Source organism: Colletotrichum gloeosporioides (genome assembly GCF_011800055.1).
Source record: "Colletotrichum gloeosporioides strain Lc1 chromosome Unknown consensus_78, whole genome shotgun sequence".
NCBI lineage: Eukaryota > Fungi > Ascomycota > Sordariomycetes > Glomerellales > Glomerellaceae > Colletotrichum > Colletotrichum gloeosporioides.
In genome coordinates this window covers 40,453-253,839 of record NW_025544723.1, presented here as the reverse complement: position 1 = coordinate 253,839, position 213,387 = coordinate 40,453, and the positions used below count along the sequence as shown (strand labels likewise).

Here is a 213,387-nt window from a genome sequence, read left to right as displayed (position 1 = left end):
GCGTTATTATTATTCTTATATTATTATTATTATTATAAAAGAATGTTATATATTAATATAATCTATTATAATAATATTATTATTAACTCTAAATGCTTTAGTTATCTCTTCTGCAATATAGAGCACTTCATAAAATATACTCTTTATAATAACCTACTTCCCTTTATAGCTACTAATAGAAATAATATCTATCCCCTTAGTGTTAATACTATATTCTTTTAGACTTATAATCCTCTTAACCTATTTAAGATAATTAACTAAACTATTAATGATATTAAGTATAGTTTACTAAGTCTTACTAACTTACTTAGCTCTAGTAAACTTTATAAGGTAAATATTAATTATAACTATAAGTTTAGTAGCCTTATATATATAGATAATACTCACCCTATTAGTAAGGTTAAATAGATTATAGATATTATAGTTCTCTAGACTTATATAACTTCTAATATACCTATTAATATTGCTATCACTCTTATTAGTATTCACTATAACCTTAAGCTAACTCTTAAGATAATATATTATCACTTAATTTATATTTATCTATTTAAAGTTATTAAGGCTTACTGCTATATAGGTATTATATTTAGTAAGGAGGAGATAGAGAACTTCTACTATAAGGTATACTATCTAGCTAAGTTAATAGAAATCGTTAGCTATAATTCTCCTCTACCTCTCACTTAGATTAGAGAAGAGATATATCTCAACCTTATTAAAGTTAAGCCTCTATTAATAACTAGTAAGCGCTACGCCCTATATTTTCTCAATAAGTATAGCAGATATCACTAGCTTATTCTTATACTTAATTATTACTATAAAGTCGTTTATAATACTATTAAGAACTTCTATAATGTTTTTACTAATATAACTAGTTTTAATATTAAAACCTAAGTTTATAATAATACTCTAGAGTTTAAGAAGGTTTTTTATAATCTATACTTTACTAATACTTATATTAACTTCACTATTACTAATATACTTTCTATAAATAGCTCTATTAAGTATATTAGAAGAACTATTATTAAAGTAGCTTATATGCAGTTAATTAATACTAACTTACTTAAAAAGCTTTAGGATTACTCACTTAATTTAACTATTTAAGTACTTAACCTTCTACCTTAAGATATTAAGGGTAAGATAAGCTTTTATAAGATTATAGCTTATAAACTTAACCTTACTGCTAATTATAAACCACTTTATATTAAGTATCTTTACACTTTTAGTTATACTACTTATATCTATAAGAAAGGTGTTAACTATCCTCCTTATTCTAAAAAGATAGAGGTTTATATAATAAAGGGATATCTTATTAGATATATATCTCTCTATAGCTATATCTACTATATCTATATCTTAGAAAAGAAGAAGGTTATCTACTACTATAATATTTACTTCTATAAAGGACTAATAAATATAGTTCTTTAACCTATATATAATATACTAATTACTAATAATATAAAATATAATATACTATTTAATAAGCTAGATCTCTAGATTTAGCGTAGTATAACTATAAGCGCTTCTAATTCTCTTAAGAAATTTCTAGAGATTACTGCTATAATACTAATATCTTTAAGTACTAGTAATAACGCCCTTAATATAGCTATAGAAGGATTAGACTTAATAACCTTACCTCTAGATAAAATTATATTTTACTTAACCTTATAGTCCCTTTTAGAAGATAATATAGTTATTATAAACTATAATAAGAAGGCTAATAAGTATTATAATAGTAATAATAACTCTAATAAGTCCTTCTATAGTATTATTAACTAAGAACTTAATAATATTAACCTTACTTATAGATAGCAAACTTATAGAGATAAAGCTACTAAAGCTACGTAATATAATAAGACTACCTCTATTAAACCCTATTAAGGTAACCTTAAGCCTCCTAATTACTATAAGCAGCTCTCTAGTATCTATAACTATAACAAAAAGGTATATATTACTACTAATATTTAGGTATATAATAATATACCTAAATACTCTCTTAATACCCTTACTGCTATTACTATCTCTAGAGCGCTTCTATAGAGCTATAGCATTCTAAAAACCTTTAAGTAAGCTAAAGATAATCCTTACTAGCTTAAGTAAAAAGAAGCCTATAAGTAAAAGATCTAGTAGTTTATTATAAAAAAGGTCTATAAACTTATCTACCTTCCTTATAACGCTAAGGTCCTTCCTAGCTAATAGGTCTTTAATATTAAGACTACTATTAATAATATTATTACTTAATTTAAAGTTTATTAGGTTATATATAGTAACTTTAAGTGTAGAGATTAAGCTTCTTAGGAAGTTTATATAGTAGTTACTATAGCTATAGCTCTTTAATTATTCCTTACTATTACTACTCTTTAAGGATTTAAATATTAGATATATAACTTTAATTCTACCTTCCTCATAGTACTAATTCTTAATAATATTAAGATCTATATTTATTAGCTTACTAGCTTTAGTACTAATAATAGTAAAGTCTAGCTTCTTAAGAAGGTATTTTATAGTCTATATAAAGCCCCCCTCTAGTAGTTTAATTTTATCTATATTAAGATAAATAAAATTAGCTTTATTCCTATTAATAATAAGCTCTATTTATTTATAAATAAGGATTAATATACTTATACCTTAATATATATTAATAATAATATTATTACTATACCTAATAAGTAGTATATTAAGAGTATTTATAATAATCTTAAAAAAGTATATACCTTTAAAAAGCTTAGTGAGGCTATATAGTTCCTTAGTTTCTAGATTAAATATAATATCTTAACTAAGAAGATCTTCCTCTTATAGTATAAGTATACTAAAGCTATCCTTTATTAATTTAGCTACTAAGATTTATAGCTTATAAAGACTCTCTTCCCTTCTCATAAAAAGCTTCCTATTTAATAGGATAAAAATAAATATATTATTATAAAGGCTAAAGAGTATATTAAGAAGACTAGCTACTTTAACTAGCTTACTTAAAGTACTTATATTAATATTACTTATTATATTAGTAAGCTCTACTAAGCTAATAGAGGTTTATTTTAGATATATTTATACTTTACTAAATACCTCTTTTACTACTTCTAAGGAACCCTCTATTATAGTATTATTATTAATAGAACTAATCTAAATTAAACCTTAGTTCTTTATAATATAGTAAACTTCTTATTTACTAATAACTAGCTATTTTATATCTCTACTAGAGGATATATTATCTTCTTTAGTAATACCCTTATTACTTAAAAGACTAAAAAGTAGATATTTATCACTCTTAGTATAACTAAAGTAGAGTTTATAAACTTAATACCTACTAACCTCACCTTTAAATAGATTAAAAGATCTATTAAGTAGATATTTAATACTAAGATAAATACTCCTATTTTATTTTTTATAAATAGTATTAATATATACTCTTATATTATAAATCTATTAAACTAAGCTTATACTTACTATATTAACGTTTAATATAAATAGATTATTAAGGAAGTACTTATAAATAAGACCTTTATGCTTTACCTTATTAATAGCTCTAAAATAGTTACTAATAGCCTTATAAAGTCTTTTAAAGCATAAAAATACTATAATTTTATTAGAATACTTAGATTAGTAGATAGATTAAAGGATAATATAGATTAATATTAGCTAGCTCTAGGATTAGTTTAATCTAAAGCTTTAAGCTAATCAGAAAATAGAGATTACTTAGTAGTTTAACTAGAGATTAACTAAGTTAATATAAACTTAAAAACTCCTTAGTTTTAAGTATTTTAGTTTTTAATAAGATTTCTAGCGTTTTACCTACTTTATATATATTAATAGTTACTACTAAGCCTTAGAACCTGAGGGGTAGTGTAGTAGCACCTACCTATAGGTACCCTAGGTGGCCTATACAGCCTAAGGCCCCCTAATGCCTTCTTCCAGCCTCCTAGCTAGGCAGCCCACTTAGCTAGATCATCACACACATCACTACCACTCGTTTGCCTATACCTCTATAATTTCACATTCAAATACTCTCCTTCAATATCCTCACATCATGTCCAAGGCCGGGGACACAAGACGCCTCACCGTTTTCATCCGCGTCACTCGCATGCCGTTGAGGGTCGACATTGAGTTCCCGGACAGCGACCTCGCCAAATGCTACCGCCAAAGCATCGAGGGAAGTAAGAAGGTGCTACAGGGAGAGTCCTTCACAGTGAGGATGGAGCTGCCCTCCTCAGTCGTCGACCTCGAGATGTCGCAGTCTCTCGGGGGCATCATCATGCATTTCCACAAGGATTACGACGCGAAGATATGGGTTGATGACGTCTGCCGGCCTGTCAACGGAAAGCCGAAGCAGGTTTATTTCAAGCAGTACTGGAGCGATGCAGAGTTTGCGAAGCTGAGGAGTACGTTGGAAAAGAAGCGAGGTCAGGCGTATGAGGAGGTGAATGCACGCCCAGACCGTGCAGGGCCGCCACCGGAAGCCGCATTATATTCGGAGAAATACAAACCAGATATCTTCAGGAGGGGCAGGAGTTGAGTGTTGACAGGCCTAGTATACGAGGAGCGCAGAGCGCAAATTCTAGTCAAGCATGCGTTTACTGAAGCATCTATGATTGGTATTATGGTATTGAAGCAAGGAAACCGGGTTACTTATCGGTAAACCTCAAAAATTCTTAAACGGCGGTGATTTTGTAGTGCCTCGATTGCGTACAACGAAACAACATGCCATTTAGAATGTCTTTGTAAAACGTGAGAAACCTCGCCATGAACTTTTCAATCAAATATAATACCGTCGCCAAGACGATGAGGACGACGAAGACGATGAAAACTGTAACGTAGGATATAAAACCAAAGGACGTAGTGAGTTTAGCCCTAGAAAAATATTGGCGGTCTCTAGAGAAATACTAAACTTTCATAATGGCAACGAATCTTATTGTCTCAAACAAACAATAAAGTTCTCAAGTTACTACATAATGATGGCTATCATTGCACCCTGAAACTCTTCCGCTTTACCTTGAGGTGCGCTTTTGATGTTTCTCTCACCTTTGGTATCGCGATCCTTGCGGTACCCAGCCTCTCATATGCATCCTGCCCACCCTCGCCATCAACCCGTCGCAACATCATGAGTAATAAGTTGTCCGTACCTTGCTCATTCAAATCGCCGAAGCCAATCTCAATCTCCTTATCCAGCTCCTCAACCTTGAGCAAAGCTCCTCCGCCATCATCCTTGAAGATAAGGGCATCCCATTCGGCGTCCAGAAGGACCCCCTTCTCCTCGTCTAGAGTCGGCGTGAAGAAGCCAAAAATTGCCTGATTTTCATCCGAGAAAACTTCAAAGTAAAAGTGGCCCTCGTCCTCGAAATCCATATCGCGAATAGTCGCAACTGCAGGATCCTTCGAAGACACAATGTGCCCGTGAGACATTTTAATGGTCATTGCAAGGCCCTCGAGATAAAGAAACTGCCGCATCTCGGGAACGAGGCTGGTGGACTTCGAACCATGGTGGGCGTAGAATTCATCGAAGTGCAGCCGTTGCCAACAGCCGGCCTCGTTATTGACCTCTACTTCAATTTTGACGTTGGAAAAGGTGGCGGGTAGTGGCGGGACAGCCTCTTGGTTTCTCTGAAAAACCAACTCACCCGCATTCATTTTGGCATTCTGAGGCCGATCGAAGCTGAGCTCCAGTGGCCCTTTCCATCCCGCCCAGGACCAGCTCGGAAACTTCGGGTTGCGTTTCGCAGGGTGCTTGAAGCTCCAGTCCATAGCCTGGAGGAGCCCCAAGGTAGCCGTTTGGTGCACTTTGTTATTGAAGATGGCCTCGCTGGAGACGCGCAATGTTGTGAATATCGGTAGACCCCAGAAATGTCCGAATGGCGGTGTCGTTGTTGACCCTCGGCTGAGTATACCAAGCATCCCGTTCAAGTTGTCGCTGCTAAAAGTGAGAGACCTGGTCATGTACTCTTCGATCAAAGCAAAGACCGTCGGCCCCTTGTTCAAGCTCATTGCCATGGGAAAGTTGCGCACGCTTTGCGCTGCTTCGCCATACATGGGCGGCCAGGTCGGTCCATCCTTGCCATACCTGAATGCTGTGCCGTACTTGAAGAAGATGTCATCCGGGGCAAAGACGGCTTCCGTACAATGTGAGAAGTTGCACTCAAAATAGACCTGGTACTCGGTGAATATGAGACGCCGCGTAGAGAGAAGGCCCTCTTGGTATGTCCACCCCCGTTCGGTCCACTTGGCGTGCTCAAGGAGATTGCTGAGCGGCGGGAGAGAGGATACGTAGAGCATCTCTCCGATTTTGACCGACGGCTGCCGGAGCCGCGGCCGAGTGCTTACTCCCGGCAGGCCGAAATTGGCGTCTTCCCCAGCGCAGGCGATGATGGCAAACACGGCCGCCTCGTAGATGATGTGCATGTTGGCGAGCTGGTTTTGCGTCTCCTTTCTCTTCTCAGGATCCTGTTGCGCGTTGCCGCTTTGGTCGATGCAATACCTGTCTACCCACAGGTAACCAACGCCGAGGTTCCTGCAGACTACGAATGCGTCCTGGACGACTCTCGGAAACCCGGTCTCAGGGGCCTTTGTGCCCCAGACGTAGCTTAGGGCGACGTATTCTTGGCCTTCCGGAAGAGAGACTATTTCCTCTGTCGAGACGTTCATTACCCGGAATCCCGGGATGTCTCTGGCGGATCTTTTGTTCGGGTTTCCACATCCAGTTGGGTGGTATGTGCGACAAGCATTCAACCAACCTTTCACGATGTCGTAGTCGATGGTGTCAGTCGCGATTCGCCTCCCGGAGAAACGGCGATTTCCTGCATTGACAGGGATGACAGGATACAGGTACCCCGAGGAGCCGGAGTGCTGGCGCAAAGAAATTCCTTCTTGCTCGGGATAATACACATGCGGCGGCTTCGGATCGATGGCCAAAATTGCTGTGTCTTTTAACCGGCGGGCAGCCAATAGAGGCCCGATGTTATTCCCATGCTCTGTCTCTCCAGTCGTCTCAAAGTTGACGTATGTAGCCGACACAACATTGAGTTCGAAAGGCAAGTCGGAGTGACCATGAGTCGATACTTCAAGCCTGGTGCGCACAGCCGTGAATACGTTGCAGAGGGGGCAAGATGCAGTTGCGAAGTCGTCTGGAAATCGACCCAGGTCGGCTACCTTCCTCTCAATCGTGTTTCGGTGGCATGGGGTGCTGCCTTCGTCTGGTACTTCGTTGATCATCGCGGCTCGGATATCAACCGCGTTTGCGGTGTCTGTAGCGCCTTCCATCCAAAAGTACCACTGAACCCGTGCATCTTTCTCGTCTTCTTTGCTTTCGGCTCTGCTATTGGCGTCTTTGGACCCGGCGTTATTGTATTCGGACACGGTCCTCTCTTCCAATTCGGCGCAGTTGTTGGATTTGGCATCTCCGCCTTCATCATCTTCATTTTCCTGGGTGGGCACCACAGGGTCCTTGGAAGTTGACGATCTGACTTTCATGAGGGAAGAAGGGTCGGCATCTTGAGGGGGCATATCAACTGGGTTCGGTAGAGGGTCCAGTGAAAGCCTGGCGCATCTTTCGCAGATTTGAGCCGTCTCATCGACAGGCTTCACTTCTGGCGGTGGATTCGTGTCTCTCGGAGGGGCACTTGTTGGATGATGTTCAATCTGCCGACGCATAGATCCAAGAATGTCGTTGATTGGGTATGTCAACGTCCGCTCCTCGTCATTTGGGTCCTGTACCGTGTGACTGGCATCTGCTTCTTTAAGCAGCCCGGACGAGTATAGTATTGATAGCCTATCTGCCACCCATATCATTGAGTCGTTCACCCAAGGCATGGATTCATCCTGGAGATGTTCAGGTGCGGGTTGAAACATATCGATCGGCTTTCCCGAGAGGACAAACTTGCAGAATGGAGGTGTGGTGGAAGTTGGGTTTAGAATAACCGGCAAGGGCTGACCAGAAATCTCAAGGACGGTGATTGTGCTCTGCTGAAGCTGCGCAAGCTACAAAATGTTTTCGCAGCAGAGCGCGAGTAGCAGATTTGCCTAATGCCTTGACCAGGGTTGTATTTGCGACCAATTGCCGGGATATCCGCCGTTCTCACCTAGACGTGGGTGGTGGCTAGGCGCGCATCCTTCTGCAGCTTCCTCAACGATTCTGTTGGACAACGGGCTGGGAAATGTGGAACTATGCATGATGTATCATCGGATTGAAGTGCTGCCTGGTGCTAATATGTCTCACTCATAAGCGGCCGAAACTTTCCGGTCGCCATAATTCGACATTGGCAAGCTTGCTTCCTCCTCCTCAGAAGCCTGTAAATATCAGTCTTTGCAATCCTTTGGAAAATCTGAGTACGTCAAGAGGTACCGCAAGCAATCTGTGAGGCGCGATGGCCACCGAACAAAGCCTCGAGTCTATATTTCCCGCCTTACGACTGGGGCATGTCGAAGGACACTCAAAGGAGCCCGAAGAAAATGAGATTGGCGACAAGATTGCATGCGGCAGAAAATGCACGTCAAAGACCCTCTATGGAAGCTGGGATAACGAAGAAGATGACTTCATCTGGTCGGAAGAGTATCCGGACAATATCGCAGAGGCGGCGGAAAATGAAGAGACAATGCAGTGCGCTATACTTGTCAGAAAAAGTGAGCTTTTACATGTCGTATGTCATGCCCATTTACACAGCCCTTTCTGACAACAACATCCTGCAGAGAAAAGTACGGATCCAAGAAGATCTCTGGAGATCCACAGCATAGTAATTCAGAGCCCGTTGATCAAAGAGGTGCTCAGCGAAGTCTTTGCGGGATATCCTGATTGCAACCTTGAGCTGGAGCGAACGGAGATCGACGCTCCATTTGGTCCGTTTGTCCACCGATGGGACGGGTTTACATCTGCTCTCGAAGATGAGAAGTTGGGCGAGGAAACTCGACAGCATTTGCAACTATTGAATGACGCCATTGCTCCTGAGGTGACGGACATCATTAATAAGGTCAAAGACTACAAGAAGAATAATGTCGTTGACTTCAAGTACCTGTGGGCCATTTTCGAACCAGGGTGCACTGTCTTCACTATAGAACATGGTCATCAAATGGCAGCGTGCTTCGAGACGTCGACCTACATTGAGACTCAAAACGGAAAACAGCTACTTCTATGGTGCAAATCAATCAACTGGGAAAAGTCCGACTTTGGCTGGGAGAGCAAGAGACTTACGATCAAGGAGTTCAAGAGCACCATTCCCATATCATCATTACCCGTCTTTCCCTTGAAGAACCACAAAGGGCACGGAATTATCGAGCAGAATCTCATACAAAGAGGCAAGCTATTTGAGAATCTCTGTGGACTGCAGTACAGAGATTACGATGGACAAGCTGTCCAAGTTGTACAACTTCAACACAGTTTCGAAGTTCGGGAGAAGGCCGTCAGGGTACAAGAACGTATTGTCATTGACGCCGAGGCGTATGACAGGTTCAACCCCCACGACCAGACATTCACTCATCCGATCTTGGATGACAAGGAAAAGAATGCGGAGTCGTCTCGCTTTGGACATGCGGAGTACACCGTGATCCCGATAGATTTCGCCAAGAAGGGAGAGTCCAAGAAGACCCTCACCGAATACCAACAGCTCCTATGCGTGCCGTCGGTCCGCGGCTACGCTCTCAAGACCAAACGATGGCTTCGACTCAGTGTCTCCTCCGTGAAAGAGATCGAGTTGAACGAAGGCGCCTTCAGCAGCTTAGTGCTGCCAGAAAATTACAAGAAACTCCTACGCGCCTTTATGGAAAGTCAGCTCCAGTTCAAAAACGACTTCGACGATTTCGTGGCGGGAAAAGGGAAAGGGATCGTCATCTTGCTTTCCGGTAGCCCGGGTACAGGCAAAACCCTCACTGTAGAGAGTGTTGCCGAAGTACTCAAGGCGCCACTGTACAGTCTCAGTGCTGGAGATCTTGGGACCGACAGCGGCAGCGTTCAGGAACGTTTAGATGATGCTCTCCAGCTCGCCGCTGATTGGAATGCAGTGTTACTGATCGACGAATGCGATGTGTTCCTCGAGGCCCGGAGCAGTGATAATCTAGGCCGCAACGAGCTCGTCAGCATATTCCTCAGAACGATAGAGTACTACGAGGGGATAATGTTCCTGACTACCAACCGTCTGGACTCAATCGACCCTGCCTTTCACTCAAGAGTACATCTAAGCCTCGAGTATCCTGGTCTTGAGCAATCATCTCGAAAGGAGATCTGGTCGGGATTCTTGGACAAGATTGGAAAGGGGGATCAGAGGCATGCATTGAGCGAAGAAGATGTTGGAAAGCTTGCGTCGCTGGATTTGAATGGTCGCCAGATTAAAAACGTTCTGAAAACGTCCAATCTGCTCGCCTGTTCGGAGAAGACAAGGCTTAGATTTGACCACGTGAAGACTGTACTTGAAGTATGGCGTTACAAGGTCCAATGATTTGCCGAAGCGCGGCGACGGATATTGTTGCCCTTTTGGTCACAAACGGTATCATTAGTCCAAAAGTACAGAACAGCCACATCATTGGGTTCAATTTCAAAGACTAACAATACACGCTGTGATTCAGCTCAGCCATAAGCCTCTAAGGGAGCACTGGTATGTGCAGCCCACCCTCAACTAGGTCAAACCACAGACCACAATAGCCATTGTCTCTCGCCGCTTTTACAAGACTTGCGAAACCTTTGAGTTTCGTCCCATATCCCGACTCTCCGGCGGTCACTGGGGACACATATTTGATTACTCGCTCACTCAGAGAGTCGATCTCGAGAGAACTGACTAAGAGAGGTAACCCTATTGGGACTCTCTTCATTTCCACCGGAACCCACTCGATAAAGCACTCCAACTCAACTGCGATTTTCATTGCCAGTCGTAGTGCAGTATCGTCTTCAACGCCGAGCGGATATTGGAGGCGATGAATGATAAGAAGAGTCGCCAGACGGTATACCCGAGCTTGTAGCATCATGGACGATACTTCTAGTCGGCTAAATTGGCTGAAGAACGTGGTATGGGGTGCCGGCTCCCATGCACGCACTCGGCGCTCAATGTCGGCTAGTTCATTACCGCAATTCCTGTGGCGGAGATGCATAGGATTGTCAGATAAGACTGACCCTGTACAAGCTGACTTCTTAGCTTCGTAGCTTATTACACAGAGCTCATAGAGAATGCAAATGAGACCACTGCAGAGACCGAAAGTTCTATCCACCGTAGACCCGTTGCCGCGTGGGGGCTGAGCAACAGGTATTTCTCGCTTTATAAGGCACTCGACCGTGTCGACAAGTATTGAAGTAATGGTGATAGGGCACAGGCAGGGCTGAGCGAGCAGCGAGGGAAGCCAGTCCTTGACCAATAGAAGTGATTGCCGAAGAATGGCATGTGCGGATGTGCCCAAGAGGATAATATGGTAGACGACTAAGACCTGCCCGAGCATGATGACGGCGGCAGCATCGTGTGCACCGACGATAGCGGCAGCTTGCAACTGCTTGAGACAGTTGGATCCTTCGCGAGGATTCACTTCGTCAAGAGTTTTCATTCTATTGTGCTGGGCATCCCACAGGGCCAGGGCAGCCAGGTAAGCGTTCAGGAGAACACCGCCCGAACGGGCGAAAACGACCGTTATCGCGCCGCGAAAGCTGTCGGAGAAGCTGGGGCCAATCATAAAATGCCTATGATAGCTGTAAAACGTCTGCTGATCTGACAGGACACGGTGAAGATGCTGCTGCCGTTTGGCTACCAAAGGGCGTTCCGGACTGGGCAGTTGTAAAGGGAGGTTGCAGTCATAGAGAACCTCCGCGATGTTGGACAGGCCTGTGTGAGAGTATCCGAACGTCCCAGAGGAGTGGAAGATATTGTTACAAGCTTGTAGACGAAGCAGCTCCATAAGATCGCTTGTAGCAGCGTCGACGTCGGTTCTCTTGCAAGTCGCAACAGTGAGGTCCGCCTCCTCCGCGTCGTCGATTTCGTCAGCCTCATTGGCCACATCTTTCTCGACGCCCCTGATGTTCTGGTTGTTCCCGATGTCGAATATCCCTATGCTATGAATGCCGCTGTACCGTCTAGCACAGTCTTCGAAGTCTGAGTGCATTGGCGTGTCGTCGATTTCAAAACTGAGAATCCCGCAACTGCCATACGGGACCTTCTGAGCCACAGGCGGGCGACCCATACGCCGCTTCCGTCGCTCGAAGGAGCACCTTGTTCTTAGAAGCCTGCATTGGCGACACTGATGCTCAATAGCGTCGAAGAGACATCGTTCCTTTCTACGATAGCATCCGTCGCAGGCTGTCCTAGGCATGAGAGTTGGATTCTGAGGGGCTCACAGAGCGTTCTAAGCTCAATCACAAGTGCAGTGAGATGACTAACTCTCAGGGAGAAGGAGGGGGGAAGGGCGGACTTGTAGTCGGGTTTTACAGCGCAATTGAACAATATCGTGGTCGAGATGGTGAGAGGGTAAAGGGGAGAAGAATCATGGCAGGAACAGCGAAGTGGGACGATATAAGTAGCAAGACAGCGTCGCTGTTGTGGAGACACACAGGGGTAGTGCTTTCACCAACATTCCAGGGTCAACACCCAATGCCCCTTGATCATGGCTCCAAGGTTGGAGGGAAAAGAAACAGACTGTGTCGTATCGGATTAATTGCACTGATGCCGTCGAAGTTGTGTAATGTGGTAACTACTACTAGATGATAATCGACTGCCGCCCTAAAATCTGTGTTATCCTCGCTGTACCCTAGACCTACTGTCCGATTGAGTCCCGGAGGATCTCCTGAAACCAGTTTGGCAACCCTCGAAACCCCGACAACCAGGAAGCTCGGGACGGGATGATGAGCTGAGCGCCGCGACGGGAGAATATTTGATCTGCGACAACCTTCGCCACGTCTTCAGGCTTCATCATCTTGTTGGTGCCGCCACGCTCAATCGCCTTCTTGTCATCCTTCGTCATGTCAGTGGCCACCCACATGGGATGTGCCACCGTTGTCAGCACACCTGGCGATCGATAAATATGCTTGATTTCGCTTGAAAGCCCTTCGTGAAACGCCAGTGCGCCTGCCTTTGATGCCGAGTAATCAACGGCTGTCGGTAGCGAGACGAAAGAAGCTATACTCGCAATTGTGACGATATGCCCCTTATTCTTCAGTATCATATTCGGTAAGAATGACTTAGTCGTATACCAGAGCGCCATAAGGTTTACCCCAAAGAGTTTTGACGCCTTCTCTGGAGATAAGTCGAGGATGGAGCTTCGATTCGCCATGCCAGCGTTATTGATCAGGATGGAGGGGTGGCCGACCATCTCTCGGATGCTATCTGCAGCCTCAGCCACAGCAGAAGCCGAGGAGACGTCGCATTTCCAGCAGAAGATGGTGTCAATATTTTGAAGCTCGGAGGGTAGTTCCGCTACATCAAGAATTGCGACTCGCAGGCCTCTTTGGACAAGGGCCAGGACGATGGCTTTCCCGATCCCATTGCAGCCACCAGTGACGACGGCAATTTCTTCAGACCAGCTCCAGTTTCCATGTACGAAAAGGCTCCAATTGTTGGTTGCACGAAGATTCTGGATGCGGTTCAAGATGCGACCCACCCCAAGAGCAACCAAGATCTTGAGGACTGTCTTAAGGCCCCAGACACCAATTCTGCGCTGGACGATGTCTGAGTTGGTGACTTGGGTGACGAGATGGGGCGGGCCGTACATTAAAAACGCAAGGGCTGATGCTGAAAGAGCCGGGTTCAAGACAGCGCCAACAACGATGTTTAGGGATTTGATAGCTCCTTCAACCAGAGTAGCCATAATCTTTGTTCGGTAAAGAGAGTAAGACGAAGATGTTGGAATTGATGATTGACTGGATGATGAGATGCATTCCGTCAATCCGTTTGGGTGCATATGCTCTTATTTATATCTAATTTTGGCACTCTCCTGTCGGACAACCCTCGCACATAATGCTAGCTTCTCATCGTTTTGCTGATTCCTTGGTTCTTTCTTCACTTCAACTCCTGTCTAATTATCGCACAGCAGTCCCGATGACCCCGGCAAGTTCCAACTACTTTTGGCATAGCGCGTTTCGCGGACAGGGCTCGTCGGCGACTTTCTTCCCAATACGGAGGCCTGTTGGAGTCGGGCTCGGTTCGGGTTCCACTGCCACTGCCTGCTCTCGCCGCATGACGGGTACGATGTGGGATGTTAGACCATGGGAGCCTGACCTCTACTAATTAATCTTGAAATCTTGCAAAAGACCTGACATTGATAAAACGACTGTGGACGAGAAAAACCATTAAAGCGTTCGCTATTTTCTGCCTTTACCTTTTTCCTAAGACCGCCTAATTTCCCTGTGTCTGCGCGGCTACTTTTCCTGTGTACTAAATTATTACTATTAGAGACGATAGTAGCGATTACGGAGGAAAGAGTATGACATGATATGTGGATCTCAGCCTCAGCACACGAATACGACGAGTACGACGAAAGCGACGAAAGCGACGAAAGCGACGAAAGCGACGAAAGCGACGAAAGCGACGAAAGCGACGAAAGCGACGAAAGCGACGAAAGCGACGAAAGCGACGAGAGCGATGAAAGCGACGAAAGCGAGGATAACAACCATAATGACCCAACGTAGAGAGCAGTCTGACATTGCCATCGTTAAAGCAGGAGCTTCAGGAACCAACACAGCCCGTATCATATGTCACCTCAAGCGCTCCAGTCATATGATTATGCTCAATCGTATTACAAGCCCAAGGACCCAAGCACGTCACGAAGACAAGGTACATGTCTAGAGAATTTATTTCACTACAGGGCTACGCTATTTGTTTTGTGATCAAGCCTAACCATGTTATGTTGTAGCTGATGGTCAGTCCTTGTAACCAGTGACGTTCCACTGCCGAGTGACCACTCGACAAAGTTCGTGAATGGCATAAACATTGTCCCTGCTCAATGTCAGGTTGCTCTGGAGTCTGACGCGTTCCTCCATGTCGAATTCGCGTTTGTTCCACATCTCCCAAGTAAGGAAGCTATGCGGGAGAAAGTTCGCGTGTTCAAAGTCGATGATGATGATCCTGCTGTCTGGGTTCTCTCTGTCCTCCATGATGAAATTGTGTAGGTTGAGGTCGCAATAACACAATTTCAGACCCTCAGGGACAAGGTTGGCCTGGATCATATCTGACCGTCCCTGGAGAGACAACCAGTCAGTGTCTTGTTGTTTCATATATGGCTGTGCCAAACATACCTCGACGATTTTTTTGTTTACGAACTCGTTGAGTTCTTCCAAGTTTGCAAACTCTCTCGGTGCATCGGAATCGTCCTTGCCAAAAGCCCAGTTCTTGATAAGGCCGCCCCCGACAGGCCCAGGGCTGACATCGCTGGGGGGTGGAAATGAAAGAAGGAAGGAGATTGCATCTGCGACCCGGTTCTTGAAGGGAGCTTCCTTTTCGGCAATTTCTTCAGCCGATAATTCAGTTTTGCCGGAACTCTGCTCTGCATGCTGTTCTTGGGAAGGCGATGCAGAGAGCCCCGGCGTCTCCTGTCCATGAGCCTGGCGCTCATTGTGCGTCTCTGAAGTAGTCGGTTCAGCCGATCCTTCTGTTCGGGTTGAGTGTTCGCCGCTCTTGTCTGCAGATTGGTCTTCAGAAGACACTACAGCAGACTCTAACTTTCCCTGTTCCTGCTCTTGATTTTCATGATGCCGTAGTAAAGCAGCCTGTTCGCTTTTCCTCCTCGTTTCCTCAAGCACAGCACGTACTGCTATAAGAGGGTCTGGTCTGATATCGCTTGAGATTTGGGCCACGGAGGTGCCCGTGACGTATTCCATCACAATAATGCCGTAAGGAAGCAAATGCGATTCATCAAAGCTTTGGAGTTTGACGTCAAGCTCTGTGTCGATGAAGTCGAAAACTCGCGGGACACGGAATCGCTGCCTAGCTCCCTCATCCATCTTGGACAGCTGTTCGTGTACGTAGTACTGCGTGTTGGCCTCTGCTCTCAAAGAATCGCTTTCATGTCCGTACTTTACCCAAACGAACACGCCCGCCGGCAGGCTTTTCGGAGAAAAGCGGAAGCCTCGCAAATTGTCGTAATACGGCCTTTTTGAGCATTCCGCGATATTTTGCAGCGTATTTTGGAACACTTCTCCGTGATCAGGCTTCCAGCCAGAAGGGATATCCATTTCCTGGGCGGGGAAAACTGTGCTGGTATCGTGCCGCGATGGGATGATGGTTTTCGCAGAGCAGCAGAGTGTGAAAGCTGTTGGGGCTTTGCTACCTTAAGTATACCTACCTCCTTGTACATATGTGGATACAGTGTGGGTTAAATTGTAGGTCGAATCTACTGTGCACACCCAGCGCTTAATACTTGGACTCCGATGGGTCTGTTGGTTCTTCTAATTTCATCCCAGTCTACCTTAATGAGAGAAGTCTTTCAAAAAATGATGATTCACGGACTGTGATGAGAATATTGCTAGTGCTTTGATAATATACTAATTTTAGTTTTGTTGCGCGGCCATTCGTGCCTCCCTCCTCCTCTTCTGCTTGTTTCTGATACAACAATACGCTGTGCAGCCCCCATGACCAGAACGAAAGTCAAGGGGGTAGCGATGATGATGACCATGAGCTGTTGACCCCACGCCCTGCCCCCCTGAGTTGGATCGCGACACGTAGCGTCGCATTCCGGGGTCTCGATCGCCGGCGAAGGATCGCCCGGGATCCATGATGCGATCGAAGCCCCGGACGGAAGATCGGGAGGGGACGGCGTCATTACGTCCTGGTCTGATTTCTCCCATGCGATATTCCACGCGGGCTGCATAAGCAAACCCTTTGTGAAGGGTACTTCTACATCATGAACGACGCCGGTATATGTCTCCTGATCTTGCACTTTCAGACTTCCAATGCAGACGGGGAAATTGATATCGTAGTTACGAGAGCCGGTGGACCACAACTCCTCGCCGCTATAGAACCAAAGAATCAGTGAATGAACACGGCTTATTCAGATAAGATAAAGTGGACCCTACGCTGCACAACAATATGCGGTAGTCAGAGGTACAGCTCGTTCGAGGACTGTCATCTCATGTGCATGCCATCCCTCTGGGCATACAGCGGGACTCAATATGCCTAGAGCTGGGCTTGCGAGGTTACCGTTCCAGCCTGTAGGCCGACACGATGCAATAAATGTACGATCATTGGGATCATGTACAAGTGCCTCCAGAGATGAGCCACTCCCTGTGACTTGGGTCCATTTGCGGCGTGTTTGGCAGTCGGATGGAATCGCATAGGGGGTTGTCAAAGGAACGGGAGTCTTCGTTGTGATTGTCGCAGTCATTTCCGCCGTCGATGCTGTTGCTGTTGCTGTTATCGTCGCCATGGTCACTATGTTGAAGATGTAAAACCGACGCGAATTGGACTCGAAAGATTGCCGGTCACATTAGTGAATGCGAAAGAAGGCTTACCGCAAACGCAATAATGCCAAACGAGTAGGTGCGACTTTAAATCATTAACAGCGAGAGATTAGCGTTGAACTGCACGCTGGGAAGCGTTGAACTGCATGCTGGGAAGCGTTGAACTGCATGCTGGGAGGGCTTGTGCCAGTTACACCCCTCTCGTTGTTCAGGCAGAAAGTTGCATAGGGGTTTGCAGGGTTCCTCAGATGCTACCTACCCTCAGTACGAATACATGGGGTCAGATGCAGCAGCCAACGGAGAAGTGTACAGAAAAGGGAATTTTTGACTTGGCGTTGGGTGCAGTAGAGACTCTTGCCACTGGTCGAGCGGCACAGTAATTCAGCTCGAACGACAAGTGATTTAACCGCCCTCCCGAAATGACCAACAGCAGACGAGGCACCAACACCTCATTCATGATGCGCATGTCCAGGACACTAATGATTCGTGGGAAAACACGCTGTTCATCAAAGAAGAAAAGGAGGGCGGTATTGGTCACGGGACTGTGTCTTGATACAGGGAAAGCAGTTATTAGGCAGCAAGCTGCCGCAATTATAGATTGGCGCAAGCATATTGTGGAAGTAACCTTTCATTGGGCAACCATGAATTCCTTCTTGGGAGTCCCGCCAATTTTGCGCCGATCAGGCTCACTCAGTGTTTCGGCCGTCAACTTTACAATAGTGTCCGGAATCGTCGCGACTGGCCAGTGATCGAAGCGGAACATGTGAACGTTATTGCGGTAGATGCCTTCCTTGGGCAGGGACTCGGCCACCCCATCGGCAACCTCACCCTCAAGAAATACCAAGACACAACCAGAGCCGCCATTCATGTCCATGAACTCGCCCATAAGTCTGTCTTGGAATTCTTTGCCAACTTCTTCTGGGACTTCGAGACCAGGGCATCTGTTCTTGATCTTGCCGAGAACAGCAAAGAGCTCTTCCAACTCCTTCTGATCAAGGGGTCTTCCGCCGCCACCTTTCTCGAATGGTTAAAATGCGACCAAGCTTTTCAACCATAGGAATATGACTTCCTCAGGGCTTTCGTCTGTGAACCTGAAATTTCCATCGTCAGCAGGATTTCTGACGAGTCCAAGCTCATCAACAACCAAGCAAACTGGAAATGTAGGCGTGCCCTGTTGTAAGAAGGATCCTCATGGAACTCACTTGTTAACATCTGCCACAATGTTCGTCAAGGTATCTCCGGAAGCACCCACAATTATGCTGTTCTTCGTATGTACGACATTGAAAGCGTGGAATTCACCATCGTCTTGCCCTACAACTCTAGCAGGACGAAGGTCAAAGTAACGTGCACCAGTGCGCAGCTTTGTGTACATCCCGGAAGCTTGAGTCTGCGTGGTATGTTTCGTGCCTGTTTTTGAGTTAACAGAGGATTTGACAGAAGACCTGAAGGGTACAGAGCAAAGCAAGTACGGCATAAAAGAGAACTCACCTTGCCATTTGAATTTTCCAATCTTGCTCATCCCAGAATCATGGGTACCAGGCATGATAACATCCTTCACAAGTCTGTTCCTGATGCTGTCGTAGATAGACCTCATCCAAGCGTCTTGCGTGTTCTCAAAGCTCAAAGAGTGATGGTAGCCGTATGTTTCACTCCCGGTGATGACAAATGAAAGAGAAACTGCTGAAATGAAGTCAGAGTGGCGAGAAAAGCTGTTGGTTCGACGTTCCAGCTGACGGTGAATCACAATCGCGAGCTCGTAGCCTCGTCTAGACTTCAGCCGAGGGCAATGAAAAAGACACCGCTACGGGGGCGTACTCTATGAAAGTCACAAGCCTCCTGATATTATGCTGAGACTACTGCAAAAGTCAACGACATATGGCAAAACTTTGGATCGGCTTCCACTTGAGATGGCTTACAACCTGACGGAAGGCTGTCGTTCACTACCTAGATAGAGCTCTCCATCAGATTGATAGTACCTTACATTAGTTTATGTTATGCATGTTCAAGTACGCATAGGCGCACGATGGCGGCAAGTAGATCAAGTAAACGGGGATTTTAAATTCCATCATTAAAAGAGGCATGGATGGACCATTCAACCCTCGTATCATGTTCTGAGGATAGGCTAGTTCTTCCGATGAGGGCCTCAATTGGAGACGGAAGAAGTTTACTTTCGGTTGAAATGCCTCCGGACTGTTCTGTTCCACGAGAAAGCTGCAGTGAGGAGGTTCGTGAACCAACGGTGCGTAGCATCGTTGATCCTTGGCTTTGGGGGCGGCCGTTTGGGGGAAGAGTATGGGTAGGTAGGTTGCATTGAACCGCCGAAGGAGGGTCCGAATTGCTACAAGGTTGAGAACTTTTATGAGACGGACATAAGGTCGCCTCTGGCGATGTAGAAAGAGGTTCATACCTCAAATAAGAGGTTGCAAAGTGTGCAGCAGCAAAGGAGCTGAAGCTCGCCCGGAGAAAGTTGCCACCCTGGTGCCGTCCAACTCGACAACAGATCGAGAAGGTCTTGTCTACATTGAATGAGCCGCAGTCATGCCTCATGTATCATCTTGCAGAATAGACACACCGGTTTAGGCCCCCAAGTCCATGTTAACGTTGCTACTACTGGGACATTGGCAATGTGACCAGTGGAGCAATGCGAGCCGGACGAACTCCATGGAAGGATCTGGCAGCCCGCTGATGCCAATGTAGCATTTCGGCTTTGTCAAAGACCAGCTAGGAATCACCTCGGGCCCCGTGGATTCGAAAATGCGGCCGAAACCTGGTGCGAAGGGACGACGTGGAAGTGATACAGTACAAGGACACTCTTCATATCGGCATGCCAGAAATGTTGTCAGTGCCCACCTACAGGACAACGTACAGCAGGAAGATTCTGATTACCCTGCCTTAAGTGAGTCGCTTTTGAGTATTTATTCATATTCACACGTGCACGCCATAGGAAATGCTGATGAAATCTATATGATGAACAAAACAGCGTCGAAATAGGATAGTGATGACTGCGAGTACTCTAGCGAATCATCAGTTGTCTTTGCTCATTCCGTTGCGTAGACAGGCTTGCGCGTCTGGTGCGATGACCTTCTAACAGCACCGATTTCCCATTCAATTCAGGAACCCAAAACAGCGCCGTAAATTTTCGTCAACTCTTCCATCATAGCCCCTCGCGAAGCATATATGTAATTCATCATAGCAGAGCAACATCTGAACCGGCTCCTACGTTAGGCTGATCTGTTGATCGAATACAACAGATGGCCCGAGCCTTCACATCATCGCGGAGCCCGAAGAGCCGTCGAGAAACATGCCAGCCCCATCATATGCCGCCAGACCAGGTATTGGGGGGAAGGACGGCGCCTGCCAGCCTGCCCCCATCTCGACATGAGCCGATTGCGGAAAGAGGGGAAAGTCGTGGCCGAATGACAAGGGCTGTGGTATTCCAGGCGCACAGGGAGACATGTCGAATCCGGCGTCCTCAGTACCGAAGCCAATGATCGAAGGCGATGCCTCCGTGAACACGGGTGACTCGAAGCTCGATGTGGTCATGCCTGTATCGCAACGGCTGTTGTCAACCACGAGCGAGGGAACCTCAGATGTAGTCGTTGAATTAGACAAAGATCTGGCCAATTCGAACTCGGTGAGCAAGTCCAGCCCGTTCTGGCATCTGACCTGCCCCGCAGGACTGATCTGCTGCCGCATGGTATTTTCCAGGAAATTCCGGAAATCGGCAAGAGTTAAGTTATTTGTCGGTTCATCACGATCTGGATAGGAAAGAAACAATCAGTCAAATTACCAGACTACGTGGCCACCCGCGGCTGGTAAACTTACAAGGAGATGGGACGGCGTCCAGCGGGAAGATGGTCTTGTAGATCTCCGTCCACTTGGCGGCGCCCTCCATTCCACGGTTCCTCTCCTGGATCTTTCCCCACTGCGTTTCGTCGATGCTGTCATCTCCTGTGTCCTCCTGCTTGATGCAGTGGACGTCGGAACGCTGGTGTTCAGACAGCCTTTTTAGAGAGGACCATCTCTGGAGACAGCAGTTGCACCTGTGGCCTTTGACCCGGTGTACACGCTTCAGGTGCTCCCTGGTTATATCACCATTAGCCACAGGATGATCCAGCGTGAGAGAGTGGGTTGTTAGTCTTACTTTAGTCTGTGAATCTCCCATCCGGGACCACCGCATGAGTTCCACTCCTTGGTGCCGTATTTCTCCTGGTCATGCTTGAAATATGGGCACGCAAAGAGTTCTCCGGAGGGTTTGTCAGTGGGAGACCTAGGGGACGCGGACTTCTGGCGCTTGCTTTGCGCCGGCGATCCCGATTCCGCATCTCGTCGCCTTTTACCGCGTGGAGATTTGGGACTGGCCATTGGGATGGTATGGGATACCGGATTCGCCACAGCCAAGTCGCTGCCGAGTCCCAGACTTGAATCGCCAAAGGACTGCTCAGGCGCCGCCCATGTCGAAGACCTCCCGTCCGGTTCCGGATTGAAGCTGGGTGGAGCCAGCTGGTGGGAATCCAGCGGCCATGTGCCATGGTTGTAAGGAAGCCGCATCATGTTTACGCTGATGGATCGCGGGGCTTCCGCATGGTCAATCGTCTTGGGAACCACGGCCTTATTCGCCGCATGAGGGTCAGGCTTGGCGTACTCCGGCTCATCAGAGCACTTGCGATGGATCTCCCTCAGCCTATCCACGAGCTGGGCACTAGTGATCCGCTTGTCGCCATCCACCTCTAGCATGTCATTCTTGACCAGGTCGAGGAGGTCGTGGATGAGAGGGCTGGCGGTAGGAGATTGGTGAAGCTTGTCGATCCACTATGCCATGAACGTCAGTGAACCGTGAACATCTCTTTGGAATAGGGAATGAAAGGCCGCCATCTTACATGTGTCACAGCAGGCTTGACCCGCAGCCCGCTGCCCTTCCTCTTGTCCCGGGCCTCGAAGAAGGAGTCATCGACCTTGCCATTCACCCGCGACGCAGCATCGCCACGCAGTGCGCGCTTTGCACGAAAGCTGCGCACGCCCTTCTTCCCCAGAGCCATCCACGTCGCAGCGACGCTCATCACACACCCGAGCGACCACATGTCCGCCTGCTGCCCGTCGAACTGCCCGCCGTCATGCTCCGGGGCGCGATACGTCGGCGAGAATCCCAGCGGCCTTTGCTCGGGCTGCTGACGGACGGACGAGAGCCCAAAGTCTGCGAGTTTCCAGCGTCCGTCCATGACGAGGATGTTCTCGGGCTTGAGATCGCCGTGGTAACCGTGCACGGCGGCTGCAGCGCCGACAGAGCCACCGGCAGTCTTGTTGCGGCTCTTGACGCGCCAGTAGTGGATCGCCTTGAGGGCCTCCGCGATGCCGAGCATCTGCTTCACGGTGAGCGCCGCCTGTCCCTCCTCTTTGGGGGCGTCGGTTTGGGCCAGGAGGGATTGTAGATCATTATCGGCCCAGGGGAGTACGAGGTACGGCGTCGAGCCGTGTTTGAAGGCTGTGAGAAAGGGACTGATGTTTGGGGCGTCGCTGAAGCGCTTGAGGGCAGAGATTTCGCGTTCAAAGATGGCTTCGTCGGACGAGGATTCGAACTGTTTGACCGCGAAAAGAGTGCTGCTCTGGTTCCGCTATTAGCGCCATGGGAGAATATTGTCTAGCATAGACTTGTCATACCTCTGATGCACCAGGATCAAGATGAGCCGGGTGAACGCGAACTTGGTAGACCCTCGAATGGCCGCCTTGCTGTATCACCGGCGCCACAGGCCCATCCCAGACAAACGGCAGAATAGTCTTCTGGTGGAAGAGGCGTGGCTCGCCCTCGGCGCCCAGCTCCTCCATCACAGGCACGCAGACCCTCCACTGCATCTCCTCAAACGCCACGACCTCATCCCACCCGAGCCCCGCAAGCGCGAGATCGAAGCACTTGGAAGCACTCAGCGATCCGACGACCGTGCTGCCCTCCGCAGTCGGCTCCAGGGGCAGGTCGCCGTCGCTGATGGAGTTGTCCATGAACTTGAAGATCGCGTCGGCGCGACCAATCAGGACCAGGATCGCAAAATTCTTGATCAGCGCCGGCGATTTCTTGAAGATGGTCTCGGCGAAGATGCTCCGGATCTCCTCCGTGAAGCCGGGCGCGCATTCCCGTAGTGTCCGGAGCGCCGATGCGGGGGTGACGAGCCGGTGGAGCTCGTCGTTCGGCAGGAAGGACCGCGCGGGGTCGGCGGCGCCGAGGGGGAGGGTCGTGCACATGGCCGCTTCGAGCTGTGCCTTTAGCGGCAGCGACGGCGACCCATCATCGTAGACGTGCGGAGGAGGCCCCCAAGACGCTTCGGTATTCGATCCATTGTTGGTGATAGCTATGTTCATGCCGGAGTGGGTTGTTGAATTGGGTTTTCTTGGCGTGGGCTGTACAGAGACTGACTGATTCAAAGTCGATTAATTGCTTTCCTCAGGATGTGCTGGCCGGCGGGGCATCGCCACGCTTTATGAACATAGCCTGAGTGAACGAGCTGACATGCTGCGGATGGGCGTCATGGGCGCAGGGAGGGAGCCAAGCTGGACTCGACCAAGTTTTGTGCGATTGCCTTAAAAAGGCAGCCGAATTGCCTGCAACAACATACCTCAACAACAGTCGGTGTCGGCAGCATAGTGATGCGTGATAACTCGCGTCTGCGTGTTTACGCACCGCGTACATGACTGCTGCACCGTCTGTGGCTTGTGCAATCCAGGGCGCGAGGGTCTGCTGGATTCCATTGGCTTCGTAAGCTATGCACAGCCCCGTACTGAGCGGGCTTCGCCGCCCGACTCACACGGCCATCATCGACTCGGAAGCTCTGCTGCTGGTGCCAGCCCCATTTCAGTCCTCTTTGCCGGACAGTCATACTAGATGGTTCTTCTCAAACTGGTGGGTTTGGTCCGCGAAACAGACAGAGCATGGTTCGCGAACCATGGGGAAGCACAGAGATCTCTTGCTTCGAGATTGAAGCTTGTTTGCATGCTCCCATCCTTCATGAACAAGGGAGACCCCTGCCAAAAAACCACCCCGGAAGCCGTCCCGGACTGCCATCGAACGAACCTAACAATTAACGACCTTAGTCATACCTTAAATCTCCTAATCGTGTACCGAAATCCCGCCCGGCGCCTCTTTGACGAAACCCAAACTCGAGATGCAGTTCATGCTTAAAGCAGCACCGTTCACCAACAAACCTTATCAATCCTCGATGCATATGTCATCTCAACTCCCTTTCCTCTCTCACTCCCGCATCAACCGCAATGTCCCTAATCAAACCCAAAGCCACGGCCACGTTCATGGAACTGGACACACAACCAACAGCAACAGAGAAAACCATTAGCTAATCACCAGAGTCCCTCCCAAGCAAAGGATCGGTGAGCACCGCCAAGAAAACGCCAAGGAAACCCACGCCCAGTCGCCTATCATTTCGCACCACGCGACCCCATCCTCGACGGTATTCTTTTTCGCTCGCCCGTGTGTGCCTGCCGCCGTGTGTTGATGTAATCCGCAGCAAGCTGGCTACCTTAGGTGAGGGAGAAAAAAAAGCCAGTCCACCCCCGCACATAACACATTTCGCCCTCGTCTTCCCCCGTCTGTCCTCTGCAACGATGAAGCCGGGCGCCAACGTCGAAACCTCAACATAACCAACACCCTTGAAGAAGAAGACGACGTCACTGGACAGACGAGTGTGACATGGTCGGATCCGCCGTCCCGCAAAGCCTCGAGTGAGAGCTGTCTTTCCACCCCCCAAAAATCCCCACCGCCGCCGCGCCGCTGGCCGCTCACATCTGCGCGACGAGCCTTTTCCTCCTGCGCCGTGCTGCCGTCTTTTCCGGGCCACCCCAGACGCACCCAAGACATTACTACCTCTTACGCACTCATACCTACCTACCAACGCATTCACTCATACACGGCCGCGCCGTGAGACGCGAAAGGCGCCTGCTGCCGCCCAATCGGCCGCACTGAAGAAAACAGTAACCAGTGTGTCATCGGTTTCCACGGCTCCCCGGAAGCGAAGGCCGTCTTTGTCTTGGCTTTGGGCCTCGCGAACGCGGCACCAAAAAGTCTTGGCCTGCCTGTCGTCCAGCAACTCCAAAGACGCAGAACATACAACCAAAACCACAGAAAGCCGGGGGAGAACCGAATAATGAGACCGCTCCCCCTCATGGGGTCCCTCCTCGCCGCGGGGATCGGTCCCGGGAGCGGCGTCCGGCCCGCCCTCGCAACGGTCCCCATCCTCACCGAGGTCGCCCTCAAGGGCTGCGCCGACGTGGGCTGCCCGGCCGGCGCCGTGCACGACCTCGTCGGCGAGTCCAACTGCACCCTCGGCGGCTCCGTCCTGCGCCGCGTCGGCATCGCCCCGGAGGTCCTCGACATCCCCATCGACAACAACAACATCACCGACATCCGCAAGCTCTCCGTCACCGTGGCCACCCTGCACAACGGCCCCGCCACATCCTCCTCCTCGGGGTCCAACTGGATGAAGAAGCAGGTCTACACGCAGTCGTACTACCTCGGCGCGCCCGCCGGCCTGAACCTGTCCTCGCCAAAGTACCCCAAGGGCTGCGCGCTCATCTTCCAGCACCTCTTCCAGACGCTGCCGATCGCGCACGAGGTCAACGACGACGAGACGACCGACTGCTCCTCGTGGCTGCAGCAGAGCTGCATGGACGAGATCACGGGCTACGTCGACGACTTCCGCGCGGAGCACGCCAAGGACGAGGACCTGCCGCGCTGCCAGGAGGTCGCCATGTACCTCGAGGAGCGCACGCGGACAGACAAGAGCTTCCACTGCAACCTGATCGCGGGCGCGGTGAACATCACCGGAGCGGAGATTATCGGGCCCGACGCCCCGGACACGCTGGCGCAGGACGCCGGCGCAAATAACGGCTGCCATCCGACGCTGCCGGCGGCGTACGAGTTGATGAAGCTGACGGACGTGGAGCTGATCCTCGACGAGGACGGGGGCACGACGACGCCGACGGGCGGGTTGAACGGGTACACGCCGGTGATGAGCGTGCTGTTCGACGAGCTGCTGTATTCGCAGTGGATCTGCATGAAGACGATGAGCGAGTTTGAAAGGGAGAGCACGGCGGCGCGGAGCACGCCCCTGATGGCGGGGCTGGTGATGGGAGCCGCCACCCTCATTGCGCTGTTAATGCTGTGAGGGAGAGAGCACGGTGTGCGGATGAACGAGAATGGTAGCGATCACAAGAGGCAAAACAGGACTGGCCCGAAATATTATGACTTTATGCGATATATACCCAATGAAATCATGGCGATAGATATGATGCGCCCTACCCAAGACCGTTCCTCCCGTTTCCTGAACGCCGGTGTGCATGCATGATCTGTCTGCTAGGTATGTGTAGATAATGTAGATAACGTAGATTTAGATGATAATGCCTCGTTGGACCCATCCATTCTTGCCCTTCCAGGCGTAGAGGACCATGCCGCAGGCCACCCAGACGGTGACGGCCATGGCCCAGAATGTCGACGCATAGCACTGCATGCCATAGCAAAAGACGTCTCCGCCCTCTCCGGGTGAAGGCGACTTGGTGGCGCCGGACTGGTAGATGGCCGAGTAGACCAGACTCCAAATCGTCGAACCCAGAGCGGGGAACATGGCGACGATGCCCCAGTTGGTGGCGAAGTTTTCGACGCCCCAAATGACCGTGATGATGATGGGCGTCAGGCTGAAGACGGCTCCGTAACCAGAGCCGACGAGACCGGAGACGATCCAGAAGCGTTCGCCGTGCTCCTGGATGAAGCCGGAAGCGAGAGCCACGAGACCCAGCGATAGGATGATGGCAAAGAAGAGGAGGAACGCAACACGGGAAATGGCTAGTCTGCCGCGAATATACGGTGGGCTCGAGGACACCTGCAGATGCTGTGTCTGGGGAGACGGGGCGAGAAGATCGGTCAAGGTGCCCGTCGCCAGTCGTGCGACAGTGCTGGTGATACCGACGATGGACACATGCGTGGCCGCTGACGTCGGGGGGCCAACGTATTGCCGGGTAGGGGGGTACAACGTCCCGATGACGGTTCCGAGGTTGTTGATGAAGGCCTCGCCAGGCCCAATCATCAGCAGGAAGCCCAGGGCAAAGTACCACATGGTGCGGTCTGTGAGGAAGCTTCGTGTCTCGGCATTAAGGACGAGCTTCTTCTTCAGCTTTGCATCGTCCTCGGCCGGCCCCAGAGCTCCGCCATCCTCTGCGTCGGCAATCTGAGAGATGGCGCCGTATCCCCTGCCGCCGCTGCGAGCACTCAGGAATGACGTGCTGCGCTCCAACAGACCGCTTCTCTCGAGCTCCTCGACAGCTTCCTCGATAATCTCCTCCTCGTCGACAACCTTCAGAGTAAAGGCGCCGACGATTCCAACAACCAGCAAGAGAATGGAGAGGAAGACAAAGAAGTGGAAGACGTCCAGGTCCCCAGCCGATCCGTCCGGCAGCCTCTCGTAGAAGACACGGCTGCCGAGCTGGCTGAGCCACATACCACTCAGTCCAAACGCAGCAATGGGCACCGCCAGAGCCAGTCCGCGATGCTTGCCCTTGCCAAAGTTCTTCGCACAGGTTGCGACGGCGGCGAGGTACATGGAGCACGTACCGACACCGACGCAGACGAACGCAAAGATCATCAGGGGATACGTCCAATCGGGGCCGCCCGAGATGCGCCTTCCGGCCATGTCGCGTAGACCTCCAAAGTTCTCGTCCTCGAGCTGGCGGTATGTGCCCGCAGCAATGGCATATCCTCCACCAAACAGTATCGCGGCCAGCAACGACAGCGGCGGAGTACCGACGCGGTCGCAGATGTAGCCGAGGATGGAGACGGGCAGGTAGAGGGCGATGGAGCTGCTGATGGCCAGGCCGTTGACCTGGAACTGGGTGTAGTGCAGGCGCTCTTGGAAGATGTGGCCGTACATGGAGAAGACGGTGATGGAGCCGGCGCAGAGGGCGGAGACGAGGGCGGCGACGAAGGAGATTGCTCTCCAGGTGGTCGCGGAGCGGCGGCTTAGGCGGCGGTGGGAGGAGCTTCGGTGGAGGAGGTCGAGGGAAGAGCGCGAGCTCAGGCGGCTGATAGTAGAGGAGGCATCGTCGTCGTCGGGAGGTGCTGCGACGAGGGTCCGGTCATCGGACGGGGTCGGCGGGCTCGAGGCGCGCGCCATGATGATGGATCAAGCTTCCGGACTTGGGATGTCGGCAACGGTGGAAGACTGCGATTGGAGAGGCGCCGGCGTCGGCGGTCGGGAGCGTGACAGATTGAGGATCGGACAAGAGGGTTGATCGAGTGGAAGAAACAAAAACAGCCGCTCTTCCTCCTCCTCCGAAAATGCAGGACGGGACAATCGGGCCAGACCACGCAGCGGAATGGATTGCAGAAAGACGAGGAAGGAGAGAGGTTGGAACGGATCAGAGAAGAAGGCAGAGAGGAGGAGTCAGGAACATGACGTGGAGACGGGAAGCCGAGAAGGAGATGCCTCGGGAAGGGCGCTGACTGGGGAAAGGCCGACCGACGGGCAATCGAAATCGAGATGGAGGGTAGCAAGCAGCCAGGCACGGCACGGCAACGGCACCTGGAGGAGGAGGAGGCGACTTGGGTGTTTTGCTGCTTGGTGGTGGTGAGTCGGAGTCACGATTTCGCACGTCAGCAGGTCACTCGGTCACTCCTGTCGCATACCACCGCCGCGAATGATGTCGTGCTCGACCCCCAAGTGGGCCCTTCCCTGCACCTCTCAGCACCCATCTGCCCTTCTACCGCAATCCGTCCAGGGACCGCCTAGGAGCCGCCTCGGGCGCTGACACGAGTCTGCAGCGCGTTCGCCGTTCGCCTCACAGCACAGGGCCGCCGCTGCTCAGTGGACGCCTCTAGGGGGGCGCACCCGGCTGACTGGCTGCTGTAGCGCCTGCAGACGGGCACCTGTCCGAAATCCGATCGCGGGGTGCAGGAACCGGCGGCAATTCGATGCTTACATAAGGCAGCATGGTGCCTGAGTGGCTTACCTAAGTTACCCAGGTAGCGAGATCGGACTGTCCACTTGGATGCCTGGATGCGATGCAGTCGTGACAATCCTACAGCAGGGTAATAATCCTACAGCAACGGCAGGCATGGATCCAGTCTGGATAAGTAACTTAAGTGGATGCTCAAGCGAGGCCAGTGGGCAGACAGGTGAGGCAGTCATCTGCCTGCACCTCCCTCCAACTTGGATCCATGATTCCTCAACCACCAAACCACAAACGACTGAAAGGCATCCACGGGGGGCGCATCCGGAACCATGGAAGCCAGCACAGTGGTCTGCGCCGTGTGTCAAAGCTCCATCTTGTCCATGGACTTTGCCAACGAGAACATGGGGGAGGAAGCACCCCACCACCCAAGCTTAGAGAGCCTGAGAAGATCCATGGAAGCCGGATGCCATATCTGCACCACCTTTTGGGCTCTGCACTCATCCAAGTTGAGGAAACCATCCGACGATGTCAATGCCGAGCTGGACTGCGAGTTCGATACGACAAGCCTTTTATTCCATGGCAACTGGCCTTATGGCGGATTCCTGGCTGAACGTATTGGTGTTTGTCCGAATTTCAAGGCAAGAAATAGCTCATGGGAGGACGAGGCTGTTTTCTTTTTATCCCGAAAGAACCGTGAGATGTCCTCCCGGCAGTGATGTCTATATGTTGCATTCAGCCTAGATATCTGACAACTCTGCCAGCGGAATTCCGGTGCAAAGAGCTGCCCCAACGTACAGACTCTGAAAGTACCTTCTCAATCGCGAGGCGGTGGATAGATCGATGCATCAAGGAGCACAAAAGGTGCAATCCACCTCGACAAAAAGATGCAGCGCGCTTTCCAACGCGGCTCCTGGACTGTGGAGACCCCAACGACCCAGCAGCGCATGTACGCTTGGTCATTTCCGCCGAAGAGTCTATTGCAGAGCCTTTCATGACGCTGAGCCACTGCTGGGGCTCATCAGACTGTCTTGTCCTCACCACTGACAACATCGAGGCATTCCGACGGGAAATACCTGCAGACCAGCTTCCCCAGCTCTACCGAGATGCCATATCCGCTACCAGGCGCCTCTGCGTCAGGTACTTATGGATCGACTCGCTGTGTATCATCCAGAGAGGAGACGACAAAGCGGATTGGCTGGTCGAGTCGACGCTCATGGATCAGGTCTATTCCAACTCGTACTGCAACATCGCCGCCGTTGACGCCCAAGATGCAAACCAATCACTTTTCACCTCTCGCAATACCAAAGCCTTCAGCCCACAAATCGTCCAAGGCACTTACGACGGTTCTGTTGGAGAATACAAAGCGTCTGCATTCCAAGGATTCATGCAACACCTAAATGATTCAGCCATCAACAACAGAGGCTGGGTCTTCCAGGAACGGACCCTGTCTCCTCGTGTGCTGTACTTTGGGCAATGGCAAATCGCATGGGAATGCTGCAGCAGACAAACCACAGAGGGGTTTGAGAGTTTCGACAATCACGAAGCCTACAGTAATGTGGTCACTTTCCATCTGATGGAGCCCGATACAGCTGGGTACCGCTTGAGCTGGTGGAATTGCGTTGACAAATACTCAACGTGCGCCCTGACGTTCCCCCAGGATAGGCTCCTCGCCATGTCTGCCATTGCGAAACGGATCAGGTCGTTCACCGGCGACGAGTACGTTGCTGGTCTGTGGCGGAGCACCCTGGAGCAAGACTTGATGTGGAGAACAGTGAGAGAGAGCAAGGCGCCAGAGACGTTCACATCATCCGCGAAGAGGGAAGAAGAAGCTGCCCGTGCTGTTCATATAGCGCCTTCGTGGTCTTGGGCAGGTCCCGGAAAAGGGACTTCACGTGTAGTTCGTCATTCTTCCGTGGAAAGGGCCGAGGCTTTGTGCAATGTGCATGATTTCCACCTCGAATACGTCACGGGCGACACAACAGGCCTGATCAAGAGCGGCTATCTGCGACTTTGGGGCCAGCTCAGACGTGTTGAGATGCTGCGTATGGGGCCCTTTTCTGTAGACAAGTGGATGAAGGTACATAAGTGGAAGATTTATATCGGCGGCGAGCTCATCGAAACCATGGCCCCGATCAAAGTATATCTGGACTCCCCCACGACGACGGCGTTCGACAGCCAGGACACTCCTACGACACGATATTATCTTCCTACGTTTAAGAGTACCTCACCTTGGACGCTTTGGATGCTACTCTTAGAGGTGCATGACTCCCAAAAAGGGGTGTATCGTCGCATTGGCACTATGAAAGTGTCCAAGTACTCATGGAAAGATGTTGACGAGATGGATCCTCGATTTCTCGCGGCCCAGGAGGACGAGGAATTTTTCCCTTGTGAAGAATACCGTGACGGCCAGCATTTAGTACGCCTAGTGTAGCAGCGACTTTCTTCAAACATTCGATCAACTATCATGCAAGTACAGCACGAAGACGCCTCAGTTTTCTCTTATTCCTATGAATCAAGAGATCTGCTATCAGTGAGAACAAGATGTAGATCTTCTCCGAACAATTCGAGTCCCGCACGCCTCGTGCTGCAGTCCAAGGGGGAGTTGATGGAATCCATAAAGGCACGAGTGTGTAATGAAGTGTGGCAGCTGGCAGCAGGTGGGCTGCAAACAGACGATTGGATGATCGGAGGCCCGTTTATTTGCGTCCGAGCTTCCCGGTCTCGACGGGAGACGCTCTTTCACCGAAGCTTCACCTTCCGATATGAGGTCAACACCAAGGTGAGTCCCGGTGAGGTCATCCCACTCCAACGACCCACTTTCTCAGCTCGGAATGCAACGCCACGACGGACGACATCCTTCTCTCCACCAAAATGCGGGTGCCCCTCCCTCTCCAGATCTCCATCAATTCGATGACATTCTAAGCAAAGCAAAGACCTGTCCCCGCAAGATGACCAAAAACGATCCCGTGAACTTGCTCTCTGAGCAGTTCTCACGCCTCAAAGCCGACGACCAGGCTTCCGAAATCTTGTACCGCCGCGCCAACCTGCAGCACCTCGTCGACAACTTATCGCCATGGGAGCTCGTCGCTCTCAGGACCATGGTCAACGCAAGAACACCTCAAATGAGCTCCATGTCTGACCTCCCCAGCGAGCTCGTCTCCATGATTGCTGAGTATCTGACCACGAAGGATGCCCTTGCCTGCGCCGCCGTCTCCAAGGGATGGCGCACCGTCTGGACTGAGCCCTCCGTTGCCAAGCATCTGGTGACTACTCACTTCCCGGAACTGTCCGCGCTGCTTTCTCTGCCGTCCTCGCATCCGTACGCCAGTGATTCACCGTGGAAAACCTTCGTCACCGCCGCAGGCAAGACAATACCCCGCATCGATGGAAGGTTCGTCTCCACGGTCGCCGTGAGCGAGATGCTCTACGAAATTCTGCAGACCAAAACATTCGAGATGGACGAAAAGACCGTCGCGTACGTTGAGGGCGCAATCGAAAGAGGCTCCCGTCCTTCGGAGCACACCGAGAGGCACTTTGCATACTCCAGCGGGCGCCTGGCCTGGCATGTTGACCCCTATGCTATATTCATCGACGATCTACGCAGAACAACCAGATCCCTTGTCGCGATACCGGATCTGGTGGAAAAGGGTGAGAGGGATTTTGTCATCTGGACCATGACTGAGAACATTATCATCTTCGTAGACCGCGCTACCGACCGCACCATGTAAGTTGCGGCTCCCACCCCCCGTGAACTATTCAGATGCTAATCGGGAAAAAGGATCGTGTACCACATGGATAAAAAGGAGTTCCGACGCGTCACCCTCCCAAATCGCGTCAAGAGAATCACTGCCCATGCAGAAGCTGCAGTGCTTGAGTTTTCCATCAACAACCCAATCTACGCCGTTCCGCATGTGTTCCGCTGGGGAGTCGGCCTCGCGAAGCTGCAACTCCTTCCTTTTACGAGAGATGCTGAGGATTATGAAGAGGTGGACATTGACCGCCCAGAGGGTTTCATGTTTCATCCTACTGAAAGCAACGTGATCTACTACTTTGCACATGGAGAGGAAGATCGTAAGTTTCGCTTCCGACAGTCTTCTGGCGCACTTCCGTGCGTATCCCTGCTAAGCCAATCTCGCTGCTAACAATCAATCGTACTGGTAGCGTTTCTAGAAGATTCCGTGGATAGCGAGCTTCAACTCGCCATTACCGTGTACAAGTTTGTGGATTTGAAGTACACCAAGTCGTTCCGGCATGATTTCCATTTACCTATATGCGTGTCAAACCCCGATTGTGGCTTTGTATACGTTCGGTACGGCGAGCCAATCACGTCACACGGGCTCTACGGCTTAGTCCAAGCTATTCCCGATGAAATGGCGACTCCTGACCTTCCCGTCTTCCGGTACAACTTCGACACGCTCACGGAGACGTTTTCGGAAACCGTCGAGTTGTACAAGCTCGGCATGCGGCGGCCCGTATGGGGAAGGCCCGATGGCAGCCCGGAGACGAGCGGCGGCCGCAGGTGGAACGGACAGACATATTACCTGCAGAAATGGCGGCCGCACGAGGACGGGCCCAGGATCTACCAGTTCACCGAATGGGCCGGGAAGGTCTGGGGCTACAGTGCGGTATGCGTGGCCGACGAGTCTTCAACTCTGGTCTTGGGCCCGCTGCACGAGAAGGTCTTCTACGACGGTTTGGGAATCGAAGAAATCGCCGTCGACGACGAGTTTGTAGTCGGGATGAGCCCCATGGGCTACATGGTCTGGAACTTTGGGGTGCGGGGCGCAGACCGCGAGCCGTGGCAGCTCAACGACGCCTCGTCTCCCATGCTGACGCGGTACACTGACGCCGATCGCCAGTGCCCTATCAAAGGCTGCAAAGGCCCGGGGTCCGCGAAGGCGTGCTACATCTGCGGGATTATGGCTCGCGATATGGATCAGATCTCGGGTGTGTATGCTGCCATGCAATCTGCATTCCATACGGCTTGGCCTCCGGCAGGTGGCAATTCCGATTACGACGATGAAGATGATGAAGATGACGATGACGACTTTGATGACGACCTCATGTACGGCGATGATTTTGATTGAGCCTCGACTATTGTGGATAAAACCTGTTGGAACTCAACCAGTGCCAACCAAGATATACTGCATGTTGGCAACGTCAGGAGTTCAAGAGAAAGAAAGGTTCATGCTGGGCAAAGCTTTGTGTGAATATGTTATTTAAAGTCAACAACCGATAACTAGTTTCTCCTTTTGTGACTTAAGCGATGTCCTAGGCATCCATGGATGGCAGATCAATGCTGGCTGTCCGGCTAAAATGCTCGTTTGCTCAGACTCCCTACCGTGCCGCATTCACTTCCGCCAAAGGCGACCAACCTCATGCATGCCAAGTCAGGCGTAGCATATTAGCACTTTCCATTGGCGGTGATATTATCCGTTGGACCATGTCCATGCCATGTCAACTTCCAACAACATGCCAGTGGTTAACGTTCCTTTGCCCCTTTTCAAGCTTTTGCCAAGTACTAGTTTTCAACACGCGCTTGCGAGAAGCAACAACCCAACTTCACACGTCAAGCCTGAACTCCGACTACTTCACGACCACTTTTCAGTTGACAGCATCTCTTGACGCTTGCGGATGCCATCAACATCTGTCTATTTAGCATCCCAGTCGACTCTGCTCCCTGAAAATGGATACACCGACTACAACCGCAACTCCTCTTCTTCTCACAACCCCCTTCGTGGTCCCGCCTCAATGCCAAACGCGTCGTCAATGGACCAGATTCCATGCCGATGGAGATACCGATGAAGGCGACGTCGACGCAATCTATATAGACTACACCCAAGCATCGTACAGTTCATGCAGTCCCTCAAACCGTATTCGCAGCCCTGCCGTGTGCCCAGAAAGATGGCACGCCCACGCAATGACCGCCTTCTCAAGCGTCACGAAAGCCTACTGTTGCGCACCGTAACGCCCCCTTAGCGCTACCCTTCGAGGTCTCTTCACCGTATGACATGATCTCCCAGCGGCGAGAACGTCTGGCCAGACGGCAGCCCCCCCGACTCCATTAACCATCCCATCTCCATCGGCACACTCCTCGCCCAAGACCACGTCACATACACAGGCGTGGGCGAGGAGGAGCGCTTCACCGCGGGCCTGATGATCCAGCCCGCGTGGGTGATCAGCTGGGACGAGACGGACAGGGCGACGCTGACGCCGACGCCGCCCGAGCTTCCCGTGGGAGCGTATGTGGACCACTGGGTTCCCAGTCGCCCTGAGCCGACGGGTGATTTATGTCAAGATGACATTTGTCGAGATCCGAGTCAAGGAGGGTACGCCCTTCAGAAGCAGATGATGATTCTGATTACGGTGCCTCCGATTGTGTTTTTCTGTGTCGTTGCGGAGTGTGGGTTGTGCTGCTTCTTTGAGAATCAGAAGAAGGCTAAGAGGAGGGCGGCGCGTGAGCAGCAGGCGCTGCGTGAGCGACAGGTGCAGACGACTTTGTAATCTTGGGGTGGAATGACTTGGGATGTTTAGCTACCGGATATCAAAGACCCTGGAAAGAGATGGCATGGAAGAAATACCGCGCTCGTTTGTTGAATAGATCTTGATGTTGCCAGTAACGAGATTGAGAGTCAAACAGGCTTCGAGTTATCTGCAGGTGGAACATATGTCATGAAGAGAAAGCGAAAGGCTTTACTGAAGCCTTTTCTGTATAGCTTTCAATTTATGTTTAGTCTTGTAATGTGACGCATCATGTAAGGTGCTTTGAGTTCGCGTGGATGTCCTTCGTCTTAGTCCCCCGACAGGCTACAGCCAGTCCGCTGCATTACTTCGACTTGATAGAGACCATTGATATTCTTTGAATTCACCTAAAAATGAATTTGGCTACTTAAGGTAGATTGTATAGATGGTTAATACCTTACGCAGATAGCCTGCAACGGTTTCACTATAAGATTAAATAATAGAACACCTAAAGGCTCACCAATGAAACTTGATTTCAATTCAAGCCGGAGAAAATAAGAGCTCTCCATTGATGTGAAGTTCAATAGTTCGCTAGCGGTTTACGGAACAACCCCGCTTAGTAACGTCCATCAAACGCCTCCGGAACAACGACCCCTTCCTCCTGGCCATACGTCGTATCGCTCGTATATCGATATACACTAACCGACGCCAGCCCTAGCCCCCCAAGCATCAAAGTCGCGTACACGATGGCTTGATGGAGAAACGAGACATATCTTGAATCGATCCCAAAGGCAGTGGCCGTACCGAACGCTTGAACACCCTTAAAGTACCCGCTGTACCGGCCGAGCGTCCGCGGATCGTTTGAGAAGGTGCTATACACCCATATCAAGAAGTTTTGGAAGATCGGGTATGAAGTGCCGAGGAACATGTAGAGTGCAAAGGGGCCGGCGAAACGTCGGGCATCCGTCCAGTCGATGCCGATGACCGGACCGGCACGGTCAAAGTCGTTGGAGGCAAGAAAGACCAGAAGAGCGATCCAGGTGCCGCCCATGATAACGGCAACGAAGGCGGCGGAGATGAAGGCGCGACGGCGACGGCGGCCAAAGATGTTTGCGTCGCATGTCCATGCGATGGCGGCTGAGCCGACGACCTGGATAGTCCAATAGCAAAACTATTTTCACTTGTTAGCGTTTTTCTCTTGCAGCAGGTGTGGGTTAGTGCATGATCTCACGTTTGCCAATGATCTTGTCCTCGAGTTAAAGTAGAAGGAGTTGAACGACCCCGATAGCGACAGGTACATCTCGCAGCTGTAGATTGCCAACGTGATGAGGGTCATCCTCGGTTCTTTCAAGGTTAGAAACAAGCTCTTCAGTTCTCGGGACCAAGACTCTGCATCAAAAGAGGCTAATAGTCGCCCGTCGTTGCGTCTGATCTTGCTTGGGTCCATCAGAAGAGCCGCCACGAGGATGCCGGCGCACTCGAGACAGATGAAGGTGAGATACACCGCTGGCGGTACCCCCGAGGAGGAGGTGTTGCTGATGTTGATTCCAAGGACAACGGCTACAATAACCCATTAACGTGCGCCATCACAGAGAAGGGAATGTCCTACCTGATCCAACGACAGAGCCTAGAGCATTCAAAATCCACGTTGTCGCGATGTAGAAGCCCTTTTCAGACTCAATTGGGTAGCATGTGCAGATGTATCCTGACTGAGGTCAGCTATGCGTACCCCTGCGACATTGAGCCCTGAGGTGTATGCATTGCATGTCCTAGCACACCTCAAATTGAACGAGCCCAAGGCAGTTGGATTCTTACCTTGAACGGCCCATAAAATACCAGCCGAAAGACCTAACCACGCACCACCGAATAACACGAACCATTTCCCTTCGCCTTTGTCTATCCACCTGGCCACATATCAGTCGGAATTGCAGACGAACTCGAAATATGTCACACCAACCAGAGAGAGCCGCATTACACTGGATAGCCGGTAACCCCTATCATGAGGGAATATCTAGGCCCGATCTTGTTGATCACGCCGCCGCCAACAACCGCAGATGCACCAAAAAGGGTGTAAAGAACGACATTAGCATCGTTGACGATCCCAATCAGCTCGGGCTGTTTCCCGCCGGCGCCGAGCCCTGTGATGGCGAGATAGGTTCCGGGATTGAGGAAAAGAACGATTCCAACCAGAACGGTCTGGAAAAATGGTCTGCCATTGGTCGTGGTCAGCTTTGGCACGAAGTTTCTGAGCATGGACTCACGAGCTGACGCGCCACTTGGACGGGTGCTGATGTTGTTCCTGCACAGCAACCTCGCCGCTATCCTTGTTGCTGGTCATTGTGGTTGCCGCCGACTTAAGTTCTGGATCGAAAGGATCAGTCAGGCAGAATTGTCGTCGATGACATTTCATAACAACCTGGGAAACTGCGGGCGAGGTTGTTTTTCTTGCAGCGCCCACAGGGAGCCTGGCAAAATGCGATGTCTAACAATCAATGATTCTAAGACGTCGCCGAGCGTTCAACAGTTCCACATTTGAGTCAAGGTCTATCAAGACACGTCAATAGAGAACGTGGTGCGACGTCCGGTCCCCTCCCGAATAAGGCAAATGAAGTACCTGGTAGGCCGTTTCCCCCAAATCATGAGACAAGAACCCTCCTGTCTTGCAGCCCACCAGTATCCGGTCGCAAACGAGGACGTACCAGCGATTAAATAATTCCCACCAAGACTACCAACACCTATGAATATTGACATCGTTTTACGACTCAACGTCGTAGAACGTTTCTTTGACAGCCGGTGCCAGATGGCATCATAAACTGGATCTTTCTCAGCAACAACGTGGATCAGCAGTGGCTGACATGCACGAATATTCCACCCCGCTCCAAAGAGAGTTGCAAATCATTGGCCGATCGAAGCCAAGAGACGAAGACGGCAATCTGCATCTGCCGACCGCACTTGTTTCCCGAGGTTTCCGCGCCATGCGCCTCATCAATGTAGATACCCTCGCACTGGAAGAATTCTTCGGCAACGATGTACCCCGCTATGCGATCCTCTCCCATACCTGGGGCCCAGACGAGGTCTCCTTCCAGGACTGGAAGAACATGGCCGTCGCCCGCGAGAGGGCAGGGTTCCAAAAGATCGAGCTTGCCCGGAGGCACGCTATCAGCCAAGAGATAGGGTACCTCTGGATCGACACCAACTGCATCAACAAGGATAGCTCGGCTGAGCTGGCTGAGGCCATCAACTCCATGTTCACGTGGTACAGGGACGCCGAGATTTGCTACGCCTACCTCTCTGACGTCTCCGAGGCCGAAGACTGCGATGAAGCCGCTTCCAAAGATGCCCTGCTGTCTAGGATATCTCAAAGTCAGTGGTTCACGCGCGGCTGGACGCTGCAGGAGCTTCTAGCCCCCCGCCAAGTCTTGTTCTTCTCCCGGGAGTGGAGACAAGTCGGCACGCGCAAGTCGCTGGTAGAAATCATTTCCAAAGTCACCGGTATCAGCACTGCCTACTTGGTTTACAGGCGGAAACGGATAGCGCCAATCTCCGGCGCCAGTGTCGCGGAGAGGATGTCGTGGCTCTCATATCGCAAGACTTCCCGCGTGGAAGATATGGCGTACTGCATGCTCGGAATCTTCGACATCAACATGCCGCTGCTGTACGGCGAGGGCTCGAGGGCATTCACACGGCTGCAGGAGGAGATACTCAGGATCTCCACGGACGAATCGCTCTTCTGCTGGTCCTGGAACGAGGATGACCCGCCATCGTGGACGAGTATGCTGGCGCCGTCGCCACGCAACTTTAGGAACGCGCGGGAGTATCGCCCGGCAAGGGACGAATCCAGCCGGCCGGTACCATACTCAATGACCAATTTTGGCCTCTCCATTCAGCTTCCAATCATTCGACTTGCTGAGATGCCCCGCTCGGACATCTGGCTTCGCCCGTTTGAGTACATCGCCGTGCTCTCGGCGGGTACAACAGATGGCCATCTTGTCGGGATTCCTTTGGAAAAGACGCCAACGTTAGACACTTACAAAGTTGTGCGAGACTGTCCACGGCCTATTGCGTTGTGCTGGAAGAACCGTTCGTCGCTCAAGACAGATGGTGTAAAAGCGAGTCACCTCGACATCTTTGTCCCTTCGAGGGGACTTGACAGCAGTGAGCAAGAATCTCGTCTGACGTATCCTGACACCAAAAATAGTATTGGCGAGTATGCGATCCTTCTTCTCCTCCCAATTTCCCCAGACTCAATCTCTTCATTTGAGGGTTTCTCATTTGAGGGTATTGCTGCTATTCCGAGACATAGGAAGTCAAGAGCCGGATTTATAAGGATGAGGAAGTTTGAGATCGCGGGACCTCCATTTGAAGCCTCTCGGTCGTCTACACAGAGCTTCCACGCTACCGAAGCTCATGGAGCCTTGGTTCGAATTTCGTTCAAACAAAATACTCGTGCAATAAGCACGACAACGCTATTGTTTGGCGTGTTAGTCAGTGAAGTCAGCGATAAAAGATGGTTCTATCGGATACTGGAGCACAATCGCCAGGATGACGCGGAGTCAGATTTTCATTTCACGTTCCGTTCTCTAGAGAATCTTCTGGCGGAAGCAGCCGCTGGTTGGCAAGATCAGTCGAGGCGGCCGAGCGAGACGTGTCTTGCGGTGGCTGAGAGGAGGTTAGATGAATGGCGCGAGGAGTTAACTGTGAGACTGGGCCCAGAGTTCCTCGTAGAAGCAAATCATTTGAAGACAAGTACGACAGCTGCACATTTCATAATACACACCCAGAGATGATCTTAACATACGGGCACTTCAATCTCACCAGCAAGTGATGCGTTTCTGCTTTTAAAATGGGTCGAGACTGCATGCAAGTAAAGTGGTTTGTTTGTGGGGCTCACTAGGGCCTGATCATGAGCTTATCTCATTGTGACATGTCTTACAGATTCCTGCCAAGGTCTACCAAAGTCTGATCAAAAGCTTAAATTATCAACCGTTGATATTGAAGGGACAGACAGATGGAGAAACTATACCAGGCATCCGAGAATCTCTTTTTTACCACATTTGAGTGCCATAACTAACGACCATACTACTATTGCCGGCTTCACGTTGTATGGTGTCAGGCTGTCCTCGGTCATCCAATTGCTATGCCTTGAGAGGCCAAGTTACGCAGGCCCTCGTAGACAGTATATCATCAGTGTACTTTTATGCATATTTGATACTGTAACAATATATATTCCCTACCAAGTGCTCTGCAGACCCTCTAACTGACAAATTCGAAAGCATAAGCGGTGTACTGATTGTCCGGATCGACAAAAAAGGTAACTTCATTATTAGTGACGGTGTGCGTAACAATACCAAGATCAGTAGGCGCTGGACCTTCGAGCCACCAGTCGACGTGGTTGAAACGGAGCGTCCGGATCTTCACGGTCCCAGAAATGCCCACGGCGCTGAGACCAGTGACACGCACATCATAGACCCGGTCTCCAGCGGATGACTTGAGGCCGGTCAGGATCTTGACCGAATTGGCACTGCTGCCGCGGGTGGCGTAGACTTCGAATAGACGGTCTCCCGAAGACGTGGTCGCGACGCGGTTGCCCGTCATGGAATGCGTGTAGTAGTTGTACACCCACCACTGCGCAGCGCGGAAGTAGTTGTTCCCCGAGAAGTTGACCAGGCCGGCCATGCCATTGTGGAGATTGGCCGCGCCCATGCCCCAGTGGGCACGTAGGCCGGAGACGCCTTCACGCTCAAAAGCGCCAATGTACCACGCACTGGCTGAGTTGGTCTGATCACCACCGTCGATGGCACCGTACTCATTGACGCTGACAGGCTTCATGGCCATGCCGCGGGCTGAGGTCATGCTCTTCAGGGCGTCCTGTGCATTGCGGGGAATGTAGGCGGAGCCGGTAGCGGTGAGGATGTGATAGGTGTACTTGTCTGGCACAGTGTTGGTCGATTTGACGTGGTCAAGCCAAGCAGTCCATCGAGCGTTGCCCGCGGTTGGTGGTTGTGAGATGGATGGACCTAAGATGGGGACGTTGGGAAGTTCAGACCTAATCTTGGTTAGTGACCGTTGCTGTTTCCCCCCCTATAGAATCAGGATGCAGACGGCTTTGGTGTTTTGGAACTCACTTGAAGCGCTGGTACATGCGTGTCCACGTCTGCAGATACTGTTCGTACGAAGCACCCCAGAATTGAGGAGCATCGGGCTCGTTCCACAGATCAACCTCGAGACCACTTTGAAGGCTGTTGGTCTTGATGTAGGCAATAACCTGAGTGAGGAACGTGTCAAAAAACGCCCAGTTGCCATTGTCGCCAGGCCAAGGAATGGTTCCCTGGACGCTGTCAGCGCCCCAGAGGTCGTGAACGAGCAGCTGAAATCCGGCACCGTGACTCCTTGCAGTTTTGTAATTGGAAGAGAAGGATCGCAGGCGGCCCTGGAGAAGCTTGTCAGATGATAGATCCGGTGTCAGGGAAGGACATCAAATATACCGTGAGCTGGCCAGAAGCGTAGCCTAGACTGGGAGAGGGAAGTTGAGCTCCGCCGGCACGGTTATAGATATACCCAGTGCCCACTGCGAGCTCCTGCGGAATAGCAGTGCTAGCAGAGCCATCGGCGTTGTCGGGAAGGCCGTAGATGAAGCCTGAAGCTAGGTGCTGAGGAGTACCCGAGGTCTGGGCAAGGTTGACGACGGCGGTACCCTCGGCGCGTCTCTCCAGGCGTGTACCGTCATGGAAATCCACGGCAGCACCAGCGACAAAGCGAACCAAGGCCAGAAGGCTGAAGAAGGAGGAAGTGCCCTTCATCTCGTGTCTGATACAGGGGAATCTTGAATAGTTGTCTTCACTGTGAGATGATGGTCAAGCTGGCAAATATTAGCGACATTTTACGTGATTTTATAATACTTACTCCCAAAGGTATAACCCGCTGTAGCTTGACATTGCTAATTGAATATTAAATCTGTATCAATATTGGCTCTCTTGTCATGCAACCTTTCTATTGGCGGAATCCTGCTTCGGTATGTAAGTTTAGCTTCCTTGGACTGGTGGTATGTGCCGGCTGACGCCGTGGGGTTGACGCCTGTAACATGGAAAAATATATATGCCGTTCGATGCACTTCGACTTCCGAAAGTACAGTCTAATTGGAGCGGCTGCAGGTGTCAAGCTTGGGATCGCCGTCTCCCCGAGCAGTTCCCCGCATGATTGAGATAAGCTTACTGCTCCGGTTACTTCAGAATATTCGATTGCCTCCAATCCTGATTGCCCTAGGCCGAAAACATTGATCGGAGGTACACTTCCATTCAACCCTTGTCCTTATCTGTATCATTGAATTCCGCGCAATCGAAAGGTTGAGGGGGAAAGGACCAGGGCTTCACTCGGTCTATATGGAGCGCTTACATACATCGACAAACGCCATTGCGACGTTGACGTCGAAAATGCGCCCATCCATTTCCGATGCGAACTAGTCTTTCGCACCTCTAGAGTCTGATCTCTTCAACCATCGTGACTCGAGATGCGGTGGCTGCAAGAAACATCAACGCTCCAGGGCTGCCACAAGCTAACGCGACCTTGCCATTCTCCTTTGATCGAACGCCGACGATCAACGAGACCCTAGAAGAGATGGATACCAGTCAAACCTCGCATCATCAGCTCTTCGGCCATTGCCTCAAGACTGAACAATGTTTTGACGGAGATAGTCTGTGAAGTTACTGTCTTGGGGACAGGTAGAGCTATCGACGTCCATCCAATGGCAAAGCCAGACTGAAGCTGCGAACTGAAAGGTGCCGTACTCTTCTGGATTCACTTACGAGGCGAAAGAAAATCAAGTCCCAAGAATACTGCCGGGGAATCTATTTCATGGGCCATCTTGACTGAGATAACACTTTACGTGGCTACCTGATACGAGAAAAGGCAAACTGGTCAGGGGTTGCTATACTCGGAATATCAGGTTTGATACCTTGGCACGCAGCTGAAATACGTTTTGAGTAATTCGCACGAGAATCAATTCTCGTTCGTCAAGTGACAATCTGCTATGCTTCTTTGCTGTCAAGGTCTGACAATTGGCTATAGAAGACATACGGCAAACCTTCGAAGGAAGTTCTATGAATTCAGCATCCCACACCGGTTCAGTAGCTCCACACCGCCTGCGTACATGGATGTGTACTCTCTTGGATTTGAATGCAGGTCGGCTGCTTCCCTGTGGATCATATCTTGCAGGCAAAATAGAAGCACAAGTGTACACTTACGTGTCCGATGCTTCTCGCCCTGGTTTTCTCTATAGACAAACGCCCTTCAGTGCCCAACAGTCCGCCCTACAATGCTGGGGAGACAGCCATGCACACGACAATGTCTTTATGCGTAGTTGATGCTTTCGAATTTCCTTTGTGACATGTGTTTTCTCTACGTCTAGATAGTCGCAAAATGACAAGGAGTCAGTTAGGAATCACATCCGGCGTACATCGCGGTGAACTCAAGCAGTTTGTTGCCCTGCATATGGTCTCATGCAGGGCGGGTGTTTCCGCCAATGCTGTCGATGCACAACATCGGCCCACGACTGATATGAAGGTCCAGCTCGAGAGTCTTGGGGCCAGGGATTGATGGAGCCCCAGGTGAAAGAGATATGTCGGTGATCAACTATTCCGTAGACAGGATACACACCTAACCTCTTTTGAGGCACGTACGAGCATTGATGAGGCCTTGTCGTAATGTGGGAATGCCGCTTCAGCTTTGGTCACACATAGCCTAAGGTCAGCAAAGATGAGCCGTATGAGTTTGATGGCCATTCAAAATGTTGGCTTTATCAGTTGCTTGAATGACGCTTCGCGTTTAAGATTGAAGCCCAAATTAAATTAGGGATTGCAGCGCAGCGAAGGTGAGATAAGCCAGTGTGGTGGGATACTTGAAGGAAGTGTGTCATGAAATCAAATAGGTGTCCCTATGTAACCCTCTTCTTAGCAAGATGAGAATGCAAACTGCCTCACAAGTTGGCGGCGAGGATGCCATTCTCGGTCAACTCATGCATGGTGCGGTTAGGAATTGCATGGTGAACCAACTAGCCAATGGGAGCTTAGGTTCTGTAAATAAAGTCCAGTATGATCCATGACTTTCAAGCTTCACTTCTTGTTGCAAGCATCATATCTGACTAAATGTTCATTTGGTATTCCTTCTGTTCATCGTACAAAGTATTTGATCCAAGCAGTCTACAATACTGGCACCGAATGTCTGGTGCGTTCATCCCCGGCCGTTCCTCTTTCATGTCCAGATAATTACCTCCCACTTGGAGCAGGAGTGTTGAACCAGAATAATTCCACACAACCGGATGGCTCTCATCCATCTCTACTTTCCTTCCGTGTCTGCTCTCTCACTACTGACTGCTGTCACGACGTCCATCTGTATCTGTGGACCCTCCGCTGGACTCTGCATCTCATAAGCAGGGACTTCAACTGATCGCAAACTAGGCGTGTCATGCATACTCGCGTAAGACCTTGTTCTTCCCCAGCCTCTTTGGCCACCGTGCTGCCACCACCACCAACGCTTGTGGCTACTGCCAGGGGTGATCTCCCAAATCGGCACTCTCCTGCTAGCAGGCCCGCTGATTATGACGGTATTTCCGAACTCTCGTATTGGCGTTCTCATAAAAGCGAATCGGTCGAGACCTGTGTCGTGGGCATCTTTGGGCGCACTGCATAGAATCGTCGTCGTCCATAAGATCGAGTTGAATAACCCATTCAGAGCCAGAACGCACCCCGCAAAGGCGAAGTAGGGGACCCCAAGATCAATGCCCTGCAGGGACGTAATGCGTCCTACCACTAACGGGACACTGCAGGCTATGTAGACGAAGGGATAAGCTAGAAATGCTGGGTGATACCCAGACGGCCTTGGGCCTTCCTGTTGTTGCGGCGTCTCAACCCTCAGGGGTGGTACGTCGCTGTGTATAGATGTACGTTTCTCTGGTAGATGACGACAGCTTCGCTTCTGTCGCCAGAGTGTGTAAAAGACAAATGAGTAGAGAATAATGGTTATGCCGATGGAGACTATGACCCAGAAATAATGAGCCCAGAGTCGCCACGGGTCGTATGCATTCGAGATCCAGCACCTAGATGCAATGAAGTCCACATCAGCTCATTCAGACGTGTGCAATGATTCAACTGAATCAAAGCGAAAGGGGATATCTTACCACACATTGGCTCTCATGAAGAAAGATTCGCCGGGAACCTCTGGGTCCGCTTCAGCCACCCGAACTCCTGCTCCATTGATGCTGAAGTCGAAAATCCATAGCCCAGCAATCGCCGTGTAAACTGCCCATGGCGGTGGCTTGATACCCAAACCCACAGTCAAGAAAGTGTTCACTGCGATTACTGCGAGGAAGAGACTGGCCGCTAAGTTGCTCGTCGAGCCCAGCCAACCCTGCGCCCAACATACCCCGGATGGTGCAAATATACCATCCACAGCTACCCAGTAGGAGCTCAGCCCATATGCAAGGGCTTCCATCATGTCCGCAAGCAAAAGATTGTAAACAAGAATTGGAAAAGGGTTGCGCACTTGTGACTCGGCATCTTCATCGGCTTCTTGCGAATTGGTGTCGGGCGGTCTTTCTTGGGCTTCCGCAGCTAATCGGTCCAGCTCCAGAATACGCTCAAAGCCGGTGGCCCCGGAGCATGGGGCATCGAGTCCGAGGGACAGGTCGGGGAACTGCGGGGCGGCAGCTGTTGCGGCGGATGCATTTCGTCGACGGGCCCTTCGCTTCTTCCGCCTTCTTTCTTCTAAACGTTCTGAAAGGAGTTTGTAAGAGATGAAAAGCCACAAGGCAGTAGTCGACACGAATGATAAAAGCGAGAAAGCCGTCAAGACGATCAAGCCCAGCCGGTGGTTTTCTGGGAGAGGCGCCAGTGTCCCGCGTTGCGCCGCGGCTGACATGGTGAACGGGCATCTAAGAAGGCCATGAGGAACCGATGGAGACGTTGGAAAGCGTGGTGGGCAGCAAATATAACGCAACCCCTCATTATTTGAGGATATGTGCGCCCTTACACGCCTAGGTTCAGCCTGTCTTCTAAGAATCTTCTTCCAAGTAACTAGCTAAACCTTGAATCATGGTTTGAGGTTAGCCCGAAACTCTTTTGTTGCTACTCCAATAGGCGCGCAGGGTACCGTGAACGATCCGACGCAGGTCGCGTCGCTGCAAAGTCTAAGTAAAGGAACACCTCTTAGTTCCTGTTTCATACCTAGTTGTCAACCAGAGATGATGGCGACTATTTGTACCACATACATGGCAACATGTGATGCACTGAAGGTAAAATGGCGTTTACACAGGTGTGGTGCGCCCACTGGGAAAGCAGAGCGCTTGCAGCAAACCTTGTTCCCCGTGGAGAATGCACGCTGCCCACCTAGATCGGGCGGTTTAGCCGGCGGGAGGGGGGTTGGAAAGAGCATGGGTTCCCAATCGTGAATGACTAGAGCTACCGGAATTACGAACCTCTCGCGAAATAGTCAGCAACAGCTTCGCCACATGAGGATAGACTTCAGCCTGACTAGCGAAGCGTTGAATTGGTGAACATTGACATGACTCTGCCGTCGGCGACAGCGGCGATAATTTGCCCATTTCGTCATTTTGAGATAACCTGAGCCATCTCTTGATAAAATCTCAACCTCACGGGACATCTTGCTTGACACGAACAGTGTTCTTTGCTGGTGAGCTTTGACCTTCGTTCCCAATTTCATGACTACAATCTCGGTAGGCAGTTTGGAAAGCACTATGCTGCCAAGGCTGAACTGGCAACCACAACAGTAGTACTCGAACGGGTCAAATGAGTCGTTCTCAACTGTTGACAGATTGACAACGCCATCAAGAGTCCTGATGTCTGAGGCCGGAAGTTCCGCAACGCCGTCGGCATGTCGGACCCCGCGAACAAAGTAGTCCCCTTCCTTCTCTCCATAAGTTGTCTCAGGGGATGGCAGTGCAGGATGAGGGGATTACGGGTTTCACCCGATCGATTCATAGATCGGTCCAAGCTTCCAGACCTCGTGGCACCCTTGGAGTCTCGTCAGGGATGACGAGAATGAGACCATTCAAACCATGTAATTCGTGAACGGAACTCGTCAATCACCGAGGCAGTTGGGAGAGAAAGAATTGTCTTTGATACTCAGTCGAGAGTTTGGGCTTCAATTGCTATTGTGACTACCTAGATATATCGGCAAGCAATGTCCCATGTGCTCTTAATCGGTCCACTGCACTCAGGCAACTTTCTAGGGCTCTCTCCCGCATACTGATTCTGGCGTGCACACATTAGGACGTAGGACTACGGCAAAATTGAAGCTTACTGGAACTCATTAAAAGAAAGCAGTTGTCATGCAATTAACAAGAACTCGCTTCTGTTGAGCTTCCAGTGTCCAGGACGACTTTCAACACCTGACGGCCGCAGTAATCGCTCATTATTACAGTAGCGTAAACGCCAACTAGGGTCGTGAGAACGTCATTGGCTTTCTGCACCTGGACCCATGCAGGCCGACGGAGGCGAGGCTTCCCCGCTTCCGCCAGCTTGTCCATGTCAGATTGGTTCCGCATCATGACCTGATCATGCCTGATAGAAACGTTTGCGATTGTTTTCATACTCATTCTCCGGATACTCTGCAATGTCTTCGTGTCACGCAGATGCCACTGGTTCTGAACGCAAAGACATCCCTATCGCTGGAGATATCGCCAACAATGTCCACAAAAGCCCCACTGACACGAATTTGTGTGCTGATTGCGCGCGGATCGACTTCGAGGCTGCCTGCGACGAGGCAGCGTGGGTCGAAGCTGCAAATGCGCGCAACTACATTTATCTTAAGACTTGACCACTCGCTCGGACTGGGATCGGTGGCAAGGAGATTGGGTTCAAGATCCAAGCGACGGATTCCCCCTCTCATGCTGGTTCTGCGAAAGTCTTCTCAAGATATTGTTGAACCCAGATAAAATGAGATTCGAGCGAATATGTGGAAGGTCGTTCGAAAGACTCGTAGCGTTCGACGGTGGTACCGACCAAAGAGTTGGTATCGCTTTTTTAGGGATGGTGACAAAGGCCCAAAGTGTTAGGCCACGACGGCTTACCAAAATGTTGGGCGGGACGGAATCGAGAACGCGTTCTACATATCCGCAGTGCCGGCCGCGCCCCCTGACGAAAAGGCGTCCAAAATGATAAGCCCACTCGTCTGCGTCAGGGGTTCAGGGATGTCGGGGTTGTTTGAGCCCCGTCTAACGTCTCAGTTCGTGGACCTCGATCTCGTGAAAACGTGGATACAAACTTGCAACGAGCATCATCCTCAATGCTTGAAGAATCAAAACCGCCCGACACCACACATACGAGTTATTGACTGCGTTGAGAGGCGTATCATCCGAGCAGAAAAGGGCTCACGCTATGTCGCCCTCAGCTACGTCTGGGGTTCGGCTCCAGCCACAGCCACGCCTTTTTCGAACACAGAACTGGGAGACCTTCCACGAACCATCGAGGACGCGATTTCAGTGACACTCAATCTAGGATGACGATATCTCTGGGTAGATAGATATTGTATTCGCCAAGACGATGAGAGCGACAAAATGGAACAGATCCAGATCATGGACCAGATTTACGAATGCGCCGTCTTGACAATTATTGCAGCCGCAGGAAGAAACGACAATTATGGGCTTCCCGGTGTTGGGAACAGAGAATTGTGCAAACTTGGAGAAAGGGGCCATTGAACTTCGCTCAGCTCAAGTACCCTGAAGATGAGGTAGAAGGCTTTGTTTGGAATACTCGAGGATGGACCTTTCAAGAAAGCATTCTGTCCCACCGGAGACTTATATTCACCGAGTCCTCAGCATTTCTCCAATGCGAGAAGTCCAAGGCTCACGAACTGCGGGGTATTTAGACCCCACTGGTACGAACGCGAAGAAAGTCGTCAAAGAGTACGACTCGGCCATGGCTATTTCCAGTATCAGCAGTTGGCGCTCCGTCATGGTTTTCATTCCGACTGAAAATAGTTCAGTCTCAACCACGGAGAATTTCGAAAAGTTCAAATTGACTACGACCGCATACTCAAAGAGAAACTTTACTCATCGAGCCGATATCTTCCATGGTCTGCGGGGGATTTCTAGGAAGTTTGAAAAGACCTCAGCTCCGATTTACATCATTTTCGGCATTCCCTTTCCACTTTACCATGATCAAATTTCGGCCGAAAGATTCTTTGTCTCTGGCCTAAGCTGGCATTGGGAAAGACCTGATTCACTAGATGGATCACCAGAATGGTCACACTTGTGAAAGTTTCCCACCTGGAGTTGGGCCAAATCTCTGGGCATCGGTATTATCTGGGGACAGTCAATTCAACTCAAAGATGACCTGTTTCTGTGGCCAACTGGGATTCAATTCCGCACGAATGAACACGCTCCCGCGTATACGCTAGAAGACTGTATTAAGCTCAGGCAACAGGTTTCGCCCATGCTTGAGTTCCACGTTCTTGAAGTCGACGTTTGTCTTCTTTCGGTCCCCATCTTTCTTACTATCACGGAGGACACATCGGAAACTACCGTCTCTTTTTGGGCGGAGCCCCCGAACCTCCTCATGGTCAACACCTATTGCGTGGTTGAAAGATCCCATCAAAAACGGGAATGGACTCAATATTGCGGGCAGAAAAGGAATTGCCGAACAACTATCCGCCGGGAGCTGGGATATGATGGTTCTGGCCACAAATATCAGGGAAGTAACCAAGTGCTACTTCGAGACCTTCCACTTCTTCATACTCGAATGGGAGGTTGTTGATGGCAGTCGGCGGGCGTACAAAGTGGGACGAATGGAGATCCAAGCAAAAGCCGAGCCAGGGGAATCCGGGCTAGAACGTTTGATTAAAGAGCATGGTGTCTCGAGAGAACATATACAGATTCACTGAGTTTACTACATTTTGAATTAGATTTCTTCAAGGACTACCAGTGTCTACCCAGAAATGGCGTTTATCTATCTCTTGGTAGTTGAATGAGACGGTATTGCATTTGCCTACTGCTCCTCGAGGCGGTCTACTTATGGCTGAGCTTCCGGCCGCTGAAGGAGTTAATGGTAGTATTGGCAAAGAAAAAGAGCAGTGAGATGTTTTTCTTCCTCCATTTCAAAAGATGACTTGGTCATGTCATGGTAAACATGTCAAACGCTATCACGTGATTGGCCAAGAAAACACAGCTGAACGGAATGAATGCTGATATATCAATACGTACCTGTGTCTCCCTGGCGTCCACCATCGAGAGACTCCCGTTCATTTATTTCTGACAATGGATCGGATCGAATTGTGACTTCCGGAGAATTAAGCCCAGATCCGAACGTTCAGCCACGAGAACAATAAGATACGTGCGTTGGTCTCACTGACGCATCCTTGAAGACGTAAATTGATCCCATTCATCGTGAGTATGAGTCTGGAACAGAAGCGAAGTTGAGCCATGAATATCAGCCGGTATCCCCACCAACCCGTCCCTTTCTGTTGATGGTGTTCAATTGCTATAGTGAGCGCGATTGTTCTCACCGAAAGGTCGATCGATTCTGGCCAAGGGGCTACAAGATTTTCGAGGACGTTACGATGCCACGAATCAAGCCAAACACCAGCGAGGCTTATCACGGCATTCCTCGCTTAGACATTTGTCTCGGGAAGCAATGCGCCCCCCGACGCTGCCAAGGGGCGTTGCGCATGTGTCATTGTATCTGGCACGCTGGCCTTTGAACCAAAATTCCTCAGGGCAAATCAAATGCCAGATATTTCCCAAGCTATTGTGTCTGAATCAGAGAAAACATGCGAACGCGCAATGCCGGACTCCAAGGAATGGGAATGGCACCATTTTTCTCCGACTTTTCTCTGGCCTCTCCCTTAATTCCTGTCGCCCACGATCGCGTCATGACAAGTTCACTCTTAAGGGACACGACCCCCGGCGCTCTTCCTGCAGTCGTCATCTCTTGTTGATGTTGTTGGAATTAAGTCAGCATTGCACACTGTCCAAACAGCCGATATGGGCCCCTTCGGGAGGAGACGTCTTGAGGGCCCATCTCTGTTACATCTTTTCTTCACCGTCATCCTGCTGGGTTCCTGGGATATCCTCAGCACGAAGGTCCGTATCTCGCTATGATTACCAACTCTTCATGCTAATGTGCAGCCCAGACGACAGCTCAAACTACTCGTCGAGATCTGATGGAAGTCACCGAGACCGAAGACAATACCGCAACAGGACACAATGCAGGGCAGCACATCTTCAAGGGCGAAAGCTTCTACAGCTCCGAGGCAATGGAGCATATCCTTCCCGAGCACATGTTCCGAAACAATAACGTCGCGGTCATAACGGAAACCCACCCCGCGAATGTGCCAAACCTGGTCCCGATCATGCTGCACTTCGCATCGTCTCTGGGACCCAAGTGGCCGGTGGTTCTCCTCACGCTGCAAGAGAACTGGCAAATGCCAGAATCGATGCAGTTTCGACAGCTAGTGGAGGCGAAGCGCATCGCCATCCTCTACCTCCCTCCTGGCACGGCTTTCCCGGATCACAAATCCGTCACATACTTCATGGTTCGCCCGTGGCTATGGGAACTGTTCTCGCCGGCAAACAGAATTCTCCTGTTCCAGGTGGATAGCATCTTATGCTCGCAATCAACAAGTAAAGTCGACGACTTCCTAGAGTGGGACTTCATCGGCGCGCCGATCTTAAAGAAACACGGAAATGGATACAATGGCGGGCTGTCATTACGAAACCCAAGATTGTTTCTCGACATCATCAAGGAGCAGCAGAAGAATCCGGGCAGGCTCAAGGTTGAAGATCAATGGTTCTTTGAAAGATTGCAGGAGCGCAACGCGCGACTGCCCACGGAAGACCAAGCCAAACGCTTTGCTGTTGAGACGATATTTTACGAGACGCCGCTGGGCTACCACCAGCCGAAGCGTTGGCTGCCGAAGCGAATGGACGAGATCAGAGCATGGTGCCCTGAAGTAGACATGATTGGAGGGGGCCAGCATTTTTACTGAGTATATGCTTGTATCTATACTGACTTGATTTGATTGCACATAACTGGACATTACCCGTATTGCGCCAATGTCTGAAAGCTTTTGGTCACTCGACTACATGGGATGCTCAATGACAACCTTCTCCAAAGATGCAGCTCCATGTGATACACGCTGTATCTCTTCAATTCCCTTCTCAGCCCCCTTGACGAAAATGACATTGGGATGTCTAGGAATCCGGTCCGCCGTTTCCACCACATATTCCATCACCTTCCGGGTACGAGTAGGGAACTCAGGATCTTGAGGCTCCCCCATTGCCCCAATGCTTCCCGGGGGTCTGTAAGTGGTGCAAAGGCGAAAAGCCTGATTGTCTTTGACGGGGAGTGTGCTAGCCAACTTAATTGCTTCGACGTCCGCGCCGTCCGACAAACACTTGCGCGTGAGTGCCGGAGACGTCTTGTCTGCCTCGACATCCGGAGACATGATACCACTGCACGCCGTGTCGAAGGCCGTGGTAAGCGTAATCCCGAGCTTCTTAACGGTGGCCCGAATGTCGTCAACAACGCTAGGGCTCCTGTAGTCGAAGCAGTGGGTAGCACCCAGTGCCCGAAGCCTGGCGTGATTCTTGGGAGAGGCAGTAACCAAGATCGGACTGAAGCCAAGCTTTTTTGCGAGTTGGACAGCAGAAATGCCGACATTCGTTGCTCCGCCCCAGATCAGAAGGGGCCTGCCGGCAGGACTGATGCCCTGAACACCAGCCGCTGGCCACCCGGAGCCGAGGATGTTGAAGATGGCGTCTGCGGCAGTCTGAGCTCCCATCAAGCAACCACCAGCATCCTTGAGATCAAGTCCTTCCGGAACTTTGTAGGTGAAGGCATCTTCCACGATGGCCTTGTCTTGATGGGTACCGAGTGAAGATGGCTTCGGGAAGGGCACAGTGGAGATGCCAAAGACAGGATCTCCAACTTTGAAGCTGGAATTGGGACCCGTACCTTCAACAACGCCAGAGAACTCGAAGCCGGTGACATAAGAATGTAGACCCACGTGGGCGAAGTTTAGGTCGCAGTGATTGATGCCTGAGTATTTGACTGAGATCAAGGCCTGAGAGCCTTGCGGTTCGTACTTTTCGTTGACATTGCGAATGGTGAGGCTGGCATCAGCACCGAGGTAGATGGAACGAGACATGTTGAAGGATTTGATTGTTGAAGTGATGGTCTGATTGGTTCCTGTGGATATTCATGCCGGCATTGTGTGCGAGCCACTGGAACTATATGTACTAGATCATCTTCTAAGTCTTCATCACCTCCACCAGCTAGTGGTGTTGGTGATGTAGTTGAAGACTCGTTAAACATCCGCCGGGGTCGGAATTACAACTCGCTGTTACCCAGCTCCGAAAACAGATCCACTCCGCCGTTGCCGGACAGAGCGGATTGCGCCGGACGGCAAGCCCGGAGCTGTCCAGAGGCCGACCGGAGTAGTCTAGGCGTACTGATCGCCGGAGATAGGACACATCTAGCGGGTGTAATGCCGAAGAGACCAGCAGGATGCAAGCCTCTCGAGTCATGTTTTAAAGTTTTGCCAAGACATATGCTCTATCGCAGAGTATTCGTTGGTAATCCACTGAGGTTTAATGTCCGCTGACTTTGCGTACACGAATTCGAACAGACTACTTCCTATTTGTAAACAACCTCTATCTCTCTCACTTTACCGAAGAATTCTTTCTGCGTCTCGGCACCTATCGCTTTGCGCGTATGCTTCTCGTTGATGTCTAGAATCATGATGGAGCCTCCCTCAGCCCACGCCATAGATTCGTTAGCCGCCCAGTTGACTATGAAAAACCCCAACTTCTTGTATAGGCGCTGGCCTGCCGTGGTTGCGATCAAGATGATTGGGGCGTCGTCTTCCCTCGAGCGCTCAAGGCCCCATTCCATCAACTTCTTTCCAACTCCCTTACCCTGCCAATCTGGATGAGTGTTGAGAGTAAGTAGGTTCCAGAACGATTGGAGAGGTGCGTAGGGGTTTCCCGATTCCGCATTCTCTTTGTCGAAAATTGCCTTGCGCTCGCGATGGAGAGCCTTGTCCAGATGAAAGTAGTCGACGTATCGGTTTTCCCAGTCCACCAGCGTCCTCTCCACGGCCTTGGCAACCCCGGTGTTGTTGGACCGCCATTTGAAAGTGCGAGGATCGTCTTTGAGGCCGTTCCACTCCCAGCGGGAGTACCCGATGATTTTCCCGCGAGGCCAGTCTGCAGGGTCTTCGTCGTCGGTGACGCAGACGAATGAGTGAATACCTGGCTTCGCAAGACTCGCGCGCAGGGCGCGAACGATGCGTGCGCGCCAGCATTCCGGGAACTCTCGACGGCGAGGGTAGAGCCATACGTTCAGCTCCGCGTCGAGGAATGCATCGCTGCCATCCAAAATCCCGGGGATGTCGGCATGCGTCACGGGCCGCGTATGCATGGTTGCTTTTGGGAGATACAGATTATTGAGAAGGAAAACAAGGTAAAAGCAAGACTTCAAGCGGAACCTGCTGGAAGACTGGAGTCGAATGCTTTTAGAAGTGTATGCGGAAATGGCTGGCTTTTAGTTAAGGTAAGACGAGGGGGAAATTTGAGCCGTGATTACGCCCTCGTCGCCAGCGTCGCAAATCCGACCATAACGATCTTTAAATGAATCGCGAAGCACCGTGGCTTCCCGACCCCGATCCCGTGTTCTAGCCTGGCTGCCTACTCGCTTAGGTAGATGCTGGTGTGAGCACAGTGGACTCCAGGGCCTTTTGTTAGTTGGTTCAGGGTCTTTTCTAAATTCAGAAATGGATTTGAGCCGTGCGATTGGTGCATAGCCAGATCGTATCTGACAAGGGCGTGATGATGGCAGATAAAGGCGCAATAGCAGGCGATGTACGGAGCCCAGGCCATGCATACACATGAAAAGGGCGCGCCTAAAACAACGGCGTTGCAAGGGTTGGTGGAATCCTGACTGCTTATGGGACTCGTAATACGGCCCGAAAAACTGACGAAGAAAAGGAAAAGACATAAATGCGAGAAAAGGTCCAGTCTCAAATCTGAACATGAAAGAAGTCCTCGTAACTGAGGAATTTCGTGATATATATATTTACTCTCTTGATGAAAGTACGATTCTCCCACTATGGGTAAACGTCTCTTAGACTGACGCTCCTCAAACTCGGCATCGGGGTCGGCATCGGCACCTAAATGAGTGGAAGCGAGACAATCTCGGGGTGGGGATCATCATACCCAGCCCATGTAACTAGGCTTGACGGCTCGCACTCCAAATGGTTCATCTGTGACTGCCTTAGCAATGGCGGCTCACAAACCGACATTTCGATCAATCTGCACGCTTCGATTCCCAGATATTTGCTTGCAACCTAGCTATGGTTCAACTTGGAGCAAAGGCAGTGTCGCACATGAGATACCTAGGTCGTTTACTTCGCCTCATCAACGATTGGCTCGTTAATCGCACATGCCCCGGTCACACAGCGGCGGCCGCCCAAGCGGCAAATGCGGCACTAAGGCCTAACTTCCTAGCCTCACTTTCTCACTGAATGATCTCTCGTTCCCCGATCCTTGTTCGCCCTCTGGGAGCTTCTATCGTCTGCCGTTTGCTCTCAGGGTGATTTTTCAGACTTCTCAGGTTGGAGTTGTTGAAAATGCCGACTCCACGAGCCGAGCGCCGCATTGGGCGAAAGGTGGAGGAAGCATACGTGAGCTGAGCCAACACAAGCACCGTCTTACCTTGCGTCTAATGAACAAGTAGCCTAGCCGCCACCCCTGGCTCCCTGCAAAGACGCGTGAAGGCCACCAACACGAATCCCCGGGTTCAGATCTTGAAGACACAACTCTAGATAAGAGAAGAATCCTTCCTAGAAGATTCGGAGCAGACGACTCGGTTGAAGCCAAGTATGTCAATTCAGAGGAAGATGCCGCAACCACATTAGAACTCCATGAGATGATGGCAAGTCACCCGGGCCTAACACCTCACTTTTGCGCCCATTGTCAGGAGTGGGAAATCGATTTTCGTCATTTTCAATTGAATTATCGAGGTAGCTCGGATGATAATCAAGGGCACGAATATCGTAGGTTTGAAGATGGCTTCACTGCTCGATATGCCCAGGAAAAGGCGAAACTTGGCTGTGATTTCTTCAAGAGGGCCCCGAATGAACGACGATCAGATTTTCAAAGCAGGAAGAAGAAAGCTTTGAGTGGAGACGAAGTTTCGTACGTAAATGTGCGAGAGGATACCAACACCAACACGATCTTTCACCTCGCCTGGAAGGGACCTGATGCGGATGGGTACGGTGAGGTGTACGAGATTTACCCTTCTCCTGGTATGATCTTCCAACTTCACAGTTCAATACGAATGGTCAAGATACATCATGCTGATACATTAGTGAAGGCGACAAACCTCGTTCTAGCGCATTGATAGGCCATCTCCCACCTAACCTCGTCTCAAACTCTGAGCTGAGCTATCGTCGGGTGAAACAATGGATGCACGAATGCCAGAGAAACCATTCGAAGTGCTCGTCCCGATCGAACACATTCGTTCCCACAAGATTGCTTCACGTTTCAGGGACTCCCCAACATCCAAAGATCAGACTCTCGACCAAGCCACCAGTAGTACCTTACGCGACTCTCTCTTACTGCTGGGGCGGAGACCAAGATGCGAAAACCTTACGATCCAACTTTGCGTCTTACCAAGATCATATCGAATTCTCCACCTTACCAACCACGATCCAGGACGCTGCCATAGTCAACATTCAGATCGGGCTGTCGTACTTGTGGGTTGATGCGATGTGCATCATCCAAGACGACGACAATGACAAGACGAAAGAGGTCGCAAAGATGCACGCGATCTACCGAAGCTCGCTTGTAACAATAGCACCATCAGAGGCGCCTACGAGCAAAACCGGGTTTCTCAGACCTCGAGACATGTGGCGGCCCATCAAGATGAAGGCCCGATTCGCCGAGAACGTCTTCTCGGACGTTCTTCTTGTTCCAGAGGGCAGCTCGTGCAGGCCAAGTGCTCCTCTGTTCCAAAGAGGATGGACACTGCAGGAGACGTTATTATCTACCCGTGTTCTAGTCTATGGTCTGAGAGAGCTGACCTTCCTCTGCCTGGAGGGCATCAGGTCAGAGTGCGGCTCACACCTGACAGTCGAGGAAATCAACTGGGCCTTCCACCCTGGGAGTAAGATCCACGTGAACATGAACCACCCCCAAAGTTGGAATTACTTGATTGCATCCTACTCGGAGCGCTTTCTCACAGTTGAGGGCGATAAGCTGTTAGGTATAGCGGCGCTGGCTGAAGAATATGGACGGAGCAAAGGCGTTGATGGGTATTTCGCGGGTTTGTGGAGGGACAAATTCCTGGAGCAGGCACTCTGGACCACGGCATCGTACACCGGATCCCCGAAGCATTCCAAGGGGTATATAGCCCCTTCTTGGTCTTGGGCAAGCATCAATGGCGAGATCACGGGCTTCGGAGCAAGCTTCAACATGCCTCTGGCGTGGCTACCTGAGACAATGCCAGACAACATCACATGCGAGTTGGTTGATGTCCAGACAACTTTGACAACACCAGAGAATCCTTTTGGGATGGTCAGCGGCGGGTACATGCTGGTGCGTGGCAATATGCGGAGGGTCATTTGGAAAAGCGAGCATGGCCGGGGCTCGGCATGGAACGGTATTGGGTGTCTTACATCAAATACCAACGAACGTCTTGAGGCAAACGAGAAGGCAGTTCGTGACCCGAGAATGGCGATCAGGATAGACAATCAACAGGACTGGCTCAAGGAAGAATTGGTTCTCCTCTGGAGCCTTGAGATTTGCAAGACGGATGACGGACGGGGGTATGCGCTTCTCCTCAAAGAAACAGATGTCAAAGCAGGGGCGTTTCGGAGAGTAGGTCGACTACAGATAACCTCGGTGGATGAGTCACGGGGCAATTGGTTCGATAGCGATTACACTTTCCGGGAAGTTATGGTGATCTAAGCCGATTAACCCTGAATTTTACTATCTGCACCCTTTGATACACGAAGATGAGACCCAAACATGATGGAAAGCAGGCGCCGCTTATGTTTTCGCGCACGAGGATGCCTCGCGCTTGACGATTATTACAAGTCGGATCTGGTATATATTCAATTGCTTGTTGCAAATGACATATGATTGTCATAAATTTGCAAAGAAGGACTAAAAGCTATCATCCCCAATTTGCGCCAAGTGGCTTTGTCCATAATTATCTACTTTGAGGCAGAAATGTCACCTGAAAATGAGAACGAAGCATATCATTATGAATGTCAGGAATGTGCCGGTCATATTGTTGAATACAAATAAATCCTAGGTCAAGCTCCTATGCCGAAGGCCCAAATCAAAAGTGAAATACAGATAAGAGAACAACGCCACTTCCATAATTAAACCTCAAATTGCTACCAACTAGTGGCTGGTCTTAAACCCTCTGGGATTTTAACTGGTCGTCCGAATATTTCCGGTGTTCTAACAAGAGCGTTTACTTGGTTCGAAACAAAAGATGGCTCGTTGGTTGCGCGTCGAACAATCCTTTCAAGCTTCTCGTATAAAATGTCTGCGGTAACACGGTCGTCCACCTGAATCAACAGCAAATGATGCTTGATTAGATTGACCAGGGCCCCAATAGCTGTGTCACCTCTGCAACGGGGATCATTGTGCAGAACTTTGAAAGCTTCGAGGACGGTGGGATGGATCACCGCAATGGATCCTCGATGCGTGTAAAAGTTGGAAGTCCCCTGGATGGAAGTTAGTTCCTCCCTGGCGTCGGCAAAGCTGTAAATAGCTTTGAACCCGTACATCATCCAGATGATGAATTCAAGATATATGCATGCCATTGACCAAATGTCGTATCGTCGAGGTCTAGGGGCATTGGTCTTCTCCAGAGCTTCCGGTGGTTCGTAGGAAGGTGATGCCGCGTTGGTGAGGGTACCAGAGAATCTCATGTTTGTTGCAGCTTTGTGAACCTTGGAAATCCCAACATCCGCGATGACAAGATTCCCCAACTCGCTGTCTGGGAAGTGAAGGATGTTGCCAGGCTTGAGATCTCCGTGACGGCAATTGATGAAGTGGAGTTTGCGTAAAGCACCACTAAGTCCAAGCATCTGCTGGAGGGACCATAGCATGAGCCCCTTACTTGCCGTATGTAGCATCCAGAACTCCTGGAGATTTCCTCCTTCTGCCCACGGGAAGGCGATAAAGTAAGACTTGTCTCTCTCGCAGAAGAATAAGTATCGAATGAGATGTCTGTCAGTGATACCCCGTGTCTCCAGAAGGTTCTCCCTTTCCTTCTCAAACAGTTTCAAACCATCAGGCTTGCGGAAGATTTTGACTGCAATGACCATGTTCGTCTTTTGCGCCTGAAAGTCAGTTGTTAGCACCTGTACCTCGTACTGTGAGAGCAGGTCCGGGGACTTACCCCAGCACCGGTTTGATGAGCCGCATGTAGCTCGCTCTTGTAGACAACATTGCTGTGGTCCCCCCGAAGTTCGGTTGCCCTCAAGAATGGTAGCGGACACTTTGAATCTACCTGAAAGACTCTCGATTTCCCCGAGACATCCATTTTTGGGGCAAGGAATAGCCACTGCTTTTCCAAGAACATGTCCACCCTAGCTTCATTGTTCCAATCTTGAAACGACTTGACTTCCTGTCTCCTTTTGGACTTCAATATGCTACCGTGATCGCCAGGAATAGACCTCGCAAACGGCAAATCGTCGTCGGTAAGACCATCGCCCACCAGCTTTCGAATTGCCTGAGGCTCTCCGATCATCACGGTTATTGCGAACAATCGTCTTGCGTTGTTCGCGATTATGTCGCTTGGCAGGCTATCGGAGAATATTCTGTTCATCAGGCTTTTGGGGAGTTCATTTTGGACGGTCTCCTTGGTTATGAGGTCATCCAGACTGCTGGCTGGCAAGAAGTCCTGGCTAACGATGGAGGAATTTTGAATAGAGCTTCTCAGCGCTGACAGCAGAGATCGAGAAGACATTGGTCGTCGATTTGCCCCTTCTGGACGTCGGTCTTGGAGATGGTATTCGCGGATGACTGGGGTTCAAGGCTCAACAGGACGGCTCGCCGACAATCGCGGGGGTCTTATGAAATTCTCAGCATAAACCATAACCAGCGACTGCACGAGAAAACAGGCTGTGAATCAAGGCGACCATGAAGGCAGCCACATAGGCATCCGCCAGGCCGCAGTCGCTGTGAGAACGAAACTGCCGAGCTTCGACATCATCGCACTCCAGTGACCTACGTTGACACAGCCATTGTGCAACTTGTACACCAACAGGTCACCCAAGACATGTCCAGAGTCTCGCTGAGAGCCGCGCCACTGACCCACAGCCTGACAGTCGGGGAAGCCCGGGGTCAGCTGGCACCCCCTTCATGTGTGTGTCGCAAAATGGGGACCACCACGATGGCATCGAGGTCCAATGACGAGGTCTTGTCCCGACACCTCATAGGAAATAAAAGATAAGCTGCTTGGTTCAGCCTGATTTGGCGCATGCATGAGTCCGCAGGTTCCGTCAAAAGATAAAGTGCATCTACCCCGCTCTCTCGGCTGTGCTTTCTCCAGACGCACGACTTTGCGCAGACTCACGTCATCGCATTACATGCATATCAGGGGGGCTAGATGCCATGCTCACAGCCTGATTCCGACAGGCAGCTTCATCACTGGGTCGTTTCGCTTCTGCGGATACCAGCAGTCAGATCGAAACATTGGGACGTCCGGAATTTTTAGTGCATATGCCAGGGCCCATGTCGATCTCCTTCATAACGCTTTGCAACATCTCGCGTATTCAGAAGTAAAAGCTGAGTTATCTAAACCACAGTCTGCTCCAATGGGGCTGGGAAGTTTTAGCATGAACTCTTGGCCAATGCTTACGGCTTCCTAGTTTGGCTGCAGTCATCACACCATGGGCTGGCACTAAACGTATCGCTTAGAGGTTGCCATTGCCGTGTGGAGTCTGGAAAATGTCCGTTCTGTCCCGACTCCAAGCCTCATTTGGTTTGATCCGCAGCATGCGGACCAGGCGCACCAGCTTCGGCTGCAAATCAAGGCCGGGTATCATCCAGACGATGGGTGATATGTGTTTACGAAGCTTTGAGATTGGGTTTACTTTCGTCTCCCTTGATCTGCAGCTTATCATGTTGGACGGAGCATCTATGCCAGCGTTATGTTCCATATCAATACCACCGAGCCTTGAGCAGCGAAACCTTTGCAGAACCCAGAGTTCAGAACTCATCATGTATGCGCTACCGACGCTTCTGGATACTGCAACACTGCAACTCTGCCTGCATGAAGCTGGGCTTGGGTCTAGGCAGAATGGTGTATACCATAAGGCAACCAGCACTAATGGAGTAGTCGTGGAGGGGGTGGTGCCGAGGAAAGGAGGGGAAGGCCGTAATCTGCTGTGCAAACGGCTACCACCAAGAAGTCAGACCACCAATTCGCGTGTGCATAAGTACGTTGCTGCATGCTCTGGATAAGTCCAATCGCGCAAGACCCAAGTTCGCCTCAGTAGATGCTGTGGAGGCGATGCCACCTGTAGAGCATTTCTGAAATGCGAGGCTTACCACTGCTGTGTGGCAGTGATTGGTCGTCATCACATGTAAGTAGTACCCTTCAGCATTGCAGGCAATGCCGAGACGCATAGATTTGCGACATAAGACTGAACGCGTGGCCGAAGAAGGGCAAAGCGTCCAAACACAATCTTCGACCTCCCCAAACTCGAGAAAAGCCTCTTCGGAATCCTCGAGCAGTAGACGAACATCACAAAGACCGGGCTCTCGAGCATTCCCCTGAGCTGATATCGCGCCGCGTATCTTCAATTACCATATATGCCAGGAGAACATCGAGTATACCGTCTCAGCTGTGGAAGAAGTCATCCATTGCCAGTCTTCGGAGAGGGAGTAACGGAAGTGAACAAAGCACCGAGATGGCTGCTCTTCAGCGCGAATTGGTCTCGGCACAGCTTCCTGCCGGGACATGCGGAGGTGGTACCTTCCTTCCATACTCTGTCCTGGAAGAGAAGGTAACCATGCAGGTGGTCACAAACACGCTATCCCGTCGAAAAAGCAAGTCTCCGGAAACGATATCGAAAATTTCATCCTTTGTCTGTGGAAATCCTGGGGCAAGGAGAGTGTTTGCGATTCTTGTCTACATTAGCCACGCTAAAGTGATTGACCTATTCTACAAGTTTAAGTTTATCGACTCCATTCTCCCTGTCTACATCGACAAAACCGGCAAAGTTAGGACCCATTCCAAGGAAAAGGGCGATTCTGAAATCACCAAAAAGGTCTTTTCCGACGAGTTTTGGGTAGAAGACGTTTCGCCTTGGGTTTTCCACGACGCCCAATGGCAATTCCTTGGCCCGATCTTCAACGAACGTCAATTCAGATACTCGTTCCGTAATGAATACCGAATGCCGTTCTTGGAGCAACATGGCGGGCACAGAGAAAGTCATTTCAGCATGGTGGGAAAGTGGTCTATTCACCAGTCTCACTTCAAGGGAAGCTCAAGACTTGTAAGGCGCCGACCCAGGCATTTCTATGGAATACGAGAATACGATGTTTGCTCGGTGCTCGGGCTCGTTACTGACAAAGCATACAGCGCCTATCGGTTGACACAGACGGACATCCGGTTGTAGCAGTGAAAGAGCTGAAAAAGGTCAACATGAACGGTGAAGAATACGAGCGCGCAGCCGAGGCTGAAGCAGAAGTTCTACAAATGATCCGTGAAATGGAGCATCCACATCTCATTAAGGCAATCGCTTACTACAAAAGGGGCGATCGGTACTCTATCGTTTTCCCATGGGCTGGAGGTGGCAACCTCCGAGACTACTGGGGCAGAGAACCGCCTCGCAAACTCGATGGAGATTTTGTTGGCTGGGCTCTTGGTCAGCTCTGTGGCCTGGCTGGTGCGATGAAGAAGCTTCATTCGGCAAACGACTCCGCTTGTCGACACGGGGACCTGAAGCCGGAGAACATCCTTTGCTTCGAAGGCAGCAGAGGCTCTGACCCGTTTTCTCAGCCATTTCTCGTCATTGCAGATGTTGGTTTAGCAAAAGTTCATACCTTAGCGACAGAGATGCGCAACGAAGCTACGCGCACATTGAACGGAACCGTCATGTACGAGCCACCCGAAGCTGTGCTATTGCTAACGAAGAAACTACCGCGATCGCGACGTTACGACGTCTGGTCCATCGGCTGTATCTATTTCGAGTTTCTCATTTGGCTCTTATATGGAAAGGCCGAGCTGATTCGCTTTGGTGAGGACATAACTCATCCCGTGAACCGAACCCGTCAGTTCTTCGATGTACTCGGATCTGGAGTGACTGGGGCGGCCAAGATCAAAACCGACGTTCAGAAGTGGATGGACTGGATCAGGAGGGACCCTAGGTGCCCACCGAACACTGCTATTCGAAGGCTACTGGAGCTCATTTGCACACGATTACTAGTCGTAGAGGTAGGTAAGACGAGAACAGAGTCATCTGGAAGCGCAGGTACCCCCGACAGCGCCACCCTGCACGCGGCCAATGGTCCAGATAATCCCAGCATTATTCGATCGGATACCAACAGCAGCTTCAACGGCAACATCGCCGACGATCTTCGTTATCGCGCGACTTCAACCGAAATGCATGAAGCGCTGGCTAGCATTCTCAAAGACGCTTCAGGCACAAAGCCAAAGATTGCGTGGATGAGCTGGCAGGCCAGGTCTCCAGGAGGTCCGGGACGATACGGAGACACCTTGGGTGTTTCTCAACCAGGTATAAGGGATCGCCACGGCATTAATCCATGAGGTGAAGAGTAACTTTCCTAGGACCTCGTTCCCCTCCAATAACCAATTCGCTGGTAGAAGTCGGTGCCGACTTGTCGGCCGCAGGTGATAGTGGTCATTCCAACGATGTAAACGTCCCTTATTCTCCAGATTTCAATACTGTATACTGACACCGACAGTACGTACGTTTACCCATAGTGGTATAAGGCTGTGCGATCCTGGCTAATAGTTTCCGTGGCGTAGATGGTATGAAATCTTCTCCATCAACCTTCCGATATCGATACCAAAAGCTAATGTCTTATCTAGTTTGTACGTCAGCAGCCATCCACAACATATGCTCTTTGCTAATACTCACTGTTTCAAAAGACGGTATGTCTACTCAGGATCAACATTCACCTGCCACGTTTGATATCTGGCGGTCTGATGTTTATGCTGATAACACAATTGGGAATAGCCAGTAAGCTTCTTGTGATCCTAACAGGAGACAAATATTCTGACCAGTGATATTCTTCCAGCTTGATAACGAATGGGAGTGTAGCCCAGATATCAACACAGCACGGGAGCTGGCCAAGGAATTCAACATCTTTCGCCAACCACCACTGAAGAATACGGTTGCGATCCTTTGCCCTCGATGCAAGGACCTCCAACAGCGGCTTTGGTCTCATAGGTTTTCCTTTTCTGACAACCTCGAAGCACTGGCGAAAAGAGTGCGGATTTGTGATCTTTGTCACCTGCTTTGCGTTTCTCTTGAGCCTATGATGGCCAAGAGCTACGGGGAGATTCAATTTGAAAAGTTCAACAGCTATTTGACGTCAAGCGTGAGGCCCGGACGGCCAGTCGCAGTCTTCTACAGCTTGCCAGGTGAGGACAACAACGGTTCCGCTTATTCAGCTGATGCTAACTTTGAGCTTCAGAGAAGCCTTTACTTGGTTCGCAGATGGGGATGCCATTGCTTCCGGCAGCCGGCAGTCCAGCGCACATCGCAGTACTATCAACATGGATGCGGGTCTGCGACGATACGCACGAATGCAGCCCAATATCAGACACCACATTTCTTCCAACGCGGGTTATCGATGTCGGATCTAAAAAATTTGAAACATGCCGATTACTTTGCGCAGATCGTGGGCAAACGAATCCAGGGAAATATTTAGCATTGTCGCATCGGTGGGGGGCCCCGGACCAACACAAGAAATTCTGCACATTGAAGGAAAATTTGGAAAGCTTCAAAGAGGAAATCAAGATGACGGATCTCCCCCAAACCTTTCAAGATGCCATCAAAGTCACACGAAGCCTTGGTATTGGGTACCTCTGGATTGATTCGCTCTGCATCGTCCAAGATGACCCTGAAGACTGGAAGATGGAATCTCGTCTGATGGAGCAGGTTTATAGTTCAGCCTACGCGACTCTAGCAGCTAGCTGCGCAAGCGGAACCGAGGATGGCTTTTTAAAGCCTCGGCCATGGAGACATTGCGTTACGTTAGAGTCCGGCAGGGGCTCTTACTACGTCTGCGACTCGATCGACGACTTTGGGCGAGACGTTGAACAGGGCGAGCTGAATAAGCGCGCCTGGATTCTCCAAGAACGAGCTCTATCCCGTCGCACAATCTACTTCTCGGAAAAGCAGACGTACTGGGAGTGTGGAAGGGGTGTAAGGGGTGAAACAATGACGAAAATGAGAAAGTAAGCCTAGCTCAGTCTGCTTTTATCTAGTCTGGGCTTGACTGACTTTTCGATTTTCCAGCCGAAAAGCCTCCTTCCTGGGGGATTCGGACTTCCCCCACTCCATTGACACCTACGTACGAGGAATGAAAATTGAGCTTTACCAAGATCTCTACCAGAAGTACTCGGGGCTAGCACTTAGTTCGATCGGTGACAGGCCTGTTGCCATCCGCGGGCTTGAGACACGCCTCATCCGCACTTTCAAAACTGTCGGTGCTCATGGAGTCTTTGATACCTTTTTTCATCGATGTTTGCTATGGCAAAGAGCGAACCGGAGCCTGAATCGGATCGACTTGGAATTGCTCAGGGGCGTTCATGTTCCTTCATGGTCATGGATGGCTTACGACGGTGAGATCAGATACATGAATGTTCCCTTCAACAGGTATTCATGGGAAGCGGACATCATCTCACCGTTTAAAGGTTGGTCATCTCAAAGCACGAAAGAGACAGGTGAAGCAGATGCGGTCTGTGAGATCAAGGCGCCTGTATGGGAATTTGGCGACTCGAATGACCTCCAGCTGGAACTTGACACTCCAGACAGGACATTATCCAACCTCAAATGTGTGATTGTGGCGAGAAGTAAGGATTTACAAGGCAAGCCGCAACAGTCACATTACATAATAGCTGTGGAATTTGTCGCGAATGACGGGCCCTACGAGGTGTATGAAAGAGCTGGGGTTGCGGAGGTCAGAGGAGCGCAGATTGCGTTTAACAGGGGAAGTCGGGCGGGCGTTCTCAGATGATCTTCGTTAGTCAAGGTAGAGCTTCTTTCTTATGAGTCCCGGACCAGACAGCCCGTTGTTCGGGAGTGTCCTACTTCAGTACGACTCGAGTCTAGTGTAATAAATAGCCATGAGTTATTGAGTCCGGAGAAATTCAATGCTTCGACCATTTTACAGCCATATTCCCGGCAATGTCCGGGGTCTTTCTCCGGTCACCCCTGCCGGTCGGGACCCCTCCCGCGGAAGCCCCTCCGACTTATCAATGCTGTCCGTATCTTCTTGAATCAACGATATTATCCGCCCCCAGAGTTCCGGCTGAGAGGTTCGGATGCTAATGATACCTTATCTTCCAGTGGGGTAAGGAGGATCGTTGGAGAGAGGCCGTCACGCGGTTGCAACGTGCCGCCGTTGTCAAGGGATCCCAACGGTGGATTTTAGAGTTCGACGGTAATTGGAGAAGCATTCGCCGTGCCGGGACGAGACCTGTCAAGACGATAAGCGGGAACGCCTCCTCCTCTTCCCCCCCTCTTTTCTGGGGAAAACGGGCAGCCATTTCAAAAGTTCCACCCTCCCCCTCCCCCAGCCTCGGTCTAGATAACTGACTACGAACGAGAGCGATTCCGCCTTTGGAATTGGGTGGGGAGGACGCGCCTCTGATAACGATTGCTCTCGAGCTGGGATCCATGGCACGTTACGGTTGAATGCTCGGGTGACCGTTATCATTACCATGGGCGACGTAGGCAACTTCCTTCTTCGGGGATGAGCTGGTCTCGATCCAATTGACCAATGGACTTATATGAGGGACGTGTCGGGCCATTTCATGCCATTGCGACTATTTCCCCTCTTCTCCCCGCAGACCGACGACCTCCGGTGACTCTTGGAGATTCAAGGAGCTGATGAGCCATTGGGCTCAATTGACCTCATACTGCTAACCCTCAGTGGCCACGTACCCTTTCACAGCAATCAAGATGACATCTGCCGATTCGACACCGGTAGTGGTCGCCGATGAGAAGCATCATGGGGTAGATGTATCCCAGGCAGCCGACGACCTGGAGAGATTCCAGCGCCATCACCAATGGGACCCCAACCTTTCCGCAGAGAAGGCCGACATGGTCAAGAAGGCATTGCAAGATGGAGATTCCGAGGAGATTATCACCGCCGACGCCATCCTCACTGAAGACTCGCCATACGAAGAGGTCAGAGCTGCGGTTCGCAACACCGATGGTGAACAAGTGGCGAACACGGTGCGCGCCTGGGTTCTCGGAATGATTTTCGTCACGATTGGCAGTGGACTGAACATGTTCTTGAGTATGAGGTACGATACACCACGAAATCAAGGAGGCGGAGAACGAGCGCTGACTGCAACTTATCAAACAGGAGTCCAGCCATCAACTTTCCCTCGATCATCGTCCAGTTGCTCGTCTACCCGATAGGTTGCTTGTGGGCGAAAGTGATGCCAACAAAGGTGTTCAATACCTTCGGCCTTCAGTGGACTCTCAACACTGGACCTTTCACAATTAAGGAGCATGTCGTCATCACCCTGATGTCCAACGTTTCGATCAGCTACGCCTACAGCACCGACGCCCTTCTCGCACTGCAGGGCAAGCCCTTCTACGACATCAATCTGGGATGGGGCTTCCAACTACTCTTCACACTCAGCTCTCAATTAATTGGCATCGGTCTCGCCGGTCTTTGCCGCAGATTCCTCGTCTGGCCGTCAGCCATGATCTGGCCAAACCAGTTCGCCAACACATCCCTCTTCTATGCCTTGCACGATAAGAGCAAAAGCGACGGCACTCACAGCAATGGTTGGGTCATCAGCCGATACCGATACTTCTTCTATGTCCTCGGAGCCATGTTCATCTACTACTGGATCCCTGGCGTCCTTTGGCAAGGCCTGTCAGTGTTCGCCTTCATCACATGGATCAAACCGAACAACGTGGTGGTGAACCAACTGTTCGGAGGCTTCACTGGCCTCTCGCTCATCCCCATCACGTTTGACTGGACTTACGTCTCTGCGTATCTTGGCGATCCTCTCCTGTCTCCGACGCATACTCACATCAATGTTTTGATTGGTCTTTTCGTCTTCGTCATTCTCCCGACCATCGGCATCGCCTACACAGGCGCCCTGTTCTCGGAATACCTACCCATCAACACCTCGCAGACGTACGATAACACCCAAGGCAGCTACAACGTGAGCAAGATCCTTGGTGCAGGATACACATTTGACGAGGCGAAATATAAAGAGTACTCGCCCCTCTTCCTCGCCCCAACGTTTGCCCTCAACTACGGTCTCTCTTTCGCCGCTCTCACCGCAGCAATTGTTCACACGGGTCTTTTCCATGGAAAGGAGATTTGGTACCGACTCAAGACGGCCCGTAACCAGGAACCTGATATTCACATGAAACTGATGAAGAAATACCGCGATGCACCAGAGTGGTGGTATGCCGTCCTTCTCGTCATTGCCGTTGGCCTCGGTCTGGCTACTGCTGAGGCCTGGGACTCGCAACTGCCTTGGTGGGCATTCTTCGTCGCAAACTTCCTGGCGACAGCTTTCGTCGTCCCCACCTGCACGATCTTGGCCATCTCGAACTTGCCGCTTGCCCTTAATGTGTTATCTCCCTTCTTGGCTGGTTTCATGATTCCGGGAAAACCTATCGGTGTGATGATTTTCAAGGTTTACAGCACGATCACCCTCGGCCAAGCACAGACATACTCAGGCGATCTCAAGATGGCGCACTATATGAAGATTCCCCCTCGCATCACATTCTGGTGCCAGGTCGTCGCCACAATCTGGGCAGTCTTTGTGCAAATTGCCGTCATGAACTGGACCTTGGGCAACATTGAAGACTGTTGCGCACTGTAAGTTGAGCACCTGTCGTACTTCCATCTTCGTATCTGATTGGAGATTTAGTCACCAAGCAGCTCACTTCACTTGCCCAAATGGCAGAGCGTTCTTCTCGTCTTCGATCGTCTGGGGCGTGATTGGTCCCAGACGCATGTTTGGAGCTGATTCCCTATACCACAACTTCAACTTCTTCTGGCTCATCGGTGCATGCCTTCCTGTCGTCTTCTACGTCATGACAAAGGTCCTTAATCTCAAGTTCGCCCGAGCCTTCCATGCTCCAGTCATGCTTGGTGCTATGGGCTGGCTGCCGCCTGCGACGCCACTCAGCTTCTCCAGCTGGGCCATCGTTGGCCTGATCTTCAACCACGGCATCCGCAAGAGATTCCACGGTTGGTGGAGGACCTATAACTACATCACGGCCGCCGCTCTGGACGCCGGCCTCATCATCAGCACTATCGTTATTTTCTTCGCCATAACGCTGCCCAATGTCACGATACCCCAATGGTGGGGGAATGTCGATGGTGAGTGCGAACGTATTCCTTCCGAATCTGGTTTTTGATGCATTATCTTGTCGTCAAATCATCTTCATTAAGTCCATGAGCTGACCGTGTCTAGTGTATAATACTCTCGTAAGTAACGCGACGCGCCCGCCTCACTCTGAGATAACGCCAGTGACGCAATGCCTTGCTGCCGCATTCCCTCAATAACAATCGTCAACTGACATTTTCTCCCAATTAGGACTCTACATATGGCGCCATTCTCAAGACAGTGGGGGAGAACGAGACGTTTGGTCCGTCCAGTTGGTGAGCGATCGTGAATCACGCCGCATCACGATGCACATTGCCGCGGCTAGCGCAGGGCATCCGTTTTTTTTCGCTGCCCAAGATTGCTACCTAAACAGCAAACTTCCCTCATGCATGCAATTTTGACTGAGTTATCACGTCACATGCATCGCGAGCAACTGTTGGAGCACACGTGCATGATTTCATGATGCGATCATTTTCGGAGATAGTTGTGAAGAGAAGAGAGAAGACAACTTTGCGCTGTGTTTTTCATTATCATTTGTACACTGTCTTGTAATGTACCGTCCTCGTAGTAGATGGCAAGGGCCAGAAAGAAGAAAAAAAGGTCATAAACAATTCTAATTGTAGTCCGTTAATGCTGGGCGGATTCTTCGTTATTTGGTTTGTAGGTATTTGTGAGTGTGTCTGTGCCGCAGTGAAACATGCAATCGTCAATGATGATAGTCGTAAAAAACATGGAGCCGCCCTCATTCTGTCTCGCGCGCGCTCGCGCATCTGACTCCCAGGGTGGTTAATCAAATGCACCCGAAAATATTCGCGCCTCTTATCCCCCGCCGACCGCGTGCCAAAATTTCAATCCAAGACATCTTCCAGTCCCTTTTGATACGTCAATCTGCCCTGGCTGTCGCAACGTCGTATACGGATCCCTCCTGACGTTGACTACGGGACCGGGGGAGCTCGAGGCGCTGGCGGTATGGCCGAGATGCTCCGTCAATGTGGTTAGACATTCTTCGCTCGAGCGCCTCGGGCCTGGGGGGTGGCGGGTTGCGTTCTCGTTCTCGTTCTCGCTCCTCTCTTCGCGAATGCCTTCTCTGTCGAGAAGCGTCGGAAGCGAAGGAACGGATGGAGGCCGCGTCGTCCCGATCGAGGTTCCGGATGGAGGGCGCCTGTGAGGGGGGCATGCTGTTGTACTGAGCCGGGGAAGCGCCGTTCAGGTGAGGCGGCATTGGAGGAGCCGGCGGAGGCATGTTATTCAGATGGGACGGCATAGGGGGAGCCGGCGGGGGCATACTGTTGAGATGCGGTGGCATGGGGGGAGCAGGGGGAGGCGGGGGTCCCATTGAGCCCATGTCGGGCAACGGAGGCGCGGGCGGAGGCGGAGCGGGTTCGGCGCTGGGGACATGACGAGGTTGAGACTGCGCTTGATGATACGATTCCCTCCGCGCGGCGTCGGCATATGAATCCCTCCGCTGCTGGGGTTCGACGAGTGACCTCCTCGATCCCACAAAGGACTCGTTGACATGGTAAGTCATCTCCGGGACAGGAGATGTCCTCTCCCGCTCGCTTTCGCCTTCGAGGTCGTAGTCTGGCTCGTCGTCGTCATCATCGGGACCACCATTTACCACACTCGCCTCGAGTTTTGCACCCTTCTTGCTGACCAGCTTGCCCTGGCGGTACTGCTCCAACGCCCTCTTCAGAACGTTGCGCATGACGGCTTTGTTAACATTCCTCCGTACGCGGTCGAAGTAGCGGGTTACGTCGCCGACGACCATGACCTGCGCGTCGTGATCGACCTCGAGGACATCGGCGTAGTTGGCTCGCGAATTTTCCTTGACGCGGAACTTGCCCGGGCGCAGCTGCATGCCCACCGGCGAGAAGGGCAGTTTGTCGAAGGGCGGCGTCCGGTCATTTTCTTCGAAGACGTAGCCCTGTTGGCTCGAGTCGATTCCGGGCTTCTGGAAGTCGTTCTTGGTGGGGGTGGAGATGGGACTTTTTTCGGGGAGCCGATCGGGTTAGCGAACAGGATTGGGAGGGAGGGGTAAGATGATTGAAGAAAAACAATGGAGTGAGTCGCAACGCAACGACGACGACGATGAAGAAGAAAGATGCTTACACGCAGATAACGTAGTGCGGAAACGTGTCGCTATGTCGAAGGACAATGAAGCGGGTGTATCCAAGGCACTTCCACTCCCATTCGAACTCGTGCGAGTCCGCCCAGAGGAACTCGAAGACATCGCCTATCTCCAGCCGCGACGCGGGGCCAATGTCGTAGCCCTTGCGAGCTGTTGATGGTCTCGAAAGTCAGCAAAAAGAACCACGTTTCAATTTGTCGCGTGGCAGAACAACAACAGAAGAAGAGTCACAGCCTGGTAGCCCCCAAAGGCCCATCGGCGTGGATCTCCCATCTCGTGCGCTGGTGGTGGTGTTTGGGCGACTCACCCAGAGGGTGCTCATACGAGCTCTCATGCGTGCCTACTGACGCATCATCTCCGTTTCCCGAGTCCTTCCCCGAGTCACTCTTAGTGCTCTTGGTACTCTTACTCCTGAAAGTCGTAAATTCTCGGTTCCCGATCACCATCTCTTGCCACATCCCACGGAAAAGGAAGAAGAGAAGAAAGAGAGGGGATTCGAAGAAGGGGATATCTTATGGTTCAAGGTGCCGCTTGAGAGGTCAGAAGCTCTGGCGGGGAAAAGAAAGAAGGATGATCGGTCATTGTAGCAAGACTGGACTGAGACGGGGACTATGACTGGGGGGCAAAGAGAGGTGAGCTGTCGGAATCGGACGTGAATTGAGCCAATGCAATGCAAGGAGCCCAACCAGAAAGCACGCAGCCGATGTCTGGGGCTGCTGGATGGACCGACCGACTGACCGATGTGGGAGGGACTCAGGGGGCACTCGATAGAGAGGGAGGCAGGGCGACTCGCGAGGGATTCAGGTCAGGGAGGCAGCAGAGAAGGGCGGTCTCGTCAACCCGCGGCCGGCCCTGTTGGCAGCCAGTTGCTCTTTTTTCCGCCACGTCGCTAAAATGGATCATGCGCGGTGTACATGATGCCCAACCTCCACCGCCATGCGTCTGCTCTCATGTCAATGGTCGTGATCAGTCTGCTCATCCCCACCCGCCGCGATTTCAACCAGACGTTTCTTGTCCCAGCGCAAACAAGGGCTTCTTGGGGGTTCCAGCGCGGGTCGAGGGACCCGTCACCGCTCTTTCGGCGGAACCTTCGCCGGCCTTCCGGGGTGGCTGATCAATCACTTTTGCCCGCCTTATCTACTCCGAGGCAGAGGCAGAAAACTTGTGACTATGGAGCTGGGAGGCCGGACGGGCTTGGCTTCATATAGCAACGGCCTGCAAGAGCCTGCGAGAGCGGTTAGGAAGAGCCCAAACATGCTTGATGCGTTGATCACGAAGTGCCTGGCATGACCGTCTGGATGTGTGCGGGTGCAGCCGCTATTTTATCTGTGTCTTAGCACAAATGAGGGGTCGACGGGCCTAAAAATAACACAAAATTCCAGGGGATTCCTCCGGCAAGATCCTAATCGGAGAAAATGGATCTCGACGCGCCAACATAACACCACACAACGAAAGAAGAGCCTCTTGAAGCCAACGTGAGAGCGAAAGAGCTCAGCAACAACTCATCCTATGTCGCACATTGCCGTCCAGTATTCGACTCACCATTGGCGACCTAAAATTTCATGCTTCCGTCCTCCTGTTCGGCCCAGGGGTCTGGGACACTACCACTCTGCACCGACCAGGATCCTGCTGCTCCCCAACCACTCAGGGCCTGCCCGACATAATCCGCGAGCTTGTCCCCCAGTCTCTCACCGTCAAGTCTCAAAGAGAGCCTTACCTTGCTTGCCTTCAAAATCTTGTCGGTCAGGTTACAGGCTCTTCACCGACCCAGAATGATTTCATTTTTCTCTCATAAGTGGGCCTGGAAATTCCTTCGAATTTTCCTCTTGTTAGTCATCACTTCCAGTCGCACGTGAGAGAGTCTCTGAGTCAGAGCCACTGGACTGTCTCGTTAGCTGTCTCTCTCGGCAATGCATCCTTGAGTCTCTTCAACGATATGCGCAATTGGCGCAGGATCTGTACACTTGGGGCCAGGAAGTACTTGGATCTTGGATATTCGAATGACTAAGATGCCCCTATGTACAGAAATATTTACTGACGCTACCTGACCAGACCCACGCGCCGAGACGAATCTCACTCAATGCGTCACCGGCTTGAGCTCCGCCACAGGTCTCATGGCGAACATGTGTCCTGCGCCCCCAGTGCTCCGCTTCACCATGACCACGCCTCTCTCTACCATTGATCGCTCGTAATCCTTCAACCTGGCAATCTTGGCTTGGGTCTGTTTTGAGCCGGAAGAAATTTCAACCAGCGCTCCGAACAGGTCGGCAGCGTCTTGGAATGCCGAGTTCGCACCAACACCTCCGACGGGTGACATGGGGTGAGCTGCGTCTCCGAGCAATGTGGCCATTGGATGCGTGTCCTCAGCAGAGTTGATGAACTCACCCCAAGCCGATGTGAAAAGCTCTTCAGAGGTCGTATGGAAAGCAAGGGTGGATGCAGACTCCACATCTTGCTTTTCGATCAGCCTACGTACCGACGAATGCCACGGCGATGTCATCGATTGTGCCTGTTGAGCCGATTGGGCATGATCGAATCTCAAAAGCTCTTCTGACTGGATTGGCACCACGTCGTTGCGGAAGCACAAGACCCAGTAGACATAATCAGAGGGAATGTGGTATTTCGTCTTCATAGCTGGGTCCAAGGTCTTGTCGAACACCATGTTGTCGCAAAAGAGCTTCACCGGGCTCTCGCTAGACTCTCCAGTAAGTGACATGCCGCCGACAATCTCGGCAGGCACAGCAGACGCCAACTCTGGTGTTCGAAAGCTTTTTCCAAACACGGCTCGGCCTTCGGTGTCCAACACGGTAAGGTTGGGCAATAGCTGTCGTCGGATAGCCGAGCGAGTGCCGTCTGCACCGACTAGGAGGCTGCCTGTCTCCTTGGTCCCGTCACCAAAGGTAACTTCGACCTCGCCATCGGGACTCGTGATGTAGCTTTGAAACTTCTTGCCAAACGAAATATGCTCTTCGAGGCCTTCTAGCAAAATGTTGCGGAGAATGGCGCGGTCAACGTTGTACGCCTTGCCTTCCTGGAATCCCTGTCGTCCAGCCCCGGTCTTGGGAGGCGGGCCGGGAAGAGGCGTTGCCCACTCGGTGGGCTGGCCGGTCATGGCATCCATTCGGCTGAACCCTGGCTGCATCGGAGCGGAGGTTGCTTCGAAGGCCTGCCAAAGGTGGCCGGGGAGAAGTTTCTGGAGAGCAGCGGCTCCATCCGGGGAGATGCGGATACGGTAGCCCTGGGTGCGGAAGGCCGCCGAAGTATCCCGCTCGAAGACGTGGAATGCGACCGGAGGGTTGGCGTTCTTGAGGCTTTGAGCCAGGGCGAGACCGCCTAGGCCGCCGCCCACGATGATGATGCGTGATGCTGGTGAAGAAATCATGATGATCTTGTTGTTCGGAGTGAATGGGTTTCAGAATCCTCGTAACCCAATGGAGTCGTGACTCGGTGCGTGTGTTTAGTTTGATGATACGAGAGAACAGGGCGCAAAAACGACCAGGCGTTCGTGAAATTTATACCCGTGAGTTGATTTGAAGACATCTTGACATCCGGACATGGACTTCTACTATGAAGTCGGGTCATACATGGAAATTTGCCAAAGACCGGACCCGGCTCTGACGGTTGGTGAGACTGCCAAAATGTTTCGGGACCGAGCGTTGCACCCGTGGCCGAGCGGTTCCGCTGCCCACCTGCCGCGTGTGCCGGGTCGGCGAGGAAGACCATCGCTCGGCACTAGCCTCCATAGTCGACGCCACTCAGATTCTGAGAGACAGATCCCACACCGAGTTCCCGTGGCACAGTTGAAAAAACACGGAGAAGACTGAAAGGGAAGGCTGGTAAGCGCTAGGGTATTTGTATCGCGATGTTGTCAGAACAATTGGATCATGCATGTGTCCAAAGATGAAGAGCCAAGTCCTCGAAGTAATTAACTCGGCATTAACATTGTCTTCACGATCGGCCCTGGCCGTGGTCAATACGGCAGCTCTAGAGCCTGTTGGCCTGTCCTGGGAAATGAATGGAATCAAAATCCGTGGCACTTGGCCATGGGTCTTCCTACTTCACTAAAGCGGTATACGTTTTCAGGACGATTCTGTTCCTTTTTTACACACTAGCCCTCCATGAAACTTCTGCCAATCTTCATTTATCCCCATTCCATTTCACTATCAAATCCTCTGATATCGTGGTGGCTCTCCTGGATAGGGTCCTGCGCAGTCGCCGCCCCCCTTGAACCTAATCCTTAGTTTCGTGCAATGATTGCCTCGACAAGCGGGATGTCGCTGGGAGCAAGAGTGGCGACGCTAACATGGGGCCATGAGAGAGTAGCGAAGTTGAGCATGACGGTCTGAGAATACTGAATCTGAGTATACTCGACAGTCACGGTTCTTGCCGTCTTGATCTCATCCCGCACGACGAATGTGGGAACTCCATCGTGACGGCTATGGGCTGCCGGCGAGAAAGTCCTGAAAGGCTTCTGCGCAGTGGGCTTCCAAGGCTTGAGCTCAACCTTTGCTTGCACCGTCGAGACCCAATAAGTCGCCGACATGCTCACTGCATCCGCGTTGCTTGGCCCACCTGTGCCCGGCGCCTTGCCAGAGACAAGAAAGCCGATGTTGCGTGTGCCGCCACCAGCCTGAGAATCGGTTGACACCGTGAACGTAGTGGTGTTGGTGATGGTCTTTCCCTTATTGGCCTTGCTCAAGATGCTGTTAGGGTTGTCAATCATCTCTTGAGTGATGCTAGAGTTCTTGATGAAAGGTTCCAGGTCCTGAGGCAGGCGATGGGTGGTGCTGTCCGTTGCCTGTTGGCTGGGAAATGGGATTGGAGACTGGGCCTGGATCTTGCCGATGCCGAATGGCGTGATGTCAGCTGATTCGATATTAGGTGCGCCATTGGTGGTGACCGCCTGATCAAAGCATTGAGCGTTGATCGTGGTGCCATGAGGAATGGACGCCATGCGAGCATAAGACGCGGCCAGGGTGGGGTCCTCAGTTTTGGGGACGCGCATCCAGAGGCCGGGCTCAAAGTGGATGACTGGTTGCTGGCGGCCCTTCACCTTCTCGGTCAAGTCGATAATGGTCTGGGTGTATGAGATTCCGTCAAGAGCGACATCAGGTTGATCGTCCAGGCCGCGGTTGGGCACCGCCCCGAGAGGGGTAGAGAAAACCTGGGTCTCTGCGGTGATGTTCAACTGCAGGATGTTGTCCTTGACGTTGTCATTTGGCTTGACATTCATCTCACTGAAGCCGGCCTTGTTATTATTCGGGCGGAAGATGGTGTTGAAACCATGTCCCTTGAATGTTCCCTTGAAGTGCTGGAGAACCTCAAGGGGAGGAGCTCTTAAGTTGGATGCCGGGGGTTGCAAATCAGCAGCAGATCCATTGGTACCGTTAGAGTGATCAGATCCGTTGGTGCCGTTGGGGGCAGGAACACCGTCGGTGTTGGGTACGGCCCCCTCTTGCAGGGATACCGACTCAGAGTAGGTGAAGTTCGGCGGGAGGCTGATGGAGACAGCAGGGGCGATGAATTGACTCATGATTGAAGCTTTTGGGTTATGATGTGCTATAGAAAATTTGGTGGTGGGAGATATAAAGATGAAGCAGGTTTAACTAGGCTAGACGTGTGACTTTAAATAGAGAAAGAGTCGGTGGTCGGCGAGTAAATAGAATTGTGATTCCTGATCCGTAGGTTATGGAAACATATCCTCAAATGCTTACTGGAATGAACCGCATGAATGAAGGCGGCAGCGATGGCTTCAGGAGGTGGGCTGATATAAGACAAGCTGAACGCCGTGGCGTAGAGCTGGCCAGATGCGACGAAAATGAATAGGCAACCACACCATGATTGCTGGCCTCAACATCTGCAGGGTCTACAACTACGTATCTGATCTACAAATAACGATACTATTCATATACAAACACTACAGACATATGATGATTTCCAAGCAATCAATAGCTGTCCGAAGGAACAGAAACACGTCGATGAAGTGCGATCAGAGAGGTTTAGCTGATCATGTTAATGGCTATTTAACTTCAGCAGTACCAGCGTTGGCATGGCTGGGTGTTAAGGAACATGAGTATGATCGAGAAGGCACTTGTGTCTCAAGTTGTAGTATGGAGACCTACATACGCTGAGCTCAACGTGGTTGCACCGCGGCTTATCCCGCATCCGGCACTTCAAGAATCCACACGCAAAAACCCCTTCAACCGGCTTTCTTCCCCAGCCTTTTCCGTTTCAATCGACCAGAGGTATGCTTTCAGAAAGGCTACTGATCGTTTTTCTGCCTCGTTCAGTGTTAGCTTGGCAAGCTCATTGGAGGGATTGTCAATATGGATTCTAGGCCGTCCGCAGATGCCAGACCCTGGATGCTACGGAATGCATGTCTCACTCGACGGCAGCAAACGGTCGGAATGTCAGCCTGCTTGGTATTCAAAGGAAGCCTATTGGACAGGAGAAAAAGCTAAGTTTGCAGCTGACCTTGGCAGAACTTTTAAGTCGAGGGGTTCTCTGACCGAAAACATCACGGCACCCGGCCAACAGGGCATGGGCATGGGCCGGTATTGCCTGCATACCTGCGACTTGAAGTTTCATTTACCATCTCAGCTCCACGATAGACCTCTCGGATGATGCCAATTTGGTGGCTTATAGCAACGTGTCCGGCCTTAGCTGACACGCGGAATCCCCGCACACAATACCGAGACATGCACCACCACCACAGGACTCGCCTAGCTCCCGTAGGGCTCCCGAGTGGTTCCCGTCCCGTTAGCTCCCGCTCTATGAAATTGGGATTACGACCGAGATTGGCCGCTATGGGGACGGAAAGACGAAAACATCAAGCAGAGGTGGAATTAGCTCCCTAATGGTACCCGAGTATGGTCAAGCTCCAGGCCTTGACGATAGCCTCCCTCATTCGTACTCCTAGACTACCATTCCCACCCGTATCTTCTCAGTCTTTGCGGCTCTTTCCATCAATTCTTGACGTTGATGGTTGAGTATCGCGAAGAGAATCTTGAACGCAATGGCAAACCAGTAAATCCCCGCGGCACCAGTAAACAAGGTACTGAGAATGATGAACGCCAAAGCCTTTGCGCCATATTGAACATGAATGCCCAAGTTTCTCCCTAACATTCCAATCGTACCACCAACAGCGAGAACCAAGGTGACGGTGATTACGCCTATGCTTATCTGGGATCCAGTCGCAAAAAGTGAGACCAGAATGTTCGCCAGCATGTTCAGCTTACTGGATCTGAAAATCACGCCCGAAATTGAGCTGATGATAAGTAATGCGTTTCCGACGAGGGCTATTATGTAGAATGCAAAAAGAATGTTTCCCAGTGCCGAGAGAATGTCGTCGAACGAGTCGAAGATGTCGGCAATCTGGCCCGAGAAGGGTATGGTGATGTTCGCCACCCCTAAGGGAATTTTCGTAGGTATCTTGGAGACGAGATCCTCAACTCCTAGGTCTAATCAGTAAAGTTTTCTTTGACAACACATCATGATTGCACGCCTCATATCTTACCAACTCCTTGTTCGCTGTATCGAGGACATGCCGACATGGGCCCGGATGCTCCTTTCGACGACTCGTTCAGGGGCATCCCCATGCAGACATTTGCGACATAGAAGGTGTACTGATTCTTGATGCCAATGATGGAGCTGATCTCATCTATGAAGGCTTTCTCGATGACTTGAATTTCGCCTTCAATCCCGTGCGTGATGTTTCCCAGCAGACTACCAATGGCACCCGCAGCGGCTGGAACCGCAGACTCAAGGCTCCCAACAATCTGGGCTGGATTCGGAATCAGGCTTGCCAGGGCTGCCGGATTCTCGAGAACAACCAACGGATTTGGTATAGAAGATGCAACACCTTGAAGAGCGCCTATTGGGTTCTCTAAAATCTCCAAGGGATTTGGTATTGTTTGTGAGGGATCAGGATTTGGTGAGCGGCCGGCAAGTCCATGGTGTTGGACGGGGGCCTGAATGGCACGAGAGGTTGTGCCGGATTGATTCAACGATGTCAGACTTATCTAACGACCATGTAAGAGCATGCTGTAACAAAGAGTATTCCGTTCACGAAACATACCGAGAGGAAGTAGACGTCGCTCGCCTGATCGGCCTGCCTACCAGAGAGGACGAGAACCAATGTCAAAGAGAAAGAAACGATACTAAGAGCAGCCGGTAACAAGGCTGACCGACGATATTGCCGTCGACTTGCGACTCTGCTCTCTAGACTCGCAGTCGACTGGCTGAATGCGCTGAACATGTTGAGAGGGATCAGGAAGAGATGAAAGATGAGGGACTTGGCGACAAAACCTATCCCACATTGAGCGTGATCATGCCATCTAGATTAATATTATCAAAACCACATGTGAATTGTTTCTCAGCTCCAAAGCCCCTTGTAAATCAGATCTTATCTCCGTGTCCACAAACACGAAAACGATGATCCGTACCTGCCGAAAGCACTGCCATCACGGAAAGTATCTTCGTGAACAATGACTCAATAGTTAATAGACTGTTAGTAGACAACCTCCACATCCCGGGGCTACAATCTAATCAGAGTCATATCTGATTCGTTCAAAACAGGCTTTCAGCTGGACATTGACCGGTGTTCCCCACGGCATGGATCAAAGTCTCACAGATGCCGGTGGGAGCCACAGATGGCGTGTGGCAGATGTCATCGCGACTTACAAGCCGCTTTCGGCAACGTCTCCAGCTCAGCCGCAAAATGCTCTTCGCGTCTCTGCGCCTCGCAGGGCTCCAGAGTCTAATTGCTTCTTTACGTGATTGACGTTTCGCAGTCTCTTTCCCCGCAGGGCGTGTCGGCCTATCAGCGCTTACGGATGAACGTGAGAATACACTGGGTTTGGCTTCATCTCATGTTCTCAAACCGGTTCATTACCCGTTTGGTAGGTGTGCCTATCAACACACAGACAGACGCACGTCAACGGCAAGTATGTTCGTTAGACCCTTCAACGGCAGATGTGAATGCATGTGAAGATTCGTGGAGGCTGAGTCCAATGGACAGAGGGGAGAACCTCAAAAAGGGAAATCGAGTCGTGGTGATGTACGCGGCCGGCCTGGTTGATTTTGAGTCGCTTCTGATTTCCCGGAGAGGACAATCTCCAGATGTCCGAAGTGGAATTCGATTCATGAGGGCGGCATTGAAACAGCCGGCCAGCTGGATCTACTACAAATATGGCAAAGCCTACGGCAATCTGCAACAACGATCACGCTTCTGGCAAACCAATTGAAAACACCACTGCTGACAACACTGCATCTACCCCTTTCTCCTCCATCTAGCTTGGAGCATCAATCATCATGGGCTTCCACAACCCACTTCCTTCATCCATGGAGGGTGAGTTCAGAATCAGAAACCGCGTGTACAAATGCTGACACCGTCCAGCTGAGTGTAAGAAGTGTGCAAAGATCTTGACATCTTTTGTTGATGCCAGACGCTTCGGCCCCGACAGAGTCATCCCAGCGAAAGTGTTGTCTTCAGCCAAGGTGAATATCCTTCTCAGCCGGGCCGTCGGGAAGCCCCGCTTACACAAAGCTTTCAACAGGGTCTCGCAGTTATCACTGTATTCAAAGCTGGGCTCTTTGGATCAGGCAGATTCGGCAGTGGAGTTGTCGTTGCCCGTCTGCCGAATGGTTCATGGAGCGCCCCGTCCGCCGTCGCCCTTGCCGGCACCGGCATAGGAAGCCAAATCGGTCTTGAACTTGTCGACTTTGTCTTCGTCCTCAACAGCTCCGACGCAGTCAAAACCTTTTCTCAAGCAGGTTCCCTGAGCTTTGGGGGCAGCCTCTCACTGGCTGCCGGCCCTTTCGGGCGCACCGCAGAAGCTGCTGGCGCAGCCAACCGACGAGGTGCCGCAGCCATCTACAGCTACTCCAAAGCCAAGGGATTCTTTGCTGGAATCTCTCTGGAAGGCTCAGTGATGGCTGAGAGGAAGGGAGCGAATGATAAGATGTACGGATGGCCGTACTCTGCGGGCCAACTCCTCTCTGGAGTGGTTGAGCCTCCGCCCGCAGCCGCGCTGCTGATGGAAGTTCTGAAGATGAATGCATTTGGAAGTTACATGTTCTTGCCGATTGGCATTCAAAGCCCGGCTATACCGAGCCCTAGGTTGGAAGCTGAAAGAAGCGCCGGCTCTAGCTACGATGATGCGGATGTGCCCCTGGTGGCACTGTCACCACGCCCTCTTCGGTCCAGACTTGAGACTGGCACGATGACATCGCAGCAGCAGTACAGGGAGAATGAGGAGCAGCACGCTGCGGAACAACGTCTGCAGGCCCTTCGATACGAGGGAAGCCAATCTGGAAGACAACGGCCAAGAGGTCAGCAGCCCGGCGCACAGCATTCTGAGACAAGGGCCGGGAGGCAAACGTCGCCGAGACAGCACCTGCAAAGACAGGAGATTGAGAGGCAGAGATCAGAAAAGCCTGCCCAGTTATATTTGGATGATCAGTCAAACATGATTTGAATGCGGGCAGGTATTGGGTGACCACATTGGGGAGCTCCTCCGAAGTCATTAGTTTCGCTTCATGCCTGGGGCAATAATACCTTTGAATTCGATGCTTCTTCTACCTTTTGAGCCCAGCCACATACAATTTGTGGAGGTTTACGCCACACTGTGGAAAATTCTTTGAAATCGATGCTTACTTTCCTGTATGTTTAACTTAGTCTCTTACCGTTTCATCGTACAGGTGACAGAGTATCATTGCTGTCACTTGTCAAACATTTAATTCCCGACCATCTTGACCCGCAGAAGATGAAGAAGCGGAGTGCGAGATGCTGTGTTGGACAATGGAGGGCGCTAACCCAGGGGCTAGAGCAGAAGTAGATAACAATGCGGGCCTGTTGTTCCGCCTATCTTCAGTGCACGTGCCCGAGAGCAGGGGGCCATGATGTCTTGGCTGTAAGCATCCTCGGCTACAGCGGCCTAGTTTGACCATTGTTTTCGCAAGCCAAGGTCGTACAAAAACACCGAATTTCACATCTACAAAAGTCCATCAAGTACTCACTAGCAAGAGGTTGAGGCTCCGGCTTCCCGGCACTGCGGTAACAGGGTGTTCTTTAGCCTTAACCTTGCCGGTTGGACGTGCAGATACAGCCAGTTAGACAAGCCAAAGAGCCGGGAGGCGTCGCCAAATGCGTGAACATGGCAGCTGTCTTAGACTTTAGTCAGTTCCCTAGTAATGAACGGCGCAGATCGCGTGGGCAACTTGATCCAAACGAGTCATTGTCACTGGCGACATCGGATAGGCGTCCTGCAACACCATAGGCTCCGCATGGAACCGGGGACCCCCCCCCCCCCCCCCCCCCCCCCNCCCCCCCCCCCCCCCCCGAGGTGGAACGGACGAATAGATCGAAGCATCGCTTAAGATATCCGTGCAACATGGAGCCTCGGCCGATTCATCGAGATTCACTGGACGAGGGATGATGTCACGCTCCATGAGGTTAGCCGAGTTATTTTTTCCACGAACGTGTCGCCACGTCGACCGCCCCGAACGGGTTCTAGAACCCCAACCGCAACAACCCACACGCACGGTAGATCGAAAACTCGGCCGAGGGGGCGGGGACGCGTCAATCTTACTCTGAGAGGCAAATGTCAGACCAGAAAAAATAATGGAAAATTGAGAAGTGCAGAGAGACGTCTGATGTGAGCTTGCTTCAACACCGAGGCCACACCGAGAACCCATCCCAGGCGCGCCGCAACATCTTACCCCTCACCGATTGTTCGCGCGCATCCGATGTCAACCTCCACTGAGGCTCAGCGCGAGCGGGAGGTTCAGCGCTACCTCCAGAGCTGGCAGGTCGCTCAGGGTTCTTCTCTCAACGTCGCCACCAATGTCGACAGCATCGCGGCGCCTGACCTGCAGAACACAGGCTACCAGGCCAAAGCGTCGCCGGACAGGACTCTCACGGCCTTCTCCCAGCTGGCCGTCCTCAAGCTCGACGTCAGGCGTGCCATGGTATCGCTGATTGACTCTACCACTCAGACCATCCTTTCCGAGGCCACTCGAAACATTCAGCTGGGGGAGCTCGACACCGAGGCTGCGGAAGAACCGGTGAACAGCACGAACAGCGACCTATGGCGTATGTAGACTCTCTCCAGGAGACGGCTCCAACGAGCCATTATGTCGTCTGTGCCAAGGGTTGCCCTCGGCTTTGCAGAGTCGTGGGATGGAACCTACTCTTGCGGTGCCGCGATGCTGACCATGAAAACTTCAAACAGTCGGCGCCGCCATCCTATCTCGCCCGGACGCTGTCTGCGAGCATGCCCTCGCAAACACCTGCACCGCGATAGACTCTCCGAAGGATCGGCCGTACACCGTTCCAGGCCTCATCGTCTCCGATTGCCGCTACGACTCACGCTTCGCAACCCGTCCGTATGTTCTGTCGGAGCCTGGTGTTCGGTTCTACGCCGGCGTGCCAATCTTCTCCCGCAATGGACACCGAATCGGCGCCTTTGCTGTGTCGGATGAGCGGCCTCATGAGGGACTCAAAATCGAAGAGATCAAGTTCATGCAAGGCATCGCCCAGACTGTGATGGAGCATCTAGAATGGGCAAGGGACCGTGTCGATCGCTTCAAGGGCGAGCGTATCGTTCGGGGGTTGGCGGCTTTCGTCGAGGATTGTTTCACTATGAACGACGACAATATTTTGGCCAAAGACGACGTATCCCCGAACCCATCGACGATTCGCCCTCCCGAGATGGCGCTCAGCTCTTCAAAGCGCCCTCTTTCGACAGCCAATGTTTACTTTCGTGGATCCGGGTCCCCTCGATCATCCCTGCCGACACGCCTACGACAAGCGGCGCCAAACTCTCCACCACAATCGCCGCCAAGGAACAACTTCAAGCAATTTAACAAGCAGAAGCCTGATAGTATATCGAGCCTCTACCACCGTGCAGCTGACATTTTGCGACGCTCGACACTCGCTGATGGCGTCGTCTTTCTGGGTGCCACAACCACAACGTCCAGACAGCTGAGCAAGGCCATGAGGATGGGAGGATCAAAGTCGTCCGACGAGGACGAGCAGTCGCTGCCAGTCACATCGGGCTCTGAAGGCGTGGGACTCGACAGCTCTGACTCTGACACATCACCCGCAGCGAGACCTTGTAAAATCCTGTCTTACTCCATCACTGATGAGCAGACACGCGCTGGCATGGAGCAGGGCCCTCCCCTTTCACTCGGAACACTCGAAAAATACTTCGCCATGTTCCCGATGGGCAAAACATTGTCCTTCACGGAAACCGGGGCTGGCGTTTCCTCAGAAGATGACAGCGCAAGCGACCGAGAGCTCATCAGAACAGGACCCCAGGCAGGTGAGAAAACCGGAGAGGGAAACAGGCGCCGAAAAGTCAGGATGGACCACGAAGAGCTTCTCAAGAAAATTCCCGGGGCAAAGTCTGTGGTCTTCGTTCCCCTTTTCGACTACAGTGAAGACAGGTTTGCTGGAGGTTGTTTCTTGTGGACTTCAGTCACTGGGCGTATGATGAACCTCGACCAGGACCTTTCCTATCTCCGAGCTTTCAGCAACAGCATCATGACTCAAGTCGGACGCATCAACACACAGAAGAACGAGGCCGCAAAGACGACATTCATTGCCAGCATGAGTCACGAGCTGCGCAGCCCTCTTCATGGAATTCTAGGCTCAGCAGAACTTCTTAAGGACTCCGATACCGATTCGTACCAAGCAGGCCTCGTAAACTCAATCTCTACTTGCGGCAAGACTCTCCTCGACACTCTGAACCATGTTCTAGACTACAGCAAAATCAACCGACTGGGACGTGCGCAAATGAGGAAAAGCGCAAGGCAAAATAGGCCCGTCGTTCTGTCTTCCGACTCTCTCGAGAGTCTGAGCATGACGGCAGTAGTGGATCTCGGTGTTCTGGTTGAGGAAGTTGTAGACGCTATTGCGGCAGGCCATGCATTCAAGAAACTTGCGGGCGCAGCTGCTCTGGGATCAACAAAAGCCACCGCAGGCCAACTCGGAGGACCCATCGAGATTGGCAAGTACCAAGCTCCGGGAGCCGACGGGCCTGTCTCAGTGTTGGTTGACATTTGCCCGAAGACCTCATGGATGGTGAAGACGCAACCAGGCGCCCTTCGCAGGATCATTATGAATCTCTTTGGCAATGCTCTGAAGTACACCACGTCAGGATTTGTGCTTGTTTCTCTTACCGGTCAAGCCAGGTCAGATGGGTCCAAGGTCAATGCTCTAATCAGGGTTGCAGATACTGGCAAGGGCATAAGTGACGATTTCCAGCAAAACCGTCTGTTTATCCCCTTTAGCCAGGAAGACTCATTCCAGCCTGGTACCGGCCTTGGCTTGAGCATCGTCAAGCAGATTGTGGACTCTCTTGGCGGTACTCTAGAAGTCAAATCTGAGCAAGGCAGGGGAACAGAAGTTGACGTGCATCTACGGCTCGCACCTGTTTCCGACCCAGCAGCCCATCAACCTGATGAGGCCATTCGCTCTGTCGCGGAACAAACAAAAGGCAAAAAGCTTGTCCTCTTGAACAGATTCACCACCCCACAGCCCGCGTCTGTCACTCGACAAGTTTCCAAAATCAACGAGGTGCTCTTCAACACTTGTTCAAATTGGTTTGGCATGAAGGTAGATAAAGAAACCAACGTAAACGTGTCAGACGCCGACATGTTTGTTTACTGCGAACCACCTCCTATTGAGGTGCTCGAAAAGCGATTCCGCGACCGTCAAACGCCCTCAGCACGAAAGGTTCCGATCATTATTGTCTGCCAAAATGCGGAAGAGGCGGTTCAAATTTCTCATAAACATACAAAGGTCTTGAGCCAGATGTCTCAGATCGTTGAGGTGATACCACAACCGTAAGTCAAGCTCTTCATTCTCAATGACTTCTGAATATGACACTGATTTCGATGCAGTTGTGGTCCAAGAAAGCTAGCCAAGGTCTTTAGCAACTGTTTGAAGAGAGCAGAAGCTGCTGCAAAGGCGCCAAACGGAGAGAGTATCTCGGTCACCGCATCAAATGCCGAAATGGAGCCAACAATCAAGCAACTCCCGATGGGCACACCGCAACCAGACGACAGAGTCATTGTACACTATGACCAACCTCCTGAAGAAGTCAAAGAGGAGCTAGTTTCGTCTCGCGTTATCAGCAAATCGTTAGGCACGGTGCAAGTCAAGGAAATTGGCGGGACTGACTTGAAGGAGCGCAAAGACAGCAAGCTGCACGTCTTGCTGGTGGACGACAACAAGATCAACCTGAAGCTTCTGGTAATGTTCATGAAGAAGTGTGGCTACTCGTACGAGGAGGCAGAAAACGGACAAGAAGCGGTTGACAGGTTCAAAGAAGCTTCAGGTGTCCACATTTCAGACGACGCACCCGAGTACGAGAGACCGCGTCGGTTCGACTTCATCCTCATGGACATCAGTATGCCGATACTCAACGGATTTGAAGCCACCAGGTACATCAGGGAGTTTGAGCGCGAACACCGGATGCAACCGCCGACGAATGTCATCGCGCTGACGGGTCTTGCGAGCGCTGACGCAAGAAGGAATGCAGAATCTGTGGGTATTGATGTGTTTATGCCGAAGCCGGTACGATTTGCAGAGTTGAAGACGTTGTTGTTGGCAGCTGAGACGCACGGGCGATGATAATGATCTTTGGGTTGGGCGGGATATATTGACGCCACTTCCTGGTTTCCTTTTTAAAATGTTGAACACGACTAGATGGAACTGGTTTTCAATCATAAATTTCAATTCTTCTTTTGGTTAATCATCACCGTGATTGATCCGAATTTGCTCTTCCCCTTCTCAGATTCTTACTAACCTACCTACCTTGACCTACACAACCCATGAGCCGGAAGTATCACTTCTAGTAAATAAGTTTTTGGGTCACAGCAAAATCTACCCAACCTCGTACTGTAGAAAGATACGTGGGCCATCAAAGTCGTTCGTTTCTTGGTCTGCAAATCGGTCTAAAGATGACCACAAGTTTACATAGGCACCTAGATATCGTGATGAATAAAGACTAAGACTTTATGAATGGTTCAATGATACGATGCTCCGGTCTAATTACGAATTCTGAGGGTAAATGGGGGCCAATGCCGGGTCATATGCTGAACCAAAACCCTCGGCGAGGGTTCTGCATGCGTCATGAACCAACTGTTGGCTGATTTGGTGTATACTAACGACAATATCAGTACCCGGAGAGAATCCTTAAAGTTCCACATCTTACCCTGCAAGGATCAGTACGGAGTGCGTGGCTCCTTTGTAAACCTTGGTTTCAACCTCGACACCGGCATCCTTCAGTTGCTCTGCGTACTTGAGACCTTCAGGCGCTAAGAGGTCAATCTCGGCAATAGCAATCCAGGTCTTTGGGCTTCGTCCCACGATGTCTTTTGGTGCAAAGCATGGCGATGCATCCCAGCTTTCTTTGTCTTCCTGGTTTGGGAAGTAGAGGTTTTGGTACCAAGTCATTCGGCCAGGCGTAAGCCAGGGAACGTGCTTCGAAGCGGACCACACAGTCTCTACCGTGGCAGTGCTGTCAATGACAGGACATATGAGAATTTGAGAAACGGGTGCAGGTGTCACAATCTCCAGAGAAGCCTTCATTGTGAGGACAGCAGCAAGGCTTCCACCGCTGCTTCTATCAGGACTTGGACGAGAACTGAATCATTCGATGGTTTACTTACGCCGAAAGGCCACCAATTGTCAGAAGAGAGGTGTTGATATTGAGACGTGATGCATTAGCAGGCTCAAGTACCCATCTCAGTCCAGTCAGGCAATCATCTACGGCAGCGGGATAGACGTGCTCGGGGGCATGGCGATAGTTGATGGTGATAACCACGCATCTGACGTCTATGTTTTGTCAACACCTGCCTCGCATCTTCATAATGGAAGCTCACTTTTGCAAACATGCGTCAAGAATCCATTCTCACTGTCTAATCCCCCGTTGACCCAACCACCTCCGTGCAGCCACACTAAGCATGGCCATCTTCCAGGGGGCGCTTCGCCTTCAGGCACAAACACGCGGGCTTGAATGCCGCCACCGAGTTCCTCATCCCAGGTTTTACCAACTCGGGATAGCGTCTGCATGGCATGTGCGAGAGGATTCGGATTAAAGCGCGAAGATGGATCCCATGGCTGGGCTTCTGAAGGTTCTATAAATTGGATGATGCTGTCATGGAGAGCAACATATTCGGGGTCCAGCTTCTTGCGGACAGATGGGTCAATGGGCTGATAGATCTTCCTGGTTCCACCCATTTTGAGGAATTGATACCGACAATATTAGACTGCGAAGTTGAGAATGAAGAATGTCGTTGTTGCGGAGAATATGCGCAGGCTTTAAAAAAGAAAAAAAAGAAAAAAACGTCGACTGGATGTCCATGCTTGATTATGGCCGGCAGATTTGCCCGTTCCCGGCAATCGCTGGCAAGACCCATCAAACCGGCATTCGATCGGAACTTCGGAGGCGAATTCGGAGGTAGTACGCCTTCATGGGACTGACCGTGGGAAATGGATTCAGAACAGAGCCTTGGTTTCACGATGACATTGGATGCTTGACGAGCTTCAACGGAATATGGCCTAATGAATATGGCTGGATAGATGATGGCGAGACACCACAGGCATGCGAAGAATCTGCCTGCATTACTTATTTGGTTAATTTGAGCAGCCGTTCAAAACAATCAGGGCTTAGTAAACTTTTCACATCCGGAAGAGTTTGCCAGCGACCAAAAATGTGCGAACTTTCTGACGTATATGGAGCCAAATTATCTCATTGATTGACGCGGAAAAGACCCGGTTTCAACGCATTACCTGCTGGGCGGATAAGTCCAAAGTACCATTCGGCGGTGTCCAACGGCTCAGGTCATTGTCTTGGCAAAATGGCGATGCTGCAGGGCTTTTAATACGAAAGGCGTCGCTGCCCAGTCACGTTGGACATGGTGCCAAGGATCTGACGCAGGCAGTCCGGTCTAACAAACAACCGAGGTGAATAAATCGATTCGCCCGCCAGATAGTCCCTGATCTTCCAGCCCAGAATAAAGCGCTGATTGGTGTATAAATTGTTCCAGGGAGTCGATCACAGAGATTAGGAAGCTTTTGACGGTCTTTTGGGACCAGCCGCACTTTCGACTGGCACTCACCTCCCGCTCTCGTTTGACTGCAGCTGCGCTGTGCCGGCATCCGTGATTACTCGCAGACAGGTTTGAATGCCGACATGGAAGAAACGGCTGCAGTATCCGTGGGTGTTACAGGATTTCGTCCATTCCATAAGGCGAGCCAGCTAATAATCCTCTGATAAAGATGGTATGTCGTTCAAAAAAGGTACAAACTTCACAAAGGAAAGTTTATCAGTGAGCTCTAGGGTGCAAATAAGCATCAAGGTAAGCTCGTCGAGTTCCCCGCCGCCAATAGCTGCCCCAATGGCTTCCCCGCAAAGACCGACCCTGGACCCCCGCAGTCTAAGCCAGGGTCTGCTTTTCCGTCCCTGTGGAACAGCATGAAGCTGCTCGGTACTCGGCGTAGGATGATGTCTCCTCTACTATCCAAGCATACTACAGACATACGATGGAATACGCAGCTGCAGCTCAAGACAATGCGTCGGATAAGCAGAACAAGACTGACCGTGGGGTCTTGGCCGATCTTGGGTCAGTGAGGGGAACCTTGTCGGCTGCGACTTCACGAGATTGACGAGTTCTGTCGAGGTAGCTTGGTATTGCTGGAAATTCTGTATAAATACGCGCAGGTACGAGTAGACAATTGTTTCATAGAACGGCAAGCACCTCATTGTGTCTATCGGAGGACTTCGCAGCAGTATCAAGCCTGCAGTCCACCTTTAAGATGAAGGTCTCAACTCTTGTCACGACTGCGTTGGCGAGCGCCACCTTCGCAGCCGCTTCCGTCTCCCTTCCAAATGGATGGTTCACAGTTCCACCGGATGAGAAGATCAAGACATCCAAGTTCAAAGGGGAGACCCGATACCTTACGTGGATGGCCGATTCTCAGATCAAGCACGGCGTTGAACCAACCTTTGCCTATACTGTTTCAGCATACTACTCCGGCATTCTTCTGGCATACAACCGAACCGGCGATGAGAAGTACTACAACTATGTCAAGCACTATGCAGATGTCATTCTCTATCCGGCATGGAATGGAGAGATCCTTCTGTATAACAACAGCAACTCCATTGACGACATTCGTTTTGGCCACACGTTCCTCGACTTGTACAAGTTTACTGGGAACGAGATATACAAGATAGCTGCCCAGACTCTGCGCAACCAAATCGATCGCACTGGCCGCACGCCCACCGGAGGATTCTACCATAGGTACCCCGTTTACATCGATCAGATGTGGCTGGATGGCATCTACATGTTGGATGTGTACTATGCTCGCTGGACCCACGAATTTGATGCTGAAAATTCCACAGCCTGGGACGACATTGCCCTTCAGTACGACCTTATTGACGCCGGAACAATCTCCGAGCGTGAGCGCACCAATGGTCTCCCGCTTCATGGTTTTGATTGGAGCAAGAAGGCTATCTGGGCTGACCCCGAGACTGGTGCCTCCCCGCATGTGTGGGGTCGTGCAGTCGGTTGGTACATTATGGCCCTGGTTGACACCCTGGAACTCTTTCCAGAGAACCATACAGGCCGTGAGCGCTTGTTGAAGTACCTGCAGTCCGTCGCCGATGCCATTGTTGCGGCGCAGGACAAGAAGACCAAAGGATGGTGGCTGGTTATGACTCCCGGCACTGAGGGTCAGTGGGGCAACTACATCGAGAGCTCAGGCTCCTCCATGTTCGTCTATGGCCTGCTTAAGAGTGTACGTCTCGGTTACATCACAGGGGACAAATATCTGAAAGCTGCTCTGGATGGTTACAAGCTCATGACGGACACTTTTGCCGAGGTCCGCAAGAACGACAATGCCCTTCTATACGAGTGGACTGTCCAGACTGGCAGTCTGAGCTCGAACGGCACATTCGAGGTGAGAAAGCTCTCTATATCATTCTCAACAAGCTCATACTGACATGACCCCAGTACTATGCAAGCCAGCCTTTGTTTGAGTCAGACCTGAAAGGAGTTGCGCCTTTCTTGTTCTCAAGCTATGAGTATGAACTGTACTTAGAGGCGAAGAAATAGTTCAAGAGATAGACAATCTGTAGGATTACGACTTCAAAGAAAAGTCTATAGAGACTAGTTCTAAGTCGGTAAATAAACAATTCCATCACACAGGCGTGGTATATGTTACATTTGAAGTTCAGGTCCTTGGCGACGTAGAAAATGTGGATTGTAAAAGTCCCTTCCACCTATCACTACGATTATCTAGGAAAGAGAGATCTGGCTCAGTTGTTTATGAGGTGCTTATGTCACAACATCGGCTCTGTTGCTGAATGTTGGTCGCCTAGAGTCTTCTCTTTCTGTTGTTCTTCCTGGTCTTCTTGCCAGTGTTGGTGTTGTTGCCGGTGTTGCCCGCACTAGCGCCGCTCACGCGCTCGCATCTCTCGCCGCCGTCTCCATTGCCGCAACGAAGGGGCAACAGACAGCATCCATCGGGATCGGCGAATTGTTCGAGACCGTTTGCGCCTTTGCCGAGAGACTTGCAATCCGGTCCATCGGGGAAGCCGCAGCTGTTGGAGAAGAATTGGGTTAGCTTATGGTTTTGGGAAAGGCTTTTGCTTCCATGTGCTACGGGAAGTCAAGGAACTCAAAGACTTCAAACACAATCGAAAAAGGAGGCGCGGCGCAGCCGACCCTATTTACGTACCCGTTCTGTGCGAGGACGCCAGCGGCGCAAGCGGAGAAGATGATAGAGAAGAACTTCATTATGAAATTTGGGGTTAAAAGTCTCTGCGCAGCAGATGGAAGGAGAATTAGAAGTCTGGTCGGTTGGAAGAATGTGAAAGTTGTCGCTGGGATGGAAGCAATCTTGAAGAGGGTCGCCACGGGCTCGACCAAGCTTTATACTGCCAAACGAGTATGATCTGTTTACCATCTCTCCATGATTCTCGTAGCATGGCTTCCCAAACATCTTGGCGATGGGTACTCGTTGTTTTGCTGCGTAACATCCCTCGCTAACACCGAGGAATACGACACTCTCGGTGGCAGACCCCGGCATCCCTGCGAAACCTAGTGCCAAACTAAGCTTACCGCGTAACCATCAGAATTGCTTCATGGCATGTGTCACAATGGGACGACAGTCGACAACAGGGTTCATGACTCCAGAGATCGCTTGGCTTGAGCCGGTCGCTCACGAGCGAAAATCTACAAATCCTGTCGAAGACAGGGGCAGCCTATTTCGCCCACCGAACCATTCCGTTGCATTGCTTTTGCTACCTTGCAGCAGCCCGAAGATAGGAGCAGCGGAGCCTCCCGCACGGCAGGAGCGGACTTGGCACTTCGGAATGCTCCAGAGGCTCCCGCCCTAGGTCGACTAAGCCTCAACACACCCATCCCAGGGCCTTGACAAGTATGATGAAAGGGACTTCCACGGAGAAAGATATTCCCTTGTCATCTTGAGTCGCCTCGACTTGGAGCCGAGCACATACGGAATGCCTCGTTCAAGCGCTCAGAAGGAGAACGCGGAAGCGGGATGCGTGCACATGTGTCCGCAAATGTGTACGCTTGGTGGGGAAGAAGTGCAACGGCGGGATCACCTTGACTACAAGCCACACGAGCACCCGATAAGAAGAGAGCTAATTCAAACAGATCAACTGAGTGAGAATCAATTACCCTTGGCCAGTTCATTCCAAGCCTTCGGTTAGCAGTCCCTAGAAAGACGTATCCGCAAAAATCCGGGGTGGAATCTTCCAAAAGGATTCTTTTTCGCGGGTCTGTCGGAATATCACCATACGTTATTAGAGTTACGGGGACATCAAACCGACCTTACAGGGCTGCGGTTACATGCGGACACCTTGCAGTGGTGCTGGTGTTACCCCAACCGCCCCTGTTTCAAAGCCTTAAAGATTCAGCTGAGCAGCCAAGCAAGGGCTTTCCCACCTGGAGAAGGGGCAAGAGAGTTTCAGCGAGGAGTTAATCTTGACGCGCGCGTTACAATAACAAGATTCCAATAATTGGCGCCTGCGTCTGTGATTTTACCATGGATCACTCATCCCGCCGGCTCGGTTGAAGGAATGACACAGTTGGCAAGGATTAGCTTACTGGCATAGGTTGACAATAACCCCGGGGCAAATGTCTCCGTCCGCAACATGTGGAATAGACTTGACCGTGAGACGATGAACTGGCATTTTGATTCTATCTAGAGAGGGATATGGACCACACGCTTCTTTTCTCTTTGGATATCTATGAATCCAAGACTGCGGCAAGACAGGAGGTGAACACTGTAAGGTGCCCGTCGAAACACGCAAAAGTAGACCTTCGGAGTCTATGTGGCAAAGCGGAAGTCGAGCCTGAGTGCATAATACGTTAATCACATCATTCATCAAGGTGTAAGCGAGAGGTGGCTCACCTTTTGTTTCCCACATCCGTCGTGTTGGTTCTGTAGTTGTGTTGCTCCTCTGGGGACATGGCGTCCCAAACCTTGGCCTTTTGGTTGTTTCTCCATCGGTAGTAAAAGAATGTAAATGGGTATTGAACAACCTGCAAACAATCTGAGCACCTCGTCTTGTAAAGTGCAAGGGTGGAGATTACTTACACACATCCAGATGCAGATAACTAACAGGCCCTTGTTTGCCTTGAAGTATCGCGGAGCATCGTTGGATTGATAGACTTGGCGGCTAAAGTTAGTCTTCTGTCGTCGCGCGGGTGACGATCAAGACTCACTGTTCGCTCCGATCATGCCTGAGACTTGCACCCACATATTGTAAAGGCTGAGGACGGGTCAGCGAAGCGACGACTTCAAGAGAGGAAGGGGAGACATACGAGGCAGACACCGTCCTGTTCTGCACCGAACCTGCGTTTCTACTCGTCCAAGCCACTTGAATGGGATGGGTGCTAGGCCTTGTTAGCTCATGCATCCTTTATCAGCCAATCCGGCACTCACTAGGGGAACGAGAGCAAAACTGTGGCGATCGCGAAGTATGCCCATGGGCTGATGGGGTCCGGCAACGCGATCAACGCCACAAAGCAAGGCAACAACCAAGCATCTTCGGCCATCGACACAAAACTCCGATTGTTCACCAGCTCACTCAAAGCAGTAATGAGCAGCATGGTAATACTGGAGCCAACGATGTTCGGGATCGAAAGCAGGTTGGTCTGGATGACGTTGAAACCGAGACCACGGAAGGATAGAGTGAGGTATTGGTTGACCGGGTACTTGGGCAAGCCGAAGAGCAGGCCGAGGGCGTAGAGTGGCCACATGTCGTAGTCTTTGGAGCACTCCCAGATCTGCCTGACGGACAGACCCTGTCGGTTGTACATGCCTCCCTTCTGAGGGTCATCACGGATGACTATGTGGTATGAAGGTTAGATGCCGGTCTGTTCCAAGTTAAAGCTTGCGGGATACTCACCGGAGTTGACAATGATCTTAACCTCCTTTTCCTTGAAGTAGCCCTTGGGGTTCCACCAGCTCCTCGTCCGGGCGGGGCATTGCGGCATCAGGAAGAATGAGAGCAGTCCGACACTGAACGTAAAGCAGCCCCTGAAGTCGAAAGTTAGCACAGAGCTCGATGGCTCGAAGCAAAATGACTTACTCAATGAGGAACATCCATCTCCAGCCTTCATAGCCCAAGATACCTCTCATAGACAGAAGACCGACCGCGGCGAAACCCACACCGATGTCAACTGAAAGATTGTTAGTTATTAAGCCAAGCCATGTCCTTGGGTGAGTCCACTCACCAATTTGGGAAGACATCCAAAACCAGGCCAGACGAATTGGAAGCTAAGTCAGAGTAAGAAAAAGACCGTCAAGCCTTGTCATTCACTGAAGTGACTCACAGACGTGCCTGTGTACCAGTAGCTAAGGTACAGAATTGTGTCAGGGATGAAGCCACCTTGGAAGGTAGCGCTAGATTCGTCTGAGTCAATAGAGTGACATGCAAAGCCAGATGGAACGTAACTTACATCAGATATCTGGTCGCAAGAAATGACGCCCGTCCCTTGAGGAAGAATTGCAGGCCGGAAACGGTACTGAAAAGACAGATCTGAATTGGGATCCACAGATCCGGACCGATACTGTTCAGGTTAGAAGGGTCTCAGTTTTACTTGTCGGCTGAGATGACGAACCGCTTGGAGATCAACTGAGATGGAAGCTCGGCAACAAGGAAGCCGACTCGGGAGATTGTTTGGCCAAGATTCTTCTTTGTGTTAGCATTGTAAGGGACTCGGAACATTCGCAGATGCACTCACGTAGTCAGCGCGAGTGAGACCAAGATCAGGAAGCATGTCATCAGAAACGGCGTTGTTGATGTTGTTTCTGTCAATGTTCAAAGCAGCAAACATGACGCAACACCAAACCTGTTTGTTGCAGGTTAGCCAGTCGCTCTCATAAAAGCCAGTGTGCAATGCACGTCAAAACTCACCATAATCTTCCAATCAACCTTGCGTCGCACTTGCCGCTCTTCTCTCCAGGTCCAGCGGAATGAAGGGTCGAAAGCCTCCTTATTCTCCCATTGTGGGTGGATGTAAGCCTCTTTGTACTCTTCCAGGTTCTCGGAATCCCAGATGCTCGGTTGGGTCGCAATCTTTGATGCTGCTGATCAGCTAGAAGTTCAAATATTGATGTACCGTGGGGGAAACCTACTGCGTCAAGGTCATATTCTTCCGCCTTTGGGCCCTTTCGAATTCTCAAGAAGCGAAGGATAGCGTCGCCGAGCGCGGCTTCCATGCGCTGCGTCTGCTGTGTCGCCAAAGCCGGAGCGGTCGGGGGAACTGCGTCTCGGACATCCTTGCCGGTGCCGGTCTTGGAGTCTGCGCCCGCGTGGTCCGAAGACGTGATGGACCCTGCGGGCGAGGGCTTGCTGGTCGGTTGCTGCTGGGCAGACATTTTGGACGGCAACTCGAAGAAGGAACGAAGTCGAGTCGACACAGCGGGCAGCAAAAGCACATTCCTACCGACGCCAGAGATTCTACTATCTATTTAAGAAGTAGACAGTAAAATCTCTTTCCGCATGGGCTTCGGTCGCCGCCCGAAACCCCCCTGGTGGTAGAACCGGGCTACCGGTCGCCGCATTTCTTAGCCAAACGGCATACATGGAGGGAACATCAAAGGCGTGATGGGTAATATCGACCGTTCATAGGCAGGAGACAGCGGCCATACCCCGATTTTTGCCCCTTTGGTAAAACGATGCTCCCCCACAGGGGGTGACGACATGTTGCTTACCCAGGTAGAACCCCTGAACAGATCGTCTTCCGAGGAGATCCAAAACTTGGGTTCAGAGAGCTACGACGACCGCTGGACGTTGTGCATATTGAAAGGGTGCAACGGCAGGGGGCTAAGCTATTTACTGCTTGATTCCAAGACACCCACCAGCTCTATCGGAGGTTTTCTCCAAGCTTAACCCAAACCTGAGCCGCTATTTCTTCTTTTTGTCCATCGACTTTGACGCGAAACCGAGCCAGGTTCGCAGTTGTCTAGCATGCAATGTGCGGAAGACGTGAACACTGGGGCCGATGTTACTGTTCGTCCACTTTGGTGTGTTGCGCCATTCGCTTGCAGCGCACGCCATTGATTCACCATCATTTGTTTCGATGGCGTGCTGGAGGCCGAACCCCCGCATTACATATTTATGCAGGCAGCTTACCCTCCGCGCCGGCTTGGCCACACTCTCCCCACTCGGTTGAAGAATCCGTCCCGGCCGGCAGTATTCAAGGGCAACCTGCTCCGAATCGCTGCAGCATTGATGCTGCGGGGCATGCCGACCGCCGGTGCCGAGAGCAACACCCCACACTCGGGGCCGCCACGACCGGTACGAACGAAGTGGGTCATGGTATTTTCGGGGTGGTGGCCGGAGCCGGCGCGGAGCTATCTTGGCTATTCAGCCCTGAACAGATACCATGGCCAAAAGCTTTCAGTCAATTCACAGTCTCAAAAGCCCTCGGCATGTCAAAAGTCTCGAATGGCCGTACCGTACCTGCCCGCCACCCTACAGTTCATCGTTTCCAATTAATGAAGCTCAAGAACTTTCTTCCCGTCAACTCCCTATTCAGCACGCGAGCAGTCGCAGGGCAATATCACATGGTCTTGCAGGTCGAGGGAGCTCGTATCGACATGTTGGGTCGCCAGGTTTCTCCGAATATCTTATCTGACCGCTATCGCGAACCTAGCGCTGTCAAGTTGGGAGCTGAGCAACCAGGTAGAGAAGACGCTCGAGTCCTCGTCGATTTCATGAACTTGGGCCAAGCATGTTCGCAACGCAATTACCCCAGACTCCGTTGAATGGGGCGAGAAGAGACACAAGAGTCCCATGCATCTGTTAAAACGGGTACCTAACTCTGGGCAACTGGGACCCTGCAGAGCGTCAACCACGCCTCTGGATTGAGATTACTTGTGAACGATTGTAATCAGGTTTTATGGCTTCCTCTCTTCACGACGTATTCGCACCCTCTCACATCCATCGCCGTCGATTTCCGGCCGCCGTTGGAAGCCACAGACCACGCGACAAATATCCATCAGAAGAATAAGCGCCCAACACGCTGTGGCTGTGATTCTTGTTCGGCTTGCCGAGACGCTAGCACAGCTTAGCTTCTTCAGCTACGCTTATTTTCCCCATCTATGCTGCACAACAGGACGGAAAACAGGGTATTTTCAGGCAGTGCACTGCAATTTTATAGCGCTTGGCAGCACGTAAAAAGAAATCGTGTCGCTTTCATGGCGCGGTTGGGCGGGTTAGCCCGCCCAATTGACGAACCGAACACCTCAGTGAGGGTTTCAGCCAGCTTCGCCTCGTATGCGGCCACAGGGCTGACTCCCTGCGACGGTGGACTGATGCCTGCTTAAGCTAGACCCTGGAATTTGCGTGTTCACGGGGTTTTCATGGGAAAGACTTTTGTCTTCTTCCCCGATCGTGCCGCTAGTTTGGGCTTCTCTTCTCATAGACCTCGAATGTCTGCATCAGCACGCCTTTTTTGTTGAGCCGCGAGCGCCATGAATTTAGATCGAACCCGCGCCCGAAGCCTGTTGGTGGCGCTCTTCAGCTTGTCAGTAGCGCTCAGCCAGGAATGCAGCTACGAAGGCGGCTGGGCTCTCCGGGCCCCGGGGTCCTGCCCGCCGAACGCGCCGGTCGAGTGCGGGACAGGCGCGCAACCTCGGTGCTGTCCTTCCGGATACACATGCACGGGAGACGGCGACTATGTCGGCAATTATTGCTGTAAAGGTATGCAATTGCCTCCCCAACTTTGTTTATTGTGGCCGTTGATTGGAAGCTGACGCGCTTTACCCGGTGCAGACCCGGAAGACTGCAGATCGCTCGCTCTCGAATACCCCCAGGTATCACACCTCGCCCTACTCTCGAACCTCGCATACGAGCGGCAGTTGACGATATCATAGTGTCCCGATTCATCTTGGAAGCTTTGGGGTGTAAATGGCAAGCTGGATAATGGAGGATGGTGCTGCATGGACGGCTTCAATGGCACATACCGCGACAACAGCCAAGGCATCGCTCTCCTGTGCACGTCAACGACAGCGACGGCGCTACCTGCGAACATTTCGTGGGCCGATGCCGTGAGGACCTCGTCATGCTCCGTGACCGCGACGTCAACTTGGGCGACAACAGCAACGGGATCCCCAGTAGTTTCGGACACGGTAACGACCACGGGCACTGCGACGGCTGCTTCTTCGACGCGTACGGCTTCGGCGGGAAACGAGGAGTCGGGTGGGATCTCAGGCGGTGCCGTAGCTGGAGCAGTCGTCGGAGGTGTAGCCGGCATAGGCCTGATCCTGGCCGCCACCTTCTTTGTCTGGAGGCGCAAGCAGGGCTCCAGGACCGCAGCAACCGGGCCGGATGGAAGCAACCAAGGAGGATCGGCGTACGGCGAACAAAGTGCTGGCAAGCACGCATACCAAATGCCTAGCGAAATGTCAGCTCAACCGTCCCGGGTCGAGATGGATGGTTCGCCTCTACCAACGTATGAACTTGATGGGTCGACACCGCATGAGCTAGACTCCGCGGCGACGAGCGCAACGCGACCAAGATAATGAACAACGGCCATACATGCATCGAATTAGGCATCTGATTTCCCGATCCAAGATCGAAGAGTCGTTTCCCAGAAAATGAATAACGTAACCCGTTGACTCTGTCCATTGAGGGTGCCAAACACACCAATTTTCTTCGTGAGTTTGAATTGTGCAACTCAAATGACTCCTGTCGTCGCGTTAGTTCTTTCCAATTTGCCATCTCTTAGGTTTTGCCTCATGCGCTGTGGAGTTCTTGAACGATATAAGTTGACGCACGATAGGTACGCTGATCAACAAAGCGGGGTTTATTCATCCAACACAATAATATTCCGATATATCTCAATGTAGCGACTACGCGTGGCGGTTTGAGAAAGTTTCGAGTTATCTGAACGGAAGGAGCGACTGGCAGTTATCAACTGCGGCGTTCCTTCCTGTTCGATCTGAGTTGTTGTAGTTGCGCTGGTCTGTGTCACATGATTGGCTGATTTTCGACGGAAGACCGCTGCACAGACCACCGACACTGCAACTCTGCAACCACCAACCTCACCTTCCACCCTGCGCGTCAACTGTCCATGCTCAATTAACCCCTCAACAACACACTTCCCTCACTCACAGACCGTCAACCTGCCTCAAGTTGCGACACCAGCTTTGACGGGCTGTGAAATGTGGCATAGGCTTGGTTACACTGCTAGCCTTAGTTATTGACTGGTTGTTTCCTCGCGATCAACTAGGTGCGGCTGGTCAGCCGCCGGACACCCTGCCGAGAAACCGACAGCGTCACCGCCACAATTTCAACGAATTTCACAAGCCTCCACTCGGTATGAACCATCGACTTCACCTCCAACGGATTCGATTACTAATTCTGATGAATCAGACAACGCCAGCAGTAACGATGGCGGCAGTCGCTCCAGTCGAGGAAGGCACCGGCCCTCCTCCCGCACCTTCCACTCAGACTGTCCCCACTCCTCCCCGGGAGCGCACTCCTGGCAAGTACTTCGCCTGGGTCAACAAAAATGTCCTCGGCCTTCTCGCAGTTTGGTCCAACAAGTCTCTCGACGAGTCCACCCCCCGTGTGGTCCAGAAGAAGCAGGAGTTCGCAGACTATCTCAACTACGTCGAGGACTGCAAACAAGCCTACCCGAATGTCCTCCCCCGCGAGCTCGGCTCCATCGACACGGCCCATCAGCGTCTGACTAGTGGTCTGAAGATTGTATGCGATCCTGAGAAGTCTATTCAGCAACGCTACTTCTCTGATGAGGATAAGCGTCACGCCCAGGATCTCTATGATTGGGCCCAGAGGGCGGATGCGCTTGCCCTGACTCCGCCGGCCAGCGACAACGAGAACACAGCCGTAGCCACTACTCGTCACCCTCGCATGGGAACTTACAATGTGGACAGTGACGGCAAATACCCCATCCGCAAGCCTGCTCCCGCCCACCCAGTCTGGGGCCGAAGAGGCATCATGCACGGTGTCGCACTCACTGGCATGAAAGGCAAGACTCAGTGTCTCAACCCGGACTACTTGGGCGAGAAGCGCGAAGCTGCGGTTATCGGCCATAACGGCCTCACCGTCGGCGACTGGTTCGCCTCCCAGATTCGCGCCCTGTTCGTCGGCGCCCACGGCTCCTCCGAGGCCGGTATCCACGGCCGCAAGGACCAAGGCGCCTACTCTGTTATTGTCAGCGGAACCTACGATGAGATTGACGTCGACAACGGAGACGTCCTGTACTACTCCGGCTCTCGGTCTCTCGAGCACAAGAACCCAACTCAATGCCCCCCTCGTTCCAACGGAACCACTGCTCTTCACGTTTCACAGATGAACGGCAGACCCGTTCGCGTTCTCCGCAAGGCCTCCTCCGACAAGAAGAAGTTTTCCGTCTGGGCTCCTCTCTGCGGCATGCGCTACGACGGCCTCTATCGCGTCACTTGGTCTGGAACCAAGAAGAACACGCACAATGGGCTTTTCGAGCAGTTCAAGCTTGTTCGCCTTCCCAACCAGACCCCGTTGGAGGACCTGCGCGAGATCCCCAGCATCGCCCAGCGCAACGACTACGCCAGGGTCTCAGAGTACTTCTGAATGAACATTCAGTTGCGACACGACTTCTTTCATTTTGAGATGCGAATGGGGATTTCATACTTGTTTTTGGCAGAGTCTTAGGGGAGACCATCGGAGTTTTTATAGGGTCCAAGGACATGGAATAGGTTATAGGCCGCGAAGTCCGGCGTCAGGGTTTACATTTCTTTATGAGGAGTCATTGGGAAATACCCGTTCTTTTTAGCTAGGCACAGATGATTCAGTCAACAGTCTGAATTCCATAGGAATCGCGTTTTTGATGACCATGATCAGGTTGTCATGGATGCGCAGTGTAACGTGCCACTGTGATCATTATGCTGGGCTTGTTTTGAGCGATGCGTCGTCGTAGTCCGTTATTCCACGTGGGAACAAAAGCAGGCTTGGATCAACGAAGAAATAAGTGGTATTCATCTGCGTAGTAGTCTACCCCTCACAACCAAAGCCTTCCTTCCCCTGAATCCCTCAACCCATCTATGCCTTGGGGCAAGATTCACCCTGCTCGGAGATGTCGCCGGGAGCAATGCACTTGCAGCCGTCGCTGTTGTATCGAACACAGCACTGTTGATGGTTAGCTACTTGTATCACAACACTATCGACCCGGAACCGAGCCAAGCGGAGCTGGGTTGAACGGAATTCAACCCTGTGAAATAACTTACCCAGGCACCAGCGCAAGCCGCGCCGACGCCGCCGCAGTTGCTCTTGATGCACTGCATCTGGCGGGTCTCAATGACGTTGAGCATGCCGTTAGGGCTCTGAGCAACGCTGGCCAGGCCGGTGGTGGCGCAGGCCAGGAGGAGGATCTGGGTGAAGAACTGCATGATGGCGAGTTGTCGTGTGGGTGTTTTGAAGGACTGTGTGGAAGTTGGGTTCTGTGAGTGATGTAGAGTGAGTTAACTAGACTTCAACATCTAATAGACAGCAGACAATTTGGATACTTATAGTCTACAACGAGTGCGCTCACTCCGAAGAAACTCCCGAAATCGTGCATGTCGGTAGTTTGATTCAACCCGAAGTACGATCAAATGGGGACTGCTCAGCCTTGTCGGTTCAGGTTAATTACTTTGAGTTTCTGGGAGAACCCACATCGCGACTCCGCAGGAACAGGAGACATTCAATTCAGCCGGGGCGAACTGCCTTGGGATTGCTCTCGGGCAATGAATTCCGTCAGATGCTGTGTAGAAAGTAAAGCTTTTGGTTTAGGTTCGTCAATCACTCAATCATCAAGCCCTACAGCTATGTTGCCAATCTGTTTTGGTATGTTGCAATCGGTTGCAATCGCGGCGAACTCACTTTGACAAATGTGATTTCATCTTCCTCCCAGCGAAAGTTAGCGCAACGAGTTGTGCTGTGTGATCTGTGCTCCTTACGGATGCGCAATATAGAAACGGCTTGATAAGGGGGCAGATCGACGCTGAATACACATTAACTTTCCACGTAGGGCGCAAAAAACCAGGGGGGCTGTCTAATCGGATGCGTCGGAAATGCCCGTGAGTGCCGGTGTCTACTTTTCCGTGTAATGACTCGGGTTGCCAAGTCGAGGCAATCTAGGCAATATTCTTTGCTGTTCCAACATCAAAGTTTATATTCGGCCTTAGGATAAGTGACGACGGGCCGGTTAGTGACCGACACTTGCCATCCATGATGCCTGCGTAACTTTTATGCTGGACAACGAAGCGCACGACGACTAGATTGGCATGTTCAATCTGTGGCGCAGTGTGAATTTCTGCCCTAGTTTCAGAGAGCCTCGGTATCGCTTTCGTACCATTACAGTCATAGCTTTCTTGCCTAAAGATTTTGCGCTTTCATCAGATTGCCGTGCAGCAAGTGATGTCTATAACTGTGCTATCAGTACTCTGGGTATTCTTCTGAAAATGAGATGTGCTTTCTGGACTAATGCACCAGCTGTGCTTCAAAGAACTCCACACCCGATGCTTAGATACGAACGGAAGGAGTTGCAGATGCAACCCAACTGTTGACTCTAGCAAGGTATGCCGTTTGAGCTACTGTGTTGTTAATGCAAACAGCAGAGTTAGGCACAGCAAGTTGACTCAGCTCGTTTTTGACTTCATCGAGACTGATATTCTTCACATCTTGGGAAGTGTGAAACGGAGAAGGGCAGCTTAGCTGGTATTGGTAACAGTAAGACTAACGTCTCAATGCTTTGATTATGAGCAAAGAGAAAAGGACCTCTCTCCGGTCAACCCACGCGAACTGCAAAGTAGGAGGCGCGTGCCAATGCGGCTGGTTGGCTACTTGACGGGATGCCATATGGCAGTCCGATAAAAACCAGCTATCGACACGCATTTTTGAGGAAGTCTGGGACCCCTTTCGCAGGTAGCTTCATTTTGATATCATAAGTTCTGCTGTGGCTTTAATATGAGTTTCTAATGACAAGCCCTGTTACCCTTTTGAGAAATTCATGTGTCGTCTGATACTCGTTACTCTAAGCGCTAAAGCAAATGAAACATTGGTCCTGAAAATGCCGCTGTGTCCCTAACCCAGAAGGTGGGCATGGCCCTCAGCTTCTAGAGTTTCCCTCACGGCGGTCCTCACCTTCTCATGAACCGCCGGTGGCGCCGCGATGAAGCCATAGTTGGCCACCATCTTACGGCCAGCAACCAAGTTCACCGGGTTTCCGTCGACATCCGTGACCTTTCCACCGACCTCCTCGAACAGCAACATGGCACCGGCGTGATCCCAAATCTTCGCCAGACGGTCGCGCCTCCTATACGCCCAGAACGTGCAGTTCGCCTGTCCCAAGCCCAGCACCGCCCACCGCAACACCCAGCCAAGCAAGTCGTTGCCGGGGTACGATACACCGAGGCGCTCGGCGACCTTTTTGTGGATCCCCGGTACCGCCGAGTCGGAGCCGTCGATGCAGGTGACCGAGACCAGGGGGTGGTTGTCGCCGTCCGCGTGGCGGGGGATCTTCGTCGGTTGGAGGTCCAACGGCCCGGGCAACGCGCGTATGTAGGTGCCGTGGCCCTTGATAGCGAACATGATGCTGCCTGTGCTGGTGGGGTCGATGCTGTCGTTGTTGATGGGTGCTTTCGCGTCCGCCGCCAGCATCGGGAGGCCGACGATGCCGACGCTCTGCTTGCCATCCTCCATAAGACACACGTTGATGGCGTAGAGCTCGCCTCTGACGAAGGTCTTGGTGCCATCGATGGGGTCAAACACCCAGAACCTCCCCGTCGGCGACGGGTCTCCCAGGCCGCACCAGTCAATCATCTCGCACATCTGCTCAGGCGACTCGGGCAGTTTGCACAGAGAGTCCGGCTCCTTCTCGCTCGCGACCTGCTGCAGGAGCGCCCACACCGACTTGAGGAGATCCGGGTTCTCGCGGAGGTCGGCGGCGGACTCTTCGCCGACGAACTTGTCGCCGGGGAATGCGGCGTGCAGGGTTGATGTGAGGAGGGCCTGGATGGCGAAGTCGGCGACGGTGACGGGGCTGAGGTCTTCTTTCGTCACGACGCCCTTGTCGGAGGCGACCAGGACGCGTCGGCTGAGTCTCGCGGCATGCTGGATGGCCGCGATGGCAACCGTCAGTTCGTGAGCGTATGGTCCGTCCATGATGGGTTTGCGCGTTGGTGATGGGAGCTTAGGGGTGAGATGAGGTGAGGTGAGGTGAGTCGACGCCGAGCGGGTCGAGTTGCAGCGCAGCGGTGATCCTGCAGGGGCGTGAAGAATGTGGCTCAGTTGCAGGAAATCGGTTGCGGGGAAGATGCGACGTTTGCAGGTGTCAGGCGGATGAGGTCGGAGATTTGATGTTTACGGGGAGTCACTGTTGATGATGGATGTTTGAATGGGGGCGATGATGTCAGAGTTCGAGCGCGGCTTTTCTGGTTTGGCTCTTTTCGACGCAAATTTTCGCCGGAAGAATCGCCGTGGCGTGGCCGGCATCGGCCTCGGAAGCTCCGAGTCCAAAAGTGGGTCTTTCTTTCAGATTCTCGGGCCCGATCACTGGGCAACGGAGGGAGGGATCGAGCGAAGGACAATGAGAGACGGCACGAGATTGACGAGGGCATAAAGGGTATCAAATGTTCGTTTCTTGGTTCGGATATTTCAAGCTCCACCTCTCCCTGGAAGACCAAACGTACAAGTCTCCATAATGTGTTTCCCTGCAAAACGTAAGCTTCAAGGCCGGATCTGGGTTCTTGATGTAGCCCCCGAGAAGAGAGAAGCCAACTCACTTTCTTTCCATGTTCGTTTCTCATGGTATTCCAGCGCTTTGCATTCCCAGCGGCGCACGCACCAAGTCGCGACAAGTGCGTCGCGCATCGCTCTCTCCAAAGACACCAAGATGTTCAAACTGTTGATGCCATCTCTCGATTCCTCAACAGCAAGACGCCTACCGCTATCGTCCATCCAGTCGCACACATCGTTGTTAATCCTGACATCGAAAAGCAGCTCCTTTGCCTCCCAGTCGCTCGTTGCATTCAGCTTCCTCTTCACGAGCCATGCCTTGCAGATGCTGCCCTTCCCAATCTTGGAGAATCTGACCCCGATGGCACCTATCCCGCTGCGGGACACGGATCGAATATAATACGCGAAGGGCTCCTGGATGACCAGAGGTGGACGCTCAATGTTGAAGACGCGTTTGGGGTGCGCGACGATCTCAGGGGCCGCGGTGGAGTCGCGGCCGACGTATCCGCCCCTCCGCTTCAGGGAGTAGTCGATGCGGCTGAACTCGATTTTACGGTCGTTTTCGCGGAGCGAGTCGATCTCGCGATTGGTTTCATAGACACCGGAGTCTGCCTCGGCAGAGTTGGCTGAGTGAATGAAGCGGTCTGCTTGACGTAAGGTGTCGGGCTGCAGCGTTTCCTGGACGTCGGATGCGTCTTCCGTGTATTCCGGGGGAAGCGAGGCGCTAATTTCGGTGGTGGTTGACAGCGACATGGTGTTCTTATCGGCGTCAAGGGGCTGTAGAATGCTTGCGTGGTTGATAGGAAAACGAGCCGGGTAAGTTTGATAGGAAATCTGCCCGCGGGGGACTGTTGGAAATTGAATTCAATTGTGAAATCTGAGAGATGCAGGGAAATGACGTTGGAATCGCGAGCAAATGCAAGACCGGTCGTCTCGTCTGACGGCTTATTATGAGATCACCTGCCTACCGGTAGTAGCGAATGGAAATAGGAGCATTCCCACCATTACCGAACCTGCGTATTGAGCAGAGGTGCGACGCCATTGGCTGCTGTTTTTTTTTTTTTTGCGCTGAAATCCGGATGAGTGATTTGTTAATTCACTCAAGCGAAGCGGTCACCTGTTCTCGCATCCGTCGCCCGAGATGTATGTCGCGGAAGAAAAAAGCCGACTAGCGAGAGATTTCAATCGCAAAATATCAACACAACCTCTACAAGAGGTTAGCGCCAAGAGACGGCAATTCCGCAGTTTCTGGATTTGGTAGCACATGACCTACATTATTCACTCAAACCTCTATTATGATCAGTCGGAAGGTTACTATTGTGACTGCGATGTGTTCAAATGGTACTTTCTCATTTGAACATCTCCATGACAAGCCAACAATCTTGATGTTTGGGCATGCGAAGAGCGTGTGATATGCCCAACCATAATGATCATTTATTGGATACTTATCCCTTTTTAATTTCGCAGTCAATGAGCTAGTCTTGACTAGAATGCTAAATGAGCTTTCATTGATATCGATGATAGTATACCTGAGGTTCGATTCAACGGCAAACTTGCTGTTGTTGTTGCGGTGGGCCCGGTTCAAGATGCTGCCAAATCAAAATGAAGCGGTAGTTGACGAAGACTTTTCGACTATATTGAGTATAGATGCAGCAACAGCGACGAGGTAACCATGTAGGATTGGGAACTGCCATTGTCTTGCAAGGAGATGCATGCACGTAATTGCTAATCCTTGCTTGCATATCAAATGGCAACTTTGCGTTGCAATCTGTGCGGCAACTGACGTTATTCCTTCATCGACGTCGATCTATTGAGTAAGACGGTATAGACTTCACAACTAAGTTCATGAATGCCTACAAGACCTAGCTGCTAGGACTGAACTAGACAACGGCGGAGGAGTCGCAACGTTGCAAGATGTCAAAGAGACCGAACTCTGGGTCGTTTGAGCGTTGAAGCAGAGAAGTCTATCCATTGATTCAACTGATCCCTAGAATTATGCCAACCTCACGCCAACATGTAGGCAGGAAGTCTATTACGATACTTTAAGCGCGGTATCCAGCCACTGGCGCTTCGATAGAATCCTTGCGGGCAATCGTTGCGCGAAGATGACTGCACTTATTTGGACTAGCTCCCGCAGCTGTCATTCCAAAGCCATCAGGATGGCGTCAACTCCGACATTGATACACCTTGGCCTTCGTTCAACAGTATACATCTCCGTCATCATGTGTGTGCTTGAAAGAAAGACCTTGTGTAACTAATATGCTGATACCCATCCCTTGATGTCATATGAATGAAGTCTCTCACAGCGGATCTTTCAGAACAAATCTGCGACATGAGCGTATGTTGGAGTTGGGTGGCAAATTAATCGTACTCGTATCGGAGTCAACTCCGACGTTGGGGATTGTAAGAACAATCAAGACGGAGTATTGAGCAGCGTTTTCGGACGGAAACACCCGTTCATTGTGGAATTGAATGACCCATGTGAGCCAGCACAGTGCATTCAGCTGTCAAATTATTTCGCTCGGGATTCTGCCGAGAGCCCATGGTACGATATCCCGTAGGAAAATTCGATTCGGACGCTGATGATGGGGTCGGTCGGCTTGACATGCCCGCAGCCGGGATCAAGCCGGAAGTTTTGATCACGTCGCCTGAGAACCTTTGGAGAATCACGTCAATAATGGGCGGTCATCGGATTGCAGTTCCGTCTGAAAGATTTCGGATTAGGTGGTTGTGGCCATTTTGCCGAGCAATGACGGCGAAAAAAACCATAGCGTTTGGGGGCGATGTTGAGCAACACACCCGCTGACCACCATGCTCCATCATTTGCCGCAACGGTACTCAGCAACGACACAGCCCAGACCGAATGCAATCCCTTCGACTCGGATTGACCGTGGCGGCGTTGGCATTAGATAAGACGGTGAGACCTGTCTCTCTCCTCGGCCTCTCGCAAACCATAGCCGAGGCCAGCCGACGTGCGGGAGAACACACGGGGAAAAAAACCCTTCGTATCCCTTTGCGGAAGTTCCTCGTCTGACAATCGACAAGGCCTGGCCTGCCAGCCGGGCGCAACATTATTCGTCGCCAACAGCGCGTTCACTACGTCATCCCCCAGAAGCCTTGCAGAAAACGTGCAGCAAACCATTGCGCGCCGTCAAGGCCCCCCCAGACGTCCTAGTGGCTGCCAAGGGCCACGAATCGCGGTTGAACGGCAGAGATTGGAAGACCGAGAGAGCTGCCCCCACCGCTTCGGTCCCGCTGCTACTGGGGCCGTACGGCGTCGTGGGCCTTTGTTCGCTCCCGTTCCAATCAAGCGGTCGGAAGCAGATACGCCGCCAGACTCGGCGTCATGCCATTATCCACACGGGTGCCAGAGACCGCTTGGCACTGGCCAGGCGGGAATGTCTGACATGGTTGTTGCGCCCGTCCTGCCTATCTGAATGAAACACCATCGCCCATTCAGCAGGCGCGGAGAGAGTGTGTGTGAGAGAAGAGAGAGTAGCAGCAGCCAGCAGCGATGAGTGCCGTCGCGCCCAGAGCTGTGCCAACCTTGCCAATCAAAAAGGAGGCGCACGCACACCCAATATTGTTGCGGCTCAAAAGACTCAGGGAGGCTGATCACTCTTGTCAAGAACCTTTCCGCAGAATTGATAAGCTTCTTTCAACGACGAGTCTCGATTGATGTTGTCTCTCTCTCTCCAGAGGCCTCTTGTGAACAGCGGCTGTCTCTCTGGAACGACGACGACGCCGCCGATTCAGAGTCGGCTCCACCCTCATTTTGTCCTTTGCCTCGATTGGAACAAAGTGCCCACATCCCATGGTCGGGCATTGACTGGCTGCTGCATATAAAGTGGGACAAGAATGGCCTTTTGGAGGCGCTCTTTGGTTGGGGCCTCTCATTAGGATTTCACACATTTGCCGCAGCTTCTTAACAGCGCACCACTGATTGGCCGCGGCGGTTTGTTTAGACAACAATTGGACAAATTTTTCGTTATTTTTTCATTACCTGCCAACACAGAGCGGGGTCGCCGTGTCGCCATCTGGCCTTGGATTCGTTGAACATGCCTCGCTAAAAGCTCGCGCGATTCCTGGTGGAGAGCCTAACAGTCTCACCGAAAGATGAAGCCCATTGGCCATTGGCCGCCGACATGAACGATGGTCTGAGATGATGAGGCAGAAAAATCCTCATTGGTTGCCTCCCAGGGTGCGCAGCATGAGGCACCGACTCCATCTCCATCCGTTCCCATCTTTTTTTTTCTTGTCTCTGCGTGTCTTCCCCTCATAAAGTGAACCCCTACAGACTCGTCCCTTCAGAAGGCCGGAAACACAAAAAAGATTGGAGTCACTGTTGGGATGAGCAGCGTTATGGAGATTATCTGCTCCTGACACCCCGCGTACGCTTGCCAGACGTGGAAACTCGTCCCTGCAAGATAAATGATGACACCCGGCCAATGAGCATCCTGTCGCATGTTCGGACTCTGCGATAGCCCATTCAGCGAGTTAGTCACTGATAAAAAGTCCCATGTTCAGACACAAAGCCCCCCCGAAGCCACATGCGAACGGACTGCCTGTGAGACCCCGACATTGGCCAATAACCACCGTCTTCAGTAAAGCCACTAAGGCAAGGTATGACGACATTGCGGAAATATTCTCCCCTAGCCCTGCGCGCGCCGAAGGATTGGGATGGGGCAGCCCTGGGCAGAGTCAGGGACTGTCCCCGTCAACTCCACACAGAACATCTAACGTCCCCATGGATGTTTGTATGGGTACTCGTGGCTGTAGCCTGTCCCTGAATCTCTGATGCAGCAACGAGGAACGCCCAGGACGCACGAATTTGCTTGCGCCGTGCTGGTATGTGTGTGAGTGAGTGTGGCGGACAGACACGTTGGGCGCGTTGAAAGTTTTTTTGCCTTTCCTGTCAAAAATTCTGCGCCGCCCCCAACCCGATCGGCGGTGCTCTCTTAAAACAAAACCCTTTTCCCATCGAGATCTGCTTTGCGCATTTCCTGTTCTTCCCTTTTCCTGTCATCCCCCTTCCTTTTCGCGATTCCCCAAGCTTCCCCCGCGAACCGCCCCTCAAGCTCCTCCACATGCAATCTGTGGCTTTCTTCAGTCTCACTGTCACTACCACGATCGCGGGAAGAATCTAAACCAGCCCGACCGCCCGGTTGATTAGATTCACTTCCCCCATACGCCATGGCGCAAGAAGAGCTCAAGGGCCCGGAAGGGTCTGCCGGCGCTCAGAGGGTCTCTCTCGACAGCTACGGCTCCTCTGTCCGGCACAACTCCGACGGTCTGCAGCGCCGTCTCGACAACCGCCAGATCCAGCTCATCGCCATCGGGGGCACCATCGGAACCGGCCTGTTCGTCACCATCGGTGGAGGTCTCGCCAAGGGCGGCCCCGCCTCGCTTTTGATCGCATACACCCTCTACGCCTGCGTCGTCGCCCTGGTCAACAACTCCATCGCTGAGATGAGCACCTACATGCCCGTCTCCGGCGGCTTCATCCGTCTCGCTGGTGTCTGGGTTGACGAGGCTCTCGGCTTCATGGTTGGCTGGAACTACTTCCTCTACGAGGCACTCCTGATCCCGTTCGAAATCACCGCGCTCAATCTTGTACTTTCATTCTGGAACGAGAAGGTTACTGAGCCTGGTCCGACGGCGGGTATCTGCGCTGCCATCATTATTGCATACGGGTAAGTCACCTCGGGTCCTGTGGGATTGTTGACCTTCTTTTCTCCTCCTGCCAGGGCCAAGCGAAAGCGACTAGACCGACCGGACACTCTAGAGCTCTCTGTGCCCCTCGCGTGACACTCGCTTCAAGACTCTCTTTCTTTGCTTTTCTCTTTCACCCCATGACGTGTTGTGTATGCATGCTAAACGCCGATTGTGTGATTTTAGTCTCATGAATGTGGCTGCCGTGGGCGTGTTCGGTGAAGCTGAGTTCTGGCTCTCCGGCGGCAAGGTCCTGCTCATCTTCATCCTGTTCCTCTTCACATTCATCACCATGGTCGGTGGAAACCCGGCCCACGACGCGTACGGGTTCCGTCACTTTTCGAATCCCGGGGCGTTCGCGACGTACATGACTTCCGGTGACACGGGTCGCATGGAGGGCTTCATGGGTGCTCTGGCCACTGCCACGTTCACCGTTGTCGGCCCCGACTACATTTCGATGATCGCCGCCGAGGCCAAGCATCCCTCGCTCTACATCAAGTCCGCGTTCAAGACGGTCTACCTCCGCTTCGGCCTCTTCTTCGTCGGCGCCGCGCTGACCTGCGGCATCGTGGTCCCGTACAACGACCCGACCCTCGTTAAGATCTACATCGACGGCACCGCCAGCGGCGGCACGGCCGCGGCCTCCCCCTGGGTCATGGCGATGGAGAACCTGGGGATCCAGGGTCTCCCCCACCTGGTCAATGCCCTGCTCTTCACCACCATCTTCTCCGCGGGCAACACGTACACCTACTGCGCCACGCGGTCCCTGTACAGTCTGGCCATGGACGGCCGCGCCCCGGCCGTGTTCCGCAAGACCACCAAGAACGGCGTGCCCATCTGGTGCTTCGCCTTCACCATGATCTTCCCCATGCTCTCGTTCCTGCAGTGCGGCAGCGGCTCCGCCAAGGTGCTCAACTGGCTGCTCGCGCTCATCACCGGCGGCGGCGTCATCAACTACCTCGTCATGTCCATCACCTTCCTGAACTTCTACCGCGCGTGCAAGGTGCAGAACTTCGACCGCCGCAGCTTGCCGTACTGCGGCTGGTTCCAGCCCTACGGCGCGTGGATCGCCCTGATCCTGCAGACAATCGTTGTTCTTACGTACGGATGGTCCGCTTTCCGCCCCACCTTCAGCGTCGGTGACTTCTTCTCGAACTACACGATGCAGATTGTCGCGCCGATTCTGTTCATCGTCTGGAAGGTTGTCAAGCGCACCAAGTACGTCAGGCCCGAGGTGCTCGACCTGCAATGGGACCGCCCCATCATTGAGGCGTACGAGGACCATCTGATGACGCGCGAGCCCCCGACCACCTTCTGGAGGGAGATGCTGCAGATGGTTGGCATCGGCCGCAATAAGGTCATCAAGGGCGAGAAGGCCTAATAAGTGGTGGTTGCTTTGGCTTTCTTCGTGAGAGAGGAAGGCTTATATATAATGAATAATTATTAAAAAAGAATATTTCATCACAATGACGTTTATTGAACAGCTCAATTTGAGAGATGGTGGAGGAACAGTTCCGAGAAATCGGCGATTGTTTCAACTAAGTCCCCTCATGGTGGGGCTCCGAGTGGACTCATCATGGATCCCACCAATATTTCCGGATGTCATCGAGTTCTCGCACATCCCCATGGGTGTTCTTCTGCATTGCCATGATTTCTATGCCGCGATTTCAACTTACGTTGCTATGCGGATGAATAGGCTCTGGATAATGCGGGCTACAAGGACGCCGTTCGCGACGAGAGTGGCGGATAGCACTTTGCCCGGTCAGCTAGGAGACTCCTGCCGAAAATACAAAACATTTTGACGTATCATCGAAAACACTAACACTGGGCACAAATACGCAAGAAACACTTGACAAACTGACACGTAGAAGTCCGAAGACGATTCTGTTCGATGAGCTCTCTTAAGCTGAGCTCAAGGTTTACATGGTATCGGATGTGCGGGGAAGAGTCGTCAACTGCGGGGGAAGATTGATTACTAGATCTCACCGGCTGTTGTTGGCCTACTGCGGATTCGGGTTTGCAAACGCCAACTTCGTCGAAAAGTGAAAGGTTCCGCGAAGAAAAGCCCCGCGCGGACTGGAACCCCTACCTCGGCGGTCGGGACGGGTGTGGCGTGCAGGGTCAGGAGCCACTACTCGTGGCAATCAACGGCGTGGCACTTGTGCCCTACGTGACTACTTTAACGTTGCCGGTAACCGGTGGGCTGGTAGAAAAAGCGATTATCAGATAAAGATGGTTCGCCATTCGGATCAAGCCGTAGAGCGAGAGGCAGGGGGACTATTCAATTTGGCCTGGAACTTCGGCCTGGAAGTCTTGCACCAAAATCCTCCAATCACAAAGGAGATGGTCAAGAGAAACTGATGTTCCGAAGGTGGGCGGCCAGCCCGCGAGCGAAAGTCTCAAGAAACCAATTTCGAAGTTCAATAGCCAATGATCCAAATATTCTGCTCAAGTCTCCATGAAAGGGCGCTCCGCTCTCGCGGCATTCCCAAAACCCGGGTCTCTATCAGAACCGTGCTTCGTTGACCATGACTCGTTTTGAGACAAAACACAAGCACCAAGCCTCGCAACTTGCGCGCTGAGAACTCAGATTCAAGACAAATTAATCTATTATCGTTCAGTTGATAATAAGAGAGCACGGGTCCCATTCGTCTCAACGCGCCTCACGAGGAAATTGCTGGGCCTCCCGAAGACATGAGACGAGCTTCAACCATCCATTTCTCCCAAAGGTTAATCTTGCTAGTTCGTCTCATTTCACTCTTCTGGAAAAGGCTGCCCGGAAGCTCGGCGGCGTGTTGTCAATCATGCACACGAGCCAATGCTTAGCCTGGGGATGAGTAGAGCATTAAATACTCGGTGTTGTCGCTGGCGTTGTTCCTTGCTGTTGATCGTCGCTCTAGCCTGCAACACCATCACACTCTTTCAAGTTCATCCAACCGTATCCATTCTTTAGTCATCTTTCCAATTTAGAGTCTTTCAAAATGAAGTTCTCCATTGTTCCCGTCGTCTTTGCCCTCGCTTTCAGCGCCTACGCTGCCCCCAGCGCTCAGCCTGCCGAGCACGCTGAGCTTGTCGCTCGCGGCAACTGCGGTACCGCCGCCAAAGACTGCCAGTGCTCAGCGTAAGCTTCTCTACACTACAATCACTGGCTAAGAAAAATGGTGCTAACACACCTCAGCAAATTTGACAAGTTCGCCAACCCGGCGAGCCTTGGCTCCACCGTCTCGGCCCGCATCTCGGGAGCCGACCGCGGCCTGACGTCTTCCGACTGGAAGGGCTCCAACGGCGAGGGTCAATCATCGCTTTGCAGGGTCACCGTCGACCGCGTTTGTGGAGACTGCTTCTCGTGGAAGACGACGACGGATAAGTGCGGTTTCTACGGTCTCACCAGCTTCGCCTGCGTCCCTGCGTAGACGAAAGGGAGAGGGGATGTCTGTTACCATAGCCATTATCCTAGCGTTCATGCACGGGATCTTCAGTTCTTCACGACTCGGCTTGATTTCTACGCCGTTGTTCCTAGGCTGGTCTGCCTGGTGTTAAACTTAGCATCAATAGTACTTTATTGCCACGAACGCTGATGAAATCGCGAATCAAACCTGATGAAAACAACGCGGATATTGAAGAAGCTCTAGAATAAGAAGAATTACTCGACAGAGGCTATTGAATCGAATGCAGTTGCAAGATATTCAAGCAGGGGCGCAAATATGTGAACCGGCTGTGGCTTCATCACCATCAGACTGCGAGAGCAAATTCCCATGTATATTCAGGACCCACAACCATCTATGGCGCACGAAACACCCTTCCGACTCTCAGAGTGCCTGAGGGCGTGCAAACATCCCGACCTTTGCGGTCTTCGGACTTCACCGTGACCTCTCTCGCGTTGACGTAAGGAGCCTCGTTTACATCACTGCACTGCCGAGAAATGTTAACAAAAGAAGCAGGATGATGCATCCCCGAGACCTACGCAGTAAGTATGCAGCTTATTGTTCTCGCAATCTCCGTTGCCCTCAGTGCCACCGTTACAGAATAAAGTTGTGGCGGCTGCCATCGAGGCGAATAGCAAGGAAGTAATGCGCATGATTTCGATGTGTACAGTGTAGTATGATATGTAGATCGTTGCAAAGCGCAGTGGATATGCAGCCGGACGACCGTTGAGCTCTTGCACAGGGTAATACCGAGTCACTGGTATTTATGCTCCTAACGGCGTATTGCGCATGATGACCTAGGTCTGTTCCGCATGACATAGGTTGAAGTCACGGAGTTCGCGGTTCCGCCTCCCCGAAACTTCGGTGAAATATCTCCTAACAAGGAAAGCAGGCTATTATTCGAGGAAATGGGGCCCGAAACTGTAAAAAAAGTGCCTTGAAAGAAACTCTACCACAACTGACTAAAAGGCATTGCGAGATAGTTAGAGGAGCGGAGAAGCAAAACATAGTCCTTAATTATGCTACCGAAGATACATTATAACAATCATTCTGGATTCTTGCAAGTAATACCTTGCGTTGCTAATCTTGAGATGAGACAGGAGCTGGAAAAAAGCCGGGTCTCTTTGGTATCCCAAGATACATTGCAACGACGTGTTGGAACTTCGCAATACCCACTGGGTAGGTATTACCGGAACAAACAGAATGTCGCATTTCGAGATCGCGTCTGGTTCGTCGCATCCAAACCGATGCTGTCCTATCGCCGGTAAACTTGCATGATCTCATGAGAGTAGATTGGCCTGACTGACTTGACGGTGTGGAGTAAGAGTGCGTACCGTCCGCGGAGATTTGGCATGTACCGCTTCATGCTAGACCACACTGGTCTCTATGTGAGTCATTCATAAGAAGGCTTCCACTTGGGGTTTGCCGTCTGCAATAATATCAATTTTCTCCCCGCACTGATTATAGAGGTTAGGAGAGAATTGGCCACCACGTCGTCTTGCCTGAAATCAACCTCGTTTTTTGCTTTAGTTGTGGGTACTACTTGCGATCCCGCTGAAGTACTCTTATCGAAGGGCTGGCGAGACCAATGGCTATCACGATCCAACTGTCACGTATGGAGCTACGGATTGACTCATTTTTATTGACAAGCATTGCTGACTTCGTGTTTACAAGGTTGGCGCACTCGTCTTTTTCGCTGCTATTAGACACTACCAGTCTCCGGGTTTGAAGTGTAGTAAGACATACTGATGCTGGATGATGCTCTCGGAGTCGAATTAGGCAGCGCTGTCAGCGTCAAATACTGCGGTGTCCATGAACGCTCAGGTTGTCTCCGAGGAGCATATGCTACGAGTCTATATGATGCCAGCCTGCGTCCACCCCTTCGTAATTCGGAACCCGAAACTAGACACAAGAACCCTGGGACTCTCTCTGAAACATCCAAGTTCTTGCACTCTGATGCCGTCTGGCCTGAAATCGCGAGAGCAATGCATGGCATTCTAAGCCCAGGCTGAAGATAACGGGCTTGGTATCCAGCTGAGAGATGTTTTGCGCTTGGCGCCAGCTGACTAACGCCCTGAAGTCCGCCAATCGTTCATTCCAAGTCTGTTGGTTGTCGGCATCCTGAATCTACTTTTCTTCAACCCCTCTTTGCTCATTGACAGCCTCACGTAGACTATCTACAACAACGTCACATACAAGCAATAGCCCACCCATAATGACGCTTCTAACCAAAATGGCACCACTAGTCTGGACGCAGCCTGCTGCGGGCTCTGCGGCAGCCTTCCGGGAGGACGAATTTGTCTCCCTCTGGTGCGACATGTACGCCATGCTACTGAGGCTTAACTTTTGGAAACGCGAGGATATCATATTCCCGCAAGAAGACACGGGAAGGCACGCTCAGCTAGACACCCAGCGTTTGTTGAACGAGAAGGGGATGAGCCCGGAGGCTGTCTCACTCCTTGAGCGGCTGCCTTACCCCCGAATCGCATCGTATCGGCGCATGCGCATTTATCGCGAGGCCGACGCCATGAATTACTTGGAGGAGGATGATGTAAGAGATTGTCGCGATCCGCACGAAATGGCGCAGTTTTCTGCCCAACCTGGTGGCATGAATGATGCCAGCTATCTCCTGCCTCAAGACGTCGCCTTAGCCCGCCCTGATGAGAGTGATGGTCTTGCCTGGATCCTGGATCTAAGTTACAGTATGTATCTTATCTTCTTTTAACCCAAGTCTCAGTCTTTTCTGGCCCTGAGTACCGCCTTCCGTAGATTTCGAACAGTTGAGCTGATGGGGATATTGATTAAAGACGCCTTTAGATTCGTCTATGGGCCTCTCGAAGCTCCAGTCAGAGGGGCTCCGGGTGGCCCTCCCCAGGACTACCCGGTTGAACGACCAGACGACCCGGATCACCACAGAAACTGGCCCATGTACCATGCGCCAACTGTCCTGCGGACGTGGATTCAGGACGTAGTCGATCTTGAACTAGTTCCGGTCTCAAGTCAAGGCGAGTACTGGAGCACTTCATCTGTAAGCTCAACGCAATCGCCTAATTCCAAGCTCCGAGGTTTTTTAGACTGACAAGTTGTCGATAGGAAATTCTTGGCCAGGTGATTGGCAAGGCCCTGAGACGTTACGGCTGGCCAGCTGAGTTCCGCGAACAGGACTGGGCGCGTGACTCTGAGCAGGTTTATCGTGCCGCAGGCGAAGTCGAGGAGCGTTATGAAGAAGGATTCGATTCGCATAAGTTTGGACGAGACAGACAAGAGCTTCTTTCTAAGTGGAGGGAGGATCCGGACCTTATTCCGGATGTTTGTTTGGATCTGTCATAGAAGTATGGTGAGATATTCATACAGAGTGCTTGCGATCTCTCAATGTGTTGATTCCAGCGACTACTCATCTTGTAGAACGCCACTGTATCGGCTCCAGTACATACAAAGCTCGAATACATCAACCCTTTCTCACTAAGTCAAACATACTTATGCTCTTGGAGATAGCACCGGTGTCGCCGTTGCTGATGGGAGACTCTCCTGCAAGCTTCTACCAATCATGGACCAAAGATTTTGCTCAGCGGCTCCGATCTGATTTTCCATCGGATCAACTACCGTCGCCACGGCTTCAAGGGAGGTCGGCATGGGATTTGCTTCAACATCAAGCCCTAGAGTCGCCTTCTCGTCAATGCAGTTAAGTGAGCGATGAGGCAAGATCCTGGGATATTCTTGCAATTCCTCTGGCGTCGCACGCCGCGACTGATTTCGTTCATCCACAATGTCGAAGCCATTCTTTTCCGAAAAGTGACGTCACCGTCACTTCAGCACGGAAGAACATGATTGTGGGTCACGGCAAGAGGATGAGACAGAAGGTATCTCGCCGAATCGATGCCCACGCCATGCCATTTTAGTACCATGGATCGTTGACCAGGAGAGGAGAACCCGGGTCGTTGAATTTCGCGACCTGCGACGGCCTTTGGACCAATGGCAACGTCTGCGTCGGTGCAATTGGAGGCACTCAAACAAGCGTTCCCCAACTGCGGCGGCCACCTCCGCCGTTGACGGCATCTCGACACCGCAACCCACCCAACTTGGAATAACGTTGGTGGCTCTAATTGCAGCAGCCTCGGGGCTCATTTCTGGTCTGCTGCGCATTCTAGGTTGATCCTTCACGATCCCAGAGCAGTTCAGAGATTGGACCTAGAAAAAAGGATTAGTAAGCATATAGCATTTTGATTGATCAGACAAGTCTTAGGAAGAAACAATGCCAAAGCCAATTGCGCCTCTCAGACTGCCTGCGTCGTGTATCTGACTTGAAGACACTGAGCTGCAGTTTTGTTCAGCCGCAGCCAACATAGGAATAGTGGTGCACTCAGCGCAGCTCCCCCTTCATCAGCCACCATTGGATGTAGAGCTGAGTGGCTTGGGAATAAAAACAACATCTCAGCCTCTTTTCCTCCACACACCGAGACCTCGTATACGGATCCCTTACAGCTGAGTTAATGCCCCGCGTTGTCAACATTGGCAGCACAACATCACGCGGTCAAGCCGTTGTCTTGGGGAAATGAGGTTAAGACACCACCACTGTATGCGACGCGCTGAGACATAAGTCATCTCGTGATGGTCTAAATACGCTGCGTAATTCTGATGAAGCTGTAGATATTCGGCACTTAAGCCCAAGATTGCCCTCACAACTTCGGCCGCGTTCTCTGTTCCTCGATATCACAGTGAAGCTCAGATTTTACCACCAGGGGCCAATCCACTTCCATCGAAATGAATTTTTCCACATTTCTAAGCATATTTTACGTTGCGCCCGCGCTGGTGCTCGCTGCAAGCTGCAACAATAACTGCGGTCGGCAAGTCGCCGGAACAGGACGACGAGACCCTCCTCTCTCTTCAAGATCATCTCTGTGTTCAGAGTTTGTGACTACATATGTCACAGTCGCACGTGGGTATGCATTGTGTCACTTCTTGCGAACATGAAAATCATCGACTGACACGTATCAGACCACCCACCGACACACCGCAATCGCGCGAAGAACCCTCGGTGCCGATTGTCACGGGTACCAAGCCTACTTATGCCCGCGCTTGTCCCGATCCAACCGCCTACTGGTCCGCCTGCCAATGCTTCACCGGGATCAAGGCCACCACCATCACTATAGTGGCGGGAGTGGAAACAACGACCAGCAGCATCCCATCTTCACAGATTATCAGCACGCCTCTTGTCACAACGACCGCAACCCCCACGTCCGATTCTCCCTCTCCATCGTGTACAATCGGCGCAGAGTTCGCGCTCCATATTATCGAAGAGGAGTCGGACCTGTGCCAGAATATGCTCCTAGACCCATACTTCGGGCCTGAGAACTACGACATTGAAGGTCTCCTCCAAGGCCGACATCCTATGGGTGTCGGCACCACGCGGTATATTGAATTTGAACAGCAGGATGACAGCTTGCCTATCAACTATGGCGGCGTCCAAGGTCCCCCTGGATCCAGCCTGAAGTGCAACATCCTTGTACACCGCGGTTATATTAAAGCCACTCTGCCCGGCGCTTACGAGTTTCTCATTAGCGAACCCCCACGCGAGGATGTCCTTTTTGTGTGGTTCGGCGACAAGGCCAAATCTGGGGCATTCAACGTCAGTAACGCCGATATCATTGTACCAAACGATAATGGGTGGCCCTATCGCTATTTCGTTTATTTCAACGACGCCTCGGAGTACATACCTTTCCGCATGTTCTGGTCTCATGGGAGGGGACGTAGCGAATTCTTCGTGGGAATCTTCCCAACGTATCCTGTTGGCTTAGACGAGGACGTGGAGCCTGAGAATCCAGTCTTCTACTCGAACTGTTCTGGTAGCAAGAGCCCTGCTCCGGCTTGGCCTTCCTGGGAAAGTGAGGACTACTCCGGAGGAAATTGATCAAAGATGGTTTGCCTGAGAGTGGGTAGCCTCCCAAGTTTGAAAGATAGCATCATGTAAAGAGAGGTTTTCCACAGGGACCGGACATGGATGGAACTTTCTATCTGCCTTTCTAAAAGTCAACGAGCATCCTTCAAGCTACCGAAAACATGTGCGGACAACTTTTCCATGACTGAAAGAGATTATCATCGAAATAATATCTTTTTGGAAAACAGCTAAGGTCCTGGAGTAGATCTTCGGCATTGAGCACCCATCAGGTTGATCTACACTGAAGCTAGACATGTTAAGTACTCGATTATTTTTTGTGGATGATTGCATTGATTGTGTTTTATCACTTCGGCTTTCTCTGTGTAATGTTTTCCTTAGGTATCTTGGAAGCTCGAAAGTTCAGATGCTGGTGTTGCACATAGTTGAATGACGAGCGAGTATGAAATGAAAAGCCCTGAGGGACTTGCTCTGATCAGAGACTGTATTACTATTCTAATGTGTCCGGTAATGCGAAGCGTTTGAGAGACTTAGTGAGTCATACGCCGCGTGCTCGAAACCTTGTGTCTTGATCTTGCCTTGGTGCATCCGTAAGCAATTGGTTTATTATTTGGCTGGGCTGCCACCGCTGGGAGTGTTAGGGGGAGGGCGAGGAGCGGGGGGAATAGGGCGAGGAGAAGGGACGGCCATGATTGCTATTTTGAGCGTGGAAGGTGGCAAGTTGTAAATGTCGATGCGGTGGTTTCTGGTGTTTGCTGCTGTGATAAATCGTAAGTAAGTTTCCAAATGGGAACGCGAATCTTTTATAGGATCTTATGACTGTATGAGGAACATGGTGAGCAATAGACATGATCAGTGATTAGCAGAAAACATGAAGTCAACTTTGTCTTAGGCCTCATCTCATGTCCGAAGACTCGTCGTGCCCAACACCGCGCATGGCATAGTGAATCCGGGGGAAGCGCAAATGATTCATAGCCTCTTCGAGACCTCCGAAAGCTCTCAATAATAGTAGGTTGCGCTGTGGGAGCTTTTCTGCCTCTCCTTTCGAAAGACGGTTTACCCATGGAAGGCATGCAGCAGCTGTAAAACCCCATCGTCCCTAAACACTCATGTAGCAATCACGCACAGGTCCCAGCTGTCAGTTACCAAGTGGATATCAATCTTTATCTCATTAAGCCGCCAAACGCCAAGGATAATAACGCCGTTCCATCATGCTATTTACTTGGGGACCAACTTGATATTGTACTCAAGCTCCCAGGGAGCCTTAGCATCGCCTTTCCTTTCCAAGAACCTCACGGTAAGGCCATCCTTCACCGCGAAAACAGAGTCATCCTCGAGGTACTTGGAGTCCTCGTCAAAAATTTGTGTCGTGACAGACTGGAAGCTCTCTGAGCGGACCTGTGGAGCTGTTAGGATGGATGTTTCTGCCGCAACATGAGCCAAGGGGAATCTTACAATCAGGTGAATGTGAGCCGGTCTGTATGGGTGGCGGTGAAGGAGTCCCAGCAGCTTGCCAGCTGGGCCATCGTCGGGAACCTTTGCATCATGTCAGCAAGGAAATCGTTCACGGCTTTTCAGCGTCAATACTCACGGGATAGGGGGTGGGTCGCAGGCAGTAGAAGCCATAGCGGCCCTCCGAGTCAGTCTTGAACACACCACGCAGGTTGTGTTCAGGCTGATCGGCATCTTGTTGCTCGTACAAACCTAAAAAGGCAAATCAGATCGAGGCCCCTGCATCTGCAAATTCAGGGGTTCCATACCATTTGTTGAGGCTTGCCAGACATCAACCGACGCGTTGGCCAACGGCTTTCCGGTGTTGGAGCATGTTACTTGACCGTACATCCACGCAACTTGACCGTCCTCTGGGACCTTGAGCACGATCGTGCTGCCGTTGCTGCGAACGGGAGTGTCGGCGCGCCAGAAGGGGCCGAGGATAGCCGTCGCGGTGCCGGGCTGGCCGTTCCTCGTCGCCACCTGGTTTGTGATATCATCAACAAGCCTGTTTCCGGCGTCAGTCTCACTCAACTTGGTATTTTCTGTGTTTGTAATACATACGATTCGAGTCCAATAACGTCGCACAGGAGCTGGCCCTCATTGCGACGGTCGTTGCTCATCTGGCCCGCCCAGTTGATCATGTTGACACCCATCATCCACTCATCCGTGGTGAGGTCGACCTCGCGCGCAAAGTCGTGGATGTGCTGAATGAAGGAAGTGAGAATGACACGGAGCCTGGGGTCGGTCTCCTTGCCCATGGAGGCAATGACCTGCTTCGTGAAGTCTTGGCCGAGACCGACATCTTTGTTCTGTAACGAGCCCATGATTGATAGTATTGAGTGTGTTTTTTCTTTCACGACAAAACTGCGAGATGGTGAAGCCGGGCGATGAGCAGGTCGAGGATGGTTCGCAGACAGGCTACTTAAGACGAATTAAGTTACGCCACAGGTGGTCTTTGTTCTCCGTCCCGCAGTTGGAGGGAAAGATACTTATCCCAATCATCGTTCGTGTATTACTCGCCATTTTTCCTGCTTTGTCAGTTGATTGCACGTGCCCGGCGGGTACTGCCGGCCGTCGACTCCTCTGTTCGCATTTGGGCCGGATACGCCCCCCGGTTCCGGGGTGGTATTCCCATTTCGGGTACGGGGAAGAGGATCCGACGCAAGGGGCATCTGCCGAGATCTCCCATTTTCTGGCGAGTCTGGCCTGACGACGCCCGTGGCCCGGTGCTTCGTGGACTGGGGCCCCCGCACTTTGGGTTATCTTTGTGGAGATTCGCGCGCGGATGGGGATGGTGCTGGTGGCGGTCCGCTGCTAGTCGTGACTGTGACTTCATGTCTCTGTGTTGCTTTGGTGCGTTGGCATGTCCCCGAAACGGTCGGCTTCGCGTCGGGAAATGCACCGGCGGGTATGGGCGGGGCTATCTTGGACCCTGTTCTGTCACGTCGCTTTGAATATTGGTCGCCCAGCATGGTATCTTGATGATTGAATCTGGCTGCTTTTCGATTGAAATGCTTCTATCTAACGTGCATTGAGTTGTAGTTGCGATAAGGCATTGAGAAAGTTACACGAGAATTAGTCTATCATGATTGAGGGTCCACAAGTCGTCTACGGTGTACAAAGCTCAACCTTTCACAACGCCATTCGTGCCGTTGATACCGTTGGTGTGACCTTCTATCAGATGATCCTCTTCCGGTCCGAAATCCCAACTTGCTGGATCTGTGCCGTTTGGCCTGCTCGCTCTCTTGAATCCAATATCGATGCCGTCAATCTTGACCACGGGTCTCACGGCCTCAACCTCTGCCTTGTATCCCTTTGAGTACCACTTTTCGCGAATCTCCTTCGAGCTGAAAAGCTCCGGCGCATAGCGCTTCATGGCTTTTAGTGCCGTGCCTGAGATTTGATCGACGCTGTGACTGTGTCTCAGAGCGAGGAAGTCGTCGCCCGCCAACTTCAACAGCTCGCGCCTGACTTCTTCTGGGTACTGTCCGACTTTGATGAGGAGCAGATCGTATTGCAGGAGAGATGCTTTGCCGTGCCACGAGCCACCCTTGGTAGCTCTGTTGTAGAGACCGGTTAGAGCCGCAATGGCACCCATGCAGCCCGTTCCGTAATCAGAAATGGGGAAAGGGGGAACAACCGGCTCATCCAGCCCCATGAAACGGCCTTGCGCCCACGCCACACCGCTGACCTGTGATCATGTTAGCTGATAATTGAAAATAGCGAGGGACTGAACTGACGCAGTCGGCAATCTGTTGCCATCCAGGCCGTGAAGCCCACTCGCCCTGATACCCGAAGCAGTTTTCGTTGACGTAGACGATACCCTTTCCGCGGTCCTTGGCGAGTTTCGTCAGAGCAGTCGCGCCGTAACCGAGCTTTTCCAAGGCACCAGGCCGATACCCGTCAAGAACGACATCCGCTTCTGCTAGCAGGGCTTCAAACTGCTTTCTTCCCTCTGGCGTCTTGAGATCCAGGTCGGCGGCATGCTTTCCCATGTTGCCATCAACCTGGAAAAATGGGACATCGCTGAGGTTGGGGCTCGTAATTTTCAATACATCCGCGCCATACTCGCCCAAGATACGTCCGATTACCGGCCCAGCGATGATGCGACATAGCTCAAGCACTTTGACACCGGACAGGATGCGCTTGTCCGATGTGCTAGGTAGCGGCGTTGGAGGTGTTGAGTTCTCCAGGTTGTCAACGGTCCAAGGAGGGAGGCTGACGTTCGTCTTGCCCTATAAGGAAAACCGTCAATATCAGATGGGGAATATGATATGTGAGATTGACTTACATGAGGTGTGCGGAGGAAGTCTTCATGCTTGAGTACGGGTACGCCAGCCTGGCGTTTCTCTGCATTCATGCGCTCCAGCTCTTCAGTGGTGTAATTCTTTACATGAGATTCAATTGCATCGACAATTGCGTCATGATCATCCTTCAGGTCCGGTCTGAACGGCTCCAAGCCTATCATGCCAAGAGTCGTTGACGCCTCGAGTGATCCGTGAATGTGGTAGTACTCTCCTCTTTGCTTAGTCTCGTACAAGTTTGCCGACATGCGACGGTACGGATCGGACTGCGCTTTCAGCAAGTCCGTGTCTGGGACAGTTAGATCTACTTGATCCGCCGAGTGGTGAGAACCATGATTGTGAGCTCACCTTTCAGCATCTTCTTGACCTCTTTGTCCAGCTTCCCATAGCCGCCAACAGTCGCCAGATACGCCTGAATCAAGAACGCAGTGCTCTTCTCCAAGCTCACTGTGACCGTTGGCTCAGTGTTGGTTCCAAACTTGGTAGCTGCAAGCGCTCCAGCAACACCACCCTCAATGGCCTTCAAAGCTGAGGCCAACTCCGTTTCCTTAAAGGGAATAGCAAAGTACGGCAGGTCGCGAGTCGCAGTGAGCTGCACATTTTTGGTGATTTTCTCAGCTTCAGCAGGTATCTGCACGGTGCCGAGGACAAAGTCCAGAATGCGCTTCGTTTCGGCGACGGCTGAATATGCTTTCTCGGCCATGATGAGTTTTTGTCGATGCAAAAGGACGTCAAAACCCCTAGCTGGGCAGGAAATCCAGCTAACACAAGTGATAAGAGACGCCGGCCGGGGTGCGTTCATGTAGTACCGTCCCGTACCCGCACTTCACGTCTTTGCGCCTCGTGACTATCACACCTTCAGCTCCATCAACCCTCGGAGAGGAGCATCCATTCTTCCTTGGTCGAGTTTGGGATTTGCCTTCGTCCCAGGAGCCAATAATCCGTTCGCTCTCGTTCTTTCCTCCGTCCGATTCGTGGCCCAGTGTCACAGCGACGAACATCGAAACGTCGGACCCGTAATCGGGTATCGGGTGGCCATTGCTGCGCTTCCAATGAAAGCAACGCAATTGCCCTTCGGGAAGAGCTTCCAAAGGACCCGGCTTCCGATGTCGTCGGAATCCGGGTCTTCGCTATGAGCGCTACTGCGGGTCTAGTTTGGGGGGCGCTGACTTGGGTGGTTGGGCGTGCTCGGACATGGGGGTTTTCTCGGCTTTGAGAGGGCTGTCGGATGAGGGCTTGACACGTCGGATAAGGGCCTCGGCGTCTCGTGCTTATTGGACATGGCGACTACCACTTTGCTATCTGCTTTTCTTGCGAAGTGGTGTCCAGAGAGACAAGGACCTGTGTCCTTCCTTGCTCGGTCAATTATTCACCGCTCCGCCTTTGCTGTCACTTTTCATGTTGATCGTCTTCGACCTCATTGCCGTCATGCCGATACTGCGGGGAAAGCCCATCATGGAGCGACTGAGAAGCCAAGACTTGGTTGAGGTTGAGGTTTTGAAGTGGGCGGGCAGAGGAGATAAAAAAGAGAGCATTACACAAGACATTCAACAACTGTTTCCTCTTTGAAATGGCTAGTGGCGATTGGTCGTCCGTCTTGGCCAATAGTCTGTGATACCCTAGCTGTATCTTGCATTGAGAGCCGCGGATACAGCACTCTGCTGTGTGCCGAGCTAAGCGTCCGACGATCCCGCCCCAAAGCCCGATTCTTCAAGAAAGAAGCACAACCAATGCTGTCACGACAGATGTCAAAATGGACTAGCTCATTGGACCGTCCCTTTCTACACCTTCCCCCATTGCTTCTGAGTTGCTACCCCCCCCTGGCCCCGTCATGGCTATCAAGTTGCCCGGCATGCCGCGCCGTGGAGGGGCGCAAAATCTGGGGAAATTGATGACCTGGGAGCCCCCTGGAAAAGCGTTCCCCCGCAGGAGATGAGGCTGCTGTGCCGCAGCGAGTTTGCCCCGGATTTTGGCACTGCAGCAGCAGGCTGGGCTGGCTGTTTGACACCAAGAAATCATAGCGGTAATTTTTTCCCTCTTTGCCACGCGTTCCCGTTTTCGCCGTTGCTGTAGCCAACCAACCAACCCAGCGCACGATTTGCGTTTCACAAGGAGTTCAGTTCGAAAGAAGGACGAGAAGATTAAGGGTTTTGGGTAAGATTTCAGTATCCAGACAATGCCGACGAAAAGGGTCCGACAGAGCGAACGGCGCAGATGCGTCAAAGCCTGCGGCAACTGCAAGCGGCGGAAAGAGCGCTGCGACGGCCAGCAGCCCTGCAGGCGGTGCGTTATCCGCAGAGTCGAGAGCGACTGTTCCTTCAGCGGTCCGACGACAACAACAACCTTCCCGCCCGAGAGCTCAGCTTCATCGGCGAGGAGTCCTCCTCCGACGCAGCAGCAGCGCGTGGCTATTGACGGAAGCCCGGCAAGTCGAGGAGACATCTTCCATTCATATGGCTCAACGGCCTCTTTCCAAGAAGCCCACGGTGTCTCGCCGAACCACCACCACCGACGCGCATCTTCGCAAGTGTGTCATCTCTCGCCCAACACGGTGGTACCGCAGATCTCACGGCTCATTGGCGATGGCCGCGGCCGCTTCATGTTCATCGGCGATGCCGCCAACCTGGCCTTCCTGAAAGTCATCCGCCGGCTGGTCCGCGACCGCGTCGGGTCGTGCCCGTTCACAGATGATCCCCTGCGACACCTCATGGTTGAGGCAACTCCAGAAGGACGCCCGAAATGGATCATCACCAACCCAGCAGATATCCCAGCAAAGCCCAGCCCCGAACAGGCAAGGTACCTACTCCGGTGGTACTTGCGGGCGACCAACTGCATACTCGAGGTATTTGACGAAGCAGAGCTCTTGAATGATCTGGAAAAGTGGCTCCGTGGGGAACCGACGAGTCACGATGAAGAGGCCATGAACTGCATCTTCTTTCTCACCTTCGGCATTGGGGCTCAGAGATGTCCAGACGATAGGGATGCTGACGCCGAGAAGTACTTCAACTATGGCCGGTTTCTGGCGGTCTCTTATGCCATGGAGAATCCAACGAACAATACCGTCAGCACCTACGTCTTGATCACCGTCTATCTGCTTGGCGCATCCAGGCGCAATTCCGCCTTCATGCATCTCGGCGTCGCCGTCCGTGCAGCTCACGCACTGGGTATACACAAAAGAGACAACTCATCTCTCTTCCCGATCCACGAGCAAGAAACTAGGGAGCGTCTATGGAAAGCCCTTCGAGTTTTAGACTTGTTCCTTGCGGCTTCACTAGGGCGGCCCTTGGCCACCACAGAATCCCGGGACTTCTCATCAACCGACAACCACTCAGCCTCGCTGGAGCTATGTTCCATCTTTGAGTCCATTCTCAACGATGTCTACGCCAAGCGCATGGTCACGACAGACACCTTGGAGCGCGTCAGCGAACAACATCGTCGCTGGGCTGCACGGTTCAGCGACGGTCTTGCCGCGGATGGCGTAAAGTCAGGCATGTATGTTGAAGCGGAGGATGGTGAAAAGTACCCCAACGTGGGACTTTACCACATGAAAGAGGCCTACTATTGGAGCATCATGTTACTCTCACGGCCGTTTCTCATCGACTTTGTCTCAAGGAACATGGCTCGGTCACAAAACATGTCAACATGGCATGATGAGCCACAGCTGTCATCATCATCTGACCAACTGCTAGTCCACGCTTGCGTAGACTCGGCAATCCGCACCATCGACCTTTTGTCAGGCCTCATCACTGATAAGAATGTCTCAAAGCGACATCCCTTCGTTATCAACTCGGTGTTCGTATCGGCCCTGGTGCTTGGACTGGCTGTGTTTGGTGACCTGGACAGCACCTTCCCACTAGACAAGAGCTTAGCAGACGCCCAAGCGCTCCTACGACGGTTCAGCAAGCATGATCCAGTTGCTAATAGGGAATTATCTATAGTTGAGCATCTGCAAGGCGCCTGCGTATTGTACACGGAAAGGAGGGCTCGGCGCAAGATGGAGTGCCAAGGGATGCTTATAGGAGAGCTCTTCGGAAGCGTTCATGATGGTGCGTCATTATCCAACGATACCTCAAGAATGGGGTCTGCAAGCTTCGGTCGAGAGTCCCGGATGTTCGGCGGCCAAAGGCTACACAGTACTTCGGACGCGGAAGAATTGAGCAGCATAGACCAGAACGCTTCTCTAACAACAGGGAGCTCCGATGGTCATCAGCTGGGGGAAGCGGAGCAAGCAAGGGGATCAAATATCACGCAGGCTCTGACACCGTCGACCGATATCTTACTTCCAATGTCACCGAGGACGCTGCTCTTCGACTCTTACGCCCACGACATGCCATTCTTTCCGACCATGGATGTGGGTCTATCACATCTGGGATACACCGATGAGATGATGATGCCGGAAACTGGTGCGTTGCTTGATCCACCATGTTGAGGAGGATATGACATCTATACATGTGTAAAGTAGCGATAGTACGACTTAATGATACCGTAATGACCAAAACACACAAGAGTGAAGTCCGTCAATGGTTTCGTATACAGCTTCAGTTGTCTTTCATCTTGGTCACGAGAACATGAAGACGGAGGCTGAGACCTCTAAATCTGGAAACTCGCGGAACTTATTCAATTCTTGGTTCATACCTAACGAAAACAATCATGCAGCTCATACAGGCAAACAAACACGTCGGTTTCAATAGCTCGCTAAAAGACCTCTCCAGCCGACCGCCTCAACGCCGCCGTAACATCATCAGGCCTGCTCAAAAATGGCGAGTGACTAGCATCCATCCGTTCGATAACAACATCCACTTTAGAAGCATCGATCATCTGCTGCTGTGCTGGCGGCGGGATCGCGTTGTCCCGCTCGCAGAGAATGTAGGTCACCGGGATGTCTCTCCAGGCGGCATATGTAAGCTTGCTGAAAAACGTTCTGTAGCTGTGGCACTTCAGCCCAAGCACCGCCTCCGCAGCCGCCTTCTCGTCAAGGTCGTTGTAACATATTTCTATGGGCCGTTCGGCGTCGACGATGGTGTCATTCTCTGACAACTTGAACCAAGGCAGCGGTTGGCCTTGGAGCATGTCGATGAGTGAGACTCCTTTCAAGCCATGTTAGTCTCAATGTCATACAGACCACTGGGAAATAGTTTCGTTTCACACCTTCAGGAAGCAGGAAAGCAGCGCAAAAGATCAGGCGGACAATGCCCCCTGGCTTGCCCTCCCTCTTGCGTGTTGCTGTATCAAGCCCTCGGCAGGCTTCAGAGCCAACTACACCGCCGTAGCTGTGCATGAACAGCACCACCTCCTCGCCATTGTCGACGGCCTTCTCAATCGCTTGCCGAATCGCCGCAACGTCGGGCTCAAAGTCCTTCAGCGGTGGGTTTGCTCCGTAGGAAGGCAACTGGACGGACACAGTGTTGTATCCGAGAGCTTCAAGCTGCGAAGTCACAGGCCGAAAGCGAGTCGCGCAGTGCCAAGCGCCAGGTACAAAGATGAAGGTTGGTTTAGTCGCCATTGTTGCAGCCGTCTGATGGAACTCAAAAGCCAGTCTGAGGTCTGACCATCACCGTGACTCAATGACAGCGGTGGGGCTGACCTTTTAAACTCTTTCCCATCCCGTGGGAAACAACCCTCCTTGGATCTCGAGATTCATCTTGACAGAATCCGGGGAATCTGGGGAAGATACCCGAATTTCCCCAGGCAATGAGTGCCTCTCGGATCGGGCTCCGGCCAGGGCGGTGCGACAGCAACTATCGACGAGACTAAATTAGACGGACATTTTTTTGTGGCGTCTGGGGTAACTAACACACAATGGCGCCCACATGGCGATTCTTCAACGCTCAGAGACAACGAACAATCTTCAACAGCCGAAGCTTTAAAGTTTCGGAGAGCTTGCAACGGACAAGATTAGTTCGATGCATGATCCCCATTCATCCATCCCCCTCGTTTCCCCTCACTGCCGATATTGAGAAGTGATACTACCCGGGTCAATGCACGCCCCTTAAAACCGTCACCCGAAGGCTGCTTCGGCTAGGCAGCTGGTGGACTTTCTAGAACCAACCCAATTCCCGAAGCCGAAGATGCATAACCCGTGACCCGACAGCGCCAGCCAATACGCCACCGCAAGAACGTCAGCACAACGTGGACGCCCCATCCGAAGATCATCGACGCTGCTTGTCCGTTGAATTTCGGGGCCCGGGACTATCGGCAAGAATTGTCGGTGGCAGCCGATGGATCCTTCCGGTGGGTGCTGTCATTCAATTTTGTCGTCGTCGGCGTCATAGGTCTCATCCGAGTAGCCGGTGAGGCTGTAAGGGACAAGCTCTGCTGCAGGTGTTTTCATTTCTGGTGGTTCGCGCCGTGTACTCTTTCCATGTATATCTTCATAGAAATACCTTTACCTTGGGACACGGCCAAAGAATTTTGAGTCAGCTCGATTATTCGTTTCAAAGCACACAGTGAAAAGGGTGACAGACAGCACGTGCCCGTCCTATTCATTTCTGCGTCCGAACTCTATTCCTCCTTGGCACTTCTCACTTCTCAATCACACGTATCGAAGATGACGCCGCCGCCAGAGTTTTGCCTGCCTCCGAACAAAGACTTCAACGTCGCTGTGGTCGGAGGCGGTATCGCCGGCCTGACGCTGACACTCCAGCTCCTGCTCCAGCGTATCCCGACGACGCTGTACGAGCAGGCGCCGCAGTTCGGAGAGATCGGGGCCGGCGTCTCGTTCGGGCCCAACGCGTTGAGGGCCATGTCTCTGATCTCACCGCACGTTCGGGACGCGTTTGAAGCCCAGGTGACGTACAACCAGTCGGAGGACCACAAGGGCGTGTGGTTCGACTTCAGGTACGGCGAGTCGTGCGACGGCAAGTACCAGGAGGGCGACCTGATCTACCGCCTGGAGTGTGACGGCGGGCAGACGAGCATCCACCGCGCTCACTTTCTGGATGAGCTGGTGAAGCTGCTGCCGGACGGAATTGCCAAGTTTGGCAAGCGCTGTGTGGATTACGAGGACGATGGGAAGAGCGTGTTATTAAAGTTCCAGGACGGCACAACAGCTAGACACGACGCGGTGATTGCTTGTGATGGCATCAAGTCCAAGTTGCGCAGCGTCATGCTGGGAGAGAATGATCCAGCCGCTAAGGCTGTGTTCTCCGGAAAATGCGCTTATCGGGGGCTGATTCCCATTGAGGAAGCTCAAGAGCTGCTTGGTGAAGAGCTGGCCGGGAACGCCCAGATGTACTGCGGAAGGCATGGTCACATTTTGACCTTCTCCGTAGCCAAGGGCAAATACATGAATGGTAAGTTTGCAACAAGCACCTCAAACGGGTCTTCGATACTAACAAAGTTCTAGTGGTTGCTATGCGCAGTAAAGACAACTGGAAATCGGACAACTGGGTTGTGTCAGTGAACAAGGAGGAAATGCTTGCCGACTTTGAAGGCTGGAGCGAACAAGCCCGTCGAATCATCCAGATGATGCAAAAGCCCGATGTCTGGGCCCTATTCGACCACCCGCCCAGTCACACATTCTTCAAGGGCCGGGTGTGCCTCTTGGGTGACGCAGCCCACGCCTCAACACCCCACAAGGGCTCCGGAGCCGGTATGGCAATTGAAGATGCATACGTCATGGGCAACCTGTTGAGTGTGATCTCCAGCCCCGAAGAGATTGAGCCTGCATTTGCTGTGTACAACAAGACCAGGAAGGAGAGGTCGCAGAACTTGGTCACGGACAGCCGCGAGCAGGGGCAATTGTACGATTTGGAGTTGAAGGATGACCCGGAGTGGATCGCCGAGAACTTGTCGACCCGCATGGACTGGATATGGAAGTACGACTTGACTCAAGAGCTGGAGAAGGGCAGGCGGATGTTGGAAACGAAGGCGCAACTATGATTGGTTGGATACTAGGTGTTAATGGGACTTTTGCACTCTGTTGCAGCGATTTTTCTGAACGACCATTGGTAACTCAACTAAGTTGCTACTCTACTGAGCTATTCTGAGTGTTGTGTACTGTCTGTGAGACTGAGCTGACGGACTTGACAAATTTTGTTCCTAACCAATTAAAAGGACATTACCGTCAACACTAAAAATGCCCCAAAGTGCTTGAGGAACTAAGATGAGAATATAATAGACTTGATGTGCAATGCAAACATGTCACGTCAGGAAAGAGTAGCGTATTGATCATAAGTGATGTGATTCGTTTCAATCTACCAAAAGATGCCTATGCCAACCTAAACAGAACAGAGAGGGAATCCTAAAGCCATGCTGCAACTTTTACAACTTTTTATGTACAATGCAAGAATACTCGCTCCAACCCAATGCAACCAAACGCTTAGTCGAAGTGAATGCGCCACAACTCTCTCGGCGAACCAGCCTTGAAGTCACTGCGGGTGTGCATCGCCAGGACGTTGTCGCTGACGAGCAGGTCGCCCTCCTCCCAAGAGAAGTAGAGCGTGTTCCTGCGGTCGTGCAACAGGGAGTCAAGGATGTTGCAGATCTCGGTGCTCTCCTCCTCGCTGACGCCTTCAATGTTCACGTAGGTGGCATCGAAGGTGGTCTTGGACTGAGGCCAGGGCTCGTGGTAGCGGATGCAGGCCTCGCCGGTCTCCGGGTGAGGAGTGACGAGAGGGAGGCCAGTCATCTTGGTGGCGTCGAAGGAGCTGGTCTGGACGCTCCAGGTGAGCTTGGAGAGCTTCTCAAGAGGCAGGTGGGGAGGCAGGTTCTGGAAGACGAGGCGGGACGGGGTGAAGAGGGTGAAGCCGGTGTCCTTCGGTGAGGGCGTGACCGAGGTGAAGAACTGGAACCTGCAGGAGTGGGTTAGCTCCGGATCATCGGATCTGCACTGCTGTGCCGCTGTAAGTGGACTTACTTGGGAGGGTTGGGAAGAAGCTTCTCAGTTCCGTCCTCTTGGGGCACCTTGTGGGTCTTGAACAGACCATCGAAGTGGAAGGGCATCCACTCGGCTGACAGAACGTTATTCAGACCACGGGTATCGGCACCCTGGTCCTTGACCTCGAGGACAAGGCCAAACTTCCACGGGAGAGGCGTTCCAAACTCCTCAGACTTCTTGACGAACAGGTCACGGTCCTTGGTCTTGGAGAAGCCGCGCATGATGACGGGAGAGTTGACCTCGGACAGGGCGCGGACCTTCTTGGCGTCGATGTCGTGGATGGAGAGCTTCTTGGGGCCGGCAGCCGGGCGGATGACAACGCCGCAGGGGTAGATCGGCTCGAAGGTGACGTCCTTGTTCCAGTTGTAGAGGTCGCTCTTCTCGCGGAAGTAGCTGGGTCTGCCGTCCTCGTAGACGAGCTCGTACTTGGGGTCGTTCTCGAACTCGGATCGGGGCCCGGTGGTGATGGCGCCGCTGACGCTGAAGGCGATGGAGCAGTGCCACGGGGTGGTGTAGTAGGTGGTAGTCGGCAAGGGGCTGATGGGGATCTTGGTCTCGCCCACGGAGGGGTGGATGGAAAGACGGATGTGGTCGCGGAAGTTCTCGCGCACAGCACGCGCAAAGGCGTCACCGCGCTGAAGCATCTGCTTAGAGATGTACTCGATGCCAGTCTTGAACTTGGTCTTGGAGCGGTCCTCGCCGACGGGGTACACATGGCGCAAATCGGTCTCGAGGAACTTGATGTATCCGCGATATGTCAGGCAGGTGTCCTCGTTCTTGGAGATCTCGTTGGAGGGGTCGTAGTCGGCTCTGCCGAAGGTGTTGAGGAGCGCTCGGCGGAAGTTGGTTGCGTTGGCGACGTATGTGATCTCCTCGAGCTTGTTGGGGAGGTTAGGGAGGTGGACGAGGTCCTGGAGACGAGAGAACTGGATGTTGGTCAAGCGCTGCTCGGCGGCAATGCCACGAAGAGTCTCTCCGTACGCCCAGACTTCCTTATCTTGGACACCAAGAAGGTCTGTTATAGAAATGTGTTAGTCGTGTCGAAAGCAGCAGAATCAGAATGTCAAGCTAGCTTACCATTATATACCAGTCCGTCGGAAATGATAGTGAGCTTCGCGCCGGGCTCGTAGTAGTCCTTGATGGCTGAGCAGAGACCGTTGAGGTTGGCAAGGGCGAACTCATCCGCCTTATCAGGCAGACGGCTGAGGACCTTGTCTCTTGTGTTGGGTGACTTGAAGGGGAAGGCAGGAAGGCACATGCGAATCTCGCTCTGGGACTTGACTTTCCTGTAGATCTGGGAGAGGAAGCCTAGCCTGCCCTCGAGCTCATCTGTGCTAGCACGCTTCAGACGATAACGGCAGATGATGTCCAAGATGCCGGCCGCGGTGGTAAGAGCTTCTTCGTCCATGATCTGGGAGTCAACCTTGGAGAGCAGCTTCACCTCCGGTGAGGGCTGTCGAGGCGGCACTTCTATGGCAGAAGGCATGTTGTGTGGATGGATGTGTGAAGGTAAGGACAGCTGCGTGTGTGAAGATGCAGTGGGAGTTGCTTGTCTCTTAGGTAGAAAGAGTGAGGTAGGGGAGGGCCTGGACAAGAGAAGGAGCTAACAATCAAAAGAGAGTTCAGTAGGGCTGGAAGGTGCAGCTTGTTCTTAACTCAAATTGAGCCTGGATTAGAGGGGAGATGATTCCGAATGCTCGGGAAGAAGAACCGGCTTATATTGCGCCTGCCTTGGGCGTTGGTCTACACAAAGCTGCATATGCAAAATACTACTCTCGGAGATGATGATCGCAAGGAAGGGGTTACAGCAAGGAGCTACGGCACTGCCCGCAGAGCTGCATCAGGTCACATCTGGCCATTCGTCGCTCCCTTCTCCGTAATGGGCATATTCCGAATGTGGCTGTCCACTCCTCCTGTCCCGAAGTCCACTCTTTTCGTTTCCATGGTTGTTCGATATGTCGCCACAGGGTGTTCGATAGGAGACTAGTTCTGTACCAGCCAACCAAGGAAACGACTACGGGATCAAAATACTTCCAGCCTTGTCGTCCCATGCATTGACAATTTTTTCTTCTTTACAGGCACCATCCTAATCGTCGATCGAGTCAGGGTTGCCACCCCACTGTATTGCCCGGGCCCAGCAGGATCAGGAAAGTGTTATGCACCGCGTGTGTGAGCTGGGCTTGGGCCAGGTTTGACAGCCAGTTCCGCGACCCACGCGTGGGTGTGGAACATCATCATAGGCGGCCCAAAGGAGAAGATTGGCTGGATTTCCAAGATCTCAGTCGCAGCCGCGCGGGAGACGTCAAGGAAGGTGGACAAACCCTGGTTAAAGCCACCGTTAGGACTAATAAGAAAACACAAGCAGGCTGAAGGTGTGTGGGGAGCAATGGGGGTCCATCTCCGGGCCCTGAATCCACCCCAAAAAAGAATCGAGCCACGGCGCCACTAGGTGACGGGCCATGGATGCCGCGGCAGATGTGGTTGAGCATGGGCAAACATGGCCCAGATTCCGTGGCGGCAGGATCCTCCCGCGGCTGTGGAGACAAGGTCCCCCGAGTAATCGAAAGACGCCTTACCCGATCGGCCAATACCCCCGGGCGACGCGGTCCGGAAAGACATGGACACGCCCGGATAGCGACGGCGATGATTCCTTACAAGGGCAGGTCTAGGCAGATTGCCGGGGAGGGCCACTGCGCTGCAACATTGGCATGTCGTGGCATGTCACATTGAGATCGTCGGAAGAGCATTCAAGTTTGTCAGGTCGTTGTTCTAAGACGTGCCTCAACGTCTGGGCGTTTTGCGGAGTGCATCCACACTTCGTCCACTCGCTGCGTGTGCGTAGCAAATACGTAGCATGCGATTCCATGTCGGGACCATCCCCGGCGCGCTCCGATATCAGATGATTATCGCGATACTCACCCAGCGTCGGACTCACCGTGCTCGGCGCATGTACGGAGCTGCTTTCGGCGTCATCGACTGCCATCCCGGATCTGGACCCCCGTGTCAGTCTCAGCCCCCGTTGTCAGATATCTAGTGCGCCTCCCATCGGGCAATATCTGCAACCACGTAAGACGACATCTCCGCCTCTGATCTGATCGGCTTAGCAATCGGCAGTCGTCCGACCCGGATCTTTTTTCTTCTCTTGGATTTGCGAGATCTCGTACTCGGGAACATCTTGCCGCAACAAAAGTCATATCAAACGACTTACACCAAGTTTGAAGATATCACATCTGCAGCTTACTGCACCTTTTCGGCTCAAGAAACACCTCCACTTCCTCACTCCTTCCTTTGCCCATCCCTTGTCTTTGCACAACACAACACACACCGGAACCTCACATACACCACTCACTGCAACAATGGGTTCCATTCCTCGCGAAGAAGAGACTCTGGTCGACTTGACCATTGTCGGCGGTAAGCCTTGCTCGGCTCCGAGCTGCTATGCGGGCATCATCTCTAATTTTGATGTTCAGGTGGACCGACGGGTCTTCTCACTGGATACCTGGCTGAGTCGTTGGGCGTTTCCGTCTGCATTATTGGTGAGTAAATGCGTCTCAATGTCTGAGCGCGCACAGCTGACGAAATCAAGATGCAAAGGAAGGTCCTCTGGAGCTCGGCAGAGCCGATGCGATGAACGCGCGCACCCAGCAGGTTCTCGAGGTTGTTGGCATCCTCGACGATCTTCTTCCTGAGGGAATTACCTGCAACAGTAAGAAATTACCAAGACTTGCACAAATGGAGTCCATATGCTTACCATGATGCAGCAAGTTCAACCTTCGCTGAGGGCGACTTCAAGTCCCGCCAAAGCCACTGGTGGACTGGCCTCGAGCACTGCTATCGCAAGAACTTCTTGATGCTCGGCCAGCCCGTCATTGAGCAGGCTCTTGCGCAGAAGCTCAAGGCCAAGATTTCTTACGGCGAGACCGTTTCGACCATTGCGGAGGACAAGGCAGGTGTTACCGTTACCACCAGCAAGGGTCGCACGATCCGCAGCAAGTATGCGGTGGGAGCCGATGGTGCGCGCTCCACCGTCCGCAATGCGCTCGACATCAGCTTCACCGGGACCAAGCCAGAGATGATCTGGGCCGTTTTGGACACATTCATCGACACTGACTTCCCTGTTTGCTCCGAGATCATCACTTTCCAGCTCAACGGCCAGAGCAGAGTCTCATGGATTCCCAGAGAGCGCAACATGGCGCGCTTCTACGTCCTGCTAGACGGTGAGATTACGCAAGAGAAGGCGGAGAACTCCATTAGGGAGCACATGGCACCTCACCGGGTGGACTTCAAGAAGACGGAGTGGTTCAGCACGTTTGATGGTAAGCGCGCTCCTCGTGGCCTCCAAAGCAACGCAAGAGACTTTTCCGGCGCCTTCGGTTTCGGACTCGCTGACACGTCGATACAGTCAAGGAGCGTATTGCAGGAACCTTTGTCTCCAAGAGCGGCGACGGGCGCATCATTCTGGCAGGTGACGCTGCCCATGTTCACTCGGTGAACGGTGGCCAGGGCCTCAACACCGGTGTGGCTGACTCGTTCGCTCTGGCGTGGAGACTCGCCGGGGTTCTCACGAACGACAAGCTCAGCCAAGCTTCCGTCGATAAGTTGATCAAGAGCTACGACATCGAGCGACGCACCGTGGCCCAGGGCGTCATCGACGTTGCAGCGGCCCTGGTCAGAGACACCGTCCACACTGCAAAGCAGTACGTCTCCACAATCGAAAAGAATGCCGGGTACATCACAGGTAAGCTTTTTCCCTATGGTTAAGCAAGTATCCGTAGCGTGACGTCCGCGGCCCCCAGGGCTGGCGCTCGTCCTGCTTCCCCAAACTCTGTTCTGCGTTGGCCCCCAGAAAAGGGGAGATCGGTCACAGAGAAAACGGGGAAACCGCGCTTCCAGAATGCTGTGTGCCCTGGCTCCCAAGCACAAGCGCGTGTGCGGATGTTCCGCGCTCTGCTGGGGCTCCACGTTTCCGAAACCGAGGGAAAAGAGTTTTCGGCTAATTTTTCTCTTTAGGCATGGGCGTATCTTACGACGGCACCGGTTCGCCCCTTGTCGAGGGCACCACGGCGGGCTTCTGGACCGCTGGACGGCGCTGCCCGGACGTCTACCTCACGCCCGCAACGTCCGAACAAGAGGCGAAGCGTCTGTATGAGCTTGTCGCTGGCAAGTATGGCAAGCACCTGGTGTTGAAGATCGGACGACAGGAGGCCAGCGGGGCCGCCCCAGCAGATGGTCTCAAGGATGTGGCCAGATTCTTCAGGGTCATCCCCCACAAGGCGGAGCCTCGTACGACGACGGATCCCGAAGACTCTTCATCAGTCTTTTCGGCTGAGTGGGTGGGCGAAGATGACGAGTTCGTCGTTGTCGTCAGGCCAGACATGTACATTGGCTATGTCGGCCAGGGCGAAGGCTGGAAGGAGTATCTTTCCTACCTGACCCAGTAAAAAGGGGGCATTGTTTGTTTGTGTCAATATGTTTGTTTTTAGAAAGGCCAGGGAAAGGGAGCGTTGAACCACAAAAGCAGAACAATCATTGGATTGTATCATTAGACGGTAGAGAGATATCTTGTATGATCAGCATTTCAGCCAATTGGAGCCTTCGCGGTGATCTAAGCTCTTCCGGGTCCTATATTGTCAATCCTCGCCGGTGCAAGAGTCAGGCGTTTGCATACAGAACCCGTTGTAGGGCGCGGCTGTAATTTCAATCACCTGCCCGGCTGGATCGCCGTTTGATTGTCAGGGGAGCCAAGACCGAAGTCCGAGCTTGATACGCGTAGTATTTACGATAACGGCGATAAGAGCCGATTCTTTAACACAGAACCTGCAACCTAATCTACAAGCTACTGCGGGCTGGCTGTATTCGTAGCCAACCGCAGCCAACATGTGCCTTTGGCTTGCCTGAAAGGCACAGAGTTTCTGCCATCCGGCATTTCGTCCGGCACCCGAAGCCTCCACGTTCCGTTCCGTCAATGCGGAATTAAGTGCAACAGACATAGGATGGCAAGGGAAGTGGGATGACTCCGGGTGGGATGAACTGGGATTCATACGTCATCACACACGCTTTACATTTCATATGCAGTAGTTAAACAAGTGTCGGGCGCTTCCGTAATGATTTGCATGTTTGAGAGGAATAGACTTGAAAATCCCCGTAGTTTGTCGCGCCATTCCTTGAAGAAATTTTCAACAGAGCCCCCAGCGTTGGGTCCCTGTTGAGACAACGAAGACACGGCGGACAATGCCTGTTTTTACCTTATAGGGGAAAAAGAGCATTGATGATGACACACAGGCTCGGAATCACGTTGGATGTCGGAACGATGCTCGGAACGAACAAAACATAGAAATAAAAACCTAGACCCCCGCCACCAGGCCACGGAGCATGCCCGAAAGCAGGCCGAGCAGACCATTTCTCCATTCACCGCCCAATGTAACCTAACCACAATCGCTCAAAAATTATCAGTGAGCCACTCCACTTGTCCGAGGTATCGACGAGCGCTCAAATGCCTCAACGCCGGTGGCACTCCTGAATACCGAGACTAATCGAAGGAATTTGCAATGGGACCTGCCCTCTGAGGCTTCATCAACCCAGTGATTGCCCGTCCGAATCTCTTCGTAATGTGAAATGAATGACCTGTATTGAGAGCTGAAAGGCCACTGCGACCTTCTACATCTGCACACCATCCAATCTGCACGGGCGATCCTTTAGCCTGTCCTGGCCTATCCGAAACCTTTTTCTTTGAGTTTAGCCTCTGTATTTTGCAGTTTCCCAAAGGGTATCGCACCCGACCGGATTAAGACGTCATCCAATCAATCACGACAACATCCCTGGCCCTCGCATTACTCGGATCGACGTGTAAAGGCATATCCGTAGTCACAGCGGAACAGGCGCGCGTGGGATAGAGGTTGAGAGGCACAGCACAGCCTTGAGGAGGGAGCCAAAGGGGGCAATCCGACGGAAACGCAATCTATCGATACCAGCACGTCGATGCGACGGTATCCCGACCGGAGCATGATATTTACCTCGGACAAAGAAAAGCCCACAGGGCTCGACGACACCGACCAGGACAGCCCGAACTTCCTCTCCGAGATCGACGAGGAACATGCTATCGACGAGCTATCAGCGCCACAAATAACTCCTGCCAAGCCCAAGATAGCGGACCCTCCGAACGGTGGCTTGAAAGCGTGGCTGCAGGTTCTTGGGTCGTTTTTCATTTATTTCAACACATGGGGTAAGCTGCAACCTCCGACTCAGCGATCCCCTTCGATGCAACGCAAGGCCGTTGCAACGTCACCCCCCATATCCGCAACTGCTCAACGTGCAAGAGCAGCTGCATAGTGTAGTGGTGTAAATATTTAGCTTGATTGCAAGTGCCGAAGAGAGCCGAGGCTGACTGAACGCGCGATGACAGGCCTCGTTGCAAGCTTCGGAACCTTCCAGGCTTACTATGAGGATGACCTCCTGCGGGACAACAGTCCATTTGCTATTTCCACAATTGGCTCCCTGCAGAGCTTCCTAATGGTATTTTTGGGGTTTATTGCCGGCCCTGTTTTCGATCTGGGCTATGCGCGCCAGCTCCTTTGGGTGGGATCCCTGCTCATTGTTGTTGGCTCCATCTGCCAGAGTCTCAGCAGCAACCTCTGGCAACTCCTCCTCTCCCAGGGACTCTGTGTTGGTGTCGGAATGGGCAGCCTCGCAGTTCTGGGAGTTGCTGTTCTTTCCCCATGGTTTTCGACAAAACTGCCTGTTGCGACAGGCATCGCGGCTGCGGGGAGCGGCGTAGGCGGGTAAGTCTTCTGGAACATCGTCAATAAACACAAACGAAAGTATCCCACCGGATAGGGCTAACTTTGACTTTCTCGCATCACAGCCTGGTCCTCCCCATCATGTTTCGGTCGCTTGAGCCCGCGATCGGGTTCCGCTGGACTGTGCGCACCATGGCGTTGATCGCTCTAACGACGCTGGCGATTTCGATCGTGAGCATGCACACGCCGAAAGCCTCGCCGCAAAGGCGCGCCTGGATCGACAGGTCCGCCTTCAGAGACGTCCCTTACCTGCTCTTTGTGTGCGCCTGCTGTCTGGTCTTTTTAGGCATGTACACGCCGTTCGTCTATGTCCAGAAGTACGCTCTGGCAACCGAGACCGCGACGCCGCGCGTCGCCACGTATCTGCTCTCCATCCTGAACGGTGCGTCCATCCTCGGCAGGACCATTCCCAACTTGTTCGCGTCACGGATCGGGACGATGAACATGTTGGTGGTGGCTGTGCTAATTCTGTCCATCTCGGCGTTCTGCCTGATGGCTGTCAGCAATGCAACCGGTCTGATCGTTGTTGTCGTGTTCTATGGGTTCAGCAGTGGGAGTTTCTTCTCGCTGCAACCTGCGACCTTCACACACATCACACTGGATCGGAATTTCATTGGTACTAGGCTAGGCATGGCGTATTCTGTCATGTCGGTTGCTCTCCTCCTCGGTTCTCCGGTGGGAGGGGCATTGGTGCGCACATTTGGATACTCCAGCGCCTGGATATGGGCTGGAGTATGCCTCGCTCTAGGAAGCATAATGATCGCATGTTCAAGGGGCATGGCGAAGGGTTGGAGGTTGAATCATAGACTTTGATACCCTAGACTTAGACTTTAGACTGCCTCATGGCATACGACCTGGACATGACCTATAGACTAGACTAGATAGACTACTCGCGACTTAATGCTTGACGAAAGCAACGCTCTTAATTGAATAATGATTGCAGCGAAATGAATTCTTGTGTTATTTATACACAACTGAGTTTCAAACCTTTACTCGTCTCTCGACACTAATAGAACGCTTCTTTACGCAGGCTAGCTATGTTTTACTACGTACTACTAGACCAATCAATACGACTGAATTCCCTGCCTAAAGCCTCGCTAGAACTGTATGCTACTGTTGCCTCCACCTTTAACGGGTCAAGAAGATGCAAAAAGTGAGTCTCAGGTCCACATGAACCGATGTGGGGGAGGGCAAAAGGAATTGGGCCCTAACCAGGGATCGAACCTGGGACCTCTCCCAGAATGAATTGTTGTGAACAACCCTAAGGGAGAATCATACCGCTAGACCATCAGGGCGGAGAACCTCAAGCTTGTTGAGATGCTGTGATCGATGTCTCATTCCTGAGGTTGATAAAACATTGGCAACCTTCCGTTGTCCGTTTCTGCTTGATAGCGAACTCAGGGAACGCTAATCTTAGTAGCAACGCCCAAGCACTGTTCTAGAAGTAAGAGCTCGATGTCTTTTAAAAGTTCTGCTTTGTTTCATGCGAAGACGTGTGGTGACTCTAAGGGCTATGATGAGCCTCAGATGTTCCCTGCTTTGTGACCCTGGGTAGTAGATAGAATTTCTATGACGCTAAACATGATTCATCAAAAAGGTAAAAAGAATCAATTTGCAGATTAGACTGAGTGAGTGAATGATCAACTAGCAGTAGCGACAGTGTTCCCAGCTCCACCAAGTCAGGACCTCATTTCCAGACCTTCGTAGTTCCATGGCAAAAGTCCTAGTTACCAGACGACGGCAAAAGAGTTGTGAAAAGAGAAGAAGTTTGAGCGGTGTCAAGTTCCAAAACATCATTGACTTCATCATCGATGGACTCTAGAAACATCTCCTGAGTCCACTTGGGTTGCCATCCAAGCTTGTATCCATTGACAGCTACAAGTTCTCCGCTATTCAAAAGGTCAGTAATTCCTTGCCATGCAGCGGGAACTGCGCAGAGCATGTGTAATCAAGGTATTCACTAACTTAGAGGTTCCCATAGCCCGGATATACAGTCGTGGAAACCCAAGAGTGTCAGCCGCCACGTCGTAGCTAGGCCAGACTTTGGTCATGGGTTCGTCGACAAGCCCGCGTGCATGCATGGCCACAGCAATTCGATCCATGACATCCCACCAGGGGACTCGGTGCACTGTGGCAAAGTAGTAGCCCTCACGACCGCTCGGGATGGGCTTTCCAAGGAGGATGTTCTCCGTTAGGAGCCTGTACAGCTCTACCAAATCCCGGATATGTATCGCAAGTTGGCGCTGGGAAATTGCGACCGGTGAGCAAGTTGACAGAAAAGAGTCGCGATAAATTTTCAGACTTACTGCATCCTTGTCGAATTTGTGAACAACCCTAAGCCGCTTGCTAGCTCTGACCATGGCCGGAATATTGACGGACAGCTTTCTGCCTTGGCCAGTGCCTCGCCCATCTTGGCATCGTTAGTATGATGCTCAAGCTTCTTTCGACCGGATTTAACTCACAAACGAGGGGGACCGGGATGATGAAGGGAGTCACGCCGAATGCTTCAGCTTGATCCATGACCAGGATGTTGGACTACATTGACAAGAAGTATTAGCGCAAGTAGAGGGTCTGAATGTTATATGCATCTCACCAGTCGCGCATGGTTTGGGCCCCCGATCTCCTTCTCCTTTTCGTAAAGACTATCGGTATCCTTGACCTCGCCAGCAGACCAGCCACCATCTTCGGTGAAAAGGGTCGCTACCGAAGTCTGGCAAAATAATAAGTAATTTTCTGAGGAGTTCGGAACTATCACAACCTACGTGAACGAAGAAGATGTCTTTGCCGGTCGTCTCACGAAGCTTGCCAAGCCCCTTCATGAGGTTTGACAGGGGTTGATGGTCGATGACACCAGCGGTATGAATCACGAGATCGACTAGGAAATCATTAGTTGTACTATTGCGGCATGCTAGTCAATGCAACATACTTTTGTTCTGGACAATTGCTTCTACAACAGCTTGCTGATCGGTCAGATCAAATTGGACCACGTTGACGCCGAGTTTTGCCAAGTGCAGTTTCTGGGCTTGCTCCTCCGTTCGGACAACAGCAAAGATATTTGCCTTGTTGATAGGGCCGCGCGTGCGCTCTATGAAATCTGCGAGGACGGAACCGCCGCTGTTATCGCAAATGTCAGTCAGTGATTGCGGTGTACACTGTCAGGATTTATCGTACGTACATGTAACCGGCAGCGCCCGTGATAAGAATGTTGTGGCTCATGGTGTTTGCTGGGAATTTTTTAACTTTGTGAGATACTTCGCACTGAGATAATTAGCAGAACGCTTCTCCGCGCTTCGAGTGGCTCATACTTATACATTCAGGGTCATGGCACGATACACACTCACGTACTCCTTGATGATTCTGCTGATCCAACATAGGTAGCGACGAGAAGAGTAATCAGACGCCCGACGCCGATGACTTACACGCCAACCAATCACAAATTGATTTACAGGATCCGAGCCCCGACCGGAGATGCGCGCGTTTCCGCTGAGTGCGTGTATGTGCTGACGGCGCGACCACGGACTGGAACTTTGGTAATTGTCCGAGATGCGTCAGCAACCTCGGAATACCCATGCCTCACCATTAGTCATCTTGCAACTAACATGACTTCTGCGATTGCCATTCACGACGGCCGACGCGCTTGGTCACTTTGCATGTACGCCATTTGATCATGGAGAACCGCGGGATTGAGTCTGACAAGAGAACGAGATCTCGCCCGGCCATCGCCCGACGATCGGTAAGCCCAGGACCGCGCTGGGAAAAAGGGAAAGCTGACGGAGAAGACAGTGTGATCAATGTCGGTCAAGGAAGGTCAGTATTTGCTTACTATTCTTATTTACAAGGCTGTCAGAATAGCTGATGCTTAAGACAAGTAGATTGGTTGCGACAGAGCGTCACCGTGTTCAAACTGTGCTGTGGCAAAAGTCAGCTGCACCCATAGCGCAATTGCGTCCAATACATCGGCACCCAAGCAACGAGTGTTGATATCAGCGCAGTAGTGAGTCACTCATATGAATCCAAGAACAAGACTGTGGCGTTGGTTGGTCTTTTTACATATGATCGCGCGAGCATAGTTGTAGTCTTGGGCGAGCAATCGCTGATGATCCGTCTCCCACGATTTTAGCGAAAAGAAAATTGATGACATCGCAAAAGGTATTGACGGTATCAAGCTGATACTACAGAGTCTGGATCCGGCACAGATTCCAAAATCAGCCCTGAATGCTGTTACTGGAAATGCTCCTGAAAGTTCGGCTCCGCCTCTAATAACGCGAGACACCATCGCCACCAATGTGTCCTCATTCGACCACTCAGCCCATGTCATTGACCTTCTGAAGTCAGTTTTAGAAGATGGGACAGTCACTTCGAATGGATCAAGCCCGGAGACGTCTGAAGTCGTCTCATCCTTGACTGATCTCACACGTACGCTGGAAGATCCTCCGTCAGGTGGAAACCATCGTTCAGGAGGCAGAACAGTTGCCAAAGGAGGGCACATTGATGATGATCAGATGCCGCCTATCAGAGATGTCCTCGAGATTTTGCGTTGGGTCAGAGGTAAGGTCTTCATCTGAATTGGAAATGGTCTTTTCCTCACTTAAAAGCAGCGCGTGAACATTTCTTTCGCATTGCTCGAATATCACGAGTGCTTCCGACAGAGTACTTTGCAGAAATATGCAGAAAGATGTATTTTGCGATCGACGCCTATACTGAGATTGACTTCGTCTTGGCCAACGGCTATCTTGCCTACATATTTGCCGAGCATCTTATCACTACCGGACTCAACGACTACAGGGAGCACTGGCTGATGTGCCGCAAGAACCTCCATGACGCGGTCGCAAGACTCCCACTCTTACTGCCAGCATCTATGGATGCGGTTGCTGCATTAACAGTAGCAGTAGGTTCTGATCATACGAACATTAGATAGCTGACTGACTATGGCAGGCCTATGACGCTATGGAGAATGCCAAAGCAACGGTAGCTTGGTCTCTCATCTCATCCGCCGCAAGTCTGTGCCAGACGCTGGGATACAATCGGCCTAGCCCACGAAGGAGAGCTCGCAACGGGTCAATTGCGTCGACTGACACTCAAGAGAGTCTCTTCTGGTCTGTGTACTCGCTCGACAAGGGGTTGTCTTTGCAGCTCGATCGGGCTCCCAACATTCGTGATGTCGATATATCAATCTCATTTAACCCAGACAGCCAGCCGAGGAGTATCAGATTGGCCAGGATTCAAGGCAAGACATATGAACAACTTTACAGCCCACAGGGCTTATCGCGGCCCGTCCTCGAGAGGGGGCACGACGCCGAGGTGCTCGCCACACAACTGCGGGAGATGATACGAGACGTTCATGTGGATATGGAGGTTAGTTAGCATGAATCATGCCGTGAAGATTGAACGTCGCTAATCTTCAGGTCCAGAATGCCAACAACAGCGACCCGGTTGCGGATGAAGACCCTTTGCGTGTCTTGTATTTGCAGTGCCATTTGGTCTGTCATACATCGCTCCTCACGCTAATCCTCAGAGCGATACCCTCGGTTGGAAGCTCTCCAAGCGGCGCGTCCGATGAATGCGTTGCAGTTGCTCGGCTCGCCCTCGAGATCCACCATCAATGCATGACGAGCATCCGCAATTGCAAGAGTGATCCTCAAATTGTGAATAAGTACATTAGTTGGTATGTTTTTTAGATCCTTGAGATCTCTCTACTATTCCAAGGAAGCAGAAACCGGTTCTGGTGCTGACTTGGCAGGGCTATTCTGAATATGCCATTCGTGTCATTCAGTGTCTTGTTTCTCCATGCGGTGCGGACCGCCGATGACGCAGATCTTGCCGTTCTTGATCGGTTTGCCAGGTCGCTGCAGCCGGAGGATCAAGCTTCTGATTGCTCAACTCATCCACACCGGATCTACGAACTCCTCTGCAGGGCTGCACGCCTTCATATTGAGTCAAAGACGGGCGGGTTGGATAGTAGCATGAATCAACATCCACTTGAGTCTCTGCTTGATATCGACGTTCCCGACGCTCGCAGTCTTGAGACAACACGGCATGGCAATGAGATTTTCGAAACGGACGGGTCTGGGTTGGGCAATTGGTACCGTGAGCAGCAGCACTTTCTGGGTCTTCTGAACGAGAACGCATTTCAATGACGTGAGAACTGATGTAACTCCGCCATTTGACATAAAAGAGAAAGTCCAACTAAGGTATCTTTCGCAGGCATGCATACATATAGTCACCGCGAAACCAATAGCAACGATTGCGTCTGATACTAGTGGTACCCCACGATTCGATTCTGTATGTCATTCAAATATTTACAGTAAATGTAATCATGGGTGTTCTTGACCCAGTCGCAACAACAGTTTTCGCCCATCAAATAATTACAAACAAGTGCAGGCCGTAGCCGCTTTCGCCTCATGCCATCCATCTAATGCAAGTCATGCTCTAATGCTGAACCAAACGCCGACGCCACGAAAAATCGACATGCTACCTATGCGTCTTCAAAACTTTACAAGTTGGGCTTGAACTTGTTTCTGATTCGCTCGCCGAAGAGATAGAAGAGGAGGGGAATGGGGACTAGACCGAGAGCAATGAAACCCAGAAGACTGTTTCCCCAGCCGAGACCAAGAGCGTTGTACATCTCCAGACCGCCAAGAGGGAGGAGGGCTCCAGCCAGGGATCGAAGAACAGCCAGCGCGGCGGTGACTGAGGCTGCGTAGCGGGGGTATGCGTCAAGGAGGTAGTTCTGAACACAAGTCTATAGCTTGTTGTTAGCAACACATCCATAAAGCAACGGTAGGTGGGATGCATACCATGACACCCATAAGACCAGCGGCAAAGATTACGACACCAATCATAGGCACGATGAAGTGGACGTGCTTCTCGACAGTCCAGCCATAGAGGAAGAGGCCTATGGGTAGGACAACACCACAAGGCATGGCCATAGCAGGGCTCAGACGAATTTCAGGTCGGTGAGGCAAGCCCTTGTCCTTGTTCCTCTTGACGATGTAGTCGGTGAGAGTGCCAAAGGTTCCGACACCGATAATCATACCAATACCAGCAGGAAGGAAAGTCAGACCAACAGTTCCCTCGTCGAATCCGTAGTAGTCTTTGAAGACGAAAGAGAACGTCGTGATGAGAAGGTACAAGATGCCGTAGGTGACAGCAACGTAGAGAGCCATGAGGGTGACGATGGGAGTGGCGAAAAGAAGCTTCAGAGGGCGGATGATGGCAAACTTGAACTTGTCGGAAACCTTGGCCTCAGTCTCAAGCTTGCTGCGAAGGTTCTCATTGCCAGTCTCCTTGCGCAGACGCTTAGTCTTTTGCTCAAGAAGAACAGGGGCGAAGGTCTCCTTCATCAGGAACCAGGAGAGAGGGATAAAGACGCCGCCCTGTAAGTGGGTTAGAACTGACAACCAACTTCCATAATCTAGAGTCATGACATACCACAATGACCACAAGCCAGTAGATCCATCTCCAGCCAGCTGCCTTGATCAGATATCCGCCAGCAACAGGCCCGATGCAAGGTCCGAGAAGAGGTCCCATAGCCCATGCTGACATTGCGCGGCCTCTCTGCTCGATGGGCATGATGTCTGCGATACTACCGCTACCGATGGTGATGGGCACGGATCCAGCCAGACCCATGAGGAATCGGAAGGCCATAAGCATAGGCATGTTCTTGGCGAGAGCAGCTCCGACGGTGAAGACGGTAAAAAGGACGTTGCCCCAGTTGTACAGGAGTCTGCGGCCGTAGACTTCGCTAAGAGGGGCTACCATAAGGGGTCCGAAGGCAAAACCGAGAATGTAGACGGAAACAACGAAGGTGGCTGTCATGGATGATGTCTCGTGGAACTCTACCATGATCTTGGGAATACCGGGTGCGAACATTGAAGAGCCCTGGGAATGAGGTCAGTTACTGAACATGATTTACCCATGCAGAGTTGCTTACAAGTGGTCTACAGCTGTTAGCAGGAGTAACTCAAAGCATATTAGAAAGAATCAACTTACGTTACAAGCGTCAATATAGAAATGACGGCAATGTTCATCCACTTCTGACTCGCGGGCCAATTTTGGGGGTTCTGAGGGTCATCGGGACCGTCCCAGTCGACGATATTGGGGTCGTTCTCTTTCGGCGCATCGTCTGGATTTAATGCGGCTTCGCGGCCAGATTCGGGTCTGATAGTTGCGCCCTCGAGGTCGGAGGCGTTGGGGCTGATTCCCTTCTCCACGTCCACATCTCTCGGCGCAGAGTCCGAAGGCCTTCGTTCCGCCATACTGCCAGGTTGACCTGAGGAACTGAGACTCTAATAAGCGGGAGTGTGCGCTTGGTGTAAGTTGTAAGGCGAGTTTTTAAGGTGTTGTTCGGAAGTTCGATTGTCGTCGTCGAATAGAAGCGCTTGGCACGAGCCTCAAAAGAAATTCGAGAATTCTCAGCAAAGGGGAAACGTAACATTATATCTATCACGGGAGACACACGAGCACGCAGGCGCGCCACGGGTAACGACAAGGGGGGGAACCGCTCTGGTGCACAAAATTGTGCAGATCCCAGGCCCTTGCGCCCTTCCCGTTCGCCTGGTTTTGCTCCGCTGCGCTGCGCAAGGACTAGGCTCGATCCACCCATTGCGAAAAGAAACCGAAACCGAGAAACCCAGGGAATGCGAAGGCGAGCTCGCACGCGATTGGATCAGATCGAACGACGACAGGGGTCCATCCCGCTTGATGGCTTGACGGCTTGGAACCATTTGATGAGAGACGCGGCGTTGACATGGCAAGACACGGGGTTTGGCCATCTTTTGGGACGGAATTCTGCTTGGTCCCTATTTCCAGATGGCGCGCCAACATGCCATTCGACTCATGTTTGGAGCCCCGTCCTCGCAAAAGAAAAATCTGGCTGATGTCAAAAAGCGCCTGGCCCAAGCATCGTGTTTGCTGTCAAAAGTCCATCGGATGAGCCGCCCCTTTCGTGATCGGGCCAGATCTTCGGGCATTGTTACGCTTCTTAAATCCGGAGAACCATTGCCCTGGGCCCCTTGATTTTCGCATTCATGATTTACGTCGTATCGTCATAGAGACACAGAGTCGTGATACGAATTACGAATGCTGCGTCAACTTAACATGCGCATATTACACACGTGGAATGGTCACAGCATCGTCTTAAGCTTGAACACCGTCCCATGACAACTCGTGCGCCCATAGAAGTAGTCCGTATGGTGGATTGCGCATAGCAAGCTTTAGCTCACATAAGCCTCTCAGCCAGCTCCGAGAAACTGCATGCTGTACGCTCGAAATTTCAAGACAGTGAGCCATGCGACTGGTCGCATTTTGATATCGCTAACCCCAAATCGTGCTAAGACTCTTCCTAAACTTCTAGACGTCCGCGACAATGGGGTCATCTGGACCCGGCGCTTGCATAAATCGAGCCGGACGTTGCATAACTTGCGCCGGAGGATGGCGCTCCCGCTTACTGGGCCCCTGCGGGGAAATAAGGTCCAGGTCTTTAAAATTGGCGTAACCCGCCCAAGAGTCGAGAGCCGCGGGTCTTGCCGCAGCGCCGGACAGTTGCAAGAACCCGCTGGTGAATCCCGGTTCATGACTCCTTGATGGGAAAGAAAGCGACAGCGAGTGACCCCGGGATTGCCATGGGACATGGGATTGGTCCAGTGTCAGAGAAAATTCTAGCGTCGCCAACAAACATGACGCTATCTCACAGCCTACTGCTGATCAGTCGCCGCTGATACTCGATAAGGCCTCCCAGCTGTTCTAGATGCGAGAGGGGATTAGCGAATACGCGGAAGTCTTGGGCCGTCGATAAAACATCAGCCACACCTGCAATGTTACCTCCCCGGGACTCACACAATCCCCGTGAGGCGCAAACATTCAAGAGTCTTGAATCCCTAAGTCCGGGGCAGTCACAGAATTTCGCAGCTTGCCGGCTCGAATCTTGGCGAAACAGTGACCGGCGCTGGCAGAACTTGATCCACCCCGGCTCCACCAGGCCTGCCGGGCCTATATTTTTCGGATTCGGGCCAAGAATTTTTCGTTTCTCTGACCAAACCATTGTGTGACATTCTCGGCGGGACATGAATGGGTCGTAAAAGATGCCCGAAAGATTTTTTTTCTCAGGCCAAGCTTTGGTCAACGTAAAGTGATCTGCAACCTCGTTGTAGATCATCTCGCGTCAAGCAATGAAGAAGAAGCAGTCGTACCTATCAACCATCGGTTTCGCAAAGAACTATTTTGGAAGAATTCTCTGATTGAACCGTTTGAGTGTCCTTGTGAGTTTGTTGCGTTGTGTTAACGAAATCCACTGGCCAGTCCACATTTGAGCCTTCACTGCAGTGACACTCAAGTCAGAGCATGAGATATACAGCGATTACCTGCCATTGACTCTTTGCCAATCCAAGTCCGCATGTCAGAAACATCACCCGATACTGACCACGTCACTTGTGTTGCTGAGTAAAAGGAGTAACCCGGCATTTACAACCACAACTAATCATGTTGCACCACCTCCCATTTACGACCGATAGCCAAAACTTGGCAACGGCGAAACCCGGTTCTTCAAAGCGAGTGTCTCTGAAGAATGCATTGCATTTCAAGGGTGTGAAAACTGACTACATGATGGATTGTGGCTACATATGGTGACAAACTGTTCAGGAACGTCTTTCAAATCCCAGCTTCAACCCACAGATAGCGCTTCGGCTTAGTTGCCGGGCCCGGGAGCGAGTCGGCAACAAGACCATTAGTACTAACGGGGATATCGGAGCTTGCGAGGGGTTCAGATTGAATTCGATTATGCATGAGCCTCACTTAGTATCTCCAAACCTTCGTTGCCTTGGCTCTGGGATTGGGACGGAAACAAGCACGCGCGAGACAGAAAGGGGCGATACGCGTATCCAGATCTACGTATACATAGATACGTAGTCTTTAAAGCATTATAGCCAATGTACCATCGAGTTCTGGGAAAGATGCTCGGGTATCTCGTGGATTCTTCTCACGCTTATCATTTCAACCGATGAGAAATTTCTTCTCTGTTTGCAGTGGAAGACGAGACGAGACAATAGAAACTGAAATCGAACTTACTCTCTTAATCTACAACTCATATACCAAGAGCTGAAGTTAAGATAGCTGGGAAGATGCCGAGGGTACGGACGTACCGGTGTTTTCATGTCATTATGCGTATGATACTCTATGGTACTCCTACATCGGCATCCATGAACCACAAGAAGGGTCGAATAATGACGAAGTTTCATTGATATTGGTATCTAGCACCGCAAATTTGGAATGATTTGGATAGGACATCAGCAGCAAGAAAAGTAGTCATCACCACATAGCCCAAACATGCGGCCCCATCGCCGTCAGGACAACGTCCCTCATTAGCCACGAAACTCGTTACATAGACGCCGACTCAGCAACTCAAAACTTTGGGCCCAGGAATCGAATACGTTTTTCCAGTGGGGTCGTATCCACCGTTGTCGTCGTAAATGTCGAAGACAAGGCCTGGGTTCTTCAGCTGGTATGTCCCAGGGAACTCGGCAAAGTCCACGCCGGTGTTAGTACCGGATCCTTCAACATGAATTCTGTCTCATCGTCAATATCTGGCTTGGGTAGGTCGGATGGTTTCAGAAGAGACGTACTGTGCACACTCCATGTAAAATTGAGGTTGTTTCATCGCCTCAAATGCTTCGTGCAACGCGATGATCTCAACTCTCATGAGGTAGTCTCCAGACGCAACGCACGAAGGCATCGTGAAGTTGAACCACCCATCATCAGCCCTTAGATTATCGATCGCCCACCGGTTATTCTGAAGGCCGCTCTCTGCGATCTTGAACCACCTCAGCCCGGTGGGTGAGGCTGTCGCGGCATCGTCTACCTTGGCAAGGTACGCCATAATGGGGCCTTCTTCCGCGTTAGCATGGTTGCCAGTCACGGGTCAAAGCACCGTCCATACCTTTGTGACTCTCTGCAATAGGATTGTCCACGTCGCCTGGAACTATCGCGTCACGCATGCCGTGTCCCCACCAAGTACCAACGCTGGCGCCGGCAGGAACCGCGATGACAGACTTGTCTAAGAAGACGAGGTTCTTGTTGCAGGAGAAGTTGGCATCGTTGAGGTTGGTAATCGGGCTGTCGTCTTCTGGCGCGCGAACTCCCTTCAGTTGGCCCTGGTCTACACCGTCAACAGCTAGCCGCTGGAAAATTGAATGTGCGTTTGCGGTCGTGGCGAGAGTGACGAAAAGTGGGAGGAACTTCATGATTGCGATTGGAAAAGCAAAGAAGACTCAGGAGGAAGACAGTAATGGCCCAGAACAAGCAGTGAAGGGCGGAAGCTGAATTACGTGAAATCATGTAGAAGACTCGATAGGACATCGGATGGCCTTTATCTTTCTTCAACGGCCGCCATATTGGCCCATGGATCAACCGATGGGCAGACTCGCATTGCCTTGGGGGATTGCGGACCAACACAGAGGTCTTTGCTGGTTTCAGCGGCACTTGGGGGCGCCGGTGCCGCTAGAATTCTCATGCCGACATCGCCGCTGTCTGCTCTGATTGATTGAATAGATCTTGGGGGTGATCTTGGCCCGCGCTGGCCTCCACCTCAAACTCTGCACGTTGTTGTGAACATGAGCACTCTCAGCGGCTGTGCTTACTTTCGCCCCTGCGGTGCCAAGATCGCCCTGGCAGCGCGCAGCAACCAAAAGCTATGAACACGCGCCATCAGGGGCTAGGGCGAGCTCAAAGAACCCCGCGAATCTGGGGGCGCACGAACAGCACTACTGTTTGGCATATTCATCCCTTGCCGTCTCATGTGAGCAGCTCAGATGTGCTGTTTACTGGTGAAGGAGTCCGGTACATGTCCAGGGGACCTGCCATGTCGATGCATCCCGCTCTCTATTCGGCCTGGTTGCCTTCGCCCCTTGCATGTTGACACGGTGTTGACCAGAAGTCTACTAGGTGATTGAAACAAATCCGTAAATTCATCCCACGATTGGATTGATGATCGATTAAGGTTGTTGTGCATCTCTCTCATCGGACCTTTGAAACATCAGATCGTGCATACGACGCCGTCTATGTCGACGGAGCACCGATGAGGACAAACGTCCGCTTTCACGACGGCGCTAGCACGGTCAGACCTGTCTTCCAGATTACATAAACAACGCATCTTAATATCGCAATACAAATGAGTATTGCCTGTCTTCATGGTGGCCAATGTTGCGGATCGACCCGTCCAAAGGTAACTACTCTCAGTCCGTTTCCCATCCCGGACTCCATGTGTATACCACCTATTTGTCAAACAACGCGGCTCAAACCACGAATATCTGGATACATACTATGAAATATCACCTCTTGGGTATGTCTCTGGATTTGTCTGCCCGTGAAAAGCTTGCACAGGAAAGATGTGAGCACGACCCACCTATGATGATTGAAGAGTGCGTAGGAAATGGATCGCATCTGCGTCAAGACTAAGCGGAGATCATTCGGACTCATCAAAGTCGATGCGCTTGTATTCAAGGTAAACGGAAAGTCAAACCTCTGTATAAAACTAACCGACCTGCGTGTCGGCAACTTTGCAAGGTCTCCTCCGAACCTCAAGTTGTTAGTGAAGACTATTCCCCAAAGCCATCAGAACGGGGTAGATAGCCATAGCCCTGAGAAATTGCACAAGTCTGATTTCCAACCGCGATACGCCTTGTCCAAGATTGGGAAAGTCACGAATACCCGAGGAATGGAGAGGACTTGTGACGGGCTTGGAAAGGTCTGCTTTTGTGTTGTGTCTAGGATTCCTAAACTGCCACAACACCATCAATTTTTTGGCTTTAGATTAAGCAGTATGATAATGAGCTCTCTTCGGGCCGGATGCAGGACTAAATGAGTGCCTGTTAACGTTGATGCTGGTCTCAATTAGCACGAAACACCACAAGATTACGCAGATGCTACACAGAACAGCTCCAATCTCGCGCGCTATTCTTAACTTCCGAGGCAATCCGTACTATACAACAAAGTTTACGGACTGGAGTTACAAATTATCACAGCCTCAGTTGAATGTAATTCATACAACCGACACTGTAGTGCGAGACTCGGAGGAGCCCCACATGGGTAGATTTCAATCACCTGGAACTCCGAAAACTTGCCTTTTTCAACACAAACGGGAAAGTGAATACCAATTCACATATTCAGCCACAGTAAATGACTCGCTATCTTCTTAAGATCACCCAAAGCCAAGAACTAGTAAGAGAGTAAGATCTACAGCAGGCTTCCATTATATCTGACTGCACTAATTATAGAAGACCGAAACTGTGGCTTGATGTTCAAGATATGGCGTTATCTTTCGCGACTCGGGGCCGCGAGGAGGCCAACAAGTATAATAACCACAAGAAGCAGCATCAACTGATCTCCGAAAAGGCATCCTTCGGCCTCTTTAGTCTCTTGATGAGCCAATCTGACGCTGCTTGAATTCGTTTTTTCAATACCCAAACATGCTATTCCAACAAGCGATGATTTTCGCCTCCATGGCGCTCGGTGTTTCCGCAGTTTGTCGTCAATCAGTTTCTACATGGTGAAAAGGGATGGGAGGCCTCGAGGCCCGCTACGACCAGGGATGGATTTGTGACAAAGAGTTGGATCTTCCTTGCCTCACAGGCTGCATCGTCAATCCGAACAAAAACGAGACGGCGGGGGTGGCAGGATTTTTGAGATGCTGCAAGCCCTGCAGCTGGTAAGGCAGCACCCATATTACGAACTTTGAAGGCATTAATGCTTATCAAGTTACAGATGCATGAACAGAGACCGAACAAAGGTTTCTGATCGAAGCTGGAAAGAAGAAATAGATCCGGAATGGATGTTCTCGCGGTCACAGACTTTTCCGACAGTATAGAAGAGGGCTGTCCGAGAAAGGACCTGTAGTATCCCAGCGTTGCGTACCATATCTGCCTATCGATCTGTTCTCTATCACTCAAACAATGGCGTTTGTTCTTGTGGTTGTACGTATGAAGTTCATCGGATCAGATTTGAGGAACAATGATTGAAATTTCATGGCTATGCGAAAGAATTCTATTCATCTATCTAGAGGCCCAGGTCGCTTTCATGTCTTCGCAGCGGCGTAGCTGGAGACGAGGGCGTCCGAGTGGGAGTCCCGAACTCGATCATATGCAGCTCTCTGGCCTGTGAATTCGATAGACATCCTTCGTAATCACCGCGAGGGCTCCCTGCGGGAGTCATGTACGTCATCTCGGGGAAGGACAACGGTGTCTGGTTGCCAGCAGAGTTGTCCGACACCTTTGAGAGCCATCTTCGGGAACCATGGCTGGAGTTGCGAGACCGATCTGTGCAACCAAGCAGCGGCCTCATGATGGGTACGCAAGCGCATATAACGGCAGACGTTGGCTCAGCGATACTGAACAGCACCAGGGGGACGGCGTCGAAGAATGGGTCGGTGGAGTTTATTCCCAAAGGAAGGTTGACCATTCTGACTACTGAGATTGCGCCAGTGCTGGAGCGTGTCAGCATGAGCCTTTCTGATTGTGGCGCAATACACCGTCACCTACAAAATGCCGACAGCGAAACTGGCGATCAGTCCAGCCTTTTGCATCGTCGCAAGTTTCAGACTACCCACCAGAGGGAGTGGAAGAATGAAAATGATGATGTCGGTGGCAAGGTGTACAGCCGCGTTCGCATAACCCCAGATCAGGAAAGCGCTTTGGTCGGAGTTGGCGGCGTACTCCGGATCCAGGAGCTTTTTGGTGACGAAGACTCCAGAGAGAAGCATGGATGCCATAATAACGGCGGTTGCAGCCAGCATAACGTCGCAGAATAGTTGGACGGACGGTAGTGCAAAGGCCCGCCGGTACTGAAGTAGAAAGGTAGCTTTGATCGAGGCGAACGCGACTTGATAAGTGAGGACGGTTGTTATGAGGAACTAGTCAGGTCAGCAATAGGCTTGGGAATGCAAGAGTGAAACTCACCCTGCTGTCGATAGCTAGGCGTTCAGGGGCTGCGTCCCACCAGTGCAGGCCAAGAGAGCCTTTTTCTACATCTAGGTACGTGATGGTGTCAGTATTGATAGCGGATGCTCGATGAGGGAGATGGATCATTACTAAAGTAGACGGGTATAGCGAGACCCATAACGAAAACCTACTCATTGTCAGTCAAAATGTTGGAATTCATCTTGGTATAACTTGCCCCTGATAATATGTACGATGAATCATCCCAGCCCCATGCCTTCAGCATAAATCCCCTGATGTAGACTCGGATGCCCATGAAAATGACAACGAGCCCGAGGAGGACCGATGTGACCCCGACAACTAGTCCCTGTCGATTGTCATGAGGGAGGGACTCCGGTGAGCTTGGGCTCGGAAACGGGCCGGTTGTTGTAGCGTTGAGCTCCATGACGGTGGGGATTAACGGCCGAGATGTGGTCGGGCAGGCGGCGGGAGGAGCCGTCGAGCCCCCGCGCTCACGATGCTCGATCCCGATGAGAGCACTGACGATTCAGCAATTCGTAGTGATGTAAGGCAAGACTGTAATGCCAAATTACTGTTCCTCGGCTCGCAAAGTAGCGGTCCGAGTCAATTGACGATAGTTCACAGCACGTATACAGTATGCACACTGAAATGAAGAAAGGGGAAAAGAGTTCTAGACACTAAAGACCCAGGGGGGGTTCTTCAGATCAACATAGGTAGACTGTTCCTTGTGGCGGAATGCCAGTGGCTTGGATGAGTTGGCGCTACTTGTTATCGACACCGGAGTTGGAAACCCAGGATCGTTGTCTGCTGAATCCAGACCGGATGCGGCTTCCGACGAAAACGGACATGCCATATCACGGCCTAAAAGATGACGGTACACGCAGCAATCCTCGATCTCGTTCTAACGGTTTGGGATCTTCCGCTCTTTGTTGCGGCTTCTGCGAGTCGATGGTGGTCTGGAATCAATCATGAGCATGAAAAGAGCAGCTCCACCACGGAAGACGTTCAACGGACACCTTATCTTTTGCTGGAAGTGAATTCTCTACGTATGAATAGTTCATGTCCAAATCCAAGCTTAACAGAGCTACCAGAGCTGCAGATCCATGTCAATATTAGGCCTATTCCGCTGCGCCTTCATATGATGCTGCTTATGAGAGTCGTAGAATAGACGGCCTGGAAGCGCTTTTGCGTTGACCAGTATCTCATGCAAGATTATTCAACGAAGGGGTACAAGTGATCCTTAGATCATAAGAGCTCGACTGCTGTAAATAAATGATAATATCTTACCATCCATGCAGAAACCAATCCGTTGTTCACGTTCATACCCATGTAGTGATCGGGGCAGTCTGCAGCTGCCAGGCCGGTTTAGCGACTGGGGTGATCCCTAGCGCGGGGCTAAAAGCAACATAATGACGTGCAGCAGGCGAATCTTTAGTGGGATGCACGCTAACTCAAGACCGTCAGCAAACACCTCGCGCCCGCCACCTTTGAGAGTCAATCTGACAAAATCATCAACCAACACCCACCTCACGCGGTCGCGGTCTTCCCGCGTCCCACGAAACGATGAACGCGTCCACATGTCCCCTCACGCGCCCGACACTTCGACGACCTCGACCAGCATAGCCTTCGCCGACGATGACGAGCCCTTTACCCCGAAACCTCTGATCCACGATCTCCTGCGAACCCGCTACTGCATTCCCGGCTCCGTCTTCCTCGTCGAGCACATTGAGTCGCTTCCTGTCCCCCATTCGACGCGCTGGAGGGCCGTAAGACTGTTGCTCGGGGATGGCGAACTATGTATACAGGCGCTCCTGCGTGGAGAGGTGCATCGGTTCTTGGATACGAGAGCTGTGAGGGTTGGATGCTACGTGCGGCTGGGCGAGGTGACGGTTCACTTCCAGGACGTCGCTGCCGATGACGAGGGCAACGGGAAGACGAGGCAGATGGTTTACCTGATTGTGGAAGACCTCGTCACCGTTGGATGGCACCGCGCACTCACCGAGCCTGACGCAAAGCCATTGAGGCCTGAGGCGCAACCAATGGAGGGAGACATCATTTCCGACAGCGACTTGGATATTGAAGATTTCGAACCACCGACTACACCGACCAAGGCCCACCAACCTCCAAATACTCCAGTGCCGAGGCAACTCCCACGCCCTACTCCGAAGCCAGCTCCCAGGATGGTTCGCGAAACCGACGACGATGACGACGACGGTGAAGATGGATTCGAGGTTATGCGGGTATCAGAGACGAAGGCAACACAACGCCGAGCTCAAGCAAGAAATATGGGAGGACCGGTTGCTCTTCCGCGTGACTGGACAGACCCGAGCGTCCCGTTGAAGTTGACGAACCTCAAATCCATACCAAACCTGCCCTTCAAGCAGAATTGGTCTGTCAACGTCCTCGCCGTGGTCGCCTCGCTTTCCGAAGTTGAACCTTCACACATGCCGCCGCACACTCAACGAACCGCGCGATTAGTTGACCCGAGCACTAGCAAGCAGGTCATTCTGACCGTGTTTCTGGACGCGGAAAACTTTTGCCCCAAGGTTGGCAACGTGGTGTTGCTGGTCGGGGTGAAGAACCACCGGTTCGACGGGGGTTGCTTGAAGAAGTATGTCAGCGACCGGCCTATGCCCGGCAATAGGTGGTGGTTCGAGGAGCCTCGAACATTCGACTGGTGCGACGTGGACGGCCTGAAGGCATGGTGGGAGCAAAAGCAATTGCAAGGGGCCGGCTTGGACGGCACATGACTCGAGAGGGGAGATGGTGCAGCAACGTCAAGAATGTCAAAAGCCTTGGTATTGGTTTCAGACACTACTACGGCTAGGCCGTGTTGGATCGGACTTGCGAATCCGACAGAATTTCTGACAGCTGAGGCTGTGCTGTTGTTATGCGACCCGGCACGACTATCACATCACACATGAGAGCTTTTCCACGGGGACATGATCCGTCAACATCTAGCTAACCCCCCACGCACCGAGAACATTGCGTCTACCTTGCGAGCTGTTTCCACCAGTCTGCATCTCCAGTCTCTTGACTCGGTTCACTAAAAGGCCCACGCAAACGGGGCCGATGATGGTGCAGAGAGAAATGGCCCACGTCACGATGAGGAAGAGCTCCGATGGCTCCGCAGGGCTCCCCGAGCTGCCACTGAAGATGCCTGTGCTCTCCGCGAGGGCGGAGATCAGGAAGCCGATCTCCCCGCGGGCGACCATCGCGAAAGCGAGCATGCAGGCCGGGTACACGGAAACCGGCATCTCCGGCTTGGGCGACGCGTTCTTCGGGGTCGGCTCAGTGTGCCGGACACCCAAAGGCTGGAGAGGGACGTCTTCGGCCTGGGCCCCCCCTTCTCCGGTCTGCGCTTGTTGCGCCGGTTCATCTGGGGATGGTTCCGACGCGGCATTCCCGGCACATTGCGCACCAGGTGCAAGCTTCTTAGACTGTCTCTTGCCAGTCCCGGAAACTTTCTTGATGAGGCGTTGCACGGTCTGAAGGGGACTCGCGAATGAAAGCAACCAGATTCCGCAGAGCATCTTGCTGATTATCATGAGGATGGTGTAGACCAGACCCCGCCACACGATGGGACCCGAGAACATTCTCGTGATGGGCACAGAAAAGCCGATGGACGCCTACAATGGTTAGCATAGATAAGACGTGGTGAATTGGAAGACTCACAAAGAAGAATGGTTTCAACACGCGCTCGACCGCTTGGTGATAGTAGTGCTTGTAGATTTCCGCCCCCGAATTTTCAGCCACTGGCGCACTCTCCGTCGCTGGTGATGGCACGGCACCGTTCGCTCCACCGACTGAAGAATCCGATTTGCCTCTCTCTTCACTGGCACTAGCCTTAGACTGCTCAGCTGCACCTCTTTCAGGTAGAGCATGCGGCACCTCAGAATCCCACCAGCTGACTGTAGCTCCGGCAACATACGCAGCCAACAAACTCGATGTCCCAGCAAAAGTACCCCCAATCACCAGACCAAGCAACCAGAGCGTGTGGATGACAAACGCGGTTTGCCTCTGTCGCAGAAGCCGGTCCAGCCTTGATCCAGGAACCTTCTCCCGGACGGCATTCAACCACACCGTCGCAGGCTGCACGATGAATCTACACGCAGCCGGGACCACCACTGCGAAGCCCAGCGAGACGAAGACAGGCCGAATGACAGTCACCGCATCGAACCCGCCGCCTCCCCCGCCGAGGTTGGACACGACCTGCACCATGATGAGGCCGACAACGTCATCCATCATGGCGGCGCTCGTGAGCACGACACCCAACCGCGTGGTCGCCAAGCCGCTGGTCCCCAGGACGGTGAACGTGGTGCCGAGACTGGTCGAGCAGAGCGCAGCGCCAGCCGCGAAAGCCTGCAGCGGCGACGCACCGACGAGGGAGCGGAGGGTGAAGGAAAGGCCGATGGGAACGGCGATGCCCGTGATGGCGACGCCGGTTGAGAGGAGGAGGTTCGCTTTGAGGGATTTGAAAGACGTGGAGAGCCCGCCTTTATTTTGCGTCACCCCAGTCAGCTAGGCTTCTTTACTTGGCAGTTGCTGGTTGAGACTCACCTTCATACACAATGAGGATCAGGCCGAGATATCCCAGCTGCATGACGGCGTTCTCCGTCTCCGCGGACAGCCACTGCGCGCCGGGCGTGCCCCACGCGATGCCGAGAAAAACCTGCCCGATCAGGCCGCAGTAGACGAGCTTGTCGAGGCCATAGTTGACGGTGTTGAGCAGCAGCAGGAAGCCGGAGAGGATGATGATGGTGGTGATGGAGGGCTCATGGTAAGCCAGTGAGGATGCGGATGTTGCCATTGTAAGCCATTGGGGTTGAACGTACGCGGCGTACGTCCGACGCGTGTGTTTTGAGATAATTGCGATGAACAATGTGAGTATCACTTCAGCGCGGTTGGCGGTCGGCGAGCTATTTGATATGCTGATGATAGTAGCACCGCCCAGGGCACTGTGTCCGAATCAGGGGTGAAGTCAGGTGAAGCTGCAAAATTGGCGCGTCCTGCTTGGCGAGCCGTTGTTCACCGTGATGAGCGGCTGGGCAGGTGGACTAGAATTGTTAATGACATGACGTCATACATACAGGGATCTTACCGAATGGACGCTGACAGCTCGGGATTAAGACAGTTTTCAATGGACAAAAGCCCGAAGTCGTCTGAAACTTGGATGGCTACGGATACACCGAATGGCTTAACATGAAGAGCAACATGTAACACGTGGTTTTGGGGTTATGAACTCCATCAATAAGTGGCATTTGACAACACATGAGGTCTATCTTCAACAAACAAGTAACAATCAAAGGGACACGGACGACTTTTGCGAAAATAAAAACAATCAAATTCAGACTGTTCCAGCCAGGTATAAATCTAAAATCAAGCAACGCCCCCAGGAACCAGAACACATGCCAATGCAAATCCATAGCCCCCAAACTGCCAGGCCCGCTGCCAAGTCTCGTGTCGTCCAGCCACGGTTTCTTGCCATCGCCCCCAATACGTTCATCTCAGTCATTTCCATACAGACAGTGAGTCATAGCCAACCCTCGCTTCCACGTCGGACACCAAAATCACCAAAATCCTAGTGAGACGGCTGTTCATGGCTGGCGGGCAGGACAGCAGGCAAGCTGGCGTTCCTCCTCCTTCTCTTTGTCTTCTTGCCGCCAGGCGGCGGCGGCGGCGTCGCGGTCCCGTTGGCGGGCGCCGCAGCGGGCGGGATCGCGCCGCCGCGGTTGAGGCACGAGGTGTTGTCCGGGTTCGCGAGGTTGATGGGCACCTGCAGGACCTGGTTGACGTCGATGAAGTCCGGGTTCGGGATGTTGTTGAGCTTGGCGATGTCGCAGATGCCCGAGTTGAAGAGGCGCGCGATCTGACCGAGGGTGTCGCCCTTGATGACCGTCAGGGTGATTGTGCGGTTGGCGTTGTTGACGGGGCCGCCGCCGCCGGGGGGCGCGCTCGTCAGCGGCGGGGGAGGCGTCGCGGCTTGTCTTCGCGTCGGGGGCGGCTCCGTGGGGGTGGTCGCCTGGCGGGGATAGAACATGTGCGTGAGGCCGCGGGTGATGAGGCCCCGGGGCTCGGACTGGAGTTGGGTGGTGTCGGATGTGGGCGTGGCTTGCGCGAGGCCTGAGAGGCCGGCGAGGGCCAGGCAAAGGATTGAAGATCGCATAGTTGCTGCGAGTTTGTGGTGATAGTGTGGAGGTGGAGATTGCTGGTGTAAGTGAGTGAATGGCCGGAGGCTTGAATAGAGATCTTTTCACACACTGAAAGACGTGGGATGCCGGGGAGTTAAGGAACCAAAAGAATGTCCGATACCAGGGAAACTGTGGTTTAGAATGAATGGCGTGGTCCTGGGAGACGTGAGACGATTCCCCCCTCGTCTGTCAAGACAACTTTATATCGCACATATTACCACCATCGCCTTCACTCGTAAAGTGGCCGGCCGTCCCTTCGAGACAAGGCCAGACAGCCCCGTCGTCGCAGACGGAAATGCGATTGGCCGGCTATTGGGGTTCGAGGTTGACGTGCCCATCCCGGCAGCAGAAAGACCATGTCATATCCACCTCAATGTGACCTGCTTAACAGTCACTAAGCCCTGTCGCCCTACGAACCCCCGCGGCGGTAGAAGAGAGACCAGCGGGCGCTAGCGACATTCTTCCTGAAGAGACAACGTGGTAGCCATTCTGAGAACCGCAACGTGAGCAGGCCGTCCGCCCACGCCGAAGATAGCGTGTGGTAAAGCTAAAAATATGGGGTTGGGATGGACTGAAACGGCAGCGAGCGCGGGGTCGATTGGCTGGTTTGTGTTGGTTGAGTCAGTTGTCGGTAGTTGGTTGTTGCACTTGTTGCAGAGTTGACAAGGAAGGGGCGCCGAAGATGGGACAGAGGGCCCAGCAACTTGAGACGGAGCCCACCTGTTCCCAGACAGTCGCACACATACTTTTTGAAAGTTTATCACGAACCACGACGTGGTGAAGGAGCTCTCCGCCGCCCATCGCGAGTCATATTTTGCGCGAAAGGCTCGCGCAAGAGGCCTGACTTGGCGCGGGAAGCTCAGGCTCCCGGATGCAGGAGTTCGAACACCATCCACTCAAGGAGGTGATGCCCAACACAAATCGTCGACGAAGTGAAACGGATTCTACGGATCTCCCTGCTTGTCAAAGTCTTTTGGCCGGCTACAAAGAAGTTCACATTTCCTAGGAGATGCTGTCTGCTCGAGGGATGAAGCACTGCCACCCAGTGATCTGGAATGATTTGCGAATGGTCGGACGAACTAGTGCGTTTTGGTGGCCACACCAATCGCGTGTATGATCTTCGACAGGGAAAGCTTCCTACAAACCTAAATCAACCAAGCCACTCTGCTTGGCTGTCGTGGAGCCCAAAGTCTCTAATTCTTATCTGTGTTGCCAAGTTGTAGTCAATCTGGTGATAAAGGCTATGCTCAGCTCATGAGGTATCCATATTGCTGAAACTGGTGACAAAAGACATCTCGAAGATTCTTACAATTCGAGTTCGACTCGGCGACTGCGCCTTCCGGTATTTCGGCAAGGAAAGCGGGGATGTGATTGACAGCCTGCCAGGCCAGATCTCAAGTGATTGATTGCACTGAGGGAAGAATACGACGCTAGCAGATACTTGCGCTTGACATGCGTTGCTTGAGCTTGATCAGCATTTATACCGGGCACACTATCATTTTCTGTGCTTGGGGTGAAATGTCGGTAAACATGAAGCTTTTTATGTTACGAGAGACTGTGCAGGTTGAGTTCTCATCTGCCTTCTGATTTTCGTGCAATAAATTAGCTGAGGTCTCATTTCGATCCGTCTTGGTGACGCTATGGCTGTGATGCTAGTTGCTGCTGCGAACAATTTTCCGCTCAACCTCTAGCAAGGACCCAATCGTCATCATAATAGCCATAAAGTTTTCCATCATCACTCGCTTTAAGCCTACTCAAAGCCTTCTGTGTAGGATCTATACATGTAGGCAACCAACTATAGAGCTGCTGAGCTTTATTGGAGAAATCTTAGCCAGTTAGGCAATTCTGTCATAGCGGTTATCTTCAAGTTTGCATCTGCATACAGCGCCGTGGCATCATATGTTTTTATCTAGAACGCATCAATTTATTCGTGGCTACCAATCGTACATATACACGTCAGTGGCATTTTGAAGTGGTCTTTGGCAGACCTAGCTCGCTATGTACACCATTGTAGTAGCTACCGACTGCCTTCCTTCGGCGATTGGTTGCCTCCTGTATGTCTACGTAACATGTTGGACTTGGGATGTTGTGGGCGTCCTTTTCTGGCCCATGTTGGCAGTGTTCTGTTTTAGCGGTCGCCTTGAATGGACCAAGTGGCTAACAAAACGCATAGAGGCCAACCAACGTTACATGAGGCAACCCAAGGTGCAGCCAAAGCCCGAAGACGGTTGGTTGGTTGGTTGGTGCAGGAATGCAGGTAATTAAAGGCCATTATTTAGGCCACGTCAACGGCCATTATGCAGGCGCGGCTTGGAATCTTTCACGGCTTTGCCGTACTTGGAAGAAACACAATTGGAAGCTGGAGGCCGCCGACCACCACTTGACAGCATAAATAAGCAAAGCATTTTCAATTTAGAATCCGTCTTTAGCGGCGTTGATCAGCAGCTTTCCCGGCTCTCTTGAATTGAATATCGGCACTTCCATCTGTACCACGTATGCGCACATCGGTAAAGATGCACACTTACGTGATCGCCCAAGAACCAGATGTCGATCTCATACTTCTGCGTGACAACGAAGAATTGGACGAAGATGAAGAATACTACGACTACTCTGACTCTGAAACACTCTTTAACGACGCATCCTCTATCGCTACATCTTTCTCCAGCGGTTACGATGAAGATAACGAAAACAGCGATGGCGGCGCTTCTCCGCTCCGTCACCGCCCCTCGACCGTCTACGCAGCATACGAAACGACATCTACCATGCCGTTGGCTGTGAGATTTAGAGTCTCTTCTTATGTCTTACGAGAAGCCTCACCGATTATGAAAGAGCTTCTCAGTCGACATGTGGGACGACCTGGTGCTCAAAGCGCTGGCCCGGGATGTCCCCGAGTCCCTCTTCAGAACGATGACCCTGAGGCAATGGTAATTCTGCTACGTATGATTCACCAAGTGCGCCCTGAGGATTCCGTTCGCCATTTGTTTCCGATCACCGATGACGATATCGATGTCTATGACCTCGCTGCAATGGCACTCATAGTGGACAAATACCGAATGAATTCAACGGTCGAGGACCAATTACAAGATTCGATCGATAGGCTGTGGACCAAATTTGACAGGTCTTCTTCTGATGAAGCTCTAGCTTGGACTTGGATATCTTGGGCCTTTGAGCTTACAGATCATTTCTCTGAAGCGACATTGTGTCTGACGCAGACCATGGAGAAATCTTTTGGTGAAGACCAACAACGACCCTTTCCATTGCCGGCGGAGATATTTCGTAAGACTTTTTTTTTCTTTTGGAAAACCAGTGACGAGACACTTGCAGTGGCTGATCATGAATCAAAATAAAGGTACTATCGATAGAAACCGGATGGATGCACTTGCTGAACTATACGTCCTCTTTCACGCGCAGCTCAAGGCCATGGTCAGTCGTGAGGCTGGCTACATTGCCGCTGGCACGGATCAAATTAAGCCCAAATCTACAAGTTACCTTGCAATGTTCAAAGCTGCAAGAGTCGGTTGGTTGTTGATTTGTGGAGAAAGATTGAACTTCTGGCCAGAATGTATCGAAGACTTCGAAGGGATTAGTCACGCTTGCGCCGAAAGAATTATACGTGGAGTAGACACCCCGAGCAAAAAGATTGGCTGGCATCCATCAGATGCCCTCGGAGAGGTGGTGACTGACACGGCAGGAGGCGTTGACTTGACAGGGTATAAGTCACTATTTGATCTGCTCGATTGTCAGAAAGGTCGAGTGTGGGGCTTGGCGCTTGAAACGTTTAAGGGAGATCGGGAACAGTAATGAGATAGCACGGTATTCTAATTAATGGAAAGTAGCATGGATTGGATATGAATTTGTTACAAAACATTTCTTATCCCTACATATAGCGCGTCTTTTAACGCTATACGATAGGTATCCCACCCAAGGAGACATGATTATTCCATGTTAACTCCAAAGCAGTGCAAGCACGACTCTAGTAAACGCTTTTGATGGTCCGTAAGCGCCAGTATTGTTCCTCCTCTTTCCGACCAAATGGCACGGATGTATGCTGGCAATACTTTATCACACCGAAGTTAACAGGTGCTTTCAGCGTCCCAGGTCTTAGAGCTGATCTGTGGTTTGTCTTGACTATTTAGCATTCAAGCACACCAGGCGGCCCGGACCGCTACCCCACAGTGGTTTCGGGTTTCGAGCCAGTCTTTTGGGGACTGTTAGACCTTATTTGGCGCCAGTAGCTCAGGGATGGATTGATAAGTCTGTGACCTACATGTCTTGCTCAGTTGTTATCAATCTAGCGGTAAAAGTTGTGATATTCTCATCAGTTATCAATATCATTGAAACTTTGTGTTGATGAAAGATGTGTTGAAAATTTTGATAGTTCGAGTTAGAATCGGCGAGAGCGCTTTTCGTTATTTTGGTCCCAAGACTTAGAACTATGCATCTCAATCGTCTCGGGGCAAGAAGGTGCACTCGTGAGGCTAGCGGACTTTGGAATTTGCCATGCGATTGCGTGGTCCTCGCAGAGTCAGATCCAACTTTAAGCGCTTACACACATGTGAAGCGTGATTGTGACCACAGCTACACAACATCAACACCCTAGCTAATTCTACACCCGTTTCGGCCCGGGCGTGTAGGCTCTGTACTTATTCAATCCCCCTTGGCCATGGTAGCGCGTCGTGACATGAAGCGACCAGACGTCCATGCCAATTATCCATGCGATGCAGCCCTCAAGCAATCTTTGCTGTTGTTCGTAGTCCTTCATTCTTTCTATTGTAGCCAGAATGTCGGACAAGTCGATAAAGTGGCTGACAAGCTCCCGGGTCTCCGCACCTAGTCGATCCATGGCTTCTTGTACTCCAACATCGAATTCGTTCATCATGATCCTGACACCATTATGGCTGTCCTCGCCCTTGGCCTGCTCTTTGTCGAAACTGTACATGTCATTCTGGTTGATAATAATTTTGAAGCACATGTCCATGAGAGACTGAATCGCAGGCTCCTCCCAAACCTGGCGCCGCACCTCGCACTTGATCAGAAGGAATGCTATGCTCGGATACATGCCAGTCGTTTTCTGACGCACGGCCATGTACTCATTCCGGCTAGGTAGTGCGGGCAGTCTGTGGCGAAGGCCCGCCTCCTCAACGACGCCGTCCAAGTAATCGGCAAACAAGTCCCTAAAGAGTTGCCAAGACTCCTTGGTGCCTACCGCGAGGTAACTCTCGGCAACGTCTTTTGCCATGAGCTCCGTAGATGACAGGTGCTCTGAGGACATTGGCCGGTTGTGGACAGCACCCGAAAAGGAGAACGCGTCCTTGACGATTGAGCACTGCCTTCGGACTTCCTCTTCGTCCCCGGTATCCGTCGTCTCATCTATGACAAAGAATAGAAGCATCACTTGCGCTGCTAGAAGGCACGAAGCCCTGTCCATGTGCGCATAGTTGATGCAAGCTATCTCGGGGAAGCTGGCGGCGATGATCTTGTTGACGAAGCTTGCCGGAATTCCCGAGAAGGACCGCATCCATTTCTCCGCCTCGCTTTTGATGCTTTCGGATTCTGGGTGCAGCTCTACCCGCCAAGGCCATCCTTTCTCGGCCGGCCAGCTGGCCAGAAAGTCGGGGATAGTGACTATGGTATCCATGCCTCTGTTGTTGAATGTCCCTATATCGGGACATATGTTGCCCTTGTAGATTTGAGCCATGGTGAAAGATACTGAAGGTCAGTATAAGAGTTCGATGAAAAGAGGATGAATGAAGACTGTCCACGATTATTGGATTTATCTACGAAGAACAAATGCTACTTTCAGTTACTTGTAGGTAAAACCTCTGGACAGGCTGGGCAATTGAGAACGACCTCACTGGCTATACGAGAGATATCGACTGTATCTGGCCTCACCGCCAATGCCTGAACCTTTGGACATAATCCCGACGATGACAACCTTGGAACCGCCTTCATGTAGCGCTAATGCTCGGGCAGTGCCTAGCATTCTCCTAAGAAGGTATCCATCGTCCGTAAGCTAAACTAATCTTAAGCGATGCACCATAGACTGAATATCCAGCGTTGCATCGAGACGGCAGATATGTCTTCATCAGCCTTCGTCCCGGCGCTAGTGTCAAGTCCAAGGGTGTTTGCTGAATTAAGCGCCATGTGTGATGCTGCGAAGACAGGCATCAGTACGAGCTAAGGCTCCACTGATTATGCTGTTGGTCCTTAGTCAATTCTTCAACGAGTCGACAGAACTTAGGGTCTCCATCGGATAACGAAGTCAGTTCAAAAGAGACTTGATCCGCGTCACAATGGCCGAATTAGGCGCATCTCCGCCTACGATATCACGGAATGATCAGAGCGTCCCACCAACGCGCATGAAAAAACAAGGGTCGGTGACTGGTTCAATCCGACAGAGCTGCAACTCGTAATTGCGTGCGATAAAGACGTTATTTCCCAAGACCGAAGGATCACCGATGACGTAGCCGTGGAATGTACTTTACACCTCTTAACAAGCCCCGACGACTTTTCAGACTTCCCATAAGCCAACCTACAAGATGGAAGCTTCAAATGTAATTACAAGAGTCAATATTGTAGTGTCAATTGGTACAAGATTATCTGGCTCTTTCGGCTGAGACACAGCGCTGCATACCAATCAAACAAGTCAAGCCTGGGGGTCAGGCTTGTCTGTTTGACTAATTTTTCGGCTATAGCTTGTTTGACTTGATAAACTTGATTTGATTTGACAAATTTAGTCATGTGATTCTCTGATCTAAGTAGTGTAGGAGTTTAATGTGTAGTTTTATTTTTAGAGGGGCTAGGTTCGAAACGCGCCGTAGGCGCGACTTTTTACCCCACCTAGCCCCACTTACCTAGGCCCCTAACCTTCCGGGCCCTATAGAGCCTGCCGGCCCGGGCCCTATAGAGCCTGCCGGCCCGGGCCCCATAGAGCCTGCTGGCCCGGGCCCCTAAGGCCCCCCTAAAGCCCCCCCTAAGGCCCGAGACCCACCCGGACCTATTAGGGACTTCCGATTAGCTACGGGGCCGGAAGGACTATTAATCCGGCGCGCCCTCAGCTTGATCAAGTCTATCAAGCTTTTGGCGCCGTGGGCTTGTCTGTTTGAATAGAAAAAAGCCTCTGATTTGATTGGTTGATTGATTGATTGTTTGATTAGGCTTGAACGGGGTGCTGCGCTGCTGAGACATTGTGCATGCATATGTAGCCAATGACAGAACAAGAGATATTTAGATTAGCATCGAATCACCTGGCTTCGCCAAGGGATTCGCCATAGTTGATTGGCATTGTGACCGGTGATGTGGCATTACCGAGTAAGAGAACGGTGCAGATGTATAAGCAGCTAGGCTTCGTGAGGAAATATTAACCTAACTGTTGAAAAGGACGCGATCTACTTTTCCCCAGATGTGATATCAACAACTGAAATATTACACCCACAATTCTATTAACCATGGCACCCCTAGGTTGATTGATTTTCAGAAGCCTCCGCGTCCCAGAATGCATCTCCGAGCGCAAAGCTCTCCTCAGTCTTGCTCAATGTTTGGGACCGTTTGTCCCAGAAATTTGCCACTTCATTGCGATGCTAGTTTTGCACCTTCAACAGTCTTTCTGAATGTAGTGGTCTTCCGCCTGCTTTGGACTGGCCGTCTGACGAGACCAACTCAACACCATGATGACTTACCTTTCAATGTGATTGGGGGCAATGCGACGACAGTGGCCGAGCCACGAAGTTACGTGGCATAACAGATCACTCGAGCAATATGTATCTAGTTCTTTAGAAACATGTAAGCCGGAGTTGTCGGGATCGCCACAGAGGGAGCTTGCTGGGGTTGCAAAACATACGCTCATCACACCGCCAAGACCTTCACAAACCATAGAGCAGTCCTTTCTTCTCCAAATTATCAGCGGAAAACAAATTTGCCTAAGGCTACGTCTAAATGATGTCTCCTTTCCTGTGGCAAATTGCTTGGATCGTGCCATGGAGTGTGCGGCTAAGCCCCAGTAACGGTCCATATGACTGTCGCTGAGAGCCTCACCGAATGGCCTAGATCAGTCCCAAAAGCTCCGTCGTGCTGAATTTGTTGGCTAGTCTGCCTTACATCCTAAGAAATGCTCCATACTTTGCAATAGTCACCTCATGCTCAAAGACTTACGATATTACTATTGAAGTCAACCCATTTACCCTTTGATCTTGTGCAACTTTTCTGCCTGCACTTAGCAAGAAAAACAAGAATAGTCCACCAACCCTTCTTCCGGGATTACGCACCTTGGCAATTCCATTTCTAAGAAACAAGGGTTTCCTCGGCACTTTTCTCTTGTAAGACTCCGTTAACAGCGTTGATACGCATGACACATGTATTCACGCAAGGCAGGCCTCAAACGACAAGTTTGGAAAATTCATAACAGTAGGAGTCGAAAGCACCCCTCAGGACACAAACAAATCAAGCGCCATGAATCTTCTTCTCAAGCTAGCAGAGGCCCTCGGATCCGAGACTCTGAGGAGTCTGCACGACCAGGATCCTTCTGAAATCTTGGACAAAGTCGGCGAAACTATAACGAATTTCATTTTCTCGTAAATTGTAATAGGTATTCAGAGGCGGTGAATCACTCTTTTGTCAACATTCGTTAGGGAAGATGCGCTCTATCATCTGATGACTGATAGTGATGCGCATTAAGGGGGGCCATGTATGAGCTTTAGTGGAATAGATAGGATGGAGTTAGCGCCAGTTTTTACCACATCAACTGCTTTTCGAACAATCTCAAGTACTGTGACCTCGACGCAACCGTGTTAGATGTTCAGAGGGTTAGAATTTTAAATAACTCTTGACTTTATTTAGCCTCGGCTTGAAATGAGTCAGTGAACATTATCCCTAGTCATTTTGGACCACCACACTCAGCCGGCTCGGCCCGCCCCCCACAGACCCCGTTTCCGGGTGGAAATCCCGGACGAATCTTTGCCTCATGCATGATCACTCTAGTCAGTTAAGTCAACCTGGCTTCAGTAGCTTCGTCATTTACTCGTAGATAAGGTACCATCCTGCAGCCCTCGTCTGATCCAGTATATGTCCGTTTAACCTGTCAAAATCTGTCTCGCTCAATCCATGCATGAACAAGCAACTTTATATTGTCTCTCACACTCCGCACGTTTTCACATGCATCTTTCAGAACCGAAGCTGATTTGACAATATGTATTTCGCTATTCTGCTTATACAGGCGATCTACCCTTTCCAATAGTCTAGTCGGAGTCATCGCCGAGCTGCTCGTCCTCACCACCCGTGGCACCAGCAAAGGCCGCCGTCGCCTTGCCGAAAGCAGCGGCACGTCTCTTCTCCAAAGCCTCAGCCTCACCCTTAATGTCGGCCGGGGCCTTGGAAACCATGACCTGGGACAGCTCCTTGCTGGCCACCTCAGTCTTCTCGACGTTCTTCTTGACCAAGCCGCCGACCTTGAGCTTGTCAAACTGAGCCTGGTTGGCGACCATGGAGTTCAGTTGGGTCTCGGTCAGATCCACAACGGTGCTCATCTGGTTGAGGAGCTTCTTGGCCTCATCGTCGGTAGGGGTGAAGCTCTGTTCAAATGTCAGGAGCGCGTCTCACAGAGTGGGGTAAGGTTCAGTAAGCACTCACTCCGTAGTCCTTAATGCCCTTCTTGATGGTGTTGCAGATCGAGTTGGACTTGGTGCCCAGCTTGATGGCGTCCTTGTAGTTCAAATCGGCGCCCTTGGCGATGATCTTGTTGGACTTCGTGACCTTGCGCTCAATGTCGCTCAAGCTCTTGGAGATATCGGCGAAAGACATTATGGCGAATGGGATTGTTTGTTGGTGTTACTTTAGATAATAGTGATTGATTCGATGTTGTTGTTTAGACTGCGTGGTGATGATGATCCAAAACGATGTGTAGCCGTGGTGTTGAAGGCCCTTTTATCATTCATGAAAACAAAACATCGTGATTCACATGCTGTCTGATGCCTCGGATGACTTACACCACTTGGCCGCCAAACACAAAGCTGTCCCCTAGAGCATGAACGACCCAAGTCTGGGGTAGCCCTGAGCTATGACGTGTTCCCAGAGCCGCAGCTTCAGGCGCCCGGCACTTCGCGGAGCTGAGGCCAGGGTCCGGCCACGAAACGTGAAACAATGCGGAGGCCGCCCAGCGATCCTCCGCAGCACATCGTCCGCAGAGCAGCCTCCACTGGCTGGTGCTCAAAGGGGTCCAGCCCTTCGGTTTCCGAAAGAAAAGCCAATTCGAGATGGGACCCGAAAAACAGGTTACGTGCCAATGATCACCCAGAGCAGCTTCGAGAATAGAGACAACCTTCCCGAACATAATCATGCACAACAACTGTGATGTGCATTTCTGACAGGGAAGACGCAGGGCATGGATTCGCCGACCACTCGGCCGGCGGTCGATATGCATCGGTGCCATTGCGCACGATCGCATCATTAGTTGTTTACAGTTATTGGAAATGATCCCCATACAAAGCGTTACCCCGCTAATGCTGGGGAAGCTGAGAGAGAGAAACCCTCCTTCCCTGGTAAACGCCCAGCATTGTTGTTTTGGCGGGCATTGTTGAGCTACCGTTCTTGCTCGGATAGTTTCCTTGGCTGGGGCGGGGCGGATACGTTTCTGCTCTGTAACCATGGTTTTACTGCCTCGGCCTGGCGGTGCTGCTTCACGTGGCTGCGCGACACCAGCCTCAACAACTCGCATTCGCACTTACACATGTTTACCGACGATGAGTTGATCTATTCTTGAACACAAATTCAAATTCGGAATTGAACAATACAGCAACGCATATAATAGGAACCCCTGGGTTTTGGCATTATGCCATTGCCACTCTCGTGCATCATCTGCCCGGTAGTCGATCTGTTCCCAGAAAGGGAACTCAACTTTGCCCGTCAGCCCCGCTGTTGCTCTGAAGCAAGTGTCTTGACTTGGGAGATCAACGACGAACAATTTGGATAGAAAGCCACCAAATTCGGACCTGTAAACAAGTAGTTGCTGGATGTCGCTTTCATCTGGACGTCTCTATAGATTCTGATCATTAAAGGAATGCATTGAAAACATGTGGAATTTGAAGATAATGGCAACTCACGGTGGAGACTACGGGGGAAGTCAGAGAATTTAAAACAGTTGTGCTGACAGTGATTTACAAGAAAAACCTTCAGATGTAAAAGTTAACTATAACAGTTGATTGTTATCATCAACGATCAAGATGTTTCTAGCTTGTGAGCCCAATTGGACTACTCTGGTGGAGCTCAAGATGGTCAATGGGCCATAGAGAAGTGTTGTTAACAACGTTGTGTACATCGTAACAGTTGCTTCACATGAGTATCAACTCACCTGGGCAGCCAACTAATTGATAACTCAAAAGATGGAAATGCTGAAATCTGGCGACACCATTCTAGTTAGGGCGACATGAACTCAACTACTGAGACTTTGCCCTAAGGTACGGAAGACGTAGTGACCAGCACACCTTCATCTAAACTCTCTTGATCGGCTCTTGAGTCTTTTGAGCATTTTCTAGTTTCGCTGTTGGACTTGCAAGCAACTTTGAGCTACCCACTATCGACGAGAGAAAGAAAACAACCCAGCAAAGCCAAGCGCGCCTTGTTGTCAATTGATTCAAGATAATTGAATATTCCTGCTGGGCCATGAGATTCCTTTACACAAATTATTCTGTTGTCGCTGGCAATCATATTGGTGATATTGTTGTTCATCGTCACTCTTTCCTACTGGATGCTTCAATAGGCTCGTTGTGTACATAGTTCTTCTGCGCAACTCAGTCATGTCACTCACCAGCATTAGCCTGCGAGATAAAAGGCAAAACGTCAATTGCTCTGGAACTTTTCGGAACCATCGCAGGGTCCAACTGCCCCCGTCTTGTTCCGGGCTACGGCGACTTCCGCAGGGACTTCCGTTTTGGTGCATGCGATGCGAGAGTTCAAGCGGTGGGGCGATGTTCGGTAATGACCAGCCGGATCCCGGAGATCGGAAGAGCACATGTCAGCCACGGCGGCGGTGCAAGGCACCTAGTTAGTCGGCCGAGGTGATCGGATCTCGCATTGTATTACGTGAGAATATGTGGGAGAAACCCGCTGCACCGTTCCGCAGACGTATGATCCTGCTAGATATATGCGAGATTCTATAACAAGGCAAAGATCTCCTTTCCAACCAAAGACCATCGTCCTTTCCATGTCTGGCTTTGAGACGCTCATCATTCTCACGATATTATCAACAGACATTTCATAGACATGAAACCCTGCCGCAGGTCAGTGGGGAAAAGGGCGCATAACCAAGGCCCCCTCTACTGACGATGTCATCGACCGCTCCTGTGGGCATCTTTCTCATCTGGACTTCACTCACTCATATCTACCTGTCATGCCTTCTTGCAGTCAACTCCGCTGCATTGAAAGACTAGCTGGCAAGTGAGATTCTAAACTGAACTTGGTTTGTTCACCAATATGATAGGCTACTCAAATGAGCTCTCCTTTTTCTTCTGAGGAAGCCTTTTCTGAGAGACGGGGACATGCAATTTGTCCGTATCATGTGTGTCATCATGGCAGTAAGACACGAATAATCTCACTCACGTATCAGGAAGTTCGTATGACTTGATGATCAAAATCTGGCTCGACGTCTGCCTTGTCGGAAGGAGCACTTCTAACACCAGGCAGCAGTGATCCGCTCTCATCGCATCTGTGGGAATTCGCTGAGCACCATGACAAAATCGCCGCCGCCGATTATGGCCACTGATCAACGCTCGGTAAGGTGATGGAGGGCAGTGGCTGTTGAGTAACGACAGTCCTTTGAGACACCCGATCAGAGCATACCATCATCGGCGACACGTTACAGAGCATGGCACCACGCTTATCCCGGTACAAGACAACTCAGCCGAAGGAACACATCGAATCCTTCATTCAGTAGTCTCGCTGGACCCGAATAGGCAAGTGAATGTGACCGGGCGTAAGCCGGACAATCCCAAATGGCATCAACGATCACAGAACCAACAAGGCAAGGCGGGTAGCCGCTGTAACCGTGTGGCAACTTGACAAACTTGACATGTCTCTGATCAACCCAACATTATCAACACCAAGCTTCCTATTCGTCCGAACCCCATTTCACGAGACCAACGCCGCCACCTTTCTGCCAAAAGGAAAAAAAACAAGCTTCCAGCTCCCCGCAGACTGTCACCGAATTGTTCTGGCGTCGGTAGGACTTCCAACCGAGGACAGGGTCCCCGCCTGCATCATGCATTAAGACTCCAGATACCCAAGATTACGGAAGCAAGGCGGGGGGCCGGGAACCGTCGAGGTGGTGTCGAGGTGGCCACAGCTCGTATCTCTGGAGCCTTTCGGTCTCCATCCAGACTTCAGCAGGGCAATTAGGCGGACGTTCTTTATCGATAGAAACAGGCCGTGATTCCGAGATATCCATGATTCTGCACCAACTTGTCTGCAGCAGTTCCGCGGCAGGGCTAGCCCGCATGGCTGGAAGGGATGTCACTCTGGTCCAAGGCGCAGCGCTGAAGCTGCAACGGGCTGGATCCCGCCAGGCTCGCCCGCCCCGCGATCATCGGTGATGCTGGGAGCAAGCCCTCGGAGGCCGGATATCATGGATGGGGCGACATCAAAGCCGTTCTCCATCTCAGCTGCCCTTTTCGTGGCGATTATTGGAGGCCGTGACTATCCAGCTCCCGGGGCCCCCATGAGCGATCGTTCTGCAATGTAACTCGCCTGCGAAGCTGCGGAAAGTTGGACTTCCTACGCGGAATAGCGGCAGGCCGCCTGAACAAGCTCATCTGGTCCAATTTACCCATGGGCCGTTCCTCGGGACACGGTGTGTGCAGGCGCGACACCGTGCTCGACGCCGTCCCAGCCGGTCCAGCGGGGACCTGGGGAAATGACAGGAGATTTACGTACAAGAATCCGTTTTTCTCGAAATGGCATCGATAACCTTAAATCTCAACACTGGGGAAGACACCCAGCCTGTTGGTGATGCAGGCTGTCTGCAGTTGTCATTAGAAACAGTTTGCTCGAAAGAGCAGGTCCTCGGTCGGAGGCGTTCAATGGTCTCACTGCGAATACAGAGATGCCGAGGTTGACGCCCGAGTCAGCAGCAACATGATTTGCTGGGCTGCCGGCCGGCAAAATGAATTACATGTTCCATTCTCACCAGCAAACAAAACTAGCAGCATGTTTGTGTGTGTTTGGCCTTCGCCATCGCCAACAATCACGCCAGGGACCTTTTGATTGCATGGAAGGCCGATGCACCCAACAGGAAGCTCCAATCGAAAGCGTCGGACGAACCATCCCTCTCCAGCAGCTCGGGTCCAGCTCGCAGGCATGATCCAGCCAAACCAGTCAGGCAGGGCGCGGCTATCAGCTTAGAGGGACGTTTGTTCATGTCTGCAAGAGGGCAAAAGGGCGCAGATTGGGTCTCTGATCCTCTGTGCGGAGGAAGCGAAGGAACTTTTTGAATCGGTTGGTCGGTCTTGTGTCATTAACCTGACAGCCGCGATGACATTCCACCGAGCTGATTGGTGTGTCTCCCTCGATGGATTCTCGTGGGTGGCTCTTCTGCCGTCCCTTCCGACTTCCTTCCTGAACGGTCGACCAGACGTCCCTGTCTTGCGGTCTCTGAGTGGCCGTCGTCTCGCGTGCCCTTGCAGGGGTTCGTTCGGATGATTAACTGCAAAAAGTCTTGGCCTCCTGGGAGGGAACCAGGCTAGACAGGGAGCTCCCTGGTTCCCCATAGTTCCCAAGGTCCCTTTGCACGCGGCAGATCCACTTGTGCGTCCCTTTGCATGACTTTTTGTTCGGGGAGTGGCGACGGCAGCTAGAGGACGCCGTCCAATTGGGGGCGTCAACGGCCATTCCCCGATTCCTCCCCTCGTCCCCTTCGGCCGTTGACCGTATCGCGGACGTTGCCCAACTGTTTGTCCCCCGACCTTGGTGTTCTTGGCTACCCGTCTTGGGCATTGCTTAACTCTGTTGGTCTGCTGCTTGGTGCTTCTTGGCCGCCATCCCGTGCCGGTTCGTCCTCCGAATTGTCTGCCTCTCCAGCTTGGCGCCCAGCCCCCTTGGCGATCGATCTAGCAGGCGGCTCTCGTTGGCTCAACGGCGTAGTCATTTCGTAATGTTCCTCTGTTGACCTCCGCCGACGTCCGCCGGAATGAGCTGATGGTGATGGGAATTCCGTTCCTGAAGGAGCGACAACGGAGGGCGCCGGCGGGCGGTTGTGGCAGCGGGATGGATCATTTACGCTTATGGTTCCCGACCAACCGCTCCGCCCTTGGAGCGCCGCCTACCGCTTCCATAGTCGACATAGCCTATCAAAACGGAGTGTTGGTCATGTCATTTGCAGAGCCGAAGGATACCTAGTGGCGCTGTGCTCGAGTCGCACCAGACATCGTGCCTCTCATAATATCGTCCAGTCAGCACAAGCACCCCCCATGATCCATCCCTATCAGCAGGTGGAGAAACGCGGAAGCAAAAGTCCACCCCCAGAGCACCACCCTCCCACATACCATGCGGCCTGTCTCCAGCAAGTCGGTCGTTCGCGGTTGTCTCGAACGCGGGACTAGAGGCATCTAGCTCTGCAGCGTGGGTGCTGCGCTGCCTCCTCATGCCGGTGTATCCTATCAATCGACATGTTTGTCTCCTCTTTCGGCACGCCCAGGGTCCAAGGTCGCCGTTTCCCCACCTCCCACCACCCACCCTCCTTCTAGACGGTGGCGACGAAGCATGTCCATCTGTCCATCTGTGGGAGATAGCGAGCCAGGGGACCTTTTGCGACGAACGATTGGCACAGGCTGGGGGCGATTTCGTTAATCGGGCACGTCAGTGCGCCTGTCAAGGTAAGGTAGTCAAGCCAACCCAGTTACCCAACCGAACACCTGCGCTGCGTTGCGCCCAGTTGAATCAAGCTTCCGGGCGCATTTGGCCGCAATATCTAGCCATTTCGTATCGGTCGATGCTCCGCCAGGGGTTGGCCCGCTTCGCAGTGCGACTCCATTAGGCAGGTCAGTATCTCGGCCCACCGACCGCCGATATGGGAGGTCGACAACGGGGTGTGGTGGTGGTGGGAAGGGCGAGGCGAGGCGACCGCAGATGAGCTGCGCATTTAAATACAACTCGACGCGCCGTCCTCGTCGAAGGTCGTCTCTTGCTCTTGGCTCTCCAGTTGTCACGGCCAACAACCTCAACCCTCTCTCCCCCTTTGAGTTTCTGTCTCTTAGAACTCAGGGCGTAACTCAAGAAAACCTCCACCACAACACCAAGCCCAACAGTGAGAGAAACGACAATGGGTTTCAGCAAGTGGCGCGGCAAGGTGTCGGAGCGGCCCATCGTGGTCGACGCCGTCGCGACCGGCGTCGACGCCGAGGTCAACCCCGACGCGGAGCTCAAGAAGTTCAAGAAGATCCACAAGTGGGATCCGTTTTTGGATATTGACAAGCTCGACGTCGCCGAGGAGGCCTTGGCGACCGGCGACTACGAGAAGGAGAAGGCCGTCGAGGAGGCCCTCCACGAGGACTCTCCCTACCCCGAGGTCCGGTCTTCGGTACGTTTGCTTCCTGGGAATAACCTAATCGTGAGCTTCGAGACTGACTGGCGCAGGTCCAACCCTTCGACGATACCGAATTGCCCATCAACACGATCCGCGCGTGGGTGATTGGCGCCATCATGTGCACCATCATCGCCGCCTGCAACATTCTCCTCGGTCTCCGTCGCTCCCCCATCATCATCACCCAGACCGTTGTGCAATTGATCAGTTACCCCGCGGGTGTCTACTGGGCCAAGGTCTTCCCCGACAAGACATGGCACGTTGCCGGTATTCCTCTCCAGCTCAACCCCGGCCCCTTCAACATGAAGGAGCACACCGTCATCACCATGATGACCGCCGCCGGTGCCACCGCCAGTTATGCCATCGACATTCTCCTCGCCCAGGAGATCTTTTACAAGCAGTTCTTCGGCTGGGGCTTCCAGATCCTGCTCATTATCTCGACCCAGGCCATGGGTCTGGGTATCGCCGGTATCCTGCGCCGCTACCTCGTCTGGCCCGCCGCCATGGTCTGGCCTGCAACGCTCGTCACGACCACCGTCATGAACTCCCTCCACGACCACTCGTCCTCGGACCCAGCCCTTACCAACGGCTGGAGGATTGGCCGCTACAAGTTCTTCCTCATTGTGGCTGCCAGTACTTTCGTCTACGAGTGGATTCCCGAGGTCTTTGCCCAGTTCCTCCAGATCTTCACCTTTGTCTGCTGGATCGCCCCCAACAACGTCGTCGTCAACCAGGTTTTTGGTGGCCAGACCGGTCTCGGTCTCATCCCCATCTCCTTCGACTGGAGCACCATTTCCGGTTTCTTGCTGTCTCCCCTGCAGACTCCTGCCTTTGCTATCGCCAACGTGGGTATCGGTATCATCATCATGATGCTCGGCTGCATTGGCCTTGCCTGGGGCGGCCCTGAGTTCTACCGCTACCTCCCCATCAGCGCCAACTCCAACTTTGACCACTTCGCCCAGACCTACAACACCAGTCTCATTCTCACCCCTGACTTCACCTTCAACGAGACCGCCTACAAGGAGTACTCCCCTCTCATCCTCGGCCCTGCCTTCTCCCTCAGCTACGGCATGGGTTTCGCCGGCCTGATCTCCACCCTCACCCACGTCGCCCTCTTCTACGGCAGCGACATCATCGCCCGCACCCGCTCCGCCAAGAACGAGGAGGCCGACGTCCACCTCAAGCTCATGCGCAAGTACAAGGAGGCTCCCGAGTGGTGGTTCATGGCCATGTTCGCCGTCAGCTTCGCCTTCGGCATGATTGCTTGCCAGGTCTGGAACACCCACCTGACCTGGTGGGCGTACATCATCTGCATTCTCATCGGTGCCTTCTTCATCCTGCCCGTCGGTATCATCCAGGCCGTCACCAACCAGCAGACCGGTCTGAACGTCGTCACCGAGATGATTGTCGGTTACATGACCCCCGGCCGCCCCGTCGCCATGATGCTGTTCAAGTCCTGGGGTTACATGCTGTGCTACAACGGTCTGCAATACGTTTCCGACATGAAGGTCGGCCACTACATGAAGATTCCCCCCCGCACCATGTTCGCCGCCCAGTCCTTCGCTGTCGTCTGGCTGTCTCTCGTTCAAATCGCCTCATACAACTTCCTCCGTGGCAACATCGAGGGTGTCTGCACCTCCACCCAGGCCCAGGGTCTCACTTGCCCCAACGCCCGTACTTTCTACAACGCCAGTGTCATCTGGGGTGTCATCGGCCCCAAGCGCATGTTCGGTGCCGGCCAGCTGTACTCCTGGGTCAACTGGTTCTGGCTCATCGGTTTCGTCTGCCCCGTCGTCCAGTACTTCATTGCCCGCCGCTACCCCCGCAGCATCATGCGCTATGTCTTCTTCCCCGCCATCTTCGGTGCCGCCGGTATGATCCCTCCCGCTACCACCTGGTGGTTGGGACAGTGGGTTATTGTCGGTCTCATCTTCAACTGGTGGATCCGTGGCCGCTTCTTCGGCTGGTGGAGTAAGTCCCATTCTTTTCTCGCTTTCTGGTTCCCTTGGCTAACCTGTCCCAGCTCGCTACAACTATGCCCTCTCCGGTGCCCTCGACATCGGTACCGCCCTTTGCATCGTCATCTCTGGCCTTGCTCTGGGTCTTTCAAACACCGAGTTCCCTGACTGGTGGGGTAACTCTGTGCCGTTTAACAACCTGGATTCCGACGGTGCTGCCGTCACGAAGATTCTTCCTGACGATGGCTCCTTCATCGGACCTTCTTCGTGGTAAACCAGTGAGACGGTATCGCAGTCGGATTAGAAGAGCAACGTTCAACGTATATAATTACTGGTGATGACAGGTACAGGATATCATCATTGCGAACCATAATGTCCTTGTAGCGTAATTCAATCTTTATGATCAATGTGCTTTTCCCGTGGATACTTGAGTGAGACCGGTGTACTAGCCCGAAAATACGGCCCCACATCACGGGCAGTCTAAAGACGCCACCCGGAGGGGATCAGCTTATTTTCTCGTGATTGGAGAAGATTGTCGCGTGGAGTCATGTAGCTGATGACTTGCGTAGCTCAGAATGCTGGCATCGAGTTTTTACCATACAGAAGAGGCGTTGCAATTGTTTCGTTTGTTTACCTACTCGCCCAAGACCATCGTTCTCCCAAATCCTTTATCATAGATTGCTTGAATCAACCGGACGCCCCTTGTTCCATCCAACGCCGTTCCCATTACTTGCAACAAATGCTTCCAACTCCAGCGTGCCTCATGCCTGCGTCACCTTAGCGGATCGTCAATCGCAGGCGCCGTAGTCGTCGAGCTCGGTGCCTCCGTCGTAGGCGTCTTCCCTCCCCCATCGCAGCCCTGGTCTTCTTTCAGACCTCCATAGAAGCTCTCGCGATACGCCGCATCCATATACTTCTGAAAGTTCGCATCAATAAATGGTACCTCCGTATGCTCGTACTTCACATCCCCCAACGCCTTCTGCGCCGCCGCCGGCAACGAGTCCCACCCCACCAGCGTCCGCCCAAACGCCTTGGACGCGTCGCCGTTGCCGAACGGGGTGATGGCATTATCGTGGATCTGCATCCGCGGCCGCGTGGGCGTGTCGAGTCCGACGCCCGACGCCTCATAGGTCGTCACCCCCGCGCTGGCCGTCTGCCACGTCGCGTGGTCCGCCGTGAAGGAGAGCCCGACGGGCCAGACGGACGTGACGTCCTCGGCGTCGCAGCCCCAGCGGTTGACCCAGACGACGATGCTGGCCCAGTAGTGTCGGTGGCCCGCGTCGTTGCCCTTGCCCCAGCGCACTTTGGGGACGTAGTAGCTGTACATGATGCCGGTGCGGTCCTGGCTGGTCCCGCGGCGGGCGTAGACCTGGCCGTTGCCGCCTTTGTCGCAGCCGCTTCGTCCGCCGCCGGTTGGCTTTAGGCCGGCGCTAGGTGGGGGTGTTAGTGGGCGGTGACCGGGATGGGGTGATACGAGAGGGTTCAGCTTACCCGAGACTACCGCTGGCGTCGACCGCGGGATAGATGTCGCATCCTCCTGAGATGTAGAGACTGGGGTTGAATCGAAGTTCGAGTTGGCCTTCCAGGCCTGGGGAGGCGTTCTGGGTGAGGGCTGGGACTTTGTCATGGTCTAACCATTGATGCCCCCCAGGATCATCGCCCGCTCGTGGTAATAGATGAGCTGACGCGCCGTTGGAAAAGAGGAGGCAATAGCTCAGAAAGAGTGGCAGGTTGGAGCAGAGCATGTTGTCTAATGGCATAAAGAGCGACCACTTAGACTACTAATCAAACATGTTTAACGAGAGACTGGGGAGTACAAAACAGAAGGGCAAGGCTTCGTGCGACATGTTGACTGGTGGCTTTTTGAAGACATGCCAATTATGAGAACGCAACCTGTCGACGGCACGATCCGGCCGGCTGCCTTCTGCCGATCAAGATCGAACCAGACCGGTATTACCGAACATAAAGGCGTTGACATGATCACGGGTCCATGATGGAGCCTTTTCTCCTTAATAAACCAATTTTGGCAGTCGCACTAGACCAAGCCGGAGAGATCAGTACAGTTCCTGAAAGTTTGTTATCCTCCATATCAGCCCAAAAAAGCATTGAACCCATGCAATTAGGCAAGGCGGACTTCTCCGATTCATCATTGTAACTCCAGACTCTCTTGTGCACTTCTCCCACCGGCTGGTCAATTTTCAACATGCTTCAAAAAGAAACTTTGGCAACGCTTGGTATATGTTGATTAGTTCTGCTCGGAACAGGGAGTTACTGACGTCTTGTGGGAGCCGTTGGAGTGGGACCGGAGTACTACGCCTGCGAGCATTCAGGGATCATGTTGTATAACTGATAACGTGGAGAAAGGAAAAGAAAAAAGATGAATACCGCCGCACGTGGAATCTGGGCGGGATACCGGCCTGCATTAACGCAACATCACTGCCTCCCAATAATCTGGCTCGGTTTAGCAGTACTGCCCCAAGTGTAAGGGAACAAACCAGTTCTAAACCTTAATTGTTAATAAATCGGGCTTTGAGTCGTCTGATCGCTACGGGAGGGTTGCAGGCCAACCCCCAGCTCAAAACACGGCCAAGCTTGTCCCCATTCAATCAGTTCGGCAAGTTCGACGCGTCAAGGAGTAGTCCGCACATTTTGCACTGCCAACATTAAGCCTTACCTCGGACTCCTCCGGTGTCATTTTCATTGACACAGATCCGAATGGTTCGCAATTATCCCCTGTGCTAAAATAAAGGATGACCGGTCTGCGCATCATGTCGGTAATTCCGTGCTCATTGTTGAATGCTCTGCCACGAGAACTGATGAGAGATGCCAACGGGCAGAGAAACTTCGGCTGTTGATGACAGGATAGGTTGCTAAATTAGAGAAATAGAGAAAGAAAAATGATTATGACTTGGGAAAGCCCATCAAAAATACTCGGGCAACTTTGGATTTCTCGCGCGGACTTGATCACTCGGCGCTGAAGCCCTCATCAAATCATTCACGCGCCTAGTTCTCACTCACCTATACACTCTTTCAGAACACCAACACTCTTTCAAAATGAATCTTCTCCACCTCTTCCTCGCCTTCCTCACCTTCCTATCCATCACCTCCGGTGTTGTGATCGAAGAACCCCCCGAGGATGCGCTCGAAGAGATGGGCTACGGCGTTGACAACGCCGGCACCGAGTGGAAAGTCCGCCGCGACGACATGGTCGTCGACAAATTCACAATCGACACCTTCCTGCGGCAGATCACCATCAAGGACGCCTGGAACGAGCTCGACACGAAGCCGCGCCTGAAGATGCGCGAGATCATGGCCCTGGTCTGGGCGCGGGCAGGCATGCCGCTGAGCCAGCTGTCGGCGGTGCGAGTCGAGCGCATCGACAACGACGAGACGAAGAACGCCATCGCTGCGGCGCGCCTGAAGACGGGATTCAAGGTGACGGAGGATCTGACCGTCACGCTGGGAGAGAAGGGCTGGGCGGAGCTGACGGACTCGCCGTTCTACCTGTCGGTGGCTAAGTTGTGCCAGGAGAAGACAGAGTTGAGGGGCAAGGGGGTTGAGTCGATAAGTGTGCCGGCGGAACTGAGGGGAGGCTTGATACGATGCTGATAAATATTGATTAATCATCATTCGGATGGACTCACGATGGGCATGCCATTGCATCTTGAAAATAACTTGAAAGTTACCAAGCGGGGGGATGCATGTACTGACGCTATTGCACAACTACATCAGCTCTGAAGGCCAGAAATGGGCACCAGGACGTATTCCTGCCAAAGTAACAAACCAAAAGACAAAAAGACCAACGCAAGTGAGTAGGATCTTCCATCCACACAAAACTGAAACGGCTCGGTGGCTTGTCTGATATGGGCTATGGCTGATGATACATACACATTGCCGTCTACTCTGTGAGCGTGGGGGTCAGTCATCTTATCTTATCAGCACTACGCACCACCGTTAGCCAGCCTGAGGTCCAAAAAATTAGCTCTCCTGCAACGCAAAACCTTTTCCTTACAACCATTTTAGAAAAGGGCAAAAAGGCATGATCAGTGGGAGGCTTGAACTCCCGGCCTTGGCATTACTGAACATGTCAGATGACATATTAGTACCACGCTCTAACCAACTGAGCTAACCGACCTGCTGGCTGTTGACCCTCATTGAGAAAATGCCGCACATGGACCGAGCGGTGGAGTTGCGAGTCGTGAACGCAACGGAAACGAAGTAGAGACGATGCTAATAGGCGGCTACAGCCAGAGAAAACACTTGACCACGGACTATTTAACAGAGTCTAAAGCATTCGCACACTTCGGACGAATGCGTTGTCTAGACTAGGACTTTTCCGCCTCGTCTCGTGTTTGGCGATCCTAGTGGGACGCTTTAAGCTCTGCATTATGGGTGTCCTTTTCGGCTGGCATCGTCCCTTGATATGTTTACTGTCATCAGACGAAATGAGGGATGACGGTTTTCCGAAGCGATCCCATGCTACCAAACAACATATTCATCGTCTCAATACTGAAGTTTTGAGAGAATATCAGCTTTTCCCCAGCATCAGTAGACATGGACTCGGGGACTTTAGTGTTGTGGCTGCGGAAGCCGGGATCCATACCAACTCCACGATAGAAACGCTTCTAGACACATGCGCTTAGCGCACTGTCTGTTTCAATCTTGCAACTTTTCTTCGTCATCATCGAGTCAACCAACCGCGGAAATTCTAGAACCAGCGGGCGGAACACGCCAACTCTATTCACGATAGGATTTGTTTGAGATGACTGGTCAAACGATTAGTGACAGCAAGCGGTTACTAAATACAAACAGAGTTGCTCCTCGGGCGTTTCCCCTCCCCGAAACTTTCTCAGCTGGTGAAGGCCACATCCCGGTGAACTCTAATGCCAGTGGCCCCCAAGTGATGGTGATAGCCCAGGTTGGATTTGGAGTTGGGCTCCAAGTCGAGTTTAGTCAGCCGAATGTGTTGCTCCAGATTCCGGCCCCCTCACCTTTGCCCCGGTCGTGCCCCCGGAAATCTCTCCTGAGTCCATGTCGTGGCCCCATTCCCCCAGTCCACTATTCAATCCCAGGCGTTAGCGTCGGTGTTCCAGGCCTTTCACTTGACTCCATTCACGCACACTCTATGCTGGTCTCTCGTGATCATTGTCACTGCCCTCCAAGCTCATACGTCGAAAGCTGCCGGTGTCCCGCTCGCCCGCCGCAATGCCGCGCCGGCGAGATCCAACAAAGCAGGTCTCTCGCCGGAGCCACCGCGGCTGCCACCGCTGCCGGCTGCACAAGATCCGCTGCGACGAGGCAAAACCTCACTGTGGGCCGTGTACTTCCCGTGGCTATCCCGACTGCGTCTACGCGCAGATCCTCAAGTGGGAGACTGACTACGTCGGCCGCGCCTTTGGGAGAGCCGGCGTGTGGTCGAAGTCCGGCGGTGGTGGCGCTGCCAAGAAGAAACCCGGCGCAACAACGCCGCCGACGGCGCCGGACTCTTCGTACTGGAGCCTACCCACCCGCGTCCACTCCTTCGGCTTTCTCAACACCTTTATCACCGATTTCGAGGGCGAGGAGTCCTCGTCGTCCTCCAGCGATGACAGCTCCAACGACGACCGCAAAAACACGGCGCTGACTCTCAGGCGCAACATCAGCCATCTCACGCGGCCCGTGACTTACATCCAGCTCGACAATAGGGCAGAGTCGCATTTACTAACGTACTATCTCGATCGCATCTGTCCCATGACGGTACCGTGCGCCAAAAACGAGTCCCCCTTTTCGGCCCTCATTTTCCCCTTTGCCGTCTCATCCGCCTCCCCTGCTCTCATGCACGCCCTCCTCGGCCTCGCAGCCTCACACCGCGCCAGGTCAGACACCAGCTTCCAGCCCGTAGCTCTCAGCTACTCCGCCAAAGTCATCCGCTCGCTCCGTCTGACACTGGACAGCAAATCCTCAATCGACATCGCCGCAAGCTCGGAGATCCTCGTGCTGATGATGCTTCTGTGCCAGCTGGAAATCATCGCAGAGTGTGACAAACGCTGGGTCACACATCTACGGGGCGCGCGCGACCTCATCCGGTTCCGGCGCCAAGGCCTGTCCTCCGACGCCGCGCGGGTGGCGGCGCGGCAGCAGAGCCCGTGGGAGCAGATCATCAAGTTCACGGAGCGCTACTTCGCCTTCTACGACGTGATGGGGCGGACGGCCTGCGGCGAGGAGCCGATCTTTGGCAACGACTTTTGGACGACGCAGGAGGACGAACTGGACCTCTGGATGGGCTGCTCGCCGCACCTTGTCAGCATCATCGGCGAGATCACGGAGCTCAGCTTCAAGTACCACCGCCTGTCGGCGTCGACGGCGGAGGACTGCTGGCAGGACCTGGAGAGGCAGCGGATACGGCTGATTGCAATGCTGCAGCAGCCGAAACTCAAGTCTGACAGCGAGGACGAGATTATTCGCACATCCGTTGAGATGAAGCGGTCGACTGTGGAGTTGTACCTGCACTCCGCCCTCAATGACACGAACCCCGCCACGCCCGTGATTAGACAAAGCGTGAAGAAAATACTGCGGCTCGTTGCGACGCTGCTGAGAGCGGACGTCAAGGCCGGGCTCACGTGGCCCCTTTTCATGACTGCTTGTCAGCTGGATCCTACGGAGGAGCTAGAGTGGGCCGCGGAAGATCTTGACGATGAGGAGGTGCCTCGCCACGCGCGGCCTTTCATCTTGTACGCTCTGGACAAGCTGTCGGATTCCCTCTCAAACGTCACAAGAACGAGGTTTGTCATTGAAAAAGTGTGGAAGCAGCGAGAGGCTGCGTCGTTTCTGTCTTCAGATCGACAGCTCTCGCCCAGTCCAAAGGCGTTCAACGATTGGGCTCGTTTCGTCGCGCCGCACTGCCATAACATCAGTCTCGCCTGAGCGTGTAGATCAGACTCTTCAATGTGATTTTTGGGCTCAATTCTGGAAAGGGGTGCTTTGCGTGGAAAACAACAGAAGATTGTACACAGTTTCGCCTGTTTTTGTCAATGAAGCGTTGAATTTGTGGGAATCGTTATATTAGGAAGAGAGTACGGATCTGGAAAATGGGTATCTGCGTTACGGGAAAGCCTGGTTTTGTTCAGCCCCAGAGATTATAAGAAGATAAGCTGTCCCGTATGGTGAAAATAAAGTTTCTTATGACCAACTGGCAGGACCGAAAGTGCCGCTGGTGGGAATCGCTTTCAAAGGGATGCCTTGGCCGTCAATTGTTGTTTTATTCACGTTGTTCCCCCACCAGCTGAGGTTGACGCCGGGGAACACGAGGGCGAAGAAAATGACAATCGCTGATATGGCCAGGCCGGAGTCAAGGGCTGCGGATAGGACGTAATTATACTGTTGTGTGGTGAGCACGGGTCAAAGTACACTTAAAACTTAACGTAAAGGACTCACCTTTGCCCACCACTGCGGATATTTCCCCTTGAGCCACTTGTTAAAAATGAACGAAACGGCAAAAGCTGACGTGTAGTTGAGACCAGTGGCTGGGGGCACATTTCCGGTGCCGGCAAAGAAGAGGGGCCAGTGGAGGTATTGAAGGAATTTGTTGCTCGGAAAACGCTTCTTCAGGAAGAAAGTGACGATCGGTAGCAAAGCACCAATCCAGAAGAGATGCAAGAGGCCAGAGTAGATTTTGCCGACGCTGTACAGACGAGCCGGCCCAATCGCTCCCCAAACAATGCTCGACGAAAAGTTGACACGCCCTTGCGGGCATGTGTACCCGTTCGGCTGGTCTTCCTTGCAGATTCCATTGACGTGGTTGAGCATCCAGAGAAGCACCGCGTTCTGCGTCAGCGAGCCGACAACGCATGCCGTCAGCTGCGCAATGAAGAGCGTTCGTCGAGGAATCTTCATGTACAGGCCGAGCTTCATGTCCGAGGAGAAGATCATGGCCTGGCTTAGGCCAGTGTATGCGTAGAACTTGAAGATGAGCATGACGATCGGCTTGCCTGGGATGAGATACCCCGAAATGATTTCGCCTAGAACAGTCAAGACGTTGCTATTAAGGTTGGCCACCGCGTAGACGCTGCCCGTCGGGATGAGGTAGACCATGGCGAGGCCGAAGGCGACGAAGATGCCCCAGACCGGCATCTGCGTCTTGTAGACCACCTGCACAACGATCGAGAGGACCAAGACGATGACGGTCAGGATTGCGTACCACCACCATGGCGTGTCGGGATACTTCTCAATCAGGCGGGCATGGATGTCCTTCTTTCTGCTCGGGTTGAAGGCGCCGATGATTTCCTTGTAGTGGTTGATGAAGATGTACGTCGGCACACAGCTCATGACCGCAAAGGAGATGCCGTAGCTGAGGGCGAAGGTGACGGGCATGAAGAGGGGGCTGTATTTCTCGTATTCTCCGACGATGAAGTTTCCGTCTTTGCCGACGACGCGGGTTGCGTTGTAGATCTTCCCGGTGTTGTCGTACGTGTCGGCGCCGGAGAAGGGTAGGTAGGCGGTGTACCACGTGTTGGTGTAGTAGAGGACCGGGGTCACGAGGGCGAAGAGAATCACCCAGCCGGCAAACACGTTGGCCTGGGCCCAGAACGGAACGACCAGGGGCGAGCCATTGTAGGCGATTTGAGACCAGTCGAATGTTGTGGGCAGGTAGGCCAGACCTGTGGACATGCCGAATAGATTGTTGACCACGACATTATCTAAGTAGATTAGCAAAGATTATTTCCTGAATAATGAGCAGATACTCACTTGGTGCCGCCCAGCAGATGAAAGCGAACGTGCTCAGACCGGTGAAGAGGTATCCAGGGAGCCAGTACCAGAAGAACCCGCCAATAAAGATGTACAAGAAGAAGCGATACCTCGAGATCCTCCAGCCATCGGCGATGGGGTTGGCCCTTCCGTGAAGAGTCTGAAACAGAGCCGCGTTGGCCAGAGTCGAGGGCCAGATCATGTGAGGCGGCTCTACAATGAACCGGTACGCCAGTCCAGCCATGCCAAGACCAAACAGCTGCATCGACAGACCCAGCAGGAACTGGTACGGAACCGGTGTGTCCAGCCCATAGAACGCCGAAGCCTTCTGCGCCTGGATGATGTCGGTAGCCCAAGATGGTCCGAAAGACAAATTAGACATGATGGTGATCACGGCATGCTCCTTGATGTTGAAGTAATGGTCCGGGTTGATGACGAGCTCCCGCCCAAAGACGCGGACCTTCTTCACCGGCAGGACGCGAGCGACAGCGCAGCCGACGGGATAGGCGACGAGCTGGGCGACGAGGGACGAGATGGTGACGCCGGGGTAGCGCATGGAGAAGAATTGGTTGATGCCGGAGCCGACCATGGTGAAGAGGACCCCGAGAACCCACATGCGGAGCGTGTTAACCGGCATGGCGACGTCGTCCGTGTTGGGTACGTTGGCGCGGACCTCGGGGAAGGGCGAGTTGTCCGAGTCGATGTCGAAGTGCTCCTCGATCTCGCCGATGGCGTAGGTCATGGACTTGTCGGGGTCTTCGACGTCGATGTCTTGCGGTGCTTGCGCTTGCTGGAGCGAGGGCGTTGGGCGCGCCTCGGCCAGCTTCTCGCCGGACTTGTCTGGCGGCGCGGCGGACATGGCGAGAAAAGAGTGACTGACGCAAGATAGTTAGGCGTAACAAGAGGCTTCCGTGAACAAAAAGTCGAGATGACAGAACGGCGGCTTTATGTTGAGACCCCTACCGCGTAGAGTTGGTCATCTGCCGAGGTGCTCGTACAAGACGCCTAAACAGTGTGGTATCCTTCGTGAACGACCTTCCCCAGAAACTACCGATCTGCAATATCATCCGTTTATCATCGCTCCATAACCGCGAACACCACCTAAGGTAGACCCCGCAGTCCAGATAACCTTTTTTCCCACTCGTTTCTCCATGATACACACACTGGAACCGCCCATGTGATGGTGGCCAGGGGAAGGTCCAAGCTATCTGCCCAGCGTCCCGTAGTGGATCGGGCAGCACGTCTTCAGGGTCCAATTGCAGTGGGAATCGCGAGTAATGCGGGCCTGGGAAGCTTGTTCGCGGGTCAGGGTCCCCCGGGGTTTATCTCCGAAGCCGGTGACGGTGAGGAGAAGAGGAGTCGAAGGGGAAGGTCCAAGCCGGCATTGCCCCCCCGAAGATCAGCTGTTTAGACGCGTGGTCGGTCGCTAGACGCTCCAATTACTCGATAGCGTGAGCCTTTGGTGACTGTGCGTGAGGGGAAAGGATTTGAACCAATCACATTATGATTTTTCAACATAACTTGACCTTGACAGCGTTGGAATATGCAAGTTCCTATCATATCTGGGCCTACATCTTTCTTGGTACGCAAGTCGATGTGCGAGTGACTTGGACATTGTTGCAATTGCGTCTTCACAGTCTCGTTTTGTTTTCTTTGCCTCAACGTAATCGTAATCATTCGTAAGCCATGGCGGAAAGCCCTCTGACGAAAGACTCGAGCATCGTCATCATTGGCGCGTAAGCTGTGGCCTTCATGATTCGGCTATGAGAGGAACTAACAATAGCAACCCAGAGGCACATTCGGCATCAGCACAGCATACCATCTCGCAAAGCGCGGTTACACCAACATCCGATGCATCGATCGCCACCCCGTCCCAAGTCTGGACTCTGCAGCCTATGATTTGAATAAAATTATTCGAACAGAGTATGACGAGCCTCTTTATACAGAGCTGGCGCTTGAGGCCCTAAATGCTTGGAGACAACCGGAGTGGGAGGGGGTTTTCCACGAGACTGTAGGGCATCTTGAGACTATCGCTAGACATGATGCAGTTTTTCTAAGTTTGACTTTTAGGGCCGGCTCATCACAACTACAGGAGATCCCCAAGCTGAAAAGCACCTCAAGGAGTCATATGAGAACTTGAAAAGAGCCGGCCAATCTGGCAGCCTTGAATTTGTCGAAAGCAAAGACCAAATCATCAAGCTTGTGCCTCAACTTGCGAACGCACACGGCATCGAGGACTGGAAGGGCCTGTGGAACAGCCAGGGAGGATGGGCGCACTCGAGAAAGTCCCTTGAGAAGTGGGGAAAAGAAGCCTTGGACCTTGGGGTTAATTTCATCTCGGGTGCTCAAGGCACGATGACTGGGCTTCACCTCGATGGATCTGGTAAACTGGACGGCATCAAGGTTGCGTCGGGCGACATTGTTCGCGGAGATCAATACGTCTTGTGCACTGGCGCTGCGTCTCCGGAAGTCCTGCCCGAGTTGTCGCAGGAGCTGTGGACTAAGTGTTGGACTCTGGGCCACGTTGAGCTCACTGAAGAAGAGGTTTCCCAGTGGAGGGGCATTCCGGTCGTTGACAACTTCGAGTTGGGCTTTACCTTTGAACCCGATCCTGAGACTAGTGAGTTCTGCCACCTTGAAGAGAATGACTCGCATCTGACATGGCCACAGGATGGATGAAGATATGCGACAATAACCCAGGTTACCAATACCGCCTCGGCACGTACACGGATCCGTCTGGCAACGTCGAACACTACTCCATCCCCCGATACGCGAGCACGCACCCTGAAGACGGCATTCCCGATGAAGCTGCCAAAGCCATCAATCGCTTCATCGACGTGGTGATGCCTCAGTTCTCGGGGCGGCCGCTTCTCGGTGCGAGAGTGTGTTGGTGCACCGACTCGCCGGACGCCCACTGGCTGATCGACAATCACCCCAAGTATCCTTCCCTTCTTCTAGGGACTGGCGACTCGGGCCACGCCTTTAAGATGTTCCCGATCATTGGCGACTATATTGCCGACGCGTTGGAGGGGAAACCGAGAGGCTTGAGAAAAGAGTGGAAGTATGGAACTAGGAAGTCGAAGCCTGTTGCGACGCGACCAGACACAGAAATCAAGGATTTGAGAGACGTCCTAGACTTGAAGGACGAATAAGAAGAGGCTTTAGGTATTGCGGGAACCTATACAAATACAATCAAGGGATCGCTCTACAATGTTGAAAAGGGACATAGACAAAAGAGAAATCTATACGCTAAACGCAGAAACATGTCCTGAATGCTGAAGCCGCACTAGAAGTCCTTCTTGACTCCCCCATATTAGATTAAGTCTTCTCATAGTCAACCTTGGTTTCAAGTTCCGTCGTGACCGTGATGCCATGAAAGCTCGCCATCCTCCTAGGCCCTTGTGACCCTTGCCCTGCGCTGCTTCCATCAGCCGGCACAATCTCCCCCGCACTATCGACGCTATTCGCGTCCATATCCATCGTCTTGGACTCAATGGTAGTCAACAACTGGCTCGTACGGTCATTCCGGAACGCACTCCCAGACCAAAGCTTCGTAACATCCTCATCCGACCCGGCCTTCGGCATCTCGTGCGACGACAGCGACAGGTCGTCGTGCGAGTGCAGCTCATACGCCTCCGACTGTACGTTCCGCCGCTTCCTGTTGTTCTCCACCGTCGTCGAGTAGGGCATCGACGTCTGGTAGTTCTGGTAGTTGGCGTTCGACTTCTTGCTCGAGCCGGTGATGTGCGAGTGCACGAACATGGGCAAGTACCGCATGAAGAAGGGCTTCAGCGCGGGGACGGACGCGCAGATGATGCCGGCGTTGACCTCGACGGAGGCCCAGTTGAGCTGCTTCTCGACGTCTCGGGTGAAGTCCTTGCTTTGGAATAAGGGCGGGAGGAGGATTGTGCGTCGGATGGCGCAGAGGCAGACGCTGGGGGCGGGTTAGAGCGGTCGCGTCAGAGGGCTGCGGTGACTTACAAGCCGCCGGTTGCGAACAACGCGATGAGGGACCACTTTTGGCGCTTTGGCATCTGGAGAGGGATGATGATCTTGAGGGGAAGAATGAGGCAGACAATGTCCATGATGATGTTGGTCGCGGCGAGGACCAGATACAGCGTGTCTTTGCTGATGCACATTGCGCCTTGTCTGGCAGAGAGATCCCAAGATGCCTGGATCGGTCTGCAACTGAGCAATATCAAAAGTAGGTAAGATATGGCGTATGCGGTGGTGAAAGCGATGAAGGTTATCACCACTATTCTGAATACACGGTCTGGTGAGAGACGAAGGTAGAGAACGAGGAGCGACATCTTGGCTGTTGTGACGCTGAGCGAGTAGACAGCTATCGCTATCAAGCTGTACTGCATGGCCAAAGGTCAGTCGACAAATACCCCTGTTCGAGTTTGACTGGTAATGCCAACTCACAAGTAGAAACCAAGGCGAGTAATCCGCCTGCCTAACCTGCCAGAGGTGAACACCGACGCCCAATTCGCATACTAAAAAGTCAGATCTCGACGCACAGCAAAATCGCTATCGGGTGGCCCACATTCAATCGACAAGCCGTAGAATACAATAGCTAGCGAAAGTGAGACGGCAATGAAGTCTGGTCGCCAAGTGTTAGCCTTGGCAAAGAAGTCCGTCAGTCACCGACCCCAAGACTCACAATCGTCGGCGCCGAGCGATCTCTTGACCAGTGATAGCCTCGTAAATATCCGCAGCCCGACGAATATGACGGAGATCGACGTCAGAATGCCGCCCAGGACCAACGCGCCCGTCGTAATGGTCCCGGCATCGAATCGACCTTGACCGTCTGGCGGATCGGCCATGTACTCGGGGTCGGAGGAAGCCATCTGCTCGTCGTTGGCGACGACCCAGGCCCGCGGAAACTACAACAACAATGAGAGGTGTAGGAATGGGGACTCGGGAGAGGATGTGAAGGTCTCGGCCGGGATCGTGTTTGATTTATCCATGGGGAAAGCCGATGTTGGGAGGGGTGTCTCGGCAATCGAGTGGAATGCGCAGGTCCACAACAAGCATTTGTGACGGTGTGAGACCGGGGGAATTTCCGCGCTGACAGGATATTGACAAGCAAACGGCACTTGCAGGTGAATCCGTAGCTGCATTCCAGTTCTGAACATGAATGAGAGCGTTTGCGCCCAACATGAGTGGCTCATCTCGCAGCACCATCTGTACATCGTCCCCGCTTGGGGATGTGAGGGGCAACGAATCTGATGGAAAGAAGCAAACTGTTGGTAGCGAAAAACAAAATGTCAGCTAACCTCAGATGAACTACTAAATTGAAAAGTGACAACTGACATGTGTGGGTGGGGTTCTTGTCGTTCACGAAGAGCTGAGACTCGAAAAGTAAGCACACTTGAACTTGTCGGGACGAGAAAAGTAAGAAAACAAATTGTGTGCAGCTTTCCCCGCCGGCAGGCAGCCCTGAGATCTTGGCCATCTGCCAGACCCAGCCATGTCCGTGGCCATTTTGAGACGTCGCGTCGGTGTCTTTTTGATGAAATCCCCACAATGCTGCGCGTGGCCGAATCAAAGCGGTGGTGCCGACATGAGGAAAAAGAAAACATCGTGGAGATCCAACAAACGGATTGTCCCCCGACCACAACGAGCAACCAGCGCCTCAAGTTGCGGTCGCCCACTTAAGTGGCCCGGTTCAAGCTGAGCATGCAGCGGTCATTCAATTGATTGCATTTGCTGTTATAATATAGAGTCTTGCTATCCGGGCGGATACTTCCAGCTAACCGGGCGGATAACTATAGTATTAAGTCTAATAGGTTTTATCTGTTAATGAACTATGATCTCTGTTATCTCTATCGTCTTTATTGTAAGTATCGTCTTTACTATCCCTGTCATCCCTGTCATCCCTGTCGTCCCTGTCGTCCTTGTTATTACTATCGTCTTCGTGATTATTCCCTATCATCGCCGATACTTGCTACCCGCCCGGATAGCTAGAAACATCCGCCCAAATAGCAAAACTCATAATATATTTCTGGGATGCTTAAGGCCAGACAATTAACCTGAAAAATCGACAAACCGCCGCGCAGAACCTACTAAGTTGATTCCAACATCGATGTTCGAGCCGCTAATGATATGTGCCTTAGCTGTCAAAACAGAGTCCATCACATGGCGATACTGCGCAATGCTTGAATACGGGTACTGATGGTAGTTGCGCCGCCAAGGTCGAGGCAACTGAGGACTTCCGAGCCAACACACGAATTCGCGTACTCCTTCCACCGGACGCCAGCCGACAACTGACATCTACTTCCTCCCATGCGACAGACCAGCGAAGACTTCTTGCCCGATATGCTAACAGCTTGCTCCCATGTCTTTGCCAGCGATACCCGAACTGTCGTTGACTTTGGGACATATCTTTACTTGGGCCTGAAATGAACGTCAATTTTATCAAAAAACATCTGCTGCGCTTTCAAGTACCGACTTTGAAGGACTATCTAGTAAGATGCTGAGGCGCCAAGACTTTGAGGCCAACTTCACAGCCAGAAAATCACCCTTTCAGATAAAACCGCAGAATCTCGTCAGACAGCGCTGCGCACATGCAGCGCTATGAAGACGCTGGCCACAGCGAGTAGGGTATTAGATTGGCCAGTAGTAGCCAGTGTTGATTGACGTCTGATCCTACATCTACTTTCTTGACATGTTGAACGCAACGCTAGTAGCAGGAAATCCGCCGCTTAACAATACAAAGCTCTCAGCAAGACGGGTTTAAAGAAGCTTTTGCAGGAGTTGAAGAGGCCCGTTGACATTGGATCGAGCCCGGCGGGCCGACAGAGTGGGGCCGATGGCATACGTACTCCACCCGGGGAACCGAGAGTCTCGGGGCCACCGGATGAACCAACACGAGGTGACAACGAGCCCCCATCGAGCTATCCCCGTCTCGGCCGCTTGTTCACCTCTAATCCCACGGCGCTTAGATAAGGGCCCAATTGCGTGCGCCATTCGGCCCCCCTTCCCTCCCGGCCCGGTTGAAGATGCTTAGAGCCCGTTCCAGTGGACTCCCCGTGTGCAGGGTGCATGCGGCGCAGTCCAACCACAATCACCATCGCGCCCCTGTAGACGAGCGGGGCGGGCTCGATGATGGAGGGTTGTTGCAAGGGGACGACTCTTCCGCCGGAACATAAGGACACCCCGCCTCAAACCCGTCAAACCCTCTCCTCCCTCCAACGGTCTTTTTGAAAAGCTCTTTGCGACTGAGGCAGCTTTTCTTGGATTTTCGCGATTTGTACAAGTGAGAAGAGAAAGACAGACCAAGATGGCTGCTGCTGCTAACCTTCCGGACTTGACGCCATTGGAGCCTGTGGGTTATCCTTCTCGCGGGCTGTGTGCATATGTGTGCTTTTGTGATAGCTGACAAGTCGTCATGGACAGGAGGATGTCGATGAGGGCATTTCCGAGACCGGCTCCGCAAATGGCAGTGTAAGTCACCGCTCGCGGAACCCGTCACGTTCGCCGTTTGACTAACAGGCCTCGAACCTTTCCAGAGCGGCTCCTCTCTCGCGTCCTTGAGATCCAGCATCCTCGAGCATCGGAGAGAGAACGGGCGCCGGTACCATGGAATGAGCGAGGGAAGTAAGTGTGATCTCGAGGGCTAGCTTTTATTGCCTTGGAAACTGACCCCAAGCACCCTCTTCTAGCTTACATATTACCAAACGACGAGGTTCGGTCTTCCAGCCGCGGCTTGTGAGTGCTGCCAACTGACTTTGCCATTAACAGCAAGAACAAGAACGTCTAGGTAAATAACATAGCTGAAACCTCTCTTTCATAGGTTCGCGAGCTGACTGGCACAATTCTAGATATCAACCACCATCTCTGGAGGGTCACCTGGGACGGCGACCTGTGCAGATCACCCAAGAGAAACGGCGCCAACCGCGTTCTGGACGTGGGGACCGGCACTGGCATTTGGTCCATTGAGTACGGTGAGTCTACCCGATGAGAGAGCTCGAACGAAGCAGACGACTAATCAAAGGTGTAGCGGAGGATCATCCCGAGGCCACGGTTTGACCCGCCTAGATTCTTGGTGACCCTTAGACCAACTGTTAACTCCTTCAAAACAGGTCATAGGAGTTGACCTGAGCCCCATCCAGCCTGAATTGTACGAGCCTTTCCCGGGTGGTCCTATCACACTCTTGAGTGGAAATGCCGAGCTAACTAATTCACTTACGTGAGTAGCGTTCCTCCGAATTGCAAATTCGAAATCGACGACGTGGACAAGGACTGGACATGGTCGACCCCCTTCGACTTCATCTTCGTCCGCCACATGAACGCCTGCTTCGCAAGCTGGGAGAGGATGCTGGCCCAAGCCTACGAGTGAGTTTCTCCTTCTCCCCTCCTCGGGAAGAGGTTGTAAGGGTCCGTCTTCCCCCAATGCTAAAACAAAGGCCCAGAAACCTCGAGCCCGGCGGCTACATCGAGCTCCAGGACAACTCCTTCCCCCTCGCCTGCCAGGACGGCACCCTGCGCCCCGGCTCCGCGCTCGAGCGCTGGTCCTCGCTCATCATGGAGGGCACCGCCAAGATGGGCCGCCCCGTCACGGTGCCCGCGCACTTCAAGCGCATGCTGCAGGACACCGGCTTCGTCGACGTCGTCGAGGAGTACCGCGTGTGGCCCGTCAACGACTGGCCCCGCAACGACGCGCTGCGCCTGCTGGGCCGCTGGTCGCAGTTCGACAGCCTCGAGGCCGTTGAGAGCTCCGCGCTCGCGCTCTTCACGCGCGTGCTGGGCTGGACCCGCGAGGAGGTGCTGGTGTTCTGCGCCGAGGTCAGGAACGAGCTCAAGGACAGGAGCATCCACGCCTACTGGAACGTGTAAGTGTGTCTGTGGCATTTCTTTTTGGCCGTCCGATTTTCTTGGGTTTGTTGCGTTTGCGGATCCTCAGGTTTTTGCTAACGGGATTCCTCTTATTACAGCTGGTGCGCGTATGGACGCAAGCCGTTGAAGGAACAGGTACCTGCCGCATAACTGGGCAAGAGTATATCGCCTCGTGGCCGTTGCAGTCAAAGCATGAGATAAGGTGTTGGTTTTCTATGTGATATTGTAACTAGTGAAACAGACTAGCGATGCCGACGTCCATCCTCTGTTGGCATGAACTAAAGGGCAACACAAGCTGAATGTTCATTCCAACCCTTCTTCTTCAATAAACACCAGGCACAATAACCCACCTCTTCCCGACCTTCTCCTCCCCAAACCTCTCCACATACCAGCCCCTCCCGCTCCTCGCCCGCGGCAACATCGCCGTCACCTCGTTCACAAAAAACGCCCGCCCGGGCATCCCCCACCCGCTCGCCATCCACCACCCAAACCACTCCACCCACTCGAGGAAGTAATGCGGGAACAGCACGTACCGGAACAGCAGCGCGTCCGGCAGCCGGTAGTGCTTGTCCACGCTCACCTTCCCCTCCACCCCCTTCGCCTTCTGCTCCTTGACGATGCGCTCCTGCCGCCGCATCTCCGCGCGGCGGATCTCCCGCAGCTCCTCGTCGTGGAAGTAGTTCCCCACGAGCCCGACGTAGAACAGCCCGATCCCGGCCACGAACTGCGCGACCCCGAACGCGCCGAGCTGCCGGTCCCACGCCGCGGGCGTCGTGGGCCCGTAGGCGGCGAGCCAGCCGCCGATGCAGGTCGCGTTGCACAGCTGGAAGCCCAGCGCGGAGAAGGCGACGGCCGGGTGGATGGGCGACATGGAGGGTTGGATGAGGGGGTAGAGCACGGCGCGGTAGCAGTAGTGTATCACCTGTTTCACACACATCGTCAGTCAAGCGCGGGTGAGAGGGAGGAAGGAAGAGAGAGAGAAAACCTACAAACAGCCCAGCGAGGACCTTGTTCTGCCACGGCAAATCCTCAACGCCCATCTTCCCCGGCAGCGTGAACATGATGTACAGCAACGTCGTGAACCCCGGCGCCTCCATCAGGAACCACGCGACGCGCCCGGGGATGTTGAGCCTGCTGACGACGGACGTCTTGCCCATGCCGTACCACGAGATGAGGTACTGCATCGAGCCGATCTGCAGGTCGCCGACCTTTCGTTAGCCCATTGTGTCCCCTCTTTCAACAGGAGCCCGGCGTTCCACTTTGGATAGACCCAGAGTGTAAAACGGAGGAAAGGGAAAACCTACGATCGGGTAGGAAATCTGCCACACCGTCGAGAGAAGCTGCCAGTTCTCCCGCGTGGGGGGAAGCCATCCTTCCACGATGGCCATGGCTGCTGCTTGCGGTTTGCGCCAATTGAGCGATACTAATATTATGTCTCTGTCGCGTGTCGAAATGCGAAGGGAAAAGGGCCTTGAAGGGCGGAATTGAGGTCGGTTTGGATCCCCGGTGTTGCGCTTCCCCGCCGCGGAGTCAATGACGCGGTGGGAATCGAACAGGAGCTCCGGCAAAAACATGGGACGATGCAACAAACATTACGCTCTCGACCCCTGCATATCCCCGACCGCCTTCCTATCCCGACTCGGAGAAGGTGGGGTCCTGCTGGCATGCCCCTCAAATCGGCAGCTTTCCGCAAAGCTCCCCCCTGCATCAATCCCGCAGGACGATCCCGTCACCACGTTGGGGGGGGGGGGGCAGAGCAAATCCGCGCATGCTATTCATAACCTCTTCAATTCATGACTGTAGTTCCTAATTCATGGAATCCAACGCCGCCCGCTGAGAAAATTGTGTTTGTACAAAGAGGGGCATGCAGCCTCGCGTGAGAGTCGCGGGGTGCCAATGCCCACACAAATATGAATGACACCAAAACGCCTCCATTCATGAGTGCCTGTGGCGCTTTTCCTTCACATAACGATGCAGTCCCGTTCCCTTCCGCCCGAAGAACTTCCCACCACGCCTCCAGGGCCCATCACCCGGCCTCGTCCACCGCCCATAACCGGCCGACCGGCCGGGAACGACGGACCAGCACCACTTCCTTGTCGTCCGGCCACCGGGCTGCTGGCGTGGTGGTGCGGGTGGCCAGGTGGCGGCTCATACTTGGCAGCCGCCTGTGCCTGCTCATACGTGGGCGGCGCGTCCTCCAGTCCCTCGTCGGCCGGTCGGTTCACCCCCTGTCGACGGACAGGGACTGTTGGCGGAACGAGTGGTCGGATCATTTGCGGTGGTTGGCCTGGCTGACGACCCGAAGTCGGCGGTGTTGAGGTGTTGCCGTTGGAATTGCGTCGGCTACCCTGCGACGATGCCACGTTGCTCGTGCTTCGATTCACTCCTCCGCGTACAGCCGCCCTGGTGGCCGCGCGCCTCGTTGTGGGGCCTTGCTGGACACGAGCTTGCTGTTCGATAAATTGCTCGCTAAGCTGACTCTCTCTTCGACGGGCCGCTTGCTCCGCCCGATGCCGCTGCTCTTCCTCCTCTTGAAGTTGAAGCGCGAGTGCAAGATCCCGATCCTCCTGTTCATGGTTCGGCGACAAAGGGGTTTCGTCAGCTGCTGGCGCATCAAGATTCTTCCGTCGGCCGCGGCCTTGTACCGTATTCCAATCGCCTGCGTTGCTGTGGTTGGTGTTGATGGTTGGCCGTCCCTGGCTGCGTTGTCCCCCGGTCTGCGGTCCACGAGAGGTGCTCTGAGCCTGCTGGCCACCAACGATGCGGAAATCCCCAGAGTAGTATTCGGTACGCTCGCCGTTCACATCTGCAAGGGACTCCCAAACGATCTCATCGTGCGAGACATAGCCCGCATCTGTGACGAGGACCAGAAGTTGCTGGGTCGAAGGGTGCCGATACAGTGTGGAAAAGTGGTCGTTTCGGAACAGAATGGCCACAGATCCAGGCTTCATGGCCTTTGTAATTACGTCTAAGCCACAGGGCGTAAGCTGGGTAGCAGACGACTCCAGGAACGCCTTGATGTACTGTATATCCGAGTACACTTGCTCTTCCTCTTCTGTCAACGAGCCAAGCTTCTCTTGCAGCTCTTCGTCAAGGAATAGCAGCGTTTGAACGTCTTCAAACGAGGCAGCCTGGCGCTCAAATGCGCCATACGCTGGATCAGACTTGGGCGGTAGCCAGCCGTGGATTAATGGGATGGCGAATGCAGCGTAAAGCGCCATCTCGGTGGTGTCCTCAAACGTGCCAGGGATCAGGTCGTCGCGCTCAGTTGGGTGGAGGTGGGTAAGAGAAGTGCGCTTGAAAGCCTTGACGATGTCAGGAGTGGGTATGAAGCGAGGATTCACATTCATTCCGGTGTGCAACCCCTTGAGAAAGCCGTACAACTCGGAGACATCGGGAAGGGAGGTGTCTTCATGGGTTCTTCTCTCCGACATGAGCTCGTCGAATACCGCGTCAAGCAGGTAGCCCAGGCTAATCTGTTCACGCGAGCGGAGTACCTGCACAAGCGCGGTGTCTGATACTGACGCCGGGGTGGTGAGGGTCAGCGCGTTCACCAGAGCTACGAGCGGACAAGGGCCATTGGCATTCTGGACCAGGATTGGAGACGTTCGCGGGTTCTTCTCGGCACTGTGATCGAACCAGTTGATGTTCTTGATCTGATACGTTTCAGATTTGCCATCGACTGGGCGAGGTGGCTGGCGTGGTGGGTGCTCCTCGTCATTCCTTGGGGGTAGTGCAGGAGGGGCCTTTTCTGCAGGTTCCGGCTCATCAGTGTCAATTAAATTTTCGTTTGATTGCGGTTTAGGTGTGGCCGCCTCGACAGGTTTCGAAGGAGGAGCCGGCGCCGGTGCGGGCGCGTCAACGAGGTTCCAGTCGTCGATTGGACCATCTTCGACAATCGCCGCAGCTGCGACGGGAGCAGCAGCCTTCCCCTTGCCCTTGTTCTGCGCACCAAGGTCATCCCAGGCGTGCTGCTCGTCGGTGACCTCGTTCAGGACCTCTTTCGGCGCTGGCGGGGGTTGCGCTGGCAGTTTGGCCTGGTTCTCGGGGAGATCGTCCCAGGCCGGCGATGTGGGTTCCGAAGGCAGGGACATTAGCGCTGGCGAAGTAGATATCGGCGGGAGTCGTGAGTCCTGAGATACGGACCACGCATCTTGCTCGGCGTCGGAGCTGGGTTGAGCTCTGAGGGGCTGTTGCACGGTCGAAGCGACGGCCTTTTGCTCGCGTTGGAGGGCATGCTGGTCGAGCGCTGGCTGCCACGGGTTATTACTAATTTCCCCGGTGCTCACCTGGGACAAGGGCTGGGCTGGAGGCATCGGCGGTGTTGTCTCTTCGGAGCCGGCGCGGACGTCCTTCTTCTTGAACGGGTTCGTATCGGACCGTGATGGCGGACCTTGCGGGGGACCGGGACGAAGCGCCAAGGGAACATCAACAGCATCCTTCGACTTGTCGGCTGTCTGGGGTCTGCCGCCGTTAACATCGTCCCAGACGCCATTGGTCGTCTCTGCGCCGTTCATCGCAGCGCCAGCGCCCGGCTTCAAAGAGTCCGGGATGTCGTGATGGGCGGGTTGTTGGTTCAGTGCCGCAGCGCCCTTCTGTTGCGAAGCGTCATCCCACACACTTCCGACGTCCGAAGGCGAGTCGGTAGTAGCGCTCCAGAGCTCCTTTCGCATGTCTTGCAGCCGGGGCGCGGCGTTCGTGTCAACGGAGGTGTCGTCGGGAGCGGGCTTGCGGGTGACCATGTCGACGAGGGTCCCGAGTTCTCGGACTGGAGGCGGGCGGGGTGTTCAAGGTATCGTTTGGAGAGGATGCAATTCGAAGGACTCGGTCGTGAGCAGAGGAAAGCAATCGGGGTGTCGGCGACGTCAAGAAGCTGCTGTGGCAGACAGCTATGGGAGCTGCAGCAAGCGGCGGGAAGGATGTTCGGCGGCAAACGGCTGGAGGTTGGGAGCAGGGACGGCGGTGGTGGTGAAGCGAAGCGAAGCTCCAGCGGGTGTCGTCATTCGGTGGGTGGGCTGTTAATACGACCTCTGAATTATTGCAGGCAGGGAATGAAAAAGAAAGACCCGGAAGGATGAGCCAGGAAACGATCGCAAACGGGGATCCCGGGGCCGCAGCGATTCTTGGCTGCAAGAGTGACAGGCCGAAATAAAGGATGAAGCGAAGTTGTTAGGAGGTTGGCTGTAAGAGATTGGCACAGTTTTGGTTTTGGGAAAGAACGAGAAGCAGCCGGGTCAGACAGAAAGAGAGAGCGAGAGAGAGGTCTGAGAAGCACAGCACAGCAAGCTTGCCAAGACCACCTCAGCTGTGCTGCGCGTTTCCAGGTTTGGGGGGGTACCTTCCATGCTCTAGGTACCTGGGTAGGTCCAGGTCCACTCTGTTCTGCCCGCCAGTCCAGTGGATGCCACCTCAGGTGCTGTTGCCGCTGACGGTGGTCGCTGATGAACGCTGAACTTGCCCGAACCTGGAAAGTGGCGGTGCGCCTCCCCCACCACCAGCGAGGAAGTTGCGACGGTACGTAGCCCAACTCAGTATTAGGTTCTCTTTCTTACCCAGTACCCGTACTTCTCTTACTTGGTATTCGTATCTCTAGCATTCATTCTCTCACTTGCAACGGCAGCAACTCGCGCTCGCTCGGCGGCTCAGAGCGGGCGATCCCCTCCACGGGTATCCTCCCAGTGCTACTTTTGGGTCACTGCCGCAGATGCAAGTGGGACCTCTGCCCGGGCGGCACAAGCACGACGACTTACGCGGACAGGGAACCGCAGCAGCGGCTAGGTGCTCTGTCTCTGTGTCTGCGTCTCTCATGCCGCCGACGACTGGGAGAGCTCCATGTCACCACCATGTCTGTCTGCCTCGGGGGCGAGCACCAGCCAGCAGCCAACTAGGTGCTAGCCAGCCCCAGCCAACCACTCACTCACTGGCCGAACGACAACGTGGGAAGATCCCTGGTGACCTGAGTCGGGTTCAGTATCGCCAGGCAACAGCATACGGGGCAATGCAGGAATCATATGAGACCTGGCTTGCGAAGAAGATGGGTTGCACGGGCAAAAGACTCCATTTGCTCAATGCCATGTCCCATTTGCCATGCGCTGTCCGACGACAGGCGTTGGTTAGCACTTGGTGCTTGAAATGAAGCACACGCAAAAAAAGTATGAACATGGCTGACGGCAAGCTTCGCAATGGCAGGAACCCCGGAGGTTCGGTCGCATTTGCTGAGTGACGACGATGGCTTGGCTTACTGGACGACGTCCGGAAAACAGTCTTTGCTCTGCAGTAGCTGCCAAAGCAGGTACATGAGATAAGGCACGGATGAGATGGAAGAGTCGGCTGCTGGAAGAAAGCAAGCTTGCGCGTCCACTCTAGCTGCTCTCACCTCACATCGCCTTACGTGTATTCACTGCAGATGCATTGGCGGTTGCGGTTTGCGATGGCGGGTGTTGAGTGGCCATGTCGCCGACGCCGCCGAACTCCCTCCGTCCAATCACCAAACCGAGGGTGAATCAGGATTCAGTAAACATCAAACGTTCGGTAAGGCTGTTGGAAGACACTTGGCCGACGGTGAAAGAAGCAAAGACAGAAACAGCAGGGAAGCAAAGTGGCCGTGGAACATGTAACCGCCCGGCCGTTGGACAATACAGGTGTGGCTGAGACGCAGCTGCCTGCTCACCTGCGCCACACCATCCGAGGAACGTATCGATGTCCCCACCTCAGCCCGTATCCCAGAGTGGATCCACCAGCATTGCTCCGCAGCCACTCACCGTCCAGGGAACATCCCCGCGAAATGACGCAACGCACCGCCGGCGCTCCGTGCCTGTGACCGCCCAACGCAGATGCAGCCTCAGTCAACCGCCGTCTCCAATTGTGCACACCGAATGCCTCACCTTGGAGAAGACCTGTTACGCCCATACCGTATCTACTGCATAACTAAGCAAACATACACTCTTAACTACCACGCAGTGAGTTGAGGCTCGGGCCTCCGTTTCATAACCGGGACCACGCCCGCTTTAGCCCCGTTCTCCAACCCACCTTGCGAAGAGCCGCCTCGAACTCCCACTGGCATGAACAGGCGTGGATTGGGCCTTAAGAGACTGAAGAAAATCGAAGATTGCGGTCCCATTTCCGCCCTATTTGGTGTCGTACCGTGAACAATTCCTTGGAAGTCGCAACCTTGTTCACCTCGATGTCACGCACTTCCCTCGATTCGGGATCTCGAACACGCCCCATATCACCTGTTCGCAGCCACGCATGGGACGGTTTGACGCTAGAAGAAAAAATGTGCTTTCCGCTTACTATGCCTCCTTCCACACATGAACCCTTTTCCTGCTTCTCATCTTTTCACCTCTTCAGACCAACCTTTTTCCACCTCCAAATGCTTGGCAATGTGGTCAGCTCCCAACTCAGAGACACGCCGCCAGCCTATGATGCCCTTCTCATCTCACCTGTCCCGAGTAATGCGCGCACCTTGGGACTGCAAGGACAGCGTGGTGAGCCTAGTTGAGGCCTCCGCCAGGCCTGGTATTGAAAAGAACATCCCATCCCAACTTTCCGTTTCAACGCGCCCTTCCGGCATATCCTTGAGTCGGGGGGCCAAACTATGTACGGCATAAACACATATGCGCTAAAGCTGACATGCCAATGGGCGGCATGCGGCGGGAAACTCTGAGGGAGCCCTGGAGCAGCTGCTCCAACTCCATGGATCAACTAAACTCTATCACGAACTCTTCTCGGCGAAATTGCGTTCCGGGCTTCCGGGAAATACGAGGTCACAGGTTTCCTTGGTTGCACGGCGCAGTCGCATCGTGTGACTACCGACAATCACCCGCCGCCGGAGAGGGCCCACGGTGCTCGTAAGCCCGGCGCCGGAGGAAAATTCCCATCATGAATCTCCCGCCGCCAAGCTAGTGCAATTACACTCGTAGCTCACCAACCACTCGCCAGCCCGCTCATGCTCCGGCAGTCTCAGCGCCGGGTTCCGCCTGTTAATCCCCCTCGCGAACAGCACCCTGGCGTACGCCGGGTCGAACACGAACTGTGTCTCGCCGGTAACATTTTCTTTCACTTCTGCCGTGGCCGCGAGTTCGTCAATGTTGATGACGTGGCTCGGGCCGACTGCAACCGACGCCCACTCGATCTGCGCCTTGATATGCCTCGCAGTATCGGGGTTGAAGCGGGTGTCGATGAAGTATAGAGTGTTTTTGCTGGCGGCCGCGACGTAGGGGGTGTCGGGCGCTACGATCTGCGGACCGTGCCAGGCGTCGACAAAGGTTGGTTTGTAGTCGCCGCTGCGATACTCCTCTTGGAAGGTTGGCGGGCCTTCGCGAGGTCTGAACGGGTTTATGAGCATGGCGATGAATGGCCCAAAGATCATTGCAGTGAAGGATAAGGGCTCTCCCGAAGTCCCGAGGATGAGAGTTGAGCTCTGTTCACAAGATGCTTTCTTCTCTTATCTTTCTTCCGATCCGTTAGATCCGGGACCGCCTTTAAATGTTCACGAAAGTCGAGGAACGAAACGTGTTTCGGTCGGCCGTTGTCATGGTTGGTCCTTCAGAAGGAAGGTGCCCCATGATGCTAATCCCATCCCAGATGCAGAAAGCTGACCATGACGTGACAAATCCAGAAAGTCACCAAATACGAGGACCCAGGGGCCTCTTTATCGTCGACCAACACTCCAACAGTCATTATAGGCTTCGGCCCCATCGGTAAACCCTGGCATAAGCTACAAAAAGGGAAGGTCGATTCAGCTCGGAGCCAACTATCAACAACCAACACAAGCTCTCGGATTAAGCGGCACAATCGGGCGTCTACAGATGTGCCCTTTTGAGTTAGGCTGCGTTCCTGCAGCAGCCGTATCGACTCACTCGGGAAAGGTCACCAGTTGAAGGCCCCTACACATTCCAGACCTCTTCTGCTCCCAGATTCTCGGGTATGTAGAGATAATAGTCAAGCGCCAGTGTCGTCGTAATAATTCTCACTCGCTCGAAATTCTTTTACTGAAGGACCGAGGTTATCTCAAACAACGAGGGCGGGTCTAAAGCAGCTAGCTGCAAGCTTGATCGCGTGAGATTTGCATTCATGCGGCAGTTATAAAACCTGTACCTTAGAGGCGGCTATGTATGGTGCGAGACAGATAATCGATCTTTCCGGTTGTGATTGCAAGCATATTCAAGCGCAAGCCGTCTACTCATTACGAAACTCGTGCGACGACAACTTGTGTTCCAATTGAACGCCGTTAACACCCCTACCGCCGTTGTCCAGCCTCAGTTTCTAAGTATTACGACAAACAGAGCTTTTTTCAACCTTGAAGTTATGGATTCATAACACCATGACGTCCTAGCAAGGTGTTTTCAATGAACATCATTCCCCAAAAAGATGGTAGATCTCTCTAACCATCTTGAGTGAGAAGGCATCCGCTTGTCCGAACACCCTCCGTCTGCAGCCAAGGTTTTATAACATCACAGCACCTTTCAGCTGTGATATAAGGGTACCCACGGGTTGAGTTTGATGAACCACACAATTGAGTTCAGCGAGCTCGTCTCTCAAGTTCTGCGGGATAAACTACGCGTCACATCACTACCCCAGGTTAACACTGGGGAGCATTGCCTGGATGTTTGTAACAATCTAGCAAATCGACTTGAGATTATTTAGCCTGGATACTTCATATACAGCAGATAGGAAGGATGAGGAGGCATTGCTTCCCAGCAGAGCAATACTTCGTATATCCTTAGCCATGTTGCAGTCGCCTAGAGAGACCTCAGTACATCTAGCTTTTTGGGTACCACTTCCCCTTATTCACATCGTTCTTGGTTCGTATCTGGCCCTTGATGGATTCCACGTTAGCACCTTTACCCCAATTTATGTCAAGCCCCTCAAACCTGCAGCTCCCTTCGCAGTTGCCCACAATTAAGAGCTACTGTTGATTTCAGGCCGAGAAAGTCTGTCTATAAATCAAATACCCTGTCTCCTCGTCGCGTTCGACGCCTGAGCAAATGCTTCAGGGCACTGAGTCATTGACAACGTAGAGTGTAAACCATGATGGCGCGGAGAATTCAAATGTTGCTCAAATTGAGACTCATAGTAGGGAAATTTCGCCGGGCCCCTGTCGCCGATTTCCGGCCTCCCGGGCCAAGTATTCGGCCACGAAGGTATCGGTCGGTCATGTCGTAGACGCACGCCGTGAGGCAAGTAGAAGAATATGAGCTCTTTCCCAGTGTTATCACCGCAAATTCTAATTTCCAATACAACAAGACGCATTCCGCTTCTGACCTTGGGCTACAAGCCGAGAAGATATTCGTGAAAAGGGGCTTTTATAGCTACGGACTTAGGGACACAGCTCAAGGGGTTATCTGAGATCAATCCAGAAATATATATAAACTAAGTTATCGAGATTTATAGGAGAAAATCTTATAGATGTCGTGACGCCAAAGCCGCTGATTCTCCGGCTCCCAAGTCGCCCAGTGAGCCTGACCAGTCGGCGTCTCAAAAGAGAACGTCGCGCAAGGGGGATAAGAAGAGCAAGGCTGATGGAAGACCTTCCTGCAAGTCTCAGCAAGCTTTGTGCAAATTTAGCAAGTTGATTATTGCTTTACACAAGAGGCGGGCGGGTGAAACCTCACCAGCAGATCGCGGCGCATTTTCCAAATCATCACATCCGAGTCTCTCGGGCTAATTAATTCGGAAGAATTCCGACGATTAACTACCTTATTGAGATACTCGGCTGTATTGTCTCGTGAAGATGCAAGGCTGACTTGATGTTTTTGAGAAACAAGAGGTGAGATACTAGCGCAAGACTGCCAAAAGCAGTTATTTTCTTACATTGTCTAACCACACAGCCGCACTAAACCACAAGATCTGACAGATCTCCTCTCCACAGGATCGCTTGGCCGCATCATGTACCACATACTCAAGGCGGAAGTAGGTCACGCGAGTCGCGATTGAAATATTTGAGCTCGGTGAGGCAAGAGAGACGTTTGGAGAGTCCTGCCACCGACTAATGAAACTATAAAGAGGGTTGGCTTCCCCCGAGAGTTTCTGCTCCTTCTCCATCTCACCACCAAATTCACAATCCTTTCAATTCATATCCTATTCACTCAAAACTTCTGCCACTCTACTCAAAATCCCAAATTCAAGCGCGCATACCTATTCCGCAATCATGTACGTCGCCAAGGCCCTCACCACCTTCCTCTGCCTCGCCTTTGTCCAAGGGTACGTCATCACCATCTTCGACGGAAAAGACTGCAAAGGCGAGAGCAAGAGGGTCAACGTCTGGGACAACACCTGCAGAGACACCAACGTTCTCAACACGAACTCATTCCGTGTCGAGAAGTACGGCGGCGGCCGCCAGGTGGCCGATTTCTATCCGTCAAACAGCTGCGGGACTCGGAGAATCACCTCATGGGCAGCTGATGGAGGGAGCGACACCTTCAAGCAAGGCACATGTCTCAATTTGGGCGAGCCTGCCAGGGCCTTTGGCTCGCATTCCGGGTAGTCAACTGGTCTCATCACGCAGAAGGTAGGGCCGATTGCGCATAGCTACGAGAATCGTTCCAAAGTGCTGACCTCTTATAGTAAGATGAAGTGCTTCGTGGTACTTCTGATTTGTCTCTAAAATAGTTGCGCGCAACTTATTTGGTGGTTTGAAAGACTTATAGAAGGTGCGTGAAGTGGCTTAATTAATCTAGCTATAAGCGCTAGGCGCGCCTAGCTATAAAGTAGTGTAGCTGATCCCTTATATAAAGGTGGGATTTAGGCTAGGGTTTAGGCCTTAGGCTTAAGCTTAGTTAATTATTATCTTATAACCCCCTTTTAACTAATACTACTAATACTCCTTATAAAGTTATTTCTATCCTAAAATAGTAATTAGATTAATTATATAACTATTAGTTTTATTTCTAGTTATTTCCTTTATACTTTCTTTTTTATATTAACTTTATTATCCTATTTTACTTCTTAAAATACTTCTAACTTCTAACTTTTAGTTATATATTAATTATAATATAGAACCCTTATTAACTTTAAAGTAACTTTAATATAAACTTAAATTATATAGTTTAATAGTTTAATTACTTTTAAATTATATAGATTTAGATTAAAAAAACTAATAACTTAATTTTAAAGTTTTAAATTTAAATTAAATTTATAGTAATTAAGTTTAGTTAACTCCTTAATATTAATTAAATAATATAAGTTCTATATTCTATAGTTAAACTTAATATTTTAAAATAAGTAGAGTTTATAGATTCTTATAAGAGTTAGTTCTAAAATATATTAATATTTTATATAAACTTAATTAACTAGGATAATTATTAGAAGATATTATAAAGTTTAGTTCTCTTTTTATTTTTATTTTAATTTATACTTTTAAGATCTAATTAAAATTAAGTAAGTTAAACTTAGGCTTATATCTCTTTTAGTAGTTAG

The 213,387-nt window shown here is 52.2% G+C and overlaps 68 protein-coding genes and 2 pseudogenes across 70 annotated transcripts; 31 read left to right on the top strand and 39 right to left on the bottom strand.

Annotated features, from left to right (window-relative positions):
* Positions 1 to 4,953: 4,953 nt before the first annotated feature.
* On the bottom strand, positions 4,954 to 7,455 carry GCG54_00003787 (uncharacterized protein; the record flags this gene model as incomplete). Its single annotated transcript, XM_045403855.1, has 1 exon — positions 4,954 to 7,455. One exon carries the CDS (start codon positions 7,453 to 7,455, stop codon positions 4,954 to 4,956), a length of 2,502 nt encoding a protein of 833 aa, XP_045259418.1.
* Positions 7,456 to 8,348: 893 nt separating this feature from the next.
* GCG54_00003786 (uncharacterized protein) lies at positions 8,349 to 10,409 on the top strand (the record flags this gene model as incomplete). The annotated part of the gene is made up of 2 exons (XM_045403854.1): positions 8,349 to 8,604; positions 8,671 to 10,409. 2 exons carry the CDS (start codon positions 8,349 to 8,351, stop codon positions 10,407 to 10,409), a joined length of 1,995 nt encoding a protein of 664 aa, XP_045259417.1.
* A 142-nt stretch (positions 10,410 to 10,551) lies between these two features.
* Positions 10,552 to 12,129, bottom strand: GCG54_00003785 (uncharacterized protein; the record flags this gene model as incomplete). The annotated part of the gene is made up of 1 exon (XM_045403853.1): positions 10,552 to 12,129. One exon carries the CDS (start codon positions 12,127 to 12,129, stop codon positions 10,552 to 10,554), a length of 1,578 nt encoding a protein of 525 aa, XP_045259416.1.
* Positions 12,130 to 12,699: 570 nt separating this feature from the next.
* On the bottom strand, positions 12,700 to 13,749 carry GCG54_00003784 (Dehydrogenase RED2; the record flags this gene model as incomplete). The annotated part of the gene is made up of 1 exon (XM_045403852.1): positions 12,700 to 13,749. The coding sequence occupies one exon, from the start codon at positions 13,747 to 13,749 to the stop codon at positions 12,700 to 12,702; it is 1,050 nt and encodes a 349-aa protein (XP_045259415.1).
* Positions 13,750 to 14,800: 1,051 nt separating this feature from the next.
* Positions 14,801 to 16,111, bottom strand: GCG54_00003783 (uncharacterized protein; the record flags this gene model as incomplete). Its single annotated transcript, XM_045403851.1, has 2 exons — positions 14,801 to 15,118; positions 15,176 to 16,111. The coding sequence occupies 2 exons, from the start codon at positions 16,109 to 16,111 to the stop codon at positions 14,801 to 14,803; spliced, it is 1,254 nt and encodes a 417-aa protein (XP_045259414.1).
* Positions 16,112 to 20,599: 4,488 nt separating this feature from the next.
* Positions 20,600 to 23,686, bottom strand: GCG54_00003782 (uncharacterized protein; the record flags this gene model as incomplete). Its single annotated transcript, XM_045403850.1, has 5 exons — positions 20,600 to 21,093; positions 21,161 to 21,417; positions 21,480 to 22,147; positions 22,216 to 22,849; positions 23,100 to 23,686. The coding sequence occupies 5 exons, from the start codon at positions 23,684 to 23,686 to the stop codon at positions 20,600 to 20,602; spliced, it is 2,640 nt and encodes an 879-aa protein (XP_045259413.1).
* Positions 23,687 to 25,497: 1,811 nt separating this feature from the next.
* On the top strand, positions 25,498 to 26,499 carry GCG54_00003781 (uncharacterized protein; the record flags this gene model as incomplete). Its single annotated transcript, XM_045403849.1, has 1 exon — positions 25,498 to 26,499. One exon carries the CDS (start codon positions 25,498 to 25,500, stop codon positions 26,497 to 26,499), a length of 1,002 nt encoding a protein of 333 aa, XP_045259412.1.
* Positions 26,500 to 26,721: 222 nt separating this feature from the next.
* On the bottom strand, positions 26,722 to 28,497 carry GCG54_00003780 (putative transporter mch1; the record flags this gene model as incomplete). Its single annotated transcript, XM_045403848.1, has 1 exon — positions 26,722 to 28,497. The coding sequence occupies one exon, from the start codon at positions 28,495 to 28,497 to the stop codon at positions 26,722 to 26,724; it is 1,776 nt and encodes a 591-aa protein (XP_045259411.1).
* A 2,450-nt stretch (positions 28,498 to 30,947) lies between these two features.
* On the top strand, positions 30,948 to 34,362 carry GCG54_00003779 (uncharacterized protein; the record flags this gene model as incomplete). Its single annotated transcript, XM_045403847.1, has 6 exons — positions 30,948 to 31,132; positions 31,196 to 31,494; positions 31,552 to 31,691; positions 32,263 to 32,999; positions 33,054 to 33,346; positions 33,437 to 34,362. 6 exons carry the CDS (start codon positions 30,948 to 30,950, stop codon positions 34,360 to 34,362), a joined length of 2,580 nt encoding a protein of 859 aa, XP_045259410.1.
* A 1,991-nt stretch (positions 34,363 to 36,353) lies between these two features.
* On the bottom strand, positions 36,354 to 38,075 carry GCG54_00003778 (UNC93-like protein; the record flags this gene model as incomplete). Its single annotated transcript, XM_045403846.1, has 6 exons — positions 36,354 to 36,908; positions 36,969 to 37,297; positions 37,347 to 37,442; positions 37,553 to 37,641; positions 37,713 to 37,946; positions 37,999 to 38,075. The coding sequence occupies 6 exons, from the start codon at positions 38,073 to 38,075 to the stop codon at positions 36,354 to 36,356; spliced, it is 1,380 nt and encodes a 459-aa protein (XP_045259409.1).
* A 637-nt stretch (positions 38,076 to 38,712) lies between these two features.
* GCG54_00003777 (Vegetative incompatibility protein HET-E-1) lies at positions 38,713 to 39,896 on the top strand (the record flags this gene model as incomplete). The annotated part of the gene is made up of 2 exons (XM_045403845.1): positions 38,713 to 39,840; positions 39,894 to 39,896. 2 exons carry the CDS (start codon positions 38,713 to 38,715, stop codon positions 39,894 to 39,896), a joined length of 1,131 nt encoding a protein of 376 aa, XP_045259408.1.
* Positions 39,897 to 40,990: 1,094 nt separating this feature from the next.
* On the bottom strand, positions 40,991 to 42,537 carry GCG54_00003776 (uncharacterized protein; the record flags this gene model as incomplete). The annotated part of the gene is made up of 3 exons (XM_045403844.1): positions 40,991 to 41,783; positions 41,863 to 42,167; positions 42,223 to 42,537. The coding sequence occupies 3 exons, from the start codon at positions 42,535 to 42,537 to the stop codon at positions 40,991 to 40,993; spliced, it is 1,413 nt and encodes a 470-aa protein (XP_045259407.1).
* Positions 42,538 to 45,067: 2,530 nt separating this feature from the next.
* GCG54_00003775 (uncharacterized protein) lies at positions 45,068 to 46,648 on the bottom strand (the record flags this gene model as incomplete). The annotated part of the gene is made up of 3 exons (XM_045403843.1): positions 45,068 to 45,827; positions 45,909 to 46,110; positions 46,174 to 46,648. The coding sequence occupies 3 exons, from the start codon at positions 46,646 to 46,648 to the stop codon at positions 45,068 to 45,070; spliced, it is 1,437 nt and encodes a 478-aa protein (XP_045259406.1).
* Positions 46,649 to 48,777: 2,129 nt separating this feature from the next.
* GCG54_00003774 lies at positions 48,778 to 49,250 on the top strand (annotated as a pseudogene). The gene has a single exon. A coding segment is annotated over exon 1 (473 nt).
* A 54-nt stretch (positions 49,251 to 49,304) lies between these two features.
* On the top strand, positions 49,305 to 49,615 carry GCG54_00003773 (uncharacterized protein; the record flags this gene model as incomplete). Its single annotated transcript, XM_045403842.1, is given in 2 exon segments — positions 49,305 to 49,400; positions 49,412 to 49,615. 2 exon segments carry the CDS (start codon positions 49,305 to 49,307, stop codon positions 49,613 to 49,615), a joined length of 300 nt encoding a protein of 99 aa, XP_045259405.1.
* A 2,113-nt stretch (positions 49,616 to 51,728) lies between these two features.
* On the top strand, positions 51,729 to 52,732 carry GCG54_00003772 (uncharacterized protein; the record flags this gene model as incomplete). Its single annotated transcript, XM_045403841.1, has 2 exons — positions 51,729 to 51,827; positions 51,878 to 52,732. The coding sequence occupies 2 exons, from the start codon at positions 51,729 to 51,731 to the stop codon at positions 52,730 to 52,732; spliced, it is 954 nt and encodes a 317-aa protein (XP_045259404.1).
* Positions 52,733 to 52,825: 93 nt separating this feature from the next.
* Positions 52,826 to 53,893, bottom strand: GCG54_00003771 (Trans-enoyl reductase fsdC; the record flags this gene model as incomplete). Its single annotated transcript, XM_045403840.1, has 1 exon — positions 52,826 to 53,893. One exon carries the CDS (start codon positions 53,891 to 53,893, stop codon positions 52,826 to 52,828), a length of 1,068 nt encoding a protein of 355 aa, XP_045259403.1.
* Positions 53,894 to 54,381: 488 nt separating this feature from the next.
* On the bottom strand, positions 54,382 to 55,167 carry GCG54_00003770 (uncharacterized protein; the record flags this gene model as incomplete). Its single annotated transcript, XM_045403839.1, has 1 exon — positions 54,382 to 55,167. The coding sequence occupies one exon, from the start codon at positions 55,165 to 55,167 to the stop codon at positions 54,382 to 54,384; it is 786 nt and encodes a 261-aa protein (XP_045259402.1).
* Positions 55,168 to 57,515: 2,348 nt separating this feature from the next.
* GCG54_00003769 (uncharacterized protein) lies at positions 57,516 to 58,715 on the top strand (the record flags this gene model as incomplete). Its single annotated transcript, XM_045403838.1, has 1 exon — positions 57,516 to 58,715. The coding sequence occupies one exon, from the start codon at positions 57,516 to 57,518 to the stop codon at positions 58,713 to 58,715; it is 1,200 nt and encodes a 399-aa protein (XP_045259401.1).
* A 434-nt stretch (positions 58,716 to 59,149) lies between these two features.
* On the bottom strand, positions 59,150 to 60,735 carry GCG54_00003768 (uncharacterized protein; the record flags this gene model as incomplete). Its single annotated transcript, XM_045403837.1, has 2 exons — positions 59,150 to 60,106; positions 60,166 to 60,735. The coding sequence occupies 2 exons, from the start codon at positions 60,733 to 60,735 to the stop codon at positions 59,150 to 59,152; spliced, it is 1,527 nt and encodes a 508-aa protein (XP_045259400.1).
* Positions 60,736 to 62,683: 1,948 nt separating this feature from the next.
* Positions 62,684 to 65,675, top strand: GCG54_00003767 (uncharacterized protein; the record flags this gene model as incomplete). The annotated part of the gene is made up of 3 exons (XM_045403836.1): positions 62,684 to 63,271; positions 63,358 to 64,460; positions 65,063 to 65,675. The coding sequence occupies 3 exons, from the start codon at positions 62,684 to 62,686 to the stop codon at positions 65,673 to 65,675; spliced, it is 2,304 nt and encodes a 767-aa protein (XP_045259399.1).
* Positions 65,676 to 65,764: 89 nt separating this feature from the next.
* On the top strand, positions 65,765 to 66,986 carry GCG54_00003766 (uncharacterized protein; the record flags this gene model as incomplete). The annotated part of the gene is made up of 2 exons (XM_045403835.1): positions 65,765 to 66,204; positions 66,266 to 66,986. The coding sequence occupies 2 exons, from the start codon at positions 65,765 to 65,767 to the stop codon at positions 66,984 to 66,986; spliced, it is 1,161 nt and encodes a 386-aa protein (XP_045259398.1).
* Positions 66,987 to 67,751: 765 nt separating this feature from the next.
* GCG54_00003765 (Sexual differentiation process protein isp4) lies at positions 67,752 to 70,372 on the top strand (the record flags this gene model as incomplete). Its single annotated transcript, XM_045403834.1, has 4 exons — positions 67,752 to 67,770; positions 67,905 to 68,280; positions 68,343 to 69,827; positions 69,880 to 70,372. The coding sequence occupies 4 exons, from the start codon at positions 67,752 to 67,754 to the stop codon at positions 70,370 to 70,372; spliced, it is 2,373 nt and encodes a 790-aa protein (XP_045259397.1).
* An 852-nt stretch (positions 70,373 to 71,224) lies between these two features.
* On the bottom strand, positions 71,225 to 72,915 carry GCG54_00003764 (uncharacterized protein; the record flags this gene model as incomplete). Its single annotated transcript, XM_045403833.1, has 3 exons — positions 71,225 to 72,326; positions 72,451 to 72,619; positions 72,777 to 72,915. The coding sequence occupies 3 exons, from the start codon at positions 72,913 to 72,915 to the stop codon at positions 71,225 to 71,227; spliced, it is 1,410 nt and encodes a 469-aa protein (XP_045259396.1).
* Positions 72,916 to 74,546: 1,631 nt separating this feature from the next.
* On the bottom strand, positions 74,547 to 75,851 carry GCG54_00003763 (2-heptyl-3-hydroxy-4(1H)-quinolone synthase; the record flags this gene model as incomplete). Its single annotated transcript, XM_045403832.1, has 1 exon — positions 74,547 to 75,851. The coding sequence occupies one exon, from the start codon at positions 75,849 to 75,851 to the stop codon at positions 74,547 to 74,549; it is 1,305 nt and encodes a 434-aa protein (XP_045259395.1).
* An 855-nt stretch (positions 75,852 to 76,706) lies between these two features.
* Positions 76,707 to 78,002, bottom strand: GCG54_00003762 (uncharacterized protein; the record flags this gene model as incomplete). The annotated part of the gene is made up of 1 exon (XM_045403831.1): positions 76,707 to 78,002. The coding sequence occupies one exon, from the start codon at positions 78,000 to 78,002 to the stop codon at positions 76,707 to 76,709; it is 1,296 nt and encodes a 431-aa protein (XP_045259394.1).
* Positions 78,003 to 79,384: 1,382 nt separating this feature from the next.
* Positions 79,385 to 80,726, bottom strand: GCG54_00003761 (uncharacterized protein; the record flags this gene model as incomplete). The annotated part of the gene is made up of 3 exons (XM_045403830.1): positions 79,385 to 79,923; positions 79,986 to 80,490; positions 80,547 to 80,726. 3 exons carry the CDS (start codon positions 80,724 to 80,726, stop codon positions 79,385 to 79,387), a joined length of 1,224 nt encoding a protein of 407 aa, XP_045259393.1.
* Positions 80,727 to 81,781: 1,055 nt separating this feature from the next.
* On the top strand, positions 81,782 to 82,947 carry GCG54_00003760 (LAS seventeen-binding protein 3; the record flags this gene model as incomplete). The annotated part of the gene is made up of 3 exons (XM_045403829.1): positions 81,782 to 81,818; positions 81,867 to 81,967; positions 82,027 to 82,947. 3 exons carry the CDS (start codon positions 81,782 to 81,784, stop codon positions 82,945 to 82,947), a joined length of 1,059 nt encoding a protein of 352 aa, XP_045259392.1.
* Positions 82,948 to 84,217: 1,270 nt separating this feature from the next.
* GCG54_00003759 (putative histidine kinase 4) lies at positions 84,218 to 88,109 on the top strand (the record flags this gene model as incomplete). Its single annotated transcript, XM_045403828.1, has 3 exons — positions 84,218 to 84,563; positions 84,703 to 87,319; positions 87,377 to 88,109. The coding sequence occupies 3 exons, from the start codon at positions 84,218 to 84,220 to the stop codon at positions 88,107 to 88,109; spliced, it is 3,696 nt and encodes a 1,231-aa protein (XP_045259391.1).
* A 420-nt stretch (positions 88,110 to 88,529) lies between these two features.
* On the bottom strand, positions 88,530 to 89,720 carry GCG54_00003758 (putative alpha/beta hydrolase; the record flags this gene model as incomplete). The annotated part of the gene is made up of 4 exons (XM_045403827.1): positions 88,530 to 88,641; positions 88,693 to 89,097; positions 89,150 to 89,315; positions 89,363 to 89,720. The coding sequence occupies 4 exons, from the start codon at positions 89,718 to 89,720 to the stop codon at positions 88,530 to 88,532; spliced, it is 1,041 nt and encodes a 346-aa protein (XP_045259390.1).
* Positions 89,721 to 91,298: 1,578 nt separating this feature from the next.
* Positions 91,299 to 92,596, top strand: GCG54_00003757 (Unsaturated rhamnogalacturonyl hydrolase YteR; the record flags this gene model as incomplete). The annotated part of the gene is made up of 2 exons (XM_045403826.1): positions 91,299 to 92,441; positions 92,495 to 92,596. The coding sequence occupies 2 exons, from the start codon at positions 91,299 to 91,301 to the stop codon at positions 92,594 to 92,596; spliced, it is 1,245 nt and encodes a 414-aa protein (XP_045259389.1).
* Positions 92,597 to 92,858: 262 nt separating this feature from the next.
* GCG54_00003756 (uncharacterized protein) lies at positions 92,859 to 93,280 on the bottom strand (the record flags this gene model as incomplete). The annotated part of the gene is made up of 2 exons (XM_045403825.1): positions 92,859 to 93,084; positions 93,222 to 93,280. The coding sequence occupies 2 exons, from the start codon at positions 93,278 to 93,280 to the stop codon at positions 92,859 to 92,861; spliced, it is 285 nt and encodes a 94-aa protein (XP_045259388.1).
* Positions 93,281 to 94,838: 1,558 nt separating this feature from the next.
* GCG54_00003755 (putative transporter) lies at positions 94,839 to 97,397 on the bottom strand (the record flags this gene model as incomplete). Its single annotated transcript, XM_045403824.1, has 15 exons — positions 94,839 to 94,863; positions 94,923 to 95,053; positions 95,109 to 95,182; positions 95,237 to 95,283; positions 95,336 to 95,407; positions 95,457 to 95,862; positions 95,923 to 96,053; positions 96,106 to 96,196; positions 96,251 to 96,293; positions 96,350 to 96,419; positions 96,476 to 96,586; positions 96,638 to 96,708; positions 96,761 to 96,868; positions 96,934 to 97,095; positions 97,155 to 97,397. The coding sequence occupies 15 exons, from the start codon at positions 97,395 to 97,397 to the stop codon at positions 94,839 to 94,841; spliced, it is 1,785 nt and encodes a 594-aa protein (XP_045259387.1).
* A 2,305-nt stretch (positions 97,398 to 99,702) lies between these two features.
* GCG54_00003754 (uncharacterized protein) lies at positions 99,703 to 100,547 on the top strand (the record flags this gene model as incomplete). The annotated part of the gene is made up of 2 exons (XM_045403823.1): positions 99,703 to 99,726; positions 99,900 to 100,547. The coding sequence occupies 2 exons, from the start codon at positions 99,703 to 99,705 to the stop codon at positions 100,545 to 100,547; spliced, it is 672 nt and encodes a 223-aa protein (XP_045259386.1).
* Positions 100,548 to 101,418: 871 nt separating this feature from the next.
* On the top strand, positions 101,419 to 102,603 carry GCG54_00003753 (E3 ubiquitin-protein ligase UHRF1; the record flags this gene model as incomplete). The annotated part of the gene is made up of 1 exon (XM_045403822.1): positions 101,419 to 102,603. One exon carries the CDS (start codon positions 101,419 to 101,421, stop codon positions 102,601 to 102,603), a length of 1,185 nt encoding a protein of 394 aa, XP_045259385.1.
* Positions 102,604 to 103,071: 468 nt separating this feature from the next.
* GCG54_00003752 (uncharacterized protein) lies at positions 103,072 to 103,418 on the bottom strand (the record flags this gene model as incomplete). Its single annotated transcript, XM_045403821.1, has 2 exons — positions 103,072 to 103,158; positions 103,257 to 103,418. 2 exons carry the CDS (start codon positions 103,416 to 103,418, stop codon positions 103,072 to 103,074), a joined length of 249 nt encoding a protein of 82 aa, XP_045259384.1.
* A 1,675-nt stretch (positions 103,419 to 105,093) lies between these two features.
* On the bottom strand, positions 105,094 to 107,499 carry GCG54_00003751 (3'(2') 5'-bisphosphate nucleotidase 1; the record flags this gene model as incomplete). Its single annotated transcript, XM_045403820.1, has 2 exons — positions 105,094 to 106,271; positions 106,956 to 107,499. 2 exons carry the CDS (start codon positions 107,497 to 107,499, stop codon positions 105,094 to 105,096), a joined length of 1,722 nt encoding a protein of 573 aa, XP_045259383.1.
* Positions 107,500 to 111,939: 4,440 nt separating this feature from the next.
* Positions 111,940 to 113,839, top strand: GCG54_00003750 (Proline-specific permease; the record flags this gene model as incomplete). The annotated part of the gene is made up of 2 exons (XM_045403819.1): positions 111,940 to 112,439; positions 112,645 to 113,839. 2 exons carry the CDS (start codon positions 111,940 to 111,942, stop codon positions 113,837 to 113,839), a joined length of 1,695 nt encoding a protein of 564 aa, XP_045259382.1.
* A 1,600-nt stretch (positions 113,840 to 115,439) lies between these two features.
* GCG54_00003749 (uncharacterized protein) lies at positions 115,440 to 115,871 on the top strand (the record flags this gene model as incomplete). The annotated part of the gene is made up of 2 exons (XM_045403818.1): positions 115,440 to 115,579; positions 115,637 to 115,871. The coding sequence occupies 2 exons, from the start codon at positions 115,440 to 115,442 to the stop codon at positions 115,869 to 115,871; spliced, it is 375 nt and encodes a 124-aa protein (XP_045259381.1).
* A 367-nt stretch (positions 115,872 to 116,238) lies between these two features.
* On the bottom strand, positions 116,239 to 116,536 carry GCG54_00003748 (uncharacterized protein; the record flags this gene model as incomplete). Its single annotated transcript, XM_045403817.1, has 2 exons — positions 116,239 to 116,370; positions 116,423 to 116,536. The coding sequence occupies 2 exons, from the start codon at positions 116,534 to 116,536 to the stop codon at positions 116,239 to 116,241; spliced, it is 246 nt and encodes an 81-aa protein (XP_045259380.1).
* A 4,108-nt stretch (positions 116,537 to 120,644) lies between these two features.
* Positions 120,645 to 121,791, top strand: GCG54_00003747 (uncharacterized protein; the record flags this gene model as incomplete). The annotated part of the gene is made up of 2 exons (XM_045403816.1): positions 120,645 to 120,823; positions 120,879 to 121,791. The coding sequence occupies 2 exons, from the start codon at positions 120,645 to 120,647 to the stop codon at positions 121,789 to 121,791; spliced, it is 1,092 nt and encodes a 363-aa protein (XP_045259379.1).
* Positions 121,792 to 122,994: 1,203 nt separating this feature from the next.
* GCG54_00003746 (Catechol 1 2-dioxygenase) lies at positions 122,995 to 124,094 on the bottom strand (the record flags this gene model as incomplete). The annotated part of the gene is made up of 5 exons (XM_045403815.1): positions 122,995 to 123,174; positions 123,232 to 123,312; positions 123,368 to 123,480; positions 123,537 to 123,775; positions 123,832 to 124,094. The coding sequence occupies 5 exons, from the start codon at positions 124,092 to 124,094 to the stop codon at positions 122,995 to 122,997; spliced, it is 876 nt and encodes a 291-aa protein (XP_045259378.1).
* Positions 124,095 to 124,894: 800 nt separating this feature from the next.
* GCG54_00003745 (Succinyl-CoA--L-malate CoA-transferase beta subunit) lies at positions 124,895 to 126,777 on the bottom strand (the record flags this gene model as incomplete). The annotated part of the gene is made up of 4 exons (XM_045403814.1): positions 124,895 to 125,461; positions 125,511 to 126,005; positions 126,062 to 126,363; positions 126,423 to 126,777. The coding sequence occupies 4 exons, from the start codon at positions 126,775 to 126,777 to the stop codon at positions 124,895 to 124,897; spliced, it is 1,719 nt and encodes a 572-aa protein (XP_045259377.1).
* Positions 126,778 to 128,250: 1,473 nt separating this feature from the next.
* On the top strand, positions 128,251 to 130,503 carry GCG54_00003744 (putative transcriptional regulatory protein C3C7.04; the record flags this gene model as incomplete). The annotated part of the gene is made up of 1 exon (XM_045403813.1): positions 128,251 to 130,503. One exon carries the CDS (start codon positions 128,251 to 128,253, stop codon positions 130,501 to 130,503), a length of 2,253 nt encoding a protein of 750 aa, XP_045259376.1.
* A 266-nt stretch (positions 130,504 to 130,769) lies between these two features.
* GCG54_00003743 (uncharacterized protein) lies at positions 130,770 to 131,610 on the bottom strand (the record flags this gene model as incomplete). The annotated part of the gene is made up of 2 exons (XM_045403812.1): positions 130,770 to 131,161; positions 131,223 to 131,610. 2 exons carry the CDS (start codon positions 131,608 to 131,610, stop codon positions 130,770 to 130,772), a joined length of 780 nt encoding a protein of 259 aa, XP_045259375.1.
* A 1,011-nt stretch (positions 131,611 to 132,621) lies between these two features.
* GCG54_00003742 (6-methylsalicylic acid decarboxylase atA) lies at positions 132,622 to 133,955 on the top strand (the record flags this gene model as incomplete). Its single annotated transcript, XM_045403811.1, has 2 exons — positions 132,622 to 133,366; positions 133,420 to 133,955. 2 exons carry the CDS (start codon positions 132,622 to 132,624, stop codon positions 133,953 to 133,955), a joined length of 1,281 nt encoding a protein of 426 aa, XP_045259374.1.
* A 439-nt stretch (positions 133,956 to 134,394) lies between these two features.
* GCG54_00003741 (uncharacterized protein) lies at positions 134,395 to 136,438 on the bottom strand (the record flags this gene model as incomplete). The annotated part of the gene is made up of 3 exons (XM_045403810.1): positions 134,395 to 134,866; positions 134,932 to 135,967; positions 136,030 to 136,438. 3 exons carry the CDS (start codon positions 136,436 to 136,438, stop codon positions 134,395 to 134,397), a joined length of 1,917 nt encoding a protein of 638 aa, XP_045259373.1.
* Positions 136,439 to 138,308: 1,870 nt separating this feature from the next.
* On the top strand, positions 138,309 to 140,393 carry GCG54_00003740 (putative aromatic compound monooxygenase YhjG; the record flags this gene model as incomplete). The annotated part of the gene is made up of 6 exons (XM_045403809.1): positions 138,309 to 138,363; positions 138,423 to 138,488; positions 138,539 to 138,658; positions 138,714 to 139,268; positions 139,355 to 139,690; positions 139,963 to 140,393. The coding sequence occupies 6 exons, from the start codon at positions 138,309 to 138,311 to the stop codon at positions 140,391 to 140,393; spliced, it is 1,563 nt and encodes a 520-aa protein (XP_045259372.1).
* A 1,537-nt stretch (positions 140,394 to 141,930) lies between these two features.
* GCG54_00003739 (Leporins efflux protein lepC) lies at positions 141,931 to 143,561 on the top strand (the record flags this gene model as incomplete). The annotated part of the gene is made up of 3 exons (XM_045403808.1): positions 141,931 to 142,174; positions 142,355 to 142,730; positions 142,814 to 143,561. 3 exons carry the CDS (start codon positions 141,931 to 141,933, stop codon positions 143,559 to 143,561), a joined length of 1,368 nt encoding a protein of 455 aa, XP_045259371.1.
* Positions 143,562 to 144,471: 910 nt separating this feature from the next.
* GCG54_00003738 (uncharacterized protein) lies at positions 144,472 to 145,964 on the bottom strand (the record flags this gene model as incomplete). The annotated part of the gene is made up of 8 exons (XM_045403807.1): positions 144,472 to 144,637; positions 144,714 to 144,991; positions 145,055 to 145,158; positions 145,211 to 145,283; positions 145,342 to 145,458; positions 145,511 to 145,623; positions 145,675 to 145,862; positions 145,924 to 145,964. 8 exons carry the CDS (start codon positions 145,962 to 145,964, stop codon positions 144,472 to 144,474), a joined length of 1,080 nt encoding a protein of 359 aa, XP_045259370.1.
* Positions 145,965 to 146,869: 905 nt separating this feature from the next.
* GCG54_00003737 (uncharacterized protein) lies at positions 146,870 to 148,885 on the top strand (the record flags this gene model as incomplete). Its single annotated transcript, XM_045403806.1, has 5 exons — positions 146,870 to 147,296; positions 147,347 to 147,636; positions 147,684 to 148,103; positions 148,160 to 148,413; positions 148,489 to 148,885. Coding segments are annotated over 5 exons (1,788 nt in total), but the record flags the coding sequence as incomplete, so codon positions are not given.
* Positions 148,886 to 149,241: 356 nt separating this feature from the next.
* GCG54_00003736 (Efflux pump rdc3) lies at positions 149,242 to 151,006 on the bottom strand (the record flags this gene model as incomplete). Its single annotated transcript, XM_045403805.1, has 4 exons — positions 149,242 to 149,490; positions 149,546 to 150,124; positions 150,180 to 150,629; positions 150,746 to 151,006. 4 exons carry the CDS (start codon positions 151,004 to 151,006, stop codon positions 149,242 to 149,244), a joined length of 1,539 nt encoding a protein of 512 aa, XP_045259368.1.
* Positions 151,007 to 154,137: 3,131 nt separating this feature from the next.
* GCG54_00003735 (putative endo-beta-1 4-glucanase D) lies at positions 154,138 to 154,984 on the bottom strand (the record flags this gene model as incomplete). Its single annotated transcript, XM_045403804.1, has 3 exons — positions 154,138 to 154,309; positions 154,367 to 154,628; positions 154,681 to 154,984. 3 exons carry the CDS (start codon positions 154,982 to 154,984, stop codon positions 154,138 to 154,140), a joined length of 738 nt encoding a protein of 245 aa, XP_045259367.1.
* A 2,809-nt stretch (positions 154,985 to 157,793) lies between these two features.
* On the bottom strand, positions 157,794 to 159,116 carry GCG54_00003734 (annotated as a pseudogene). Its single transcript has 3 exons — positions 158,693 to 159,116; positions 158,276 to 158,646; positions 157,794 to 158,220 (listed from the first exon to the last, which is right to left on the bottom strand). Coding segments are annotated over exons 1-3 (1,222 nt in total).
* A 1,153-nt stretch (positions 159,117 to 160,269) lies between these two features.
* On the top strand, positions 160,270 to 161,442 carry GCG54_00003733 (uncharacterized protein; the record flags this gene model as incomplete). Its single annotated transcript, XM_045403803.1, has 1 exon — positions 160,270 to 161,442. The coding sequence occupies one exon, from the start codon at positions 160,270 to 160,272 to the stop codon at positions 161,440 to 161,442; it is 1,173 nt and encodes a 390-aa protein (XP_045259366.1).
* Positions 161,443 to 161,515: 73 nt separating this feature from the next.
* GCG54_00003732 (uncharacterized protein) lies at positions 161,516 to 163,502 on the bottom strand (the record flags this gene model as incomplete). The annotated part of the gene is made up of 4 exons (XM_045403802.1): positions 161,516 to 161,569; positions 161,659 to 162,321; positions 162,368 to 163,188; positions 163,253 to 163,502. The coding sequence occupies 4 exons, from the start codon at positions 163,500 to 163,502 to the stop codon at positions 161,516 to 161,518; spliced, it is 1,788 nt and encodes a 595-aa protein (XP_045259365.1).
* A 771-nt stretch (positions 163,503 to 164,273) lies between these two features.
* Positions 164,274 to 164,858, bottom strand: GCG54_00003731 (Intracellular hyphae protein 1; the record flags this gene model as incomplete). Its single annotated transcript, XM_045403801.1, has 1 exon — positions 164,274 to 164,858. The coding sequence occupies one exon, from the start codon at positions 164,856 to 164,858 to the stop codon at positions 164,274 to 164,276; it is 585 nt and encodes a 194-aa protein (XP_045259364.1).
* Positions 164,859 to 169,489: 4,631 nt separating this feature from the next.
* Positions 169,490 to 170,581, bottom strand: GCG54_00003730 (uncharacterized protein; the record flags this gene model as incomplete). The annotated part of the gene is made up of 1 exon (XM_045403800.1): positions 169,490 to 170,581. The coding sequence occupies one exon, from the start codon at positions 170,579 to 170,581 to the stop codon at positions 169,490 to 169,492; it is 1,092 nt and encodes a 363-aa protein (XP_045259363.1).
* Positions 170,582 to 174,116: 3,535 nt separating this feature from the next.
* GCG54_00003729 (uncharacterized protein) lies at positions 174,117 to 174,678 on the bottom strand (the record flags this gene model as incomplete). Its single annotated transcript, XM_045403799.1, has 2 exons — positions 174,117 to 174,449; positions 174,508 to 174,678. The coding sequence occupies 2 exons, from the start codon at positions 174,676 to 174,678 to the stop codon at positions 174,117 to 174,119; spliced, it is 504 nt and encodes a 167-aa protein (XP_045259362.1).
* Positions 174,679 to 180,931: 6,253 nt separating this feature from the next.
* Positions 180,932 to 183,676, top strand: GCG54_00003728 (Sexual differentiation process protein isp4; the record flags this gene model as incomplete). The annotated part of the gene is made up of 4 exons (XM_045403798.1): positions 180,932 to 180,950; positions 181,170 to 181,441; positions 181,498 to 183,415; positions 183,468 to 183,676. The coding sequence occupies 4 exons, from the start codon at positions 180,932 to 180,934 to the stop codon at positions 183,674 to 183,676; spliced, it is 2,418 nt and encodes an 805-aa protein (XP_045259361.1).
* Positions 183,677 to 184,174: 498 nt separating this feature from the next.
* On the bottom strand, positions 184,175 to 185,147 carry GCG54_00003727 (uncharacterized protein; the record flags this gene model as incomplete). The annotated part of the gene is made up of 2 exons (XM_045403797.1): positions 184,175 to 184,832; positions 184,894 to 185,147. 2 exons carry the CDS (start codon positions 185,145 to 185,147, stop codon positions 184,175 to 184,177), a joined length of 912 nt encoding a protein of 303 aa, XP_045259360.1.
* Positions 185,148 to 186,456: 1,309 nt separating this feature from the next.
* Positions 186,457 to 187,011, top strand: GCG54_00003726 (uncharacterized protein; the record flags this gene model as incomplete). The annotated part of the gene is made up of 1 exon (XM_045403796.1): positions 186,457 to 187,011. The coding sequence occupies one exon, from the start codon at positions 186,457 to 186,459 to the stop codon at positions 187,009 to 187,011; it is 555 nt and encodes a 184-aa protein (XP_045259359.1).
* Positions 187,012 to 188,607: 1,596 nt separating this feature from the next.
* On the top strand, positions 188,608 to 190,305 carry GCG54_00003725 (uncharacterized protein; the record flags this gene model as incomplete). The annotated part of the gene is made up of 1 exon (XM_045403795.1): positions 188,608 to 190,305. One exon carries the CDS (start codon positions 188,608 to 188,610, stop codon positions 190,303 to 190,305), a length of 1,698 nt encoding a protein of 565 aa, XP_045259358.1.
* A 255-nt stretch (positions 190,306 to 190,560) lies between these two features.
* On the bottom strand, positions 190,561 to 192,985 carry GCG54_00003724 (Glutathione transporter 1; the record flags this gene model as incomplete). The annotated part of the gene is made up of 3 exons (XM_045403794.1): positions 190,561 to 190,758; positions 190,816 to 192,077; positions 192,127 to 192,985. 3 exons carry the CDS (start codon positions 192,983 to 192,985, stop codon positions 190,561 to 190,563), a joined length of 2,319 nt encoding a protein of 772 aa, XP_045259357.1.
* Positions 192,986 to 193,812: 827 nt separating this feature from the next.
* Positions 193,813 to 195,278, top strand: GCG54_00003723 (L-pipecolate oxidase; the record flags this gene model as incomplete). The annotated part of the gene is made up of 4 exons (XM_045403793.1): positions 193,813 to 193,862; positions 193,918 to 194,137; positions 194,197 to 194,746; positions 194,797 to 195,278. 4 exons carry the CDS (start codon positions 193,813 to 193,815, stop codon positions 195,276 to 195,278), a joined length of 1,302 nt encoding a protein of 433 aa, XP_045259356.1.
* Positions 195,279 to 195,444: 166 nt separating this feature from the next.
* GCG54_00003722 (uncharacterized protein) lies at positions 195,445 to 196,976 on the bottom strand (the record flags this gene model as incomplete). The annotated part of the gene is made up of 5 exons (XM_045403792.1): positions 195,445 to 196,060; positions 196,108 to 196,487; positions 196,552 to 196,622; positions 196,673 to 196,729; positions 196,790 to 196,976. The coding sequence occupies 5 exons, from the start codon at positions 196,974 to 196,976 to the stop codon at positions 195,445 to 195,447; spliced, it is 1,311 nt and encodes a 436-aa protein (XP_045259355.1).
* A 2,435-nt stretch (positions 196,977 to 199,411) lies between these two features.
* Positions 199,412 to 201,117, top strand: GCG54_00003721 (Secondary metabolism regulator laeA; the record flags this gene model as incomplete). The annotated part of the gene is made up of 11 exons (XM_045403791.1): positions 199,412 to 199,456; positions 199,528 to 199,575; positions 199,641 to 199,728; positions 199,794 to 199,816; positions 199,873 to 199,891; positions 199,953 to 200,075; positions 200,132 to 200,154; positions 200,214 to 200,251; positions 200,329 to 200,466; positions 200,544 to 200,963; positions 201,066 to 201,117. The coding sequence occupies 11 exons, from the start codon at positions 199,412 to 199,414 to the stop codon at positions 201,115 to 201,117; spliced, it is 1,017 nt and encodes a 338-aa protein (XP_045259354.1).
* Positions 201,118 to 201,289: 172 nt separating this feature from the next.
* Positions 201,290 to 205,709, bottom strand: GCG54_00003720 (uncharacterized protein; the record flags this gene model as incomplete). Its single annotated transcript, XM_045403790.1, has 3 exons — positions 201,290 to 201,889; positions 201,957 to 202,175; positions 203,613 to 205,709. 3 exons carry the CDS (start codon positions 205,707 to 205,709, stop codon positions 201,290 to 201,292), a joined length of 2,916 nt encoding a protein of 971 aa, XP_045259353.1.
* A 3,137-nt stretch (positions 205,710 to 208,846) lies between these two features.
* GCG54_00003719 (uncharacterized protein) lies at positions 208,847 to 209,338 on the bottom strand (the record flags this gene model as incomplete). The annotated part of the gene is made up of 1 exon (XM_045403789.1): positions 208,847 to 209,338. The coding sequence occupies one exon, from the start codon at positions 209,336 to 209,338 to the stop codon at positions 208,847 to 208,849; it is 492 nt and encodes a 163-aa protein (XP_045259352.1).
* Positions 209,339 to 212,119: 2,781 nt separating this feature from the next.
* Positions 212,120 to 212,455, top strand: GCG54_00003718 (uncharacterized protein; the record flags this gene model as incomplete). The annotated part of the gene is made up of 1 exon (XM_045403788.1): positions 212,120 to 212,455. One exon carries the CDS (start codon positions 212,120 to 212,122, stop codon positions 212,453 to 212,455), a length of 336 nt encoding a protein of 111 aa, XP_045259351.1.
* Between the last annotated feature and the right edge of the window lie 932 nt (positions 212,456 to 213,387).